Source organism: Myotis myotis, unplaced genomic scaffold (assembly GCF_014108235.1).
Source record: "Myotis myotis isolate mMyoMyo1 unplaced genomic scaffold, mMyoMyo1.p scaffold_m19_p_4, whole genome shotgun sequence".
NCBI lineage: Eukaryota > Metazoa > Chordata > Mammalia > Chiroptera > Vespertilionidae > Myotis > Myotis myotis.
The window spans coordinates 48,407,327-48,695,684 of NW_023416346.1; the positions used below are offsets into that span (position 1 = coordinate 48,407,327).

At 39.3% G+C, this 288,358-nt stretch overlaps 1 long non-coding RNA gene across 1 annotated transcript; it reads left to right on the forward strand.

Annotated features, from left to right (window-relative positions):
• The first annotated feature begins 10,229 nt into the window (after positions 1-10,229).
• On the forward strand, positions 10,230-167,867 carry LOC118654702. Its single transcript, XR_004967027.1, has 4 exons — positions 10,230-10,452; positions 70,411-70,511; positions 151,176-151,256; positions 167,430-167,867. It is a non-coding gene; the product is annotated as an uncharacterized LOC118654702 (long non-coding RNA).
• Positions 167,868-288,358: the final 120,491 nt, after the last annotated feature.

Sequence of the window (288,358 nt, forward strand, 5' to 3'; positions counted from 1 at the left end):
AGGATGAAAGGACAGTCATGAAAGAGCTATTGGAACTAGAGAAAGAGAGATCAGCCCCTTTCCTAACTGTAGATCCTTGAGCTAGGGAAAGGGAGAACATAGGAAACTGAAGTTTTACTTTACATTGGCTAGATTATTTTTTATATTAAATAAAAAAGCCTTCATGTTTAAAATGAAGCTATCTTTATAGCTGAAAGTACCTGAAAAGCTATACATACACTCTTTCCAGGGGTCATTGTGGGGCAAGAAAGGGATAATCTGAATAGCATAATTTAAAACAATAAGGAGTGAAAAAAAAAATCTATTTCCTGTGCAGACCCATCTAAGTCCTGGCTATTGTTTATTAATTATCTGGTTACAGAATATAGTCATCTTCATAGACAAATAAGACATTTCTTATATTTAACTAAAAAGGTATAGTGCTAAAGGTTTGATATGTTGTAGACCTACTGTTTCCATTAGCTAAAAATAGACATTTGTTGTTTGCTTCTTCAGTAGCCACATTCCATTCTTCCAGCAAGCTGCCACTAATTGCCCTTTGAGGAATTTATTACTCTTTGACTTGCAGTCAGTGTGGCTTGGACTGGGTTGATTCCACCCACTAAATCCAGAGATGAACACTGATTGATCTAAATGAATCTGAAAATCTCATCCCCCCTGGCTAGAGCGATTAGCTTAAGGATGAGCACTTCATTTAATTTATTGCAATTATGGGACAAAGAATAGGACTAGTAAAGAAACTACTGATAGAAATTATGTCTTCCCTGTCTATAGTACAGGGAAATGAAAGGTCTGGAACTGCAGTGGCTATTTTCTTACCATGAAGTGAGAGGTTAGAGCTGCCAAATATCTATCAAGTGGAATATGAGGATGAATGAAGCCAATACGGCAGAAGTCAGAGTAGAAAGATGTGGAGAGACTGAGTTGTCAGGGACATTATTTAAACTATTGGGTCAAGCTTTGTTTAGCTCAGGAATTTTAAGTTACTTGAGTCCCTTTATTATATAAATTACTTTGAGTTGGGCTTTCAGTCACTTAAAACATAAAGAGTTGTAATGAATAGTTGGTTTCTTTCTATAAAAATGGGCCAGTTGGCTTTGAATATGTTATATCTTCCATGTAAGTGTGATCAGCTGTTTTAGAGATGCATCCTACAATTGGTTGAAAATGAGTTTGGATGACTCCATGGAAACCCATTCCTGTAATTACAAAGAAAAAAAATCTAAAGCACAAAGTCGATGCTTAAGGTATATGAATAGTATTGCTAGTATAAACAAAGATAGAATTACTTTCATTATTTTGGGACTCTGGATACAAGGATCAGTTCATGTTTAAATGCTTGTCTTAGAGTCTTCCTGGTGTTTGCTGTCTCTGTGCACCTAAAGTTAGGTTGTATATAAATACTTGCGAGGTCCTTTATAAGCTTGTCCAGTACAACCACTTTAATTTGCACATAAGTAAACTAAGGTCCAGAGGGAGGATGATTATCTCAGAGTCAGTAGCCAAATACCACACCCTGATTGTATAGTGTTGTTTGAATAGCAACAACCTCCATGTTGTTTGTATAGACACATATAAACTGCTTGCATATGTAGATGGTTTACTAGGAAAGTTGCCCTCAATGCAGCATGCTTGATGATTTAATCTACATGCTGCCCTTGAAGCAAGGTAGCTATTGATTTGAGCAGATTACAGATGAGATAAGGTCATAGTTTTAATCCTATATGTGCCCGTGAGGTAGGCATCAGTTATTTTTACTAGCTCATCACCCTACTTTCTGGTTAATGAGCCCAACTCTTCATTTTGGCTTAATAACCCCTCTCAGGTTCAGAAATGAGCAAATGACTCATGATTGTCCAATAAAAGAATATTCTTCTAGTCACAGTGATTGGCTTGGGAGTGAGCTGATATCCAAATCAGTTGAATCAGAGAAAATCTTGGGACACTTGAGGGAATTAGTAGAGATGAGGAGCTTGATTTTATTGTTTTTGTTGAGGTTGCTATGTTAGTAAAATGGAAGTTTAGAGATGCTGAACATCTTTATCACTTTGTTGGGAATAGCTTTCAGCACAAAGGAAAACAGAGATGAAAAATGAAGGTGATTTCTAAAGATATCATTTGAATTCCCTGCTCAAGTCAGCCTTACTACTGAAACTTATAGACACATGACATGATATATTTCCCTTTCTTGATTAGGCTGGTTTCAACTGTGCTTTCTGTCACCAAAAGAGCCCTGATTAATGCAGACTTTTATTTCCCTCACATCTATAGGTAGCATGTATGATAGATAGAAGCTGTCCCCTAGCCAAAGTCTCCTTCTTTGAAATTGCCCACATTGTCTTAGAACCTGATGAAAAGATCGTGGGCATATTTGGATTGAGGTAAACACCTAACCCAGGAGTTACCAATCCATAAACTATGCTGAGACTATCATTTGAACACAGTGACTGAAGAAATTAGTTATAAGGTCATCTCAAGTTGGGCCATAGTGGGTGTCATGGCAAGACAAAGTCACTTACAAGCCATAGTTATGGTAAAGTATAGAAACCATAAATAAAGCTAATCTATAAAGAAAACAATAGAATAGAATATATATATATACACAAGGACCATTTACACAAAGAAAGCTAGCCTAAGTGGGCTTTTATTCTTTACAAACAATTGGCCCTTTCACCCACAGATCCTAGCACTATGCCAAAGGATGAGGAAAGTTCATTGCAAATCTACTTGCACTAGAGGAAATATAGCTAAAAGCGTAAGATTGGGTTGATCTCTCGCATGAATTTTAAAAATAAAGAAGACTACCTGTTAGGCTTCAATTTCTTGACTCTCTGTACTATATGATGGTAATATTATTTTCCAGCCTGAGATTCTAATGATTTGGGTACAGAGCTGTCTTCCCTTCCTTACCAATCATTGCTCCGGACGTTTTCTTTTGTTTTCTGCCCCCTGTGAGCCTCTCTTTCTTTTCTTTAAGGAGGATGCTTTTTTTGTATCATTAAAATGAGCTTGTCATTAAAATGCCTACTCTACCAAGGTTACATAAGGAATTAATAAGAATTCAAAGCGTTGTTAAAACAACTTAGAAGCAAAGAAGACGGAGTGAATATTTTGCCTTCATTGTCAGAAAAATCAAACCCAATTTCCTCTTGGGAAGTTTTAGTTGTTTTCTTCTAGCTGAAGACCAGGAATAAACCAGTTCTCAAATACTCAATAGCAGAAGCAGCAACACCAAACAACACTTACATGAAATAATGCATTAGCACAGTTCCTGGCACATTGTGAAGACTCAGTAAGTGTGAATAATTCATTTTTTATTATTATATTAAAATGCTCACATTTGCAGTTCTGGACAAGATACCCTAGAAAAGTGACCATCCCAAAAAGTCACACTCAAGGAGGCTTTAGCACCAGAATCTCAGGTCCCTTTACATTTTGTAAGTGCTTTCAGATTTATTACCTCGTTTTTGTTCTGACACAAAGGTGGATTTGTAATTGGAAGTTTTATCTAGAACAGTTATCAGAATAAAATGCTATTGTATTCAAGTTATCTATTACCATTGCAGGAAGAAAATATTGATTAAAATGAGATTTTCCTCCTTAAAAGCACTAAACAGCTTGTTTGTAATGTTGGAGAAATGCAAAGATTTTTATTTTTATCAGTGAATGAAGACATCTCTAAGTTCTGAGCGAAAATGAGTACTAAACAAGTTTGGAAATCAACTTTATGGGGACCTATCTCTAATTTAATAAACACTCACATGGCAGTAAATATGTGGCAGGCATATAAAAGTTTAACAAATATTAAACCATTTATCTTCATAACAACCCAATGAAATGTGTTAGATACTAATATGTGGCCACTACCACTTTACTGTTGAGAAAGTTAAGGCAAAAGGGGGCTATGCAAATTGCTCACCATCATCAAGCCAGTATGCAGTAGAGCCTGGATTCAAACCTAAGCAGCCTGACCCCAGTGAAAACTCCATACCGTAATGCTGTGCTGTGATGCCCGCCACCCCACCCCCCAGTACTTGCATCCCTTCAAGAAGCTATGGGCCAACACTTTCTCAAGTAATTCCCTTCACAGTGCCACCTTTTTGGCTTCTCTAGACTCCTGGAGAGAACGCTTCTGGTGACAAAACTATGTCTACCTTAGTCTGGCCCAAAGGAGGCAGGGAACAAGTCCACAGTTGCCCACAGGTGCTGCAAAGGAGCAGCCAGAGCCATGGAAACAACTTTAGCTTTAACTCTAAGGCATGATCTTCTGTTCCTTTATAACTGACGAATTTTTAAGAACTCACTTGCCTTCCCTTTCCTAGACATCCACTTTCCAACACGCCAATGCCCCCTCTCACCACTCCTGTTCAATATAGTACTGGAAGTGTTAGCCATTGCAATTAGGCAAGAAGAAGAAATAAAAGGCATCCAAATTGGAAAAGAGGAAGTAAAACTGTCCTTATTTGCAAATCTCCCCTTGATGAGCCAATCACTTTCTTTGCTGGAAGAAAAAGGACAGAGGGGTAGAGCTTGTTCTCTCTATAGTTTGTAAAGCTCCATCTTTAATTGATTAGACCATTTGACAAGGAATTCTGAAGCAGGAAAAGAGCAAACCCATGGAGTCAGAGAGAGGCTAGAATATTGTCAGGCACACAGAACAGATGAAGTCACACTTTTTCTCTAGGGAGGAAAAATTAGAAGTTGATATCCGAACCCATTATACATCTTTTATAATATATTGTATATAAATGTTTACACTGAATATAATTTCTTTTAAAAAATAGTGTGTGGACTTTGGATCCAGACTTCCTGTGTTCAAATTTAATCCCTTAATTTCTGCACTGCTACCTGTGGACTGCTCAGCTGTGTTACCTTGAACAAGTCATTAAACTGCACAATGGTTTAATTTCCCCATTTCTAAAATGGAAATATTAATAAATAGCCTACTATACACCTAGTTTATAAGGTATAGCCTATTGCCTCTAGGCTATGAGCCTGTACAGCACCTTACTGTACAAAACAACGTGAGGTTAAATTCAGCACAAGAGAAAATGATGCAATCAAACGAATCAGTAAATATGAGATTCATAAGGCTGCTGCCAAGGCAACCGGCCATACTCTTTTATAGCAAACATTTTTTTTAAGTGAAAGAGCATGATAAAAATAACAATAAAGTGTATAGTATAAAATATATAAACCAATGACATACATAGTCATTTTTTATCATTATCAAGTATTAAATACTTTATATAATTGTATGTGTTATACTTTTATATGGCTGGCAGTGCGGTAGGTTTGTTTACACCAGCATCACCACAAACAACTAAGTAAGGTGTTGCACTATGACGTGAATGTCACTAGGTGCTTGCATTTTTCAGCTTCATTATATTCTTATGGAACCACCATTGTACATGCAGCCCATTATTAAACAAACATCATTATGGGATACATGACTGTATAAAAGTGCCTGGCAGTAATAGACATTATGTATATAAGTTGTTATTATTTTTTTTGTAATAGTATCATTGAAAAATAACACAGAAAGTTGTTCTCTCTCCTTTACCCTCAAACTCTCTACCATACTATTTACTCAGGATGCTGAATTCACTTCTAATTGCCTTTAACCACTTGTTCCCTGATTTATGCCTATGATCCAACAGAAAAAAGTCAACAGTACATATAGTCAGGTTTTAGTACATGAGTAGACAATGTTTTTCTATATGGAATCTACTTTAAAACAGAATTTCTAGGAACACAGTGCATTCAAATGCTGGGTCTGCCTGAAAAGTGGTGAAGTACCACTTTCTGATGGTAATAATCTGACATGGTAAGTTTATGATATTATGACATTAGAAAGATATAGCTATATGGCCTATTTTTGTGTCTTTTTAGTTGTCTGCTTATTTATTTGTTTGTTGGTTGGTTTTGTTTTTGTCTTGTGGAGAAAAAAAGAGAAAAGGAGACTAAAGGAATCGTAGGGACCACCTAACTGATCTGGAACACTAAAAAAAGTTATCCCTTTATTTTTAACAAAGTACAGTGATTATGTTACTCATCAAGTTTCGAGGAAGAAAATCTCTAACTGATAAAGAAATTAATCAAGAGTCAACATAACAAAAGCTTAGCATCTGAACTTATTGTGAAGCCATGACCATTAAAAACGGGGAACATTTTAATAAAAACATAAGACTAGGATTTTTAAAAAACCTGCTTAGTATTAGCTAGTGAAATACACACCAAAGTGTCCCTAGGTGTTGATTGTTTACACCTGCTCTGTAAGATTATACTTAGAATATAGGAAAGTTATATCTTGATGAAAAAGTAATATTTCCAAAACATTTCATGGTACTTATCTGTATATCACATCAATTATGTAGCTTAGAATTTAGTTCATGAGACTGTATGAATCAAGAAGTATTATGTAAAACTAGAGGCCTGATGCATGAAATTCATGTAAGAGTAGGCCTTCCTTCCCCCAGCTGCTGGCACCGGCTTCCCTCTGGCACCTGGGACCTGGGCTTCCCTCACAGGCCTGGCTTCATCCGGAAGGTTGTCTGGAAGGATGTCCCGTCTAATTAGCATATTATGCTTTTATTGTTATAGGTTACCCTAATTGCAAGGCAATAATTAGGGGAGGGGAACATTCTTGGATGCCAAAACTATAAACTCAAAGGTATGAAGTCACGACAGGTATTACAGGCACAGCTTACACTTGAGGAAATAGCTTGAAGATTTGTTAAGGAGCTGTCAAAGTCCCTCAGCTGGTTAAAGCAAAGCTAGGAGTTCAATCAGCTCCATTACCCCAACCCCTCCATTCGGTTGGAAATATCTCAGTGGAGGTCAGATTCTATGTTGTTGTTGTTGTTATTTTTTATTTGATGGATAATGAGATACATAGTTATATGGTACAGAATTTTCCTTTCAGTACTACCTAAATAGTCTAATTGATCCTAAAGACAACTTCTTTTAAAAGGGATAGAAGTTCTCAGAGTTCCTGTTCTCATCTCACCTCAGCTACAAATTTGCCCAGGATTTTTTCTTGTATCTTAATGAGTGATTGTTACTCATTAAGTTGAGAGAAAGAAAATCTCTAACTGCTAAAGAAATCCAGACTGTGTGGTCTGTTTTTCTCCAAACTTGGACTTTGTAACAATTGGGGAGTTTGACTTCTACAGTCTCTCTGTGTATCTTCTCTTATCCCTACCTGGACCAACTTTTCTTATCTTTTCAAGGCTCAGGTCAAGTTGCAGCTTCCTGGTGAAGAGTTCCTTGACCATTCTGGAAGGAAGGAGTGATCTCTTCCTTCTTTCAAATCCTATATTACCTAATAGCTTTGCCACTCTTTTGACAGTTAATAATGGTTGTGGTGGTGGTGGTGACTAAAATCTGTTGAGGTTTTTATATATATATACAAGAAGGTTTTTATGAATTATCTCACTGCTCACTGTTACCCTATGAGGTATATCCTTATTATCTCTCTTTGAAGACGAATAAACAGACTCAGAGCATTTAAGTAACTTGTCCATGTTCACATAGCTAGTAAGTGCCATAGGCAGAATTTAAAGAGGTTTCTTTTTCTGTCTCTAGCTTCTAGACTCTAAACCACTATATCACTGTTTCTTAGAGTGCAGTCCCTAGACCAAAGGCATCAAAAGTTTTACCTTAAAGTTTCTAAAGGGCATTCTTGAGAAGTTAAATCTGTGAACCTAAATGTTTCCAGCCCCTTGGAGCTTCAGATACCAACTGAGGTATATGAAAACCACTGTGCTAAAAGCTCTGCTAGTAGCAACTCCCCTTAGTTTATATAGGATTTCAGGCACACAATGCTCCTTGATATCTATTCATTCATCTTCTTTGACTATTTCTATATTTAACCCATTATGTGGGTTTATGAATTTTGTTTTCTGACCAGAGTTTAAGAGACATGGTTTCTCCCTACATAACGCCTTCACTGCATACCTCAGTATTTTGGACAAATTCACAGTGCTCATTAAGTCTAATCTTTGATTGTGATTGCCAAATGATCCCTGCTTCAAAGAAGATACCAATCTATGTTTCATACTAAAAGGGATATTTTCACCCCTAAATCCTTCCATGGGAGCCACAAAAATTGGCTCCAAATTCAAAGGACATTTGTGTTATGTCTATTCCATTAAAAAAGGGGGTGTCACAATGGTATGTACTTTCTGTCTGCACTAAGATGTTCCTTGCCTTCCCAGATGTCCTTCCCTCTTCATTAGTTCCCTGCCACTGCCTTCCTGGGGAAAATGAGCTTAGAAAAGAAGTTGAAGATAGTGGTGGCCTTATACATCCTAAGCCATTAAAAAGAGATTAAAGGTAGGACAAATTTGCCTGTTATAGTTGAGCCTTAATTGCTGTTGGCTTCACTGGGAGTAATTGACCCCAAGGCCAATTGGCTGTGAGACACCCCTATGGAGCAGGACTTGCTTCAGTGGGGCTTTGGTGCTCACCCAGACCACCCCTTCAGTGTGTCACTCATGGATGTGGTATAGTTGTAATCTGGTGTGGTCTGAAGCTGTCCACCGGGTGTACTGGCTCTGGGGCCTCCTGGGAGGTGCAAAGTCAGCCACTACCTGTGCTCTGCCTGAGGCCACACAGCACAAGCTACAGAGTGATCTGCAGATGGCTGCTACTTGTGTTGGACTTGGAGGTGCCTAGGAGAGGCCAAGCTGTAAACTTTGGCAAACTGCTGCTAGTGCCAGGCCTGAGGCCACTTATCAAGAGGTATGGGGCCCATTAAGTGTGCTTGTTTGAGATATTTCAGGAAAGTTTCAAGTCTGAGCCAGGACAGTACATTCATATGGAAAAGCCACTGCAAACAACTTGGGTGGGCTGCAAATTGGCTGGGGTGGGAATCTCAGGGAATCACCAGAGTGGGGCAGACAGTATGGCCCAGGTTGATGGAGACTCTGATATGGTGCCTGCCAGTTAACTCTGTGTTTGGGGAGGTCCCAGCACTTTTGTGTGGGAGAAAGCTGCCCCTGAGTTCTCGCCTTGCACACAGCCCACATAAAGGAGGAGGAGAAGGGAAATAAGCATGAACAATAAAATGGCAATAAATACATATCTATCAACAATTGAATCTAAAAATCAAAATAAATGAACAGGGAATCTAAAGAAAAAATAAACTAATGAATAAAATAGAAGCAGAGGCATTGGAACATGGAACAGACTGATGAGTCTCAGAGGGAAGATTAAGCAAAGAATTTATATGCATATATGCATTACCCATGGACACAGACAATAGTGTGGTGAAGGCCTAGGGCATGGTGGGATCTGGGTAGAGGAGGGCGATGGTGGCAAAAAGGGGGGGCATCTGTAATACTCTCCACAATAATACAAAAAATAAATAAATAAAATGGGGGAAAAGATAGGAAAGCATGCCTTTAGCCACAATTATTAAATATTAAGAAGATAATCACAGTTAGACAATCTTTTGTTAGAAAATTGTGTTTAAAAATAGTGTATTTTCTAAACACCAAAATACAAAATGTTCATTATAGATTATTTGGAAAAAATGAAAAAAGCAAGGAAAAATTCATTGCGCACCTCATTATTCAAACTAAACCACTGTCAACATATAGTCCTTCAGTCTTTTTCTATACAAGAATGTATGTGTCTGTGTGTACATGTGTATGACACATAGTTTTTCTAAGTGAATCAATATTGTACCCATTGTTTTGGATCTTTAATTTTCTCTTATGACTAATATTTCATGAACATTTTCTTTTTTTTGAATATTTTCTTATTTCCTTAAATATCCTTATATAAAACATGATGTTGAAAAACTTTATAAAGTGGACAAATTAAATTCTTGTCTTGTTTTTTAAATGTCTAATGACTGGTGTGCCTGGGTCAAGGATTATTGCAAAATGAGACAAGCCAGGAAGTACCAGAACCAGGAGCCAAGTTGGACTTATGTGCCTGTGGATAATAGTTTAACTCCAGGCCCTTTGGTTCATACATCAAAGTAAGTCATAAGGAGGAAGCTAGGAATAGTATCCAGGAGGTCAGAAGAAACAGAAAGAGCATAAGCAAAGTTCCAAATTATACTACATGGAGTGAGAGTCCAGATTAGTTGGAGTCCCAGCAAGGCAGGTCAGAGGTCAGGGATCAATGTCCCAAAGGCAGGAAGGCAGCACAGTCTGAGTATACACAGGTCTGGGTTAGGAATTTAAGACTGCAATAAACAAATATTTAGGAAACAGAGGAACTAAACACAAGAACTCAGGATCTGGGTCAGGAAGCAGCTCAACACAATGGAAAACCCAGAGTGTCCTTAGAGTTGTAACAATTACTGCCATAGAAGCTCTACTTGCTGATTGAAGGCAAGAGGACTCAGGTCATTACTGGGAACAACAGCAACACTACTCTGCAATAGACATAAGAGAGGCTAGAAGCTGGGCTGAAAATGCAGACCACCTTTTCAAGGTAAATTTTTCAAAAACTGTATGAAAATAAAATTTGCCATTTTTCTAGTAAAAAGGGTCAAATAGTGTTTCGGTGTGGCTAAAATCATGTAAATTCCTGGGAAAAGAGGTGGGTATCAGAGTAAGGGGAAGAAGATTGGTAGCATTAAAGAATATGGATTGAGAAGTTTGGTTATGTGGGCTACAAAAACATATGGTATTACTATATATAATAGCTAACTTTCTAGCCTGCATATAGTAGATATTCAGTAAACATTTTTAATTAATTAAAATATAGTCAATATATATCGTAATAACCATGCATGGTGCCAACTGAGTACAGGAAATATCAGGGGGAGCACTTTTTAAATTATATGATTGTCTAACCATTATGCCGTATACCTGAAACTAACACAAAATAATATTAAATGTAAACAAGCCTGTTAAGGTCAGCGTTGGATTAGTCACAGTGGGACATCTTATGAAAGAATAATGTGTCACTGTGCTTTAAAAGATCTTACTGCTTTTTGAAGGAAAATGAAACAATTAAAGAAAAAAAGATACTCATTATCCTAGTGTTTAGGACTAGAACACCGTAGCCAGTGAACATGTAGAAATCCAAACAAGAGAATCTAGGGATCAGTATTTCCTAGAGGGGCTAAAGAAATTTTCCAGGTGGAGGGAAAAATCAAGAACAGGAAGGTTTGGGCACAAAACGTAAGCAAAAGGACAAGGTGCCTCTCAACACCAGATTTCCCACCACTTTTTAAAAAAATGTATTGTTGATGCTATTATAGATATTCTCCATCCCCAACCTTTATCCACCTCCTCCCAGCCCTAGCTGCCCGCCCCCGCCCCGCCCCGGCCTCTGGTCATCACCACACTGTTGTCTGTGACCATAGGCTATGCATATATGTTCTTTGCTTAATCTCTTTACCTTTTTCATCCAGTTCCCCCATTTCCCTCCCCTCTGACCTCTGTAAGTCTCTTCCATGTATCCATGTCTCTGCTTCTATTTTGTTAGTCAGTTTATCTTTGTTCATTAGATTCCAGATATAAGTGATATCATATGGTATTTGTCTTTCTCTGTCTGGATTATTTTGCTTAACATAATAATCTTCAGGCCCATCCATGCTGTCACAAAAGGCAAGAGTTCCTTCTTTGTTATAGCCGCATAGTATGCCATGGTGTAAATGTACCACAACTTTTTTTATCCATTCCTCTACTGATGGGCACTTGGGCTGCTTCCAGATCTTGGCTATTGTAAATAATGCTGATATGAACATAGAGGTGCATATATTCTTTCGGATTTGTGCTTCAGGATTCTTAGGATATATTCCCAAAATGCAGTTCCATTTTTAATTTTTTGAGGGAACTCCACACTGCTTTCCACAGTGGCTACACCAGCCTGCATTCCCACCAACACTGCACTAGGTTTCCCTTTGATTTACTGTTGATAGCCATTCTGACAGGTGTGAGATGACATCTCATTGTGGTTTTAAGTTTCATCTCTCTGATGATTTGTGATATTGAGTATCTTTTCATATGTCTATTGGCCATCTGTATGTCCCTTTTGGAGACGTGTCTATTCTGGTCATTTGCCCATTTTTTAATTGTATTGTTTGCCTCCCTGGTGTTGAGGGGTTTTTGTTGGTTTGTTTTTCTTTATTGATTAAGGTATTACATATGTGTCCTTGTCCCCCCATTCCCCCCTCATCCCACTCCCATTCATGCCCTCACTCCCCTGTTGTCTGTGTCCATTGGTTAGGCTTATATGCATGCATACAAGTCCTTTGGTTGATTTCTCCTCCTTACCTCCACCCTCCCCTATCTTCCCTCTGAGGTTTGAGCATCTGATCGATGCTTCTCTGTCTCTGGATCAGTTTTTGTTCATCAGTTTATGCTGTTCATTATAATCAACAAATGAGTGAGATCATGTGATATTTATCTTTCTCTGACTGACTTATTTTGCTTAGCATTATGCTCTCCAGCTCCATCCATGCTGTTGTAAATGGTAGGAGTCCCTTCCTTTTTATAGCAGCATAGTATTCCATTGTGTAGATGTACCACAGTTTTTTAATCCACTCATCTGCTGATGGGCACTTAGGCTGTTTCCAAATCTTAGCTATTGTAAATGGTGCTGCTATGAATATAGGGGTGCATATATCCTTTCTGATTGGTGTTTCTAGTTTCTTGGTGTTGAGTTTTATAAGCTCTTTATATATTTTGGAAATTAAGCCCTTATCAGATTGATCACTAGTAAATATGTTCTCGCTACTTCTGATATGCTTTCCAAATTAGTGTTCCTCAACCCATATTATAGTGACAACCAATTCATTCATCCTAAGAATGTTCAGCAATGCACTAATCTTGACATGCTTTATTTTAAAAGACTTCCATAGTCAATGTTGGGGATGTTTCAGATTCTCTTAGAGATTCATTATGCATTTTAGGATATTAAACTCTCTGAAAAGTTTTACAATAAATAAAATAAATCTGTTTTTGCTTTGTTTAATCAGCTTTTCTCAAAACAACTTGACTATCAAACTTTTGTTTGAAGAAATGCTCACGAACATTCAATGGTGCTAGTGTGCTTCAGAAAACACTGTATTAGAAACTTCTGCAGAAGATTAATCAACCAAAATTCTCTATCAAAATCTCCAAAAATGAGGGACAATAAGAAAGGAAAATAGGGTAGGGCATCAAGAGTAACACCAGCTGCTGTCACTGCAGAGGGAAAGGGAGAAGAAACAGTCACAAACCATTTTAATAGGTGGTTTGTGTACAGAGTCATGGTTGAAAAACACTGTTCTAAGCTACTACCCATTTCTAATCTCTTTAGACCTGATTGAGATGCATGACATTTGAGTTTGTTTGGTTTGATGAACAAATAACCATTTCAGCTGCAGAGGGAGAACTGGCAGACACGAAAGTACCTTTTTTATTGGAAATCCTGATGTTAAAATTCTCTCTCTCTCTCTCTCTCTCTCTCTCTCTTCTTTTGTGGGAGATTAATTTTTAATTTGATTTAGTCCTGGTTATTGAGGATTGGGGTATATCATTGGCCTTTGAAAACAGGGATATTTACATATTTTCTCTTGTTTTCCAGAAGTGTGTCTTGGTTGTAGCTGATGAGGATATCCTATTCTCATGTTCATTGGTGGAGAGCTTCTTAGAGGAATCCTTCCCCTGGATATGTGCAAGCAGAATATAATAATCATTTGGCAAGCTTGTCATGAAGTAGAGGTTGGTCTCTGTGATTTTTAAGAGTCTAGAATTAGGTTGGTGGTTCTCAAATCTCTCAGCACATTAAAATCTCTCAGGGAGATTTTTGAAAATACCAAATGCCAAGGCTCCACTCCAGAGCAATAAAATCAGAATCTGTGGAGGTGGGCCCCACAAATATTATTGTTTAAAGGCTCAAAAGTTATTCTAATATGCACCCAGTGTTCAAAATAGCAGGATTAGATATTTTAACCCTTCATTAAAAATATGAATCATAGCATGATAGATCTTATGATTCCATTATTCCATGCTGGATTTCTATTCAAGCAGAGTAGGTGTCTGCCAACATGGGATGATTTGACCTTTACCCCTCTGTGTTTCCAAAGTCCCTGTGGACTAACCATAGTTTCTAGAAATTCTCCTTATCAGAGGTGTGCTGTTTTATGCTAGGCCCCCAGGATCCTCTATTAAAATGCAAATACCCTATGCAGAAGTACATTAAAGCTATTATTAGTCACTGGCACCATGTTGCTTAATGGATTAGCTTGTCATCTAACAAGGCCATGGGGAAATAGGGATGGTACAGGAAGAGAAACATTCCTTACTCAGAATTTGAGTCAAAAATTTCAGCAAAAGTTTACTGTCTTCTTTCCCTTTACTTCTCCATTGCTCTCCCCTTTCGGTTTTAAGATTATTCATCTGAGCCTCTACATTTGCTGCCTGTGAACTATGAGTCATTTTTATTCATTTTGTCCCTGTTGATGGTAGCATATTTGGTATCTTATAAAGAACTGGGATAAAGGAGCTGTTTGTTTTCTGTGTTTTTTTTGTGTGTGTGTTTGATGTTAACAATTTCTTCCAGTATTCTCTTTCTCTTAACAATGCAGTCAGAATAGCAAGTAATGCAGGTTGTTTATGCAAGCCACTAAATTACCCAATTACCAAACTGATTGTGGGCTCATCCAATTTAATGAAATCAAACTGGTAAAATTTAGCAAAAAAAAAAAAAAAGCAATTTGAATTCCCCAGCCCCATACTCATAAAAGGACCAGCTATTTGAGGAACCTGATCAAACTGACCAGAGGTTCTGATACCATGTTCTTGTGATTTCATTGACATCTTTTGAACCCATTGCTTGCCTTTCAGTAAAAAACTGAATGTGGGCTTGACATCCTAACTTCTTAGTGGATACTTTTAGGTTTCCAGTGGATACAGTTTGTATAGAGATGATCAATAAGCCTCTTTTATTACTAAAGTCTACTGTGTCACCCCTTCTTCCTATCCCTAACTTTGTTAGCCACATTTGGCTGTCATTTGGCTGCGAGTTGCATTTTTTTGCATTAAATCACTTCTCAATGATAGCCATCTCTTTCTGTCCTCTAAATATCTACACTTTCCCACATCAAGTATTTAGCAAAGCAGTTTGTCCTTTAATTCACTTCATGTAACACAACGCTCAATTAATCTCATTTAAATTGCTCTTATTTGCTCCTTTGCTACTGTCATATAAGTGTTTTATTCCCCTAAAAAGATTATGTTATCCCCCGCCCCCAGTCTTTGTTTCAAAGATGCTCTAGCTTCTCAGATATTTCATCCAACTTCTCTAGCTAACTTTTGGTAATTGATAATCCCTCAACATATTTATTCATTTGGTGTGGCCATGTCTTCATAATCCTCATTGAATTCATAATCCAGTTTAGTGAAAATTTCAGTTTAACTAGTTATTATGACATCTGTTTAAGTGACTGAGTTCATTCTTTCCTTTCATTCATTTCAGTCTACATAGGCACATCCTTTCGGAAAGTTAGGGCTGTGTTCATGAACAGAATGCAAAGAGAAGAAGCTAACTGAATAATATAGGTAAAAATATTTTGTCCTCAATTATTTAGATCTTTCATACTGCTGAAGATGGACTTTTGCCTAAATTATCCAGATAACTACAATTATTTAATATTTTTGAGATTTTCTTTATGTGTGTGTGTGTGTGTGTGTGTGTGTGTGTGTGTGTGTGTGTGTGTTTATTTTAATTCTCTCTATTAGTAACCTAGCCCAGGCTAAGAGCCTGAAGTATTGCAATCCATTTAACCAGTCTCTCTATCTTTAGTTCAGGAGTTGCAAACTGTGGCCCACAAGGCAAATTTATCCTGCTATTTTTGTAAATCAAGCTTTACTGACACACAGCCACACTCATTTGTTTATGTGTTAACTAATATGGTTTTAGACTATGATGGCAGAGTTGACTAGTTGTAACAGAAACCATATGGTCTAAAATATTGACTACCTGGCTATTCACAAGAAGTGCTTGCTGACCCGTGTTCTTGTACCTTCTTCATTAATCCTGCACCTCACTGCTACATTCATTTTTCTAAAATACCAATTTCATATCACTCTTCTGCACATAAACCTCAAATGAACAATTGATATTCACCTGTTATGCTCTGTTAGACACTTACTCTTTTCATTTTTAGTGCCCATGCTTGCTGGATATTAAATATTTTGAAAATCACCTGTTGAAATGATTCTTATTTTCATGGAATAAAATCAAGCTCCTTAGCCTAGCATTCAATGCCCCTTCTGATCTCCTTTCTTGTTTGTTCCCTGTACCCCATCTCTGCTTTACCCAGAAATCGCCCAGCTCATCCTTCCCTTTGTCTTTTCCTTTAAACTAACCCCTGTATTTGGAATGCCCTGAAACCTTCCTTTGTGAATATGGAGATAATTTCTGCTTATTTACCTAAACATCTCACATTATACCTGTTAATGGTTTCTCCTTTCACTCTCAGAAGTGTCCTAGCGAGGACAACAAGTTATACGCTTCTCATAGCTATGGACCATACTCTTCCTTCAGTGATTGCTTCAAATCCTATCACTCCCATGGAGCCTTTGCTGTCTTCAACCTACAGAGCTTCCTGCTTTCAAGCTCTTTTAGTATCTAGAACACTCATATGTTACATATAGTATGAAATCATAGACTAGGTATATTTTAATTTTACAATACTGACCCTCAATTAAAATATGAGCTCTCTTCACATAAGAATGATTTTTATATCTATATCTACATATCTATCTATCTATCATCTATCATCTATCTATGTCTGTTTCATAGATATTTATTGAGAACTTTCTATGTGCCCATAGATCAGAACTGCTTCAAGGGAGAAGCAGGAATTGAATCTCATTTATGCATTCAACAGACATTTGTTGAGAAGCCCCTCTGTTCCTGGCACTGGGGCTGTATGGAAGATAAAGGAATATGTGCCTCTAATGATAAGGAAGGCAGTGATAAACCCTGTGGGACAGCACCAGATTTGTACTGCTTACTTCCAACAGAGGCAAATCACAGAAGCCTTCCTGGAGGAAGGGTCAACTTGGCACAGATTCAGCCTCTTGAATCCACCAATATTTTAACCCTTTGCTTCTGCATGGTGGTTCAACTTCCTGGTGGTCATGTCATATATTTTTTAATTGTTAAGCCCTTAGACTATCTCTCATAATCCATGTATATGTATGGATTTATTTGTTGATTTATATAATTATCTACATTCATAACATAAGAAACACATCTTGGATAAAGGAGAAATATTCTTTAAAATATAAAATGATAATAGCATAGACCCGTGGTCAGCAAACTGCGGCTCGCAAGCCACATGCAGCTCTTTGTCCCCTTGAGTGTGGCTCTTCCACAAAATACCACGTGCGGGCGCGCGTACAGTGCAATTGAAACTTTGTGGCCCATGTGCAGAAGTTGGTTTTCGGCCTGGGCGAGTCTATTTTGAGGAAGTACTGTTGATATTTGGCTCTGTTGACTAATGATTTTGCCGACCACTGGCATAGACAATTCTATCAATCCTTTTCTGCCATTACCAAGATCACTCTATTGACAAATCTTTAATTTTCAATGGATTTTTGCTGCTCACCCATTTAGCTTGAGTGGTTTGACAGTTTTCATTCTCACAGAGATGTAATAGAAAGGGTATTATAATAGGAGCCATGAAATTGAATTTTCTATTCTTGGCTTCATCATAATCACTTAAACTTAAACTCTTCACATCTCAGTTTCTTCATCTATCAAATAAATAAGGTTGGGTTAAATGATTTTTAAGAGCTAACATTCTACTATATTAAAATTAATGTAATCAACAGATCATTAAGGGATTAGGTAAGCAACATATTCCATGGAACTACCTGAATTCATCCTCAATTAATTTATCAAACTCAAATTCACTTTCTGTTAGCCATATTTAGTTTAATTACTTTCAAATTGTATTCTTGAGACAAAGAAAATTTTAAAGTGAGTGTGCCTGTGTGTATAATAAACACATATGTTTTGATAATGAACTGACTTGGTTAATTAAATTTTAGGATGGAGAGAGTCTGGAAACATGGTGAACTGAATATATAGCATCTTTCTCCTCAATCCCTACTATAAGCAAAATGGATATTAGTGCCCATGGGAAGCTGGGTATAAGCAAGACATGGGGCTTTGTTAGTGAGGAAACCGATATAGAACTTTCTCTTTTCCACATTGTATAAGTGCATGAAGGCGACACTGTAAACTGCTAGATCTTGACTTTTACAGACCTATGAATTCTTGTGGAAAGGATTGATATTGCCCTTATGTGAGATTGCCAGGTCACCCTACCTCCTAAATTCCAAGAAGAAACTGAAGAAGTGATCCAAGTCTTTCCCTCCTTAGTCAGGAAGAGTACAAGGAAAACAAGAGAGTAACAAAACTTCATCCAAGTGTCTCACTAAAAGATTAGTACTCTACTACTTTGATCCTCCTGGCTTACAGGGATAGAGAGCACTTTGCATTCACTGCAGGACTGCTGACAGTCAAGAGATGCCTCCTACCAGACCTGAATCCCAAAGAGCTGACAGTGAAAAGTAACAACCCCATCTCAGGGGTACCCAGCAGCTAGAGAGAGGAAGATTAAGTGGAACAAAATAGAGTTTCTGGAAGGAATAGATAAAAATTTAAATAAAAATAAGAACACTGAAGGAGGTTCAAGTGCAGTATAGAAAACATTTTCTGGGGGGAAAAAAAACAGAAGAATTTCCTATCTATTCAATTTTGTAAATTAATTAAAAGAGAACATACTTTAGGTTAGAGAGCCTGGGAATATGTTTAAAATGTTTAATAAGGACTCATAAATAAAAGGGACACACTTTAAGAGAAACTCTGTAGGAGTCTAGAGCAGGGGCTAGCAAACTACAGCCCACAGATCAAATCTGACCTGCCACCTATATTTGTATGACCTGTAAGCTAAGAATGTTTTGTATATCTTAAAATTATTGAAAAATATCATAAGAATATTTAATGACATGTGAAAATTATAAAAATGTAAAGTTTTAGTATCCATACGTAAAGTTATTGAAACATAGCAATATTCATTTGTTTATGTATTATTTCTGATTTATGTGAAAAGCAAAAACAGAGCTGTGTGGCTGCAATAGAGACAAGGTCTGCCAAACCTAACATGTTTACTATCTTGCCTTTTACAGAAAGTTTGCCCATCCCTGATCTAGAGAAATGCTGTCCAATATAAATTTCTGTGATGCTAAAAATGTTTCATATATATTCTGTCCAATATAGTATCCATTATCCATGTGTGGTTATTGAGCATTTCATATGGAGCTAGAACAACTGAGTTACTGAATTTTTATTTCCTTTTAATTATTTGAAATAGTCACATATGGCTTGTGGCTAGTGGCTACTATATCAAACAACAAAAGTTTAGCATAAAAAGTACTGAATAATTTAAGCAAAATCTAGAAGTTATAAAATCAGGAAAATGACAATTCTAAAGTTTTATAAAAATAGCATTCAAATAGATTTTGCATACAATTGAAACTAAGGTGACCTTAAGATGTTAATTGGGAAATCTCAAAGAAAATAACACAAAAATACTAAAATAAATGACAAGGGAGTTTAACTTATATATTAACAATATCTACTTAGTACAAAAAAAAGGCATTCATGGAAGAATTTAAGACATCACAGAAAACAAATGGCAAAATGTCAAACATAAATATAACTTTATCAGTAATTACACCAAATGTTAATGAATTAAACACTCCAATTAGAGGCAGAAATTGGGAGAATGAATGAAAATATGATTCAACTATAAGCTATCACAAGAGATACTTTAGATTCTAAGACACAAATACTTTGTCAATGAAAGGATGGGAAAAATAGATCAAAAAAGAGGAAAAGTAGCTATACTAATATCAGACAAATAGACTTTAGGGCAAAAGCTGTTACTAAAAGCAAATAAGGGTATTTTTCAATGATAACAGGATCAATCCATCAAGAAAACATAAGTGATTAACATAGAGGCACCTAACAGAGCACTAAAATGCATGAAGCAAAGACTGACAGAATTGAAGGAAGAAATAAACAATTGATCAATAACAGCTGGAGGCTTCAACACCTCACTTTCAATAATGGGTAGAACAACTAGACAGAAGATCAACATGGAAATATAATTTTTGAACAACACGATAAATCAATTAAGACTGACATATCTATAAAACACTCTAACAATAGCAGAATCCACTGTCTTAAGTGTGTATGGAACATTCTCTAAGATAGACCAAGTGTTAGGCTATGAAATAAATCTCAATATATTTTAAATGATTGAAATCCTAAAAAGGATATTTTCTGACCATCATAGGAGAACCACAACACAGTGTGAAGCTAATTTGAGATGAATGAAAATAAAAACAAGATATAACGAAACTTTGGGTTGGAGCTAAAAGTAGTCCTCACAGGGAAATGTATAGCTTTAAATGCCTATATTAACAAAAATAAATAAGATTTCAAATCAATAATATAACCTTTCATCTTACAAAACTAGAAAGAAAAGTTAAACCCAAGGCAAACAGAAGGAAGTAAATGATAATCACAGCATAAAGAAAAGAAATAGGGAATAGACACGTACAGAAAAATCAACAAAGACAAAATTTGGTTCTTTGGAAAGATGAAAAGTTGAAATACCTTGATCTAGCCTGGTAAAGACAAAAAGAGAATGGCAGGGTTTCACCATTTTTATGACTGAGTAGTATTCACATATAAACCACATTTCATTATCCCTTCATCGCTCCATGAATACTGAGGTTGTATCCATATTTTGGCCACACTGTAAATAATGTTTCAAAGAACATAGGCGTGCATGTATCTTTTAGAATTAGTATTTTCATATTCTTTCAAATAAATACCCAGAAGTGGAATTGTTGGGTTATATGGTACTTCTAGTTTTAATTTTTTGCAATATACAGATCATGTATCATAGAAACAGACACCAAAACCAATATGATCTTATTAACTAACATCACCCCAATAAATTTAATAAAATATAAAGTCAAAACTAAAAAAATATTCAATTGAAAAAAAATTGTTTTGAGGAATCTCTATGCTGTTTTCTGTACTGGCTGCACTAATTTACATTCCCACTAACATTTTATGAGGGTTTCCTTTTCTCCACATCCTCTCTAATACTAGTTTATTGTCTTTTTGATGAAAGCTATTCTGACAGGTGGTGATATCTCATTGTGATTTTGATTTGCATTTATCTAATGATTAGTGATAGTGCACGTTTTTTCTTGTGCTTGTTGGCCATCTGTAGGTCTTCTTTTAAAAAATAGGAGGGTATAGGGGAGTACACAGTGATGGAAAAAAATAAATAGAAAAAATAAAAAAAATGTCTATTCAAATACTTTGCCCATTTTTAAAGTCAGGTTGTTTGTTTTTTGTTGTCGTTGAGATGTATGACTTATTTATAGATTTTGAATATACAAATAACTAGACTTTTTATTGTAAGTAATGCAGTATAGTCATATTTGAAATTATAATGTTGCACACCTGAAACACATAATATTATAAATAATGTTATTGCAATAAAAAAGGTAAAAAGAGAGAGAGAAGATTCAAATTACTAAAATGAGGAATGAAATAGAATGCATTACTACCAAACTTACAGATATCAAAGAATTATAAGGGAACACTATGAACAACTGTACAAAAAAAGTTAAATAACATAGATCAGTGGTTGGCTCTTCCACAAAATACCGACTTCTGTGCATGGGCCACGAAGTTTCAATTGCACTGTACGTGCGCGCCCGCATGTGGTATTTTGTGGAAGAGCCACACTCAAGGGGCCAAAGAGCCGCATGTGGCTTGCGAGCAGCAGTTTGCCAACCACAGACCTAGATGAAATGAAAAAGTTCCTAGAAAGACATGAACTATTGAAGCTATCTAAATAAGAAATGGCATATCTCAATATACTATTAACAAGTAAAGGGATACAATTATTAATCAAATTTTCCACAAAGTAAAGTCTGAACTGAATGACTTAACTATTAATTTCTATGTTTAATAATGCAGTTTTTATTTCTTTTAAATACATGTTTATTGATTTCATAGAGGAAGGGAGAGGGAGAGGGAGATAGAAACATCAATGATGAGAGAGGATCGCTGCTTCCAACACGCTCCCCGACTGGGGACGGAGCCCAGACATGTGCCTTGACCAGGAATAGAACTCAACTACTAAGTAACATTGGCTGGGCTTGACTCTTAAATTCTACCAAAGGTTTAAAGAAGAATTAAACTCTTCCAAAAATGAAAGATAAAAACTGCATTTAAACTCATTCTAGGTGCGGATGTGGAGAAAAAGGAACCCTAGTGGTCTGCTATTGGGAATGCAGATGGGTGCAGCCACTATGAAAAACTGTGGATTTTCCTCAAAAAACTTAAAATGAAACTGCCATTTGACCCAGTGATCCCACTTCTAAGAACATATCCTAAGAATCCTGAAACACCAATCAGAAAGAATATAGGCACCTCTATGTCCATAACAGTGTTATTTACAACTAGAGGCTGTTTGTGCATTCGGGGGGGGGGGGCCCTCAGCCCGGCCTGTGCCCTCTCGCAGTCTGGGACCCCTCGGGGGATGACCACCTGCTGGCTTAGGCCCATTCCCCGGGGGATTGGGCGTAAGCTGGCAGTCAGACATCCCTCTGGCAGCCCAGGAGCCCTCGGGGGATGTCCACTTGCCAGCGGGGAGTAGGCCTAAGCTGCAGTCGGACATACTTAGCTCTGCTGAGGAGGTGGGAGAGGCTCCCACCACCACTGCTGTATTGGCAGCCGTCAGCCTGGCTTGTGTCTGAGCAGAGCTCCCCCTATGGGGAGCATACTGACCACCAGGGGGCCGCTCCTGCATTGAGCATCTGCCACCTGGTGGTCAATGTGTGTCATAGTGACTGGTCATTCCCAGTCATTCTGCTGTTAGGGTCAATTTGCATATTACCCTTTTACTATATAGGATAGAGGCCTGGTGCACGGGTGGGGGCTGGCTGGTTTGCCCTGAAGAGTGTCCCGGATTAGGGTGGGGGTCCCACTGGGGTGCCTGGCCAGCCTGGGTAAGGGGCTGAGGGCCATTTTCAGACTGGCCACACCCCCTTCAGGGTGGGGGTCTCCGCTGGAGTGCCTGGCCAACCTGGGTGAGGGGCTGAGGGCCGTTTGCAGGCTGACCACAGCCCCATTAGGGTAGGGGGTCCTGCTGGGGTGCCTGGCCAGTCTGTGTAAGTGGCTGATGGCTTTTTGCAGGCTGGCCAAGCCCCCCAGTGGGGACCCTCACCTCATCAGGGTGTGGCCATCCTTGGTGAGGGGCTGATGGCTCTTTGCACGCTGGCCACAGCCCCTAGCCACCCAAGCTCCCAGTGAAGGCTGGCTGGAAGTAGGTATCTGGGATTTATTTATCTTCTATAATTGAAACTTTGTTGCCTTGAGTGGAGGCCACAGCCGGCCAGGGCAGGCGGGAAGCTTGGCTTCCTCCGTTGCTGGGGCAACCATGTCTCCTGCTTGCTCCAGTTCCATGGCTGCCGGCCGCCATCTTGGTTGGGTTAGTTTTCATATAGTCATTCTGATTGGCTGGTGGGCATCTCTTGGGGTGTAGCAGAGGTGCGATCAATTTGCATGTTTCTCTTTTATTATATTAGATAGCTAAGATCTGGAAACAACCCAACTGTCCATTTGTAGATGAATGGATAAAAAGAACTGTAGTACATTTACACAATGGAATATTATGCAGCTGTAAAAAAAGAAGAATCTCTTACCCTTTGAGACAGCATAGAAAGACCTGGAGAATATGCTAAGCAGAATAAGCCAGTCAGAGAAAGACAAATATCACATAATATCACTTATATGTGGAATCTAATGAACACAATAAACTGATGAATAAAATAGAACCAAAGGCATGGAAACATGGTACAGACTGACAAATGTCAGAGAGAAGGGGGAGAGGGAGTGATTAACCAAAGAATTTTTATGCATATATACATTGCCCATGAATATAGACAATTGGGTGGTTGAAGGCCTGGGGTGGGGCAGAAACTTGGTGGTGGGGGACAAGTGGGAAAAAGGGGGGGGTATCTGTAATACTCTCAACAATAAAGATTTTTTTATAAAAACTCATTCTATGAGGCCAGTATTACTCTTATACACAATAACCAAGTAGAATCTATCTCAGGTATTCAAAGTTGGTCAAAGCCAATCAGTATAAAACGCCTTGTTAATGTAATAAAGAAAAAACCCCACATTTAAAGAAATGATTTCAAAAGGCACAAAAATCATTCAAAAAATATCCAACATTTTTGCAATCATTAAACTTGGAATAGAAGGGATTTTCTTCAACCTAAAAAAGGCCTTTTTTTTTTTTTCCCCAAAAACCCACAGCTAACATCATACTTAATGATGAAAGTTTGAAAACTTTCCCCATAAGATCAGAACTATGACAAACATAACCACTTTCAATATTTCTATTCTATACTGTATTGGAGGCTCTAGTTAGAATAATCAGAAAAGTAAAAGAAATAAAAGTTACCTAGGTTGAAAAAAGAAGTGAAACTATTTTCCTTTGCATATGACATGCTCTTGTATATATAAATTCCTAAGGAATCCACAAAAATAATATTAAAGCTAATAACAAATTCAGCTAAGTTACAGGGTACTTACATACATAAAGCAGTTGTATGTACAGATACATACATTGGAACAAAGTATGTACAGTTATGTACAGATCAACATACATAAAGCAGTGGTCTTTCTATACAGTAGTAATGGACAATCCAAAATTGAAATTAAGAAAATTATTCCATTTGTAATGGTATCAAAAATAATAACATATTTAGTAATAAAGTTAACCAAAGAAGTACAATATTTTACACTGAAAATTACAAAACATTTTTGAAAGAAATGAAAGAAGATGGAAATAAGTGAAAAGATATCCCCTGTTCATAAATTGGAAGACTTAGTAATAAGATGGCAATACAATCAAGTTTTCTACAGATTTAACTAAATCTCTCTTAAAGAGTCTTTTTTTTTTCAAAAATTGATAAGCTGATCCTAAAATTTACATGTCACTGAAAATATTCAAAAACATCTTTAAAGAGGACAAAGTTGGAGGACTCACTACAAAGCTGCTTCTATATATCAAAACTTATTACAAAGCTAAAGTAATTAAGAATGCATAGTCTTGGAATAGACATACAGGTGAATGGAATATATTTTGTATTCCAAAAATTAACCCTAACATGTATCATCAATTGATTTTTGCCATGCATGCCAAGACAACTCAATGAAGGAAAGACTAATCTTTTTAGCAAGTGGTGCTTGTACAACCGGATACTTACATGTAACAGAGTAAAATTAGAAAACTACTATACACTGTATACTAAAATTAACTGAAAATGGTTCAATTAACTAAATGCAAGAGTTAAAATGATAAAACATTTAAAAGGAAACATAGGTGCATGTCTTTGTGACCTTGGATTTGGCATTGATTTCTTTGATATGACACCTAAACCATATAATAAAAACAACATATACATTGGCCTTCACAAGATTAAAAACCTCTGAGATTCATAGAATATTGTCAAGAAAATGAAAAGGCAAACTATAGAATGAGAGAAACATTTGAAAATCATATATCTGAAAAAATTCCAGTATCCAGAATATATAAAGAGCTCTTGAAACTCAATAGTAAGAAATATATTCAAATATCCAACAGATACATAAAAGGTGCTCACATCACTAATCATCAGAGAAATGCAAAACAAAACCACTTTGAGATATCAACTCACAAATATGAAAATGGCTATCAAGAAAAGGGGAGAAATAACAAGTATTTTAGAGAATGTGGAGAAAAGGCAATCCTTTGTGCACTGTTGGTGGAAAAATAAATTGGTATAGACACTGTGGTAAACATTATGGAGGTTCCTCAAAAAATTAAGAATGGCTTATAACCCAGCAATTCCACTTCTGAGTGGTATATATTTGAAGAAATGAAAACAGGATGTTGAAGAGATATCTGCACCCCCATGTTCATTGAAGCATTTTTCAAAATAACCATGATATGGAAACGACATTAAGTGGCCATCTTTATCAATAGATAAAGAAGTTATAGTATATACATATATACAGTGGAATATTATTCAGCCATGAAATAGAATTTGCCATTTACAACAACATAGATGGACCTTGAGGGCATTATGCTAAGTGAAATAAGCCAGATGGAGAAAGTAAAATACTACATGATATCACTTATATGTGGAATATAAAAGAAAAAGTCAAACTCAGAGAAGCAAAGAGTAGAAACGTGGGTACCAGGAACTAGGGGCAGAGGAAAAAACAGCACTCTCAATAAACAGAATTAAAAATGGTCAAATAATTCGAATATTCACTTATACAAAGAAGTTTCAGAAATGGCCAATAAATATGAGCATATGAAAAGATGCTCAACACCACTTGTCACCAGGAAAATGCAAATCAAAAGCACAATGAGATACCATTTTATACCAATTCAGTGTGCCTATCAAAAAGATAGACAATAAAACAAGTGTTGGCAAGGATATGGAGAAATTGGAACCCTCATGCACTGCTGGTGGGTGGTAATGCACAATGGTTCAGCTGTTTTGGAAAATGGTTTCACAGTTCTTCAAAAGTTAAAAATAGAGCTACCATATGACCTAGCAATTCCACTTTTAGGTATATACACAAGATCATTGAAAACATGTTCACAGTAAAACTTGAATTTATGTATTCATATCAGCATTATTCATAATAGTGAAATAGTGGAAATAACACAAATATCTATCAACTGATGAATGGAGTAATCAAATCCAGGCAGGGAAATACTAACTCAGTGATAAAAAGGACATATACAACAATATGGATGAACTTTTAAAATATTATGTATGTATAGCTTAAAAGAGTAAATCTTATGGTATATGAATTAAATCTTAATACAATATAATAATAATACAATCACTATCTTATAGGAAACTAGTGCACTGCATATTATAATTGAGAGAATACATGAGAAATCTAGGAAAGCTGGAATCATTGGAACAAAGTTAAAAACTTCTGTGTGATAAAATATATCATAAATAAAATACCATAAACAAAAATGTATAATACTGTTAAAAGACACAAGATTAATTCATAGGCAAATAACTCTTTTAAACGGGAAGGAAAAAGACAAACAAACCAATAGAAAAATGGGCAAATGTATTGAATAATGAACTTATAAAAGAGTAAAAACAAAACGATTCAGCAGCAGTCAGGGAAATGCAAATTAAAGCAAAAAATGAAGTGTTTTAAATCTATCAAACTGGAAAAGTTTAAAGACCAATATAATATCTATATATTGCTAGTGGAAGTGTGATGTGTTACAGCCATTTGTAAACAATTTGGGAACATCTATTAAAATGAAACATTAATTTACTCCTTAACTCAGCAGTCCCATTAATTATAATTTATTCCATTGTAAAAAGGTATATATAGAATCATCTTTATTGCAACATTGTTCATACTGACAAAACAAAAACGAATTAGAGAATGCCTTCTACTATAGAGAAGGCTGAATGAATTATTATATATCCACTCCATAGAATATTATATAGCAACTAGAGGCTGGGTGCACAAAATTTGTGCACTGAGGGGAGGGGGTGTCCCTGAACCCGGCCTGCACTCTCTCCAATCTGGGACCACTCAGGAGATGTCCAACTGCGGGATCGGGCCTAAATCGACAGTGAGACATCCCTCTCACAATCCGGGACCACTGACTCCTAATGGCTCACCTGTTTGCCTGCCTGATTGCCCCTAACTGCCCTCCCCTGCTGGCCTACTCACCCATAACTGCCCTCCACTGCCGCCACCTGCCTCCTCCACTGGGACCCGCCTCCTCCACGTTAGGTGGCGAAGACACAAGGACAGGCCTCCTCCGCACCATGCAGAGCTGTGGGACCCCCAGGCCTCACACGCGGAGTGGCCACTGGGCCTCACCTCCGCTGTGCATGCGGCCCTCTTATGGCAGCCATCTTGTGGTGGCCAATTTGTGACAACGTCATGTGAGGGTGTGTGTGAGGGCATGCGTGAGGGCGTGACACCACCTTGGTTCTTATTATATAGGATTAAAACTAATATAGAAATGCTATCCCAGATGCCTGGGAGAGATTTTTAAAAAGTATCCTAGATTTAGGAGAGCAAGATGCAGAAAACTGTGTATAATATAATCCCATTAAATAGTGACAAAATCTTATAGATGTGTACATATGTATGAGCAAGAGAAAATATGGAAGGATATAGCCTGAGTAACATGGATTACCTGATGAAAAGGAAAACAGAGGAGATGGGATAACCAAGCAAAAAAGAAAAGGGAAAAAAAAGTTGCAGATTATGTTCACATTTATATAAAATTATATATTCATCTATATATGGCATTTAAAATTAATATATAAAATTATATAAAGACATTTACATGTCAATTTAAAAATTAATTTTTAGAATGTAATCAAGCAATAAAATTTTTATTTTAAATATTTGTTAATAAAAACTTTACTAAAATGATTAAACATACTTTCCTGTTTTAGCAAGCATGCAATGTGTTAAGGGTATAGCTGCAGATGCTGGTTAAGAGTATGGTTGCTATAATCAGTCTCCCTGGGTTCAAATCCAAGCATTGCCACTTATTTGCTATGTGATCAAATTAAATTACCTAACCTCTCTGTGCTTTAGTTTCCTACTATAAAATGAGGGATATCAAAGTACCGATCTCATAGTCACCACACTTTATCTTAAATTGCTAGGTTAAAGTGCCAATCATATAGTGAGCACATTATAGATATACATAAACATATTTTAGATAGCACATTAGCTATTATTGTCTACTAGAGTTGCGGTGCATGAATTCATGCACGGGTGGAGTCCTCAGGGGGGTGGCTGGCACATGATTAGCCCTCCAGGTGGGTGGCGGGATGCCCTTGCGGCCCAGGATATGGATAAGTCCCGCTGACATTTGTGCTGGTTGTCAGGAGCTACCTGGTGGCTGCTTCTATATTATTTCTTCCTTGCAGAACATCTAGGGAGGGGAAGTGGCATGGTGCCTGAGGCCAACTTCCAGGAGGCTGGTGGTGCTGTAGAGATCAATTGCCAGTGGCATTATTCCATTGGTGCCTGGCCCATTCTCTAGAGATTGGACCTGAAGAGCTATTGAGGGAGTGAGTGGCTGCCGCTGGGCTGGTGGGCCGCTGGGATGGGTCAGTTAGCTGAGTGGTGCTCCCACTGTGGGAGAGCACTGTCCACCAGGGGGCAGCTGCTGCGTTGAGCGTCTGCCCCCTGGTGGTCAGTGTGCATCATAGTGACCAGCCATTCTGGTCATTCTGGTTATTCAGTCGTTTGGTTGCTAAGGCTTTTATATATATGGATAGGGTCTACATTTTCATACATAGTAGGAGAACTATAGCAAGAGACTGAAATTCAGGAAATCTGGCTATCACCTTGGACAAAACACCTATTCACTATAGATGACTTAAGGGTAAAATGAAAGTCAATGTGGATGTGCTTTGCTTGGTAAAATGAAAAGATCACAAAAATTTTAAAAAATCATTATTATGTAAGACTATAAGCTTCTAGTAGTAGGAAATGGGGATACATGTGTAGTCATTCTAAGTAACCTCTTACAACAACAACAAAAACAAATGAGAAATAGCTTAACTTCAGACAAGTCATTAGTGAAAATGGTATGTAATTTTACTTCCATGAATGATATTGAAATTGGTTGAGGAAGAATTATTTTGATTACTTGGGATTATAGAGACAATAAGAAGCTTTATCTAGGACTCACTTAGAAAATTTAGACTTATTTAGTTATTGCAAATTGCACAAAGCTATTAGGTGGGAAAGGCTACACTTTTAAGATCTTTTGACTTGGCAGTACCCTCAAAATCCTGCATATGGCCCTGAAATTAATGGTTTAGAGACATGTTAAATTCTAAACTAGAAGAAAAATCACGGTTGGGTTAATGCACGTTCTAATTGTGGCTGGAAGTTTTTATTCATTTAAATAATGTTTGAAATGTCCAATCTCTTGAAACATATTGCTTAGAAGAGAAGTGTATAGGAAAGATGATGTGTGGGATTTAGGTTCAAAAGACTTAAGTTCACTCCCAATTCTGATATTACCTAGATGTTTGACTTTGGGCAGGTAAATAATCTCTCTGTTCATGAGTTTACTCATCCAAAAATGGGTCAAATAGTATCACATAGGGTAATTGGAAGATTACATGTGATGACATATATAAAAGCAATTACTGTTCCATTTGTAGGCATTCAGTAATTATTAGTTTCCTTAGGTATTTTATTTAAAATGTCATAATGGAGGCAGGAGGTTCAGAGGAGTTAAATGAGTAACAAAGCACACAATTCATTTTTAATTTTTTTTTCATTATACCTAGGAAAGCTTCCTCATTTTATATGTGACTCCATAACCCCAGAAAACACCATCCAACCAATGGTACATACAGGGAACAAAGAACTCTTTGATAGTAGGTCTCATAAACCCAAGATATTGGGCTTGGACAAGGAGGTGGATTTTGTTTTGGTTGCAGTCCCAGTCTACTTTTATTGTTTAATGATTCTGTTATAAACATTATCATCCCTGGGCTGCACTCATTCCACTACTTCCCATATTCTTTTAAAAACAAAGCTAAATCCTTTCTTACACCATTAAATACTTTGAGATTTTTAGATACAAGTTCAAATAGTACATATGAGGTGATTTGACTTTTCATTGATAATAGGTTATGGGATAGGTAAGAAAACTGGAATTTGAGACAATTGTGTTAATGTGAGTTTTATGTGATAAAATGAAGATTATAATTAATAAGCTTATTAGCTATAATTACAGTCAAGATACTTACATTGAACTCCAATTCCAAATACATCCCAACTAGCAGCTTTGAGTAGCTTCTACCCCTTTAACTCCCTCTCTATTTCATTTTATCTACCTCCTACCATTAATCACATATGCTCTTTGTCTCTCTAAGATACCATTTTTTCCCCACAAAGCAAATTACTTAATGCAGTCTCTAAAGTTTTGCTTCCTGACCTTTCTATAACTATGGAGACTGTTCTATATATGAAGGAAAAGGTACAGTGCATATCTCTTACCCTATGTCTATTAACCTTGTCTATGCTGTTGAAATTTCGAATTGTCTTTCAATTGGAGAAGAAGTAATGGAAAAGAAAATAAGCGGGGAGGGAAGAAGGGAATCCATTAGCTGAAGAAATAGCAGGTACTTGCATCATGTATGAAGTGAGCAGAGAACTAGATTTTACAAAGTCTAGGAACTTCACTATTCCTCACTATTTATGGGGTCAGAAGAGACATTAAAAATAAGGTATCCTTATAATAAACCTTTAATCTGCAAAGGTTAGATCTGACTGCAAAACCTGACTTTTCAACCCCTGCCCTCACATAAAAGTCCCACACCTAGCATACCTAGCTCAATCCAAGCCTGTAGGAGCTCTTTACTGAGTTCCTATGTAGGTGATATCTGTGTTGGTCTATAGTGCTAACCTTTAGAAAAACCAAGAAGACCTTAGAATGTTCTCTCACTCTCCCTCACCCCCTACTCTCATTGTTTTTCTCTTGGACTGATTATAGCTTTATTAAGTACTTTCAGTTCCCTATTTATAAGTTATTTTGAGATCTGGCTGTCAGTAATCAATAATCCAGGACTTGAAAGTTTCTAAAAAAAAAAAAAAGTCTCTTTTGTAGATGTTAAAAGGTGTGCCTTTTATAGAGTAACTAGAGACCTGGTGCATGAAATTCGTGCATGGGTGTGGTCCCTAGGCCTGGCTAGTAATCGAAGTGAGAACATCTGGCATGGAAGGGCAGGTCCTAGCTGACCTCTGGGCCCTTGGCAGCACCTGAGTCCCTGGGCCCCCGCATGCCCCCCTCCACCTGAGTTATGGTGCCCAAGTCCCCATGTGGAGATGCAGTGTGCATGGTCGGATGCCATGGGCTGGGGCACAGCATGGGCCTCTGAGCTGCCCAGTGGTGCCACATGGAAGCCAGGCAGGCAGCATGCTCTCTCCTGGCCTGCCTTGTAGACTGGCTCCTGTGCAAATGCATGAGTGATCCCAGCAACTGTGGCCCAGCTCACCTGGAAGCCCATTGGGGCCAGCAGTGCCTCCACTGCCACCTGCTGCCAACACCTCCTCGCTGACACCCGCCATGTTCCACGCCACCTCCTGGTGGTCAGTGCACATCATAGTGAGCTGTCAAACTCCCAGTCTAGGGGGCAATTTGCACATTAAGCTTTTATTATATAGAATTAAGATAATGGTGTCTGAATGTGGGGGGTATTGAGATGTCTTTATCTATATTGAGTAAATCATGTAATTCATGTGTCCTAGAGATGTTAAATAAGATGCCGGGTAAAGTGTAAGAAGAAGCTAGAGTATAGGTATTTCAGTAAGTAAAAAAAAATAAGTTCTTTAAACATATCTGGCATTACTATTACCAATCTATCTATATATATATATAAAAAAAACAAACAGTGAACATAACACAGTAACGACCAGAACGACTGGTCACTATGATGCCCACTGCTGCCAGTGAACCAGCCTGATCGGGGGGTGGGGCCAGCTGGCCAACCTCCTGTGGCCCCTCCCCCAGCCACTGACCCCCGATAGGTCCCCCAACCCAATTGGGGGGTGGGGCCAGCTGGATCACACCCACAGCCCCTTCCCACAGCTGGCTCCACCCACAATCAGCCCCCCACCCCAGTTGAGAGCAAGGCCCACAGGCCAATCGCGTTAGCCCCTCCCTCCAGCTGGCCTGGCCCTGATTGGGCCCCTATGAGGGTGGTCCAGCTGGCCAACTTCCTGCTGTCTCTTCCTCCCGACAGGCCCAGCCCCTATCCACCAGCCGGACCCACCCATGCACGAATTCGTGCACTGGGTCTCTAGTATTATATAATAATCCAATTATACATATCTTGTTTCATTCATAAAAATTATGATGCCATAATGAACATAGGCACATGTATTCTCCTTCAACTGTAAAAATTATTTGCTCATTTATTCAACAAACATTGAACACCTATATGTGCCTTGTATTGTTCTAGCTAGCTTGGAATATGTGTTGAGAAAATAGACATTGTACAAACCTGATGGTGATGAGTATAATGCAGAAAAACAAAAGTGTAGGAATTTAGAAGTGACAGGGAATTCTATATTGGATGGAGTGGTTAAGGAAGGCTTCTCTGATGAGGTGACATTTGGCCTGAAAGGAAGAATGTTCCAGAGAGAGAAAGAGCAAGTTTCAAGTCTCTGAGATATAGGATTGAGAACTATTGTGATAATTTCTGGCATACATGGAAAAAAGCAACCTGGGAAGAAAGGAGGGGGCAAAGTGAAACCCAAGTCAAAAAGGTGTTTGTATACTAAGATTCCTTATAACAGTTTTATTGGTGGTGTTTTGCTTGACACACACAGATGTTCAATAAATGTGTGTAAAATAAGTATTGCGTGCAATTGCACTGGGCAACAATGGTCAGCTTATTCCGGTACAAGAGCTCTCACCCTTTAGCAATTTCCTATGTCATTGTTGAAGCAACATCCAGAAAAAAGTTGTTAGAAATTATTTAAGACTAGGATAAGAAGAAGAAAGAAGCATTGTAAACAGCATAAGCTGGGAGTCAGACAGATCTGAGTTTGAGTTCCAATTCTACCACTCAGCAGCTAGGCAATCTTAACAAGTTATTTAACCCCTGTCCCTCAGATGGATATAACAGTGACTTTCTCATGCAGTTACAAAAATTATAATGGACTAGAGGCCCGGTGCACAAATTCGTGCATGGGTGGGATCTGGCCGGCCCACCCTGATCAAGGCCAATTGGGACAGGCCAGCCTGGGGAGGGGCCACAGGCAGTTGGAGGGCCATCCACGCCCCCTAGTAAAACTCCCAGTCAAGGGGACAATTTGCATATTAGCCTTTTAATATATAGGACTAGAGGCCCGGTGCACAAAAATTTGTGAACTTGGGGGGGGTGTGGCCCTCAGCCTGGCCTGTGCCCTCTTGCAGTCTGGGACCCCTCGGGAGATAACGACCTGCTATCTTAGGCCTGCTCCCGGGTGGCAGAGGGAAGGCCCAATCCCTAGGTGCAGCACTTGGTCGGGCTCAGAGCAGGGCCGATTGGGGAGTTGGGGTGCTGCCCCCTGTCATGCACAGAGCAGGGCGGATCGGGAGGTTGCAATGCCACCCTCAGTCACGCTCAAGGTAGGGCTGATTGGGGGGTTGGGGCACCGCCCCCTGTCACACTCAAGGCAGGGTTGATAGGGAGGTTGCAGCGCCACCCCCTGTCACGCACAGAGCAGGGCCCATCAGTGGGTTGAGGAGCTCCCCCCTGTCATGCACAGAGCAGGGCCCATCAGGGGGCTGGGGAGCTCCCCCCTGTCATGCACAGAGCAGGGCCCATCAGAGGGTTGGGGAGCTCCCCCCTGTCAGGCACAGAGAAGGGCTGATCAGGGGGTTGAGGAGCTCCCCCCTGTCACTCACAGACCAGGGCCAATAGGGGAGTTGGGGCACCAACCCCTGTCACACACAGAGCATGGCGGATCAGGGGGTTGGGGTGCCGCCACTGTCATACTCAGGGCAGGGCCAATGGGGGTGGGGTGGGGCGCCACACCCGTTCACACACAGAGCCTCAGGGTGATCAGGGGGTTGGGGGGGCTCCCCCCTGTCACGCATAGAGCAGGGCGGATAGGGAGGTTGTGGCCCTGCCCCCTGTCACACACAGAGCCGCAGGGCCATCAGGGGGTTTGGTCGCTGCCCCCTGTCACGCTGATCCCAGTGCTGGGAGTCATATTACCCTTTTACTATATAGGATAGAAGCCTGGTGCACGGGTGGGGGCCGGCTGGTTTGCCTTGAAGGGTGTTCTGGATCAGGGTGGGGGTCCCACTTGGGTGCCTGGCCAGCCTGGGTGAGGGGATGATGGCTGTTTGCATCTGGTCACACCCCCTTCAGGGTGGGGGTCCCTCTTGGGTGCCTGGCCAGCCTGGGTAAGGGGATGATGGCTGTTTGCATCTGGTCACACCCCCTTCAGGGTGGGGGTCCCCACTGGGGTGCCTGGCCTGCCTGGGTGAGGGGCTGAGGCCATTTTCAGGCTGGCGGGTGACTGAAGCTCCCAACCTGTCCTTTTTTTCCTTTTTTTTTTTTTTTTAATTCTGGGCCAGCTTTAGCTCTGAGGCTCGGCTCCAGCTATGAGACCTCCAGTGCTGAAAACAGGTTTCTGGCCTTTGTTTACCCTTCTGTATTTGAAACAGTGTTGCGGTCCTGCTGGCTGAAGCCCGGGGTTTTGTTTAGCTTCTATATTTGTTACAATGTTGCTTAGAATGCAGCTGAATGAGAAACCAAGATGGCGGCATAGGTTAACACCGGAGATTGCTGCCTCAAACAACCACTTCAAAAAACAACTAAAAGATGGAACGGACATCATCCAGAACCACAGGAAGGCTGGCTGAGTGGAAATTCTACAACTAGGAGGAAAGAGAATATCATACCCAGACTCAGAGGAGGCGCAATGCTGAAGTGAAATACTAAGGTGCGGAGTGCATGCGGAGTGGGCTGGAGGCAGAGGGCGCAGTTGTTGTTTTCATTCGGGAGGGAGTTTCAGACTCTGAGCTCCAGATCCAGGCGAGTCTCTAGGGACCCAGACTCAAACGGGAGAAGCGGGACTGTCTGGCTTCGGTCGGAACTCGAAGGCAGCTTTCTCTCCAAGGTTTGCAGCGGTTGCTGGGACTCTGTGAGGCAGAGCCCCTAGGGACGGAACTGAGAGCAGCCATAACTGCTCGCTCCAGCCTGCCCTGTAGATCCTTGGGGACCCAGCCCGCCCAAGCCCTGCGCAGAGCCATTTGCCAGATAGCCTCAGGCAAACGCTAGATTAGCACCACCCTAGAGATCCAGCAAAGAAGCTCTCCCACTGCAGACACAGCGGACTCTCATAGCCAGTTAGCCTGGAGGTCAAATCACCCCCGGTATTGCTGACAACAATCAAGGCTTAACTACAACAAGGCTGCGCACAAAGACCACTAGGGGGGTGCACCAAGAAAGCATAAAAAATGCGGAGACAAAGAAACAGGACAAAACTGTCAATGGAGGATATTGAGTTCAGAACCACACTTTTAAGGTCTCTTAAGAACTGTCTAGAAGCCGCCGATAAATGTAGTGAGATCCTCAAGAAATCTAATGAGACCCTCGATGTTATGATAAAGAACCAACTAGAAATTAAGCATACACTGACTGAAATAACGAATACTATACAGACTCCCAACAGCAGACCAGAGGAGCACAAGAATCAAGGCAAAGATTTGAAATGCGAAGAAGCAAAAAACACCCAACCAGAAAAGCAAAATGAAAAAAGAATCCAAAAATACGAAGATAGTGTAAGGAGCCTCTGGGACAGCTTCAAGCGTACCAACATCAGAATTATAGGGGTGCCAGAAGATGAGAGAGAGCAAGATATTGAAAACCTATTTGAAGAAATAATGACAGAAAACTTCCCCCACCTGGTGAAAGAAATGGACTTACAGGTCCAGGAAGCGCAGAGAACCCCAAACAAAAGAAATCCAAAGAGGACCACACCAAGACACATCATAATTAAAATGCCAAGAGCCAAAGACAAAGAGAGAATCTTAAAAACAGCAAGAGAAAGAAACTCAGTTACCTACAAGGGAATACCCATACGACTGTCAGCTGATTTCTCAACAGAAACTTTGCAGGCCAGAAGGGAATGGCAAGAAATATTCAAAGTGATGAATACCAAGAACCTACAACCAAGATTACTTTATCCAGCAAAGCTATCATTCAGAACTGAAGGTCAGATAAAGAGCTTCACAGATAAGGAAAAGCTAAAGGAGTTCATCACCACTAAACCAGTATTATATGAAATGCTGAAAGGTATCCTTTAAGAAGAGGAAGAAGAAGAAAAAGGTAAAGATACAAATTATGAACAACAAATATGCATCTATCAACAAGTGAATCTAAGAATCAAGTGAATAAATAATCTGGTGATCATAATAGAATCAGGGACATAGAAAGGGAATGGACTGACTATTCTTGGTGGGGAAAGGGGTGTGGGAGATGGGGGAAGAGACTGGACAAATATCGTGCACCTATGGATGAGGACAATGGGTGGGGAGTGAGGGCGGATAGTGGGGCGGGAACTGGGAGGAGGGGACTTATGGGGGGAAAAAAGAGGAACAAATGTAATAATCTGAACAATAAAGATTTAATTAAAAAAAAAAAAAAGAATGCAGCTGAGAGGCCGGCAAGGCAGGCGGGGAAGCTTGGCTCCCTCCGTCACCGAAGCAAGCAAGCCTCCTTGTTCGCGTCAGCTGCCAGGCTGCCGGCCGCCATCTTGGCTGGCAGTTAATTTGCATATCTCCCTGATTATCCAATGGGAAGGGTAGCGGTCATACGCTAATTACCATGTTTCTCTTTTATTAGATAGGATGATGTGTGTGAAATCCTGAGCACCATATCTAACACACACTTAGTAAACAGTAGCTACTCCCCATTTCTTGCACATGCCTGATGCTTTAAAACTAGATAAATAAACTTACCTGACATTATCACATTTGATTTACACAATAGCCCTGGGGGTAGGACAGGCTTACGATAAGCAGTATGGACTGTAAAAATTCAGAATATTTGAGGAAAGAGAGAGCCCATGACCAAGTTAGTTAGGGGAAGGATGTTTTTATTTTCTGTACTACATCCAGTCACTCAACATCAGGAAAGCAAGTTTGCTTTGTTTAGGCCTTGGATACCAAGCAAAGAATATATGTCAGTACTATTTGGAAAGAAATAAGGGGAGTATTAATGAAGTCATTCAAGTGTGGGGAAACTTTTTTTCTGCCCAGGGCTATTTGGATATTTATAACATAATTTGCAGGCCATACAAAATTATCAACTTAAAAATTAGCCTGCTATATTTGGATAAACATTTAATTAACTCATCCCCAATCCCTTGGCAGGTCCAGACCAAATGATTTTATGGGCCTTATATGGCCAGCAAGCCGGAAATTTCCCACCCCTGTCATAGATAAGGATTTCTCTGGGATTTTTAAAAGACTTTATGACTATACCACATCTTTTAGGCTGAAACATATGAACTTACTGATATTTAACTGATTTTTACCTATGACTTCAATTTCATATGTTCAATCTAATATACCATTACAGAATTTTAAAGGAACTTTTACAATTATTGGTTTATTTTCTTTCTTTTCCTTGAAGGCTGAATCAGGGAGAGATTATTAGAAATTACTTGTTTCTCCCCACCCCCATCTGCCACAAAATAGGGGCATAAATAGCATTTGTTTGGTGCCAAGAATGATGCGTACCATGTGATTGTCAGACTATAATGTCATATTATTAGCCTCTTTTGCATTTCATATTTACAGCGACACGTGGCTGAGCTCAAGCTTGTCTTTTAATCTTCCCCTTGTTCTGACTGAGGGCAGCCAAGTTTTATAGGTCTGTAATTTGGGCAAATGCTGTGCAGGAGACTAAAGAACAGCAGGAACAAATTGGTGTCATTCTGTTAACATACTAGAGAGAAAGTGTAACAGCAGCTTACTTCTCTGGTTGAGAGAATGGGCAGGGAAAGATGAGAACTGCTAGTGCAGAATAAATTGCTACCAGATAGAGAAATGAACTGAATGGATCTGAGATGGGGAATAGGTTGAGAGAGGGTTTAATACAGAAGGGGTAGTAGAGTGTTTGATGGTTCAAGATGACATCATTTGAACCACAAAATGCTAGACCTAGAAGGGCTCTGTGACATTATCTAGTTGAACCTTCATTTAGAGACAAAGAAATGGAGATCCAGAGAAGGAAAGTAACTTTCCCAAAATTACACCACAGAAACTGTACTCCCAGAATGATATATGCCTAACCCAGGGAGTATATGGGTGTGTGTGACAGCAACCCCAAACAATAGGATTAACTTGATCCTTCTTGATTTTAGTTTTTTCAAGTTTGCCACAGATTGGTCACTTAATATAAACATAAATCATTCATAATCAGAGACATGCAAATTAAAATATTCACTTTATACCTTTCAAGATGACAAAAATTAGAAATTTGGGTATTGCTAAGGGTTGGAAGGGATGAGGGAAAAGAGGAACAAATTTTCCTCCACTGCTGGTGGGAGTCAAAGCTGGTGCAACCATTCTGGAGAGCAATCTGGCATAACTTAGGTTAATGAAGGAAATACATATTCTACGCCACAGCAATTCACATTCTGTTATATGCCCCAAATAAATTTTCACATAGGTCCATATGGGGACATGTACCAATACATCCCCTGCATCTTTGCCTGGGAGGCAGAGAGTTTGCAGTTATCTGAATGTTCATTCCGGGGAAAGTAGACAGGCTGGAGTGTGATGCTTCAATGAGTGGCATCAGAGTAGATGTATACAAACAGTGTGGATGACTCTTACATACACAATGATGAGAGGAAAATTTAGGTACTGAAAGAAAATATATAATAGATACCATTTGCATAAATTAAAATGCATATAGGTAAAACAATATATTTTGGAATAATACATTCAAATAAAAAGATGTCCAAAAACACATGAGCATCATTGCATATATTGGTGGAAGAAAATGGGAAGTGGAGTAGGATGCTAAAGGGTAATAAAATTAAAGTGAAATAAACAAGAGATAGAATGCCAGATTCACATAAATTTTAAAAAGAAAAATGGATTTCAAATAAATGTTCTACTTGAGGCTGGCTTTGGACTTTGTCCCCGGTCTTGTGGAGAATAGAGGCAGAGGTAGAATGAAGGAAGTTGCTGGTTCTGCCCTTAAGGCTATTTTGGTAAAAGAATTTGAGAGGCTCTGAACAACATAGGGTAACCATGGGCTTCACTTATGGATCAAACTGCTCTACCCTTCACTAACACCTTCTCTTCAACACTCCCTGTGGAGATGTTTAGGCCAAAGGAGCCTGCTAGACCTACTTTCTACCATTCTCATTTCAAACTCCTTGTTACTTTGTTCTTGAAGGGAGAGCTCCTGCATAATCACCCCTATGCCCACTCTGACCAACCCCCACTTCTGGAGCTTTCTCTCCTCAGCAGAATGAAGGCTTCTTCTGTTTCCCTACTGGCTTTTCCCAGGAGGGTTTATCTTAAGAGCTGTCATTCAATATTTACTTCAAGGCAACAAGAAAGCCCTAACCGGTGTGGCTCAGTGGATAGAGCATCAGCCTGCAGACTGAAGGGTCCCAGGTTCGATTCCGGTCAAGGGCATGTACCTTGGTTGCGGGCACAGCCCCAGTGGGGGGTGTGCAGGAGGCAGCTGATCGATGTTTCTCTCTCATTGATGTTTCTAACTCTCTATTCCCTCTCCCATCTTCTCTGTAAAAAAACAATAAAATACATTTAAAAAAAGGCAACAAGAAAGTACTCATGTCCAATTACAGTCATGATTATTTTACAACTTTCTAGTTTTACAGTAAAAAGGAATGTTGATAAAGCTGCAAAGCCCAGAATCTTGAGACATGGTATTAAGAGTCTGAAGATGCACAAACAAAACAGAAGAAACAGGGACTCCTCTTCTTGAAGACCACTCAAACGGTCTGGTCAGAAATGGAGCATGCATGGAAAAGAACTCGGGAAGTCCTGAAAATTTACAGGAGAGTGTCAGAAAAGCCAGGCTAGTAGGACAGGTTTCTCAGTAATAATGTCTTATGTTTATCAATAGCACAATGATGAGGAAAACCAAATACCACTTTGTGAGGTTCTAATAAGAGAACACATGTGGAAGTAGGGTAAAGTTCCAAGCTACCTGTCATTTAAGTATTTTCATATTTACAATCTGTCTAGTTGCTAAAGGTCATAGAATGTCCAATAGACATGGTCTACATTTTTCTCAATAATACAACAATTTTAAAAGTCCTTTATATACACTTCACCTGGATAACCTTCCTCATCACTAATGAATCATTTACTTCTTTGGCCTTTTGCTCATTTTAGAGGTGTCAGCATCTCTGTTTTTCCATCATGTTTATACTAACCTACAACAAAACAATAAATTGAGATGACAAGATCCTAGCCAACTAGGGCCATAAACTTCCCAGCACTAGGATTACACATGGTGTAAGGGAGTTATACATAACTCCATGAAAACAAGCACCAGGAATTGCTTAATCAGTTTTGTCCTATGTTCTCAACTTTTAAACTTCCTAGTGTAGTGTTGGAAAGTAGATTTTAGAACCAGTTACCTGTTCAAGGCTTGGCTCCTCCACAGAGAAGCAGTTTTCTAATCTCTCTGAATCTCAGTTTATTCACACTAGCTAGTGTTTGTCATGTAACTGGTATTTGTATGGAGAATTGAATGCAAACCTGTAAAATGATGATGAACATAGCTATCTTATAAGATTGTTGTACAATAAGTAGTATATAGATATGCTGTTAGTAGACTGTAAGCCATATATATATATATATATATATATATATATATATATATATATATATATGATATATATGATTATATATTATAGCTATGTATTTGGTACATAGGAAACATTCAAAAATTTCCCACTTTCCTTTTGATATTTCTTTGCCCTCTAAATTCCATACTGAGAATATTCACTTATATAGCTTCTCTGCCCTTTTCTTTTGGTATTCTCAAATTTCCCATGGACATCTAACTTTTTGGGGGGGAGGGTGATAAAAAAGACAAATTCAGCATGGTGTTATTCCTGAAATGGCAGCAGGGTTACACAGGGGCTTCAGATGTATTGTTAATGTTTTATCTCTTACACTAAATAGTGGGTACACAAATAGCTGTTATGGTGGCGTCCATGTTTATGACTTTGTCATTTGGGGAACTTTTGCTGGTTCTTATCTACTTTAATCACTTCTCTTCCTTAATTCTTGCCAGAGCAATGTCATCTGTAAGCTCTATAACTGACTTTGGCTTCCATATTACCATACCTATTATCAGTCTATTCATCTCAGATTGGATATGCATTTGAAAGAGAGAAGAGATGAAAGGAGAAGAGAAGAGATGAGAGGAGCTATATAAGCAGCTTTGCTTTATTCTACTCATCACTTTGGAGTCAGACTTCTCTGGGAGCAAGCCCAACTTTATCCCTTATAAATTGAATGACATTAGATAGCATAAGTACTTTCCATAGTTTCCTTTTCCTTATGCAGGGTAGAGATAGTAACACCCACCTACAAGGTGTTGTGAAGAATAAATGAGATCATGTGTATGGTCAAAGCACCATATCAGGGGCTTCCAAACATTTGACCACTCAAAGCCCATCTTATTATCTTCTCCAATCATCATGATCTGGAACCCGGGTTTTGAGGGATTTTTTCTTTACTGAAATATAACAGGTAACTATTCTTTTCTAAAAAACATAAATAGCTACCAATCAGAATAGCCCCCAAAATTTGGTACTGCATCTGTGAATTGCTAAACTCCTACCCAAAAAGCAAAAAAAAATTTACTTTTTAGTCTGAAGAACCATATCTTGATTAAGCATAAAATTTCAATTGATTACAATTGCTCCAAATCTAGAAGCTGTTAAATTATAAGTGTTTGCAACTTACTTCCCAACCTAGCCTCCCCCAACCCATAGACTTCCTGGTAGTGGTCAGGCCACCTAGAGCATCTTCCCAGCTCTCCTTTTTGATGTAGTATCTAGGTAAGTGAAACTATAAAATAAAGAGCTGATCTAGGGAATAGAGGTAGGGTAGGATAGAAGGACAAGAGTCTCCACCTATGAGATGCTCTGGGGCTCCATTTGTGAGAAAGGCATAGAGAGACAGAGTTACAGAGAAATGGGAGTGAAGGAAATGGCAAAAAGGATTTTGAAGAACTATTTTGGTTCCCTGTGAATGTACTCTGTCGTTGGCACTTTAGAAAGAGCTTCCTGTGAAGATTTCAACTGCTTTTCAATTAGTTTGGATATGGGAATTGTTTTCCTTTGATTGTAACACTGCAAGAGATGAAGCCATGAGGCAACTGGGATTTATTAAGATTATAAATAAAGACTTCTTAAACCAGGTCAAATTGTTTTCTGAACTTACAGCTTCCTTCCTTAAGGAAATGGGCAGTCTTTAACTATAAAATCATTCCAAAGATCTCCCAGGAGTCCTGTGGTATTTTCTCCAAAGTATATTAACTTCTTCTACAGCTGGAAGTCAAGTTCTGCTCCTTATTTGGCAAGATCTGTATTATTTCCAATTAGAATCTTAAATTTTTTAAAGACAAAATGTCATTATTGAATACTTATACTGTTAGAACTTTACAGATATCATCTCATTTAGTTCTTATAATAATTCCATTACATGGGAATTACTGTCCCTGTTTTATAGATAAAGAAACAGATCAAGAAAGTTGAAGTGACTTTCCCAAGGTCATCATCACCCAGTAAAGCCTTAATTTGAACTCAAATCTGTCCAATAGATTTGGTCAGGCTACCTAGAGCATGACCGGTCCTTTCAATTACTAAACTTTGCTGCCTTGAAAGAAGCTAATGGGTTATCTATCCCAGGAATATAAACATTTTAATTATATAACCAATGAGTGACTCTCTACCAAGTTAACAGCAGAGATATTTTTGAGCAGGGGACTATTTCTAGGAGAAAACTTGGACAAGGCTCTTCTTCTCTTTGAGCCTTGGTTTTCTCAATTCTAAAATGAGAATACTAATATCTATTACACAACTTTGCTTGCATGATTAAATGTAAAAAGAAATGAATGGTGGCTATTGTTAATATTATTGCCAAGATAATGAGTGAGTTTTTATAAATGAAGCAGTTCATTAAAGTGAACCAAAGTAGCATTGGTTATGAATAAGGTATCATATGTCTATTATCAATTATTTGATTATTTTAGTGAATGAAATTAATAAAAACAGTGGCTTGGTTTGGGAAGGTCAGAGTTAACATTTGGAGGTGAAAGCAAGACCTTTCTAAGTATACACAGGGGTACGAAAGGAGAAGGTGCCTGTGCAAGTAGAGAAAGGGGATACAAGGACTGAAAGAAAGTAAATGTAAAAATTGGACAAATAAAGACACTAAGGTGATTTAAGAAGTGGGCCAGAGCACCTACAATGAAGATATTAAAGGAAAGCTCAGGAAATTATAAATCCACTAATGTTGATAATGCCATTTAAATTGTACTTAATTGTGGCTTACATGGTATAAATGAAGGAATATGCATGCATCAGATATTGATTATTGCAAAGGGGAAAAAGAGAGAGAAAAAGTCTCAGTAATCATAGCCACATGCACTTGGTAGAATATTTAAACCAGGCTATTGCATTGGGATTCTTGCCAAATGCCCTCATTCCCACCCCAGAAACAAAACCTTTTGGGATTCAGCAATTAACCTCTCTCTCTAGAACTCATCTGAGGATCATCTTGGAAGTACAGCTAACAACCTATGAGATTGTCAGGGAATCAGATGGAAAAGAGGTTCTAAGAATTCCAGTCCTCTCTCCTACAAACTGAAACTGTGAAAGAAAATAAATCATCAAGGACCCCAATTTCTCAGTTCTACCCCTTCTCCCTCAGTGCTCTCCTGTTCTCAGCCTTATCATACCCACTGCTACTCATGATCACCAAAATTTCTTCTCAGATCTTTCATTCACACCTAGGTATAAATCACTCCCAACATCTTCCCAGAACTTAATACATCTTCAAGGCACAGCTCCAAGTGTCATCATTTATATTGGACCGACTTATGCTGCCCTGACAAAGCTTATAATCTTTATACCAAGCACACCTAGGCAGAGGAGAAGGAACAAATATCCCCCAGGATGTCAGAGATATAGCTTTAAGTGATTTGTTGTGAGAGTGGAACTATTATTATGATTTATCTCCTGGCCAGTCATGTGTACAGAAAGCACTGGGACAGGCTTCCTGATGTGGTCACTGCAGAAGCCCTTCCACTTTTCTCCCACCAGCCTCCCAGGGAGTATAGAGTTTTCAACAGAGGTGGCAGAGAGTACCAAATGCTGTGGGGAGACTGGTCTCCACTGCATCCAATGCTTCTACATAAAGCCAGCATAAGATAGAGAATGTTTGCTAAGTCTAAGGCTCTCCCAGCCTGGGCAGGGGCTCTGCTTCTCTACTTCCATCTCTTCCTTCTTCATAACTGCTTACTTCCCATGGCACCTATTTTATTTTATTAAAAGAAAAGCATGCTAGTTAAGAGCTCTGGAGTCAGCCTGGCTCGGTTTGAAAGCTGGTACCTCCAGTTACTTGTGTGATTATGGACAAGTTGTGCAATTTCTCCAAAGCTTGGTCTCCTCACTTGTAAAATGGGGATAGTCAGAATCGACCTTCCTTACAGGATTGTTGTGAGGCTTAAGTGAGATAATATATAAATTCTTCTCCTGGAGTCCTGCCTATGTCTAAGTTCTAGATAAGTGATTGCTGTGGTTATTCAATTATCGCACATTGTTCTCTTGACTAATATACCATAGATTACTCCCAGAATGTAAATGATATATAAAAAAGTGTGTTTCAAAATCAAATATTCATTGAACAGAGCAATGCTGAAGTTTGGGAGGGGGAGGCAAAGTATGGAGATGGACACACAAATACCCACCCATAATTAGTTCCCACTTACAAATCTGTCAGCCTCTCCCATCTGAAGTGACATTTGGCAAAAGGCTTTTGAAACCAGCAGTAGGTTTTAAGGGGAAACATCTCATCTGCATCTCGCACCTCACCTCACCTCCAAGGGGAAGCAATTCCATCAGACCGATCACAGAATTTCAGACCAGGAAAGGAAGGGCCACTCCAAGTCATCTGGTGAAACCTCCTTCTGAAATGCTTGACTCTTGAAATGCTTTTGATGATGGTTCAGAGAAGCAAAGTGGCTTACTCAAGTTCCCACAACAAGTCCATGACTGAGCTGGCAGTCAAACCAAACCTCCTAATTCTTGTTCAGCTTCCCAAAGGAGGCAGCACGTGACAAAATCTGAAAATTGCTCAATGTCCCTCTGAGAGTACAGCACTGGCAGTACAATGGCATATATTATACAGGGAATAACAATTGTGTTTTTTCTCTCCCTGCTGAGCTGTGTTTGGCAAGTTGTTGGTACTGAAAAGGTGTAGCTGTAATTCACTATGATTATCCCTCATTCCCTCCATGAACACACCATGTGTTCAGCCATTTGCTCACATGTAGATTGCTTATGTTATAAAGAATCTGCGTATCCACCCTGCCCAGATCTATGAGCTCCTGACAGCTCCTGAGGGGCAGGGGCAGGAAGTATTTTTTTCACCTTTTCTTGATTTTTGAAATTGATTCTTGAAAATGCTTTTGATGATGGTCAAATGTATCATTAGTAATGTATCATTAAACAAGAAAGGTACAAGAAGAGAGATGGACACAGAAATGCAAGAGTGGGGTGGAAGGAAAGATGCATAAAATAATAGGGGTAAGAAGGAGTAAGAGAATGATGGGTGGGTCAGGATATTTATTAACATTTATCACACCTCATTCTACAACAGTATGCAAAAGTGTTTCTCAAAACATATGTTATGAAATAGGGTTCAGTGGGCTGTACACAGAAATGATTTCTGTAAGCCAAAACAATGTGTGAGAAAATTCTAGTAAGCAAAGAGTAATCAGGTTTCTTTACTGCCAGACTACTTGGAGCCTTTTATATGTTGACCACATCCCCAGGAAAGATGCTGTCGATCTTTTCATCAGGAAGAGGTCTATTTAAAACATTTGGAATCAGTAATAAAATTAGAATTCCATTTTACATCTACCCATTCAGGTACTTATCAACACCTGCCAAAACAGTCACATGCCTTTGCAATACCATGGAGGACAACATACTTACAGACACACAGACACCCAGCAGGCAGTGGCTGGTGCCTTGGAGAAGGGCATCTTGGCTACCTTTCCATTTGAAGTTTCCTTCCCCATTGTGAACACCCTTGCCTCTGAGGATTGCTGTCTTCCTGGCATGGGCCTTAGAGCCAAAAAACGATGTGACTGGAGTTGTGCACTATATCCTTAGGTAGCCCTCTTTGGACATCAGCCACAACAGGGTCAGGTCCTTTACTTTCAGGACTAGGTCCCACACCCAACATTACCATAGTCAAATAAAGAAGAGGAAGAAGGAAAATTAGGATCTGTAAAGATTGTAAATATAATGCTGGGGTTAGTAGTTTTTGAAAGCTAGTAAGTAGCAATTATTAATTTGCAAGCTCTAGATGGTGGGTAGAAGTAATATTGTAGTAGTGGTTGTAGTACAAGCACCCCTGCATATTGAAATATAAAACATATAATTATAGTGAATTGACATAAAGCAGAAGCCTATATTCCATAATTTTGAAGGGGAAAATAATAATACATCTCTATTTCATCTAAAAACCCTAATCAATTTTCATAAGTATTGCTAAAATGCTCTCAAACATGTACACATCAATCCACAAAGTATGTATTAATAATGTAAAGCATTTAAAATGCCAATGTCTAATTAGTGAACTCATCAATAGGTATTTTTATGTTTGGCATACAACAGTTTATAATATCAGAAACACATTATATTTCCTTTCTAAACTGTAATGAATTGTATAATATAAATAATGAAATAATATGTTCGAGATTCTCAAGATGCAGTCCACGTGGACTCTGGTTGATAGTGTCCCTGGGCACCTGAAAGAAGCAAATACTGGGACTCCCAAAGGGCTAACCTCTTAGGTAAAGTGTGGGGGAGATGGTTGTGATGATGTCCGATGCTTTTAATCAATTGGAACCTAAGAAGCCATTCTATCATGTGAGGAGCACATTCTATGTCCTCTGGATGAAACTCCTATGCAAGTCAAATATTTTCATCTGGGGTTTTTCTAATTTTAATGGTGAATTATATGTGAACATTCTTGTAAGGTGTTATAACTAATATCTAGATAGTGAGAGCTCAGATAGCAGAAATGCTAGTTCTAATTTACTGAAAATTTCACTTAAGAGAAAGGTTCCCATTTGTGCCATTCAGCAGTGCATTCCCAGTGCCTACACACAAAGCTCAGCACATTGTAAGTGCCCAAAACAAACAGTTTTTCAATTAATGAACTGAGGATAAATTGAGTATCGGTCGATTTATGTGTGTTATCTCATTGACTCCTTATATTAACAACCCTATGGGATAGATAGTGTCATTATTCTCATTTTTCAAACGAGGAAATTGAGACTTAGAATTCAAGAAGAACTTGGCCAACATTACACAGTATATGTGTCAAAGCCAGGGACTTGAACCTGTGGTTTCCAGAGTCTAAAGCCAATGTTTTTAACTACCATCTTACACAGTAGTCCTACCCCCTCCCCATTCATGGTTCACTTTCTGTGGTTTCAGCTGCCCAGGGTTAACCATGGTTTAAAAAAAATAAAAAGAAAAATTATAAAATTAAGCAAGTCATAAGTTTTATATTGCATGCCATTCTGAATAACATAATGAAATCTCATCCCAAATGATATGCGAATCACCCCTTTGTCCAGAGTATCTCGGTTTTATATGATACCTTCCAATTAGTTACTTAGTACCCATCTAGGCTATCAGATTGACTGTCTCAGTATGACAGTGTTGTGTTCATGTAACCCTTATTTTAATTAATAATGGACGCAAAGTACAAGAGTATTGATGGTGGCAATTTGGGTTTGCCAAAGAGAACCCATAAAGTGCTTTGTTTAAGGGAAAGTTATTGACTTAATAAGGTGTTTATCCCCTCACATCATCATCACAAGAAGGGTGAGTACAGTATAATAAGATATTTTGAGAGAGACACCACATTCACACAACATTTATCATATTATATTGTTATAATTGTTCTATTTTACTATTAACTCTTGTTATTCTCTCACTAATTTATAAGTTAAACATTATCATATGTACGTATGTATAGGAAAAACATAGTATATACAGAGTTTAGTACTATCTGAGGTTTCAGGTATTCACTGGGAGTCTTGGAATGTATGCCCCTGCATATAAGGGGGGAGTGCTGTACATGATTCTCTTCTCTCCTTTACAAATTCAGACACCTGTTTGGGTTCTATAGGCTATAAAGTTTTCTGACATCTCATGTCAAAGACCTTGAAAAAAAACTTTCTGCTTCTGAGAATTATGAATCTTCTGCACATGATTTTGTTGTTGCTATTAAGGCAAGTTTTTAAATGCTATGACATATTTTTCTTTATTATAATTATTAATAATTACACATACCATATGTTGAGCCCATACTATGTGCAAATAAGGCACTGTGCTATCTACTATTATATCTGTTACTTCAGTTAACCTACACAATAAGCTGATGAGGTAGGTACGGTTATAATTCCCATGTTATGGAAAGGAAAACCAAGGTTTGAAAAAGATAATTTCCTAGGCAATTATCCAGTAAATGACAGAGCTGAAATTTCAATCCACATGTGCCAGATTACAGAGCACATGATCTCAGTCACCCACCTCACCACTTTGGTGACTAGCTGACAAGCCAGCCAATTTGACAAAACAAAAGACCTTACTGCGCTGCCCATCAATGATTGTCAGGGCCCGAAGAGATCCCTCCTCTTGGCCTTTGCCAATCCCACTATTCTTCAGTGCTGGACCCAATTTCAACTTCTTCTGTGAAGCCTTCCCTGAGTGCTGTTTTAACTCCTCAGGGATTACTGCCTTGGCTAGATACCCCTCGGCATGGCACTTGTGAGCCTCAAAGAGCTGTCAGTTCCTACTTCCCCACACTGGTCTCCGTCTTCTCTGGTATACCTATCTTCCCTGCTCTCACTGGTTGGACTGGAAGCTCACATAATGCAAGGTTCAGATTCACTATAAAAGGGAACAGAATTCGAAACCCCTAAATATGCCTCTTTGGCATGAGGATTATTTTGAGCTGAGGTGATTATTTTTTAAGAGACAGCAGACACAGGAAAAACTCTGAAAATTGAGTAGAAGTTACCCTTTTGTAAGTGACATTTATATTTATAAAAGGAATCTTCATTTTTAAGGTAGCTCTTTCTCCATGTCAGGAAGAGCAAAAGGACCAAATTTCTAGAAACTCTTATAAATGGAAAAGACACTGACTTAAATATGCACAACCACTGTATCCTTGTTTCTGTGCTTCTCCTGATAATCTCCCATAATTGGTCACCCTCTCCAATCCCAAAATCTTTCTTTTGTCTTTCCTGGAGATGGTTTAAGGTGTTGGATTGGGTTATTTCAGAAATGACTCAATTTTCTGTGTATATAAGAAGTGTACATACCATTAAACATCTGTTGTTTTTTCTCCTGTTAATGTCTTTTATTGCAGGGTATCTTAGCCAAGAACCTATAAGGGTAGAGGGGAAAATTTTTTTCTTTTTACAGCTGGTTCTGGCTGATTATTTCTGCAACATAACTAGAGTACCATAAGTACAGTAGTGATAAGAGAGTGTGGCTGTGTTGCAATAGGGTGCATGCAAATCTATTTTTAAAAATTAAATTTTGTTATATTGTTTTTCTTATTGCTAAGTTCTCATCTATTGGTGAGAACTTAGAAAATATATGTTAGCAAAATGAAGAAAATGCTTAAAACCCTACATTTTACCACTTAGAAAGAACCTGTGTTAACAATTCAACAGTTTAGTGCACATTATTTGATATCTATTCTATGCATGCATGCATGCTCATATTTTTTTTACCCATCAGGGTTCAAACAATGCAAATGCATTTGCAACCTTTTTTTCTGTAAAAAGACATAGTGAACACTTGTACATAGTATAGAATGTGCTTTTACATTATTTTATTTTATTACGAGAGGCCCAGTGCACAAAATTCATGCACTCGGTGGGGTGGTCCCTCACCCCAGCCTGCACCCTCTAGCAGTTGGGAGCCCTTGGGGGAGTGGGCCTAAGCCAGCAGTAGGACATCCTTAGCACTACCATGGAGGCGGGAGAGGCTCCCAACACTGCCGCTGCACTCGCCAGCCATGAGCCTGGCTTCTGGCTGAGTGGAGCTCAGGGAGAAGCTCCTACATTGAGCGTCTGTCCCCTGGTGGTCAGTGCACATCATAGTGACCTGTCTTTCCGACATTCGGTCAATTTGCATATTAGCCTTTTATTATATAGGATGGTAGTTCTTTCTCTCTCTCTCTCTCTCTCTCTCTCTCTCTCTCTCTCTCTCTCTCTTACTAGGAATCTCAAAACTCTTTTCCATAGTGGCTTCACCAACTTACGCTCCCACTAAAGTGCACAGAAGTTCCATTTTCTCCATGTCTTCATAGGCACTAGTTTTCTCTCAGCTTTTTGATAATAGCGATTCTAACAGGTGGGAGATAATAGTTTATTCTGGTTTTTATTTGCATTTCAATGATGATTAGTGATGTTGAGTGCCTTTTCATGTATCTGTTGAATATTTCTACAACTTCTTTGGAAAAATGTCTAATCAGTCCTTTGACCATTTTATTAATTGTGTTCTTTGGGTATTTTTGCTATTGAGCTTTATGAGTCCCTTATATATTTTGGATATTGGCTCCCTCTCAGATATAATTTGGAAATATCTTCTCACATTCCAGAGGTAACCTTTTCATTTTGTTAATCATTTATTTTGCTTTATAGGATATTTTTAGTTTAATGTAGTTGCACTTGTTTATTTTTACTTTTGTTGCTTGAGCTTTTGATGTTATAGCCCAGTGATGGCGAACCTATTGAGCTCGGCGTGTCAGCATTTTGAAAAACCCTAACTTAACTCTGGTGCCATGTCACATATAGAAATTTTTTGATCTTTGCAACCATAGTAAAACAAAGACTTATATTTTTGATATTTATTTTATATATTTAAATGCCATTTAACAAAGAAAAAATCAAACAAAAAAATGAGTTCGCGTGTCACCTCTGACACGCATGTCATAGGTTTGCCATCACTGTTATAGCCAACAAAATTATTGCCAAAAACAATGTAAGTACCTTTTTCCAGCTATGAGGTTTATGGTTTTGCAACTTACATTTACGTATTTATTTTATATCAAGTTGATTTTTGTTTAATGGTCTATACCATTTATCATTTATTATAATTTTTAATCCTCAACAGAGGACTTTTTTCCATTGATTTTTTAGAGAGAGTGGAAGGGAGGGAGGGAGAAATAGAAAGAGTACATGCCCTTGACTTAGACTAGAACCTGTGACCTTTCAGTGCTCTGACCAATGCTCTAACCACAGATCCATCACACCAGCCAAAGCTACAAGGGTCTATTTTAATCTTTTGCATATGAAAATTCAGTTTTGCCAGCACCATTTATTGAAAAAGAGTAGCATTACCCATTGAGTATTTTAGGTTCCTTTGTCACATATTAGCTAACCATATATGTATAGGTTTATGTCTGAGATATCAATTCCATTCCATTGGTTTATATGTCTGTTTTTATGACAGTAACAATTATTTCTCATACTATAGCTTTATAATATAGTTTTTAATTTAAATTATTTTTAATTTTTAATTGCATTGGACATGAAGTATTGTATTAGTTTCAGGTGTACACCCCAGTGATTAGAATTTTATAACTTAACTAGTGGCCCAGTGAATGAATTCATGCACATTGAAAGGAAATTAATTAGAACAAATATTTTAATATCACTATTCGCCCTTTCTCTATAATAGAAGTGTCAGCCAAATTCGTAATTGACAATGACAGATCGAAACACATGCATGCAATTGGTGCCAGCAAGAGCTTTATATGTATCATGCATGTGCAAGCCAACTTAGCCATATATATATATATATATATATATATATATATATATATATATATAATAAACTTGCTTAATTAGACCTGCTTTATGATTTAGCTAAACTTTTTCCAGCCTAGTGAAGCACCCCAAATTCTCTTTCAGGTAATTGTCAGCAACACAGCAGTAAATATCAAGATGAAGCAGATTATTATTGTAGATGACACAGGAAGAACAAAGGATAAAATATTTAACTGCAGCAGTGTTTGACTATATTCTGTGTAGTGAGAAAACCTGAAGTCATTTTCAAGGTCCACGATTTCTTACTTCTTTTCACTCTGGTCAAGTTTCTAAGCTTTCTAAATCTCCGTTTTCTGGCTAATGAAAAGAAAATAGGACTCCACTGAGTCTTTTAGCTACCCACTTCAGGACTTCTGTGAGGATCAAATGAGATCAGACATGGAAAACACTTCACACACATTTTATTAAAGGGTAAAATGTTTCCACCTGGCTATAAAGCAAGTCATGTTCCTGAGCTGAAGAAACTCCAAGGAGGCTAGTTGCTAGGGAGAGGAAGTTGGGTGTTGCAATGTGCCATCATTACCTAGCATCCACAGCCACCGTTTCTGGGCTGGGCTGGGTTGTGGACCGCATTTTGCGCCATGGGGTCTCAGCAGTGTTGGCTGCAATTTGGTGGGGTGTTGCTTTGGGGTGGTGGCAAGGCCTGTGTCTCACTTGGGGAAAGCCAAATGTTGCTTTGTGGGTGCCAGGTCGGTGGTGCTGTTTCTCTGTAAATGACCAGTGCATGTCATGGCAGTTCCTGAATTGAGCGTCTGCCTCCTGATGGTCAGTGCATGTCATAGTGACCAGCCGGAAAGGCACTTAGGATATTAACCTTTTATATATATAGATAAGTGATCATCATGATAAATCTAATACCAATCTGACAGCATACATAGTTATTAGAATACTAGAGGCCTGGTGCACAAAATTTGTACATGGGGGGGCTATCCCTTGGCCAGACATGCACCCTCTCTGATTTGGGACCCCTCAGGGGATGTCCAACTGCCGGTTTAGGGACAGTCAGACATCCCTTTCACAATCCAGGACCACTGGCTCCTAACCACTCACCTGCCTGCCTGCATAATGTCCCTAACTGCCCTCTCCTGCCAGCCTGATCTCGCCCCCAACTGCCCTCCCCTGCGGGCCTGATCTCATCCCCAACTGCCCTCCCCTGCTGGCCTGATCACACCCCAACTGCCCTCCCCTGCAGGCCTGGTCGCTTCCCCAATTACCCTCCCCTACCAGCCTGATCTCGCCCCTAATGCCCTGCCAGCCTGATCTCACCCCTAACTGCTCTCCCCTGCCAGCCTGATCTTGCCCCTAACTGCCTCTGGTTCAGCCCCCACCACCATGGCTTTGTCTGGAAGGAAGTCGGACATCCAGAAGATGGCCAGTTGACCCGGTCTAATTAGCATATTAACCTTTTATTAGTATAGATTGTTGACTATATCCTCTATGCTGCACTTTACATCCCCATGACTATTCTGGAACAACCAATTTGTACTTCTTAATCCTTCAACTTTGTCACCAATTGTCAAAGTGCTCTCTGTATCCATAAGTCTGTTTCTGGTCTGCTTCTTTATTTATTTTGTGTGTGTGTGTGTGTGTGTGTGTGTATGTGTGTGTGCGCGTGTGTTTAGATCTATTTGTTGATAGAGATGTATTTATTGACATTTTATTGTTCTTTTTTCTTCTTCTTAAAGAAGACCCTTTAACATTTCATTTAATACTGGTTTTGTGGTAATGAACTCCTTTAGCTTTTTTTTTGTCTGGGAAGCTTTTTATATGTCCTTTGATAGCTTTGCTGGGTAGAGCAATCTTGGTTGTAGGTCCTTGCTTTTCCACTTTGAATATTTCTTGCTAATCCATTCTGTCCTGTAATGTTAAGAAATCAGCTGACAATCTTATGGGAGCTCCTTTGTAAGTAACTAACTGCTTTCCTCTTGCTACTTTTAAGATCTTTTCTTTGTTTTCAACCTTTGGCATTTTTAACATAATAATATATAATATTATTATCTTAGGCAAACTATTCTAAGGTCTATTTGTTTTATTTTATTTATTTATTTTTAATATATTGTTATTGTTGCAAGTATTACAGATGTCCCCATTTTTAACCTTTGGCATTTTATTTTATTTTATTTTTTTAATATATTTTATTGATTTTTTACAGAGAGGAAGGGAGAGAGATAGAGAGTTAGAAACATCGATGAGAGAGAAACATTGATCAGCTGCCTCCTGCACATCTCCTACTGGGGATGTGCCCGCAACCAAGGTACATGCCCTTGACTGGAATCGAACCTGGGACCTTTCAGTCCGCAGGCCAACGCTCTATCCACTGAGCCAAACCGGTTTTGGCAACCTTTGGCATTTTAAATACGATGTGTCTAGGGTGGATCTATTCAAGTTCATCTTGTTTGGAATTCTTTGCACTTCTTGGACTTGTATGTCTATTTCCTTCATCAGGTTAAGGAAGTCTTCTTTCATTATTAGTTTTTCAAATAGGTTATCAATTCTTTGCTCTCTCTTCTCCTTTCAGCACACCCATGATGCAAGTGTTGGTATGCTTGAAGTTGTTCCAGGGGTTTCTTATACTATCTTTATTTCTTTTAGTTCTTTTTTTTTTTCTTTTTGCTGTTCTGCTTGGGTGTTTTTGCTTCCTTATATCTGAAATCACCAATTTGATTCTTGCCTTTATGTACTTTATTGTTGATTCCCTGTAAATTATTCTTCATTTTAGTTAGTGTATCCTTCATTTCTGACTGGTTCTCTTTTATGGTTTCCATTTCATTTTTTATGGTTTTCATGTCCCATTTTATGCTGTTGAAGTTCTCTTTAAGTTCAACTACTCTTCCCGTAAGATCATTGCACACCCTTATAGCCAATGCTTTGAACTCTGTATCTAGTACATTGTTTGTCTCGATTTGGTTTCATTCTTTTTCTGGATTTTGTTCTATTCTTTCATTTGGAATGTATTTTTTTTGTCTCCTCAGTTTGGCAGTCTCCCTGTGTTTGTTTCTATGTATTAAATAGAACTGCTATGTCTCCTGGGTTTGGTAAGTTGGCTGAATGTAGGAGTCTTCCTGTAGGGTCCAGTGGCATAGCATCCCCAATCACCAAAGCTGGGCACTCCATTTGCTCCCCGCCATGGGCTGTGCAGTTGAACCTTGATGGCTGTTGGCATGTAAATGGGAGGGATTTACCCCCAGGCCAATCCACTGCAAGGGATGGCTGTTACCAATGTCAAATGTGGAGGATAAGCTATGCAGGGACCTGCTCCACAAGGCAGAACTTACTTCAGTGGGGCTAACTTCATTGGGGCTATGGTGCCTGCTGAGACCATCACTGGAATGTGACACTGTAGAGGTGGTTGGGTGGTATTTTGACATGGTCTGAAGCTTTCCACCAGGTGTGCTGGCTCTGGGCCTCCCAGGAGGTCCTAACCAAGGTCAACTACCACCTGTGTTCTGCCAATGGCTGCCTGGCTTTAGCTACAAAGCAATGAACAGCTTCCTGCTACTTGTGCTCGGCTTGGAGATGCCCAGTGTGGCCAAGTTGTGAAACACGGCCAGCTGCTGCTAGTGCAGGGACTGGGGCCACTTAGCAAAAGGGACTGGGGACAATTTGGCCATAGGATACTTTTTTGAAATTTTAGGAAAGTTTGAAGCATGAGCCAAGACAGACCATTTGTATGGAAAAGTCACTGGAAACAGCTTGGGTGAGCCTAAAAGCTTGGTCATGTAGGGCCTCAGGGAATCACCAGGTGGAGAAAACAGTGTGAGCCAGGTTGATGGAGACTCAGACATGGCACCTGCCTTCAATCTCTGTGGGGAGAGGAGTTATCAAAGGAAGAGTGGCACTTTTTTCTGGCAAAAAGCTTCCTCCCAAACCTTTTCCCTGATGCCAGACACCTCAGTTCCTCCTTATATGTCCCTGGTGTATTTCCAGCTGTTGTCCCGGGGCTGGAGCTCAGAGAGAGTGAGTCAGAGTAAGTCCATATGGACACTCTTTAAGAGGAATGGCCTGGGACTCCACCAGCTGTTCGTCTCACTCAGCCTTAATTCCTACTGGTTTTTACAGCCCCAAATTATAAGGAACTCTCTTCCCAGCATTGGAACCTTGGGCTTGAGGGCCTGGTGTGGGGCTGGCACCCCTTGCTCCTCAGGGGGGACTTCCTCAGCCAAGATATCCCACCTGATTTTTACCCGCCAAACATGTGGGTGTGGGATCAGCCTGTACCAGGTCTTCACCTCTATTACCAATCTCAGTGTGGCTTCTTCGTTAAATCCCTAGTTGCAAGACTTCTATTCAACTAGATTTCAGATGGTTCTGAATGATGGTTGTTCTGCAGTTTAGCTGTAATTTTGATAGGGTTGTGGGAATATGCAATTACCATGCCTACCTATGCTGCCATCCCTTTTACATCATTTTAAAAATACTACATCATATTATAGCATACAATAGAATTAATTTGACAAATTCTTTAATATTGAACACTTAGATTGTTTCAAATTCCTTACCTATTTAGACAAAGTGGAGATAACAAATGTTATCACTAGAGGGGTAATTAAGTAATATATAATATATTTGAAAAAATTCAGCATCCATTTATGATAAAAACTCTCAACAAAGTGGGTATAGAAAGAAAATAACTCAACATAATGATGGCCACATCTGACAAACCAGCAGTTAACATCATACTCAATGGTGAATAGCTGAAAGTTTTTTTAATCTAAAATGGGGAAAAAAGACAAGGATGCATACTGCATGACCCTTATTCATCATACTATTGGAAGTGCTAGCTACAGCTAGGACAAGAAAAAAATAAAGAGTATTCAAATTGGGATGGAAGAAATAAAATTGTCACTATCCACATATGAAATGATACTATATAGAGTAAACCCTAAAGCTTCCACACAAAAACTATTCAAATAAATTAATTCAATATAGTTGCAGGATGAGAAATTAATATTTAAAACTATGTGGCATCAATATATGTTAATAACAAATTATCAGAAAAAAATAAGAAAGAAATTTATAATTGCATTAAAGATAATAAAATACCTAGGAATAAACTTAACCAAGACTGTGAAAGACATATACTCTAAAAAATATAAGACATTGAAGAAGACACAAACAAAAGGAAAGACATATTGTTCTCATGAACTGGAAGAGTTAATATTGTTAAAACATCCATAACACCCAAAGCAAACTACAGACTCAATCCACCAGTTATCAAAATACCAATTGCATTTTTCACAGAACTGGAACAAATAATTCTAAAATTTATATGAAAGCATAAAAGACCATGAATAACCAAACCAATCCTGAAAAAAAGAACAAATTTGGAGGTACCATGATCCCTGATTTCAAACTGTATTATAAAGTTACAGAAATCAAAACAGTACGGTACTGGCACAAAAACAGACATAAGATTAATGGAACAGAATAGAGAACTTAGAAACAAAGTCTTATATGGCCAATTAATCTATGACACAATAGGCAAGAATATACAATGGTGAAAAGACAATCTCTTCAATAAATGGCGTTGAGAAAACTGGGCAGATACCTGCAAAAAATGAAACTGGACCATTTTCTTATATCATATACAAAATAAACTCAAGAGCAGCAGAGACCGCGCCATCTTGGGTAGTTGTTGCCGGCGTCCAGAGATCTAACCTGGAAACAGGGGATCTCAAGCAGCGTGACTGCGTGCTCTCAGACGAGCACTGCTTCTTCTCACGGAAAGCAGAGAGAGAACTACATAACCAAACACCTGGAGAAGAGAGATCATGGTGAAACAAAGAACCAACCCACATATGAAAGAAAAACAGGCATCATCAGAAAAGGAAGTAAACAAAATGGAGGCAATGGAGGCAAGCAACCTGTCAGAGAAAGAATTCAGAGAAATGGCCATAAGGTGGATGAAAAAAATGGAAGACAAATTCAACAATATATGTAGGAACCAAGAGGAAATGAAGAAGAACCAAGAGGAAATGAAGAGAAACCAAGAAGAAATGAAAAATGACATCACTGCTATAAAGAACTCAATAGAAAGCATCAACAGTAGACTAGAAGAAACAGAGGACCGCATCAGCGAGCTAGAAGACAAGGTAGGAAAAAATACCCAAACAGAACAGCTTCTAGAAAAAAAAATTGAAAAAGCAGGAGGAGAGTCCAAGAGAACTCTGGGACAACGCTAAACGAAACAACATCTGAATAATAGGGGTGCCAGAAGGAGAGGAAACTGAGCAAGGAATAGAAAACCTGTTTGAAAAAATAGTAACAGAAAATTTCCCTGATATAAGGAAGAAAAAGCTCACACAAATCCAAGAAGCTCACAGAGTCCCAAACAAAATGAACCCGAAAAGACCGATGCCAAGGCACATAATAATTAAATTGGCAAACACCAAAGACAAAGCAAGAATCTTAAAAGCAGCCAGAGAGAGACAGAAAGTTACCTACAAAGGATCCCCCATCAGACTAGCGACCAATTTCTCAACAGAAACACATCAGGCAAGAAGGGAATGGAATGAAATATACAAAGTCATGCAAAGGAAGGGTCTGAATCCAAGAATACTGTACCCAGCGAGGCTATCAATCAAAATTGAGGGTCAAATCAGGAGCTTCACAGACAAAAACGGTCTACGGGAGATTATTACAACCAAGCCAGCAATGCAAGAAATGCTAAAGGGTCTGCTGTAAAGAGAAAAAATAGGAAACAAAGAAGGAATGCAGTGGTAAAGAACAAAAATGGTGACTAACAAGTTTCTATCAATAATAACTTTAAATGTAAATGGATTAAATTCCCCAGTCAAAAGGCATAGGGTAAATGAGTGGATAAGAAAACATGACCCATATATCTGCTGTCTACAGGAAACCCACCTCAGAAAAAGAGACGCACACAGACTGATGGTGAAGGGATGGAAAAAGGTTTTTCAGGCCAATGGAAGTGAAAAAAAAGCCGGGGTAGCAATACTTATATCTGACAAATTAGATCTCCAAGTAAAGGACATAAAAAGAGATAAAGAAGGCCACTTCATAATACTAAAGGGAGCAGTCCAACAAGAAGAAATAACTCTGGTAAATATATATGCACCCAATATAGGAGCACCCAAATATGTAAGAAATCTTCTGGAGAAGATCAAGGGAGAGATTGACAGCAATACAATCATAGTAGGGGACCTTAACACCCCATTATCACCACTGGACAAATCCTCTAAACAGAAACTCAGCAAAGAAACATCAATCCTAAATGACTCACTAGATCAGATGGAATTAATTGACATCTTCAGAACATTTCACCCCAAAGCCACAGAATATACATTCTCCTCAAGTGCACATTTGTCATCTTCAAAGATAGACCATATATGGGGTCACAGACAAAGTCTCTTCAAATTCAAGAAAATTGAAATCATATCAAGCATCTTCTCAGACCACAAAGGCATAAAACTGGAAATCAGCTACAACAAAAACAATCCAGAAAAATCAAACACATGGAGACTAAATAGCATGCTATTAAACAACGACTGGGTTACCAGTGAGATCAAAGAAGAAATAAAAAGCATCATGGCAACAAATGACAATGAAAAGACAACAATCCAAAACCTATGGGACACAGCAAAAGCAGTCTTGAGAGGGAAGTTCATAGCTCTACAAGCCTACTGCAAGAAACAAGAAACAATGAGAATAAATGACCTAACTCTACAACTCGAAGAGTTAGAAAGTGAGAAACAAACAAAGCCCACTGTAAGCAGAAGGAAGGAAATAACAAAGATCAGAGCAGAGATAAATGACATAGAGACCAAAAAAACAATACAGAAGATCAACAAAACCAAGAGCTGGTTCTTTGAAAGGATAAACAAGATTGATACACCTCTAGCCAGGCTCACCAAGAAACAAAGAGAGAGGACCCAAATAAACAAAATCAGAAATGAAAGAGGAGAAATAACAACAGACCCCATAGAAATACAAAGGATTGTTAGAAAACACTATGAACAACTCTACTGCAACACACTAGACAACCTGGAGGAAATGGACATATTCCTAGAAAAATACAACCTTCCAAAACTTAACCAGGAAGAATCTAAAAATCTCAATAGGCCAATAACTATGGAGGAAATCGAAGCAGTAATCAAAAAGCTTCCAGCAAACAAAAGCCCGGGGCCAGATGGCTTCACAGGGGAGTTTTACCAAACATTCAAGGAAGACCTAAAACCTATCCTCCTCAGACTATGTCAAAAGATCCAAGAGGAAGGAACACTTCCCAGCTCATTCTATGAAGCCAACATCATCCTAATCCCAAAACCAGATAAAGACAATACAATGAAAGAGAATTATAGGCCAATATCCCTCATGAACATAGATGCCAAAATCCTCAACAAAATCCTAGCAAATCGGATCCAGCAGTACATCAAAAAGATCATACACCATGACCAAGTAGGATTTATCCCAGGGATGCAAGGATGGTACAATATCCGCAAATCAATAAATGTGATACATAATATAAACAAATTGAGAGAAAAAAACCACATAGTCATATCAACTGATGCAGAGAAAGCATTTGACAAAATCCAACACCCTTTCTTGATAAAAACTCTCAGCAAGGTAGGAATTGAGGGATCATACCTCAACATAATAAAAGCCATATTTGACAAACCCACAGCCAACATCATAATCAATGGGCAAAAACTAAAACCATTCCCCCTAAAAACAGGAACAAGACAGGGATGCCCCCTCTCACCACTCCTGTTCAACATAGTACTGGAAGTACTAGCCATTGCGATCAGACAAGAAGAAGAAATAAAAGGCATCCAAATTGGAAAAGAAGAAGTAAAACTGTCCTTATTTACAGATGACATGATACTGTACATACAGAACCCTAAAGACCCCATCAAAAAATTATTAGACTTAATAAATGAATTCGGCAATGTAGCAGGATACAAAATTAATGCTAAGAAATCCATGGCATTTCTTTACACCAATAGTGAACTTACAGAAAGTGAAAATACAGAAGCAATCCCATTTACCATTGCACCAAAAAAATTAAAATACCTAGGAATAAACTTAACTAAGGAGGTAAAAGACTTATATGCCAAAAACTACAGGACACTGAAAAAAGAGATAGAGGAAGACATAAACAGATGGAAGAATATACCGTGTTCATGGATTGGTAGAATCAACATCTTGAAAATGTCCATACTACCCAAAGCAATTTATAGATTCAATGCAATCCCCATTAAATTACCAACGGCATATTTCACAAATCTAGAACGAACGTTCCAAAAATTCATCTGGAATAAAAAAAGACCCCGAATAGCTGCAGCAATCCTGAGAAAGAACAAAGTAGGTGGGATCTCAATACCAGATATCAAACTGTATTACAAAGCCACTGTTCTTAAAACAGCTCGGTACTGGCACAAGAACAGACATATAGATCAATGGAATAGAATAGAGACCCCAGAAATCGACCCAAACCACTATGCCCAATTAATATTCAACAAAGGAAGCAAGAGCATACAATGGAGTCAAGACAGTCTCTTCAATAAATGGTGTTGGGAAAATTGGACAGATACAAGCAAAAAGATGAAACTAGACCACCAACTCACACCATACACAAAAATAAACTCAAAATGGATAAAAGACTTAAACGTAAGACGGGAAACCATAAAAATACTAGAGGAATCCACAGGCAGCGAAATCGCAAACATATGCTGAAGGAATTTCTTCTCTGATAATGCTCCTAGGGCAATGGAAACTAAAGAGAAAATAAACAAATGGGACTACATCAAAATAAAAAGCTTTTGCACAGCAAAGGAAACCATCAACAAAACAACAAGAAGACCCACTACATGGGAACATATTTGCCAATGATACCACCGATAAGGGTTTAATTTCCAACATTTACAGGGATCTCATGAAACTTAAAAAAGGAAGATAAACAATCCAATCAAAAAATGGGCAACGGACCTAGATAGACACTTTTCGAAAGAGGACATACAGAATGCCGAAAGACATATGAAAACATGTTCAAAGTCACTAATTATACGAGAGATGCAAATCAAAACGACAATGCGTTATCATCTCACACCTGTCAGAATGGCTATCATCAACAAATCAACAAACAACAAGTGTTGGAGAAGATGTGGAGAAAAAGGAAGACTTGTGCACTGCTGGTGGGAATGCAGACTGGTGCAGCCACTGTGGAGAACTGTATGGAGCTACCTCAAAAAACTAAAAATGGAACTCCCATTTGACCCAGTGATCCCACTACTAGGAATATATCCCAAGAAACCAGAAACGCCAATCAGAAAGGATATATGCACCCCTATGTTCATAGCAGCACAATTCACCACAGCTAAGATTTGGAAACAGCCTAAGTGCCCATCAGCAGATGAATGGATTAGAAAACTGTGGTACATATACACAATGGAATACTATGCTGCGGTAAAAAAAAAAGGAACTCTTGCCTTTTGCAACAGCATGGATGGAACTGTAGAGCATTATGCTAAGTGAAATAAGCCAGTCAGAGAAAGATAAATACCACATGATCTCGCTCATTTGTGGATTATAGAGAACAACATAGACTGATGAAAAGGCACAGACTCAAAGACTGAGAAACAGTGATCAGGCTATCAATCCCCAGAAGGAAAGTAGGAGAGGGCGGGGGTAAGGGGAAGAGATAAACCGAAGGACTTGTATACATGTATATAAGCCAAACCAATGGACATGGACAACAGGGGGATGGGAGCATGAGTGTGCGGGGCAGGGGGGGGGAGGTTGGGGGTTAATGGGGAGGATGAGGACACATTTGTAATACCTTAACTAATAATAAAAAAAAATGGCAAAATAAACTCAAAATGGATTAAATATTTAGAAGTAAGACCTGAGACCATAAAACTCTTAGAAGAAAACATTGGCAATAAAGTCTTTGACGTCAGTCTTAGCAATATTTTTTGGATGTCTCTAGGGCAAAGGCATCAAAAGCTAGCTATCTCTCTCTCTCTCTCTCTCTCTCTCTATATATATATATATATATATATATATATATATATATATCAAACTAAAAAGCTTTTACACAATGAAGGAAACCATCAACAGAACTAAAGGACAACCAACTGAATGGGAGAAGCTATTAAAAAATGATATATATGATAAGAGGTTAATATCCAAAATATATAAAGAACTCATACAACTCAACATAAAAAATCCCATCAAATAATCCAATTAAAAAATAGGCAGAGGATCAGAATAGATGTTTCTCCAAAGAAGATATAAAGATGAACAGCAGACACATGTAAAGATGCTCATCACCACCAATCATTAGGGAAATGAAAATAAAAACCACAATGAGGTATCACCTTACACCTGTCAGATTAGCTATTATAAAAAAGACAATAAATAACAAGTGTTGAAAAAGATGTTTAAAAAAAAGAACCTCTGTGCACTGTTAGCAAGACTGTAAATTGGTGCAACCACTGTGTAAAACAGTATGGAGCTTTCTTGAAAAATAAAAAAATAGAACTACCATGTAACCCAGAAATTCCACTTCTGGGTATTAACCTGAAGAAAACAGAAACAATAATTTGAAAAGATATATGGACCTTTATGTTTATTGCAGCATTCTTTACAATAGCCAAGATATGGAAATAACCTAGATACCTAGATGTCCATGGATAGATGAATGAATAAAGAAGATGTGATATATATATATTACTCTCTCTCTCTCTCTCTCTCTCTCTCTCTCTCTCTCTCTATATATATATATATATATATATATATATATATATGAAAATAATGAAATCTTGCCATTTGCGACAACATTGATAGACCTATTATGTTATGTGAAATAAGTTGGACAGAAAAAGACAAATACCAAGTGATTTTACATATATATAGAATCTAAGAAGACAACTCAAACAAACAAAATAAAACAGAAACAAACTCATAGATACAAAGAACGAACTGATGGTTGCTAGTGGGGAAGGGGTAGGGGGTGGGCAGAAAAGGGGAAGGAGATTAAAGAGTACAAACTTCCAGTTACAAGATAAATCAAAGGGATATAATGTACAGCATAAGAATTATAGTCAATAACATTTTTAAAAATATTTTTATTGATTTCAGAGAGGAAGAGAGAGATAGAAACATCAATGATGAGAGAGAATCAATCACCTGCCTCCCGTACACCCCACACTGGGGATCGAGCCCACAACCCAGGCATATGCCCCAAATGGAATCGAACCATGACCTCCTGGTTCATAGATAGAAGCTCAACCACTGAGCCACGCTGGCCGGGCTAGTCAATAACATTTTAATATCTACACACTTATTATGGCTATCACATTATAAGGTATGTATAAATGTTGAATACCTGAAACTAATGTAATAGTGTATGTCAACTATAATTAAAAATAAATTAAAAAATAAAATATGTTACAATCATTCAATGGAATACTATGCAGCTGTTATAAAGCTTGATGTATATAAGTGATTATGTGGAGTGATTACAAAGATATGTTATTAAGTCAAAAGAGAAAACTGCAAGATCACATGTGTAAAATGGACTGTACATATTTAAAGGTAGATGGTTTATATGCAAATATATTTTTAGAAAGATAAACAGAGACAAAAAGTACAAAACTGTCAGTAATGGTTTTACCTGACAGGAATGGGATGAAAACTGGGCAGAGAGAGGTTTTCTTTTTATTTTATGCCCTTCAAAAGGGGTGCATTTACAGTATGGTGATGAAAAGCCTTGTCACTAAATATTTATATACATTTATGATAGGTGATGTTTCGTGTTTGGGAGGAAAATGAAGGGTCAAGTTCTATTGGCACTGAGTGTCCAAGGAGGTTGATAGAGGGCACACTGTCAGGGAGAGTAAACCTGTTCAGTGACAAAGCCTAGGAGGCAATCTGCTTCACTGCAGAGTTGCTGAAGGCTTGCTTCTCAGAGCAATGTTCTATTGCAGATACTAGAGCCCAAGGGGAGAGTGAGGCTTCCAATTCTTGCTCTAAAGCAGTGCTTTCTCAGCTGTGTTCCCTGAATCTGTCAGATTCTGCTGAGAGGAATGCCAAGGTTCCAGGACCTGTCTGGTATTTTACTCAAAGTAGGTTCACTTTTTTTTTTTTTTAAATTGAATTATAGTAAGATACACATCACATAAAATTTACCATCTTAAACATTTTAAGCATACAATCAGTTCAGTGGTATTAAGAAAGCAGATTCACTTTTAACCTGATTCACATATTGTGGCTCTAAAATTAAAAGGCATTTGTTAAGTAATGCTCTAAAAACAACACTTCCTGATTTGTCCATGTCATGACACAGGTGAAAGTGATAAAGTTGATATGGTTCATCAAAGTAAAATGACAAGTGTGCTCATGGCTAGAGGCAAAAATAGCTCAGGGACTCTGGCTGCCTCAGTATCTATTAGATAATCTAGAAGGGTCAATAGCTCAGTGCACTGTAACTCAGGGCACATCAGTATGCCTCATCTTACCAGTATCATTCAAAGGAATGAGGGAATAAACTCCCAAAACTCGTGGTTAAAGTTAAAATGCCAATGTTGAATGCCCTGTCCTGAATGGCCTGTTATTGGTCTGAGCAGTCTACAAAGGGGAAAAGGCCACAAAGGTCTTGGGAACCGATTCAATGACAACTGAGCCCACTTACATGACTCAATCACAACAGAGTGCTATGGGCAGTCAGTATGTTTTACAGAGGGTTAGTTAATTCAGAAAATTAGTTTAAGTAAAGGTCAGTTAAAGAGTTTCTCCTGCTCTTAGTACCATGCACACCTTGGATATAGCACAGAAACGGGTCCCTAAAGAACAACACTTCCCCTTAAGGAGGATTGCATTCAGCCACTGGGGCTACAACAGCCGGGCTCATCCAAGCCAGGCAAAGTTTGGGGTCAGGATCACTAAACCAATATTAAACAGAGGAGCAATTATTAAGACCCAGACCATGCATCCTTTTTCACAAACACTAGTCCTAGTTACTGGGGAATAAGGAATATAGGGACATCCTGTAGAAAAAAAAACTCTCAAGAATAGAAACCTAAGAGTTTATGTTTGTTTTTTTGTTTTTTGTTTTTTTTTTTTAAGTTGTCCCATGATATCAGACCTCAAGGAGTGGAGGACTAATATGAAACATTGGAGAAGATGAGGCAGGCTAAACCTCTAAGATTATTCAGGTTGTGATTTAGAGGCAGAACTTCATAGCTATGCCCAGACTGTCTCTCATAATAACTAGCATTTATGAGCATTTACTAAATGCTAGAGAGTTTGCTTTATTCCACTTAATCCTCACAGGGATGATTAAACGAATTAATCTATGTACAGTAGTAAAGACAGTGTATAGTATATAATAGATACAATAAATGTGAGCTAAAATAAACAAAATGTACTCTGAGGTGGATATAATATTATCTATGCTTAATGTTGAGGGCTAGAGAGGTGAGATAACTTGCCTAAGTTCAAATAAAAAATAAATGGCAAAGCTGGGATACAGGCACTCTGATTCTAAACTACTACACTGTTATTCCATCAATCCAACCAGCTAACCATCCAACCAACCAACGTTTTTCCAGACACCTCCTCACTCTCCCATACTTTGTATATAGGAATGATCAAGTCTCAGTCCCATTTCTCAGAAAATCCGAAGTCTAATATAGCAATTCTCAGCCAGGTCTCAGTTGTGAGAATGGACAGAGAAGAAGGTCCAGTGGTAAATGATAAAGGGCCTTATGTAACATAAGGCAGGCCTTTGCAGCTTCCCCCACAGGACTTTGGCTTCTTTGGAGGAAAAACAGTTTTCACCCTTCCTCATCTCTACAGTGCGGTAGGGGACATGCAAGCAAATGACCAGAGAGTTCATTCTACTAAAAGAAATACATCTTAGTAATATTTTCCAGTAATATATTTTAGCAATATGAAGTGCAACTTATTGTCACTTACCTGATTTTGGAATTGGAACATTTGGGTACAATTTTCATGTACTTAAATATAAAAGCACTCAATACAAATTGCACAGTAATTCCAATGGGAAAAATAGAATGCAAACTTTACAAGCTGTACTCAGAGTGCTTGACAAAGTTGGCACTATAGATGATGCAGGTAGCACTGGAAATAGACCCATTAAGCTCACTTTTTCAATCACAGACAAAAATGATTGGCCACCACACTCTAGAAGCTCAACGTACTGAATCTGTCTCAGAGGTTTGAGTTGCAGAAGTGCAGGAGGAGAAGGGGGAATAGGCCTGGTGTGTGTTGCTGGAATATCTAGTGTTTGGGTGGTCCCTGTGGCCTTTGATTTTCACTAGTAGGCACTTGCAGTGAGGGCCAGGGATGTGCTAGGTTTGGCCCTTTGAGGACAAGGGCTTATTGAAACCACTTGAGGGCAATAAGAGAAGCAGACTGTTTACATTTCAACTGGGCATGAAGAAAGGAATCTCATGTGAAGTACCAAAAAACATAGTGCCCTGGATGCCAGGAAGAAAAGTGGGTGATAGAATGACAGAGAAGGCAACGATATCAAATGAGAGCAGAAGGTCTCAGTGGCAGGAGACTATGAGAAATGAGATGAAAGAATACACTAGCTCTTACCTACAGAGGTTTAATTCAAAGACTCTGTGAGGCCAAAATCATTTTGGGTGCACTTAGATGTAATAAAGTCATTTTTAAGGAACAAGTACCTCTTATGTTGCTACCATAAAACCTTCCATAGTGAAACATAGACATGCTGAAACTCATGGACATACTACAATTTAAATGCCTCTAGTTTAGGGGGCACACTTTGGTGACAAAGAGAAAGTGTGTTGTAAAGTTGAATTATCAGAAAATGTAATTTTAGCAATAATATTTACAATAGACAAACCAGAGTCTACTCAAAGATTAGTGTTTCCTGTCTTTGGTTGTTTCACTGATGGGTCTATTAGAATGTACATGAGAGCATTAAAAGATGTCATCTATTATTCAGCAGCCAGGCTAGATATTGAGCTTGCTAATTACTAATGAAATGAATTTCCTAGGATGTTAGCCATGCAAAAAACATCAGGAAAGTTACAAAGTTCATTCTATATATTCCCAGAAGACCAAGATTGGGTTAAAGTATTGGAGTTGAAAGTAGTAGGAAATGTTAAACTATGTAACACATACAGATAAGTTCTGAGGGACAAATGGTTCTTATTTTCAAGTACACCTAGGACATAATGAAAACATTTGATCCACTGCCCCCGTTTCCCAAAGCTATGCCTATAATGTTGGTCTAAGGCAGTGGTTCTCAACCTTCTGGCCCTTTAAATACAGTTCCTCATGTTGTGACCCAACCATAAAATTATTTTCGTTGCTACTTCATAACTGTAATGTTGCTACTGTTATTAATCATAATGTAAATATCTGATATGCAGGATGGTCTTAGGCGACCCCTGTGAAAAGGTCATTCGACCACCAAAGGGGTTATGACCCACAGGTTGAGAACCGCTGGTCTAAGGGCTGCTTAAGCTTATGCATTTAGCAATTAATATAAGATTTATCTAGATCATGGTTTATAATATCAGTGTACCTCCTATTATTATCTACAAAATGTGTGGCATCTAAGTATTTCTTTGTAGAAAATCAATAGCTTTCATGTGATTCCCAAAGTGGACAAAGTCTCCCCTCCCCCGAAATGAAGAACCACTTCCAGACTTATTGCAGTCCCAGTGAGGTTTCCCAAGTATTAATACTTGCTATTTAATGCCTATTAATCAACTCTAGACCCTAGCCAATCAGGCAGCATATATGGAAACTTACTGGAGTGTGAAACCCACCAAACTGCTCAAACTGGTAGAGTTAGGGAATTTCACCAAATCACAGTTTAGCTTATTGTCTAATACTTAACTTCACTGTGGGTACTATTTCCCTGTCCAAAAACAGGGAGGCTGTCTTGTAAACAATGTAACCTTGGCAACAGTTTTGTGACCAAGAGATATTATAGATTAAAAGCTATTGTATTTTGTTAATTAGATTCCTTTTATTGCCAGAAAAGAAATTAATTTTAACTAAGAACCATCTCAACTCCCTTTGTTCTGTGTTAAGGTAGACATAATTCCACTACACATCCTGCTGACTAGGTGATTGAATAGAGACTATTACCCCATTCTTATTGTTATCAAAATTATTAACAGATAATATTGAGGTAATGTAGGCAGATAATTATATCATTCCAAAAATTTCACTGAAAGTTCACGATTCATTTAAAAAGCTGAATGGATAATAGATGCCATGTCTATAAATTTGGCAGGTAAAGGGCAAGAATAGTGCAACATGAAAATTGGGGAATATGGTGAACGTGTGTCCATTAGTGGAATGCATGCTTTCAGAATTGGGCATGTGTCTATACGTAAATGCGGGCCCTTATTGGAGGCTTTCTCTGGCTCAGCAGCCACAGAGGTAAGATGAAAGTAATTCTAACAGAGGGGACAGCTTGTCACATATCTCTTGAGCCACCTTGCCAACAAGAATAATGGCCATCACTAGCATTACCTTTGAGTTACAGAGAACATGAGTCATAAGAAGAAGATCAAAGAATGGCTTGTCTTTTGATTCTCTACAGGCTGCCTGCATTGCTATTAGCAATTCTTAAGACAGAAGTTTTCACAAACAGTAGGAAGAGAAAAGGTGGCCTCTTTACATGGAAGGTATGTTCTTGGGAAGGTAAGTGTAACTATGTGTCAATGAGAGTAGGTTCCATTAATAAAATGTTTTGATTTTCTAGTATTTAAATGTCCTAATATTTAAAACCTTATTTTAAAATATATGTATATATTTTTCGGATTGAGCTGTTTTGATTCATACATGTAGGGGGAAATTCTTTAAGTTGGTTCACAGTCCAATTAAAATATATACTGAGTTGTAGTTAGGTTCTGAGTTCAGCAAACTAGCATTTTCCAAATTTTTCAGTTCATAGATTTTTTTTATTTAATTTGTTTTGAAAACTGGATCCTATATTAAATGCCTATTTAAAGAAAGTAGTTATGCTAAGCATCCAAATTTCATACTACTATACGTGGTATCTTCAGATTTTTGCTTTTCAGTTCTTCTTAGAAATAGGAAATAGGCTTCAGAAGCCCTTGCATTGCTAATCATTATCCAGCAACACCATCATTTTTCCTAATTTGGGAAGAAGGAGCTAAAGAGAGACACTGGGCCACAGGTAGTTCTTCATTCTTAAGTAGCGAAGAACAGAAAAAAAACAAAGGCCAACTAAAGATCTTCTGGTCTTTATCTCCTTCCTTGGCCAAGAAAATAAGTCTGGTCTGGGCTCCCGACTGGCTGTGAGCTCTGGAGGTGGGTGAGAACATAAGTGCAAACACATTTGGATATTTTCAGAGACTTGAACAGAAGCAAAAAAAACCATGGAGAATATAGAAAATGCACATTCACTCCAGAGGTTATTGACAAGATTAATTACCTCATAACTGCTTTAATAAAATGACTCCAAGCATATTGCAACTATAATTATCCATAAAAATTCTAATGAATTCAATTTCTCCAGAAATCACCCTGCTGCAACTGGTGAATATAGAAGTAGGAGGAGGAGGAAATCCAGCTTCCAGGGCGGGAATGAGAGGGTGAGATGGTTGGTGGGACTAGCGGGTGTCTAATTAGGCCAAGTATGTAAGGGTGAATGTGGTTCATCCTAGCTTTTGCATTGTAATGTTTCATATTGTTCTATGTACCCCATTTTTAGATGCCAATGTTTCTGTTAAAAGCAATTCTAAACATTAATCTTTCCCTTTTATCTCCACCATCCCACCATTATGTGTGTGTATGTGTGTGGGTGCATAGAGACATGTATTTGTGCACACCCATGTGCACATATACACATACCTATATTCATGAATTTGGATCAAATTCTCTTTGCAAAATATGTATTATGAAACAGGGCCAACTCTCATGTTGTTCAAACTGCACCTGGTCAAACTGAGAGGAAGAAATTTTTGGTTTGTAATGCAGTCCACATTGTCTGCATCCTGCTACCTATTTGGGTACCTATCCCACCAACAGGACCCTCATGCTGCCTCTGGACTACTTAGAGCCTTTTTCAAATTGCTCTGCCCACACAAATACAAAGTCAGAGTTGGTTCTGCTTCCCTCTTACTTATGTCCTGGGTCCTATTTCCATGAAATTGTGCTCTCACCTAGCTCTTTTACTAGAAATATAATGACAAAAGAAATGTATTTAAGACTGGAAGTCAGAATGACCTTATATGAATTAAGGACCATGTAGCTTAGGAACAAAACACTTGATTTCCCTCAACTTTAGTTTCTCTGAATCTCAGTTTATTTCTCTGAAAAAAAAAAGTTCAATAATGAAATTTGCACTGTTTACTTCACAAGAGGACCCAATAAAATGTAGAAAAGAAAAATAATATTTGGGGAGCTCTTTCACTATTTTCATAGCTACTGTCTAAATTAATTACTAAAACAACAACTCTGTGATAAATATTGTGCTATCATACACACATTATAAACATAAAAATTGATCACTGACAATCAAATTAAGTCAGCAATGTATTCAAGGTTATGCAGCTAGTATGTGATAGCAGTTGTGTATGAATGCAAACTAAGTTCAGTCTCTCTCTATGAACAAGAACGTGGAATACTCATGAAAGGTATTAATGCCACCATCGTGTGTGTGTGTGTGTGTGTGTGTGTGTGTGTGTGTGTGTGTATGTGGTAGCTCCTTAAGATCAGTTTTCCTCTTCATTCAGGACTGTCATTGTCTGACATCACTTTTCCACATTCAATGCCCTTGTTTGTTTTCTATCTGAAAAATCTAAATTTTAAGATTCTACCTCTTTTATAGCCTTCCCTCATTATTTCATCCTGTAAAGCTACCTTCTTTAAAGTCCTACACTTTCTCATCTCTACCAAGATATATAGCCCTTGTTCATAAATACTCTCAAATTGTTCACTAACTACTCATTACAGTTAATAATAACCAATATTTTAGTCTCTATTTTAGTCCAAGACAATACCTTCAATAATCAAAGTTTGTCTAATTCCAAAACTCCATAATAATTCATTGACCTACTTCTAGCTGCATAGTTTACTGCTCTATGAATACACTTAATGGTATGTACTAGTACAGTCTTCACTACTTAATGTTGTTTGCATATCCCATGCTTACCTACAGCACAGCATTTTGATGGAGAGAAACTGCTAAGCTTCCAGTCAAGATCGTGTCATAGGTAAACACAGTACTCAGAACCTCCCATAACCACATCAAAATTACAACTAAGTTACAGAACAACCATCACTCAGAATCACCTGAAATCTAGCTTAATAAAAGTTCTATAACTAAGGATATAAATAAGAAACCACATTAAGACTGGTAGGAAGGGTAGAGACACTTGAATAGGCTGGTCCCACACCCACATGTGGCAGTTAAAAATCAGGAGGAATATCTCAGATGCAGAAGTTTTTCTTGAGGAGCAAGGGTGCCCAGTCCCACACTAGGTCCCCAAGCCCAGGGTTCCAATGTTGGGAAGAGAAGTCCCCAAAAGTTCTGGCTGTGAAAACTAGAGGAAATTGTGGCTTAGTGAGATGGAGGTCTGCTGGAGCCCCAGGTGCTCCTCTTAAAGGGCCCACCCATGGACATACTTGGGACTCGCTCCCTCTGAGCTCCAGTGCTGAGGCAAGAGCTGGAAAGGCATCAGGGATGTATGGGGAGTACGGGAACATGGAGCCTAAGATTCTGGGTATTAGATGGAGAAGATATGAGAATTTGTAGGCATATAGAAGAGTGTTTATTATAGACCAAGTAGCCATTGCTAACAAGTAGCCATCAGACAAAATAGTTCTTCAAAGTAGCCTCACGAAGTAGCTGCACAAAGCAGCCCTTGTTAATACAGTAACAAACGCAGGAGCCATACCATGCACCAGCTGGTCAGTAACACATCTTTATACAAGCTCAGACAAAAGAGGCTTCTTGCCAAATAGTGACATCAATATTTGGGTTATAGAAAGGTATGCCTGTACAGTGCATACAGTAAGAGTGCTGTGTCCTTGCTTTTGCATCTGTGTATGGCAAATTGACCTTGAACATTCGGCATACTCTGCATAGGGCCCTATATGCAAATTGGCCTTGGACATCTGGTGTACTCTGATTAGGGTTCCCACAGGGAGGAACTAAATAACCAGGTTTCAGGACGAGGGATGGAAGGGCAGATTTCTCTCAGATATAAGTGCTGGCAGAAGCCATTGTTTCCCTTGCTGAGTCCCACCACCATACAAAGCCAGAAGGGGGGTATCATATTTAACACTGTTTGCCTTGCCCTGGTGATTCCCTGAGACCATGCCTCGCCCAGCTTTTGGACCCTCCCAAACTGTTTCCAGTGACTTTTCCATACAAACATCCTGTCTTGACTCAGGCTGCAGACTTTCATAAAATCTCTCAAATAAGCAGTATCTGGTTTCAGTGTGACCCATACCTCTTGCTAAGTAGCCTCAGGCCCAGAACTAGCTGAAGCTGTACTTGGTTTATAGCTTGGCCTCTCCTAGGCACCTCCAAACACAGCACAAGTAACAGCCATCTGAGGATTGCTTTGTAGTTCATGCTAGTGGCCCTGAGCAGGGCACAGGCAGTAGCTGACCTTGGACTGCACCTCCCAGAAGGCCCCAGAACAGCTTCTGACTGCACCAAAGCACGACCCAACCACCTCCATGGTCAACGCACTCAAGGGGCAGACTCAGTAGGCACCAGAGCCCAGTTGAATTGAGTCCTACTCTGTGGGGTCAGGCCCTGCACAGCAGGTCTTCTGCTGTGGTCACTGCCAGTCCTCACAGCCAATAAGCCTGGGGGAAAACCTCTTCTATTGAGAGTAATCAAGGCTAAACTATAATAGGAGGGTGCACACAGTCCACACAGGGAGTGCACTTGAAGCACCATCTTGGGTGACCCAGAGAGGCTGCACCAATGGGCCCTACTGGACACTTACTACCTAAGGCCACTATTCCAAGACCTGAAGATGTAGTAGCTGTATGTAATACATAGGAACAAACACAGGAAGGCAGCCAAAGTCAAAAGACAAAAAACCATGTCCCAAATGAAAGAACAGAACAAAACTTCAGGAAAATAACAATATGGAGATAAGCAATCTACCAGAAGTAGAGTTCAAAACACTGATTATAAGGATGCTCAAGGATCTCATTTAGAACTTCAACAATAAGATGGGACACATAAAAATGGAGCTAGAGCCGAAACCGGTTTGGCTCAGTGGATAGAGCATCGGCCTGCGGACTGAAAGGTCCCAGGTTCGATTCCGGTCAAGGGCATGTACCTGGGTTGCGGGCACATCCCCAGTAGGAGATGTGCAGGAAGCAGCTGATCGATGTTTCTCTCTCATCGATGTTTCTAACTCTCTATCTCTCTCCCTTTCTCTCTGTAAAAAATCAATAAAATATATTTAAAAAAAAATGGAGCTAGAAAACATAAAAAAGAACCAGTCAGAAATGAAGAATACATTATAGAAAATCAACAGTACAGTAGATGAACAGGATCAAACCAGCAATTTGAAAGATAAAGAAGCAAAAAACACCCAATATATATATATATATATATATATATATATATATATATATATATATATATATATATTGAGAGAGAGAGAGAGAGAGAGAGAGAGAGAGAGAGAGAGAGAGAGAGTCCAAAAAAAGTCAGGGTAGTTAAAGAAGCCTCTGGTACAACTTCAAGTGTACTAATATTCCAATCATGGAGTTGTCAGAAGGAGAAAAGGGAGAGCAAGGAATTGAAAACTTATTTGAAGAACTAATGACTGAAAATTTCCCTAACCTGGTGATGAACTCAAAGATGCCCACAGCAAGACACATCATAATTAAAATTCCAAAGGTTGAAGACAAAGAGAGAATCTTAAAATCTTAAAAGCAGCAAGAGAAAAGCAGTCAGCTACCTACAAGGGAGCACCCATAAGACTGTCAGCTAATTTCTCAACAGAAACTTTGTAGGCTATAACAGATTGGCATGAAATATTCAAAGGGATGAAAAGCAAGGACCCACACCCAATATTACTCTACTCAGCAAAGCTATCATTTAGAATTGAAGGACAGATAAATACCTTCCTAGACAAGAAAAAGCTAAAGGAGTTCATCACTGCCAAACCAGTATTACAAGAAATGATAAAGGGTCTTCTTTAAGAAGAAGAAGAAAAAACTAAAAGATCAAATATATGAATAATAAAATGGGGCAATAAATACATATATATCATCCATATGTTCAAGTCAGCATTATTTATAATAGCCAAGCTGAGGAAGCAATCTAAGTATCCATCAATAGATGAATGGATAAAGTGGTGCATATATACAAGGTTGACTACTCAGCTATAAACAAGAATGAAATCTTGCCATCTGCAACAACATGGATGGGCCTAGAGAGTATTTTGCTGAGTGAAATAAGTCAGACAGAGAAATATAAATGGCATATGATTTCACTTAAGTGTGGATCTAAAAAAAATAAGATAAATGAACAAGCAGAACAGAAACAGACTCATAGATACAAAAACATTTTGATGATTGCCAGATGGGATGGAGATTGGGGAATGGGTAAGAAAGGTGAAGGGCTTAAATACAAATTGGCACTTACAGAATAGTCAGGAAGATGTAAACTTCAGCATAGGGAATATAGCCGATAATAATGTACTAACCATGTATAGTGTCAGATAGGTATTACATTTATTGGGGTAATCACTTCATAAGTTATATAAATGCCTAATCACTGGGTTATACACTTGAGACTAATATAATATTGTACATCAATTATAATAAAAATTATAAAAAGAAAAAAAATAATGTGTACAGCTGCTAGAATTGGGCTACTTGAGTTTAAAAGTCAGTTCCCATTTACTGGCTGTATACCTTGGGTAAGCTACACAATCTCCCTGTGCCTCAGCTTTCTCAGTTGTAAAATGGGGAATATAATAACACATATATCACCTATCTGAAAGGATTGTGGTAAAGATTAAATATATATACCCTCAGAATGAACATGGAAAGTACACACAGACATACAGCACTTAGAATTATACAATCACATAGTAAGTGTTCAGTAAATATTAGCTATTATTTATTGTCTGCTCACTATATGTTGGGCTTACACCATTCATTATCCCATTTAATATGCACAACAATCCTGTGACATAAGCTCTGCTATTACCCCATTTCAAAGATAAGCACAATAAAATTCAGAAAGTTAAAGTACATTTTCAAAGTTATACAAAGCAAAGTTTTAGATCCAGTTTTCAAACTCAGATTGAACTGGCTCCAAGTCAATGTTCTTCCAATCACACAGAGTTTATTCAAATTGTTTTTTATTGTATATGCCTTGTCTTCCCATAGGGCTATCAATTTTCAAGAGCAGAATCTTTGTCTTCTACTGCTTTTAGATCCTCTGCTCTCTCTACTGTAATCCTCAGTTTTTATTTTCCATGAAGTTGGCTCTTAATAACCATTCATTGGCCTGGAGGCACTTTTTTGAGTCAAGGCTAAAAACTAGAATCCTTCAAGCCCAGGGGCATCACTTCTTTTAGTGCCAAACTCACCATTCCAGCCTATAAATTTCTTACACTTCATTCCGTTCATACTTTTCAGACCGGGTAATCCCTATTGTAGGAGATGAAATGAGGAGATGCTAGCAACTTTAAGGGTCTTGCAAGTTCTGGTTTCAATTCCATTCATTCATTCCACAAATATTTATTGAACACCAACTATGTGCCTGTCTAGGTACCAAGGATACAAACTGTCCAGACTAGAACAGCACACTCTATCATTGTTCACTAAGCTGAGGATCACCTCCCCATTGAAAGATATCTCCTACTCCCTTGAGCCAGGACTTGGGCATTTGACTTGTTTTGGTCAGTGAAATGGAACATGTGTCACTTCTGGGCAGGAGCTTTAAGACTTACTGTATGCTTTGCTACTGCTATTTTCCCTCCACAGTAATGAGCAGCAATGTTCCAGATGGTGGCTATTCCATTAGCCCCTGCCACAGAATAAGGAAGGGCCCCAGCCAATTCATAAGGAGTATGAAATGAACTTCTGCCAATTCAAGACACTGTAATTTTTCAGGTTACTTATTACTGCAGGATAATCTGCCTGGTTGATGCAGAGTAAAAGGAAAAGAATAAAGAAAAAAGCATCCCATCTCTTTTGCAACTACTGCTAATGATTTACTAATAGCTGTCTAATTGAATAATGGGGTTTGGAAAGCTGAATATGAGCATACTTGAGGGGAAACAACACTACAAAATAGTCATAGCTAAGACAGTACCCTCACCAAAGCAGGGAAAACCTCCTTTATCAAGTGTTAATCATAACAAACACCAGTACATTGAAATTATATGCATACTAGGGGCCCGGTGCATGAAATTTGTGCACTGCGGGGGGGTGGTTCTCTCAGCCCAGCCTGCCCCCTCTCACAGACTGGGAGCCCTCAGGGGATGTCCTCTGTGGGAGGTGACCGGGCTGATTAGGGGAAGGCGCCAGCCCCATCACCCCACTGCTGCAGCCACTGCCAGCCACCACAGCCGCCAAGGTGTTTTCATCAAGACGGACTCCAGTCCCTTCACCATGAAAAAATGACAACTTTCTTTAGGCATTTTCAAGATGTGTCTTTTATAGGATATGACATTTCTTTCTTTTTTTTTTATCCTCACCTGAGGATATGTTTCCATTGATTTTTAGAGAGTGTGAAAGAGAGAGGGAGAGACAGAGAGAAACATCAATGTGAGAAGGACACTTTGATTGGTTGCCTCCTGCATGAGCCGTGACCTGGGCCCAGGCCAGGGAGGAGCCTGCAACCTAGGTACATTCCCTTGATCGTAATCGAACCCAGACCCTGCGGTCGGCAGGCCGAGACTCTATCCACGGAGCCAAACCGTCTAGGGCAGGATATGACATTTCTTAGCCCATCCAACAGTGGAACTTCTTTTTTTCCTCCAGGAATGTGGTGGAAAAACCCTAGATCACCTTCTTGGATTCTTATAACCCAAGTTATCAAGACCACTGCAAGTGGCGGCGTATAGGGAGCTTAGCCAATGAGCAGTCAGAAAAGGTGTTTATGCTCGAACTGATTTGGCTCAGTGGATAGAACGTCGGCCTGCAGAATGAAGGGTCCCAGGTTTGATTCCTGTTAACGGCATGTCCCTTGGTTGGGGGCACATTCCCAGTGGGGAGTGTGCAGGAGGCAGCTGATCAATGTTTCTCTCTCATCGATGTTTCTGACTGTCTATGCCTCTCCCCACTTTTCTGTAAAAAAATCAATAAAATATATTTTTAAAAAAAGAAAAGAAAAGGTGTTTCCTCTGCAGCTCATGTGCAGAGGACCCCCTGCATTGTGTCCACTGAGCTAGGGGCATGTCCCCATCATGGGGGGGGGGGCACGTCCCCCAGGCCAGCAGCCAACCCTGTGCATTGAGGGCACCCAGCGCTGGGCTTGTGGGCATGCAGAGACCCCAGGCCATGCGCACTGTGGTTTCCGGGTCTCCGCACGCCCCTGAGGCCAACAGCGAGAGCTGCATTGTGGGCGCCGGGCTGGAGAGTGGGCAGACCCGGGCCACGTGGCAGCTGCTGCCACTGGGGGAATGTCTCCCAGGCTGGCAGCCCCTCATTGTGGGCACTGGGCTGGGGGGCATGGACTCGGGCCGCCACTTAGTGCCGGTGCATGCACAAATGGCCACAGGGTGGAAACATCTGCTTGGCGCCTTCATCCATAGGCCCAGAGGCCTGGGGCATTCTGGGACCCTAGCCACTCAGGGCCTATGTGAGGGCCTACAGGTTAGGCGCTGCCTAGGTCCCGAGGTTGTTCCTGGGACCCAGGCCGCTTGGCGCCTGTGTATGCCATGTTTGTCAGGTTAATTTGCATACTTATTCCTGATTGGCTGGTGAGCATAGTGGAGGAATAGTCAATTTACATGTTTCTCTTTCATTATATAGGACTAGAGGCCCGGTGCACAAAAATTTGTGCACTCAGGGAGAAGGGGGTTCCCTCAGCCCGGCCTGTGCCCTCTTGCAGTCTGGGACCCCTTGGGAGATAACGACCTGCTGGCTTAGGCCTGCTCCTGGGTGGCAGAGGTCAGGCCCAATCCCTAGGTGCAGCCCCTGGTCGGGCTCAGAGCAGGGCTGATTGGGGAGTTGGGGCGCCACCCCCTGTCATGCACAGAGCAGGGTGGATCGGGAGGTTGTGATGCCACCCTCAGTCACGCTCAGGGTAGGGCCAACTGGGGAGTTGGGGCACTGCCCCCTGTCATATTCAAGGCAGGGTCGATGGGGAGGTTGCAGCGCCCCCCCCTGTCTCACACAAAGCAGGGCCAATCAGGGGGTTGGGGTGCTGCTCCCTGTCACACACAGAGCAGGGCCCATCAGAGGGGTTGGGGCTCCATACCCTGTCACACACAGAGCCGCAGGGCGATCAGGGGTTGGGGAGCTCCCCCCTAACAGGAACAGAGCCATAGGGTGATCAGGGGGTTGGGGCGTCTTCCCCTGTCACGAACAGAGCAGGGTGGATACGGAGGTTGTGGCCCCGCTCTCTGTCACACAGAGAGCCACAGGGCGATCAGGGGGTTTGGGCGCTGCCCCCTGTCATGCTGATCCTGGTCCAGGGAGGCCTCGCAGCTCCACTGATCCCGGTGCTGGGAGGCATATTACCCTTTTACTATATAGGATAGGGGCCTGGTGCATGGATGGGGGCCAGCTGGTTTGCCCTAAAGGGTGTCCTGGATCAGGTTGGAGGCCCCGCTTGGGTGCCTGGCCAGCCTGGGTGAGGGGCTGATGGCTGTTGGCAGCTGGTCACACCCCCTTCAGGGTGGGGGTCCCCACTGGGGTGCCTGGCCAGTGTGGGTGAGGGGCTGAGGGCTGATTTCAGGCTGGCGGGTGACGGAAGCTCCCAACCGCTCCTTTTTTTCTTTTCTTTTTTTTTTTTATTCTGGGCCAGCTTTAGCTCTGAGGCTTGGCTCCAGCTCTGAGGCCTCGGCTGCTGAAAGCAGGTATCTGGTTTGTTTGGGTTCTATAATCAAAACACTGTTTCAACTCAAGCTCTGAGATCCCAGCTGGCTGAAAGCAGGTTTCTTGGGTTTTGTTTAGCTTCTATATTTGTAACCATGTTTCAAACTGCAAGCGGCAGGCGGGGAACATTGGCTTCCTCCATCACTGGAGCAAGAAAGCCTCATGTTCGCTTCAAGCTGCCTGGCTGCCAGCCGCCATCTTGGCTGGCAGTTAATTTGCATATCTCCCTGATTAGCCAATGGGAAGGGTAGCGGTCATACGCTAATTACCATGTTTCTCTTTTATTAGATAGGACTAGAGGCCCGGTGCACAAAAATTTGTGCACTCAGGGAGAAGGGGGTTCCCTCAGCCCGGCCTGTGCCCTCTCGCAGTCTGGGACCCCTCAGGAGATAACGACCTGCTGGCTTAGGCCGGCTAGTGGGTGGCAGAGGGCAGGGCCAATCCCTAGGTGCAGCCCCTGGTCTGGCTCAGATCAGGGCCGATTGGGGAGTTGGGGTGCTGCCCCTGTCATGCACAGTTAGTGCAGACCGGGAGGTTGTGATGCCACCCTCAGTCACACTCAGGGTAGGGCTGATTGGGGGGTTGGGGCACTGCCCCCTGTCACACTCAAGGCAGGGTTGGTGCGGAGGTTGCAGCGCCACCCCCTTTCATGCACAGAGCAGGGCCAATCAGGGGGTTGGATCGCTGCCCCCTGTCACTCACAGAGCAGGGCCCATCAGGGGGGTTGGGGCTCCGTACCCTGTCATGCACAGAGCAGGGTCGATCAGGGGGTTGGGGAGCTCCCCCCTGTCACTCACAGAGTAGGGCCGATACGAGAGTTGGGGCACCGCCCCCTGTCACACACAGAGCTGGGCGGATCAGGGGGTTGGGGTGCCACACCCTGTCATATTCAGGGCAGGGCCGATGGGGAGGTTATGGCTCTACCCTGTCACACGCAGAGCAGGGCAGATCAGGGGGTTGGGGTGCCACCCTCTATCACCCACAGAGCAGGGCTCATCAGGGGGTTGGGGCACCACCACTGTCACACTCAGGGCAGGGCCGATGGGGAGGTTATGGCTCTACCCCATCACACACAGAGCAGGGCCCATGGGGTGGGGGGTTGGGGCGCCGCACCCTGTCACACAGAGCCACAGGGCAATCAGGGGGTTGGGGAGCTCCCCCCATCAGACACAGAGGAGGGCTGATTAGGGGGTTGGGGCTCCTTGCCCTGTCACGAAGAGAGCAGGGCCGATAGGGAGGTTGTGGCCCCGCCCCCTGTCACACACAGAGCCGCAGGGCGATCAGGGGGTTTGGGCGCTGGCCCCTGTCATGCTGATCCCGGTGCTGGGAGGCATATTATCCTTTTACTATATAGGATAGATGCCTGGTGCACGGGTGGGGGCTGGCTGATTTGCCCTGAAGGGTGTCCTGGATCAGGGTGGGGGTCCCCACTGGGGTGCCTGGCCAGCCTGGGTGAGGGGCTGATGGCTATTTGCAGCTGGTCACACCCCCTTCAGGGTGGGGGTCCCCACTGGGGTGCCTGGCCAGTCTGGGTGAGGGGCTGAGGGCTGTTTTCAGGTTGGCAGGTGATGGAAGCTCCCAACCGCTCCTTTTTTTCTTTTTTTTTTATTCTGGGCCAGCTTTAGCTCTGAGGCTCCAGCTCTTAGGCCTCCGCTGCTGAAAGCAGGTATCTGGTTTGTTTTGGTTCTATAATCGAAACAATGTATAACTCCAGCTCTGAGATCCCAGCTCACTGAAAGCTGGTTTCTGGGGTTTTGTTTAGCTTCTATATTTGTTACAATGTTTCAAACTGCAGGCTCAGAGGCCGGCAATGCAGGCGGGGAACATTGGTTTCCTCCGTCACTGAAGCAAGCAAGCTTCATGTTAGTTTCAAGCTGCCTGGCTATGTGCCGCCATCTTGGCTGGCCATTAATTTGCATATCGCCCTGATTAGCCAGTGGGAAGGGTAGCAGTCGTATGTTAATTACCATGTTTCTCTTGTATTAGATAGGATATCTACATAGATCTGGTGAACACATAAAGCAGGAGATCTGAGATTGACTGTTTCTCTCTACAGCAACCTGGTAATCATTTTTTTTATTTTGAACTATTTCTTTTGGTTGTTTTCCATAGAAGTGAACTTCTAATGTTCTCTCTGGGAAGCTATTCACTGTACATCCTCTAAGTAGGTATTTATGATCTGCATAAGTCATTATAACTCCATAATGGGCTGTGGCAGCCATGGGAATGAGTCTTACACACTCACCAAACTATAATGAGAATAACTGTCCTAACTGCTCCACTCTAAAATTCATCACAGCATTTGCCTCCAAGTCACACTCCCTACTGACTACGTGAGACTAAGTACAACAGAGAAATTAATGTAGGCCTATCAGTGGGAGATACAGGAATTCTCTAATGGCTGATTCCCCAAGGCCTCTACAAACCCTCTTTAGACTGCTCAGAAATACAGAGCGCTTCACTGGACTTCCTTTCCTTGCTCCTTTACTCAGGGTCAGACTTAAAATGTAGCTCTCCTAGCCTTTGCTGGCTGCCTCCATATTTTTTCACTGGTGTTTTCCCTAACAAAATTATTGGATATTACATCCCATCTTGGTATCTGTTTCTCAGAGAACCTTGACAACTACATGCGCCATTTGTTGTTAATCCTTAAGATATCATACTTGGAGCCTATACCTGAAAGCAAGAAATCATGTCCACCAACACCATACATAGGTGTAAAATGAATGTCCCTACTAATATGCAGGCCCTTTGAGAGTAGGGAATGTGAGTTGTTGATGACTGCACAATGCCTAGCCCAGTGCCTAGTATAGAATAGATATTAAATACATTTTTGTCAAATCAACAATGCTCCTTTGATTAGTGGTTAGCCAATTATACTTCTCAGAATCTTGCAATTCTAGAAGGGAATTTAGAGAGCATGTAGTCCAGGTGGGAAAAAACTTGTTGTATATTCTGCAACTGGAAGTTTCTTGTCTGCTGAATATAAGTAATGAGATGCTATTACTCTTAGACTAATTCCAGAATTTAGGAACATTTTGGTCAAGATATTTTTTTCTTATGCCTAATCCCATTCTTCCCAGTGCTCTAAATCCCTTTAGAAGATCATCAGTATATTTTATATTTATATTCATTCACTCATTTCCATTCATCAAACATCAAGTACAATCTATCAGTCAGGTACTGTGCTAGGGCCAAGATAAGTAAGACTTGGCCCTTGAATTTCTTAAGCTTTTAGTCTAGTCACTAGTGTGATAACTAATCAATGAATAAATATGTGCCCACAACTTGTGATAAGTGTCATGAAGGAAAACAATGAACTGTGGAAGCATGAAACAAGGTTAACATGACTTATATTGAGGGAGGAATCAGACAATATCATTTCATACAATAATATTTAATTTTAGATGCTATTTCTTCAATTAGTTTCCGTGAGAAATATTATCTGGTCTAATTGATCCTACTACACATGAATGACTCTGGATAGATGGTGCCATTCCCTTAGATAGGCAAATCCATTGGCTCAACCTAAAAAATACATATTGCAGCTAACCCCTTCTAATTATATCCACTGCTATCATTTTTGTCCAAGCCACCATCAAATATCCCCTGGACTTTTGCAATAGCATTCTAACTGGTCTCTCTGCTTCTGCTCTAGCCCCCTGCAGTCTCTTCCCATCACAGCAGCCATCAATCCTTTCAAAACCTAATAAAAATTATGCCACTTCTCTACAAAAAGCCCTACAATGACTTTTCACAACACTTGGGACAAAACTCAAATTCTCCTTGACATGGCCTACAAACCCATATGTTATCTGGCTCCTGGCTACCTCACTGACCCCATTTTCTAAAACTTTTCTTCTCACTTATTACTATCCAGCCACCATGCATTTTCTCAAACACACCAATCATATCCCCACCTCAGGGCATTTACACTTGTTGCTTCCACTATGTGAAATAATCTCCCAGATATTTGCAGTGTTTATTCCTTCTTGTTGTTAAGGTTTTCCTTAATCATTGTCTTCTCAGAGAGACCTCCTTTGATCACCCTATCAAATGCAGTATTTTCCTCAACTCTCTCTATCTCATTATCCCATTTTACTTTTCTTCAATATACTTAATATTTATTTTCTATATGAAAACCATTAGATTCATTTATATATTTTTTGTTTTTCATTATTACTCCCTACCAAGAAAATGTAAACTTCAGAAGTCAGATATTTGTTCACTGTTATATCTCTCAAAGCTAGAATTGTGTTTGAATACTTAATAGGTAAGAGCAGGGATGGGAGAAGACAATGAGTTCAGTTTTGGATGTGCTGATTTGGAGATGATTTGGAGACATCCAATCTGGAATGTCCAGTAGGAAGCTGCACAGTGGAGTCTGGAAGTCAGATCAAGTTGGGGATAGAAATTTGAGAGTCATACACATAGAAATATTATTGAAGATAAATATCACATGATCTCACTCATTTGTGGAATATAATGAACAACATAAACTGGTGAACAAAAATGGATCTAGAGACAAAGAAGCATTGATTAGATGCTCAAATCTCAGAGGGAAGGAAGGGGAGGGTGGGGCTAAGGGGGAGAGATCAACCAAAGGACTTGTATGGATGCATATAAGCATAACCAATGAATACAGACACCAGGGGGTGAGGGCATAAGTGTGGGGGGGGACACTGGGGGGATAAGGACACATTTGTAATACCTTAATCAATAAAGGAAAAAAATTTCAAATATTATTAAAAGAAAAAAGCCTTGAGACTGGCACACTCTCCCTCTTGGGAGCATACATGTGACTTTCCCTTTCCCCTTTTCTCCCCCCTAGGCAAATTACCTTTATCTTCCTCTCTCCTAAGCTCCAAGATGTTTCTGCAACTTGTTTCCTGAGCCTACATAGCCCAGCTGACTCACTCCTACTACTTCTGTAACTTTCTAAATAAACTTTTTTAAAAGCCATGAGATTGGCTGAGTACGAGATAAACTAGTAAGGAGTATAAAATATAAGAAGAAGAGGACCCGGGACTGGGTCATGGCAACCCACACTATTAAAAACCTGTATGACATATCGTTGTTATTTAGGTGGTGTTTTTTTTCCTTCAACCTCTTCCAATTTTCCCTTGGCTCTTGAATGTCCATTTTCAACAGGTTTGTTCTGATTTGGCAGGATGCTGGGTTTAAAATAGGCAAATATTCCTACATATACAAAATAAAACTCACCCTCAGAGAGCAACATTTTTTTTCTGGATCTTCTAAGGGATGAACCATAGCTAAGAAGGATCCATTTGAAAATGTGCCTGAACAATGTTTATTATGGTTCATAATTTAGAGTTGCATGAGAAATCTAGTAAGACAAGTATTATTGGGAATACTATTAATACTAAAACCCAGGCATATGTCATTGTAACTATTAGGTTATCCTTGGCCTTCATTTAGTCTGTTTCCTGTGGTTGTCCCTCATTCTTTTTTTACTACAACACATTTGAAACAGTCTAGGAGAAACTGAACCAATATCCATTCTTCAGTGTCAGGAATCCAGCTGGAGGCAGATCCAAAGATACAAACTTGTCCAAATGTATTTTTAACTTTGATAAGCAAATACATTCTGATCATCTCGCATGTACACCGACACCCTGTTTTTAGAGGAATAAAAGCATCAACATTGGTCATTTAGTTTGTTTAGCTTAGGTTATAAAAGAGAAAACACAGGAGCCTTCAATTCTGTTGGATGATTTGAGAAAATGTCCTTTAAATTATTCAAGGTCCATTTGTCTTACGAAGTGTCAGGTTAATTTTCAACAGTTAAGAATTAAGGCTCTGGAGTGACTCTGTGATCAGAATGGGCAACTGAAACATGCTAAATTGATGATGTCTGGGACAATATGCCTCTTTGTGTCAGAGGCACAATGAGCTGTCAGGAATTAAACAATATGAGCAGAGGAGTCATAGAGGCCTGGATGCCAGGTGTTTGTGAGTCATGCCCTAAAGTAAAAAAGGAAGGGGGATATCTTCCCATTAAGTAACGATTCAAGATTGACCCAGACAAAGATTCCTTTGGGCCACATCCAACCACCCAAGGTCACAGAATGGTGCACTTGTTTTCATAGTTTAGAGAACCTTGTAAATGGCTGATCCTGAATTAACATGGACAGAGGACAGAATGTTTGCTGCAGGCTACAACCCACTGAGTTCAGAGACAATGCAAAAATAATATTTCCTAACCACTGGAGTCTGCTTTTGCATAATATATTATATATTGCAGTTGGTGAAACCGAGGCTCAGAGAGGGCTAAGTGACTTGCCCATAGTCATACAATCACAGCCAATAAGTGAAAAAGCTGGAATTTAAATCCAAGTAATATTTTTTCACATATATCAATTCAGTTGCTTTTATAATTTAATTAAAATTTTGGAAGAAGAACGCTTCTCCCTTAGCCTTGCCCAAAAGCCATATATATTATACATACAGGGGTTGGTCAAACTAGGTTTTCAGTTATGAGCAAATGAAAAACTTTATTCTTCTATTATTATTTATTATTGTATTATTTATTTGTATTATTTGTCTTATTTTGTATCATTACTTATAATTTTTCTTTTAGCTAATGATGGCTGGTAACTTACTTTTGCATATATATATGTTACTATATATTTACAGTATAATAAAAGTGAAGCTAATCTGATTGAAAGAAAAGGAGACCCAGAGCTCTATGAATTAGGCTTTAATCCTGCCTGACACTCCTCATCCCGGCCCTCAGGAGTCACTATGAATCTCTAGGATCTTCAAACATGTAAAAAAACAAAGTAAAACAAATATGGCATTGTTTAATTTAAATATCTGCTCACCCTTTTGAGGTATGTGTTAGGTTCGTAGAGAATTAAAATTAGGAATGAAGGGCATGTTTTGGAAAAGATAATGTCACAGGAGCAGGTTATGAGATATCTGCAGGGCAGGTGATTAAAGAGGAGTCAGAATAAGGTGAGCATGACAAGAAAATGAGGAATTGGGTCTCAGGACAAAAGCATAGTAGGATAAAGGTATAGAGAAGGGACAGACAAAACTAATTAGATGTAAACCAAAAGGAACATTATATTTACTCAATTTGGAGATAGTTGGTAACTGGATAGCTCTGCCACTGATTGGACCCTATGTAATCTTAAAGGGCTGTAGGCTTGCTGTTGGAACTTTGTGCCTTTATTCTCAACAACTATATTCTTATCTATTCAAGAAGCTTCTTATTCTTTTGGGAATACTACATCCCAGGTCTCTTCTATAGGGTTAAAGTTCCATTCCAACTTAAAATGGGCTCCACTGGTATTCTTTGTTGACCCTTCATTAGTCTTTCTCTCTGAGAGTTCTAGATACCTTTGGCATTGGGATCAGGGGTCTGGAGGAGAGAACTATTGACTCACTGCATAATAGTGACATAACTTCTCCTACTATGTCCACTTGATATCTGAGAAAACTGATGCTCCCAAAAGGTGAATAATTCGATAATATTGTAATAACTGTGCATGGTGCCAGGTAGGTACTGGAAATAACAAGGGGAACCTTTGTAAAAATATATGATTGTGCTCTACCATTATGCTCTAATCATTATGCTCTACACCTGAAAGTAATACAAAATAATATTGAACGTAAACTGTAATTGAAAAAATTATATATATACATATATATGTATATACATATAGCATTAAGTGGCAGAACAGATATTCAAATTAAAGTCTAATTCCTAAGCACTCTTCATCTAAGAAAACACTTCCTCAAACAATTCCATTTTGTTCATCCTCTACACTAATAAAAATGAAATATGTAAATTGACCATCACTTCACAATGACCACCAGCCAATCAGGAGTGAGTATGCAAATTAACAGGACAAAGATGGTGGTGGCCACAGAGCCAGCTGGAGCGGGCAGGAGGCTTGCTACCCTCCCGCCCTGGCCGGCTGTTGAAGGAGGGGCCTGTGGGTGGCTGCCACGGAGCTGGCCCAAGCACAGGAGGTTTGGGTTGCCCAGGCCAGCCGCTGAAGGAGGGGCCTGCAAATGGCCCTCAACCCCTCACCCAGGCTGGCCATGCCACCATCAGGGTGAAGGTCACCACTGGCGGGCATGGCCAGTTTGCAAACAGCCCTCAGACTCTCACCCAGGCTGGCCACACCCCCAGCGGGGACCCTCACCCCATGGGGGTGTGGCCAGCCTGCACACCACCACAGGCTCCTCACCCAGGCTGCCCCACCCCCCAAGGGAACCCCCACACTGATCTGGGACACTCTTCAGGACAAACCAGCTGGCCCCCACCCATGCACCAGGCCTCTATCTATACTAATAAAAGGGTAATATGCTTCCAGAAGACCTTCTGAACACTCTTCTTGACAAAGCCATGGTGGCGGGGTCAAGGTAGAGGCGGTTAGGGGCCAAGAAGGGAGGGCAGTTGTGGGTGATCAGGCTGGCAGGGGGGGCAGTTGGGGGTGAGCAGGCCAGCAGCGGAGCCAGTTGGGGTTGAACAGACTGTCAGTGGGGGTCAGTTGGGGGCAATCAGGCTGGCAGGGGGTAGTTGGGGGTGAGCAGGCTGGCAGGGGGGCAGTTGGGGGCAAGCAGGCCAATGGGAAGGGCAGGTGGGGGTGAACAGGCAGCAGGCAGAATGGTTAGGGGCAATCAGGCAGGCAGGCAGGTCAGCGGTTAGGAGCCAGCAGTCCCGGATTGCAAGAAGGATGTCTGACTGCCAGTTTAGGCCCAATCCCTTGAGGGGTCCCAGATTGGAGAGGGTACAGGCAGAGCTGAGGGACAACCCCCCCACCCCTGCATGAATTTCATGCACCAGGCCACTAGTATATAATAAAAACTAATTTAAGCATTCTGTGAGCCAAAATAGATTCTATGAAAGAGAAGACCCTTTCTACAGAGTTCTTTCAAATTAATTCTATGAGTCAGAATCTCTCACCAAAACATAAACTTCAAGCTGGAACCAAGTACTTAACTTTGAAAATTCTAGTATTAATTGATTCTTGAACCATGACCCAAATAAAATGATTATTAATTATTTTAATTTTAAAATTTTTGACATTATTACAGATGTCCCCCATTTGCCCCCACCCCTTTGCCCTCCTCCACTGAGACCCTGACCTCATCTCCCTCTGTCCCTAATCACATTGTTGTCTGTGTCTATAGGTTATGCATATATGTTCTTTGGCCATTCTCTTCACCTTCTTTCTTCCTGTCTACCCCCTCCCCTCACCTCTCCTCTGACATCTTTCAAATCTGTACCATGTACCCATGACTCTGGTTCTATTTTGATAATCAGTTCATTTTATTCATTAGATTCATTAATTATCAAATTTTTTATCGAAGTTACACATGTACCAGTTATAAGTCAATTAATTCTAAAAGGCTTGTTAAACCAAATAACAGTCCCTATTCTTCTTCCCTCACTCCATTTTTCCTTCCCATTAAGAAAGTACTTTCAAATACTTTCATTGATTCTTTGATGTATATATCAATATCTCTACATTTACATACTGCTGCCTCATAAATTTTTAGTTTTAGGCATATCTTTTGATTTGCCTGTTTGGAGGTTAAAGATTTGGTACTCTTTCTACCACAAATATATACATCTCCCAAGTCTCTCAATTCCCAATATAATTATATTTAGTTTAGGTCAGTGTTTATATCATTATGATTATATAGTAAACTTTGACTATTTTCCTTCACTATACAACTTTTATTTTCTCTGGAATTACTAATAGTCTGGAGTTTCTAAGTTAGAAACTTAGAATTTTTCTTCATATATTTTAAAAGCATGGTTCCATTATCTTTTGGCTTCTTGTTTTGTTTTTGTTTTAAATTTATTTTTATTGTTGAAAGTATTACAGATGCCTCTTCCCCTTTTTTCTTATATTGCTATTAAAAAGTACAAAATGATTTTTGAAGCTTTGTGTTTTTTTTTACTTTCCTCTACCCTAAACCAAAAACTTATAGGATCCTCTTTTCCCAAATAGTCTGAAATTTCATAAGCTTTACAGTGGGCTCATTTTCATTCATTATGCTGTGCACTAATTGGGCCGTTTAAATATGTAAATTCATATTTTTCAGGATGGGAAATTTTTATTGTATTATTTCATTGATGATTTCTTCATTTCCAGTTTTCTACTGTGGTGTGTTTTTTGTGTTTTTTTTCTTTTTTGTATTTCCTATTATTTAGATGTTTGGCCTCCTTGATTGGTTCTTTAATTTTCTTATCTTTACTCTGTTTTACACCTTTGGTATTTCTGTTCTACTTTTTGTGAGATTTTCATGATTTATCTGCCAGTCCTTTGCACTCTTTTTTTTTTTTCATTTTTGTTACTGTGTTTTAAATTTCCAAGTGTGTGTGTGTGTTTTCTCTGAATGCTCTCCACCCCCCTTTTTACATCATCCTATTCTCATTTCTTGAATCTTATACATATTTTAGCTCTCTGATGATATTTACGGTAGTATTCTCTGTGAGGAGGATATTTTATTGTCCCTGTGTAGTCTCTGTTCCCTGCATGTAGACTCTATTTCTTTGTTTTGATACATATCTTTCAGGTTAGAAGCTTTCATCAAATATTTGTAATGTTTGGCTTTCTGCTCATATATAGGCAGACTAAAAAGCTGATTGGAAATTCTAAAAGCACAGATGAGATTGCTGACTGAAAGCTTCACTATTGGTAGTATGGAGAGTCCCAGGTTATACCTGTTGTCCCAGCATAAGTATTAATAAAGCCTCCCTTTATTCTCAAAAATGTTCTATTTTGTATGATAAAATATATGGTCATCCTAAACACAGGGTGATCTACCTGGACCATTTGTTAGGGAACTAGATGTCAATATCCTTAGGTTTTTCATCTTTGGCTGCTCAAATTTCCCAGGGAATATGCTTTCATGCTCCTACCTAGAGGTAAAGGTCTGACCTCCAACATTCAAGAAACTGCCAAAATAAAATGTTCAAAAATTGAAAACATAACTCTCATACAAACCTAAGGTTAAGTGCATTCAAATAACATTTTGAGCATCTGGACATTACTTATAGTTATTTTAGAATATAATTGCTAGATTAGATATACAGCTGGTTAATGTCCAACAAGGCAATTAAAACTATAATCTCTAAAGTTATCTTTTCTACTGGAAAATAAGCATGTGCATCTCTACTAGTTGAAATCTTCCAATTAATATATAGCTTTGCAGTGACTTAGCCCTTACTATAATAACAAAGTCAAGTAAATATATACTTCCCCAATGTTTCATATGATGTTCAAAGGACATGCTACACTCTTTTAGTCTTATTTTCAACTTTTGGATAATTTTTCTGAACAGACCTAAAGGGAGTTCAGCATTCAGGATTCATTTCACATAATCCCATGTTCCTTTGACATTTAAATTGTCAACTGTTTATTATATCCTTCAGTACAGAGACCCTCTGTTTTATCATCTTTAGAGAACAAATCTCTAGTTTTCTGCTGAGGTAGAGGAGGGACCTAAAAGTGTGGAGTTTAAGGAACACATCTAGGGATTTACTTCTTAATAGTTTTCCATCAATTTTCCTTTAAAAGCCTCCACTTTATGCCCAGTTCCAGAGGCAAAGCAAACAGTGATGCTTTCGATGATTCTGCAGGGTTAACAAGGTTGGCTCTCAACTTTCCCCACTGCCAGTCCAGAATTCACCTTTATCATATTTGCTCACTCAGTTAACCTTCCATATTATTTTTCCACCTTCCATATTATTTTTTTTCATTTTTCTATCCTTATGGGCTTTATGCCTCTAAATATATCATTTTATTGTAATTTAGAGGTATTTAAGAAGTTTGATAAACTCTCAATGTCAGTATCTTTGGGTCTTTCCTCCTAAACTGATAAGATTTCCCAGTGAATACGATTCTACCCATCTGCCTACATAGTAAAGATCTGGCTGCCAACATTCTAAGAGTTGAGTAGGGGAAGACGGATGACAGGAGATTTCTGACTTAAGTATGCATAAATTCATTCAATACCCCTGATTTTGGTATAGCACCATTGCCTTTGAATGAACTACTACAGAAGCTTTCACTGGACCCAAGAAATAGGGAAACTTTTGGCATGAAATCAGATGCATGTGTTCAATCCACCAGCATCTTGACCCCCAATGTTGGATTCTTTCTCTAGTTTTTAATCAAAATCTACAGGGTTGATTATAAGTAGAAACTTTAGGCACTCAAATTATTGACTTAGGACAATACCAAATGTGTTTTGTGTGAACTAAACATTTTACCTATGTCCCTACCACAAAATATGCACAACTAAGGCTGTTTTGGCTATATATATATATATCAGTGTCTAGCACTCAGTAGGTGTTAATTATTTGTCACTACTGTTTTAAAATAAGTAACCAGTTTTAATAGGCAAATTTTTAATGAACTGATGAGCTGTATCAGCAGGCCCATATCCTGTGCGTTAATATATCCATTGATTTTCCTTTACTTTTCACTGTATATTTTTCATTAACTCAATAAACCATACGGTCCAACCGTCTTAATTCAGTTGGTGAGCCTTTCTGCTCCATGACCTCTAGGATAGCCTGCCTGGTACCATACTTGGAGCATTGCATCAAGGTAATTTTCCATTAGGACAGGTTCTGAGGCCAAATTAATTTTTAAACTGGGATAAGTTAGAGCTAAGCAGACTTCCTTACTATAAAATTACTTAGAGCTTTCAATAGAATAGTGTAGAGTATGGGTTTCTAAGAAGAAGGTAAAGCATGTTCTATTTCCCAATTTTTTGACAATGTAAACTTTACTTTCTACCAGGAGCTTCATACGAAACTAATCTTCCATAGGCCACAGTTTGGGAAAGGCTTCATTAAGAAAATAGGTACTGCCATCTTGGTTCCTTTTCAATATCAATCTCTTATTCATATTTCCTTTCACTTCTGCCTCTGAACAAAATGATTAGATTTACTGACACATTTTAGCAAAGAAATAGTCGAGGCTGTCAAAAGGTTGACTGGTTTAAACAAATGTCCTCTTCCTTTAAATTGAAAACCAAATGTAGGGGAAGAAAATCCATAGAGACAAATGAAGACCTTGGAGGCCTGAAAGATGATAGGAAAAGGAAATAATGGCTGGTGAGTCAGTCTCAGAAATTAACTACTGAGGGTCCCAAAATCTCCCCAGAGGGAATAATAGCTGAATGAACTGAGTGCTTGCTTACTCTGTACTAGCATTCCTCACCACAAACATTGATGAATTAATTTTTCCTTCCAACAGTCCTGTGAGATTGGTCGTAGTTTTCTCTTAATTTTGCCAGCATTACACATGTACAGAAAACTTAAGTACTTTAGATAAGATCACATGGTTATGAGTAAATCTCAGAGCCTGCACTTGAACCCCAGTTTATATGTCTCCAAAGGTGGTGCTCATAAACACCATGTTGAATTCTCTCATTGAAGAAGATGTTAAAAGAGTCTATCATGACATTTTCAGGGAAAGAACCACAGTTAACTCTAAGGCTAGTCCAAGGCTGACCTAACTGGCATATTCCCACCTTTTAACCACAACCTATCCTACCCTAGTGGGAGGCCCAGCATTTTATTCAGCTCTGTGGCTGGTTCCCACATGTGAATTTGGCAGCTTTAATATTTTTATACCAAGCTCTTGGACAGCTATCTCACTGGACAAAAGCAGAAAAACAAGATCAAACTAAAATATTAGTGTCAGATAATAGCCCAATGAAGAAGTATAATGCGATGAGTTACATGCATTGCTGATGCCAAAATATTTGAGTCTGAATCCTGGCTCTGCAATTCATCAACTGTGTAATTTTAATAAATTTCTCAATTTATCTGTGCCTCAGTTTTCTCATCTATGAAATGGGCATAATAATAGGACCTTTATGATAAGATTGTTGTGAGGATTAAATGAGTTAATAAATCACTTTGAACAGGGCTGGCTTATGATTTATGCTTCATTATTTCTAATAATGATTATTATCACACTATCAGGACTATTACTATTTTATATTGGGAAACTTTCTAGAACTAAAGGGATGAATCTCAAAAAAGTAGAACTTCACATCGCAAGCATTCTAAAAGAAAGCAGAGAAGCAGAAATTCATCTGCAAGTCAAGACCCTTGTGGAGCCCTAGCTGGTTTGGCTCTGTGGATAGAGCATCAGCCTGCAGACTGAAGGGTCCTGGGTTTGATTCCAGTCAAGGGCACAGGCCCAAGTTCTGGGTTTGATCCCCAGTAGGGGGTGTGCAGGAGGAAGCCAATTAACTATTCTCTATCATCATTGATGTTTCTATCTCTCTCTCCTTCTCCCTTCCTCTCTGAAGTCAATAAAAATATATTTTTAAAAAAAGACCATTGTGGGAAAGAAGACCCTCCAACCATGTACTTTCAAGTGGTTAAGACCCTAGAATCTTTCTTTCCCTGCCTCTTAGTCCTGTAACTGAGGATGTGACCTTTGAGACTTTTCTAATCCTACCTACCTTGCTACCTGTTTGATTCTTGATATTGTATTGGTTTCTCAGTCAGAAGGTTTGCTCTTCATTTTACACTTCTCTTCATTAGCTGTTTGTCCTTTAAAGTAGAAGTTTGTGTCATTGCTATTTAAAATACTGTTCAAGCTTTTTAATTAAGCACTGTGAATCCCCTGAAGTGTTTACAGCATGGACTCGGAACAGACCTCTTACTTTCAAAGGGAACACATCTTTCTACAGAAAATAGCAAGACATCCTCCTCTGAAATCCCCTCCAGCCTTGCAAATTCAATGTATCTCACTTCAAATTTGCCTTCCTCTCCAGACTGCTGCTTTCTTCCCATTTATCCCTGGTGTACCACACCTAAACTGCTTCTCCTATGAAAAGCAAGCTTAACCATGGAGTGGTTAAGGGGATTCTGGGGCTTTAGAGTCAGACAGAGTTAGATTTATTTTCCAGCAACGTGACCTTAAGCACATTAATAACTAGAATTTATCTGAGTCTCAAGTTTCTTTTCTTTGAAATGGGGATAATAATAACATCTACCTCCTCACAGGGCATCTGATGATTAAATGAGATAAAGCATGAAAAACCTTCAGCATAATATCTGGAGCATAAGAGTAGCTAACATTTAGGGAGGTTTGCTATGTGCCAGGCAATGTCCTAGCATGTTTTACATTACTTATTTAATCCTCATAATTCTATGACACAGTTACCATTATCTTCATTTTGCAAATGAGAAGATTAAGGCATACAAAAGTTAAGTTACTTGCCCAAGATTAAAATGCAGAACTGGTGTACAAGTCAAGGTAGCTTAGCTCCAGAAGTCATGCTTTTATTGTAACCACCCCACTCATCTACCTTCCATGCACTATGCATTTAAAAATCTGAAAACCACTTTCATATATATATATATATATATATATATATATATATATATATATATATATATCTCACACACACACACACACACACACACACACACACACACACACTGGAGTCCCTATGCACAAAAATTCATGCAAAAGTAGGCCTTCCTTCCCCCAGCTGCTGGCACTGACTTCCCTCTGGCACCCGGGACCCAGGCTTCCCTCCTCAGGCCGCTGGCAGGCACCCAGGACCCGGGCTGGCTTCCCTCCAGCCCCCACTTTGTCAGGAAGGAAGTCTGGAATGATGTCCAGAAGACATAAGTCTAATTAACATATTACCCTTTTATATATAATGTTTTTATTTTTAGAGAGAGAAAGGAAGAGGGATAGAAACATAGATGAGAGAGAAACATCATCAATCAGCTGCCTCCTGCACACCCCACACAGGAGATCTAGCCCATAATCTGGGCATGTGCCCTGACCAAGAATGGAACTGGTGACTTCTTGGTTCATGTGTTGAAACACCAACCACTGCACCACATAGGCCAGACTAAAGACCACTTTTCACAAACTATGGCACTTACTGAATTTTTTCTATGTGCCTGAGACTCTGTGCTGAAAGCCTTGCATACATGGTGTTAATTAACCTTAAACCCTATAGGATATGAATACTTCTCTCTGTTCTATAGATGAAGAAACTGAGGCTCAGAGAGGTGAAGAAATTTACTTAGTCAGATTCCAATACCAGATCTATGTGATTTTGAGAACCTGTGTTCTGAGGCACAATTATTTACCTTCCTAAAAGCTCTTTCCTCATCTGATGGGAAAGTATTCTCCTTTATTTAAGGTTATTATGCAGGTTGTTATAACCAGATGGTGATTGCCCAGAGACTTTAAAATTTTCTTTGTTAAATGGAAGAATTCTTTTCTCATGAGATTTCACCCAGGTATAGAAATGCCAACGTGGCACACTTAGGTCAGGGAGAGTGTCACCTTAATGCTTCCAACTGTGAAAATTAATTTTGGACTCTAAATGTCTGCATGGAACCTAGAAGAAAAAAGGTTCAGCAATATTCCTTAATACTTTACTCTTAATTGTTACGATTTAAAATACATCTTTTCAAAGACTAAATGGAGTATGAAATGGACATGCTCTACTGTTAAGTGACAGAAGAGGATATAAAATTGATTATGCCATTCTTCTCTTTAAAATCCTCCTAGAATTAAAATCAACATGTTCAGGTTGACATTCAAGAGCCTCCACGTTCACAACCCAAACTACCTCCTTAAAATGAACCTTATATTTCAACCAAACATTTGTACTCACTGCTACCAAGTGCAGCTTTTATAATTTCTGCCTCTGCATCTGTGCCTATTGCTTTTCCCCTCCTCTTTGCTTATCCATCCAGGCCCAGTTTAGGATCTACTTCCCAGGGGAACTCCAACTCACAATGACCCCTTTGCTTCTAAATTTACAACTCAGAGTCCATTTCCCTAAAGGAAATAATGTCCTACAAGATTGTTCCTTCACGGTGAGCATAACAAAATAACTATTTAACCCACGACAGAGTTGGATCCTTTCAAGAAAATTTCTGTATCAACATGATCTCTAATAATTGTTTAATAATAAAAATTACTGTCTACAAACCAATATCATAAATATCTGAAGGGCAGGAAACATGTATTTCTTCAATTCAACTTCAGTTCTAGGTACACAAGTGGTTTATATTAACTGCTTAATAAATATGGGAATTAAACAGAGTGGTGTTATGTGCAAACATCTAACAAGCATAGACAAAAGCAATTAACTGTACCCTGATCAGTGTGGCTCAGTTTGTTGGGCATTGTCCCATGTACCAAAAGGTTGCCAGTTAGATTCCTGGTCAGGGCACATGCCAGGGTTGCAGGCTCAATCCCTGGTAGGGGGCATGCAGGAGGCAGCTAATCAATTTTTTGTTCTGACATTGATGTTTCTCTCTCCTCTCTCTCCCTCTCCCTTCCTTTCTCTCTAAAAATCAATAAAAATATTTTTTAAAAACAAGCAATTAATTTTATGGATGAGTAGGTCACAAACAAAGCAAATTAGGCAGTTGGCTTGGAGCAACATGGTCTATATCAATGCCTGCCAAACCTTCAACGTGTTCAAACTGTCAAGGATTTATTTTCTTATCTTGCTCCTTTCAAAAGATTGATCTAAAAACAGCTCAGGCTTCCAGCCATTTTTTAGTCATTGGTAATCTCATACTCTGTTTTATATGTGAATTGCTCAATTATCCCACCTTATCTTTTTGTCTTTGAAAACCCTGCTTGTTCTTCTTAATCCCATGAGAGAGTATCAATTTAGTTCCTATTGTGCTGTTCTTATCTCTTTACTGAAAAATTTAACTGATGTGAACTACTGTTCCATTCTGTTTTTTGCTCTCTCTAGAATCAAATCTTTTGCAGCAGTTGCACAGCTAAGATTGAGTGCCTCATTGATGCTTGATTATGCTTCTTTTTTATGTTTTATTTTTATTTTTTAATTTATCTTTATTGCTGAAAGTATTATAGACGTCCTTTTTTTCACATTGACTCCCTTCACCCCAAACTCATCCCCCACCCCAGGCCTTCACCACACTCTTGTCTGTGTACATGGGCTATGTATATAAGCACATACATTTCCAGGTTAATTTCTCCCCCCACTCCCCACCCCTGCCTTCCATGCTTCTGTGTCTCTGGATTTATTTTGTTCATCAGTTTATTTTGTTCACTAGATCCCACATATAAGTGAGATCATGTGATACTTGTCTTTCTCTAACTGTGCTTCTTTACCCCTGAGGAACTCTGATCACTAATACACATAGATGGCCTATGCATTGGTGACCTCTGTGTTACTAACGGGCCTTTAAAAGAGTCCCACTGCCCTTCAAATATTCCCTTTTTAAAGTATGTGATAGAGAAAAGAAGCAACATTTTTGCATTATTCATTTCTCTAGATTAAAGCTTGAGAAAGCCTGGTTCTCTTCAGATGTACTCTCCTTCCTCCAGGCCTTCTAAGTACCAAACATCATCATATTGCCTCCTAATTGCCAATCCATTTCCCCTTCAGTGAAAGGCACAGTCCTATCTGCTAGCTGTCTATGTAAGAAAGATTTAGCCTTGGAATGACAGGGGTGGGGGGAATGAATGAAATAATAGGCTAATTTGGTTATAACAATTGGAACCATGGCCCGAACTTCATAACCACTCTTCTTCCCATCAAAATTTACCTGTTTTATGCCTCTCCTCTCTCTCTAGGAATCCTGCTGGGTAATATTACTGTCATAAAAACTAATCTGAGCAAATTTATTAGTGATTAATATTGTCTTAAAGTACTCTGCTCCTGATCATGTTAATCAAAATGGTCATTTGTTATCAACAAAAGTGAAAAACAGAACTCCAGATATGTGACTACATTTTTAATCTAGAAAATGTTTTCTGGTGTTGCAGTTTTGTAGGAAGAACATTAATTTATCATTGGAAATTTTAAAAAATAAATCATCCAAACCAGCCATGGCACCCTGAGGTGAATCCAAACTGCTTAGCAAACAGGTTGATTCATTCATCTTCTAACTGGTTGATGTGACCACAGCAGATGTGATTAAACTTTCTCACCTAAAGGTGGACTTTGCCAAAAGAGTTTTTAAGGAATCAGAAAAAGTGAACTTGATAAAAGCAGAAGAGGGAAGGGAATGGGTCCTCTCTAAGGATTTAGCTAATAATTTGACTTGAGTGATGTTATAAATAGTCTTACCTAGCATTCAGTTGTTCTTCTTCATAATTTTTAAAAATATATTTTTTTATTGATTTCAGAGAGGAAGGGTGAGAGAGGGGAAAAAAAATCAATGATGAGAGAGAATCATTGATCGGCTGCCTCCCGCACACCCCACACTGTGGATCAACCCTGAAACCTGGGCATGTGCCCTGACTGGCAATCTAACTGTGACCTCCTGGTTCATAGTCAATGCTCAACCACTGAGCCATGCCTGCTGGGCTCTTCTCCATAATCAATCCTGCTTATGCCACAAAGCTATGCACAATTATGTTTTACCCTGGAGAGAACACATGCTTTAAGATTACTGAAATATGTGCCTAGAAATTAATTGGACAATAAGAGGAGGAGAAAAGTGAGCCCCATAATTCAAATGATTATAAATGTTGCTTAGATTATTGGTTCAGTAAACCTGTAGCTTGGGATTAAAGAAAGGCAACAAAGGAGCAAGTTCTATATGTATATACTAGTAGCCCTGTGCAAGAATCCATGTGCCAGTAGCTCGCCAGTAGGTCACTGCCACCCTCCTATAGCTCTCCACCCGCTGCCCCAACCTCTTGAAGCTCCCTCTGCCCCCAGCCCCCCCATAACTTGCTGCCCTGCCCCCTCCTATAGCTCTCAGCTGCCTGCTTGTAGCTCGCTGCCCCACCCTCCTGCTGATCCGTGATCCGGTCGTTACATGGTTGATCGTTAGGCTTCATGGCATAACAACCATTTGCATATTACATCTTTATTATATAGGATGGAAGACAGGCTTTCAAGGCAGAGACCTGGGGTCAATCCCTGTCTCTATCAAGTGTGTGACCCTAACATTTTTATTTACCTTGGTTGAACCTCAAATTCTTCAATTGAAAAACAGGCATAAAAGTACCTACCTTACTGAGTTGTCATAAGTATTAAATTGCATAATGTATATAGCAAGTCTGGTACATGGGAGGTACATAATAAATGCTAGCTCCTTTTTAAATTTTCCCTGACGTAACATGTGTGTTTGAGCAAAAGCCTTGGAAACTTGCGCTATTAGTGCAAGAAAAAACAGGGTTCATCTTGTTCAATTACTCCATTTTTACAGATGAGAAAGTAAAAGTTCAGAAAAGTTGAGTGTGCGTTACTGGGATGTTTTGAAAATGAAGAATGGTGCTGCTAATTTCTCCCTCAGTATTCTGAGGAAGTCTAAAATTCACTTTACATCATTATTCTTATCAATCTGGAGCATGGAAAAGAGATACTTTTCTTCAATCTTTCCCTAGATTTTCTATCTAAGCCAGCTTTACAGAAAAGATGGACAATTGCCCATCTGCAGCACACAACTTCCACAGCTATTTGCTGAGACAATTTTCTAAGCAGCTCAGAATTACTTAAGACATGTGAATACAATAATGTCCTAGGATTCTAGAAACAAAAAAGCATAGAGATGGGATTGACAAAACCTGAAACCTTTCCTTCAAGTGGCAGAAGGTAGTGAGAGGAAGATGCCTGAGCTTTGGAGCTTGGATGACTGGAAAAAATGATGATGCTATTAATAGACATTTGGAAGCCAAGAACAGGAGTGGAGTCACAGTGGAGATAGAGAAGATGATGAGTTTATTTTTGGACACGCTGTGTTTAAGGTGCCGTTGGAACATTCAGGCAGGGATTCGCAGGAGGCAAAGTTAAAGCTAGCTTTTTTGGAGTTTTTGTGTGAATATGTAACAACCTGCTCTCTCCAGTGACCTGAGCATAATATGTGGTCAGTGGGCAGACAGCTAGCACCTTTCTGTGAAGAAAAAAAGTACTTCTTTTTAATATTTCCCCTACTTTTGTTTTTATTTATTTTTTCCCTTTTTATTGAATTTATTGGGGTGAAACTGGTTAACAAAATTATACAGCTTTCACCAATCAGAAAAAAAATGCACCCCTATGTTCATAGAAGCACAATTTACAATAGCTAAGATTTGGAAACAATCCAAGTGCCCATCAGAAGATGAGTGGATAAAAACAAACAAACAAACAAACAAAACAAAAAACCTGTAGTACATTTATATAATGGAATATTATGCAGCTGTAAAAAAGAAAGAACTCTTACCTTTTGCAACAGCATGAATGGACCTGGAGAGTATTCTGCTAAGCGAAACAAGCCAGTCAGAGAAAGAGAAGTATCACATAATCTCACTCATATTGTGGAATTTAATGAAAAAAAAATAAACGGATGAACAAAAATAGTTTCAGAGATATAGAAGCATGGAACGGACTGTTGAATCTCAGAGGGAAGGCAGGGGTGGAGAGTGGGTGGATGGGAAAGAGAACAATCAAAGAACTTGGTTGATGGATATATGCATAGCCCATGGACACAGACAATAAGGTGGTGAAGGCCTGGGGTGGTGTGTAGGGGAGGGCTAGAAGAGGTCAATGGAGGGAAAAGGGGACATATGTAGTACTTCCAACAGTACAAATTTTTTTAAAAAATTTATACAGGTTTCAGGTGCTCAATTCTACAGAACATCATCTGTACATTGTACTGTATGTTCACCACCCCAAGTCAAGTCTCAAAAAAATATTTCTTTATCCAATCTTATGTAACCTGATGCAGAGCTTGGTGAAGCAGCAACTAGAATACAGGGCTCACTTCCTTCAGAACCATTTGCAGTTGCTCTGTCAGTAGCCATCTGGAGATATATGTCTGGAGTTCAGGGAAGATATCTGGGCTGGAAATAGGTATTTGGGGTCATGAGCTTATAGATGATAGCTGAAACTGCCCCAAGAGAGTTTGAATAAAGACAAGGAGGAATGGCTTTATGTGACTGAGTGCTGTGAGGGTTTTGGAAGATTTTATCATTCACTCAATGTTGTGTTTCTTTCATTCAATGAGAAAACAAGCCATGTGGCTACATGGGAGGAAATCATTCCAGGCAGAGGTAATAGCATGGAAAAAAGCCCTTAAGTAGGAATCTGACGGGCATGTTCTATAAAGAGCCAGAAGATTAGTGTGGCTAGAACAAAGTGAGTAAAAGGGGAGAGTGGTTAGAGATGAGGTAAAAGTAGGTAAAGGTTGGGGATCAGTGCTGGATTAGATAGGATCTTACAGGCCATTGTAAGGACTTTGTTCTTCCTCTAAATGAAATGGGAGCAAATGGAGAATTTTGAGTGGAGGAATGATAGGACTTGACTTATGTTTCAAAAGGTTAATTTGTGCTTCTGCTCTACTCTTTATGTTACTTCCAATTGAATAGTTCTACTTTATTTTTCTCTTGTTCATCACATAGCATTTTTGGTCCTAGGATTTCATTTTAAGCCTCCTTATTTCCCATATGATGTAATCTTCCTGGAAAATATCATGTTCCCTTCTATGTTGATATTCCAAAGGGTTGTATAAATAAAGAGTTAGAGGTGTTTTTTTGTTTTTTGTTTGTTTGTTTTGTTTTGTTTTGTTTTGTTTTAAGAATGTAGGGATATAGAATAGAAGCAAATACTCTAGTCAGAAAAGGCTACTGTAAATATCCAGAGATGTAATTATGTTGCATGGACCAGAGTTATGGCAATGGAAATGGTGAAAGGTGGTTGAATTTTGGATAAATTTTGAAAGTAATACAAACTCCTGTTTTCTTAGGAATTGGATGGGGAGAGAGAGGGAGAGAGAGAGAGAGAGAGAGAGAGAGAGAGAGAGAGAGAGAGAGAGAGAGAGAATATTTTAAGAATGTGAGAATGGAATTGTTTGAGGTGGGGATATAAAATCAAGAGTCTTCATTGTATAGTTAGTATTTAAAGCCATGAATCTGTATAAGATCACCAAGGGAGTAATATGGGTAGAAAAGAGAAGAGTTGTGAGACTGAACCTTACGGATGACAGAGATCAGAGGACACAGAGAGGAAAAGGAATCAGCAAAGGAGATGGAGAAAGACCAGACAGTAAGATAGGAAGATAACTGTAAGAGTGCCAAGTCCTGGGAGTCAAGTGAAGAAAGTATTTCAGGAAGTATATGAATTGTGTTAATTGCTGCTCATATGTCTAGAAAGATAAGGAATACAAACTAATCACTTAACTAACGAAGTAGAGGTCACTGGTGACTTTTATAAATAATTATTTTGGTACAGTGATGAAGAAAAAAGCCTGATTAGAGTGAGCTCAAAAGATAATTGGGGACAACAAGTAGAGACAAATTTTGAGCAACAGGTGGAGTCAAGAGGAATTTTGGGGTTTTTTTTGTGTGTGTTTATTTTTAAGGATGTGAACAGTAACAGTATGTCTACAAAGTGGTAGGAATGAACTATTACGGAGAGAAAACCCCTGATGTTAGAGGTCAAGGTGGGGGAATTGCTGGAAAAATCGCCTTGAGTAACCTAGAGGTGTGCAGATATAGTGCACAAATATAGGAGTTGGCCTTAGATAGGAGCAGAAATGGTTCTTCCATAGTAATAAGAGAGAAGAGAAGAATATGGGTATGTTCTCAGGTAGGTGGGCAGATGCGGGAGACTGGGAGTTCTTTTATGACTGCTTCAGGAGGTAAGCAGCTACAAGGGGCCATATGGAAGAAAGATGTGTTGGATGTTTGATAATGGAAAAATGTAGAGTGAGAGAGTGAATGAACCAAGAATGTGTATAGGAGTGGAAGTCAGTTGAGAATAGTTGCCATGAATATAAAGTGAAATCAGTTAACACAAAGCTTCATCTATATTTCATCCATGTGCCTAGCCTTTACGTCCTATTCCTTTCTTCTCAGTCTCATAAGAGAGGGGGCCTGGACTGTGTCCTTAAATCCAAACTATTTCCCTTTCTTCCTCTGAGGTCATCTCTTTCCCATAGTTCAATCTGAAGGAGAAGGTGCCTATAGGGCATCTAAGTGGTTTCAGTTCTAGGGTTCAGGCTAACGCTCTGGGCTGCAGGCACAAAGACTTGGGAGACTCTTCCACATTAAACAAAATCAAAAGAGAATATATGACATTATTCAGGGGAGGAAGGGAAGATAAAGGAAGAAAATGTAAATGAGGAAAGGGGAGAGGAGAGAAGAGGATTCAGAACAGAGCTGTGGGGCCTGACTATACTGCAAAAGCATGTAGGGTTAAGAGAGGAAGATTTACTAGGGACATAAACAGAAGACAAGCTTTGTTTGATGAAGCACAAGTATGAACCCCACCATATTTCATCTATTTTTTCACTATGTCATAAGCTGGTTGCTGCCTTGCTGCTTTACAAATTTTCCTGTCCCTGGGGATCTCAAAGGACAGAGTGTTCTACATGAGGTACCAGCTTGAATCATGATGATGGTTAAACAAGAGGAAAACAAATTAAAGCTCCCATATGTCCAGGTTACACAGGGACTCTCCCTTTCTATCTTTTTCTGAGTCAAGCCCTCACCCTGGGAGTTAATATCCATTCACATCTGCAGGCTTTTCTTTTTGCAAACAGCTTTAATGACTGTTATCCAAACTGGATCCTTAGAGAACCTCTGTGAAGTAGGCAGAGCAAAGATTATGACCTTCGTTTCACAGGAGATGGCCTGTATGCCAGGCAACTGGAAAGATTTGCACAGGGTCACCCAGCTGGTGGATGGCAGAGCTGCATCTGGGTTGCAGGTCCTCAGCCTCCTAGCCTGATGCCCTGCCCCAGCAGAGCACTGCCAAAAAGGGCTGCTACTGGGTGGCTCTGGCTACTGCTGTCTGTGCTCCTGCTGTCTGTGCTCCTGAGAACCTGTCAGCTGTGAATCCAAGGCCTGCTTCAGCAATCGCTGAAAACTAGGACCTCTGAAGCTGAACCCAGCCTAAAAGAGCTTATTTAGGGCCTGCCTCATGCGACCACCATGCAGATGCTTAGGGGGGCACAAACACACGTACAGCATAGCCCCTGTCCTCAAAGAAATGACAACTTGAATGTGGAGACAAAAATCCAAAGGTAACTCCAAGAGCTTTGCTCTCTTCCACTAAACAGTCTGTGACCAGGGACAATGACACAGAGATCCCTTTCATCTGCATCTTTCTCCTACTTCAGCCCTGGATGGCATTGGGTGTGGAGGGCTAATGTGGGAGGAGGGAAAGATGGGGCAAGAAAGGAAAAACCACAGCTTCTGCTAAACGCCAGGCATAGTGTGGAGTATATGTTGTACATATTTCATCTACATGATGTTTATTCTACACACACACATACATGCATGCACATAATTTCCATGGATTAAGTTATTTAGCTAACTCTCATCCATGTAAAGAACTTAAAACAGTGCCTCGCACTTAGAAAGCACTCAATGAATATTAACTATCTTTTCTTATCATCATGATCATGATCATTATCATCTTCAGGTGTATTTCAAAGTTTTGGCACCTGCAGTATTAGTAGCACTGTTTACAGAGGAAGGCGGTAAGCTCCAAACACTAATTTGCTCTGCCTCAGTAATCCAGCAGGGACCCACGGCTAAAGAAATTGCTGAGCTGCTTGGTGACACGTTGGCTTATTTCCTAAATATTAGGCTAAAACTCCCAAAGTCTCATTGCTGTGAATTTCCAAATATTTAGTAATAGTAGTAATAGTAGTTGCTATCTTTATTTGCCCCCTATTCTCTCCCAGACACCATGGTTTCAAACAGATACATGACTGTCATACATCTTACTCTGCCATCACCCCCCTCACTGTCTATAGTTGCTGAGTCTCTTGTTTCACTGAGAAATTCAAGGTCATCAAGGGAGACTTTCTTATCCAGCAATGACCCCCACTGTTGATTACTTTTCTCTAGTCTCAGTGAGTGAACTGTCACCTCTTCTGTCCAAGGCTAACTCATCCACTTGGATCCTATCACCTCCTCTGTTCTCAGGGATACTGATGTATAAAGTATCCATTAGTCTTCTTAACCTCAACCTCACTCTCTCCTGCTGACTTTTTTCTACAGCATAGAAACATGCCCAAGTATCTTCCACATTAAATACAATGAAAAATGCTTCTGAACCTACAACTCCTTCTAGCCGCCATCATTTTGTCCTCTTTCCCTTCCTGGCTAAGCTCTTGAAATAAGTCTGTATTCACCATTTAACTTTCTGAGATCTCATTTAATACTTAAATTTACTGAAAATTGGCTTCATCCTTCATAATTCTACTAAAACTGTTCTTCCCAAAGTCATGAATGATCTCCATTATTCCAGATTCAATAAATACTCTCCTGTCTTTTTTTCACTTGACCTCTGTTCCAATTGATTGACTACGCCCTCTTTAAACTTCTCTCTCTTTTGTTGACTTCTTATAAATCATTCCCTACTAGTTTCTCTCCTTTTCTAGCCATTCATCCTTGGTCTCCTATTCTGGATTCTCTTGCTCTGCTCAAACCTCAAATATTGTTGTGCTTTAAGACTTCCACCCTTGCCCTATTTGGGTGATCACTTCTGAACCTACTGCTTCTCCCTACCACTGCATTCATCTACAATCTCCTTAAGAGCAGACCCTGGGCCCCATTCATTCATGTATCCTCAGTGCTGTGCACAGTGCCTGATATATTATAGACATTCCATTAATGTTTATTTCATAAATGAATTAAGGCTAATTTGCTTTACCAAATTGTAAGTCTCCAGGTATAGTAACCCAAATTACAATTCATGTTTTATGTCAAGTGTATCTAAAAGTAGATATTAATGGGGGGGGGTATGCTCCCGAGGCCCAAATCTGCAAAACCTTTCTGAGATTGTGCTTAGGATCACTAAAATGTAAATAAGATAATGTGTAGTATGCTAGATGCTATTAGAAGGAAAAATATACCTGGATGGCACTATATTGTATACCCCTAGTATGTTCATTATATAATTCCCAGAAATAAGTTCTAACAAATACTGAGTGGTTATTATATGCCAGGCACTGTGCCAAGTGCTTTAATACATTATCTCGTTTAATCCTTGTAACATCAACAGGAAGTAGAAATTATTATTGTCATTTTCTATACATATAAGAATTTTATACTGTATAAATGGTATTCAAAATCTGCCAGGAAATGAATTATTCAATAGCTGATGTTATTAAATTGACAATTGAGTAATAAGCAATGTTATCAATTGCTATTAAATTGACTAACTCCCTATACAAAAACACATTCCAGATAGTGAAAATAAAAACAAATAAAGTGGAATAAACATTGCTAAGACAGTCACTTAAAATGGAGTCAGGAGACTGTTAGGGAAGTGGGGCCCATACAGCCTATGCACATACAGTGCCTCAGGTCTCACGGCTGCTATTTAGTTGCTAAACCTGTTGCTAAACTCAGCTCAAGCCTGAGCCATAAACATCCTGGAACAACTGCTGTATGCACACATATGGACTGTACTTCTTCCTTGTAGTTGTCACCACCCTCATTTGCCTATTTTAACTAACTAATCCCTGTTATCCAGGTCATCAATTCTTTATTTGCATGGAAGAATTACATTTTGTGGTTTTGTCTTTATAGGTCCTGCCCTTGTTTGTTCTCACAGAGCCCAGTTTGGCTTGTTACTTGAATGTGTCTTTTGAATTGTAATCCTTTGTTCAAATAAATGCTTTTTTATTGTTTATTACAAACTAAACCCTTTGTAGGAGTGACAATTATAAGATTTAAATATAAAAATAAAATAATAAAAATACTAAATATAAATATGGCAGAATATTTTATTAAATAATCTAATATTGAGAAAGACCTTTCAAAGCAAACCACAAAACCTAGAAGTCATGCAATAAAAGACTGATAAATTTGAATACAGAAAAACATTTAAATTTCTGACAGAAAATACTCTTACACCAAAATAAAATAATATTTATAACATAGGACAAAAGACGAACTTCATTTATATATAAATAGTTTTTTGAAATCTGTAATAAAACACTAACAACTAAAATAAAAATGGACAAACCTCATGGACCTGAAGTTCACAAAATAATTTTAAAATGGCTTTTAAATATATGACTACTTAACTTCAGCCATAATTAAATACATATTGTAAGTTAATAGATTGTTTAGAGCAGTTTTAGGATCACAACAAAACTGAGTGGAGGGTACAGAAAGTTCCATATAACCTGCCTCCACACACTAACAGCCTCCCCCACTATTGACATCTCTCACCAGAGTGGTACATTTGTTGCCATTAATAAACTTACATTGACACATCATAATCACTCAGAATCCAAAGTTTACATTAGGCTTAACTCTTGGTGTTATACATTGTGGTTTTGGACAAATGTATAATGACATGTATCCATCTTTATAGTATCATACATAGTAGTTTCACTGCTATAAAAATTCCCTGTGCTCTACCTATTCATTCTTCCTCTCCATCCTGAACTCTTGGAAACCACTGATTTTTTTAGTGTCTTTATAGTTTTGTCTTTTCATTACATATTACTAGAGACTTGGTGCATGTGCACCAGTGGGGTCCCTCCACCTAGCCTGAGGGGATCGGGCTGAAACTGGCTCTCTGACATCCCCCAAAGGGTCCTGGATTGCGAGAGGGCACAGGCCAGGCCAAGGGACCCCACCCCTGAATGATCAGGACCAGGGAGGGACAACAGGAGGGCTCCAGGACGTGTCTGGCCAGTATTTTCCAGACCTAATCGGCCAGACCCCAGCAGCAAGATAACCTACTGATTGGAGCATATGCCCCCTAGTGGTCAGTGCGCATCATAGAACCTGGTTGAATGGTCAAATGGTCGTACACTTAGCATATTCGTTTTTTATTATATAGGATGCATTTGCATTATACACCTGTACAATGACACGTACCCACCATTGTATTTAAATACATTTAGTGAGAATATTTTTAACCATCAAAACAGAATACTATGAAGAGTTTTATGCTAATAAAATGAAATGTGGAAAAAATTCTCTCCAAAACAACCCATAAAGAAACAGAAAATCTACAAACCCTACAATTATTGTTTAAAAACTAAATAATTAAATTCTACTCCCTCCTATATAATTATATTAACCAATGTCATCCCAATAAATTTAATTTAAAAAATGTACTCTCTCAATCAAATTTCAAAACACAAACTTTCAAAGAACATATAATCTCCAATTTACATAAATGTTCCTAAAACAATATTCAATTCTATAGTAAGTCTAGTTTAGTTTTGACATCAAAAGTAGAAAAAGACAGAATGAAAATGAATATTTATAAGCCAAGCTCAATTATGAACATAGACACAAAACACTAAAAAATATTTTAAATCCACTTATTCTATATATCACATCATGACTAAGTCTGGTATGTCTGAAGATTGTAAGGATGGTTTAGCATTCAAGGAAAAAATATTATATGTCATTATAAGATGAATCATAAAAATAATTTATTGAAATGCAGGAAAAGCTTTTGATAAAAATTAACAACCTTTCAAGATAAAATATCTTTAAAAAACTAAGAATAAAAGTTAATTTTCTAAAAGGAAAAACTATGGAGGCAATAAAAAGATTATTGGTTGCCAGTGGCTGGGGCAGGGGATGAATAGGCAGAACACAAAGGTTATTTAGGGTAGTGAAAAGACTGTATCATATAATAATAGATATATGTGACAATGCATTTATTCAAATCCATAGAATGTACAACACTAAGAGCTAACTCTAAGGTAAACTACAGACATTGGATAATTATATTATGTCAATGTAGGTTTATCTTTGATAAAGAAAAAGTACCATTCTGGTTGGAGTTGTTAATAATAGGGGAATCTATGCATGTGTGTAGGCTAGTGGGTATATGAGATATTTTTGTATCTCCCTCTCAATTTTGTTACAAACCTAGAACTTCTCTAAAAAGCACTGTGTTAGAAAAGTTAATTCCCTTAACATGATAAAGGTAAACTTCTGGAAAATGTATAACAACTGTAATTGATAATAACTTTAAAATATCAACTTTAAAATAAAAAGGAATTGAGAATGCTTACTACCATTGTTTTTATTTAATATTAGAGACCTGATGCACGAAATTTGTGCAAGAGTAGGCCTTCCTTTCCCCAACTGCCTGCACCAGCTTCCCTCTGGCACCTGGGACCTGGGCTTCCCTCACAACCCGGGCTTCTTCCGGAAGGTCATCCAGTCTAATTAGCATATCACGCTTTTATTATTATAGATTATGCTGGGAGACTTGGTTAATACAATTAAATAAGAAAAATAAAATGTAGCAGCATAGGAAAGGAAATACTGACATTATTAGGAGATAATACAATTATCTATACAAAAACCCAAGAAAAACTATGAGCTTGTAAAAATAAAATACTGCTGGATATACCATTAGTGTACAAAAATTGTATTCTGTTACACCACCAACAAAAATTTTTAAAGTAAAATAATACATATAGATACTATTTACAATAGAAAAACAATCCTATATAATAAAAGCCTAATATGCAAATCAATTGAATGATAGAATGACTGGTGGAATGACCGGTCACTATGATGCACACTGACCACCAGGGGCAGACGCTCAATGCAGGAGCTGCTCCCAGACCACAGGCCCCAGACCAGTCAAGGTGGGTGGCAGTGGGGGCCCCCCGACTGCCCTGCCGGTCGCCCCACAGATCTGCCCTGACTGCTGGCCAGATCTAGGGAACTTACCCATGCATGAATTTTGTGCATGGGACCTCTAGTACTGTGTAAGTATCAAAAATAAATCTAATAGATTTATTTTCTCCATGTGATTTTTATGGAGAAAATTATAAAATGTTATTAAAAGCACAAAAGAAGATATAAATAGAGAAATGCCAATGTTCATGTGTTATATTCATGGATGAGTCAATCAATATCACAGCTTATAATTTTCTCTGAGTTAATCCATAAATCCAATACAATTCCAACAACATTTTTTCCTTCAAAAGCTCACCCTAAAATTTATATTGAAGAATGCAAGGTTAAAGTAACCAAGTTATTGTTTAATAATAATCTATATATATAAAAGCCTAAGTGACCGGCTGACTGTTCAACCATCCAACCGGTAGCTATGATGCCCACTGACCCACCAGGAGGCAGACACTCAACACAGGACAGAAACCACAGGCATGGAAACATGGAACAGACTGATGAATCTCAGAGGGAAAGGGGGAAGGTGGAGGGTGGGAAAAGATTAACCAAAGATCTTATATGCATACTAAAGGCATGGCTTGCACCATCTCACAATCTGGGAACCTTCGGGGGATGTCAGAGAGCTGGCTTTGGCCCGATCTCCACAGGCCAGGCCAAGGGACCACACAGATGCTTGAAGCCATGCAACGGGCCACTAGTCTATATAAATAAAAAGCTAAGTGAACAACATACATCAATCCGACTGTCCAACAACCAAGTGGCTGGTACATATGATATGCACTGGCAATTTAAAAATAAACATTGACTCGCACATGCGTGATACATATCAAGCTCTTGCTGGCACCAAACACACTCTTGTGTTTTGATCTGTTATTGTCAATGATTTCTTTGTCTGAAAAATTAGCACGTTCATAAATTAAATGAAGAAATTTTGGATATACTCGATGGAGATTTTCACACTTTTTTGAGTGATGATTCCATCAATTCAATGGATGATGCCAAAAAGGAAAATTTTCCCATCGAATTTCTTAATAGTATTACTCCTTTTGGAATGCCCTGTCATAAATTAAAATTGAAAGTAGGTGCAATCATCATGCTACTGAGAAATATTAATAGTCAATAGGGTCTTTGTAATGGTACTAGAATTATTATCGAAAAATTGTGACCTAACATAACCGAAGCTGAAGTATTAACAGGATCTGCAGAAGAAGAGGTTGTTCTGATTCCAATAAATGATTTGTCCCTGTCTGACTATGGCCTTCCATTTAAATTAATTTGAAGACAGTTTCCCATGATGCCAGCATTTGTGATGATTATTAATAAATCACAAGGACAAACTCCAGACAGAGTAGGAATATTCCTATCGGAACCTGTTTTTGGACATGGTCAGTTATATGTTGCTTTCTCTCAAGTTCAAAGAGCATGTGATGTTAAAGTTGTAAATACTTCATCACAAGGGAAATTAGTCAAGCAGTCTGAAAGTGTTTTTACTCTTAATGTGGTGTACAGGGAGATATTAAAATAAGTTTCATCACTTTATCAGTCATTGTTTTTATCAATGCTGTTTTTATATCATGTCTTTGTTGTTATATCATGTTGTTCTTGTTTATTTATTAATCAATTTATATATTATTTTCATATACATTTTACTAATTTTCTTTCATCTCTGACACTTCTATTATAGAGAAAGGGCGAATAGCAATATTAAAATATTTCTTCTAATTAATTTCTTTCAATGTGCATGAATCTGTGCACCAGGCCACTAGTAATAATAATAAAAGGAGATTCTAGCCACCATGAAATAAACACTTACTATAAACTACTACAGGCCCAGTACTCAGAATTCGTGCACTGGTAGGGTCCCTAGCAGCTGCCAGCTGCAAGCCGGGTACTCCCTCCCTTCCCCTGGCCACCTGCTGCTGCTGCTGCCACTGGTCAGAACCTCCCTCCCTTCCCCCAGCTGCCTGCCACCACCACTGTTCAGGGCCTCCCTCCTTTCCCCCTGCTGGCCTGACCCCTGGTCGAACTCCCGGAAGAACTCTGGTTGAGGGGATAATTTGCATACTATGCTTTTATTATATAGGACTAGAGGCCCAGTGCACAAAAATTTGTGCACTCGGGGGGGAGGGGGTCCCTCAGCCCGGCCTGTGCCCTCTCGCAGTCTGGGACCCCTCGGGAGATAATGACCTGCTGGCTTAGGCCTGCTCCCTGGTGGCAGAAGGCAGGCCCAATCCCTAGGTGCAGCCCCTGGTCGGGCTCAGAGCAGGGCCAATTGGGGAGTTGGGGCACCGCCCCCTGTCATGCACAGAGCAGGGCGGATCAGGAGGTTGCGATGCCACCCTCAGTCACGCTCAGGGTAGGGCCGATTGGGAGGTTGGGGCACTGCCCCCTGTCACACTCAAGGCAGAGTCAATGGGGAGGTTGCAGCACCACCCCCTGTCACCCACAGAGCAGGGCCAATCAGGGAGTTGGGGTGCTGCCCCCTGTCACTCACAGAGCAGGGCCCATCAGGGGGTTGGGGAGCTCCCCCCTGTCACTCACAGAGTAGGGCTGATAGGGGAGTTAGGGCACCGCCCCCTGTCACACACAGAGCAGGGTGGATCAGGGGGTTGGGGCGCCGCACCCTGTCACACTCAGGGCAGGGACAATGGGGAGGTTGTGGCCCCACCCCCTGTCACACACAGAGCTGCAGGGTGATCAGGAGGGGTTTGGGGAGCTCCCCCCTATCAGGCACAGAGCAGGGCTGATCAGTGGGTTGGGGTGCTTTCCCCTGTCCCGAACAGAGTAGGGCAGATAGGGAGGTTGTGGCCCCGCCCCTGTCACACACAGAGCCGCAGTGCGATCAGGGGGTTTGGGCACTGCCCCCTGTCACGCTGATCCCAGTGCCAGGAGGCCTCGCGGCTCCGCTGATCCCGGTTCTGGGAGGCATATTACCCTTTTACTACATAGGATAGAGGCCTGGTGCACAGGTGGGGGCCAGCTGGTTTGCCCTGAAGGGTGTCCTGGATCAGAGTGGGGGTCCCCACTGGGGTGCCTGGCCAGCCTGGGTGAGGGGCTGAGGGCTGTTTTCAGGCTGGCAGGTCACTGAAGCTCCCAACTACTCCTTTTTTTCTTTTTTTTTTTATTCTGGGCCAGCTTTAGCTCTGAGGCTTGGCTCCAGCTCTGAGGCCTCTGCTGCTGAAAGCAGGTATCTGGTTTGTTTGGGTTCTATAATCGAAACGCTATGTCAACTCCAGCTCTGAGATCCCGGCTGGCTAAAAGCAGGTTTCTGGGGTTTTGTTTAGCTTCTATATTTGTAACCATGTTTCAAACTGCAAGCTCAGAGGCTGGCTGCAGCAGGCGGGGAACGTTGGAGTCCTCAGTCACTGAAGCAAGCAAGCCTCATGTTAACTTCAAGCTGCCTGGCTGCCGGCTGCCATCTGGGCTGGCAGTTAATTTGCATATCGCCCTGATTAGCCAATGGGAAGGGTAGCAGACGTATGGCTAATTACCATGTTTCTCTTTTATTAGATAGGATTATTTTGTTAAGTATAGAATTGGTGCAAAAATAAACAAACAAATAAAGTGTAACAGAAAACACAGAAACAGACTCACTTTACATATCTGAGCTTTGTATATGACATAGATTCCATTATAAATTAATTAAGAAAAGATGGGATGAACTACTCAATACATTTTGTTGAGCAACTAGATATAAATATGAAAAAAGATAAAATTAGATTCCTACTTTATCCTGATAAATTGAAGAATTAAATATGAAAAGTCAAACTTTAAAACTTTCAGAAGGAAAGAGGGGAAAAGTCCTCTGACATTGAAGTAGAGAAAATGTTTTAAGCAAACACACTGCAAAGCATAGACCATAAATGAAAAGATTAATGATTTTGGCTACATTATAATTATAAATTTCTATATGACAAATATGCAATAAACAAAATGAAAAGGTCAGGTACATACTGAGAAAAGATATTTGTAATGCATATAAGTAAAAAAGAGGTTTTTAAAAGGACATATAAATTAGTTCTACATAGTAATATAGAGAAGGAAAACTACCCAACAGAAAAGTGGTTAAAAGATATGTTCAGATACTTCATAAGAGAAACCTAGATGGTTAATATGTATAGAAAAAAATACTTAATCCTGCTAATGATCAGGCAAATGCCAAGTTAGGATAATAAAGGATCTTTTTATATACATCATAATTACAAAAAGAAATAAAATTAATTAACATCAAGCAGGCACTGTTCTGTAAGGGGACACAAAAACTCACTAGTCAAGATAATATCTTAATGCAATATCTTCAAAACTCAAAATTGATACAAAAACTCATAATGAAAAAAATATTAAATTCTAAATAAAAACAGGATCTGACCATGCACTTACATGACTCATGCCATTTGCCTTAAGCCTAATCCTGGTCTTTTGTATCAAAGGATTGGTGAGAATTTGAGGAAATTGGACCTCTTATGAACCTAATAGGAATATAAATTTGATATCTAGTTTAGGAAGTCATTTGATAATAGTGAAAATGCCATACATACGTTACGTCACAGCAATTCCAGTTCTAAGATAATATCTTTTTTTAATTAGAAATTTTTAATGTTGACACTGTTGAGGATGTCCCCCATTTCCCCTCCCTTGGCCTTCACCACGCTATTGTCCATGTCCATGATATATGCATATGTTCTTCAGCTTCAGTGTATCTAATTTTCATAAGGTTCAGAAACATATTTTTATATTGTGGGATCTAATTAACAAAATAAAGTAACAAACAAACTAGAAACAGACTCGTATGAACAGAGAAAAGACTGGCAGTTGTCAAAGGGGAGAAGAGTTGGGGGACTGGGTGAAAAAGGTGAAGGGATTAAGCAAAAAAAAAAAACAAACAAAAAAGACACACACAACAATATGGTGCTTCTCAGAGCAAAAGGGGAATGGGGGTGGTAGAAGACAATAAAGGGGGGATAAATAGAAAGAGACTTTACTTGGGGTGGTGAATACACATTACAAGATACAGATGATGTATTATAGAACTGTAGACCTGAAACCTATATAATTAACCAATATCACCCAATAAATTAAATAAAAATGCTTACAACTTCACCAAGTAAATAATTTGAAATCAAAGTGCACGTGTTTTTCTCTTAGGTGTCAGGGCTTTTTTTAAAAAATAAATAAATAAATAAAGCTGTATATCTGCTTTCAAATGAAAAGCTATTTTTATCCTGGCTTATCTTCTCCAAGTATTTGAGGGATAGGGACTGGGAGTTATGGTTGTAAATATTTTAGAAGTGGAATGTTGGCCTGCAAGGTCAACATGGACTCATTTCAAATCCTTTATCCTCACTCTAACACATACAACCATGCACACATTACATATTATTGATGTAAATGTGGAAAAAAAGTCAACAACAGTCAAAACTAACTTGATATAAAATTTGGTTGGATCAAGACTTAATTTATTTACTCTAAACCTTGTGAATATTGAAATATTTCCTTAATAATTCAGAAGTTTTCAAATGACCTGATGTACAGTGTTACTTTTTGCAGGATATAAACAGGGTCCACCCCATAATAATGTCTTTTCAAAAGGTCATTGAAGATTATTTTTCCAAAGGTCATTGAAGAAAGAAGAGGAGGATGAAAGAAAAGGAAGAATAAGCAGAAAGGAGGAAGCAAGATCAGACAAGACATATAGAGCTTGATGTTGATCAAAGAGCCCAGAAACAAAGATCTAACACATTGAATTTAAAAAAAGAAAATAATATAATTATTTATATTTTAATAGTAAAAACTGACAGAATTTAATTTCTATTTAAAGCTCAGTAATGCAAGAACTTGTAAAATACTTCCCTTTTCTTATTTAAGAAGTATCCCTAAATGAAGCTTTGTAGCTGAAGGTAGTCTTTTTGAGAATTAAATAAGTTTTTACATGTAAAGTACTTAGAACAGTGAGTTGAGTACTTAGTAAATTGAGTAAGTTGAGTACTTAGTAAATAATCAATATGTGGCAGTTACTATCATTATTATCATTATAGTAAATATCACAGTCATCATCATCATCATAACACTTTTGCCAAGATAAAGATCTTGAATAGAAAAAGATTCTGCTCTTCTTATGTTTAATATATCCACAAAACACTTTAAATGTCATGTTTGTGTTCCCAACTATACATGTAGGTGGGATCATCTCCTGAAGTCTGACTTATGGACATAATGAAAATAAGTTGCAGATATGACCTTCCCTTCTGGGGGTTAAATGTTCCCTATTCCTGATAACAACCAAACATTTTGATGACCAATTGTATTTTTCTTTTGTGTCTCAAAATATGTTTTGCCACATAGACGGTGCTTCTGGTTTGTCTACTTTTTTCCTGAGAGATAGGCATACGGAAGGCAAATTACTAGTTATTATGTCATCAAATTATTCCAATGAAGCCTCCATTTTTATTCAGCAACTTCCTAGACACTGTACACACATTACAGCAATGCAATCTCTGCCCTGTGAACACTTAGAACAATACCCCATGCATAAGTAATGCACAGGCTGGGTCTATATAACACTCCCACTCATCTGTTAGCCAGTGAATTTAGCCAGAAGAGCTGACTCTATAGCTATAGACAATCAACCAATCACTAAACTGAATAAATCAAGAACCATACATTACTTCAGTTCTCAAAATTTTAATTTTACATTTAGGTCTTTGTGATTATGTAGAAGAAGATGGTTATTAGTTTAGGAAGGAGAGACTTATTTCTTCCTTTTACAGGAGAAGTTCAAGGACATTCCTCTTTGTTCTTCCAAGGTTACCTGTGGAAGAATGGGACTGAACATGTGTGACCCAAGGGGCAAGCAATGAGGATTTTGGTATTAGGGTTATCCAGAGAAATAGAATCAGTAGGTGTGTGCGTGTGGGGAGAGAGAGAGAGAGAGAGAGAGAGAGAGAGAGAGAGAGAGAGAGAGAGAGAGAGAATTTATTATAAGAAATTGGGCTCACATGATTATGGAAGATATGAAGTCCAAACCCTGGAGAACCAAGTCCAAAGGCAAAAGAAGACCATCCAGCTTGAAGACAATCAGACATAAAGAAAGTATTCTTTCTTATTCAGTCTACCCACATTGGGAAGGGAAATCTGCTTTACTCAGTCTACCTATTCAAATGTTAATCTCATCCAAAACACCTCATAGACACAATCAAAATAATGTTTAACCAAATATCTAGGCACCCGTGGCTCAGTCAAGTTGACACATAAAATTCACCATCACAGGATCTGACGGTTGATCAAGATGGTCAGGTAAAAGAGTCAGGTATTCATAGGCTCACACACTGACACCATGCCCCCAAATCTTTGTTCATTGGCACCAGTATAAGCCAAGGTTTGTCATCTATCAGCATTTTCTGTTTTTCTCAACAAGCGCCCATAATGGGATTACTTGAGGTTCAGAGGGTGAGAATATAAGTCTGTTTTCTTAGCCCACTCATTGACTAGCTGCCATGAAAACTGCTCAATATCTCACCTTCATTTCTCTCCCCAGACACTTGATAATGCTGGGGTCTAGTTGACAACAACTTAAAGAAAAATCAGCAGTTTAGTCTAGAAGCAATGATGCCAGGAATTTAAAAGTCAGCCTGTACCAGGCAGGATAAAGTTAGATTGCCTTTGTCTCATTTTGCAGTACTGTTCTACTGCTATCTTACAGCTAACCTAGGTTCTTATTCTTTTTTTTTTTAAATGTATGTTTATTGTTGAAAGTATTACAGATGTCTCTTTTTTTCCCCATTAACCCCCTCCACCCAGCTCCTGCTCCCTCTCCAGGCCTTCACTGCATATACACTGAGTGGCCAGATTATTATGACCACCTGACGTTTGTAGGCAAATTAGCTATAATTTCACGCTGAAGTTGCTAGAGGGCCAGACCATTATAAATAGGGAAGCAGGTTGTTTACCATGACAGTAGAAGTGATTTTTTTTCTGAAGATATGGGTAAACAACACAATGTGACAGCCTTTGAACGTAGGATATATTTGAATATGAGTAACCAGATTATTATGACCACCCCAGCAGTACTTCGTTGAGCCACCTTTTGCCTTCAATACTGCAGCGATTCTTCTTGGCATTGACTCCACGAGATGTTGAAAGGTGATGTGAGGAATCTGACACCATGCCTGATGAATAGCACTGCCCAGTTTTGTGAGATTTGATGGTTGTGGAACCAGCTGCCTGATGGCTCTTTTAACTTCATCCCACAAATGCTCAATTGGATTGAGATCTGGTGATTGTGGGGGCCACCTAAGCAAGGTAAAGTCTCCCTCATGTTCTTGAAATCACTCCTCCACAATACAAGCACCGTGGCATGGCGCATTGTCTTGTTGGAAGAAGCCATCTCCATTGGGATACACCATCAACGTGATAGGATGAACTTGATCAGCAATGATACTTAGGTATGTTGTGCTATTCAGACATTGTTCCACACAAATTAAAGGGCCCAAACCATGCCAGGACAACATGCCCCAAACCATAACACTGCCCCCACCAGCTTGAAGGGTTGTACTCATGCATGTGGGGTGCATGCTTTCATGCTGTTTCCACCAAATTTTCACTCTGCCATCTGCATGATGCAACTGGAAATGTGATTCATCAGACCACATGACTTTTTCCCCATGCTCGACTGTCCAATCCTTGTGTTCCAGGGCGAATTGGAGGCCCTTTATCTTGGTAACTGCAGACAGCAAAGGTGTTTGAACAGGCCTTCGGCTTCCATATCCCATACAATGCAGTGTATGGCTATTTGCCTACAAACATCAGGTGGTCATAATAATCTGGCCACTCACGTTTAAATATATCCCACTTTCAAAGGCTGTTAAATCTCATTGTTTACCCATATCTTCAGAAAAAAAATCACTTCTACTGTCATGGTAAACAGCCTGCTTCCCTATTTATAACGGTCTGGCCCTCTAGCAACTTCAGCGTGAAATTATAGCTAATTTGCCTACAAACGTCAGGTGGTCATAATAATCTGGCCACTCAGTGTAAATTTATGTTAATCTCTTCCTGCCCCCACCCCATCCCCTTCCCTCTGAGATTTGTCAGTCTGTTGCATGCTTCCATGTCGCTGGATTTATTTTGTTATTTTGTTCATCAAATCCCACATATAGGTGAGATTATGTGATACTTGTCTTTCTCTGACTGGCTTATTGCACTCAATATAATACTCTTCATGTCCCTCCATGCTGTCTGAAAGGGTAAGATATACTTCTTTTTCGAAGCTGCATAGTATTATATTGTGTAGATGTACCACATATTTTTTATCCACTCATCTACTGAAAGGCACTTGGGCTGTTTCCAGATCTTAGCTACTGTAAATTGTGCAGCTATGAACATAGGGGTGCCTATATTCTTTCTGATTGGTGTTTCAGGATTCTTAAGATATATTCCTAGAAGTGGGATCACTGCCATTATAATAAAAACTGCCTGGTACTGGCACAAGAATAGGCATATAGATCAATGGAACAGAACAGAGAACCCAGAAATTGGTCCAAGCCATTATGCTCAATTAATATTTGACAAAGGAGGCAAAAGCAATCAATGGAGTAAAGACAATCTCTTCAATAAATGGTGTTGGGAAAATTGGACAGGTACATGCAAAAAAAAGATAAAACTAGACTACAAACTTATCCCATACACAATAATAAACTCAAAATGGATAAAAGACTTCAATGTAAGCATTGAAACCATAAAAACACTAGAAAAAACCATAGGCAGCAAAATCTCAGACATCTCTCATAGCAATATGTTTGCCAATACACCTCCTAGGTTCTTATTCTTAACTCCACTTCTGATATTAACTACACAGTTAAAAAAAAAACCAAAAAACCCTGCTGACCTCCAAAGGACTGTTTTGAAGAACAAATAAAATAAAGTCCAATGATCATCATTGGGGTTTAACCCTAAAACTCTCAACTTGCTTTTGGTCTGACTTTGACAACACCTTAACCCATTTTTAATTTGGAATCAATCCCCACATTCAAAGGATGAACCACCATGAAACAGTTATCCTGGTATAGAAGAGAAACTTCATAGAAATATATTTAACTAGAGGCCCAGAGCACGAAATTCATGCATGGGGGTGGGGGGATTGGGGGTGGCGGGGTGTCCCTCAGCTCAGCCTGCACTCTATCCAATCTGGAACCCCTCAGGGGATGTCCAGGATCAGGCCTAAACCGGCAGTCGGACAACCCTATCACAATCCAGGACCACTGGCTCCTAATGGCTCACCTGCCTCCCTGCCTGATTGCCCCTAACCGCTTCTGCCTGCCAGCCTGATCGCCCCCTAACTGCTCCCCTGATGACCTGAATGATGCCTAACTGCTCCCCTGCTGGTCTGATCATCACCAACTGCCCTCCCCTGCCAGCCCGATTGACCCCAACCGTCCTCCCCTGCCAGCCCAATCACCCCCAACTGCCCTCCCCTGCTGGCCCAATTGCCCCCAACTTCCCTCCCCTGCCAGTCTGGTTGCCCCAAAATGCCCTCCCCCGAGGAGTCCCAGATTGGAGAGGGTGCAGGCTGGGCTGAGGGACATCCCTCCCAGTGCACAAATTTTGTGCACCGGTCCTCTAGTCTAAGAATATCAAGTTATTGGCTGAAAACCTGGTGACTTAAGCTGCTTTTCCCAACTGCACATATTTTGTTCAACAAGTTTTCTGCTTGCAAGTCTCTGAGAGGAAATTTTTAAATTCTCTTTTCATTACTAAAAGAAAAAATATATTTTAAAAGAGACTATAGAAAGAATCTACAAAATAAAATACCAAATTTCCCTGAAACTTGCAAGTTTCTTTCAGAAATAATCATAGCTATCTGCAGCAAACAATGTCTTCCATTTACATTAACGAGGCATGAAAGCCTAGATAAATCACTGCCAAATACAGTATAAAATATACACCCCATTCATCTAAAACCACAGAAGTCTGAAGATGCTTAACCCCTTTGTCATAGATGGGCAAGAATATTAACCAAATCTGTTTACATGTAGTAGAATTGGTCAAAAATTAAAGATGTAGCATTTCTGCAAGATCAGCTTAACCATTCCTTCTTGTTATCAAAAAGACCAACTCAAGTCAAGGCCAATAGGATCCTCAGATTTTATTGCTACAACCATACAACAATCATGACTAGCTGTTGAATAGAGTCCAAATTGTCTTCTGGAACACATCCACCTTGACTTGAATAGTGCAGTGGCACGGCATAGTGGAAAGATGTTTTGGCATCAGATTTGGTTTAGTTTCTGGCTCAGCCATTTATTACCTATGGAACATTAAGCCAATGATATAATCTTTCTGTTTCATTTTCCTTATCTATAAGAGATAAACTTATTTGCTTTCAAAGGACTGTTTTTAAGGAACAAATAAAATAAATCACTCATTGAGCCCATCATAGTACCTGACACCATGTTGTATACCAATAAATGATAACTTTAAAAGTGAGGGGGCATGCTACAACATGGATAAACCTTGAAAACATAATACTAAGTAAAAGAAGCCACTCACAAAGGACCATATGCTATATGATCGCATTTATGTGAAATGTCCAGCTTAGGCAAATCTATAGAAATATAAAGTTGATTAGTGAGGGAATAGGGCCAGGGATGGGGAATAACTGTTAATGGTTATAGGATTCTTTTTAAGATGATGAAAATCTCAATTTTTCAAATGGTAGATTTAGACCATTTACATTTAAATAATTATTCATATGTAGGGCTTATGTTTGCCTATTTGTTTTCTATTTGTTCCATTTCTTATTCATCTGTTTCCATTCCCAAGCCTTATTTTAGGCCACATGAACATTTAATAGAATTACATTTTAAATTTTGTTTAATATTTTGAATTTTATAATTTATAATGTATTCATATAGTTTTTAGTGGTTACTGTAGTTATTACAATGTATATGCTGACCATATCACAGTGTACTTGTACTAGTGTTTTACCACTTACAAAATGAAGTGAGGAAAATTTATACCCATTTGAGTTTCTTTACTCTTCCTATTTTGAAAATGTAAATATCTGAAATATTTCCTCTAAACACACTTGTACCACAATCAGATAATATTATAATTTTATATCAACCATCAAACAATTAAAAAACTGATGAGAATGACAATCAATTATATTTACCCTTATTTTTATTACCTATTCCATTGTTTTCTTCTTTCTTGAAGTCCCAATATTCTTTTGCTATCATTTTATTTTTGTTCCAGAACTACTTTTGTCCATTCTTTAAAAAAAATTTTACTGAACTTATTTGGGTGACATTGGTTAACAAAATTATATAGGTCTCAAGTGTATACTTCTGCAATACATCATCTGTATGTTGTATTGCATTTTCACCACCCAAAGTCAAGTCTCCTTCCCTTAGCCATTATGTAATGGTAGGCCCGCTGGTAATAAATTCTCTTAGCTTTTCTTACTTTGAGACTGTTCTCCTTTCTCCTTCATTACAGAAGAATATCTTTGCTGCATATAGAATATGATGTTGGCAGTTCCTTTAGTGCCACTCTCTTCTGGCTTCCATGGCTTCAGATAATAAATTAACTTACATTTGAATCATTGATCCCTTGTAGGTAATTTGTTGTTTCTCTCTAGCCTCTTTCAATATTTTCTCTTGTCTTCAGTTTTCAGAATTTTTATTATCATGAGATCTTGATATGTGTATCTTTGGATTTATTGTTTGTAGTTCAATTAGCTTCTTAAATCTGTAGACTTATGTCTTTTACCAAATTTGTGAAAATTTTAGCCACTATTTCTTTAAATATTTTTTCAGTCTTTCCAAGACTTTGATAACACAAATGTTAGCTCTTTTGCTATTGTCCACTGTCCCTGAGGCTTGGCTTATTGGTTTTTTTTAGCCATTTTCTCTCTGTTGTTTAGATTGGGTAATTTCTGTTAATCTGTCTTCACGTTCACAGATTCTTTCCTAAAACTTCTAGGAAGATTTCTTAAAAAATTATGTGTTATTATATTTTTCAGTTCTATAATATTTCTTTGGTTCTTTATATTTTATATTTCTTTACTTGGATATTTAATCTTTCATTTGTTTTAAGAGTATTTTTTATTACTCAAGTAAACATTTTTTACAATTTCTACTTTACGATCTTTGTCAGATAATTCCAGAATCTAAGTCATTTTCTTGTTGATGTCAGTGGATGTTCTCATTTTACTCAATTTATGGCTTTCTTGATTCTTGGTATAACAATCGATTTTCAGTTGTATCCTGGAACATTTAGGTATTATGTTGTGAGACTCTGGATCCTATTTAAGACCTCTTCATGATAGGTAGTCACTATGTTTAAGCATATTGTACAAGTATGAATGGGAATGGATGTTCAGCGTCTGTCTGGGCTTGTTAATACAATGTCAAATATATCACACCACCCCCTTTCAAATAGTGGAATGGAAGTTCAACTCCCTTCTTTGCCCCACTGACACCCTGTTAATGAACGCGAGGCACCAAGTCACATCGAGTGTGTATATAAGCCCAGCACCCTCCTGGGATCTGCTGACACGAGAATGAGGGAGGAAACAGAGGTTGATTCTCAACCTTGCATAGCCATATTATGCCATATTGCTGCCATGTGCTAATGGAAACTCAGCTACTCTCTGGGCCAAGCTGATACCAAGAAGGCAGAAAGTAGAATGCTCATTTGCCCTGCCTTATGCCCCATCACTTAATCTCATTGTTATTGGATTGGGATGGCGACTCAGCTCCTCACAAGTCTCCTTACTGAGCCTTACTTACATAGAGGTAGGTGGGAGAACTCACCCTATTAGCCCCACTTTGTCCCTTTTCATCCTACTTTGTTGATGTTGGACAGGGGTGGAAATCCACCTCTCCACTGGGGAGAATTTTCACTCTGAGTAACATCTGCTTCTGCCATGTAGGTGAATGAAAAATCAGCTCCCTTCTGCTCAGCCATGCCAACATCACCCCAGAGAGGAAATCAGAATGTTACTTCCACAGGGCTGGAGGTAATAGGGTGAAGGGGTGGAAAAGTGGAAAAACAGCTCCCTATTCTTCCCATCAATACCACTGGGGTGAGGAACTCAAAGTGCAGATAAGGTGGAAGATCTGCTTCCCAGTGGGAGAATAATCACCTGTTTCTGCAAGACAGAAAGATGGGGTAGAAAATTAGCTTCTGAGGCATCCTTCATTCTTTCATTCTTTTACTGAAGGTCCACTATGTGTTACTCTCTGTGCTAGGTATTTGGAATACAGGGTTAAGTGAAGAATGGGGCCCTAGCCCTGAGGAGCTCACAGACCTGTGGAGAGCCACTGTAAGCAGACAAATGCAATAAAATGATATAAGTGTGGTGACAAAAAAAAAAGAAAGAGAAAAGAAAAAGAAAGAAAATTAACTTCTATTTGGCCCCTCTGAAACCATGGTGGGTAGAGTACAGTTTTTTTCATTGGTGTTTAGCTTGATTAGGGCAGGTATTATAAAAAAGTTTCTTGTTGTTAGGGAATCCTTTCCATAGTGCTACCTAGGAGTAATAAGCTTTTCTTGGAGCTTTTGGGGAATTGCCTGTTGGTTCCAGGTTGGAAGCTACTACTGTACCCTATCTGGGATATATGAGAGGTAAAAGGCAAACCTAGCAAAATTACTGCTGTGTTGCTTCTCTGATCCTGAGATCACTAAAGCAATTCACTCTATTTTCTCCTTTTGGAAAATTCTTTTTTGTTTGATGTGTTAAGTCGATATTTTATTTTCAATATTTGTAAGAGGGAGAACATGAGAAGAATGGGGTTGGTCTAGCTTGCCTGCAAAAAGAACATTCAAGTGCTCTTTGTAATAGCAGTAAGAGTGAAAACATCCTACTTTTCTCTCAAAAGAGAAGTAAAACAATTAAATTTGGTGTAGTTTTAAGGTAGACTACTACAACAATTATAAGAAATGATCTAGATCTTTATACATCATCATGGGCATATTTTAAGAAACAATGGTGAGTGAAAAAAAATATATGGAATAAGTGAAGATGCCAACTATATAAATATAAAAATTATATACATAAAAAACAGTAATTTTTATGGTGATATACATAAAAGTATGACATGTATACTGCTTGTCTCTATTGTGGAGAGGTATGAGGTTGGGGTGGTGTTTAAGGAGACTTTAGGTTAACATTAATTTTATATTTTTTGTTAAAACAGACTAGAACAGTGGTCGGCAAACTGCAACTCGCAAGCCACATGCGGCTCTTTGGCCCCTTGAGTGTGGCTCTTCCACAAAATACCGACTTCTGTGCATGGGCCATGAAGTTTCAATCGCACTGTACATGCGCCCCTGCACATGTTATTTTGTGGAAGAGCCACACTCAAGGGGCCAAAGAGCCGCATGTGGCTCACGAGCTGCAATTTGCCGACCACTGGACTAGAAGAAACTAAAACAAAATACTAATAGTTAATTATAGGACTGGGAAGGGTATAGGTGTTATTATTCTTTTCACTTTTCTGTATTTTTAATATGTATCAATTGAAGGCAAATAATACATTTGCTTTGTAGTAGGAACCATGTAAGTGAAATTGAACTTTTTATGAAGAGGTGTGCCAGGAGCCGGTCCATCCTTGCTGTTTCAAGGGACCTGGCATATATGGCATACTGTTCTTAATATGTTTGCTCACCTTCTTGGCACTATGTGTTTTAACCAAGGTCTCTGAGAAAGGTTGTTTCCCCAGGTAGGGATTTTCCCCTGAAGTTAGGGAGGGAATAAAACCTCTTAACTAAGTGCCAGGCGGGTAATTAATCACTTTAACTATGAACAATCATGCTTAAGCTACATAATCTTTACTCCCTGGAATGGAGATAAGAAACGCCCTAACCTTTGGAATAGATTGATAGGATTGGAATCAACTGGTATAAATACAGATGTAACAACACAGAACTTAGAAGACAGAACCTACACAGAACCTAGAGACAGAAGAACTTCGCTGGAGAGAACATGGCAAAAGATCCTGGACTGAACCTGACTACAGAAATTGGCAAGAGAACCTGACTAGAACCTGGTGACTGAACCTGGCTGGAGAACCTAGCGAGGGAACATGGACACAGAACCTGGCTGGAGATCCTAAGCAGAACCTCTCTGGAGATCCAGACCAGAACTTGGCTGGAGATCCTGGCTGGAGATCCGGGCTAGGCTGCTGATCAACTGAATGCTGTCTCCGTGTCATTCCTTCTTCGCCGACTCCGTCTACGCCTTTGGGAACCCCTGGACCTGCTGGGGTTGGACCCCGGCAGAGGTGGTCATTATGCAATCTGTAGCAGGCTACCTACCTAATTCTAGAAAAGCATGACATATTACTTCAATAGATCATGGCATCATTTGACTCCCATAACAAGCTGCTTCTCATTCAGTCACAATGAATGTAGTAAGTGTCTCTCTCTATGCTAGGTGCTGAGCATACACTGGTGAAAAAGACCCAGGCAATGTTTAGCAATAAAGTCCTATATAGTAAAAGCCTAATATGCTAAGTGTCCGACTGTTCAACCAGTCGCTATGATGCTCACTGACCACCAGGGGGAGATGCTCCGACCAGTAGGTTAGCTTGCTGCTGGGGACCATCTGATTGGGACTGGGTGAGATGGGCTAGACACGCCCTGGAGCCCTCCTGCAATCCCTCCCAAGCCCCAATCTTGCACCTGTGGGGGCCCTCAGCCTAGTCTGCACCATCTCACAATCCAGGACACCCCAGGGAATGTTGGAGAGCCAGTTTCAGTCCTATCCCTGAAGGCCAGGCCGAGGGACCTCACTGGTGCACTAATCCATGCACCGGGCCTCTAGAATATTGTATAAGAGCTATAGTAGAAATGTATGCAGAGTATGTATACCTCTATTATATATGTTTAGATTAATTTCCCCTTTGAGTTTGATAGGACACAACAGGTGAGCTGTAAAGATTTGGAGGGAAGTAAAATCTGCTGCCCTCCCTTATTATGTACTTAAACTAGAATAATTGAAGAGCTAATCACTAGCAAATTTGCCAATTAGCAAATAGTAGCCATCTGCCTCATGCTGGCTGCAATTCTTACCTTGTGAATTTGCCCTTCAGAGACCATTCAACTTTGAGGGGGGTCATGTTGGAGTCATTACCCAGATTTTGAGGGAATTCCAAGGGCAATAGTCTAGTCCAGTGGTTCTAAACCTTGGCTGCACATTAGAATCACCTGGGAATCTTTTTAAAATCCTGATTTCTGGGCCTCATCCTCCAGAAATTCTGTTTCTTTGTTACTAATGTTGTCTCCTCACCCCATAACAAAGAAACAGAATTTCTGGAGGATGGGGCCCAGAAATCAGGATTTTAAAAAGATTCCCAGGTGTTTCTAATGTGCAGCCAAGGTTGAGAACCACTGGTCTAGCCCCTGCATACCCTGTGAATTGTACAAGGGAAGTAGATATGTGGCAAACCACTCTAATCCCATAGGCCACTATCTAGATGTCCTACTTCCTCAGTAAACCACATAAGTCTTCCCTCCATGATTCTAATGTAAAAATCTTATGAACAAGGCAGCCCTTTTATGTCAAGATGTTATACCCCTGAAATGAAACCATCTTGATGGCTGACCTCTCACACAGAAGGTTAGTCCTGATCAAGGGAAGGGTACTTGAGACCACTGGGGCTCTTTGGTTCTTTTCTGGAAGCTGTAGAAAAGAATCTCTTTTTTTGTTTTTTGTTTGTTTGTTTGTTTTTTGTTTGTTTGTTTTGTTTTGAAAGCTTCTAGGGTCTTCCCACTTCTCTTAGCTCATCATGTTCTTCAGTCTTCAAAACCTGCAATGGCATCACTCCAACCTCTGCTTCTGTTGTCACATTCCCTTCCTCTGCCTTTGATCCTCCGGCTCTCTCTTATAAGGAACCTTGTAATTATATTAGCCCAACCCAACCTATATAATCTAAAATAACCTCCCCATCTCAAGATTCTTAATTTAGTCACATGTGCAAAGCTCCTTTTGACATGTAAGGTAACATGTGGATTCCAGAGATTAGGTTATTTCCTGGGGTGGAGGGTTATTATGCTTTGTTCTTTTTTTAAAAAAAAAAATACATTTTATTGATTTTTTTACAGAGAGGAAGGGAGAGAGATAGAGAGAAACATCGATGAGAGAGAAACATCGATCAGCTGCCACCTGCACACCTCCTACTGGGGATGTGCCCACAACCAAGGTACATGCCCTTCACCGGAATTGAACCTGGGACCTTTCAGTCCGCAGGCCAACGCTCTATCCACTGAGCCAAACCGGTTTCGGCTATGCTTTGTTCTTTTATCCAAGTCTGGGTCTGGATTTATAATCCCAAATTTGACTCTGGCGTCTCCACTGATTCCTGGTATTTATCTTGGTTTGAGTGTGGACATTGTGAATTTCTCCTACTTTTGGTTACTCAGAAAGGATAATATCCTATCTAATAAAAGATAAAAGGGTAATTGACTGTACCTTCGCTATGCTTCCCATTGGCTAATCAGCGAGATATGCAAATAAACCGCCAACAAAGATGGCGTCTGGCAGTCACGCAGCTGAAGCGAGCAGGAGGCTTGCTTGCTCCAGTGATGGAGGAAGCCAAGGTTCCCCGCCTACCTCGGCCCGGCTCTGAGCTCCAAAAGCAACAAAGTTTTAATTATAGAAGCTAAACAAACCCCAGACACCTGCTTTCAGCAGGCTGTAGCCTCAGAGCTGCAGTGAGCAGGAGCCAGCTCTAAGCTCCAGTGACAGTAACAAAGTTTCAATTATAGAAGGTAAATAAATCCCAGAATGAAAAAAAAAAGAAGACAAGGAGAAGCTGGGAGCTTCAGTTGCCAGCCAGCCTGAAAATGGCCCTCAGCCCCTCATCCATACTGACCAGGCACCCCAGTGGGGATCCCCACCCTAAAGAGGGTGTGGCCAGCCTGAAAACAGCCATCAGCCCCTCATCCAGACTGGCCAGGCACCCCAGTGGGGACCCCCACCCTGAAGGGGGTGTGACCAGCTGCAAACAGTCATCAGCCCCTCACCCAGGCTGGCCAGGCACCCCAGCGGGACCCCCACCCTGATCCGGGACACTCTTCAGGGCAAACCAGCCAGCTCCCACCCATGCACCAGGCCTCTATCCTATATAGTAAAAGGGTAATATGCAAACTGACCCTAACAGCAGAAAGACTGGGAATGACTGGTCACTTTGACACACACTGACCCCCAGGGGGCAGACTCTCAATGCAGGAGCTGCCCTCTGGTGGTCAGTGCACTCCCACATGGGGAGCTCTGCTCAGCCACAAGCCAGGCTGATGACTGCCAGTACAGCAGTGGTGGGAGCCTCTCCTGCCTCCTCAGCAGCACTAAGGATGTCCGACTGCAGCTTAGGTCTGCTCCCTGCTGGCAAGTGGACATCCCCCGAAGGCTGCCGGGCTGCCAGAGGGATGTCTGATTGCCAGCTTAGGCCCAATCTCCCGGGGAGCAGGCCTAAGCCAGCAGGTGGTCATCCCCCAAGGGGTCCCAGACTGTGAGAGGGCACAGGCTGGGCTGAGGGTCCCCCCCCCCCCCGCCCGAGTACACAAATTTTTGTTCACCAGGCTGCTAGTACTATATATAAGGTAGAGTGAAGAGCAAGCACTGTATCATGAAGAGTGGAAGAGAGGGACATTTAATCCTCACAGTAAATTTGTGAGGTAGATACTACTATCCCCATCTTTAAGTGAATAAAATGAGGATTCTAGAGGTCACATCACCTAGTTATATCACACAGATAGGAAACTATAGTTAAAAGAATGCTGTTCTGATACTAAATTCCGTGAAACAATTCATCAAAATTAGGCAAAAATAAACTGCGAGGTGAGTTGCTAGGTTCATTCAAACCATTCTCTTCCCATCTCTGGCACTTGGGCCAACTTTGCAGTATAAAATTTTTTACAGTTTCCCTCCTCTCTTCATCTCTTTCCCACCTCGCCTCCAAAGCAATAGTTTCTCTGTTGCCAAAAGCATTTGGTACAGCCTGGGATACATGACTCCATATGAGTACTTGTAAGGAGCTATTTCTACAAACATTAACAACTCTAAAATGGATCATTTGCTCAGCTTTACTTATGAGACGACTCTTAGGAGGTGACATTTCCAATATGCTCAAATTTAAACAACCAAGGACAGAGTGGGAGGGAGCAAGTCAATCTCACCTCAGGAATGGCTCCTTCCTTGATACATCAATAAAGCCAATCTGTTGACCTTCTGGGAAGGGTAGCAGGCCCATCTTTTCATTAAGACTTTGGCTAGACCTTATAAAATTCTGAATTGGCATCATATTTTATTGGGTATAATTATTAATTATACTTTTGCTTAAATGACAATAATTAAAAAATAATACTGCCCAATAATTTGTGAAGAAATGTTCTAGAGCTTTGGGACTCAATTCCATAAAAGGCTATGTGGTCAAACCCTGTCTTCACAGAGGATACATTCAGGCACACAATCTGTGTCTAAGGTGAACAATAGTACTGGCAGTGAAAATAGTTACAGGGGTTTCTTTGGGCTGAAACCAATGGGACATAGCTTTTATGAATCACTAAGGCATTCTGGGAACTTAACATAGGCATTCTAGAGCTTCATACCTACTAGTACATACTGAAGTCTACCCTCCTTTATTGAGAAGACTGCAGGCTAAAGTTGGACTCACCTTTGTCACTTACTGCTAAGGAGACTGTTTTCTGGCCTAGAATAGCTACTTGTCATTATTCCTGACTCAGTCCACTAATATAAGTTAGCTGTGGAAGGCAAGTGGTAGGTCTTAAAGAAGCACAAACTGAAACGTCTATTCATTTTTTTTGTTCATTTGAGTTTGATGCCATACCTGTCAAATAATGTTATGAGCGTACCTTGATAATATTTCTAAATTTTGCTACTAGATACAACTTGGAGTAGAAAAAGGAAAGGAAAGATATCTGAATCCAGACAACAAGCAAGTCTGAATCATAAGTTCCAAGATCAGAAGCCCCAAACACATTTAAGAAAAAAAGCATACCCACATACTTGATGAATACTAGCCAAACTTCAAGGCCATGGTGAGTATAAGCAGTCACCAGACCAAAATCATAAAGCTCTACTTGTGCATTCTCCCTCTTTGTCCTCCATTAAACATAAATCACTCATAATGAAATTCTTTGAGAGTTACCAATCAAGCCATACAGGCTTGCATTTTACTGGGGGAAGTGATGTTGATCCCACTTGCCTGAAGTAGTGATTCAAAATCAGATTTTAGGTAGTAGAAAAAAGATCCTGTCTTGTGGGGATGCAGGGTGGAGGGGGTCAATGGGGAAAAAGAGTACATCTGTAATACATTCAACAATAAAGACATATTAAAAAACAAACAAACAAACAAACAAACAAGCAAACAAACAAACAAACAAAGAGCTTATTAACCTGGCTTCTCTCCAGCCACTCATTTACTCTGGCAATAGCTGAGGAAAAAAAGGAGTGAGTACAGGTAGGGGGGTGGGATTCAAGAATGACTTATGGCTTGCAACCCTTTGTCCTAAGTGCAGCATATGTGGAAATTTCAAACCTTGGAAAATTGACCACTAGTTCTGGAGTGGACAGTAATGAAAATAGAACTTCTATATTTAGAATATATGGTGTTAATGACCATGCTACTGAAGTGGAGGTCCCAGGATATTCAATAATTTTACATGAACCCAGGTTAGGTTTTCAGAATTACTGGTTTCTCTTTTCTATGGCTATGTCCTACTTGTACAGGGCTGAGGTCCTAACAGAAGGATCAAATGAATGAGATTATATAAGATGGCACTCTAGCCTTGGCCGGTGTAGCTCAGTAGAGTGTCGACCATGCAGTGGAGGGACTTGGGTTCAATTCACAGTCAAGGGCATGTACCTGGGTTGCAGGTTCATCCCAGGCCCTGGTTGGGGCAGGTGAGGGAGTCAACTGATTGATGTGTCTCTCTCACATCTCTCTCTCTCTTTCATTCTCCCTCCCTCCATTCCACTCTCTAAAAATATCAGTGGCCCTAACCAGTTTGGTTCTGTGGATAGAGTGTCGGCCTGTGGACTGAAGGGTCCCGGGTTTGATTCCAGACAAGGGCATGTGCCTAAGTTGCAGGCTCCAACCCCAGTAGGGGGTGTGCAGAGAGATCAATGATTCTCTCTCATCATTGATGTTTCTATCTCTCTCTCCTTATCCCTTCCTCTCTGAAATCAATAAAAATATATATTTTTAAAAATCAATGGAGAGGAGAAGCAAGATGGCTGCACAGGTAAATGCCTGTACTTGCTGCCTCCCACAACCACATCAAAATTACAACTAAAATACAGAACAACTGTCATCCAGAACCACTGGAAATCTGGCTGAATGAAAGTACTACAACTAGAGAAGTAAAGAAGAAAGCACACTGAAACTGGTAGAAGGTGTGGAGGTACGGAATGGGCTGGTCCAGCACCCCGGTGTGACACTTATTTAATTGGGAGGGAGATCGCTTCTGCGGAGGCCACCTGGAGGAGTGAGGGGTTCCAGACCCACACCAGCTCAGGGTTCCACAGCTGTGGAAAGAAGTCCCTATGGGCAGTAAGAAATACAAACTATAAAAACCAGTGCAGATTGGGGCTGAGTGACACACAGGCTGCTGGCAACCCAGCTGCTCCTCTTAAAAAGCCAGCACCATGAACTGAATTTATAAGCTCCCACTTACTCTGAGCTCCAGTGCAGTGTGAGGCTCTGGGAGACCCAGACACACATGGGGAGAAACTGGACTAACATCGGGGCAGGAATTTGGGGGTGGCTTTCTTCCAGACAGAGGTGGTCCCAGCCATCATTTTTTCCCATGCTGGGGCCTCCCTGATGGAAGGCTGATTGGCAGCCATTTCTGTTTGCTCCACCCTGGTGATTCCCTGAGACCCTGCCCCACTCAACTTACAACCCCCACACAAGCTGTGTGCAGTGGGTTTTGCATATGAATGGTCTGTCCTTTCTCAGGCTAAAAACCTGTCAAACAAGCTTCAGCTAGGTCAGGGAGCCACAAACCCACAAATAAAAGGCCAAGGAACTGGCACCAGCACCAGCCCGCCCTGCTTCATTGCTAAGCCTCATATGGGCACTAAACCCCATACAAAGAGAAGGTATCTGAAGATCTCTCTGTAGCTCCTGCTGGGTGGCCCCAGGCAGTGGCTGACTGTGCACCTCCCTGTAGACCCAAGAGCCAGTATCCCAATGGTCAGTGTGAGAATATACCAGATTACAACTCTTCACATTCACAAGCAACACACTCAAGGGACAGACTCAGTGAGCACCAAAGCCCCACTGAAGCAAGTCCTGCTCAATAAGGGTTTCTCCTGCACAGCAGCTCTCCCACTGTATTCACAGCTGGTCCCCACAGCCAATTGGCCTGGAGGGCAATTCCTCCCAGTGATACCAAAAGCAATTAAGGCTCAACTATAACAAAACTGTGCACACAGCCTACAAAGGGATGCATCAAGAGTATCCACCTCAGGTGACTGGGAAGGCTGAGCCACTGGACCCTATAGCACAACTACTACACAAGGCCATTCTATAAAATCAAGGAGATTTAGCAGCTACACAATACATAGAAACAAACACAGGGAAGCATGGAAAATGGGGAGACAAAGAAAGATGCCACAAATGAAAGAAATGGAAGAAAGTGAATTACTGGATATAGAGTTCAAAACCACAGTTATAAGGTTACTCAAGAATCTTCTAGAGCCCTAGCTAGTTTTGCTCAATGGATAGAGCGCTGGTCTGCAGGCTGAGGGTCCCAGGTTCGATTCCAGCCAAGGGCACATGCCTGGGTTGCAGGCTCGATCCCCAGTAGGAGGCGTGTGGGAGGCAGCCAATCAATGATTCTTTCTCATCATTGATATTTCTATCTCCCTCTCCCTTCCTCTCTAAAATCAATAAAATATATATATTAAAGAATCTTCTAGAAACCTCCAAGGAACTTAATGAGACTTTCAAGGCTCTTAGTGAGAATGCAAAAAAAAAAAAAAAAAAAAAAATGGAAAAGGACCAGTCAGAAATTAAGCATACATTTACTGAAGTAAAGAATAATATACAGGGATTCAATAGTAGACTAGAGGACCCCGAGAATCAAATCAATGATTTGAAATATGATGAAGCAAAAAACACCCAAAAGACACACACACACACACAAAAACCACACCAAAAAAACCAACCAAACAAAACAAAACAAGCAAACAAACAAACAAAAACATCAGAACAACAACAACAAAAAAGAACCCAAAAATATGAAGATAGTATAAGGAGCCTCGGGGACAACTTCAAGCATAACAACATCTGAATTATGGGGGTTCCAGAAGAAGAGGGAAAGCAAGATATTGAAAAACTATTTGAAGATATAATGACAGAAAACTTCCCCTACCTGGTGAAAGAAATAGACTTGTGAGTTCAGGAAGCACAGAGAACCCCAAACAAGAGGAATCCAAAGAGGACCACACCAATACACATCATAATTAAAATGTCAAGGCAACAGAGACAAAATCGCGGCAGAATAGACAGACATGTCCTGAGTCTTGTCCTGGAGCAGATAGAATGAGCAACTAAATCGAATAACATCCATACCGAATTGGCAAAGTAGACACAGATGGTGAGATAATTCGCAGCCAGGAAGGGCAGAGGACTCCTAGAGAATGGTAAAATCAGGGATCTGGGCTGGAGAGAACTGTGAGACCTCCAAGCCCAGAGGGTCAGAGGGAAACTGCATGGCACCGAGGTCGCATCCCTTGGGACAAGTGTAGCGTCTGACTGTGGAAAGGAGGTCTGCAGGACTGCTGGTGGCAGAGGATTCTAGATTTGTGTCCATAGCCAAGAGAAACTGAGCCCAGGGGGCCAGCATGGACGGCTGTCCAAGCCACACCATGCCATGGGGAGAGGGGCTCGCAGTGGCGCAGGTCTTCCCCTCTTTTTGGTCTTTGCTTTTGTTCACTGAACCTGGTTCATAGGACCTTTCAAATACAGACATTCACCCCTGGCCATGGTGCAGACTTGTGGAGTCTGGGGAGAGGCCGGCGAGAGAAGAGGTGCAGGGAGAAGTGGCCACAAGTCTGGTGCTGAATCATACCTGATGTACTGGACCTAGGCAGCAATTTTCTCCTCAAGAGATAGCCCCTCCCTGCAGTCTCCAGGAAACCAATACAGCCATACCCAGACTATACCCTGAGTGGTACAAAGGATACAAAAAAAATGTGAATAGTCCCTGAGAACCTGCAGGTACTGGCCTAAAGAGAGGACTTCAGTCCCAGCAACAGGAAACTGAGAAGTGGCAGACAGTACAAAAGAGTGGGATCTTAAAACAGCCCTCATTTTTATTTTATTTTATTTTATTTTATTTTACTTTATTAATCTCTTTTTTTCTTTTTACTTCACTTTCCTTTTTTGTTTGTTTATTTTCTATTTATTTTCACATTATTTTTTCATCATTCTAATTTTTTTATTTTACCCTATTTTTTAATTTTTTTAAAATTTTTTTAAATATTTTTTTCTTCTCTTTCTCTTTCTTCTTACCCATTCATCCTCTTTCTGCTTCCTCTATACTGAACTGAGGTCCTCCCCATATTCAACCAATTCTTAACCTTACTTTCTGTATATAAGATTCTGCCCTCACCCACTTTACTGGGTATTTGGTGTTTGTATGTGTTGGTTTATCAGTTTGTTCTCTGGTGTTTTCTCCCCATATATATTTTTTCCCTTTTTCTTCTTTTCCTTTTCTCTCATACCATTTTTTCTTTCTTTGATATAATTTGTGCTCTCTTTTCTCTCCCCTAATTCTCATTTCTCTAGTGGTCACTTATATTGCTGTTATTGGTGTCATGAGTACATTTGTGTTTTGTTCCCTTTGTATAATGTCGTGTTGAGGTGAATTTTATTCTGTTTGGCCAATGTAGTAGAGAGTGAGCCACATAATTAGACATCTGGACAGGAGACTCCATCCATGAACAGGTCAATAACATTCCAGACCCAACTACAGAGGCAAGAAGAAGGCAACAATGAAGGAGAGAGCATGAGTGAATGATAGAGCAAAAGAGGAGTGTGTGGTCATGAGGGGGGTGTGTGTGTGAGAGAGAGAGAGAGAGAGACAGTTAGATCCTGCAGGACCTTTGGGGGCAGGCTGACTGGGTTTGCCTAAACAGGCAGCCTCTGCTACCATTGCAAACAGTCCTGAAGCCACTTGCTCTTCTTCAGAGGCCATGCCTTTTGAAGGGGAGAGCTGCTGTTACTGAGATCCCAGTCTCATCTCCACCCAGGGTGCCCTCAGATAACACCTGGGACTCTAAAGCCACCCCCACCAGGGACCTGCTGCCTCGGCTTTGGTCCCACAGTCACCAAGATTCCAGACGCCCGGGGCGTGGGCTCCTGTGAGTTCCAAACCATGCTCCCCTCTGGCTGACCCAATGCTTTAGCTCAGGGCACCATGACCACATGAGCACCAGCCTTGCAAGCAGCTGCCCCTGTCCAAGGAGCAGCAGCCTCATGCAGCCTGCCCCTGTCTGAGGAGCAGCAGGCCCATGATTGGCTCACCCACATCTGAGGAGTGGCAGCCCCACGCAGCCCAGCCCTGCCTGAGGTGCAGCAGCCACACGAACAGCCCACCCCTGTCCAAGGAGCACCAGCCACATGAGCAGCCCACCACCACCCAAACAGCAGCAGGTGTGTGAGTGGCCTACTCCCCATCTGAGGAGCAGCAGCCTCATGCTCAGACCACCCTTGTCTGAGGAGCCAGCCCTGCAAGCAGCCAAATCCCATCCAAGGAGCAGCAGCCCTGCAGGCAGCCCACCCCTGTATAAGGATCAGCAGCCCTGTGAGCAACCTGCCACTGACCGAGGAGCAGCAACCTCACGAGCAGTCTGCACCAGGCCAAGGAGCAGCAACTGCATGAGCAGGCTGCCCTTGTCTTGGGAGGAGCAGCCCCGTGAGCAGCCTGCCCCAGTTCGAGGAGCTGCAGCCTCACGCGGCCTTCCCCAATCTGAGGAGCGGCAGCCCCGCAAGTGGCTGCCCATGTCCAACGAGCAGCAGCCCCACACAAACAACCCCCATCCAAGGAGCAGCATCCTCATGGGCAGCCCGCCTCTGTCCGAAGAGCAGCAGCTGCATGAGCAGCCTGTCCCCACCAGCAAGAGGAGCCATCACTGCTGCGAGTAGCACCCACCAGAGGAGTTGCCACCAACTGAGGAGCAACCACTGCCACAACCACATGAGGAGCAGCCACCGCCCAAGGAGCCACCCCTGCATGACTCAACACCTAGATCCTTTGGTTACAGCAAAAATGGGGAGACAAAGAAACCCCCAAAGGAAAGAAAAGGAGGTATCACCAGAAAAGTAGCTAAGTGAAATGGAGGTATGCAATATGTCAGAAAGAATTCAGAATAAGGGTCCTAAAGTTCATAAACAGATGTATAAAAAAAATCAACAACTTATGAAAGATCAAGAAGAAATAAAGAGTGATATAGCTGCAATAAAAAACACCATGGAAAGTTTCAACAGTAGACTAGGAGAAGCAGAGGACCGAATTAGTGAATTAGAAGACAGGAGAAGAAAAACACATACAAACTGAACTACAATTGGAGAAAAAAATTAAAAGAAAGGAGGAGAGCCTAAGGGAGCTTTAGGACAACATGAAATGGAGCAACATACAAATAATAGGGGTTTCAGAAAGGCAGGAAGGGGAACAATGGTTACAAAACATATTTGAAGAAATAATGTCTGAAAACTTCCCTGATGTGGGGAAGAAAAAAATCACACAAGCACAGAGAGTCCCAAACAAGATGAACCTGAAAAGACCCACGCTAAGATGTCATAATTACGATGGCAAACGTTCAGGACAAAGAAAGAATCTTAAAGGCTGCAAGGGAGAGACAGAAAGTCACGTACAAGGGATCTCCCATTAGATTATCAAATGATTTCTCAAAAGAAACACATCAGGCCAGAAAGGAATGAAAGGAAATGTACAAAGTGATGCAAAGCAAGGGACTGAATCCAAGGCTATCATTCAAAATTGAAGGAGAAATAAGGAGCATCACAGACAAAAAAAGGTTATCACTACCAAGCCAGCAATTCAAGAAATGCTAAAGGGACTGGTGTAAAAAGAAGAAATAAATAAGGAAGAATGAACACAGGAACAAAAAAATAAAAATGTCTACAAACAAGTACCTATCAATAATAACTTTAAATGTAAATGGACTAAATGCTCCAGTCAAAAGACACCGAGTGGCTGAATGGATAAAAAACAAACAAACAAACAAAAAACATGACCCATATATATGCTGTCTACAAGAGATCCACCTCACAACAAGGGACTCATATAGACTGAAAGTAAAGGGATGGAAAAAAAAACCTTTCAGGCAAATGGAAATGAAAAAAAAAAATATCTGGGGTAGAAATACTTATCTCTGACAAAATAGACCTGAAATTGAAGGCCATAACAAGAGATAAGGAAGACCACTTCATAATACTAAAGGGATCCATACAACAGGAAGATATAACCCTGGTAAACATATATGCACTCAATTCAGGAGCACCCAAATACATAACAACAAAAAAACTCCTAGAATATATCAAGGAAGAGGTCGACAACAATACAATCATAGTAGGGGACTTTAATACCCCACTGACATCACTGGATAAATCCTCTGGACAAAAAATCAGCAAAGAAACAGCAATCCTAAATGACTCACTAGATCAAATGGACTTAATTGACATCTTCAGAACATTTCACCCCAAAGCCATGGAATATACATTCTTCTCAAGTGCACATGAAACATTTTCAAAGGTAGACCACATATTGAGTCACAGGCAAAGTCTCTCCAAATTCAAAAATATTGAAATCATATCAAGCATCTTCTCCCACCACAGTGGCATAATATTAGAAATAAATTACAATAAAAAATCAAAACACTTGGAATCTGAATAGCATGCTTATTAAACAATGATTGGCTTACAAAAGAGATCAAAGAAGAAATTAAAAACATCCTGAAAATGAATGACAATGAAAACACAACAATCCAAAATCTATGGGACACAGTGAAAGCAGACCTAAGAGGGAAAAATTGTAATAAATCATCTAACTCTACAACTTAAAGAATTAGAAAGAAAGCATAAGAAAAGCCCAGAGTAAGGAGATAATAAAGATCAGAGCAGAAATAAATGCCATAGATACTACACACACACACACACACACACACACACACACACACACACACACACAAAGAAAGAAAGGAAGAAAGAAAGAAAGAAAGAAAGAAAGAAAGAAAGAAAGAAAGAAAGAAAGATCAATGAAACCAAGTGCTAGTTCTTAGAAAGGATAAACAAGATTGATGAGCCTCTAGCCAGGCTCACCAAGCAGCAAAGAGAGAGGAACCAAATAAACAAAATCAGAAATGGAAGAGGCGAAATAACAACAGACCCCACAGAAATACAAAAGATTGCAAAAAAAAAAAATACTATGAACAACTCCATTCCAACAAACTGGACAATGTAGAGGAAATGGACATATTCCTAGAAAAATAAAACCTTCCAAAACTCAATCAGGAAGAATCTAAAAATTTCAAAAGGCCAATAACTATGGAGGAAATTGAAACAGCCATCAAAAAGTTTCCAGCAAACAAAAGCCCGGGGCCAGAAAGCTTCACAGGGGAGTTTTACCAAACATTCAAAGAAGAATTAAAACCTATCCACCTCAGATTATTCCAAAAAATTCAAGAGGGAGGAACACTTCCAAGCTCATTCTATGAAGCCAGCATCACCCTAATACCAAAACCAGATAAAGACAACACAATGAAAGAGAATTACAGGCCAATATCCCTCATGAACATGGATGCCAAAATCCTCAACAAAATTCTAGCAAATCAGATCCAGCAGTACATCAAAATAATCATACACCATGACCAAGTAGGATTTATCCTGAGAATGCAAGGATGGTAAAATATCTGAAAATCAATAACAAATTGAGAGATAAAAATCACATAGTCATATCAAGTGATACAGAAAAAGCATTTTACAAAATCCAACATGCTTTCTTGATTTAAAAAAACCCTCAGCAAAATGCAAATAGAGGGATCATACCTCAACATAATAAAAGCCTTATATGACAAACCAACAGCCACATCATGCTCAATGGGCAAAAACTAAAACCACTTCACCTAAGAACAGGAATGAGACAGGGTAGCCCACTTTCACCACTCCTGTCAGACACAGTATTGGAAGTGCTAGCCATAGCAATTAGATAAGAAGAAGAAATAAAAGGTGTCCAAATTGGAAAAGAAGACTTAAAACTGTCATTATTCACAGATGACATGGTATTGTACATAGGAAACCCTAATGACACCATCAAAAAATTATTAGTCCAAATAAATGAATTCAGCAATGTAGCAGGATAAAAAATTAACACCAAGAAATCTGTGGCATTTTTATACACCAATAGTGAACTTACAGAAAGAGAGATTAAAACATTAATCCCATTTACCATAGCACCAAAAAAAAAAAATTAAGATACCTAGGAGTAAACTTACTAAGAAGGTAAAAGACCTGTACTTGGAAAATTACATGACACTGAAAAAATAGATAGAGGAAGACATAAACAGATGAAAGAACATATTGTGTTCATGGTTTGGTAGAATCAACATCAATAAAATGTCCATACTCCCCACAGCAATCTAGATATTCAATGCAATCCCCATTAAAATACCAACCACATATTTCACAGACCTAGAATAACCTCTCCAAAAATACATCTGGAACTTAAAAAGACCCCAAATAGCTTCAGCAATCCTGAGAAAGAAGAACAAGGTAGAAGGGATCTCAATACCAGATATCAAGCTATATTACAAAGCCACTGTTCTCAAAACTGCCTGGTACTGGCACAAGAACAGACATATAGATCAATGGAATAGAATAGAGAACCCAGAAATTGACAAAAACCACTATGCTCAATTAATGTTTGACAAAGGAGGTAAGAACATACAATGGAGTCAAGACAGTCTCTTCAATAAATACTGTTGGGAAAATTGGACAGATACACAAAAATAAACTCAAAATGGATAAAGGACTTAAACATAAGATGGGAAACCATAAAAATATTAGAGGAATACACAGGTAGCAATATCTCAGACACATGCTGAAGCAATATCTTTACCGATACAGCTTCTAGGGCAAGGGAAACTAAAAAGAAAATAAACAAATGGGACTACATAAAAATAAAAAACTTCTATACAGCAAAACGAACTATCAACAAAACAAGAAATTCCACTGCATGGGAGAACATATTTGCCAATGTTATCACCAATAAGGGTTTAATCTCCAACATTTGCAGGGAACTCATACAAATTAACAAAAGGAAGATAAACAACTCAAGAAAAAAACTGGCCTACCGACCTAAAGAAATACTTTTTGAAAGAAGACAGAAGGAAGGCCAAGAGACATATGAACACATGCTCAAAGTCACTAATCATCCTAGAGATGCAAATCAAAATGACAATGAGGTACCATCTCACACCTGTCAGAATGGCTATCACCAACAAATCAAAAAATTACAAGTGCTGGCGAGGATGTGGAGAAAAAGGAACCCTGGTGCACTACTGGTGGGATTGCAGATGGGTGCAGCCACTGTGGAGAACAGTATTAAGTTTCCTCAAAAAACTAAAAATGGAACTCCCATTTGACCTAGTGATCCCACTTCTAGGAATATATCTCAAGAAACTAGAAACACCAATCAGAAAGCATATATTCACCCCTATGTTCATAGCAGCACAATTACCATAGCTAAGATTTGGAAACAGTCTAAGTGCCCATCAGCAGATGAGTGCATTAAAAAACTGTGGTACATCTACACAATGGAATACTACGCTGCTGCTGTAAAAAATAAGGAACTCTTGCCACTTCCAGCAGCATGGATGGTACTGGAGAGCATTATGCTAAGCGAAATAAGCCAGTCAGAGAAAGATAAATATCACATGATCTCACTCATTTGTGGAATATAATGAACAACATAAACTGATGAACAAAAACAGATCCAGAGACAGAGAAGCATTGATCAGACTGTCAAACCTCAGAGGGAAGGTAGGGGAGGGTGGGGGTAAGGGGGAAAGATCAACCAAAGGACTTATATGCATGCATATAAGCCTAACCAATGGACACAGACACTAGGGGGGTGAGGGCATGAGTGGTGGGTGGGGGGTTATGGGGGGATCAGAACACATGTGTAATATCTTAATAAATAAAGAAAATAAAAAAGTAATTAATTAATTAATTAATTTTAAAAAACACCCTGAACTGATTAAAAAAAAGACACAGGCAAAAGACAGAAAGAATCTTAAAATCAGCAAGAGAAAAACAGTTATCTATAAGGGAGCACCATACAACTGTCAGCTGATTTCTCAACAGAAACTATGCAGGCCAGAAGGGAGTAGCAAAGAAATATTCAAAGTGATGAATAGCAAGAACCCACAGCCAAGATTACTCTATCCAGCAAAGCTCTCATTTAGAATTGAAGGTCAGATAAAGAGCTTTACAGACAAGAATAAAGCTAACACTACCAAACCAGTGTTATATGAAATGCTCACGGGTATTCTTTAAGAAGACGAAGAAGAAAAATCCTATCTAATAATAGACAAACATGGTAATTAACCGTTCCTCCGACACGCTTCCCATTGGCGAATCAGGGTGATATGCAAATTAACTGCCAACCAAGATGGCAGCTAATTTGCATACTACAGGCAGGGCGGGAAAGCACCATCCCGCCTGCCCCCCTACCATCTGGGCCTGCTATCTGTGACTGGGGCGGCAGGCAGCCCGTATGGGACCCGACCCAGGGCTGGCTCCAGGGACCACAGCAATCCACCATCGGAAACACCCACAAATGGCCCTCTCACAGGGATGCGTGGCTGGCAGGTCCTATTGCACCGATCAGCCACCTGCTTAGCCCACAAACAGCCCTCTCGCCCGGATCCCGGGTTGGCAGGTGTTAATGCACCAATCAGCCACTGGCCACACTGGGGATCCCAGGCTGGAAGGTGCTAATGCACTGATCCACCACTGTCCATGCCCACAAACGGCCCTCCCATGGGGATCCCGGGTTGGCAGGTGCTAATGCACCGATCCGCGAACACACACACCCAGGTCGCCTTTGCCCTGCACATACTATGCAGCTGGGAGAGGGGAGTCGGGCTGCTGGGAGCAGGGTGGGAACTGCCCAGGGTTTGCGTCAGGCAGCCCAGAGTGGAGTGAGAATTATCCCGACAGGTAGCTGCTTGCTCATTCACTTACTTGCTCATTCATTCACTCATTCACTCACTCAGCAAACCCTCTCAGGTCCCTGGCACCAGGCCAGGCACTGAAGTTGAAGCAGGATAAGACAGAGCTATGTCCTCAAGATGTTAGTAATTCAGTAGGGCGAAGCAGGCACATGAACAAGGCAGTTGTATGCACAGATGCAGTGTACTGGGTTTGGTGAGGGCTGTAACTAATGCCGACTTTGTTCTCTTGATAAAATGGGGCCTCGGGAGCCAGACCACCCCAAGCCTGTAGGCCTGTGCCTAGGCCAGGAGTGGCCGGGGTCCAGGAACATGACAGAGGGTGCAGGTCGGACTGAGGGGTCTGGCCCCACCCCTCACCCTCACCCCCGAGTGCACAAATTTTTGTGCACTAGGCTACTAGTGTAAAGATAAAGAATGTGAACAACAATGTGCCGAAACCAGTTTGGCTCAGTGGATAGAGCGTCGGCCTGCGGGCTGAGAGGTCCCAGGTTCGATTCCGGTCAAGGGCATGTGCCTGGGTTGCGGGCATATCCCCAGTAGGAGATGTGCAGGAGGCAGCTGATCAATGGTTCTCTCTCATCGATGTTTCTAACTCTCTATCTCTCTCCCTTCCTCTCTGTAAAAAAAAAATCAATAAAATATAAAAAAAAAAGAATGTGAACAACAATGTGACAACAAATACATGTCTATCAACAATTGAATCTAAAAATCAAATGAATAAAAAATCTGATGAACAGAATAAGCTGGTGAATGGAATACAATCAGGGGCATGGAAAGGGAACAGACTGAAGATTCTCAGAGGGAAGAGGTTGTGAGGAGGTGTGGGAAGAGATTAGACAAAGATCTTATATGCATGTATGCATTACCTGTGGACATAGACATAGGGTGGCAAGGGCCTGGGGTGGGGTGGGAACTGGGTGGAAGGCAGCTATGGTGGTGGGGGGGGGGAGAGGGACATCTGTCATAATCTCAACAATAAAGATTTAAAAAATCAATGGAAAAATATCTTTTGTTGATGATTAACAAAAAATAAATAAAATAAAAATAAAGTGACTCTCTGCCCTGAAGCTTCAAAAGATAGTTTACTGGGTAGCGAGCCAAACACTATTTTTGCAGAAAGGTTTTGTTTTTATTTTTAAGGCAAATAAGTATCATGTCACTTGTCAAATATGCCAGAGATTTGGTACTTGTTGAATGTCTACTCTGTGGCAGGGCACTATGCTGTTTTCTTTACCTATGGCATCTCATTTAATCCTCAATGCATATTTGTGAGGTGGGCATTATTAACCCTGTTGGAGAGGGCAGAAACAAAACTATAGCTCAGAAAGATTAGGTGAACTGCTCAATATCACATAGCCAGTAAGAGTTTTATCTGACTTCAAAGTAATAATCGATAGATCATTGACTGTTGAGAAAAATCTAATAAATAAAATCAAAATTGCAGAGAGATAATAGAAAGATTTAGAAATTCCAATAACATTCCTTTAACTGCTACTCCTTCAGTAACAAATAGCTGACTCCTGATGAGGAGCTCAGTCTTGCCCAGATTGAGAGTGGAAGATTCTCTCTTTGCCTCAAGAGCTATAACAGGGCTTGGCTCCAAAGTCAGTTGACTCTAGGCCAGAACAATGTGTTTCAGATTCATCTGAGCTCTCTCCAGCATCAAAAAGCCACAGCCCCAAATACAGGTTATAACTACAAGATGAATAAGCAAACCAATTTGAAGGAGATGAATATTGGCTATTTTCTTTATTTTCCTCTCAGTAACATGCTCAAGTATGCCCACTCTGACCTTCTGAGTTCACACTCTGTTGGCTGGTTCATGAATGGTGGGTGACAGAGATGACCAATTGGAAGTAGGAGTGAAGCCTCTTCTCCCCTTTATGCCCACCAAACTAAACTAATGTGCTTCTGAGTCCAAAGGGGTGATTAAATACTACTACACAGTTACTACCTTTTTTGTCCCAAAGAAGCAGAAGACTTTAAAATGAGTAGTTGACTTTTCTTCCTACTGCTTTGTAAATAGTGGTGATGGTGGCTGTAATAATATCCCCATCTCCCTTTCCTGATAATTAGGTCCAAAATAGGGTAAGGATTTGGGGTCTTAGCTCAGTTACCCTCAAGTACTGGGGAAAGTTGGGGGCTAGGTTAGGGTATTAAATTTGTAACCTGGATGGGGAGGCAAGAAAAATTATAGTAAACAGCTCAAGGAACAAAGGAAAGAGGAAATTTTCTGTCAAATTTAGGAAAGCCCACTCCAATATCCTCTCCCTTAATCAAATGAGCAATTTAAAAAATGAGTCAACAGTAAAAATGATGGAATATCAGTTCAGCCTAATGCCCAGGTCACTCAGTGTAAGATCCCAGGGAGACACCTGTTGAATAGTGGTTGACTCTCATTTCTAGATATTTCTAAAGACAATATGTGGATCCATTTGGGTCCATTAATCACCAAGTGTCAGATAAACTCAGGCAATGCCTATATGATGTGAAAACATAGAAAATGGTTCTAATTACCCCAAAAGTGAATTTAATAGAAATTAAAACATTTGAACAGCACTTCGATGTTTATTATTTTCTTTTATCTTCACAGTAACTCTGTAAGATATACAGAGTAGCGACTCTAATTTGGATTTTACTAATGGAAAACTGAGACCCAAAGAGACCTAACTTGCCTGCTATTTCCAGGGAGGTGATGGTAGGGCTCAAACTAGGACCCATATCTCCTGACTTCTGTGAAGATAACTGCTATATCTTCACTTAATGTATCTATGCTATTACCAGCCTTAGCTGACATTTCTGGGCTTTATTACCTGTACTTGAACCTAAGTTACCTGCTTTCTGCTCCTTGTAATCTTTCTGGAATTCCATTGGTCCACCTGAATTACAATACCTACCAATCCCAAGCTCATCTACAGGGGCTTCTTATTCTATTTTTCCCTGTCTTGTTGTCACTGATAATCTCACTGGCCTTTTCATCCTCATGTAATAATCAGAGATTGCTTTCAAGGAGGTGGTGGAACACAGCAGTTAAGCATATATGCTCTGGAATCTGACTACCAGGGTTCAACTCCTGGCCCTTCCACTGATTCTTTATATGACCTCAGGCAAGTCACATAACCCCTCCTAGTCTCAGTCTACTCATGTGTAAAATAAAAGGAATAACAATACTTACCTTATAGGGGTTTTTTTTGTATCACATAATTTAAGCCAAAGCCCTTATCACAGTAATATATATAATAGAACAAAAGATTTGACTCTTGAGCCAGGGAAAACTAGGTTTAAAGGCCTACTTCTACCACTTACAACTGTGAGCAAGATGTTTAGCCTCTCTGTGCATCAGTTTGCTCAGCAGTAAAATGGGGATAATAGTAGTTCCTATCTGCATAGGGCTATTGGGACTGAACAGCTCAGCACTTGCAATAGGAGGGACAAAGTAAGCAAAATATCATCCCTCCAGAGACTCAATAGGAGAGGACAAGATAATCAGTAAGCTGAACGAGGATTAATGATGTTGAATGCTTGTGGAGGTACTTATGTCCCCTAGAGGAGACACGGTTTTTGGCATAAATATCAAGCTTCACTCATCTCATAGAGAGGGTTTGGGTGCCTAGCATTTTGTCTTTATTATGAAGTCAGTGATGGAAGACTCTGGGTGTGGTTGCTTGGTTTTAGTAAATTGATTTGAATTTTTTTCTGAGATAATTCCTAACTAATCAGATCTTGTTGAGATAAAATTAGAATTACACGGAGAGAAAACACATCCCTCACAGACTTCAGTGTGCTACAATGAAAATGGTTCTTTGAATTTGTGGGTCTAAGGAAGAAGTTAAACTAAAGCCAATCATGATCCTGGGTCCCTGCCCTCACCAGCTACCACTCTCCTCAACTAAAGGGCTTCTAAAAAATGGGGTCAGCATTGACTTCCCTCAGTGTTATTCAAATCCTTAGTTCTGGCTCAGTGATATCCCCAGGATCCCTGCATCCACAGGTAGAAAGAGTGAGCATTGAAAAAGTCCTTTGAAATACAACTCTGCAACCTCCCAGTCTCTGGGCTGTCAGCAAGTACAAGTATGCCCAAGTATTGTCAGACCATTATCTATTGTTGCTCTGTGCAGGCCAACAATTTGCAGCTTGGCAATTCAGAAACTGCTCTGAAACTGAGACCCAGAATCAGCCTCAGGCAAGATGGCATCGTCTAGACCAGTGGTCAGCAAACCATGGTTCGCGAGCCATATGCGGCTCTTTGGCCCCTTGAGTGTGGCTCTTCCACAAAATACCTCGTGCGAGCACGCACGTACAGTGCGATTGAAACTTCGTGGCCCATGCGCAGAAGTCGGTTTTCGGCCTGGGCAGGTCTATTTTGAAGAAGTGGCGTTAGAAGAAGTGGGGGGTGTCGGTCAGTCGTACAAAGGGAGAGGTGGCGCAGGCGGGCTCCGGGATACTCAGCGCGGGGGAGGCGCTTGCGATTCATGCAAGAGTTGAGGATGGGAGAGTTGGAAGGGGTCGACCTCAGCGAACGTACCTCAATCAGATTGAGGACGTTTTTAGCAAAGGCCAGCTTAGGAGTACCCTAATTAAGTTAATAACAATGTACCTACCTATATAGTTTAAGTTTAAAAAATTTGGCTCTCAAAAGAAATTTCAATCGTTGTACTGTTGATATTTGGCTCTGTTGACTAATGAGTTTGCCAACCACTGGTCTAGAAAGTTTGTCTCCTAAGCCACATCACTCCCAATATTTTCCCTCTTCTCCCACCCTATTATTCAAGTCCTTAAGTAACCCTGCCCAGTTTTGAAACCCAATCATCCCCTTCTGGTCACAATTTTAAACCTCACTTTTCTGAATCTCACTCTGCCTTTCTGGATGACTGATTAAACTGATAAACTCATTTCTGCATAGGTGTCAATAGCAGATAATGGCCCCACTTTGAGCAGCAGCCTTCAATAATGCCTTAAAGAAGATCATTCCAGAAAGATTTTAGACACCAGAGAGTTCTGTAGAATAGCATATTCTCCAGCACACCAGCCTTACAATCTTCATCCTGGAGGATTCAGGCCGAGGCTTGTGAACTCCAGACACATCAGATTCTCTCCTGCCTGCAGACCAAAGGCGGAGTTCATGGGTTGGTATTAGCTGTTTGTTTGACAACCACTTCATTGCTTCATCAGCCCACAGAGACTGGCTGCCACTTAAAAGGCTGCAGTGCCTGGGAAGTGAGTTTTGATACACTGGTACTATAGGACATGAGCCCCACATCAATCCTGACTTTATCCCTTCTGCTTACTCACTGCCCTGACAGCCACAAAAATGAGGCAGGAGGGGCGAATGGATATCAGGTAAGTCTGCAATTTATAACTTAGCTGGGTAAAGGACAACTAAGGACATAGTTCCTGGATGGGTTAGTAGCCCTGACCAAAGCCAGGGAGAGGCTGAGAGTCACCAAAGACAAGCTCAAATGCTGCCTTCATGTTGGGTGAGTGGAGAAATGGTATTCAAGTTTGATAAAGTAAAATCTATGCTATAGGATGTGCTTTTCATATCAAATAAGTTAGGATGTGAAGCCATGAATGGCATTTGTTGGTGTAGGGCAAACACAGGAAAAATAATAGCCATCAGTTATTGGGCATTTAATATGTGCCTGGCACTTCCCATAAATTACTATTAATCTTTACAGTGATCCTGCAGGGTTGTTCTTATCCCCATTGTACAGTCATGGAGACTGAGGCTTAAAGAGGTGATTTCCTCTCTATACAGCTGATCAGTATTAGAGCTGAGGTTTGGGTTTTTGTATGTCTAGATCCAAAACCCATACTCTCTTTACTGTGCCCCACTGCTTTTCTGCACCATGCTACCCTATTTTAAGAAGAGTGGTTCTGCTTAAAGTGCACACTTCCAATAGTTGTGTCTCTCCATCCCATAGCGATGTGAGAGTACACATCTGTTGGGAGTGAAAAAACGATACAGGGGAGGCTTTGGGGAAGAAATTGCCACTTACCTGGTCCTTGAAAAATGAACATAATTTTTACAGATAAAGCTAAAGGGAAATGATATAGCCTGAAACTGGCTATAATATGCATAAATGCATGAAAAATGCAGGGGTTAAAGGCATGGACTTTGGAATGAGAAAAGTTAAGTTCAAATCCCAGCTCTGTCACCTACTAGCTGCATTCAATGCCTCTATTTTACTGCCAACTTCCTACTCACACCCTCTCACATTCACCGTTCCAGTGTGTAGATGTCAGCTTATCCTGGCTTGCAAGAACCAACTGTGCACATGTCTTCCCAACTCTGAGTTCAGTGATTTCACATATGTAGTTGGAAATAAAGCATGGTGAGAATATTTACACCTGGAAATTGGCAAATGCTACAGATTAGAATTATTTTCTTTCTTTTAGAGAGATGGTTGTCAAACATTTACCAGCACACCATTGCACCAATTCTCTAGGGATGGAACCAGGACAGTGGATTTCAAGCAGGTATGCACCAGAATCATTGAAGGGGAGGTTGCTAATATGTGTGCTAATATGTGCTATTAGTCAGGAGCGGAGCCCAGGAATCTTTATCGTTACAAGATACACGCCCCACCCCCCAACCAAGATTCTGTTGGAGTTGATCTTGAGCATTTTGTCTCACCTCAAGTGTACAGGCACTGTAGGTAATGGAAGCAGAGCAAAATGCAAGGCTCTCTGCCTGTGCCAATCACAGCCATCTGAGAAATAAACAGAATCACTCAAATTTCTCACCCGGCTTTCTGTTTTTACCATGGGAAAGAGGCAATTGATTAAGCAGTTGGAGAGAAACCTTTTATCCTAATGAAGGCAGCAAAAAAAGAGCACAAGAACAAAATGCACAAAGTAAAAGAGAGCTCACCATTTAGGCAGGGTGATTTCTCCCTGCCACCCCACTCCCTGAATCATACACTATGTACATGAATAATATGCCAGAGAAAATTACTAGAAAAACAAGTTTAGGAGAGATCAAAGCCTAGTCTTGGAGATGAGGTAAGCTTGGAAGGTGGGACTGAGAAGAAATTTTAAAAGGCAGAGAAGTATAGTAGATAAACAGGTAGGTCCTGGAATCAAACTGCCTCAGTCCTGCCACTTATTAATGCTGTGACCTCAGGCAAGTTATTTATTAAATCTGTGCTACACATTACTTATCCTGTGAAATGAGGCTATTATTAACTAGAGGCCCGGTGCACAAAAATTTGTGCACTGGCGCCGGGAGGGGGGGCGCTATCCCTCAGCCCCACTTGTGCCCTCTCACAGTCTGGGACCCCTCGGGAGATAACAACCTGCTGGCTTAGGCTTGCTCCCGGGTAGCAGAGGGCAGGCCAAATCCCTAGGTGCCTGCCCCCCAGTCCGTGGTTGGGCTCAGAGCAGGGCCGATTGGGGAGTTGGGGCGCTGCCCCCTGTCATGTACAGAGCAGGGCGGATCAGGAGGTTGCGATGCCACCCTCAGTCACACTCAGGGTAGGGCCAATTGGGGGATTGGGGCACTGCCCCCTGTCACAGTCAAGGCAGGGTCAATGGGGAGGTTGTGGCGCCACCCCCTGTCACGCACAGAGCAGGGCGGATCAGGGGGTTGTGGTGCCACCCCTGCCATGCACAGAGTAGGGCCGATAGGGGAGTTGGGGCACCGCCCCCTGTCACACACAGAGCAGGGCCGATCAGGGGGTTGGGGCACTCCCCCCGTCACACTCAGGGCAGGGCCGATGGGGAGGTTGCTGCTCCACCCCGTCACACACAGAGCAGAGCCGATCAGGGGGTTGGGGAGCTCCCCCCTATCAGGCACAGAGCAGGGCCAATCAGGGGTTTGGGGCGCTGTCCCCTGTCAGGAACAGAGCAGGGCAAATAGGGAGGTTGTGGTCCCCCCCCCCCCCCGTCACACAGAGAGCTGCAGGGCTATAAGGGGGTTTGGGTGCTGCTCCCTGTCACGCTGCTCCAGGGGCCAGGAGGCCTCGCTGCTCCGCTGATCCTGGTGCTGGGAGACCTCGCTGCTCCATTTGACACCGGGGCCAGGAGGCCTCGCTGCTCAGCTGATCCCGGTGCTAGGAGGCCTTGCGGCTCTGCTGATCCTGGGCGTGAGGCCTCACGGCTCCGCTGATCCCGGATTCGGGAGGCCTCGCGGCTCCACTGATCCCAGTGCTGGGAGGCATATTACCCTTTTACTATATAGGATAGAGGCCTGGTGCATGGGTGGGGGCTGGTTGGTTTGCCCTGAAGGGTGTCCCGGATCAGGGTGTGGGTCCCGCTTGGGTGCCTGGCCAGCCTGGATGAGGGGATGATGGCTGTTTGTAGCTGGTCACACCCCCTTCAGGGTGGGGGTCCCCACTGGGGTGCCTGGCCAGTCTGGGTGAGGTGCTGAGGGCCATTTCCAGGCTGGCGGGTGACTGACGCTCCCAACCTCTCTTTTTTTTCTTTTTTCTTTTTTATTCTGGGATTTATTTACCTTCTATGGCTGTCACTGGAGCTCAGAGCCAGCTTTAGCTCTGAGGCTCGGCTCCAGCTCTGAGACCTCGGATGCTGAAAGCAGGTTTCTGGGCTTTGTTTACCTTCTGTATTTGAAACTTTGTTGCAACTCCAGCTCTGAGATCCCGGCTGGCTGAAAGCAGGTTTCTGGGTTTTGTTTAGCTTCTATATTTGCAACATAGTTTCTTAGAGTGCAAGCTCAGAGACTGGCAGCAGCAGGCGGGGAACTTTGGCTTCCTCCTTCACTGGAGCAAGCAAGCGTCCTGTTTGCTTCAGTTGCCTGGCTGCCAGCCGCCATCTTGGTTGGCAGTTAATTTGCATATCTCACTGATTAGCCAATGGGAAGGGTAGCGAAGTTACGGTTAATTACCATGTTTGTCTATTATTAGATAGCTTAACTACCTCCTGGGATTTTCATGAAGATTACATAAATTAATATTTACAAAGCATTTAGAAAAGTACCTGGCACATAAGTAACACTACATATGTTGGTTAAATAAATAAATGGCCAGTCCAAAAGTAAAACAATCCTGAGGGCTATGGGCCAGAAATTGTTTTCGTTGCTAAATTAGACTCTGCCTACTTGCTTAATGAAAATAAAATTGGGGGATGGAGACTACAACATTGATTCTCTCCAACAAACTATCACCCACCTGGGAATGGAAACCACTGTGGTTGTTTTATGTGACCAATATGAGAGCTAGCTTACATTGAGGTGACATATGAATGAGTGGGAGGCATAAACCTCCCTGCTGTGAGTGGCTGATGTAATTTTCTGAAAGAATCTGAAAAGTTTGTAATTATGTATGTTATTCATACAAATAGTGCAATTCTCCAAGCTCATTTGATGTTACCCAAACTACAGAGTTGCATTATTTCCCTTTGTGGGCCATGTCTCTACTGGCATGATTCTCAGTCAGACTGACTGTCTTTTCCTGATTCCCCAGAAGTCTCTGTATGCACCTATTCTGGCTGTGATAATAGGCACCAATTCTTGGCTCTACAACTTCAGAAGATGTGGAGAACCAGTGGGGGAGGGAGCAAGGAGAGTAGATAGCTTATTAACACATATTAAAAACTAATGTCTAAAAGAAAAAAAATAAAGGAAATGGAACAGTTTTATCAGGAAAGACCAAAGAATGACTTATCTGTGGATTCCAGGAATTATAAGGCATCATTTACCATTCATCACATGAAAAGGAAGATAAAATTGTTGTGGACAAAAGGGGCCACATGCTAACCTGACAAGCTCAGGGAAGGCCTGCATGGCAGTCTTGCAAACTCAGAGACCTAAAGTAATCACAAAGGATGGTCTGAAATTAAACTTTAACTAAAAGCAATTATGGTCGGTAATTAAATCCTAGGTCAGTATCTTCACTGACAAGGTCAACCTTTACCTTAACTGAGTCTATCTTTTTGCATCCTAATATATAAAAGGCCAGGGTTGTAACAACTGATCACGACTGAAGGCTGACCAACCTGGAAGTCCTTCAGTCAGTGCGACCCATCACTGACTACCCCATTGCAACCTGGCAACCTAGCACTGACTGCCCAGGGGTTTGAGACCCAGAGAGAGAGGTAGGGTCTGATCCACAGCCTCAGTGGCAGCTGTTGATCAGTACTTGCCTCTCTCTTTCTCTCCCTCTTTCTTTCTGAGCTTGCCAGCAGCCTGGCTTTTCTTTCTTTCCCTGACAAGTAGGGGCTGCTGTTCAGCCCTGCCTCTCTGATCAGGCCCAGAGATAGGCCCGGAGATGCTGACTGGCATAAGAATCAACCAATCAGAACCAAATGTGGGTGCTGTGAAGAACAAATGGCTACCTAGGAGGCAGAGCTTCTCATGCTGACTGGCATAGACACCGACCAATCAGATCCAAATCTGGGTGTTGTGGGGAGCCAATGGCTGCCTAGGAGGCAGAGCTTCTGATGCTGACTGGCATAGAAACTAACCAATCAGAACCAAATTGACCAGCAGAGGAGGGCAGTTGGGGGTGGGATTAGGCCAGCAGGGGAGGGCCGTTGGGGGCGAGATCAGACCAGCAGGGGAGGGCAGTTGAGGGCAACCAGGCCGGCAGGGGAGGGCAGTTAGGGGCAATCAGGCAGGCAGGCAGAGGCAGTTAGGGGCTATCAGGCAGGCAGGCAGGTGAGTAGTTAGGAGCCAGGAGTCCCAGATTGTGAGAGGGATGTCGGACATCCCCCAAGGGGTCCCCAATTGGAGAAGGTGCAGGCTGGGCTTAGGGAACCTCCCCTCCATGCATGAATTTTGTGCACCAGGCCTCTAGTCTATAATAACATACCCTTTGAAATGTCCGGGTAAGTTGTAACTTCCCTTTTTCTGGACCCCTTGGGGCACAACCTAATGTGCTGGGTGCCATGACAGATAGCACAAATTCCTTCATTATCATGTTAATTTTTCCTGCACCCACCTAAGTGTGTGTCTATCATTTTACTTTTTATCCAATCCCAGGGGTTTCCCCACTTTGCTTTCTCCCACCTCTCTAGTATATCACCAATGGATATCATGTAACCCACCTATGTCCCTTTCCTTTGATTGCAATGTATAAATACAGATGTAACCCGCCATTCTCCAGAGCATTATCACAATTTATTGAGATTCTGCCTCCCGGCATATATTAACAGTTTGGCTCAAATAAACTCACAAAAATTCCTTACAGGTTTCAATGGCTTTTTACGTTAACACTAGGGGCCCGGTGCATGAAATTCGTGCACTGGGTGGGGGGGGGGGGCGAGTGTCCCTCAGCCCAGCCTGCCCCCTCTCACATACTGGGAGCCCTCAGGCGTTGACCCCCATCACCCTCCAATCGCAGGATCGGCCCCTTGCCCAGGCCTGAAGCTTCTGACAGAGGTGTCAGGCCTGGGCAGGGGACCCTCATTTCCCCCCATCACTGGTTCTGCCCCCAGCCCAGGCCTGATGCCTCTGGCCCAGGCGTCAGGCCTGGGCAGGGGACCCCCAGACCCCTCCGATTGCTGGCTCTGCCCCTTGCCCAGGCCTGACGCCTCCGCCAGAGGTGTCAGGCTTGGACAGGGGACCCCCATCTCCCCCCGATCACTGGCTCTGACCCCCGCCCAGGCCTGAGGCCTCTGGCCCAGGAATCATGCCTGGGCAGGGGACCCCCATTTCCCTCTGATCGCTTGCTCCACCCCTCGCCCAAGCCTGACGCCTCTGACCCAGGCTTCAGGCCTGGGCAAGGGGACCATCATATCCCTCCAATCCCCGGCTCCGCCCCCCACCCAGGCCTGATGCCTCGGCCAGAGGAGTTGACCCTCATCACCCTCCGATCACCAATCACCAGATCAGCCCCTTGACCAGGCCTGAGGCCTCCGGCAGAGGTGTCAGGCCTGGGCAGGGGATCCCCAGCTCCCCGCGGTTGCAGGCTCCGCCCCTGCCCAGGCCTAACGCCTCTGGCCAAGGCATTAGGCCTGGGCAGGGGACTCCCAGCTCCCCGCGATCTCCCGCTCTGCCCCTGCCCAGGCCTAATGCCTCTGGCCTAGGCATCCGGCCCGGGCAGCGGGGACCCGCAGTGGCAGCGGGGGGCGTCGTGATCCCGCAGGCTCTGCCCCCGCCCCTGCCCCTGCAGGACACCTCTGGCTGAGGCGTCCGGCTCGGGCAGTGGGGACCCGCAGCTGCAGCGGCCCCGCGATTGTGGGCTCCGCTTTAGGCTCAGGCAAGGGACCCCTAGCTCCCGCGACTGCCAGCTTCGACCGTGCCCAGCTCCCATCGCTGGCTCCACCCTTACTTCCTGCTATCACTGGCCAGGGCAGCAAAGGCTCCTGATTCTCCGATCATGGCTGGGGGGCTGCCTTTGCCCTGCCCCCCACCTCTTAGCTCCCCCCTCGGTTTCCGATCACTGTCAGTGGCAGGGGGCTTCTTCCTGCTTTCCCTTTCGCCTCCCTGCATTGTGCCTACATATGCAAATTAGCTGCCATCTTTGTTGGCAGTTAATTTGCATATAGCCCTGATTAGCCAATGAAAAGGGTAGCGCCGTACGCCAATTACTATTTTTATCTTTTATTAGTGTAGATTGTAAATCTCTACTAAGGAAAATTGAGCACTAAGTTACACTGTCAGTAACTTAAATCAGATATAAAAAAGAACTTGCTGAGAGAAAATCGTAATGTACACTATTGTGAATTATAGGGTAGGGCAGAGAGAGGCTGAAAGACCTTACTCAGGCAGAGTTTTGAACTTGGGACATGGTCTGCTGGAATAGTCCCAATGTACAGTAGTTCCTACCAGGAGGTAGAAAATTAACTAAATGTCACCTCAAGATCTCTTCCTATAAATATAATAACAGAAACATCAATGGAAATAGCCTGAAGCTATCCACAGACATCCCTGGGGACATAAGGATGCAGAACTGGGGGCTGTAACCTCTGACATAGATTACACAGAATATGCTCACGGGGGACACAGGTAGCAAGCACCTTAGCCCATCTACAGTTTATCCTTTTGTCTTTAAACTGTCTCATTTAAGATAGTTAAGGTCCAAGTTAGATTCAATTACAGCAAGGAAATAGGATTCTTTTAAGTAGATAATATAAAACATGTCTAAGGAAACTCAATAATTGTATTAGCTCTGCCAGGCTGTCAGGGAATAATCTATATTGTATTAGGTGGTGGAACAAAGCCAAAAAGCTATTTAAAATGCAACACAAAACCAATTGTGCTAGCCAATTAGTCATTGGTTAAAAATGAATTTAAAAGCTGGAAGATTTTAAATTCATAATTCCAGTTGCCCTTCTTTACCAACAGTGATGAGAACTGAATACAATTAACAAATGGCAGCTGGGATAGGCCGAAAAAATCCTACTGATGATAATCCCATCTCCTGACCCTTCTTCCTTTTTCCCACACACAGTTCAGGCTGTTTGTGAAATTTCAGCCCAAAGAGCAGTGTTCATCATCCTGTGTATGTTTCAGTCCCTGCTGAGATTTGTCAATAATTCTGTTTTCATAATATATCAATACTTGTATCATAATATGTTCAATCTGGACTTAATGAGAGTGAAAACATTATTGAAGATTTCCCTCCCCAGTTGATCTTCCAGGACTTCAAAACATATTTCCTATCCCCAGTTGTAAGAGAACCCACTTTAATAGGTGGGGTGAAAAGAGAGATGGGAATTTCTGGAGAGATGGTAAACATCTTAATCTTTGTTTCCAAGACAACACAGGGAGATTAATAACCTTCATATCAATGTTTTTAAGTCACAACTTCAGACTTTGTGGGTCTAGTGAGCTTACATAAAATCAAGAAAAAAAAATTAAGTCATTGACTCTCAGGTTCATGTTGTTTGGATAAGGCTGACTTCATCCCCTGATTTCATGGAAAAGCAAGTATCCCAGGTCTGGACAACAAGAGTAAATCTTAAGATATTAATTGAAATTACTGCTAGGGTTAACACACTAGTAAGATGTAAGTCTAGAGATATACATGGCCATCTTCCTCAGCATTTCAGAAAAACTTGGCTGAGAACAACACTGACATAGAGAAGGCCAGAACCCAGAGATAGAAACATATTACTCATGATCTGGATGGAACACCTTGATCAAACTATACTTGATACCAAATATATCTCTGGACTGTTTAGTTATGAGTCACTTTTTCTTCCCAAACAGGTTGGAGGTGTGTGTGTTTTTTCTTACACACAACTGAAATACTCCTGATTAATACACAACCAAACCATTATATCTGTTATTTGGAGAGCACCTTAGAGTTCCTTTGAATCTAATAAATTGAATGATTACTTACTTTACTATTAATAGTGTCATCATTGCTTCAATGGGTCATGTCTTCAACTTGACTAGAGTCCTTTTAAAAATATATACTATACTATGAGCCCATAAGGAGGAATATTTTTTAAATCAGCAATACAATGTAGACTAGAAAAACAATTGGACATTATTCTTAAAGAAGTCATTATTTTATAGAATTACTTAAAATTAATTATGTTCTAGGAAAAGGGGGCAGAGTCCCTTTGAAGAGAAATATTAGTATCAAGAGCCAGACTATAAAACTACTATGAGTTTTTAATGAGTAAATATAACTGATAATATATAGAGAAGATTATTGATTTGACAGAGCAGGTGGAGGTGGGGATAGAAATACTGGGATAATATGGAACTAAAGATCTGGGGAAACAAACAGAAGGAGGAGATGGAGTAAAGCCAGAGGAAGAGAAGGGGAGAAGATGTGGAGGAAGGATTTTTCTATCTTAAGCAATTCTTAGGATTAAGTTTCCAATAGACCAGACCTACACCCAGCAAAAAGGCAGGGATCATGCACCACATTGCAAAAAAAAAAAATTGGAGGATATGTCCAAATATATGTAAATTTGCTTATCTATAAATTTTGTACATGCTCCATTGTGATTCACTAATATCTCAAGGCAAAATGTACACTTAGGATAAGATATGATCATGAATGATAATCAACAATTTTTTTGACTACTCTTCTTAATAATTTTGTTTTGCTTTTGGACACTGCTTTTCCAAATGTATTAGATCACCACTGTTTTATGATAAATCAATAGCTGATGAAAAGTTCATGCCACAAATAGGAAAGGTGCCAGTTCTTTTGTTGTTGTTGCTCATTTGTGTTTATAAGTATGGTCTTCAATTCACAGTTGCTTTGAAGAAATATTTATTAAGCAACATATCCATTTTGTGGGGGTTTATTTAATTAGAATAAGTTAATATGATTCATAAATTCTCTGATCTGGACATATGTAAATTGCAATGTTCTGAATGCAAATCAATGACTTTCTAGTTATGGAATTATTACCCTTTCTTCAGGATACCCTGTAAATCTTAGATGGCATGAGACTATCTAATATAAACACAGTGCATCTTAATTCATTTCATTTAATGAAAGTTAATATATCACTAGAATTTCTAATATTTTCTTTCAGCACACCATTTTGGAGACCACTGCTCTAGCACACTCCTCAGCACAACATACAGACATGTACCATCATAAAACGCCTAAGCCATGTTTAGTTTATTATCCACTGGATGGTTCTAATGTGCTAGCAGCATCTACCCAGCCTACTTCTTTTTTTTTAATCCTCACCTGAGTATATTCTCCCCATTGATTTTTAGAGAGAGGAAGGGAGGGAGGGGAGAAGAGAGAGAAGAGGGAGAGAAACATCGATGTGGGACAGACACATCAATTGGTCGTCTCCCACATGTGCTTGGACTGGGACGAGGGATAGAACCTGACACCCAGGTATGTGCCCTGGACCGGGAATCGAACCCACGATCCTTTGGTGTGCAGGCTGATGCTTCAACCACTGAGCAACACCAGCCAGGGCTCCTGCTTACTTCTTAAAGAGAAAATCACAAGGTAGTAGCTCCTAAAATGAATTTTAAAAGGAAACCTGGCTTTCTGTCCTTATTTGTTGATAACAGAATTAAAATGCAAAAGCTGGTAGAAGCAACACGAATTTCAGACGCTGTCAGCCATAACCAGCTACACCTATTAGCAATTTCCAGGCACTCAGATCTTCACCCCAGAGCTGGTAACCAAATAGCTAGTAACACAGGTAGTTACTTAAATTGCCGATAGAATATCTAATCAGAAACCAATATTTCCATTGAATTTTTATAATAAACCTAACTAGAATCATACCACACCCAGATATGTCTGTGAAAGTATGATGGAGAGCAAACACTAGTGGGAAATTTTTGCTAAGGATTTAAATGGCTTAAACTACTTTGTTCTTTAACTGAGGGATACTGAATTTGGGTGCAGATGGACTGGGAATACCAGTTGCCAGTAGGCAGGCAGTAAAAAATAGGTGAAGACATTAAAAAAAAAAAAAAAGAAAACACGCACACACACACGCGCACACACACACACACACACACACACACACACAACCGCAAATCTGCCGAAACCGGTTTGGCTCAGTGGATGGAGCGTTGGCCTGCGGACTGAAGGGTCCCGGGTTCGATTCCGGTCAAGGGCATGTACCTGGGTTGCGGACACATCCCCAGTAGGAGATGTGCAGGAGGCAGCTGATCGATGTTTCTCTCTCATCGATGTTTCTAACTCTCTATGCCTCTCCCTTCCTCTCTGTAAAAAATCAATAAAATATATTTAAATAAATAAATAAATAAATAAATAAATAAATAAATAAACAGTGTTCCAGAGTCAGACCCTATGGGAAAAGGCCTTCCGGTAGCTTGATCCTAGACTGGCTCTTGGCCTTCACACTCTGGTCATGTGACAGCTGCCTCCTTCTTTGCTCAGACGGAAAAACATGAAAAGCAGCTTGGCTTCTGTACCAGCTAGCAACACATAGCCTGACTATTTGGCATCTTGGTAGATGGCTCAATGCAGACCGGCATCCCAGAGACAGGGACACCAAGACATTGAGAGGTTAGTTCATCTCAGCCAAGGAAAAGACACATAGCCAGAGGTTGTGTCCCTTGCTTATAAACATTTTGTTGTTCACTTTGGTTCTTACCAAAATTTCCCGCTTCCCTAAATGTTCTAAACTCTTGATGAACTACTGGGCAAAGATGTGTGATTGGCAATATTTGTTTCATCCCTCATTCCCCTTATCCATTTCCAGATACTTCTGATTCTTCCAATCCTTAGCCTAGATGTTGCTCCTAAAAGGTTATTTCTAGCTAGTGTCAATTAACCCTTAATAAGATTTTTTGTTTAATTGATGAATTGTCTAGTAATGGCTTACAGTATTCCCTCCCACAGAGGTTTCCTTTTTCCTTCTTTCTTTTCATTTTTGAAAGCTACTTCTGAAGACTAGAAAGTAGACAAGAAAATGAAATCTTAATGAAATTTCACTCTGTGATAGAGAATAAAGTAAATATTTTATGCAGGGTAACTGCCCAATAATTTTGAATCATACTATCTAAGCTCCTTTAAGGCCACTTCTGTGTTAAGCAGAGCAGTTAGATTTTTATTGTGTTTATACTGTACTATTGACAGAAAATGTTATTGGCATATTCTTTTCTCCTTAGCCAACATTTGATTGTTTCTTTTGTGCATTATCACATTTGATACTCACAACAATCTTACGTGTCCTGCTGTCATGATTTCCTGCACTAACAAATGAATAAATTAAAATCCAAAGAGGTTAAATAATTGCATGAGAGCATACAGGTAGTACTTGGCAGAGCTGATATTGGAACCCAACTGCTCTCTGGAGTTGGAGTTCTTAAAGCTGCATTTTACTGCCTGTTGGGAAGTAGAGACAAATGAAAGAGGTGAGAGTGTTGTTGACATCAAGTCACTTACAATGAAAAAAGGCAAGGTCCTCTTAGGTTCAGGCCTCTTCTGGTCCCCACCTTCTATATTCATGTGCCCCACAAACTTAGGGCATCCTCAAAGCTCTTACTTTTGAAGAACTCTCTGACACTGCCTACTGCCACTATTTCAGACTCCTGTAGGAGGGCAGGAGGGCAAGAGACCTCTGCACTGTTAGTACTCAGCTTTCCTGGGATCATAGGCAATGAAAACTTTGTATCTATTTTCCTCTCTCTTTTCATCTAATTCTCTAATCTCCTTTCCCTTAGGGTAGCATTGACCAGTGCTAACCTCTGGCCAAGAAATGTCAATTTTTCTAATGTTTAATGAGAGCTAATGATTTCAAGGCTAATAAAGTTCTGGAGGATCCCTGTTGTCAAGAATGGATCATTAACTCTTCACACAACTAGTGAATGACTGCAGGATTAAATTTCTCATTAAGTATGCTGAGGCCAAAGCCTTTGAAACAAGCAACAAGATGCATTCAATTTATGAATAGATGTCAATGGGCTGCCCCACTGCCATTGGGAGAAATGAGCTAATTTCTCATCCTACAGATGCTGGAGAGGATTTCTTATTCCCTTTGTGCTAAAATAAACATTCCTAAGGAGACAATTTTATTTCAGAGCCCTCTAAATCAATCATATCTTCCATCTTCACATGTCCATTAAAAATAGGGGCCATCCATCATTGTAGAAAAGCTTTGCATGGCAAAGCCGAGCAAGTAGGCGAAAGCAAGATTACAGACCTCAAATTTAACCAAGAGTATTAAAAAAGCTTTCTTATAAGTTCCTACAACCAGAATTTATAGGTGAATTAGGTAATGAGCCAGTGCAGCCAAAATATTCTTATAGTGCCCATACATAAATCCATAAAAATTCTTCCTTTAGAGATAGATTTGTTATTGGAGGTTTAAGAGACACATTCATTCTTGGGGACTTAAGGTTTTCCAACTATTAAAATAGAAATATCCTACAGTTAGAGGAATAGTGATTATAAAAGCATGATGTTCTAAAGCATTCATGAAACCACTCCTGTTGCTTAATTGTATTTCTAGTGTGTGATGTGTTTTAATAAATTGGATGAGGCCAAGAGGCCTTCTATTTCAAACTTCCCCTGAGCTTACCAATCTTCTCTGCAATATCCCTGACAGGTAAGGCCCCAAGAGATGACTGGTAACTCTGCTTTCCAAGGAAGCCCACTGTGCTGCAAGTGCTTCAAACTGAGTCCAAATTCACTTCCTTAGAACCTCTATTCCTTGGCCTTGGTGCTACTTCCTGGACCTTCAATCTGAAATTAAAGCAAATAGCATCCTGCTCTCAGCCCTTGACATAAAGGAAAATAGTGTTGACAGATGTGAAATTTCCTTTTTATGTGTTGGCAACTAATTTGAAAGCCTTTAAAAATAGTCATTGGTGAGAAATTGGAACTCTTTTTCATTACTGGTAGAGATGTAAAATAGTAAAGCCACTGTGGAAAACAGTATGGCAGTTTTAAAAAATTAGCAAAGAATTACCATATGGACCAGCAATTCCACTTCTGGGTGTATACCCCATAGATTTTAAAGCAGGGATTCAAACAGATTTGTACACTCATGTTCATAGCAGCATTATTCAAAATAGCCAAAAGGTAAAAACAACCCAAATGTCCATCAACAGATTAGTGGATAAACATATGTGGTATAGCCATACAATGGAACACTACTCAGCCTTAAAAAGGAAAATACCTACACATGCTACTACATGGATGAACTTTGAAAAAACATTATGCTAAGTGAAATGTCAGACACAAAAGGACAAATATTTTTCTATTCCACTTATATGAGGTACTAAGAGTAATAAAATTCATAAATACAGATATAAGAATTATAATTACCAGGGGTAGGGGGCAGAGATGAATGAGGAGGTATTTTTTAATGGGTACAGAGTTTCATTTGAGGAAGAACAAAAAGTTCTAGAGATGGGTGGTGAAGATAGTTGGAGAACAATGTGAATATCCTTAATGCCATTAAAGTAGACACTTAAAAATGACTAAAGTGGCTGAAACCGGTTTGGCTCAGTGGATAGAGCGTCGGCCTGTTGACTGAAAGTTCCCAGGTTCGATTCCGGTCAAGGGCATGTACCTGGGTTGCAGGCACATCCACAGTGGGAGATGTGCAGGAGGCAGCTGGTCGATGTTTCTCTCTCATCGATGTTTCTAACTCTCTATCTCTCTCCCTTCCTCTCTGTAAAAAAATCAATAAAATATATTTTAAAAAAAAAGATTAAAAAAAATTAAAAAATAAAAAATAAAAATGACTAAAGTGATACATTTTATTATCTATACTAGTATTTTACCACAATTTGAAAACGATCCTGGTAAAATCTGAATAAATTCTGGAGCTTAATTAATAGTAAAATAAAATAGTATTTGGTTTTACAAACAAAACATGCCTGTATGACACCAAGAACTGGATCTAATTCTTTTGCCTGCACCACATGCAACAGACTGTCACTTCCCTTGATCCAGAGCATAGATTTTAATAAGCACAGACTTAATCTCATACTCTAAGACAATGACACTTTTTGAATACTTGTAACATGAAAGGCATTGTTCCAAGAACCACTCACTTATTAACTCACTTAATCCTTCACAACCCTGTGAAGCAAAGAATGTTATTAACCTTATTTTACTGAGGAAGAAGCTGAAGCATGCCAACAGCATCATGTGGCTTCTAAAACATTCAATACATAATAATCTTGAAGCCCACTAAAAACCCCAGACTTTTTTTTTCCATTTCCATGAACTAATGCTTCTTCCCCGCTGCTGTGATAATTCTGTTTTCTATTTTACTGGTTATTCCACCCAACATGGAATAAAGACAGAAGTGAGCTTATCAGGTTTTCCCATAGGACAAAAATACTGGAGAAAACAAATATTGCTAGTCACATAGCATACTAATATATGCACTCCAGAGTCATTTGGTGCCTAAAGCCAACAATGTGGGTGTGGGGTCAGCCAGTTCAAGCCCACATGGTAAGCCAAATTAGTCATTTGTGCATCAATGTAATTAAATGTTGCAGCTCCTATGTAAATAGCTTTTAGTAGGGAGAGATAATCTTGGTTAAACTTGGGAAGGAAAACATCCACTGATCAAGTGAGCAACACTGAAAGGTTACTAGAGAAATACTGAACAATAAATATCTTGCTAGCTATTCTGACACTGGCTCGCACTGCCAATATGTTTGCATTTCATCTTTGCCACTGGCAACTCTCTCAAAATCTTAATTGTGTCCTCTCCCAGTGCTAGGTTATGAGACTATGGCAATAGTACTAAAAAGCCCAGCCTCAATGTCTGCAAAGAAGAAAACCAAAACAGCAAGAGATCAGGAAAGCATTTTAGGAAAAGAATAGCTAAAGGACCTAGGATATTAGTTTGGAGAAGAGAAGGTTTAGTGCCACTAGCCTTGTTAATAATAGAATAGCAGTAGCAATGGTTGTACTGAGTGCCAAGAACTGACCTATGCACTGCCTATGCATCACCTCTTTTTTATTGTTGACACTATTACAGATGTCCCCCATTTCCCCCCTCTTTGCCCATCACTTTTTTAAATTTTCACACACACACACACACACACACACACACACACACACACACACACACAAACTATAAAGAAGGTATATTGTTACCCTAGCTTACAGGCAAGATAATGTTAGGCTAAGAGAGGGTAAGTTTGGAAAGTGAGTTAAGTAGTCAAACTTACCACACTACCTGATTACACACTCCCTGTTTACCCCTATCACCAAACCCTGTTTGCTTCTTCCATAGCAATTCCTAAAATTTATATTTATTTTACATTTTGCTCATCCACTAAGGAGGCTATAAACTCTAAAGGGGCAAAACCATACCTAGTTTTTTCCACATTATATCTCTACTCTTTAGCACAGTGCCTGTATATTCCTTGGCACTCAATAAACACCTATGGGAGGAAGGAAAGCCAAGAAGAAAGGAGAAACTAAAACTCAGGTAGATCTAACTCCAAAGCTTGTGCTCTTAATCATCAAATTACATCACTGCTGAATTGGCATAGGCTACCAGCACCAAATTTTGGGCAACACTCTGGTTTAGTCATCTGCAAAGTTCACAAAAAATCCAGATCCACGTGCTGTGTGAAAGCAGCCAATTCAACAGCAGACAGACCTCCTAAGACAGTCTATTAAATTATGTCTTACTCTGTTGGTCACCTCCATGGTCATTTCCTATGCAGCATGGTTCTAACTAGAATAAACATTCTAACGGTGCATCTTGGGTTGAGGTTCACACAAAAAGGTTTATAATTTTCTTCAGAAGCAAATATGCCAGTGTACTTTTCCTGCATTTCAGCAGCACTGATACAAGAATCATTTATTTCACCCTCTGTCCCTCTGTTTTAATTAGTCCTCTTTTTAAGCTCCTCGGTGGCTTTGCTATGAAAAACCATTAAAAGTGAAAGACTGTTTTCCTGATTAAATCCCCTCCCTGCACTTCCAAACCTTCACTTGTCTATTTATGACTGTGAGCTTCATTTTTCTAAGTTCTATTTCTAGGCCACTAATATCGTCTCATGCAGAGAGATGTATTCAGCTTTCCATGTGGTGTCATTTTCTGAAAAGGGTGAAATCTCATCTCCAATGCCTTACTATTCTTTTTTTAAAGAGAGTTTGAGAACACATAAACCAACTGTTTTTGAAGGAATTCTTTATGCTCTTGTCATTTCTATTACTGTATTCTAATGGTGAAGAGTTAATATATTTCCACGGCATAGTGGAGATAGTTCTCAAAGAAAAATAGCTCTCTTTCAGAGAAACTTGTTTTCTAGGACTTGGTGAAATCCAAGCTAAAATGCAAATATTTTTTCCCCTCAAGTTCTCACAGGAGCTGAAAAATCTAAGACCTGCTACTAGAAACATTTCCCCCCCTTGGATCTGATGCCCTGAAAACCATCTGAAAATTTTGGTTGGAACTTTAATGAATGCAAATCAACTGACTAGGTCACTTGCTTGTGTTGCTGTCTTTGTGGAGTCCCCACTGGCTTAGGAGAGCTCAGCTTGTACCTGGGATGAAAAGGTAAAGGGATTTCTGATTTTCAGGAAAGTAATTACATGAATTTTGGATAAGATACAATGAAAATGCAGTAGTGTACAAGAAATTAAAATATTACTTATGTATGTCAATATCTTCAATGTTCTTGTTATCTCTGAACTAAGTCATACAGAACCTGTCATGACTTCATGTTGTCACACAATCCAAGTTATGTTATATTCTGTAGCTTAGGAATGATAAAAGCTGTCATTAAATAAGTAATTTTTCAGGCACTGTGCCATGTGTTTTCATTTATTGAGTTCTTCAGTCTTCACAACAACCCTATGATGTAGCTACTATTACTATACTCATTTTATACATGCAGATGCTGAAGTACAGAGAAGTAAATAACTTGCCCTATGATCACAGAGCTGAAATACAACACAGGTCTTCTGACTCTGAACACAATACACATAGCCACTATCTTATACTGCTTCTTGGATAAGACAATGAATACAGGTTGAAGAGGGATAGATGAAAAAATTTTAGAATATGAAATTATTGTGGTGCTGTTTTTACAGGAAAGCAAACTCTAAGAATATAAATAATATAAGCCAGCTTTAAAATAAAACTGAAACATTATCCTAATGTCTAGGAAACGACTTTTAGAAAAAAAGAATGCAGTTAACATGAGAATTTCCAGAACAGGAAAATCTACAGAGATAGAAGTAGCTGGGTGGGAGCGGGGATGAAAAGTAACTGCTAACAAGTTTGTGTTTCTTTATGGGATGATAAAAATGTTCTGGAATTAGATAATGCAAATGGTTACACAACTTTCTCAATATACTGAAAATCACTGAATTATATGTTTTAAAATAGCAAATTTTATAGTATGTGAATTATGTCTCAATAAAGCTGTTACTTTTTTTAAATGAGGTGACAATGAAATCAGAAGGCTTTGGAACATGTTGGCAGAAGTTTGCTTCAGAGATAGAGATCTGAAAGAGCTGGAAGTTCAAGGTTATAAGCTACCCCTTTGGAGACACCAAGAACTTTATTCCCAAGCTTGCCAGGACACCTAGAAGACAGTAACACTGCCTGACTACCCTGCAGTGCCTCCTTTCAGGCATTTGTATATGGGGTGGAAGTGGGTGGGGAAAGGGTATAGAGTTACATTGAACCTTCTTTCTTCTTTCTTTTTTTTATTTTAAATCTTTATTATTGAAAGTATTATATATGTTCTCTGTTTTCCCCCCATTGACCCTTTCTAGCCTGCCCTCGCCCCCCCTCCCCAGGCCTCCATCACGCTATTGTCTGTGTCCATGGATTATGCATATATGCATACAAGTACTATGGTTGATCTCTTCCCACCCACCCATCCACACCTTCCATCTGAGATTTCACAGTCTGTTCTATGTTTCTGGATCTATTTTGCTGAAGAGTTTATTTTGTTTATTGGATTCCACATATGAGTGATATCATGTGATATTTGTCTTTTTCTGACTGACTTATTTTGCTTAGCATAATACTCTCCAGGTTCCTCCATGCTGTCTCAAAGGGTAAGATATCCCTCTTTTCTACTGCTGCATAGTATTCCATGGTGTAAATCTACAGATTTTTTTATCCACTCATCTACTGATGGGCTCTTGGGCTGGTTCCAGATCTTACCTATTGTAAATTGTGCTGCCATGAACATAGGGATGCATGCATTCTTTCTGATTGGTGTTTTGGGTTTCTTAGGATATATTCCTAGAAGTGGGATCACTGGGTCAAGTGAACCTTCTTTCTTTAGGTGCATCTTTGTAAACAGGTTGATCTTATTCCTAACCCAATCCTATTTGTAGAGAGCTAATTGGTGCATCAATCTTAAGGTTTATGTTGCCATCACTAGGAATAGAGTATGAGTGTCCCGTGAAGTGATAACAATAAAGGATTGAGGATCTAGATAAACCACAATACACTCCTTCAGTTTCTGATATAATGGTAGAGGTTGGCTACATATCAAGGTTGTTGAAAGAGGCTAAAACATAGACCTTTATCTCAAGGACTTCTATAGGCAGTTGAATTATGCTCCTTAGGTCAGTTTCTGGCCTAAAACAAGGTAGTGTATCTATGGTTGTGTTTTCACATACACACCCATAATTTAACCTGTTTTGAAGCATCTGAAAAGGTTTCTTTATCTAGCAAGACATGTTGAAACTGACTTTCTCCCTTGAGTAGAGGCTCAGTTTAGTTGCGGCCACAGGTATATGACAGCTACATTGGTTTTTGCAGTTTCTACAAATGGTCCCTGCTATTGGCTGTCATTCTAGTTCATGGAAATAATCTCAGTGAAGATGTCAAGGATTTTACTTTTTGAATTTATTCCTAAAAGAATACAGATAAACTGTTGCCAAGTCACCTCCTGTCCTCATACCTATTCACTATCGTAGGGACATAATCCTGCAGACAGAACAATATCTGGGTTTGCTTGATGATGGTGAGGCATGTCAGATCAAGCACATCTTCTGAACTGGCCACTCCCAATAGGTTCTGTTTCCCAGCACTGCAGAAGTCATAATTTGTATTAGTACCAATGATTTATAAAGAAACAAGAGGAACGCAAAAATCTTCTCTACACAAACAATTACTCAGTGACCTTCACAGCTGAACTCCTTTCCAACTAATAGCAGTTTGGAATTAAGCCCCATCCATTAATTTCCAGGGAACTTTTCTCTGGTATTGCAGTAGATGCTTTTATTTAATATTCTACTTTAGTGCCACAAGTCCCTGTTTTGAGCAACTGAACAATGTAATGGTCTAATATCTGTCAAATGGGACATATTCTCAGACCATGGATATCAATGGAGTCAATTTGCATAGGGTCTCTGATTTCTATCACTACTACTAAATATATATTTAGAATGAGCATCAGCTAGAGGAGTTGTGCCCGGTGTTTGACCCTACATTTCATTCTATTAAATCTCTAATTCAATAGTTCAAGCCATGTTTAGAGCCCCAGGATTCTATCTACAGTGGGTCTTAGGGGGCCTTTAGAGAAGTTTCAAGGGACAAGAATGACTGGGCAGGCTATATCCCCTGCTTCACCAAAGCAATTTCATTTTTATCTGATTTATTTGGTTCAACAGAAGACTTTACTTGAAAAATATGATGCTACTCATGGAAAATATTAATTTTATAATCCATTACACAATCAATCCAGACATGATTGACCATGAACATGGATGGATTATCCAAGTAGTGAAATTGGAGTGTCAAGAAGAACTCCATATTCAATAGTACATGGTTAATTTTTCCATCCACTAATTTCTCACATCAATTTTTAAGCATTTTTAAGATAGCCATAAGTACAAAGAAAAAAATAAAACAAGGTAATGAAATTGCAATGGAATAGCATTGCTTGAGTGGTGAGTAAAGAAACTATGTTAGATAGGATGGGAGATCATGAAAGACCCTCAGGATGTGACATTTGAGGTGAGATGGTATAGAGAGAAAGACAATTCAGTGGGAACTCAGTAAGTTGGTGCATTATACATAAAGTGACTCAGGTTAACAACTGAGAGATAGTTCATGCAGCCACCAAAGGAGTTTAGGCATGGGTTGATTAACATTTTCAAAATATTAGTCCAGGGGCTGGTTATAAAGGAGGGCAAGAGAGGAACTATTAAAAGCATTAAGGAGACTATTACAATAGTTTAGTTGAGTGATGATGTTGACTAATTAGAATGGTAATAAGAAAGACTGAGAAAAGTAGATATATGTGGAATATACTTACAGAGATAAGGTTGAAAGTATTTGATGATGGATTGAATGTGAGTTGTGAGAGATAGAGAAATCAAGAATGATTCTTGTGTTTTAGGGTTAAGCATTTTGGATAATAGTAGTACTGTTAAGGTACTTTATGCAGCAGTGTAAAGAACAGAGAGGTTTGACCAGGGAAGAGGAGAGAAGTAGAGGACAGAACCAAGTAAATTATTTTTGAGCATATTTTGTTTGTGATACCTGTTAGACATCTAAGAAATATCAAGAAGTCAAATGAATAGAGGCATCTGAAGTACTAAGGAGATACAAATTTGGATGTCATCAGCATAGAGATTATATAAAAGTCATAAAAGTAAATGAGATCATCTATGTAATGAGTATAAAGAAGGCAGATCACATTTAAGCACTAAGGAATTCCCAATTTTAGAAGCCAAAGAAAGGGGAGAACCAACAAAGTAGCAGGAAAAATGCATTCTGGCAGGAAGGAGAAAAACCAGGAAAGTGTGGTCATTAAAGTCTAGATAGAAAAGTGTTTTAAAAAGGACGGCGTGTTCACCTGTGTTAAATGTTTCTGAGAAATAGAGTAAGGTAAAGACAGAAAAGTGATTATGTAATTTTAGGCTTAGGCTAATGAGTAGGAAGATTTGGGGAGAAGTAAGTCATTACAGTCTTCCTGCCCTTTCTGAAATCGTGTTACTCAGGTGGCTACACAGTCCATTTATACAGCCCACAGTACTCTGAACAACTTTAATCATCTGCTTTACCTTTGACACAAATCCTTATATATCTTGAAGTCCTTGCCACGTAGTCAGTATTCAACAAATGTTGGGTGGATGGGTGAATGGACAAATGGATGAATGGATGGAGGGATGAATGAGTGAATTGGTGAGTGAAGGGATGAGTAAATGGATGAATGGATATCATGAATATGCTACATATAAGTATAAATCTTCAAAGAAGTACTGAGTAATAGAGGATAAAAGGACCTGAATGATCTTTTAGTGCAATCATCATTTTTCATAAATTTAGAAACTCAGCACAGAAAAAGGAACGTGGCCTGGTAAAATCTCCAGTTAGTGACAAAATCAGGACCATAACCTTGGTCACCCAATTCCAAGTCATTCATTTACTCTCTCATACATTCATTGAACCAATATTTATTAGAATCCTGCTGTTAAGGTAGGTACCTAGTTAATTATTAATAAAGGAATGGAGAAAATGGAATCAGTTATTAAATGTGATTAAATAGGAAGCTGTAGCATTCACAGATTCTCCAGGGGACAGCCCTATCTGTCTCCAAATGGAGGCTAATCCTCAAGCAGGCAGGAAAAACTGGCTTTCCAATATACCAGGGGAAAACAAGCCTGTTAGCTTGGATTACCAGAGAGAGAGGTAAAACAGCAAGGGGGAAATTCCTCTCCTGAGGCATGTACAATAGAAGCCAAGATGGTGCAAGAGGAGGTCCTTCCACTATGAGGCATGCTCAAGAGGAGTCAAATGGCAACATGAAAGGGAAGAATCTAGCCTGGGGAAAGGATCAGATAAGATAAGGGCATGGAACCCCAAAAGATTCAGAAAAGGGATTGGTTAGGAAGAGGGTCCAGCACAAGCCTGTGAAGAATTAGGAAGAATATTAATTAGTTTGGAAGAAAGCTACATCTTTCCAAACCCAAAGAAATATAAACAAAGCTTAACAAAGGCCAGAGGCTCATTTCTTCCTATAGTAACCATGAGAGCTGAAGTGCAGCCGGGAGCAGAGACTATGCTGAACTACTGGAGTCCAGGGTGATGGCTATATAGTTCTGGATCCTGACCTTCCTGGTGGGAACTTGTGTTTACCAGGGTCAGGGCTTCTGCAGTGAGACAGAGTTGATCCACCTGGTCGTGGATGAGACATCAGACATCTGAGGGCAGTCCTTTGTTTTCACTTCAATAAATCTTACCACTATGTCTCAAGTCCTCCTATGTGTGGGTCCCTGAAATGCATTTCTTGCAACTCCGTGGAAAAATCCTATTTCTACTGGCAGCACTACTACATGCCAGACACCGTTCTAGGTTTTGGGGATACATTAGCAAACAATTTAGATAAAAATTTCTGCCATCATAGAGCTGATATACTAGTGGGGAAAGAGAGACAATAAACAAGGTCAGTAAATACAATACAGCCAAAGAGTTCTACTTTGAGTTATGTTTAAGATATCTAATACCTAATTCCATGTTGAGAGTGGGGAAAAAAATCAACGAAATTTCTAATATTCTCTCAAGCAAAACTAGTTAAGGCTTTTTTCTATAATACCCTAGGTTTCCAAGGAAGCTACGCATGACAAGAATGGTGAGGAGTGGGGAAGAGAATGGAAGGCAAGAGAAGGGTTCCCAATATCCATTATAATTTATCAGTATTTAAAGTTAATGAAGAATGTAGATATTCTGTATCCAAGTCCATTGCTTTTTGCATGGCATACATGTGCCTTCTAAAGGAAAAATGTCAGAGATCAAGACTATTTTAATGAAAAGGAAGTATTAGGAAAGAACACATGCAATCTTCCAAAGAACAAGCCAGAATGAGGCATTTGGAGGAAATAGAAGCTATTACTCAAAGACAGAAACAGCAATCAGTAGAGCATGAAGGCCACATTTATGGGGAAAGGGAATCCCTTATTTTTGTAGAAGGTAAAAGTCAATGCACAGACACTGTAGCCACACCGCTGAGTTATACCCATCATCAAATATCATATCAGGGATGAACTACATGCAGGCAGTTGACCCTAAAAAGGGAAGAGAGGTCCTTCCATAAGATACAGCTATTTCATTTCCAATGCATCTTGAGGTGCTTCTAAGCCACTCTCAGATTTGTTAGATCTAAGAAGAGAGAAACAAATTGATATATGTAAATTAGGAATCCTGATGAGAGAAGACAAATTAGTTGTAAAATGTTAATAACATTCATAAATTTCCCACATGAAGGGAAAAATCAGGAGGGACTCCTGTGGCATATAATCTGTGAAAATGAATTTCTAATGAGACTTCACCAACTTTAACTCTCAAGAAAGATATGGAATCAAGCTTTGTTAAAAAATGGGTTTCCTGAGGAGTTTTTCTAAGGTTAAGGATTAAACAATATTCTCTGGGGATTTGGGCCTCTTTAATAGTGCTTTTGGTAAGTGAAAAGATTCAACTGGATTTTCCACTGGACCAAGATGAAATTAAAATGGAAAAGATAGTCCCAAACTGAACCAATACCCCAAATCTGAAAGAGATCTCTTTTTGCTCCAATTATGGTCAACTGAAAAATGTTTAATCAACATTCACAGAGAACCCACTGCATGCCAAGAACCTTTTAGCATTTTGTAGTTATAGAAAGAAATATAGATTAGGTCACTGTCTTCAAGAGTTCACACACTAGCTATAAAAATAAACTATGGATAATAAAAAGAATTTGGAAAAGTTACCTGATCAGGAGGCCAGGTGACCTGGGCTTTAGTTCTGGCCCTAACTTTAAATTACTATGTAACCATGGGCAGGCTCTTTCTCCTCTATGGGTCTCAATTTTCCCATGTGTAAGCTGAAGAGGTTGGACTATATCCTAAAGGGCCTTTCTAACTCAGACATTTACTTAAAAATAACAAGTGTATATATGAAATTGGGGGGGTGGATTATTGAATATCCCATGCTAATGAGAATTTAGGTTTTTTGAACATGAGTTTCTTTTCTATCCTAAAGCATTTCCTAAAGTTTTGGGGTCACTGTAAAATCAGGGCCATACACGTCCAATGCCAGGGCTAGATAACATTTCCTCTCCAAGGATCAGTAAATACAGTAAAAAATAGTGACTCATACCCTTGCTGTTGTGGCTGAGTTAGTTGGGTATAGTCCCATGCATGGAAAGGTTGCTAGTTCAATTCCCGGTCAGGGCACAAAAAAATAAAAATAAAATGAAATTGGTGACTCATTCTAAGATCCTCAAGGAAACTATAAAGGACAATTCCAAAGTCAGCTTCAAATTTTCTAAACTTTCCTTTCTCATCATCTGCTGTCCAAATGCAGGAGGATTGAAAGATTCCTATCAGTGCCATTAATTTGGCAGAGAGCCCACTATCTGCCTGAGAATGAAGGCAGGGTTTGGTGCTCATGAATAAGGCTGTAAATTGGTATACTCTGTAATATTGCTGAGGGGACAATGCCAACTTTAAGACAAAAAGGCCATAGGTAGGTTGGATGTCAGGAGAAGACAATTAAATGGTAAATGGTAAATGGTAAATGGTAAATGGTAAATGGTAAATGGTAAATGGTAAATGGTAAATGGTAAATGGAGGTGATCTTTTATAGAGATTACAAGTACAGGGTTTAGAGACATTGAGTCCTAGGCTCAACTCTAGTTCCAACACTTCAAGCAAGGTGTTTAACCTTTTTTGGAGCCTCAGTTACTTCATGTGTAAAATGAAGATCATAGTAATATTAACTACAAAAGCACTATTGTAAAGATTGATTAAGATATTGTGTATAAAGTGTGGGGCATGTACCTGACACCTAGTAGAAACTTAATAAATGGCAACTGCTATCATCATCATCATTAATTTCTCTCCTTACTGGCAGTAAAGACATTCTTAAGTTACTCACATAAAAAATCACTTATCAAAGATCATTGACATTAAATGTTAAAAAGTCATCAAAGACTATTTCCTATGGTTTCAAATCCAAACTCTTGTTCAGCATTTAATGCCCTCCAAAATTTGGCCTCATCTGGCCATTTCCACTTCATTAGTCTTTGAAGCAATTTACTTGCAATCCCAGGCATGCTCAAATACCCTACAAATCCTAACCATGGATTGCAATATATTGGGGGTTTTATCTCTTCCAGTGGGTGGATTGGTTTTAATTGTTCACCTTCATGCATGGTATGCAGTGAGTCTGCAGTGATCCATGACCTCCTGTCTCTGCCATGTCTCTTCCTTAACCCACGGTGATTCCATCAAGGACTGAACTTCTGCCTATTTCCTGGTGGAAATGATGCCTATCTTATGTGTATGCCTAAATCTAATAAGTTTCTTATCAGGAAGCTGGCTTCTGTATTATGGTACCCTCAGCTATGGTTGGGGTTCTTATTACCACACACTGATAACTGAGAACCCGAAAGCTTCCCCACACCAGACTTTGAGTGTTGTCTGTATAGATTTTGTTGACTCCATGCCTCACACCACAGTGCATTTCTCAGAGTACCATATTGGACTGATGATGTTTAAGTCAGGGTCACAAAAAGAAATAAATGACACACTCAGTGAGGTTAATTGAGGAGAGTTTAATGAAAGAGGCTATTCAAAAGGTGTGCAAAAGGCTAAGAGAAACCAACAAAGGATGATGAAGTACCCTAAAGCTGACAATAACAGAGGAGCCTTTACCACTCTTAGGCCTAAAGGGACAAATGGTAAAAACAGTTACTGGAACCCAGAAAGAAACCCATAGCTGTGACTATAGGAGATTACCCCCAACACCCCAAAATTGTGGCCTTTCAAGGACGAATTTGGTCATTGACAACCAATATCAACTTGAGGAACAGATAGAAAATATTCAACACAGGTGGATACTTCTATGGGAGAGTATACTAACAGGAGGATCAGTTCTGCTATCACCAGCCCTTCTCTACCCAGAAACTACTTGCGCTACTGAGGTTCTTGTCCCTCCAATGTCTACTTCCCTATCCCTCAGCTGCAAGTTATGCTAGAGACTAGATGTTATACATCTATCTATATTCCCTCATGGCATAATACTTGCTGAGATATTGTTCTCCAAGTTTTACAGTTTCTCCATATTGTGTCTTTTCTGTTTATCTTTCTATTCATTCAACAAGATTTCATGAGTTTCCACCATATATCACTGAGCTAGGTGGTGGGTTACAATGGTACACAAAATTATACACAGTCACTCCTCTCATGGCACTTGCAATCTAGAACAAGAGATAAACTAATAAAGGAACCATACTTGAAAGTATAAGACCTAATGTCTAGTAGTTGTTTATAAAATGTCAGGCACTGTATGGTCTCTTTGTATTATGTCAAATTAGTTTTAATCTAAAGCTAAGCTTCCCTGCATTACTTTCCCTGTATGATTCCAAGTTAGAGTTGGCCACAAGAGAAAATCACATGAGATTTGAAAAGTAAAGGTGAAAAAACAGCCATTTCTAACATTCAAGGTCATTGTGGGGCCAGGTGTTGTCTCAGTTCATGATCATGGTTGCTATTTACTGGCCCATCTCATTGCCAGCCAGACTCACAGCTCCTCCAGAAAGTCCTCCATGAGATTCTTGAATTCTGGGCTAAGTACATGTGCAGCTCTGTTGTGAAGGGCACCAGCTTCTCCTACAGGTTACACACATCATTATGGCTGGAGGTGGTGAACGACAGGCACAGTTTTCAGACTGTCATTGTGGGATCCAGTTTATCCTCTCAGGTTCCAATTTGTCTTTCTTCTCCCCCAGTTCCCCTGCTGATTTTAGGCTCAACACCAAATGTTGAAATATGCTTTATGAAAATGACTTAATTAGCTCCCATGATTACTTAATGGCTAATCCTCATCAACAAAACCCTTTATTCTTTATTAACTATAGTGGTTCTACTTCTTTGATTGAACCTTAACTGAGACTAAGGTGGGTGTTATTAGTATCCCCATTTTAAAGATTAAGGACACTAAGACTCAGAGAAATTAAGCATCTTGCCCAAAGTCACATGGGTAATAAATGAGGGAAGCCAAGTTTTGAACCCAAAAAGTTTGGCTTAAGAGTGTGTGTGTGTGTGTGTGTGTGTGTGTGTGTGTGTGATCAACCACCATATTATCTGCTTCTCAAACCTCAGTTTGAAACTATGCACAGAGAGGTAAATAAGTACTATGAGAAAAAGAACACAATTCTATGACAGCACAGCATATTTAAAAAGGAGCCTGAATGAAATTATATGTCTATACCAATCCTATTTATCTATATGCTTAGAAAAAAAATATTTTAAACATTATAACTCAAGCAAGAGGAAGGACTGACCTGACTAAATTTGGGCAAAGGTGACAAAAAAACAGAACCCCCTCCTTTCCCCCTGACACCAATATTAGAATACATATGCTATCTACTGCACAAAAGAGAAATCAACCTACCAAGATTATAACCATGCACAAGTTGTTTGCAGTGCTGAACATTTATGAGAGGATAGTACAAAGTGCACTAGATTAGAAATCAAGAAAATTGCCTTATAATCCTAGATCTACTACTGATTCATTGTATAACTCTGTACAAGTAATTTCATCCCTCTGAGGCTCAGTTTCCCCTTTTGTAAGATGACTTGACTAGACTCTATGCTCTCTAACACTCCTAGTTCTAGGATTCTGTAACCAGTGGCCTATGAAATTATAGTCTGTCCAGGTTTCCAGCTCAGTTAAGAAAACACCTGGGTAATGAGCTGCAGACTCCTGGGTGATTATTTGCAAACTTTTAATAGAAAACAAGATAGCTAACATTTAGGTAGTTTTACTGGAACTCCTGATGAGAAAGAAGGAATAACTGGGACAGTTTACCTGGTCATAAACCAGTTTTTCAGTCACTGGCTATACACAATAAGTCATTTTACTCACCAATATCTCAAATGAATTATCATGTTGAAATAAAAACGATGAACACATTCATTTTGGGCAGGTGATCTCTTCATCCAAAAAATCTCCAGGGAAAATTTTATCAAATAGCAGAATGTGAAAGTAAAGCATGATTCTAGACAACCACATGACCTTCTGCTCAAAGAATGATAAATATTTTCTGCCTTGACCAGGAAGGAAAACATGAACTAGAACTGATTTGCTTTCTTCTCTTGGGAGAAAGTAGGAGTGAGGGCATTAGAAATTTCATTTTAGAGTCTGGATTCAAATCTTTGTATTTCTTGATATGTGCAAGTTAGGAGAGATAAAATACATGTCCTGTTCAATTATGTTTGTTTCTCTACAATTTGATCTGAATACATTTTTCTAATTAAATTTTAAAATAAAAGAGTTGCTTTCTGAGGACGGCCATAGATTCTGAAGCCACCAATGGAGCTGGAGCTGACGTATCCCCTCCTTTTCTTTTCCACTTCCCGTTAACCAATAAAGGCCATTCGTAAAATAGAGTTAAGTGAGAAGTTCAGGTATCATGGCTAAGGTCATAATTCCAGCACCCATGTCTTAAAGATAACAGCTACAGAGTTAACATTATACCCTGAAGCATCTCGATCAGATAACTAAAGAGCTGAGGGATAAAATCTTCTGTTTATCATGAAAGAAAATGAGGTGATTTAAAGAGATTGCTCTTAGGTCCATGAGGACCATGGTCCTAAAAGTATATGGATGCAATGAGATCGCATTGCTTTGGCCTACAAGCCCATAAGGTAAACTAACTAGTCTTTTGAGAAAAATGAACTTACCGTATTTAATTGGCATGGATTGTTTTTTATTTAAGAAAAAGATAGGCTTAATTAATTGCTTATAAATGCCCCTATTTAAAAAGTGGGAATTTATGTTTGGAGAAAAAGTCTACCTTATCTCACAGGAAGAAATTTTACCTTCTTTTTCATCTAGTTGCTCCTTTTGTTCTGGCATTTCTTCAATTCATTCAAATATTTATGAAGCATGGGTTTTATATCGAGAACTGTGTTAGGTACTTTCATATCTCTTTGGCCTTTAAGAACTGTGTTTATATATTGAGCCACCAGAGCTGGGACTTCAATAACAATTTTAATACTTTCACTTTGCTTTGGAATTTCCTCCCTTTCTAGTTTTTTCTCTAACTCACTCTTTTAATCCAGATTCTAGGCCCGTGGTAGGCAATCCGCGGCTCGCGAGCCACATGGGCTCTTTGGCCCCTTGAGTGTGGCTCTTCCACAAAATACCACGTGCAGGCGCGCACGTACAGTGTGATTGAAACTTCGTGGCCCATGCGCAGAAGTCGGTATTTTGTGGAAGAGCCACATTCAAGGGGCCAAAGAGCCGCATGTGGCTCGCAAGCCATGGTTTGCCGAGCCACCATTTGCCAACCACTGTCTAGGCTACCTGGAAAGGGAATGTGGCATGCAAGATAACATAAGTGCAAGTCACAGTTGGCATATAAGGTAATGTTTCCAAGCATCAAGATGTTTTAATGGTCCCATGTAGCAATTTACACCACTCTCAATCAGAGAAAAGATATTCATCTCTTCTTCAGACTCCTTGAGAATTCGGATCAATACCTGGGGATAGAATTCTGCCATATCCAACAAAGGATAAATTAAATCAGAGAGCAAATACATTTGCCCTAGTATTGACACTTGTATTTAGCATCCCTTACTAGTGCTGGTTTGTTGTTACATTGGAATTTTTCATCTTCTAAGTCAGACTCACCTAGTTCTGAGACAGTATTCCCACCTATCATCATCATTATCTATTCCCTTACCCTGCTTTTTATTTCATAGCATTTACCACCTCCTAAAATATTATATATTTATCTGTTTGCAATCTGTATAAGTCACAAGAAGACAAGGAATTCTGTTTTGTTTATTCAGTGCCTACAATAGTGTTTGGTACATAGTTAAGCACTCAAAATAATGCACTTGAATGTAAGTCATGAAATTATAAAAGTCCTAGAAGAAACCACAGGTGGCAAAATCTCAGACATCTCTTGTAGCAATATGTTTTCCAAAACATCTCTTAGGGCAAGGGAAACTAAGAAGAAAATAAATAAATGAGACTACACCAAAATATTTGCTTTTGCACAGTAAAAGAAACCATCAACAAAATGAAAAGGGAGCCCTCTGCATGGTAGAACATATACATTTGATAAGGTGTTAATTTCCAAAATATATAAGGAATTCATAAAACTTAACAAAAGGAAGACAAACAATCCAGTTAACAATGGGCAAAAGCACCCTGCCAGTGTGGCTCAGTGCTTGAGCGTCTACCTATGAACCAGGAGATCACAATTCAATTACCAGTTCGATTCCTGGTCAGGGCACATGCCTGGGATTCAAACCCCAGAAGAGGGTGTGTAGGAGGCAGCTGATCAATGATTCACTCTCATCATTGACGTTTCTACCTCTCTCTCCCTCTCCTCTCCTTTCCTCTCCGAAATCAATAAAAATATATTTTTTAAAAAATGGAAAAAGTACCTAAATAGAAACTTCTCCAAAGTGGACATACAGAAAGTCAAGAGAGAGGAAAAATACTCAAAGTCCCTAATCATCAAAGAGATCCAAATTAAAACAACAATGAGATATCACCACACACCTGCCAGAATTGCTGTTATTAACAAATCAACAAATGACAAGGGCTGGCAAGGATGTGGAGAAAAGGGAGCCCTAGTACACTGCTGGTGAGAAAGCAAACTAGTGCAGCCGCTATGGAAAACAGTATGGAGTTTCCTCAAAAAATTAAAAATGGGACTGTCTTTTGACCAGTGATCTCACTTCTAGGAATATATCCTAAGGAACCCAAAACACTAGTCAGAAAGAATAAATGCTCCTCCATGTTAATTGCAGCACAATTTATAGTAGCTAACATCTGGAAATAACCCAAGTGCCATCAGTAGTTGAATGGATAAAAAAGCTGTGGTAGATTTACACCATGGAATACTATGCAGTTGTACCAAAAAAGGATAGCTTACCCTTTGAGACAGCATAGAGGAACGTGGAGAGTATTATGCTACATGAAATGAGCCAGTCAGAGAAAGATAGTGTCACATGATCTCACACATATATGGAATCTAATGAACAAAATAAAATGGTGAACAAAATAGATCCAGAGACATAGAAGCATGGAACAGACTGACAAATCTCAGAGGGAAGGCAGGGGTGGGTGGTGGGTAAGGAGAGATTTACTGAGGAATTTATATACATGTATGCATAATCCATGGATACAGAAAATAGTGTGGTGAAGGTCTGGGAGGGGTGGGTACTGGGCAAAAGTGGCCAATTGAAAAAAAAAAGGACATCCGTAATACTTTCAATAATAAATATAAATTTTAAAAAAAAGAAATAAGAAGAGTAAAAAATAATGCATTTAACAAATTAATAAATGAGTGATGTTTGACTATTCCTTTTTGCTTTAGGTGACTCTTTAGACTTCAATCTCCATCTGTCTCAGATCTGTCACATCAATCTAATCTTCCTATTCCTTGAGCATCAATCCTTTGTTTGCCTTACCTGATAAAACTGGATTCTGATTGGTGAACTGGACTCACATTTAACCTAGAGAAAAAAATAACTAAATCAAAGCATTTTTCATGCAAAATGCCCCATTCACAAAGCTACTCATTTCTTCATTTTTGCTTAAAGCTGTTTGTTTGTATTACTGTATTCCTGGGTACTTAAAATGGTTTTAACCTAAATATAAGAGGCAGAAACATAACTATCCACCACAGCCCCTCCAGGTCCTCATCCTTCACATGGGCTCTGTTTAGCCTTAACTTATCACACTTCCTAGGCACTATTTGAATTTTAATAGGGAACACTTTAATGCCCTAGGCCTAACTCACAAAAGTGAAGAATTATGGGCCACATTAATTAGGGGGCAAGAGAAACTGAGTACTTTGTAACCTCTTATCGCTATCTGGTCCAGTCTTCCACTAGCATACTGGGTAGGTCATGCTTGAAAAAAAGTGTTTAGAAAATATTAAATACTGTTCCTGAAGAAGGAATCAACCCAACCAACCACTATTTTCTTTGCCAACTAACTGTTATAGCTTATTGTCCATTAGGCCAAGAATCCAAGAGTACTCTTTTGTCTATTGACAATTCAAGAGTCTCTTCACATTCTCTTTGCTCTCACTGCATGTATTTTCTAAGAAGTGTGGAGTCAGAGAGAAATATGATGAGAATTACATTCCTATTCCTGTTGGACGTATCCTTGGTATGTCATTCTAAAGAAGCAGTGATGAATTGGAGTTGGGGTGGGGGGCAGATTATACTTTGCATATGTTATCACAGATGAGATTGCCTAGCAATAAAGTGGGACGGTTGAGGATAGGATATCAGTTAAGCAGAGAGGTGTGATTTTTTCCTAAACTATGTATTTTGGAATGATTTTAGATTCATAAGGAAGTTGAAGAATACCACAGAGTTTCATGTACAACTTCACTCAGTTTCCCCTAATGTTAGCATCCTATCTATTCATAGTACATTTGTCAAAAATAAAAAAATAACATTGGTGCAGTCCTATTAGCTAAACTACTGAATTTAACCAGTTCTCCACTAGTGTTCTCTTATTGTTTCAGGGTTCAATCTAGGATCCCATGTGGCAATAAACAGATAGCTTTTTGGTATAATGGGAGAAGATCTAATCAAAAGGCCAAGCCTAAGCCCAGCTCATTGGGGGGAAAGATGCTCACATGGGCCTTTTTTTTTTTTAACTGTAAATCCTGATTAGTCAGCACTGCATGGTGCAACCAATGGGAGCTTGGCTAAATAGCAAAATGTAAAAGGATATTGCATAGTGAAGGACATCTTTCAGATAAAAGAACAGCATGAGGAAAAGAAAGAGAACAATATCAGTTGCCAATTAGAGATTAGTTGGAAAAAGGGGAATTTGATAGTCATATCCCAGAGATTCCAAAATCACTTAGCAGAGTTTCTGTAAATGCATCAAGAAGAAGAAAACACCAAGAATTCAGTAGGACTCCATAATGAATACAGTGGCAGGGAGGGTTATGCTTAGGCATGAAAAGAATTATGGTCAGGCATTCAGGCTGACACATAATGAATCCCCTGCCTCCAACTATATCAAGTACGACAAAACTGTATTATAAAGTAACTATGGTAGGATTACTAAATCAAAGTGTGCCAAACATATGGAATGTTATAAATCAGGGGTTAGCAAACTATAACCCTTTAGGCCAAATCTTGCCTGCTGCCTGTTTTTTTTTGTTTTTTTTTTTTTTGTAAATAAAGATTTATTGGAACACATAGCCACTTCCATCTGTTCACATATGGTCTATGGCTGCTTCTGCATTACAGAGACATAATTTGAATAGTTGAAACAGAGACCCTTTGGCCCATTATAGAAAAAGTAATTTAGATTTAATCAACAGGTAGAGAAATAAGAGCCTGAGTGACCTCTACCAAGTGGAAATTGTTCAACTGGCAGCCAAAGTGTGCAACCTATGTCAGTGGCATGCCCAGTAATGAGTGAGGTTTCCTTGGAAACTCTAGGAACAAAGACTGCTGAGCCTGGATTCTACCCCAGACTCAAGCTGTTGGAATCGCTAGTTAACGGCAGATCACTGAGCCACAGAAAGGCTAGAAAAGCATGGTTGTGGGAAGGGGAAAATCACTCCTGTCCAGTGTTGAGAGACCATTGCAAGATACAGTAATGTTGAGAAACAGATATAAGGAAAACTCGTGGGTATAAACTACTAATATATCTTAATGCTTTCTTTTGATAATGTTGTATCTTCAGGATGATTTTAAAATATTAGTTCACCATCAGATAAGAGAATATTTTTATCACTCAAGTCCTTATAGAACACTTAAAGCATGGCCCTCTGGGATTACAAAGAGAAGTTAAACCCTTATGATTTTAGTGAAGAATAAAAGACACTCATCTGTTCACCTATAATAAAAGTACAATAAAGTATCAAAATGTCTAAATCAGGGGTGGGCAAACTTTTTGACTCGAGGGCCACAGTGGGTTCTTAAACTGGACCGGAGGGCTGGAACAAAAAAAAACATCTGGAGTATGTGTGAACTAATATAAATTCAAAGTAAACATCATTACGTAAAAGGGTACCGTCTTTTTTTTTTTTTTTTTTAGTTTTATTCATTTCAAATGGGCCGGATCCGGCCCACGGGCCGTAGTTTGCCCACGGCTGGTCTAAATGCCCTAATTTAGTCCCAATCCCCTCTTATCCTAGGACTGCTCTGTAATTTCTTCCCTATATCATCTTTTCAACCTTTTCCATTGTGATTTCTGGAACCACAATTTCCAGGTAAGCAAACTCAATGTCGAGCTCAACTTCTCTTTTATTTTAAATTTTATTTTATTGTTTAAAGCAGTGGTCAGCAAACTGCAGCTGGTGAGCCACATGCGGTTCTTTCACCCCTTGAGTGTGGCTCTTCCACAAAATACCACTTGCGGGCACGCACATACAGTGCGATTGAAACTTCGTGGCCTATGCTCAGAAGTCGGTATTTTGTGGGAGAGCTACACTCAAGGGGCCAAAGAGCCTCATGTGGCTCGCAAGCCGCAGTTTGACGACCACTGGTTTAAAGTATTACAAATAGTAGTACATATATCTCTTCTTTATTCCCCATTGACCTTCCCCCAGCCTCCCTACCCCCTGGCACATGCCCTCATCCCCCCCCCCCCAGTGTCTTGTGTCCATTGGTTGTGCTTATATGCATGCATACAACTTCTTCAAAAAACACTTCTTTGCTTAACTGAAATCTGCCTCTACCACAGGCCCCAGCTTCCGCTGGAGCTCAAGAACAGATTGCTCATTCCTCTATACCTCTGAAATCATACAACCATAATTTCTTTTATTGTCTTCATTTTAGAGGTGAGAAAACTGAGGTTTTCTTTCCAACTTTCCCGAGGTCACATAGCCAGTAAGTCTCAGGTGTGTAACTCAAGCTTGGAATAATTGGAGCACTACACTCTTGACCACCACACTACATACTCTTTCAGATCTTCTACAATTCTCCACCATGGCTTATTGCTAAATGTGAAACATCAGAAAAGCAATAGACTTTAAAAAATTATTTTATGATCAGATGCTTTCCTAGAGTACCTGATGCAACTGCCTAATGTTTCTGTAGGGGCAGCGGGGAATTCACAAACTCACTTTATGTTCTGGCAGCAACTGTTACCAACCCACTCTTCTTTCTTGGAACCAAAACATTATCACCAGCAATCTAATTACAGTCTGTAGGCCAAATCTTGTCTGATAGAACATCTGCCAGAAGCTGTGTGGTAGTTGGAACCATGAGAGTTCAAAAGAGATATAAGCAGAAGAGCTATATGGGGAAAAAGTCCAGAAGAATGCTGTAAACTAGCATTTCTTTCTAATCAGTCTGCCCCAACACTCTGGTGTGCTCCAAATGAGTTACAGGTTTGCCACTATACTGATGACATATAGTTCCCTCAGCCTCAGGGTCCCAGTGCTGATTGCCTCTCGGTGCTACAAGTCTCACTCTGTATACCAGGGTTTCAAAGAAATATTTTATACTTATGCATGGTTGCAGTGAAAAGTTTGGAAAGCACTAACATTGAAAATAGCTATACATAACCAATGGACATAAGACACTGGGGGGTAGGGGAGGCCAGGGGATTGTCAAGGGCAGAAAGAAAAAAAAAAGCACACATATGTAATACCCTTTGTAATACTTTAAGCAATACAAAATAAAAAAATAAATAAATAAAAATAAAAGTGAGCACATCTAAAAAAAAAGAAAGAAAGAAAAGAAAATAGCTATACTGATATTCTGGCTACCAAAGGCACCATGTCGTGTCTTAGACCTAATATAAAACCCTTTATTTTCTTCTGGTCTGCTATGACATCAGAGGCTAAGGATGCCACTATGAGGGTTTCAGGAGATTACTATATGAGAGGAACTGTGAAAGGGAAGCAGAGTCTACCCAGAGTGGTGGGGGGACTAATGGCACTCAAGGTGAACTTGTGTCTACATTAGAAGAATTCCAGCTCTCTTGATAAATATTTTGCTTAGTATGCAAGATAGATGTATATGTGGAAATGTGCCTATTCACAAATAGATGAACCTTTCTGCAATACTTGTATCAGTCAGATCAGCCCTGATTAAATATGTACTGATATCTTGGGGATTACCCAGATACAGATGAGGTGATAGAGAAATAGATATATAGGTAAAGAGAAACTGTCTTGGAAGGCTATATAGCAAATTTTTTTGCTTTAGGGCCTTTAGGCTTTTCTGTATTGTCTTATTTATTTTAATATTGAATATGCATTTCCTATCATAGAAAATAATAGCAATAAAACTATTTCCATTTTGGAAAATGCCACCACAATAAACAGAGTACCACATGACCTTGGATATATCTAAACCTCACTTAAACTCAGTTTCCCTATAAAGCAAGGATAATATCAGTGTCCTACAGGTTGTTATAACAATCAAAAGAAAGAGTAGCAGAACATAGCAGAAATTCAAACATTTAGAAATGTATGCAGTGTCACTCACAAAGCAAATGTTACCCAGGCTTTTTATATTTGGAGAATAAGGCTAAATAAGTAGGAAAATATTTAACAAAAAACAAACATTTTTAAAATCCCTCCAAAAGTGGAGTGTTAGTGATATAAATATGAGGTTATTTCTGAAAAAAAAAAAGAAAAGAAATAATAACAATAGAAGCCCTCAGTTTCAGGATCAGACTGCTTAGCCTTTGTGTCTCTAGAGGTCAGGAACAAGCAACAGATGAAGCAAGATAAGTAGAATAAGGAACCTTATTCCAAGAAGGAAACTTACCCAAATTCTACTAACACACTTTGCTGTGCTATTGTTTACTCCTATTTTGCCTTAGTTTTCCTTTCCTTAGTGATATGAAGAATTAAGAAATTTACTTGGCTCCCTAAGTATGTCACTAGAAGATATATCTTGTTAGAAGTAAATCTAACACACAGATGAAAATATGTACTTTTGTCACTGACCATAATGAACACAGGATTTGGCTCGAGCCCATCTGTCCTACTGAGTTCACAAACCTGTGATCTGTGGTATATATTTTTTGAAGGAAGTTTTTGTTGTATCTCATTTCTTCCTGTCAGGCACACAAAAATAAAGGCTTCTATATCTTTAAACAGAAGAAAACAAGTAAGAAAACAGAATAGGAAATACCTGCCAAGCCAAAAGGAGAGGATGAGCAGCCATGGCCGAAGGGGAATGGACTCAGAAAGTCAAACTTAAAAAATTAATCAAAATTTCTTTATGTAGTAGTTACTGTGCATCAGGCCCTGTTCTTAATACTTCCTATACATCAACTCATTTAATCTTCACACAACCTCATGAGGTAGGTTCCTTTACTATCCAATTTACAGTTAAAGAAACTGAAATAACAGACTCACTCAGGTCATTCAGCTAGTTAGTAAGTGGTAGAACCAGACAGCATGATCCAGAGTTTCTGCTTATAAATGCAGGACTATGTTGCCTCTGTAAGAAACAAAGCACTTTCAAACACAGGCTGCAGTTAACCTGAGTAAAAGGGAAATCCCCTCAGTGTTCTTTCTCTGTTTATCCAGGCTGTTTTCCTTTTTGGACATACATCTTTATCACTACTTACTCACCTTCTCTAGCCTACACTAAGTGACACTTGGGATCTTCAAAAAGACACTTCAGCAGGACATTGTGTCCAGCAGCTCCTAAAGATTAACCTCTTACCTTCTTCCTGGTGTTCCATTTATCTGAGCTCACTGGATCTTGTCCCCTTCATAGTTGTCTATATAAAAAACTGCTCTGTTTCCTGCAATTTTACTACTCTCCTTCCTCTTGCCAATTCAGGCCATTCAAAAACATGATCTTTATAGAAAATGAGAAAGAAAACTGAAAGAATTTAACAGCCAAAGAACATACTGCACTCTATTTTTACCTTCCCAATTAGCAGACCCAGTGGCTACACTGGCACTTAGAGTGTTTTCATTGGACAGAGCTCTGAAAGACATTGCTGAATAATATGGATCCGTAAGCCAAGACTAATCAGCACTTTTGTCAAGAACACTATATTAAGTACTGTTTAAAGCTTTTAAGAAAGGACAGATTTTTTGGATGAAAGAGGTTTCAACAAGTCAATTATTCCTCATGTTGCAAATCTTAATCTCCTTCCTCTTAAAGAGTTCTGTTTTTTTTTTTTTATATGAATTGGTTTTAATGGACATATGTTCCATTCCTAATGAATATGTTCTCCATTAATAGAATTTGAGTAGAAAGAAAAGTGCTACAATGTTGATACTCCTTGACAGAAAGGAAACCTGAGGCCCCTTACAATGTACCCACAGGACCTGACCATCCTGATGCTGTAAGAGCACAGTTACAGTGACAGATCATTCACTGTGTTCTCAGCAAGGCCTTTCTTGGCTGTTACCTGACTATGTAGGAAGAGTGATATGAATACAAAACTAAAATAATAAAAAGTACAAAAAATAAACTAGAGTCAACAATATTAAAAATAAAAGGGAATAAATTTAAGCCAGTGCTCTGTCTGCAGAGAATGCAATTTCATCTTGGTCTTGGCCAACAGGAAAAAGGTGTTTCAATCTGATTGGACGCAATCAAATTCCCCTAGGATTTGCTGAGGCCCTACTATGTTCCTGGTTTTGTGCTCAGAGCCAGGGCAGGAGGGAAGAATGGAGGGATCTGGAGTATGGAGTACAAAATAAGAAGAAATAAGAAAAAAAAATAGGAAGCTCTTTCCTTCAATGACTGGAGCACTTAGTTGGGAGGTAAGATACATTGACAGGACACAGAGGATAGTTCACCCCAATCTATAAACACGTGTTGAATAAGATGGTGTAGGTACAGTATGCTGTGCATTTACCTTTGGCATTCAACACGTCTGAAAATGAAGGCTATGATACAGCTGCTGTGTACATTTCATGCAGTGTTTCAGTGTTTCATTTTGTTTCTAAAATGTTGTTTTTAAAACCAATGGTGCATCTTGGAATGATATAAATATGCTATATGGGCTCTGAGTCTCTAAAATAGAAACAATATCTGTGATCCCAATATGAAGGATAGTCACTACTCATGAGGCAGTTTCAGATCAGGGACCTGAAAAATGAATGAAATAGAATTAGATAGTCATTAGGCTCTTCTGGTTTTGTTAAGGGGAAGGGGCAGAGAATCACAATGTCAGGTACAGAAATGAATGTGGCCTGAAAATAGGGAGAGAAGCCTGCTGGAGGTGACGTTGTTTACAACACTGTTAGGAGACCAGGCAGAAGAAATAGGTAGGAGGCCTGCAGTATAAGGTATCCTAGATCCAAATAGCCATGTTCAGGAAATGAGCTGATTGTGGAAGGCACCCTCAGGTGAGTCTGAAGGGTTAGCCTTTGAGAAGCAGCTGTAAGGAAACAGATTTAAAAAATAACAGGAGCCCTAGCTGGTTTGGCTCAGTGGATAGAGTGTCGGCCTGCGGACTGAAGGGTCCCGGGTTTGATTCCGGTCAAGGGTATGTACCTCGGTTGCGGGCTTGATCCCCTGTAGGGGGCTTGCAGGAGGCAGCCAATCAATGATTCTCTCTCATCATTGATGTTTCTATCTCTCTCTCTCTCCCTTTCCTTTCCTCTCTAAAATCAATAAAAATATTTAAAAAACAAACAAACAAACAAACAAAAAAACCAGGAAACAGGCTCAGAACATGCTGGGAGCCGGTACATCCTTGCTGCTTGACACAGTCGCTGCAGGGAAGGAACATCTGCACAGCATATGTTTCAAGGGACCTGGCGTATATGGCATACTGTTCTTAATATGTTTGCTCACCTTCTTGGCACTGTGTGTTTTAACCAAGGTCACCTCTCCAAGAAAGGTTGTTTCCCCAGGTAGGGATTTTCCCCTGAAGTTAGGGAGGGAATAAAACCCCTTAACTAACTGCCGAGCGGGTAGTTAATCATTTTAACTATGAACAATCACACTTAAGCTACATAATCTTTACTCCCTGGAAGAGATAAGAAATGCCCTAACCTTTGGAATAGAGATTGATAGGATTGGAATCAACTGGTGTAAATACAGATGTAACAAGACAACAGGACACAGAACCTAGACACAGAACCTACACAGAACCTAGACACAGAACCTAGCGAGAGAACACGGCAAAAGATCCTGGACAGAAACTGGTCACAGAACCTAGAGACAGAACCTAGCGAGAGAACCTGGCTGAAGAACCTAGAGACAGAACCTGGCTACAGAACCTGGATAGAACATGGCAAGAGAACCTGACTAGAACCTGGTGACTGAACCTGGCAAAAGATCCTGGACAGAACCTGGCAACAGAACTTGGCAGGAGAACCTGGATAGAACCTGACTGGAGAACCTGGCTAGAGAACCTGGTGACAGAACTTGGCTGGAGAACCTTGGCTGGAGAACCTGGAGAACCTGGCTGGAGAACCTAGTGAGAGAACTGAGCCAGAACTTGGCTGGACATCCTGGCTAGGCTGCTGATCAACTGAACGCTGTCTCCATGTCATTCCTTCTTCGCCGACTCCATCCACACCTTTGGGGACCCCTGGACCTGCTGGGGTTGGACCCCAGCAAGAACAGAGTTGCAGTTAAGGGGGTTCTACAATAAGAAAGAACAAACTGGAAGCAGATTATAGACAGATTCTTGTATCTAGATAGGTAGAATAAAGATAGTGAGATGCAGTCCCTTCTGGGCAACAAACATAGCCAGCAGCAGTACTATAGTGACACACCTCCATGCCATGATGGGCCATCTATAAACAGTCAAGAGCTGGCAAGTGAGAGGAGAAGCCAAAGAGAAATAGGACTTAACATATCCCACTCCTCTGTGGTCTTAGCAACTGACTAGAGCCAAGAGATTTGACCTGCCTAATTCTTTCTGCCAGAGAACAGTTCGTATTTCTTTAGTGAAAAGCTCAGCAGCCATTGGGAACTTCAGCAGGATGGTTATGGAGGGGAATGCAGCTAAGGTGAAACTACTATTCTCAGGAAGTACCCCCGCCCCTCATTAGAGGACAGACCTGGAGGTCAGAAGATGGAATGCCTGCAGGGAGAGTCAACATGTAACCTTCTATGAGAAGTATCTAAGGCTGCTATGTGAGGCTGCTTGAAATCATTAGAAATCAAAAAGGCTTTGGGGTTAGACTGCCTGGGTTTCATTCTAGATCTACCACTTATACTAATTGGCCCACCATGGACAAATCACTTCCACCCTCTGGACCTGAGTTTCCTTAGCTACAAAATTAGTCCAGTTTTACTGATGATATAGCTGAGTTTTCAAAAGGATGCATGTCATATTTTTATCCTTCACCAAACTATCTTGCCATGACTTCAGAGACGAGTTGCCCCATTCCCAAGATGCTCATGCAAATCCTGCCAGCCTTAAGATACTATATTAAAATTTAAGAGTGGGAGAGCATTGTGAACACTTGCCTCAATTCCTGTTTTCAAAGGGAATCATAATTTAGTGAAAGACCACTTACTAATAAGTATTTTGCATACTTGGTTTCATATAAACCTCCCAACAACCATATGAAAGTAGGTACTATTATTCATATGCTGTTTACAGTTAAGGAAATTGAGGCTAAGAGAGGTTATATGTCTTTCCCAAGATCACACAGTTAGTACTTGAATGTGTCTGACTCCAAATTTCATGCCCACACTTTCCATTCCATATGTGACCACCATTTGAAACAGTTTCTAGTTGTGCAACAAAAGACTTTTTACCCTAAAATACAAGAAATATAGGCCTTAAGAGTGGAAGCACTGAAAGGTACTTGTGAAGCAAGGAGAAGGGTGCCCGTATACCAATGGTAAGGGCTGTCCTTTGCAGCTCACAGAGATACATCAGAGTTTGCAGAACTCTCACCTAAGTGATAACACATTGGAGCCTCAAGTCAACCTTCTAAGGCACACAGGACTGCTACTATTACTCCCATTTCACAGAGTTAAGGATAGTGAATCTCAGGGAAGTTCAGTAATTTGCCCAAGGTCAAAAGCTAGGAACATGACAGAGCCAATGCTCAATGTAGGATTTCTGTCTGGATTCCACACAATTATGTTCTTTCTACAATTCCATGTTGTGTGCTTTGTACAGTTCCCCACGCGGTATGATTGTCCAACAAATAATCAATGACATCTACTGCATGGCTCCCAACCAAGAATAGAACACAGCGAAAATGTGCTCTATGCACCCTAAAGCACCAGAATAGGAAGAACAGATCAAGAAAAGTGCAAAGTGCATGCCAGGTGCTTAGTATTCATCATTTAGCATCAGCAGCAGACGTCAATGTTGAGGCAATTCTATTTTCAGATGCTGCTAAATAAATTCATCTCTTTTCTCTGGCATGACACTAATAGTAATAAATTATGCTGGCTTTTCAAGATGAAATTCTATCTCCTTAGGATCTTCAGGAGCAGAAAATATTGAGCAAAATAGAAGAAAACAAAATAGCAGTAGGAATTCCTGAAACTATATTTAGAGGAAACTTGTCTACTTTACATGGCAAAAATAATGAAGTGAACCCACAAATTTCTGAGATGGAGTTAAAGACAATTAACCATAACTCCTGGTTGCTTAATGCTAAAGACACTTTTTTACCCTGAGGTTTACCCTCTCCCATTTAATTTTATCTAAAGAACAATCTCAGTTTAATCAGGGCAGGACAGGCCTGCTAAGATATATTGTGTAGTAGAAGTACTATGGGCAAGAGGTTTTAAACCAAATTCTATCACTAATGATGTCAGGCAAATAATCTCTCTTTTCCTTAATGAGAAAATGTGCAAGGCTAATGTATTCTCAACTGGAAAAGGTTATCTCACAGTTTTTATTGGTTTTATAACCAACCATGCGAACACTGTCCCTACAACATCCCTACCAAATACCAATCTACCAAGGAGAACAATGAGAAAAAATGGAAAGGAGAGTTTTCCTAGATATTTCAAGCAGAAAGCCCACCTCTTTGAATGGTAGTTTGTTGCCTCAGAAAGATTTTCTTCAGTCAGGATTGATTCAAAGTAAAACAAATGTTTCATAGAGTTTATTGTTGTTTTTGTTATTATTATTATTAAAACAGATTGATTTGGTTAGCCATAGACAATATACCAGTATTCCCTGTGATGTATAAAATTTATTTCCAAAACCCTCTTTTGTAAACAACAAATATAATTATGATTAATTAAGAAAAATAAAAGTTATTTCTAAAAATATACCTTGTTGAAGCCAATTATAAAAGTTGTTGGTTCCAAGGGCATTACTATGACAAGTCATGGTATACAAGTGGAAAAAAGATATTGATCAGAAAGGAGAAGGGGCATTTCAATGGATTTTTCCTCAAAGAAAAAGAGAAAGAAAGAACAGCAATTTGGCCGTGCAGTCCTGAGAAGCTCAAGGCCTGCTGGTGCTCAGAGGCGCTCCCTCACTCTTAGTTCTTCATCCCATATAAAAGAGAGAAATAAAAGGCGAAATGTGCAGGAAATGCATTTGACAACAGGCTGTGTAATCACTCCTAGGCTGATGTAAACTAGTTGACAACTGTGAAACTCTAAGATGGCTTTTGATACTCAACTGTTATAAAATTCTAGCATTGAAGTTCCAATAGTCTTTCATGTGAATTAAATTGAAGATAGAACTCAGGATAGTGTCTAAATCTAGTCAGTGTCTGGGGCAAATATCAGGGTATACTAAGCTGAAACTATGGTTAAGGATTGATAAAAAAGTTACCATATTGTATCTACATGTTTGGTTTCCTCAAAGCTTTCTCTGAGAAATTATATTATCTGCATTATGTTTATTTATTTTAAGATCTATGGGTACAGATAAGACATAGATATTGTAAAGGAGAACAACAAATAATAGCTGTAATTGGACCTCAGACAACATATTACTGTTGTACAAATGTTATCAACCAAGGTATATACTAACTACCTAATGCAAGAGTATCCAAATTGCAGGATCAGATATAGAGGCATGGATAACCTTTTCAATAGTCTAATTTTCAAGCTCCAGGTGACAATAAGAATGTCATATTCACAATTTGTGTTTAGCCTCTCAATCTAAAATGTAAAGTTCAATTGAACTGATAGAAAGGTTGCACTATATGCTATTAATAAAATTTCAAATGATTGAAAGTGAGGAACTTGTATTCTGCTTATTTTGTTTACCTCAATATTGACTAGGATGATGCTATGCTCATGGTAGACACCAATAATATAAATAGTAAGTGATTAGATGTATTGGCAGGGAACCTACGATTTTCTGCTTGCTGCATGGTTCATGCCTATCTTCTCTTTAGGACCTGTTTTCTTTCCATGTAAACTATCAATTGAACATTAAGAGGATGCACTGCTGGTGGGAATGCAGACTTGTGCAGCCACTATGGAAGACAGTATGGAGTTTCCTCAAAAAGTTGAAAATGGAACTCCCATTTGACCCAGTGGTCCCACTTCTAGGAATATATCCCAAGAAAACAGAAATACCAATCAGAAAGGATATATGCACCCCTATGTTTATAGCAGCACAATTTACCATAGCTAAGATCTGGAAACAGCCTAAGTGCCCATCAGCAGATGAATGGATTAGAAAACTGTGGTACATCTACACAATGGAATACTATGCTGCTGTAAAAAAGAAGGTATTCTTACCATTTGCAACAGCATGGATGGAACTGGAGAGCATTATGCTAAGTAAAATAAGCCAGTCAATGAAAGAAAAATACCACATGATCTCACTCATTTATGGATAATTAAGACCACTATAAACTGATGAACAAAAATAGATACAGAGGCAGAGCAACATTGAACAGACTGTCAAACTACAGCAGGAAATCCGGGGAGGGTTTGTGCGGGGGGGGGGGGGGTAAGAGATCAACCGAAGGACTTGTATGCATGCATATAAGCATAACCAATGGACACAAGACACTGGGGGTAGGGGAAGCCAGGGGAAGGTCAAGGGGAGAAAAAAAAGGAGACATATGTAATACTCTTTGTAATACTTTAAGCAATAAAACAACTTTTTTTTTGTTTTTAAAAAAAGAGGAGACCAGGAATTTTCAATTGAATAATTGGAGAGAGCTTTTTAAACTGGAGCTAGGAATCACATGTTTTCCACTTAAGCAACAACAAGAACAATACAACCACAATATTTTACAGTTTACCAAGCTCCTTTATGTACATACACCACATAGGGACCTATAAAGGGGACTTCTCCTTGTATTAAAATGTCTTATACAGAACATGCTTTTTAAAATTCCCTATTATTTATCAATTCTTTTCTCCTTCCACAGAGTTAACATTACAAACCTTTCTCTTTCCTCATTCCTTAGTATGCATTCAAAGTCCTTCATAATCTATTCCTAACCTAACTAAGCTCTCCCACTCTCTTTCCCCCTTCCAAAATGCACACACAAGACACACATAGCCTTGCACCCCTCAGTTCCTATAACATATTTCTCTATCCCTCTACCTTTTAGGTCAATAACCAATTATCCAGTTCAAAAGTTAACTTTTCACAAAGCTGTCCCCTAAACTCTGCCTCAGGGCATCATCCTTACCCAAGCTGAAAACATTTACATAGATAGTGCTTGCCATATAGGAAGCCCTCAGTGTGACTTTCCCTCTAATTCCCACAGCACTTTGTAGATACTTTTACCACAGTACTCACCACATTGTATTATAAGGAGCTGTGTACATATATGCTTTTGGAAGGTATTTATCTCCGTATGCCCAGTGCCAAGCACACTGCCTGCCACATAGGTAAATGGTTGTGGAATGAATGAATGAATGAGATGTTTAGATGGCATTCCCAAGGTAAACTATTAAGATGCTAGCAGCAGCAGGTTTAGAATTGAAGTCTACCTCACTCAGTGGACTGTGACTTCCTTAAAGGCACAAACCTTCCAGTGCTAAGCCAAATGGATGCACACAATGAATACTTAATATATGTTTTAACGAAATGGTCAACTAAATAAATACAAATCAACACCTACCAATTTATAAACATCTGCTCCAGGTTATCCCATACGAATGGGCAAGATGTATTGAAGTTCTGTCCCAACCTCCCCAAGATCTATACCTCTACATGGGGACACAAGACCAAACTAAAAGCACATGCATCCCTAAGAGGCAGGATGGCACAGGAAAGATTACAGTAAAGCAACAGAGTGTGTGAGAAGGAAAGGGTCTGTAAAAGCTGAGATGTGGAGGCTTCATGGAAGTGGCCCTTTATATTTATATAGACACATATTTATATAGGACATATTTATATAGACACAGAAAACGGGAGGAGAAAGAGCATTGCAGATGTGGAGCACAGTGATATCACAGGGTGGTATCACTGAGGAGAGCATCATCCTTACCCAAGCTGAAAACATTTACATAGATAGTGCTTGCCATATTCTGAGTGGAGTATATCTGGGGCGGTGGAGAAAGAAGCCACATGGAAGCAGATTATTATGGGTCTTGAATTACAAGCTTGGGAGTCTGCACTTGCCTGGAGACAATGGAGAGCTACTACAGGTTTGTGTGATGAGGAATAAAGTGATAAAATATTTGCTTTACTTTGTCCAGTCAATTATTAAATACCCTGTGTAAAACTGAGCTTTTGGTTCATTTAAATCTAAACACATTGGCAGCAAGAGAGGTAATTTTAAGATTTCCTGTATGGATCTCTTTGGAATATGGGATTAGGATTTAACATAACAATATTTGGGAAGATGAGTATCACATCTCAGCTCAGCCACTTAGCTCTACAGTAATGTTGGTTAAGCCACTGAACTTCTCTGGGACTTCATTTCATGCTTTCAGACATGTCTACCTTGCATTTTAACTCCAGTCCTGACTTACAATGATGCTGAAATAATAAATAAGCAAAAGATTCTATTCCTGCCTATAACTAAAATTGCCTGTGATGGATATAGTGAAATCACTTCATATCTATGTTTTAAAAATCTCATTAGAAGATGTTACAAATCAATGTGACAAGGGAAAATGCACTAATAAACAAATGGGCAAAGGCTACAAAATAACAATTCATAGAAAAAATACAAGTGACCAATAAACATATGGTAAAATAAAAATCTCAGTGGTAATCAAAGAATGTAAATTAAGAATAAAACAGCAAAGCAAGAATAAAATAGCATTTTTTCTAAAAATTCATTAAAGACTTAAAAGATAGATAATACCCAGTGTGACAAGAGTTCCTAGAAACAGTCTTTGTCTTATACACTAGTTAGAGTGTATATATGTGCAAGCTTTTTGAAAGTCAGCCTGGATATACATTGCAAAGACTTTCAAAATATGTATACTCTTTGAGCCAGTGTTTTCATTTCTAGGAATTGATCCTCAGGAAATTATCAGAGAATGACACAAAGATTTATCCACAGAAAGATTAATTACATAATTAATTATAATAGCAAAAATAACTGCAAACAATTTATATGTCCAACAATTGAAGAATGGTTTAATTATATCTTAGTATGTCTATAATAGAGACTATGCAGCCATTAAAAATGTTTAGAGAAATATATGATGAGATGAAAGATGGCTATCATATATCACTAATTGAGAAAATATATACAATCTGATCATGTTTGATAAAAAGTCGAATTGTGTGTGTATATATGTGTATCTATATATACATGTATGTGTGTACATATATGAACATACATATACACACCTATATTTAATTACTTTCAATTATAAATATATACTGAAGTAAAATTCTTGTTATTATAATATATATATACATATATATATATATATATATATATATATATATATATATATGAGTGAAGACTGAGAAGGATACATACTAACGTATTAGTAGTCATCTCCCTCAGTGGTGGGATAGCAAATATTTTTATCATCGTTTTGCTTGTCTGTATTCTACATTTGAAAACATTATTTTATATATATTTAAAACTTTTTAAAATCACATTGGATTTCTATTAACTACTTATTAAAAACTACTTGTTTTTTTTAAAAAAATATTAGTTCTGCCCTAACTGGTTTGGCTCAGTGGATAGAGCGTCAGCCTGTGGACTGAAGGGTCCCAGGTTTGATTCCCGTCAAGGGCATGTACCTTGGTTGCGGGCACATCCCCAGTAGGGAGTGTGCAGGAGGCAGCTGGTTGATGTTTCTCTCTCATCAATGTTTCTAACTCTCTATCCTTCTCCCTTCTTCTCTGTAAAAAATCAATAAAATATATTTTAAAAAAGATTAGTTCCTTTATAAGAGTTTCTAGTTTAGGTTGAAATTACTATGACTTTTGGAACCAAATAATATTCACATTGTCCTTCAAGGTAGCCACCTAGGAGTCAGTGGTTCAGGACAGGTGGGGCCAGGTTAGTGTGATAAAGACAAAAGAGGTTACAAGTGCAGTAGAGCAACAGGCAGGCAGGAACAGGGCCCAGGGAAGTCAATAAGGTTCCTGATCCAGATAGAGCAGGCTACAGACAAAACGTCAGCAGAAAAACCTAGCAAAGGTCAGTTTTCACAGTGCCAGACAGAGCTGAAGTGAAAAGTTAGGAGACCCAGGGCCAGGGCTTCAAATCAGGTAAAAAGAAATAGTTGAAGAATAGAGACTAGTCAGAGAACAGGGACTACAGCTCAGGAAGCAGCGCAGAAAAGCATGAGTGTTGAGACTTTCTGTGCTGTGTTTGAGTAGCCCTCCTTGCATAAACAGAAAAAGATTGCCAGATGTGCACTGCTTATCTGAGGAATACGGCACTTGCCAGTATAGGCATTTGAGGTCATTGCTGCCTAGGCAAATACATAGCACCTTTCTATCCTTACCCACCTGAACTACACCAGCTAAGGTATTGCTGAAACTGAGGCTGGAGAGAAGAGTAGAACAGCTGAGAAGCCTAGGGTGGAGGTGGGGAGATTACAGTTTTCCTAAGACAGACTACTGCTATGTAACTTTTCTTTCTTTCAACATCTGCCTAAAACACACACACACACACACACACACACACACACACACACACACACACACACCACATTCCAATTTCACAGAATATCAGAGTGAGAAGTATATAGAACTATACTTAGAAATCATTTAGCCCAACCTCCTTTGATTTATAATGAGAAACTTCAAAGGATAAAGAGAAACAACGGATATACTTAAAGCTTCACTTAACACAAAACAACACAATATGAACCAAAAAACACGGGGAGAAAATAATCAAGTTCATTCAACAGCCCATATCCTGCATTCTGGGTCAAAATATATTTTAAATATTTCAGTGAGAAATTGAGGTTAGTATAGTAAAGCTGATTCTGAGGTATCTTATTTATCATTGAATGATTAAAGCATAGAGAAAAGACAGAAAAAAGTAACAGACAACCATGTGCCCACTGTCCAGATATCACAATTTTTTTTTTATTTTTTTAAGGTGGTATAGCAAAAGTTCAGATTTATTAAAGAACAAGTACAGACTCCCACGTGGGATATCCCCACATATCACATTTTTTAATACCCTGAAGGCTTTGCTCTAGTTGTTTTTAAGAAACACAGCTCTACATATACAGTTGAAATTCTCTTTGTATGCTGCCCCAGTATCACTTCCATTCTCACCTGGACCCACAAGAGGTGAATCCATGCTCTTAAATAGGTATAGTTACTCAAAAAGATTTAGTTTTACTTTTCCTCTTCCTATGTGCTTGTACAATCAATGGTATCATTTTGTGTGTTTTAAATTTTTATGTAAATGGTCACGCACAGCACATATCATCCTGCAACTTGCTGTTTTCACTCAACATGTTTTGTGATGTGTTGATACACGTAGGCTACTTCATTGTATTTATCCATTCTTCTATTGAGAAAAATTAAAGTTTCACTGTTACAGAAATGCCATATACATCCTTGTCAATATCTTTTTGTATACATATATGATTATTTCTTTAGTTTACTCAAGGTTTATATACATAAAAGTAAAATGATGGGTATTGAGTGTTGAAGAGATTCCAATAAATAGCATCTCCCTCACTCAGGCTATCAATCAATCCAGAGGATTGGTTGTTGTTTTAAAAATAAGAAAGATTATTATTAACAAATAAAGCTGACATTAGAGAAGTTGTTTATATCTGCAGCCAGGTATACTTTCTAATTCTAAAAGGAAATTTACACCCACCCCGGTCACAAGCAAGTTTAAAACTTAAAACATAGAAGAGGACAAGTGCTCAGCCTTCTCCCAAGCCTCCAAGGAGGAAGTTAATCACAGAAGGACTGAGCCTCACAGACTCAGTTCCTCCAAAACTCACCAATAAAAATCAATCACTTCTGCCCCCTGAGGTGGAGTGAGTGAAGGGGCAGGGAGAGGCCAGAAGTGCTACATTAGTGGAATTCTGTCAATGTGGAAGTGAGGAAGAAGCATGCAAGATCATATAATATGAACATCTTCAGCTTGACTAGACATTGGCAAATTGCTCACCAAAAATGTCTCTGCCAATTTGCACTCCCTCAGCACCATTTTCCCACATTCACATTTGGAATATTCAGACTTTTTAAAATTTGCCATTGTAACAGATGAAGAGTGGTATCCGAAAATGTTTGAATTTGCATTTCCCACTTAACATGTTTCTTAACCATTCTGGTTTCCTCTTCTGTGAATTGCCTGCTTATATACATTTCAAATTTTTCAAATTGGGTTGTCAGCCCTTTTCTTATAATGTGTACATATTCTTAATATGTTCTGGATCATTTTTGCCAGCTAAATGCACTGTTAACATCTCACATTCTGTGAGCTGTCTTTTGATGCACATAAGATTTCATTTAAATGCATTTACCAATAGTTTCCTTTATGGATTGTCCTTCTTATGTCATGTTTATGAAAGCCCTCCCTGCTCTGAAGTTATAGATTCACCTACACAAAAATTATAAAATTTTGCTTTTCTTACTTATGTATTTTTTAAAATTCTCATCAGAGGACATACTTAGAGACAGGAAGGGAGAGAGGGAGGAGAGGAAGAGAGAGAGAGAGAGAGAGAGAGAGAGAGAGAGAGAGAGAGAGAGAGAGAGAGAGAGAGATGGATTTGAGAGGGAAACATCAATTGGCTGCGTTCCACCTGGGAATCAAACAATTCACAACCCCAAACACATAACCCAGTTATGTGCCCTGATGAAGAATTTAAACCACAACCTTTTGGTACACAGGATGAAGCTCAACTGAGCCACTCCAGCCAGGCTACTATTTAAGTCTTTATAATGTCAAGCCTTCTGGTTACTACAATGTTATATCCATGTCTTGTTCTTCAGGACTATTTTTACTCCCTTCATAATCTTACAGTTTCTGTTCTTTTTATAAAGTAGGTTTTTCCATCATCTTTTTCTAAGTTTAATTGCTGTTATATATTATTTCTTTGTTGTTTTTTAGTATTTATCTTATATTTAGACAACTTGCTGAATTCTCTTACTAGTAACACTAGTTGATCTATAAAATATGTTGTTCCTTTTATTACTAGGCGGTCTCCTTTTTTATTACTATTAATGCTATTTGTCTTACATTCTATTTTGTCTGATATTAATTATGGCATAGCAGCTTTTCTTTTGCCTAGTGTTTGTCTCATTTGTTTTTCTTAATTCCTTTATTTTTATTTTCTGTATGTTTATGTTTTGCTTTTAGAAGTGTCTCTTATAATTTGTGTATAGCTGCATTTTATTATTTTTAATCCAATCTGATAGATCATGTCTTCTAAAAGTTTTGTTTAATTTACATTGATTGTGATTAATCATTTCTTTTTTGACTTTTAATTTCTTTATTGATTAAGGTATTACATATGTGTCCTTATCCCCCCAATACCCCACACTCATGCCCTCACCCCCTTGTTGTCTGTGTCCATTGGTTAGGTTTATACACATGCATACAAGTCCTTTGGTTGATCTCTCCCCCTTACCCCCACCCTCCCCTACCTTCCCTCTGAGGTTTGATGTTCTGATCGATAATTCTCTGTCTCTGGATCTGTTTTTGTTCATCAGTTTATGTGTTCATTATATTCCATAAATGAGTGAAATCATGTGATGTTTATCTTTCTCTGACTGGCTTATTTCACTTAGCATAATGCTCTCCAGTTCCATCCATGCTGTTGCAAATGGTAAGAATTTCTTATTTTTCACCACAGTGTAGTATTCCATTGTGTAGATGTACCACAGTTTTTTAATCCACTCATCTGCTGATGGGCACTTAGGCTGTTTCCAAATCTTAGCTATGGCGAATTGTGCTGCTATGAACATGGGGGGGCATATATCCTTTCTGATTGGTGTTTCTAGTTTCTTGGGATATATTCCTATAAGTGGGATCAGTGGGTCAAATGAGAGTTCCATTTTTAGTTTTTTGAGGAAACTCCATACTGTCTTCCACAGTGGCTGCACCAGTCTGCATTCCCACCAGCAGTGCACGAGGGTTCCTTTTTCTCTGCATCCTCACCAGTATTTGTTGCTTGTTGATTTGTTGATGATAGCCATTCTGACAGGTGTGAGATGGTACCACATTGTCATTTTGATTTGCATCTCTCAGATAATTAGCGACTTTGAGCATGTTTTCATGTGTATCTTGGCTTTTCTTCTGTCTTCTTTCAAAAAGTATCTGTTTAGGCCTGTTGCCCTTTTTTTTATTATTGGGTTGTTTATCTTCCTTTTGTTAAGTTGTATGAGTTCCCTGTAAGTGTTGGAGATTAAACCCTTATCGGAGATGCAGGGATGGCACAATATCCGCAAATCAATAAATGTGATACATCACATAAACAAATTGAGAGATAAACATCACATAGACATATCAATTGAGGCAGAAAAAGCATTTGACAAAATCCAACACCCTTTTTTGATAAAAACTCTCAGCAAGGTGGGAATTGAAGGATCATACCTCAAAATAATGAAAGCCATATATGAAAAACCCACAGCCAACATCATACTCAATGGGCAAAAACTAAAACCATTTCCCCTGAGAACAGTAACAAGAGAGGGATGCCCACTCTCACCACTCCTGTTCGACATAGTACTGGAAGTACTAGCCATTGTGATCAGACAAGAAGAAATAAAAGGCATACAAATTGGAAAAGAAGAAATAAAACTGTCCTTATTCGCAGATGACATGATACTGTATATAGAAAACCCTAAAGACTCCATCAAAATAATTATTAGACTTAATAAATGAATTTGGCAATGTAGCAGGATACAAAATTAACTCCAAGAAATCTATGACATTTCTATACACCAATAGTAAACTTACAGAAAGAGAGACTAAAAAAGCAATCCCATTTATCATCGCGCCAAAAAAATTAATATACCTAGGAATAAACTTAACTAAAGAGGTAAAAGACCTATATGTGACACTGAAAAAAGAGGTAGAGGAAGACATAAACAGATGGAAGAACATACCATGTTCATGGATTGGAAGAATCAACATCATTAAAATGCCCGTACTACCCAAAGCAATCTATAGATTAAAAGACCCCGAATAGCTGCAGCAATCCTGAGAAAGAAAAACAAAGTAGGTGGGATCTCAATACCAGATATCAAGCTGTATTGCAAAGTCAAAGCCACTGTTCTCAAAACAGCCTGGTACTGGCACAAGAACAGACATATCAATCAATGGAATAGAATAAAGAACCCAGAAATTGACCCAAACCACTATGCTCAATTAATATTTGACAAAGGAGGCATGAATATACAATGGAGTCAAGACAGCCTCCTCAATAAATGGTGTTGGGAAAATTGGACAGATACATGCAAAAAAATGAAACTAGACCACCAACTTAGACCATACACAAAAATAAACTCAAATTGGATAAAGTACTTAAACATAAGACAGGAAACCATAAAAATACTAGAGGAATCCACAGGCAGCAAAATCTCAGACATATGCCGAAGCAATTTCTTCACTGATACTAGGGCAATGGAAACTAAAGAGAAAATAAACAAATGGGACTACATCAAAATAAAAAGCTTTTGCACAGCAAAGGAAACCATCAACAAAACAATAAGAAAGTCCACTGCATGGGAGAACATATTTGCTAATTATTTCTTTTTACCTGTTTCTGCCATCTGTTTTTGGCCTTTTTAAAAATTTTTGGTTTATTGCTTAAAGTATTACAAAGAGTAGTACATATGTCTCCTTTTTTTCCCCCTTGACCTTCCCCCAGCCTCCCCTACCCTGCAGCGTCTTGTGTTCATTGGTTTTGCTTATATGCATGAATACAAGTCCTTCAGTTGATCTCTTACCTTTATTTGGCTTTTGTTTTTATCCGTTCCTAATTTTTTGTTGAATTGACAAAGATTTATTTATCCCACTTACCCCTAGCTAGTTGCAAATTATGTTTTGTTTACATTTTTAGTGGGTATCTTTAAACTTTTAACAAACATTAATTATAAACTTATCTAATAAAATCTAAAGTTATCCAATATCTCTACCTTCTCAAAGACTTTAGTATGTTGAATAACACTTAATATCTACATATTTCTTGTGATTGCTTTCTAGAATTTTAGTTCTGTCTTCTGTTATAAGTGCATTAATATTATTATTTTATACAGTGTATAGTTAAGTATTCAGCGAGTTTTATTGTTTCTGTCCTCACCAGTGTTTCTTGTATCTGCTCCTTCCTCCTGAGTTCACTTCCTGTTTGTTAACATACAATCTTAAGTAGTTCTCTTTTTTTTTAAGACTAGTTTAAGTTCACAAAAAAGAGAGGAAGCTACAGAGATTCTCCATCTACCCCCTGACTCCACACATGCATAATCTCCCTCATTATCAACACCTTCTCACACCAGAGTGACACACGTTGCAACTGAAGAACCTACACTGACACATCTGTATAACTCAAAGTCCACTATGTTTTACATTAGAGTTCAGTCATAGGTTTAAACAAATATATAATGATATGTATCCGTCAGAAGGGTATCCTGCAGTGTATCTGCACTGCCCAAAAAGTCTTCTGTGCTCTATCTATTTATTACTCCCTTCTTCCCCTTTTACCACTGGCAACTGCATATATTTTTACTCTCTCCATAGTGTTGCCTTTTCCTGAATGCCATGTACTTGGAATCATACAGAGGGTACCCTTTCAGATTGGCTTCTTTCACTTAGTAATGTGCATTTAACTTTTCTCTGTCTTTATATGGCTTGATAACATTTCCTTTTAGTGTTAAATAATATTTCATTGTCTGGATGTACCATAATTTATCCATTTGCCTACTGAAAGACATCTTGGTTGCTTCTAAGTTTTGGCAATTAGGAATATAGCTGCTATAAACATTAACATGCACGTTTATGCATAGATAAAAGTTTTCAATTCATTTGGATAAATACCAATGAATGTGATGGCTGATAAATGTATGTTTAGTTTTGAAAAACAATACCTTCTAAAGTGGCGGTACCATTTCTCATTTTCACAAACAATGAATGAGAGTTCCAATTGCTCCACATCCTTAACAGCATTTGATGTTTATCAGTATTCTGGATTTGGGTCATTCTAACAAACCTGTGGTGATATCTTATATTTTAATTTGCATGTCCCTGATGGCATATGACATAACACATCTTTTCATATCCTTATTTATCATCTATATATATTCTATGGAGAGGTCTTTGTTAAGGTATTGGGCCATTTTTTTAATTGTTTTCTTATTGTTGAATTTTTAAGTTCTTTATATATTTTGGATAACAGTCCTTTATCAGATGAGTCTTTTGCAAATATTTTCTCTCATTATGTGCCATATCTTTTTATTTCTCTTGATAGTGTGTTTAGAAGAGCAGAATTTTTAACTTTAATGGATTCCAGCTATATGTAGTTCATGTATCATATCATTAATCCTTTAGTTAGTGCCTTTGGATAAACTGATTTGTTGGATTCTTATTGTTGGATTCAATTTGCTTGGTGTTATGTATTTAAAAAAAAAAAAAAGCCATCACCAAGTCCAAAGTCATTTAGGGTTTATCCTATGTTACCTTTAGGAATTATTTATTTATTTATTTATTTATTTATTTATTTATTTTATTAATTAAATCTTTATTGTTCAGATTATTACAGTTGTTCCTCTTCCCCCCCCATAACTCTCCTCCACCCAGTTCCCACCCCACCCTCCTCCCTCACTCCCCACCCACTGTCCTCATCCATAGGTGCATGATTTTTGTCCAGTCTCTTCCCGCATCCCCCTCACCCCTTTCCCCCCCATGAATAGTCAGTCCACTCCATTTCTATGCCCCTGATTCTATTATAATCATCAGTTCATTCTGTTCATCAGATTATTCACTTGATTTTCAGATTCACTTGTTGATAGATGTGTATTTGTTGTTCATAATTTGTATCTTTACCTTTTTCTTCTTCTTCCTCTTCTTAAAGGATACCTTTCAGCATTTCATATAATACTGGTTTGGTGGTGATGAACTCCTTTAGCTTTTCCTTATCTGTGAAGCTCTTTATCTGGCCTTCAATTCTGAATGATAGCTTTGCTCGATAAAGTAATCTTGGTTGTAGGTTCTTGGCATTCATCACTTTGAATATTTCTTGCCACTCCCTTCTGGCCTGCAAAGTTTCTGTTGAGAAATCAGCTGACAATTGTATGGGTACTCCCTTGTAGGTAACTGACTTTCTTTCTCTTGCTGCTTTTAAGATTCTCTCTTTGTCTTTTGCTCTTGGCATTTTAATGATGATGTGTCTTGGTGTGGTCCTCTTTGGATTCCTTTTGTTTGGGGTTCTCTGCGCTTCCTGGACTTGTTAGTCTCTTTCTTTCATCAGGTAGGGGAAGTTTTCTGTCATTATTTCTTCAAATAGGTTTTCAATATCTTGCTCTCTCTCTTCTTCTGGCACCCCTATAATTCGGATGTAGGTATGCTTGAAGCTGTCCCACAGGCTCCTTACATTATCTTCATATTTTTGGATTCTTTTTTCATTTTGCTTTTCCAGTTGGGTGTTTATTGCTTCTTCGTATTTCAAATCGTTGACTTGATTCTTGCTATCCTCTGGTCTGCTGTTGGGATTCTGTATAATATTCTTTATTTCAGTCAGTGTATGCTTAATTTCTAGTTGGTCCTTTATCACAACCTCGAGGGTCTCATTAGATTTCTCGTAGGTCTCATTAAGTTTATCGGCAGTTTCTAGAAAATTCTTGAAAAACCTTAAAAGTGTGGTTGTGAACTCTATACCCAGTAGTTTGCTTTCCTCCATTTCTGTCATTTGTGTCCTTTTTCTTTGTCTCTGCATTTTTAATGCTTCCCTGTGTTGATAAAGTGGTTTTCTGTGCTAAGTGTCCTCTAGGGCCCAGTGGTTCAGCCTCCCCAATTACCTGAGAAGGACACTCTTGGTGCACCCCCTTGTGGTCTTTGTGCACAGTCTTGTTATAGTTAAGCCTTGATTGTTGTAGGTATCACTGGGAGGAATTGACCTCCAGGCCAATTGGCTGTGAGAATCAGCTGTGTCTGCAGTGGGAGAACTTTTGTGCTGGAGACACCCCTCTGGGGCAAGGCTTGCTTCAATGGGGCTTTGGTGCTCACTGAGTCTGCCCCCGAGTGTGTCCTTTATGGTTTCACGGAGTTGCAAACTGGATGGTCCCACTCTGACCTCTGGATACACTGACCTTAGGAATTTTATAGTTTCACATTTTACATTTAGTTTTGTGATCCCTTTTGAATTAATTTTTGTTACGGGTATAAGGTCTGTGTCCCGATTCATTACTTTGAAATTTGGTGTCCTGTTTTTACAGTACCATTTGTGGAAAAGACTATCTCTGATCCATTGTATTGCCTTTGATCCTTTGTCAAAGATTAGTTGACTAGCCCAGCCAGAGTGGCTCAGCAGTTGAGCATCAACCTATGAACGGTTCGATTCCCAGTCAGGGCACATGCCCGGGTTGTGGGCTGGATCCCCAGTAAGGGGCATGCAGGAGGCAGCTGATGGATGATTCTCATCATTGATGCTTCTATCTTTCTCTCCCTCTCCCTTCCTCTCTGAAATCAATATATATATAAAGATTAGTTGACTACATTTATGTGAATCTATTTCTGGGTTCCCCATTATTTTCCATTGATCTATTTGTCTATTCTTTAGCTCTTTATTAAGTCATGAAGTCAAGTAGTTTCAGTTCTCCAACTCTGTTCACCTTTAATATTAGGTTGGCTATTCTAGGTCTTTTGTCTCTCATTATAAAGTTTAGGATCAGTTTGTCAATATCCACATATAACATACCAGGATTTTGATTAGAATTACATTGAATCTATCAATCAAGTTGGAAATACTGAATTTTTTCTCTCTCTTTCTATTCTTTTTCCCCCATTTTAATGTGATCTGAAAAATGTTACAGACCACCAAATTCAAACAAGCATCTCCTTGTTTCTATAAAGATTTCAGCAGAAAATCCCTTAACAAAGAAACCTCTTACAATTAAAAAAAAAAAAGGAGGGGGAATTTTTAGGAGTGAAAAAATGAGACATATTCCAGTTATTTTATTTATCAAAATCTATTGTAATTTTAGTTAGTAGAGGTAAAATTTTAAACTTTGTTAATTTAGAGTATACTTATTTTCTGTAAATTTAGTATATTTTTATTTTACAATCATAAAATAAAAATGTGTAAATGTACAAAGCTCAAATAGTTCTGATGTATTTTGTGGAAGGATAATGCATAGCAGTTCAATTCACAATATATTGATTTTCAAAAATAATTATATTCTCCTCTATTCAATCAAGCATTAGAGCCTGAGACCTATCGCTCAGTGTTAGGAAAGGGAAGGTTCTCCAAACATGAGCTGCCTATGCCATTTTGATTGAATGACTCCTGAAGCATCCTTCATTAATTTTTATTTGTTAGTTGATTTTAAAATAATTTTGCTCTTTGACCTACATGTCACAGGTGAAATATTAAATGACTCAAAGAAAAAAATGTCATCCTGGAGTTTTTATCACACAGGCGAATACTACTGCCTCTCTCTTCAGGAAAGTTAAACACATTGAAAAAATCCTGAAAATAAGGCAGCTGAAACCACTGAGAAATTATTTCTGAATAGGCTTTATAGGAGGATAATAACCAGAATGATGTCTTGGTCTGAAACCCAATAGCCAACCTAAAGGCCAATAGCCACACCTTACAAGCTCATGTGAAGCTAAACAGCTGGAAACTTGCCCTAAAACTCACAGAACCATCCATAAGAAGTCTAAGATGCACTTTGATGAAGTCTTAGTTTAAAACTATATATATGTCAGTGAGAATGCAGAGTAAAGACCTCCAAAAAGCTTCCCTCTTATAAAGTAATGAGAACACTGGGCAAAAAATTGACAAAATCAAAATTTTCAGAACTCTGGAAATTAATCACAGGCATTCAACAATCTAATCAACATTTATTCAAGAAAAATGGTTGACTCTGGTTAAGAACAGCAGCTTTGTGATTTTTACTTGGCCTGTTTACAACCCCCAGCTCCACAGTAACCTTGAAAACCAACAACCCCATACTCAGAATGAAAAACATCAGCCCAGTGGCCACCAGATGTGGCAGAATCAGTTTAGAGCTTCCCCAAACCACTACTCACAGAATTGTCACTAATTGATCTATCTTTCAGTTCTATTAAAACCCCAATTCACAGGGCTTGTCTTTATTTGACCAAAGACATTGCTCAGTGCAAAAAGCCTTTTCCTTGGATCTTTGAAAACAATCTGTGGCAGTCATTTAATATCATATCTGCCTAAAATAGCAATAAAACTTGGGGCAAATAAAAAGGTAATCTAAAAACTTACAAGGAAAAGCTAGGGAATAAAATGCAATTGGGGGTTTTCAAATGCTTGAACATATTCCTTGGAATCTAAAAGGCCATGCAAATGGGTAAGACTGTGTGGTTGCCCAAGTATGAATTAAGAAGGCTTCTATCTCTACCCTCTGACTGACTTTGAGGTTCTGCACATGCTCTTTAGTAAGGCAGAGTTATAATATGCTAGAGGGCTGAAAGCATGCCCCCAAAATAACAGGTGACCTATGCAAAGGCTGGAAGACTTTTGGGTTCAAATCATTTAAGGAAATATTAATCCACTGCTATGATAACCAAGCAAAGACCTCAGTGACTACACATGACAAAAAATACAAGCTTTAAGGAATTAATACAGAAAAGACATTAAATAAGCAAAGAAAAACAAAAGGCAGCAATAAACTATGGGGCAGTGAGAATCTGATTTTCAAATCTGATACATTATGTTTTCAAAATGTCCACATTTCTACAAAAATTTACGATACATGCAAAGACATATGAACTTATAGCCTATAAATAGGAAAAGAAGCAGTAAGTAGAAATTATTCCTGAGGAAACTCAGCTGTTGGATTTACTACATAAAGACTTTAAATCAGCATTTAAATATTTTAAAAAACAAAAAAAAGTCTAGAGAACTGAAAAAAAGTATGAATATGATGCCTTATTAAATAGAAGACATCAGTAAAGAAATAGAAATTATAAACAGAACCAAATAGAAATTCTGGAATCTAAAAGGACAATAATTTAAATTAGACATTCACTAGAGGGGTTCAACATCATATCTGGGAAAATAGAAAGAATAAGTAAACTTACATATAGATCAATTGAGATTATCCAGTCTGAGGAACAGATAGAGAAGAGAATTTAAAAAAAAAATGAACAGAGCCTAAGAGACCTGTGGACACCATTAAGAATACCAAAATATACCTAATAAGAGTTCTAAAAGGAGAAAAGGGGGCAGAAATAATTTTATGAATAATGGATAAACTTTGCTAATTTTATTTTTTAAAAAACACTTTAATCTGTTCAATGAACTCTAGGTGGAACAAACTCAGAGATTCACACCTAGACACTGTTAAAATTAAATACAAAATGGAGACCAAACTTGAAAATTCCCTGAGTACACAAAACCATTTAAGCCAAAAAAGTGAAAATTAATTTAGCTTATTCTGCATAACATGTGAAACTTAACTTGAGCCGCTTCATATAAGTGCCTCTAATACTCATGAAAAACTTAAGTCATCTTCTTAAAAATGGTGTAAGATAATCAATTTTTAATTAATCCCTTGCCATCTGGAAACTCCATTAGAATAACCAATCATCATAAAGGTTAAACAACTTCATTTTCACTTTATAAGCCATACTGAAACATCAGGCCCCTGAGCTTCATATCAGTTTTGAATTCAGTTTTGAAACTCCCCGTTCATGAACTGTTTTTATATGTTCAATAAACTCTTACTAAATACTATTTATTGATTTGGTGGCTCTAATTTTGCTGTATCTGTTTTTCTGACAACACATCTTAATCAAACTGTTTGAAATTGAGATTTAAAAAAAAAGATCTTGAAAGGATGGTACCTAATTGTCTCTCTATATTTTTTATTTTAAAATGCATGCTTTAGTACTATCTATGCCATCCTATATTCAAACAGTCAAACACAAACATTAGAGTTTTATTTCTATGGAAATGAATATCTGTATGGGAAGTTGTGTTTATTTCTTTGCTATTATGTTAGCTTACAGAAAGCCTGATTGTTTGGATCTTGGATCCATAATCAAAATGCTTGCAAGCAAATTATCTCAGGGGGAAAATCTTGATTATTAAGTGCATCAAAACATAAAAAAACCATTACAGAAATATCTCAACAATCAACTTTCATTTATTCAGTTTGATTGGGAAATGGCATATTTCATAATTGATTACTCTGGTAAGTGAAAATTTATTGCCTCTTTCTACTTTACATAAATCATGTGGGGGGTTTTCCCCCAAATAATTGGGATACAATACTATAAAAAACACCAAATCTACTCTATTGAGTATGACCATTTTTTCTTCAGTGATTGAACCTTGTTTACTGCCTTAATGTCCCAATGTAAAATATGATTTCTCATCATTCAGTACTCGAAATATAATTTAGAAACTTGGGATGAATATGCAATAAGTCTTAACCAGTCCTTGGGTGTTGCTTAAAAAATCAATTTAATTATGTCAGTTTGCTTATTCTTTCTCATCAAAGTATTAGGATGAAATTTATTTATTTGACCTTTTCCATTTTCTAGACTTCAAATACATAATGATTGTTGTACCTGGTTGTAATTAAGTATGCTGGTAGCTATTTAATGCTTTCAGATAACTGGGGCAATGTTTTTTACAGGATCTTTAAGGACCTCTAAGGACAGGAATAAGCTCATCCAACTTCCTTAAGTATTTTCCTGAAAGCCAGTAAGACTTTGATGTAACAGAAGAATCTGTCTCAAACAGTTTTAAAAAACTGTGGACGTTATTGAAGAAAAATACAATAAAGAACCAAAGTACTATGGAGTCTAATTCTCTACTGAAGATAAGAGTAAGAGTAGTATAAACCCATTGGAAAAAAGACTTCAGAAGCTTTACAGGACAGGGAAGGGGTCAGAAGCCACTTCTTTCAACCTCTTTTTATAGGACTAAGTGGGTTACTCTACAAAAATATATATTTCTTTCCTATGTGCCTGTGTGTTTGAGCAGGAGAGGAGATAACGTCAATTTGCAACCAGAGGAGTAACTCATTCATTTGTCCAGCAAATATTTAATAAAAAGCTATCATGGACCAGGCACTGCACTAGACCCTGGAGATACAACAGTGAACATAAAAAGTCACAGGACCCACCCTTATGGAGATTAGAGTCTGGCGAGGTATAATTTTTATTTAAGTTCCAGAGTTTACTAAGTGCCTTTCAAAGTACACTCCAAATCTGTTAGCCACCTACCAGTAAAATTTGGAGGCAATGATCAAATGATTTTTCCCAGCATATTTCAAATTTCAGAACACTGGCCAAAAATTTGAAACCCTTACCTTTATTCTGGAGCCCCATTTACAGTCCTAAAGACCAAAGTACTATACCTTGCAAAGCTGTTAGGGTAAACTCTAGTCTTTTATCATTTGATCTTCTCAGGCTCATGAAGAGAGCACTTTCATTTCAACTAAAGAAGAAAATGCCCTGAAGAAGATACTATAATCTTATCCCCTTGTTTTTGCCTGGTCTTTGGAAGTCTAGAAATCTAACAGGAAGAACCACACCCTCACAAACTGTGTTTTGCTTTGTGGATTTACTCAAGTGCTCAAGAAGCATATGAAAAACTATATTGAACCACGGGGGCTCCTTTCTTTTCCTTTGTTTCCTTCTGGCATTCCATTTGTAAACCTGTATGGAAGTAAACCTGTATGGAGATTTTGTGTTCAGAGAAGCAATGAGGTCAAGGTTTGGAACATAATTGCTACAAAATAGTTTGAATAGCCATTGCTTTGAATGGATTAAAGCTGCATGAACACCTGCTTTGCTAAAGGGAACAAAAGGTGAAACTGTAGAAATGAATTAAACTCATTTTGCTTCCAGGGGAACATAGAAGGCATACTGAATACCATCAAATCTGTTTCTTCCTTATCCCAATTGCTAATGAAAGGAAATCGTGAAAAGACATTCAGCATTGGCATGAAATTATCAGACTTCTAACTTCAGTGCTGGAAAAGTAGCCCAAATGGCTTTACTACTGATATTTCTCCACATAATGTAAAAGTGATAAAGGCAAACTTTGGTAATGAGCCAAATAAACTGAATAAACTGAAAGGTCAGTCCATATGAAGTCATGGAGCGGGATTGAAGAGAGTAGTGAAGAGGTGAGGAAAACAAGCATCTTCAAATAATTACCACTTGTCAGTCTCCAATTCTATAAGTGCTTCATAATTGCCTTTGGCTCAGCCCTGAGCTTTTTCCATTGAATATTGTGTGAGAGGATTAGAAATCATGCACAAAAAAGAAGGTTCCAAACAAAGAAAATATACCCAATGGAACAACCTCTGTGAGACCATGTACTGACATCAGCATTCACAGCCAGCCTGGGGCTGTCTTGTATGCCTCAACATGGTTGAAAATGAAATCCTTTCTTTTGGAAGAATTTAAAATGAAAGGAGATTTGGGTTCCTTGATTATCCCAACAGCTTCTCTTTTTCTTGACTTTATTTCAGACAATGTAGTCAAATCCCTTTCCCATCGGATGATAAGAAACAGAGGAGCCCTCAAAAGTTCCTGCCTGACACCCCTCTAAATCCCTTGTGCAAACCAGATGGTCAGCACTTGAGAAGAGCAGAAACAAAGAGTGCTTTTCAGAGTCCAGAGAAAATAGGTAGGTGAGAAAATAATTTCAATTAATGCCATCAGAGTAATAGTTCCTGAGTGCTTCCTCTCATAGTTCTTCATGTCCCACATTTTCCTTTATTAAAGCAAAAGCCCTGATTGACCTCTTAGTACAGAGTTATTTAAGCTGAATCCCATGTTTCCTTTAGCATCCATGAATGGGCATCAGGGGGTCCATGAACCTATGAAAATAGGCAAAAATTCACATTCATATGTCTATAGAACTTTTTAAAAAGGTATTTCATAGTTGTATCAGATTCTCAATGGAATCTTTTACTCCTAAAAGGTTCAACATCCCTGTTTTGTGTGCTGCCACTACAGAACATCTGTACCTAGTATGTCTTCCATCTTGAGTTTCAGCAGATTCAATGGGCAGAGAAAGGTAAAAGAAAAGTAGCTATGTTTGGGCAGGTGGTGGGGATAATTCATTTCAGTCAAGAGCAATTGGTTGCGATAACTAAAAGGAGCTCCACTCCCTAGGTCTCTCTCTGCCATGTCCTTTAATCTCCTCAAGATTACTTGCCTTCTCCATTCTATCTGCTCTTTCAAGAAATAAATAAAACTCAAGCTCCAATTTCAGAAGCACTACCTTATTAATAAATCCATTCTAAGAACCTCATTCTTGGCACCAAGGTTCCTTTACTTATACACCAAGATAATAGCCACACTTGAAATTCTTCCCATCTCATGGTCTTTATAGTCTTTTTTATGTACCAAAATAAAATTTTTATTTCTAAGAAAAGCTACCAAGTTATATTCTGACAAGTTCTATCACATGGATGCCTTCATTAGTGGATCATTCTAATTTCCACGGCAGTGCACATATTCTTTTATTCATAGGGACAGTGGAATTGTCCTGCCAAGTTTTAGAGATATTTTCTTAAATATTACCTTCCATTTTTTATACTGTGTGGTAATTACTCATGTGGAGTCTGGCTGCAGATTTTGAGAAAATTTGTCAATAGAAGTAAGTGAGAGAAGGATGTTTTCTCATATTCAGTTTAGTAGAGGAGAAAAGATAGGTACCTTCTATAATTGCTAGTGTTTTATTCTTCAGATCTATAAAAGACAAAGATATGCATTCCAGTCTCACACTTATTTTGGATTTGACAATTTTGCTGACTGAGTTGACTCTTCAAATCACTTAAGGTTCATTGAAACTATATTTTCATATATACAGCAGATACATGAGAATAAACAGAAAACTTGCTCTCATTTTATTCTTGAGATTGTTTTGAAGCCACCATCAAATAAAACTTTACATTTGTATAATTATCCATAGCATGCATTTTTACCTATAAGGATTATTTCATTTAATGCTCACAACTCTATGAGATATGCACTATTGATATCATTTTCCACATGTGTAAGCTATGAACTAGAGAAGAACAATGACATTACCCAGGCAACATAGCTGGTAGGTGACAAAGGCAGAATTTTTTATTTTAAAAATTAAATCTTAATTGTTAAAAGTATTACATATGTCCCCTTTTCCCCCGATTGACCCTTTCTAGCCAGTCCCCTGCCTCAGGCCTTCACCACCCTGATGTCTGTGTCCATGGGTTATGCATACTTGCAAACAAGTTTTTTGGTTGATCACTTCCCATCCACTAACCCCCATTTTCCCTCTGAGATTCCACAGTCTGAATTTTAATCTAGATTTTTAACACCAAGCCCAGTGCTCCTTTCATGACATCCTTCTATTTCCATATTTGACCCTAAGGAAAGCTTGGTTGTCTAGGGTGACAACTTGCCTTAGTTTGCTTAAGTCTTTCTTGGTTTTAGCCCTGAAAGTCCTGTGTCCCAAGAACCTTCTCTGTCCTAGTTCATCACCCTAGTTATCACTCAGGCCATATCCACAAACACATGCTTCTTTCTACCCTACAGTACCCATACTTCAAACCAGATTGAATGGTACCAAATTTGATATTTGTTTGGTCCCTGTGCTCTTGTTTATCATATAAGTTATATAAATATACCTTTCATATAGAGAGAATGAAGATTTAGAGACAACAAATCTATGCACTTTTTGTTTTATGCCTAATACAGCACCCAGTATAAATAGACACTTAACAATGTCTGTTTAATAATTCTATGACAGGAACCGTGATTCATGTTTAGAAAGGAGCAATGAAGCCTGGATTCAAGGTATGGGTCTACATTTGCTTATGGGAAAGACCCTTCCCATCTTCTGGATCTCAATTTCCTCATCTGAAAATAGGCCTAATAATCCCTGCCCTGCCCATCTCATAATAATGAAATGACATATGTGTAAAAATAACTTTAAAAGGGCTAAATATATTAGCAGCCTTGTATTAGAAAGGCGAGAGGCAGATGATGAGCCTGGCATCCTGTGTAGTGTGTGGTGGAACAGACTGGTCCATGTCAACTGTTTTTGTATTCAGCCTTGTGAGGAAAGAAGTAGATCAAGGCAGTAGAAATAAACAGATTAGCTCTGCCACAATCACATCATTTGACTTAGCCTTGCCCTTGTTACGGCCACCTGATGGCTAAGAACATAGTACTCTCACATCCTTCTTGGAGCCTATTTACTTATTTACTAAATTTGCCAAATGTGTTCCCTGCCTCTGGGTGCAATTAGCAGTAGGCAGGATGTGACATCCTGCTATTAGTACCTAGACTACTTCTCAGATTACAGGAAACTTAGAAATAGCACCATGCTCATATTTCTAGATATTCAATGTAAATGTAATTGATAAAAACTGACAATATTAAAGCCTTGAACCTTGGAGAACGCGTACCCCACAATTTGCTCATACAAACAAGAAAGAGCATATGTAACAAACTTCCCAGATCTCTCAGACAGCCAGTTGTTTATACTAAAGAACTCGTGATGAGTGCATGGCAAAAGCCTTAAGATTAAATCTGAGAAAAAAAAATAGGATGAAAAAGAGACATAGCAGGCAAGAGGCATTTGCAGTTTGGCATTTCGCTATGAGTTTTGGCATTTTTCCAGAGCCAGAGTAAAACTCAAGATGAGGCTGTTGTCACAATGGCCATGACAGCTGAGTTGACCTAATGCCTTGAGATTTGATAGAATGCTCACCCCCCCATAGCCAGAAAAAAAAAATGAGACAACAGCAAAATTGTTAAATCAGTTTGAGCTTTGATCCATTTCTACCCTCCTTTTTATGCTCTACAGTTACATCCTCAAGTAGCGATCATTTCAGACTGATTTTCTTTGTTGATGACAGTGAGTGAAATGGGCAGTAATCAGAGAGATCCTTCTAAATTCTCCATAGGTCCCCATTTTTACTTTACTGAGTAAAAGGCAAAGTACTTACTGTTTCCCACAAGGCTCTATCACCTGCCTTCCAACTCCCCAGTTACCTCTCTGATTTCATTTACTGTGTTTATTGTTCACTAAAATACACTGGCCCCTTTGCATAGGCAATTCCCCTGCTGGATGTCCTTTGCACTTATCTTGTATTCTTCGCCTAGAATGCTCTACCTCAAATATTTGCATTTCTTCAGCCTTTTACTCAAATGTCACCTTCTCAATGATCCCATCCCTGGTCTCTCTGTCTAAAACCTAAACTCTATCACTTTAGGATAACTTTTATGCTTTCTATCATGTTTTCTTGCTCTTTCTCCCTGGTACTTAGAACTATATAACGTACAATGTTATAGTTAACTTGCCTTATTTATTGTCTGTTTCTCTCAAAAACATTTTAAGCTCTATGAAAGTGAGGTTATTAGTCTGCCTTATATCCTAGTACCTAGAAAAGGGCCTCACTCATAATAGGCAATTAACTAAATCTGTGAAAATAAGTAATGAGTGAATGAATGAATGAAACAGTTTTAATATTTTAGGTTAAGCTGGGCTAAAATAATCATCAGCTGAGGATTTTTTATTTCCAAGAGAATAGAATAACTAAATGACTAAAAAATGAAAATACATATGCCTCCATCCACCAACAGCTGCAGGAAGTATTGAGATACTTAAGGGCAAGGAGACTGTCTTCCCTACCTGCCCTCAGATGTGCCATAATCACCCTACCTAAAGTGCTTACCAGGTAAGACACATCAATAGGATGAGATGCAGAGATTACTTCTGGCACAAATAAAACTAATTTTTAAGCTATTACAAATTGAGAATTTACTGTGTGTTAAGCCCTTTATATAACCAACTAAAATCCTCATACAAACTTATCAAGTTATATGTAATTATCCTCATTTTATGGAAGAGGAAACTAATACTCAGAAAAATTGAGTAACTTGCCAAAATCACGTGACTAGAACTCTGTCCTACTGTATTTGAAGAGAGAAATGTACCCTCATCCAAGGTTTCAATTCTGACCAACAGGTCAAAATCCTCAGACTTGGCATTACTTGCTATTTACAGTGAATATTTCCATTCATACTGGGGTGGGGGGAGGAAGGCAGAGGGATTGGGCAAAAAGAAAAAAACTCACGACATGTAAAATGCTATGGTGATTGTGGGGTAGGTTTTGGGAGGTGGAGGAGGGTAAAGCAGGGATAAATGATGATGGAGAGAGACTTGACTTGGAGTGGTGAACACACAATACAGTGAACAGATTATGTGTTGTAGAATTGTGAACCTGAAACCTGTATAATTTTGTTATCCAATGTCACCCCAATAAATTCAATAAAAAGGAAAAAATAAATAAGTCATTCATGTTGATTAAAACAAACAAACAAACAAACAAACAAATAAATAAATAAATCTCTGCCCTGCCTGCCTCCTGCAGCACATTAGGACAAATGTCAATCTTTTCCCTTTGCAGGCTGTTGACTGTATTTGTCTGACTCTATATCATTTCCATTAACAGAGCTGGAGTTGGAAAACCAAATCCAGAATTTCTCACTTCTAAGTGTCACATAGCAGTCTGATCACATTGAGAGAAGTGAAACACATGTACTCTCCTTGTTTGTGGCATGCTAATAGGCTCTAAGGAATTCCAAGCCTATATCACTGTACAGAGCAAGTTTGAAGAGACAAAACATTTCACTTAACACCAAATGAACAGGAGGCACCAGACTCCCTTGAGGTCTGCCAAATCATTTTCCTCCCCTTCTTACAGCCATCCTCTCCCAAAATGGAGAGTCTCTTATTCATTCAATGTTAGTATGTTGAATGTGCTCAGTTGCCAGGCCCTGTGCCAGTGCCAAGGACAGAAAGATGAATGTGATTCTCTCTAGTAGGAGAGAGACGTGTAATCAGATGATAAATAACTACCCAACATGGCAAAAAAATTAGAAGAGTTCAGGGAATGTATAGGAGGGAGGAAATCTAATTTTTACTAGAGAATGTAGCAGAAGGTTTTCCTAGAGGAAGAATATGGTGGCCAGCAGGACAGCAGTGAGGAAGAGAGTGTGTGTGTGTAAGGGAGTGATAAGGGAGTGTGTGGACATGTGTGGTGTGTTCATGTGTGAATGAGGGATAGTTAGATATCACAGGAATCTCAGGGGGCTGGCAAACCAGGCTCTCCTGGACAGGGAGCCCCTGCTACCACCACTGGCATTTCCTAAGCAACGTGACTCGCCATCTTGAAGGGGAGAGCAGCCGCGACTAGGAGCCTAGCCTCACCATCACCCAGACTGGCCTTGGACACCACCCAGAACCCTGCAGCCACTCCAGCCAAAGTCATGTTGCCTCACCCGCAGACCTGCAAACCCCAGGATGCCCACCTCCCCAGCCTCTGTCTCCTGGACCCCTTGGTGTGTTGCTGAGTGTGCGCCTCTCTAGCCAAGGGCATGCTGCTTCAGCTGCAGACCCTGTGAATCCTAACCCGACCCACCATCTGCAGGCTCCTGGACACCTTGGTCATGCTGCTTTGGCAGCAGACCTTGCAACTCCTGCCTCCCCGGCTGCCAGCTCCTGGACCCTCTCATGATTTGCAGAATGAAGCCACCCCAGTTAGAGTCCTGCTGCCTCACCTACGAACTTCAGGATGCCCAGCCCCAGTATTATTACTACTACCATTTTACCTTTTTTTAAAGTGTCATTTTATTTTCTCTTTATTTTATTTTGGGATTAGTGTTCTACATTCTATTTCCATCTTTACTTTAATCATCATTTTACTCTATCTCAACTTGACCTTTATGCCAAAACTCTCTTCCTCACTTTTCCCTTTTGTTGTCCCGTTTTTCTTACATTATTCCTGCTTTAAATTTTCCCTATTCCTTCTTTTTACCCTCTGTTAAAATTTCACACTATTTATATTTCTAATTTCCAATCCCCTGCTCTACGTCCATATACACCCCTTCTTCTATTTCTTCACTATCCAAATTTTTTTTTCTTTTTTTCTCTCTGTTGTTTTGTTGTTGTTTGCTTGATAGTTGATTATATTGGGTTTTTTATGCTTGTTTCTGAGATTGTTTCACTTTTTAAAAATTTTTTTGTTGCTCTTTTTTTTCTTTCCAGTTATTTTTTTGCTTCTGTTTTCCCTCACCTCACTTGATATTAGTTGTTGTTTGTAGTTAGCATTCATCTCTAGGTATCTGTTGCTGGAATTTCTTGGGATTACTGGCTGTTCTATTGTAGTTTTCTCCCCATATAAATAGTTTTTCCCCTCTTCGATTTCATTCTCTTTCTTTTCTCTCTTACTTTTTTTTTCTTTTTCCCAATTTCATTTTTGCACTCCTTTTTTTTTCTTTTTCTCTTTTTTCTTTTTCTCTTCTTTCTTCCTTATCCCCTAATTCTCTTTGCTCTGGTGGTCACCTTTATATGGGGTCATTAGTATCGTGAATATATTTGTGTTCAGTGCCTTGTGCATTGAGCCTTGTTGTGTTGTAGTTTGTGCCTTTAAATCAACACAGCAGAGAGAGAACTACATAACCAAACACCTGGAGAAGAGAGATCATGGGGATACAAAGAAACAGCCCACATATGAAAGAAAAACAGGCATCACCAGAAAAGGAAGTAAACGAAATGGAGGCAAATGAGGCAAGCAACCTGTCAGAGAAAGAATTCAGAGAAATTGTCATAAGGTGGATGAAAAGAATGGAATACAAATTCAACAATATGTGTAAGAACCAAGAGGAAATGAAGAAGAACCAAGAAGAAATGGAAAATTACATCACTGCTATAAAGAACTCAATAGAAAGCATCAACAGTAGACTAGAAGAAGCAGAGTACCGCATCAGTGAGTTAGAAGACAAGGTAGGAAAAAATACCCAAGCAGAGTAGCTTTTAGAAAAAAAAAAATTAAAAAGCAGGAGGAGAGCCTAAGAGAAATTTGGGACAACAAAAAAATGAAACAACATCCGCATAATAAGGGTGCCAGAAGGAGAGGAAACTGAGCTAGGAATAGGAAACCTCTTTGAAAAAATAATGACAGAAAATTTCCCTCATTTAGGGAAGAAAAAACTCACACAAATCCAAGAAAGCTCACAGAGTCCCAAAAAAAGTGAACCCCAAAAGACCGATGCCAAGGCACATTATAATTAAACTGGCAAACACCAACAACAAAGCAAGAATCTTAAAAGCAGACAGAGAGAGACAGAAAGTTACCTACAAAGGATCTCCCATCAGACTAGTGACTGATTTCTCAACAGAAACACATCAGGCAAGAAGGGAATGGAATGAAATATACAAAGTCATGCAAAGGAAGGGTCTGAATCCAAGGATACTGAACCCAGCAAGGCTATCAATCAAAATTGAGGGTTAAATCAGGAGCTTCACAGACAAAAAAGGACTATAGGAGTTTATTACCACCAAACCAGCAATGCAAGAAATGTTAAAGGGTCTGCTGTAAAAAGAAAAACTAGTAAATGAAGAAGGAACACAGGGGTAAAGAACAAAATGGCAACAAACAAGCATCTATCAATAAAAACTTTAAATGTAAATGGAGTAAATGCCCCAATCAAAAGACATAGGGTAACTGAGTGGGAAAGAAAACATGACCCAAATATCTGCTGTCTACAGGAAACCCACCTTAGAAATAAAGAAGCACACAGACTGATGGTGAAGGGATGGAAAACGGTTTTTCAGTCGAATGGAAATGAAAAAAAAAAGCTGGGGTAGGAATACTTATATCTGACAAATTAGATCTCAAAGTGAAAAGCATAAAAAGAGATAAGGAAGGCCACTTCATAATACTAAAGGGAGCAATCCAACAAGAAATAACTCTGGTAAACATATACACACCCAATATAGGAGCACCCAATTACATAATAAAACTTCTGGAGGAGATCAAGGAAAAGATTGACAGCAATACAATCATAGTAGGGGACTTTAATAACCCACAATCACCATTGGACAAATCCTCTAAACAAAAACTCAGCAAAGAAACATCAATCCTAAATGACTCGCTAGATCAGATGGAATTAATTGACATCTTCAGAACATTTCACCCCAAAGCCACAGAGTATACATTCTTCTCAAGTGCACATGGGTCATTTTCAAAGATAGACCATATATTAGGTCACAGGCAAAGTCTCTTCAAATTCAAGAAGATAGAAATCTTATCAAGCATCTTCTCAGATCACAATGGCATAAAACTGGAAATCAACTACAATAAAAACAATCCAAAAAATCAAACACATGGAGACTAAATAGCATGCAATTAAACAATGACTGGGTTACCAGAGAGATCAAAGAAGAAATAAAAAACATCATGGAAAAAAACGACAATGAAAACACAACAATCCAAAGCCTATGGGACACAGCGAAAGCAGTCTTCAGAGGGAAGTTCATAGCTCTACAAGCCTACTGCAAAAAACAAGAAACAATGAGAATAAATTACCTAACCCTACAACTCAAAGAGTTAGAAAGAGAGCAACAAACAAATCCCAGTGTAAGCAGAAGGAAGGAAAAAATAAAGATCAGAGCAGAGATAAATGAAATAGAGACCAAAAAAACAATAAAAAAGATCAACAAAACCAAGAGCTGGTTCTTTGAAAGGATAAACAAGATTGATGAAACTCTAGCCAGGCTCACCAAGAAACAAAGAGAAAGGACCCAAATAAACAAAATCAGAAATGGAAGAGGAGAAATAACAACAGACCCCACAGAAATAAAAAAAGATTGTTAAAAATAAATACTATGAACAACTCTACTCAAACAAACTAGACAACCTGGAGGAAATGGACATATTCCTAGAAAAATACAACCTTCCAAACCTTAATCAGGAAGAATCTAAATATCTCAACAGGCCAATAACTATGGAAGAAATTGAAGCAGTCATCAAAAAGCTCCCATCAAACAAAAGCCCGGGTCCAGACGGCTTCACAGGGGAGTTTTACAAAACATTCAAGGAAGAACTGAAACCTATCCTCCTCAGACTATTCCAAAAAATTCAAGAGGAAAGAACACTTCCAAGCTCATTCTATGAAGTCAGCATCACCCTAATACCAAACCAGATAAAGACAACACAATGAAAGAGAATTACAGGCCAATATACCTCATGAACATAGATTACAAATTCCTCAACAAAATCTTAGCAAATCAGATCCAGCAGTACATCAGAAAGATCATACACCACGACCAAGTAGGATTTATCCCAGGGATGCAAGGATGGTACAATATCCACAAATCAATAAACGTAATACATCACATAAACAAATTGAGATATAAAAACTACATAGTCATATCAATTGATGCAGAAAAAGCATTTGACAAAATCTAACACCCATTTTTGATAAAAATTCTCAGGAAAGTGGGAACAGAAGGATCATGCCTCAACATAATAAAAGCCATATATGACAAACCCACAGCCAACATCATACTCAATGTCCAAAAACTAAAACCATTTCCCCTAAGAACAGGAACATGACAGGGATGCCCACTCTCACCACTCCTGTTCAACATAGTACTGGAAGTATTAGCCATTGCAATTAGACAAGAAGAAGAAATAAAAGGCATCCAAATTGGAAATGAAGAAGTAAAACTGGGCTTATTTGCAGATGACATGATATTGTACATAAAAAACCCTAAAGACTCCATCAAAAAATTACTAGGATTAATAAATGAATTTGGCAATGTAGCAGGATACAAAATTAATGCCAAAAAATCTATGGCATTTCTATACACCAATAATGAACTTACAGAAAGAGAGACTAAAAAAGCAATCCCATTTAACATCACACCAAAAAAATTAAGCTACCTAGGAATAAACTTAACTAAAGAGGTAAAATACCTCTACTCAGAAAACTATAGGACATGGAAAAAAAGAGATAAAAGGAAGATATAAAAAGATGGAAGAACATACCATGTTTATGGATTGGTAGAATCAACATCTTGAAAATGTCCATACTACCCAAAGCAATCTATAAATTCAACTCACTCCCCATTAAAATACCAACAACATATTTTACAGACCTAGAACAAACTCTCCAAAAATTCATCTGGAATAAAAAAAGACCCCGAATAGCTGCAGCGATCCTGAGAAAGAAGAACAAAGTAGGTGGGATCTCAATACCAGATATCAAGCTGTATTACAAAGCCACTGTTCTCAAAACTGCCTGGTACTGGCACAAGAACAGACATATAGATCAATGGAATAGAATAGAGATCCCAGAAATTAAGCCAAACCAATATGCTCAATTAATATTTGACAAAGGAGGCAAGAACATACAATAGAGTCAAGACAGTCTCTTCAATAAATGGTGCTGTTAAAATTGGACAGATAAATGCAAAAAAATGAAACTAGACGACCAACTTACACCATACACAAAAATAAACTCAAAATGGATAAAGGACTTAAACATAAGACTGGAAACCATAAAAATACTAGGGGAATCCAAAGGCAACAATATCTCAGACATATGCCGAAGCAATTTCTTCACCGAAACATCTCCTAGGGCATTGGAAAGTAAAGAGAAAATAAACAAATGGGACTACATCAAAATAAAAAGCTTCTGCACAGCGAAAGAAACCACCAACAAAACAACAAGAAAGCCCACGGCATGGCAGAACATATTTGCCAATATTATCATTGATAAGGGTTTAATCTCCAACATTTATAGGGAACTCATACAACTTAACAAAAGGAAGATAAACAATCCAATCAAAAAATGGGCAAAGGACCTAAATAGACACTTTTCAAAAGAGGACATTCAGAAAGCCAAGAGACATATGAAAACATGCTCCAAGTCGCTAATCATCGGAGAGATGCAAATCAAAACAACAATGAGGTACCATCTCACACCTGTCAGAATGGCTATCATCAACAAATCAAAAAAAGAAAAGTGCTGGAGAGGATGTGGAGAAAAAGGAACACTTGTGCACTGATGACGGGAATGCAGACTGGTGTAGCCTCTATGGAAGACAGTATGGAGTTTCCTCAAAAAGTTAAAAATGGAGCTCCCATTTGACCCACTGAACCCACTGCTAGGAATATATCCCAAGAAACCAGAAACACCAATCAGAAAGGATATACGCATCCCTATGTTTATAGCATCACAATTTACCATAGCTAAGATTTGGAAACAACCTAAGTGCCCATCAATGGATGAACGGATTAGAAAACTTTAGTACATCTACACAATGGAATACTATGCTTCTGTAAAAAAGAAGGTATTCTTACCATTTGCAACAGCATGGATGGAACTGGAGAGCATTATGCTAAGTGAAATAAGCCAGTCAATGAAGGAAAAATACCACATGATCTCACTCATTTATGGATAATAAAAACCATTATAAACTGATGAACAAAAATAGATTCAGAGGCAGAGCAGCATTAAACAGATTGTCAAACTACAGCAGGAAGGCTGGGGAGGGTCGCGCGCGGCATAAGAGAGCAACCAAAGGACTTGTATGCATGCATATAAGCATAACCAATGGACACAAGACACGTGGGGGGGGATAGGGGAGGCTGGGGGAAGGTCAAGAGGGAAAAAAAGGGAAACAAATGTACTACTCTGTAATATTTTAAGCAATAAAAAAAATAAGTGGAGCAACAACAAAAAATAATAAATAAATAAATAAATAAATAAATAAATAAATAAATAAGAATTTAAAGAAAAAAATATTATTAACAACTCTACTGTAATAAACTGGACAACCTTGACCAAATGGATGTATTCTTAAAAAATAGAATGTACCAAAACTCAATTAGCAAGAATCAGAAAATATGAATAGACTGATAACTACTGATGAAATCGAAGCAGTAATAATAATAATTTTTAAAAAATTAACAACTAAAGGCCCTGGTCCAGATGGCTTCACAGCTGAGTTTTGCCAAACATTCAAAGAACTAACATCTATCCTCCTCAAACTATTCAAAAAATTCATAAAGAAAGAACACTTCCAAGCTCTTTTTATGAGGCAAGCATTACCCTAATTCCAAAACATGATAAAGACACTACAACAAAAGAGAATTACAGGTCAATATCCCTGATGAACATTGATGTTAAAATCCTCAAGAAAATTCTAGCAAATCAGATCCAGCAATACGTTATAAACCATGACCAAGTGGGATTTATTCCAGGGATGCATGGCTGGTACAATATACGTAAATTGAAAAATATGATCCTATATAATAAAAGCCTAATGTGCTAAGTGTCTGGTTGTCCAGTCATCTGTTCAATCAATCAAAGCATAATATGCTAATGATATGCTAAGGCCACTTCACTGCTCACTATGATGTGCACTGACCACCAGGAGCCAGACAGTCGACTGGTCGACAGGTCACTATTATGTGCACTGACAAACAGGGGGCAGATGCTCCAACCTGTAGGTTAGCTTGCTGCTGGGGTCTGGCCAATCGGGACTGAGCAAGACGGGCCAGAAATGCTCTGGAGCCCTCCCACAGTCCTTTCCAGGCTGGCCAAACTCCTGCATCCTTCTCTGGCCATGATCATGCATGTATGGGGACCCTCTCTCAATACGGGACACCTTGGGGGATGTCGAAGAGTTGGTTTTGGCCTGATCCCTCAGGCCAGGCCGAGGGACCCCACTGGTGCAGGCTTCTAGGATATTACATAAACAAACCCAATGATAAAAACCACATGATCAATCATATCAATAGATGCAGAAAAAGCATTTGTCAATAGCCAACACCCATTTCTGATAAAAACTCTCAATAAAGAGGGTATAGAGGGATCATACCTCAACATAATGTAAGCCTTATATGACAAAACTACAACCAACATCATACTTAACAGACAAAAGCTAAAACCATTTCCCATAAGAACAGGAACAAGACAGGATGCCCACTTTCTCCACTCCTGTTTGACATAGTACTAGAAGTGCTATCTGTAGTGTTCAGACAACAAGAAGAAATAAAAGGTATACAAATTGGAAAGGTGGAAGTAAAACTGTCACTATTTACAAACTACATGATACTGTACATAGAAAACACTAAAGACTCCATTAGAAAACTACTAGATTTATTAAATGAATTCAGCAATGTGGTAGGATATAAAGTTAATACCCAGAAATCTATAGCATTTTTATACACCAATGATGAACTCTCAGAAAGGGAAACCAAATGAACAACTCCATTTACCATTGGAACAAAAAAAATTTAGATACTTAGGAATAAACTCAAACAAAAAGATAGAAGACCATAGTGGCTGTACAGTCTGCATTCCCACCAGCAGTGCATGAGGGTTCCTTTTTCTCTGCATCCTCACCATTACTTGTCATTTGTTGATTTGTTGATGATAGCCATTTTGACAGGTGTGAGATGGTACCGCATTGTCATTTTGATTTGCATCTCTCAGATGATTAGTGACTTTGAATATATTTTCATATGTCTCTTGGTCTTCCTTCTGTCTTCTTTAGAAAAGTATCTATTTAGATCTGTTGCCCATTTTTTTATTGGGTTGTTTATTTCCTTTTCTTAAGTTGTATGAGTTCCCTGTAAATGTTGGAGATTAAACCCTTATCAGTGATAACATTGGCAAATATGTTCTCCCATGCAGTGGACTTTCTTATTGTTTTGTTGATGGTTTCTTTTGCTGTGCAAAAGCTTTTCATTTTGATGTAGTCCCATTTGTTTATTTTCTATTTAGTTTCCATTACCCTAGGAGCAGAATCAGTGAAGAAATTGCTTCGGCATATGTCTGAGATTTTGCTACCTGTGGATTCCTCTAGTATTTTTATGGTTTCCAGTCTTATGTTTAAGTCCTTTATCAATTTTGAGTTTATTGTTGTGTATGGTGTAAGTTGGTGGTCTAGTTTCATTTTTTTGCATGTATTTGTCAAGTTTTCCCAACACCATTTATTGAATAGACTGTCTTGACTCCATTGTATGTTCATTCCTCCTTTGTTGAATATTAATTGAGCATAGTGGTTTGGGTCAATTTCTGGGTTCTCTATTCTATTCCATTGATCTATATGTCTGTTCTTGTGCCAGTACCACAAAAAACTGAAAATGGAACTCCCATTTGACCCACTGATCCCACTTCTAAGACTATATCACAAGAAACTAGAAACACCAATCCGAAAGGATATATGTACCGCCATGTTCATAGCAGCACAATTTACCATAGCTAAGATTTGGAAACAGCTTAAGTGCCCATCAGCAGATGAATGGATTAAAAAACTGGAGTACATCTACACAATGGAATACTACACTGTGGTAAAAAAGAAGGAATTCTTACCATTTGCAACAGCATGGATGGAATTGGAGAGCATTATGCTAAGTGAAATAAGCCCGTCAGAGAAAGATAAATACCACATGATCTCACTCATTTATGGAATATAATGAACAACATAAACTGATGAACAAAAACAGATCCACAGACAGAGAAGCATCGATCAGATTGTCAAACCTCAGAGGGAAGGTAGGGGAAAGTTGTGGTAAAGGGCAAAGATCAACCAAAGGACCTGTATGCATGCATATAAGCCTAACCAATGGACACAGACAACAGCGGGTTGAGTGCATGAGTCTGGTGGGGGGAGAAAATGGGGGGATAAGGACACATATGTAATACCTTAATCAATAAAGAAATTTTAAAAAGAGAGATAGAAGACTTATACTTGGAAAAAGAGTTAGAGGAAGATATATGTAAGTGGAAGAAAATACCGTGTTCATGGATTGGTAGAATCAGCATCATTAAAATGGAAATACTACCCAAACCAATCTATAGATTCAAAGCAATCCCTATCAAAATACCAATGACTTATTTCACAGACCTAGAAGATATATTCCAAAAATTTATATGGAATAGAAAAAGACCCTGAATAGCGGCAGTAATCTTGAGAAAGAAGAACAAAGTTGGAGAGATCACAATACCAAATATCAAGTTATACTACAAAACCACTTTACTCAAACAGCCTGGTATTGGCATAAAAACAGGCACATAGACCAATGGAACAGAACGGAGACCCCAGAAACTGACCCAAGCCATTATGCTCAGTTAATATCAGAGAAGGCAAGAGTAAACAATGGAGTCAAGACAGTTTCTTCAATAAATGATATTGGGAAAATTGGACAGATACATCCAAAAAAGTGAAATTAGAACACCAACTTACACCATACACAAAAATATACTCAAAATGGATAAAAGACTCAAATATAAGAGGTGAACTAATAAAACTCCTAGAAGAAACCATAGACACCAAAATCTCATGCACCTCTCATAGCAATGTGTTTATGGATATACATCCTAGGGCAAAGGAAACTAAGGAGAAAATAAACAAATGGGACTACTTCAAAATAAAGAGCTTATGCACAGCAAAATAAACCAACAATAAAATAACAAGAGAACCCACTCTATGGGAGAACATATTTGACAATAATACATCTGATAAGGGTTTAACCTCCAAAATCTACAGGGAACTAATACAACTTGACAATAGGAAGATAACAATCCAATTAAAAAATGAGCAATGTACCTAAGTGGACACTTCTCCAAAATGAATGTACAGAAAGCCAGAAGGCATATTAAAAAATGCTCAAAGTCACTAATCATCTGAGAGGTGCAAATCAAAATGACAATGAGGTGGCACCTCATACCTGTTATAATGGCCATCATCAACAAATCAACAAATGGCAAGTGCTGGCGAGGATGTGGAGAAAAAGGAACCCTCATCCACTGCTGTTGCATATGCAGACTAGTACAGCCACTGTGGAAAACAGTTTGGAGTTTCCTCAAAAAATTAAAAATGGAACTACTATGTGACCTAGTGATTCCACTTCTAGGAACATATCCCAAGAATTAAGAAACACCCATCAGAAAGAATATATGCACCCCTATGTTCATAGCAGCACAATTTATAATAGCTAAGATTTGGAAACAGCCTAAGTGCCCATAAGCAGATGAATGGATTAAAAAGCTACGGTACATCTATACAATGGAATATTATGCAGCTGTGTAAAAGAACTCTTATCATTTGCAACAGCATGGATGGACCTACAGAGCATTATGCTAAGCGAAATAAGCCAGAGTCAGATAAATATCACATAATATCACTCATTTGTGGAATCTAATGAACAACATAAACTGATGAACAAAAATAGAACCAGAGACATAGAAACAGACTGTCAAACCTCAGAGGGAAGGCAGGGGAATATGGAGGGTGGAAAGAGATCAACTCATATGCTCATATGCATAACCCATAGACACAGAAAATAAGGTGGTGAAGGCTTGGAGGGGTAGAAGAGGGCAATGGGGGTGGGAAAGGACATATTTAATACTTTCAGAGAGAACCAAGATGGCGGCATAGGTTAACGCCGGAGTTTGCTGCCTTGAACAACTACTTCAAAAGTGAAACTAAAAAACGGAACGGACATCACCCAGAACCACAGGAACGCTGGCTGAGTGGAAGTCCTAAATTAGGAGGAAAGAGAAACGCATACGGACACTCAGAGGAGGTGCAGTGCTGAAGTCAAATTCTGAGGTGCGGAGTGTGCGGAGCAGGCTGGCGGCAGAGGGCGCGGTTGGCGTTTTCAATCGGGAGGGAGTCGCAGACTCTGAGCTCCAGATACAGCCGAGTCTTTAGGGACCCAGACTCAAACAGGAGAAGCGGGACTGTCTGGCTTCGGTCAGAGCGAGTGCAGCTTTCCCTCCAAGGTTTGCAGGGAGTGCTGGGACTCAGAGAGGCAGAGCCCCTAGGGACAGGACTGAGAGCCGCCATAACTGCTCTCTCCGGCCCACCCTGTTGAACCTGTGCGACCCGCCCCACCCAAGCCCTGCACAGAGGCATTTGCCAGATAGCCTCAGGCAAACGCCAGATTAGCACCTCCCTAGAGGACAGAAGTTATCTCACTGCAGACACAGCTGATTCTCATAGCCACTTGGCCTGGAGGTCAAACCCTCCCTGGTATTAGCTACAACAATCAAGATTTAACTATAAGACTTCGCACAAAGACCACTAGGGGGTGCACCAAGGAAGCATAACAAAATGCGGAGACAAAGAAACAGGACAAAATTGTCAATGGAAGATATAGAGTTCAGAACCACACTTTTAAGGTCTCTCAAGAACTGTTTAGAAGCCGCCGATAAACTTAATGAGATCTACAAGAAAACTAATGAGACCCTCGATCTTATATTGGGGAACCAACTAGAAATTAAGCATACACAGACTGAAATAACGAATATTATACAGACTCCCAACAGCAGACCAGAGGAGCGCAAGAATCAAGTCAATGATTTGAAATGCGAGGAAGCAAAAAACACCCAACCGGAAAAGCAAAATGAAAAAAGAATCCAAAAATGCGAGGATAGTGTAAGGAGCCTCTGGGACAGCTTCAAGCGTACCAACATCAGAATTATAGGGGTGCCAGAAGATGAGAGAGAGCAAGATATTGAAAACCTATTTGAAGAAATAATGACAGAAAACTTCCCCCACCTGGTGAAAGAAATGGACTTACAGGTCCAAGAAGCGCGGAGAACCCCAAACAAAAGGAATCCAAAGAGGACCACACCAAGACACATCATCATTAAAATGCCAAGAGCAAAAGATAAAGAGAGACTCTTAAAAACAGCAAGAGAAAGAAACTCAGTTACCTACAAGGGAATACCCATACGACTGTCAGCTGATTTCTCAACAGAAACTTTGCAGGCCAGAAGGGAATGGCAAGAAATATTCAAAGTGATGAATACCAAGAACCTACAACCAAGATTACTTTATCCAGCAAAGCTATCATTCAGAATTGAAGGTCAGATAAAGAGCTTCACAGATAAGGAAAAGCTAAAGGAGTTCATCACCACCAAACCAGGATTATATGAAATGCTGAAAGGTATCCTTTAAGAAGAGGAAGAGGAAGAAAAAGGTAAAGATACAAATTATGAACAACAAATATGCATCTATCAACAAGTGAATCTAAGAATCAAGTGAATAAATAATCTGATGAACAGAATGAACTGGTGATTATAATAGAATCAGGGACATAGAAAGGGAATGGACTGACTATTCTTGAGGGGGAAAGGGGTGTGGGAGATGCGGGAAGAGACTGGACAAAAATCGTGCACCTATGGATGAGGACAGTGGGTGGGGAGTGAGGGCGGAGGGTGCGGCAGGAACTGGGAAGAGGGGAGTTATGGGGGGGGAAAAGAGGAACAAATGTAATAATCTGAACAATAAAGATTTAATTAAAAAAATACTTTCAAAAATAAAGATTTATTATAAATAAATAAATAAATAAATAAATAAATAAATAAATAAATAAATATTTTCCTAAAGAATGGCAAAGACTACCTAATTAATTATTTTTAAATCAAGCACATTTTGAACACCCAGTTTTCAAGGTATGATGTTGGGCCTTATTCATACACGTACTTACTTCAAAATGTGAGCAGTGATGATCTTACATCACTGTCAGTTTACTGAAGTGAAAATTACCATGACTTCATCCTACATGTTCTGATGACTCTGTGGTATGTGGTCCAGAGCACAGAGGAATTACCTAACACTGACCCATAAACCTGTAATGCCAATGGTTGGTCACAGGGTCAGGGCAGGTAAGAATACAAATTCAAGAGTTTTAAAAGCTAATGGACACATGAAATGCATCCAATTGAGTGATTTGCAAACCACAGGGCAGAGAGTGGGGTTGGGAGTAGAAGCGGGGGTATAAAACTACATACCTACACCAAGTTTGAAATAGTGCAACTTTGCTGTTTTATATATTGAGTTTCTGAATCTCTTTTTGTTTGCTGAAAAGAATTTAAAATAATGCACTCACTCATTTTATAGATTAGGGAAACTGAGGTTCAAACAGGGAAATAATTCACTCCAGATACACTGTGTAACATTGAGCAAATGATTTTGTCTCTGTGAGCCTCAATTCCCCCACCTGTAATATGGGAATGATGGTAGTGTATACCTCATGTTGTTGCTTTGAGGATTCACTGAGCTAATTCAAACACTTAGGCCAGTGCCTAATACATACTAGATAAGGAAAAGTAGACTATTACTACTATTATAATGATGATGATGCAGTTAGTTCCAGTTTATTCTTAAAACTCAAGTTTCCCGCTTTGCAAACCACATTCTATTCTCTACATCACATTTGCTCAGGACAGGTCTTTTAGCATCACTAGTCAGCGTGGAACATTTGATCACTCCTTCCTCTGAATTCACTTTTTTTCAAGTGGATTTCTAGGAAAGGTACTAACAGGGTTTATCTTCATACCTCCCTTGCTGCTCATTCCTAGTCTCCTCTGCTTCCTCCTTATTTCCCTAACCATTAACCTTTAGATTGCTTCAGGGCTCAGACTTCAGATCTCTTTTTTTCTTTCTTCTATGCTCTTTGCCAAAGCATCTTATTCAGGCCACAGCTTTAAATTCCCTCTACATGTTGATGAATTACAAATATATATCTTTACCTCCGACCTCTCTCCTCTGGGTTCCAGTCATGATGTCAATACAGCATCTTCATTTTATTATAGATATCTCAAAGTAAATATGACCAAAATAGAATTTTTATTTTCCTTTCAAATTTGCTCCTCCTTCCACTATTGTCCATTTTGGTAAATGCCCCAGCATCTTCACAGTTGTTCAAACCAAAAACCCAGACACCTCTTCTCTTTTATTCCCATTCCATATCCATATCCAACCCATCAGCAAGTCCTGTTGGCTATGACTCTATAATTCATTATATTCACAAATTCATCTACTTCTTATCTCTACATTGCTAAAATTGTAGGCTAAGCACTATGACTTGCATTCTAATCTCCCTGCATTCACTCTTGCCACCTTATATACCATTCTTTATACAGTAGTCAGAGTGATCATTTTAAATCCATTATTCAGATAATGTGATTCCTCTACTGAAAACTTCCTGCAATTACTTCTCATTGGACATCCCTAGGGAAAGCAGCATAGCCCTGTACTCACTCCAAGTGCCCTTTCTATCCCAGTAGCCCACTTCTTTCCTTCATTGCACTTATCACTATTTAAAATTATATATATATACTAGTGGCCCGGTGCATGAAATTTGTGCACATTAAAAGGGATTTAATTAGCGGAAATATTTTAATATTGCTATTTGCCCTTTCTGTATAATAGAAGTGTCAGAGATGAAAGAAAATTAGTAAAATGTATATGAAAATCTTCCTCCTGTCAGAGTCTGGGGCACACCACAGGACACAGAATCAAGTCCCCGCCCACCCAGGTGTGCCTCAAAATCATGCAAGACCCAGACCTGGCCGCCCCCCCATTGGGCTAGATCCAGACCCGGCTGGTCCTACCCTTGTCAAGCCCCACAGGGTGGGGGGTGAAGCCTCAGGGCCCCTGGCCTGGTGCCAGGGCAGGGGGCATGCCTTGAGGTCCCCCATCAAGCCCCATCAGGTGGTAGACGCAGCCTCAGGTCCCCTGTCAAACCCCACCAGAAGGGGGGCATGACCTCAGGTCCCCTCTCAAGCCCCACTGGGCAGGGAGCATGGCCTCAGGGCAGGCGGAGCAGCCTGAGGTCCCCCAGCCCAGCACCTTGAGGTCCCCTGTCAAGCCCTGCCAGGCAGGAGGCATGGCCTGAGGTTCTCCTGCCTGGGTCTGGGGCAAGGGGTATGGCCTGAGGACACCCATCAAACCCTGCCAGGTGGGGGGTGTGGTCTGAGGTCCTCCGTCAAGCCCTGCTGGGTGGGGGGGGCACAGCCTGAGGTCCTCCAGCCAGCATCGGGGTGGGGGGCGCTGCCTGAGGTCCCCCATCAAGCCCCACTAGGGGCAGGAGGGCACAGCCTCAGGTCCTGCTGATTGCTCATTAAGGCTCGTTATGGGAACTCAGCCTCCACTGTAAGTGCAGCCATATTGTGTTATAGAAACCCCACCTTCGCTGTAGGCACAGCCCTCTTTGTGGCAGAGTGATGGTCAATTTGCATATTCCCTCTTTATTATATAGGATAATATTTCTATTTATTTACATTTTTAAATGTCTTCAACACACATACTAGACAACAGAATGTCATTGCTATGTGACAGGAGCTTTAGTTTATCCAGTGTTCTATCTCTATCACTTAAACAGAACCCAGCACAGTAGGCCTTCAGCAAATATTTGTAGAGAATATGAATGAAAAAAAAACTGACTAGAAACAAACTTGACTGGGTCTCAACATTCCCTGCCTGTCTCTGTGAAGCTTCCATCCCACATGAAATCCACACTCTAGGTAAGATCATAGGGAGTCTTGGAAGAAACTGCTTTCCACACCACATCAACACTGACAGGCAAATTAAACATCAATGTAGTTCTCTGAAAGTATTATTTTCATAGTAAAACTGGTTTCTCTAGTCTTCAAAAGATTTTAATTAAAAAAAGATTTATCAGGATCAAAAGTACTTGTTCCTAATGATTATCATGATGAATGTGCAATAATTAAGATATTCCAACATGTGTCACTTGATTGGCACATTAAAATTAAGCAGAATGCTATGAATAAAGAGGTTAAAAATATCACTTTTTGTAAAATTGTATAGAAGAAGAGCTCCTGCACAGGACCTTTCAGAATAATAGTTTTAATGATGAATGTCTTTATTGCTACAGAAATAAATTGGATTATAGACCATAGACACTGGGAAGGAGGGGAAGAACATGCTGATGTGCAAAGTCACAAGAAGCCAGGATGATGAATCCTGAAAATAAGTCAAAGTTAAGATTAAAAATCATGATTGGCCCTAGGCAACATTGTACAGCAAGGGAAGTTGTCAAATGAAGGAAGTAATAAGTGCAGGGGATTTTCAACCTCTCCCTCCATCTCCAGGATGGAGGAGTATAAAAAATGTGGGCATATGTTAAAAGGAATACAGGAATTAATAAGTATTTTAGAAAATATAATTGGAGCCTATGCAAACATCCTGTTTCTCCTTAAAGCTTTACCCACTATTTTGGCATTTAGCAGTGGAATTTGCCTCCAGCAATTGTTACAGTGGTGTTATAAGAGTTATTTTCTATTTTCCTCATTCCTTCTACATTTATTAATTTGAATTATTCAGTAAGAAAGAGTTGTTACATCTCTTATTTATTATTTTGGTCATTTATTTATCTTAGTCTGGATTCATAGATATTTATGTTATTATTTGGGTTATAATCCAATGCTATCATTATTTAGCTTGTTGTTCAAATTGTTCAAGTATTGAACATTGGAAGCTCTTTCGTGTCAGCTCCTGAGTATCTTTGACATGGCTCTATCTTTTGTTTTCTTAAGCACTTCTTTTTTTAGTCTTTAAAAAGTATGTATTTGCATAATGATGAATATGGTCATCATAATAACAACTTCAAATGCTACTATAGCCACCATTTACTAAATTCCACTATTTACCAGGCACTGGGCTATACAATTAATGTACATTAATTTTGTATAAGTACTTCTTTATTTTTGTAATTATAAGATGATCCAGCCTTACCTTGTGTTTTCCCTGTCCTAGCCCTAAAATCAGACACTTCTCCAAAGAGCACTAATCCTTTTATTGGAGTTTAATTTCTCTCCCTTGAGTGTTAGCTGATTTTCTTTAAATGAACAGAGTACAGAAACTGAACAATAGAACATTTTTAGTAAAGAAGAATAGCAGACACCACCTTAACAAAGTGATCAAGGTTAACAACATCCATGATAGGTCATTTTGATATCATACAGCCCCGATATTATGTAATGAGAAGAGCTCTTCATCTCTGTGCTATTGTTTCCCAAAATTCATAACCATAGTCTAATAATGATAAAATATCATACAAACTCAAATTGAGGGGCATTCAACAAAATACTTGACCATTATTCTTCAAAAGTGTCAAGATTCTGAGAGAAAAACACTACAGAAATTTCACAGATTGGGCTGACACCTAAATGCAATATGATATACTGGTTTGGATTCTGAAACAATAAGTGAACATTAGTAGAAGACAGGAGAAATCTCAATAAAGTCTAGAGTTAATAGTATTGAATCAATGTTAATTTCTTAATTTTGATCATTGTACCATGGTTATACCAGATATTATCATTAGGGAAACCTGGGCAAAGTATAGATGAGCATATAATTAATTATTTTTGCAACTGTTCAGGCAGCCTAGAATTATTTTTTAGTATTTGGAAAAACCTTGCAATATTTTTGGTAAGTAGAGCTGATTCTAAAATTTGGCCAGCTGACTTTAAGGTTCATTTGAAAGTGAAAATAACCTAGAATAGAAAAACAACTTTGGAGGAAAACAACAAAGTCTCACTGCTGCAGTTAAATATTTTACCCCTTGTTCTCCCTGCATGATCTCCAATAATAATCTGCTTCATGTTGATACTTACTACTGTGTTGCTGACAATACCTGGAAGAGAAGTTGGGGTGCTTCACTGAGCTGGAAAAAGTTTAGCTACATCAGAAAGCAGGTCTAATTATGCAAGTATATTCTATATATAAAGGGTGTCCCAAAATTCACGCAAGAAGTAATTTTGATAGAAAACACAGGTTTATAATTAAAATTGTAAATTTTTTATTGATTTATAAAGTATGCAGTAGACAGTTATGTATGGAACAGCATATCGGGTAAATGGCCTCCACGGCTTTGCTGGCACATACGCACTCTTTTGTTGAAATTTTCCATGACCATTTTGCATAAATGTGGCTGAATTTCATTGATACAGCGCTCAATTTCCTCCTTCAAGGTGTGGGTGGTCATGGGCTTGTTGGCATAAACCTTAGACTTCAAAAAACCCCGAAGAAAACAGTCACATGATCTGGGCAGCCAATTCTGATCACCAAAACGAGAAATTACACGACCAGGAAATGACTCATGCAGTAATTGAATTGTTTCTCGGGCTGTATGGCATGTGGCACTGTCTTGTTGAAACCACATGTGGTCCACATCCATATCTTACAATTTAGGCACAAAAAAATGGATTATCATGTCGCGATAGCGAGCACCATTAAATTAAAATCTTGCGTGAATTTTAGGACACCTTTTATAAAAGACTAAGTTGACCCTCTCATGCAGGATACATATAAAGCTCTCGCTGGCGCCAATCGCATTTGTGTGTTTCAATCTGTCATTTTCAATCGTGAATTTGGTTGGCACTTCTATTATAGAGAAAGGGCAAATAGCGATATTAAAATATTTCTTCTAATTAATTTCCTTCCAATGTACACAAATCCATGAACAGGGCCACTAGTATAGATGTAAAAGCCTAAGCGATCATTCGAGCATTCAACCAGTAGCTATGATGCTCACTGACCACCAGGGGGCAGATGCTCAATGCAGAGGCATGGAAACATGGAACAGACTGATGAATCTCAGAGGGAAGGAGGGAAGGAGGGAAGGGAGAGGGTGGGAAGAGATTAACCAAAGATTTCATATCTCTGGCCTGTGGGGATCAGGCTGAAACCAGCAGTCCGACAACCTCGGAAGGGTTCTGGATTGTGTGATGGTGCAGGCCAGTTCAAGGGACCCCACAGGTACATGAATCCGTGCACCGGGCCTCTAGTTTATTTATATATTCACATTCTGCACAAGATTTCTGTTCAAATAAAGTTTTCACTTTAAAAAAAAAAGTTGTTTAAAGAGGCTTAAAAAGTACCAATAACAATACAATCTGCTCATGTTACAAATGAAAATCCTGAGGCCACAAATGGAATGTGCTTTAATTTTAGCAAAAATAACACAGCAAGTTAGTGGCAGGTTCTGGCTCTATCCAACACTCTTTTCTACATACCACTATTTCACCATGAATCCCAACAATGTCTCATCATTGGAATTCATGAGTTTTGGAAAATTAAAAATAGAAAGTAAACAATAACTAGAGAGAAGATCCTTTTCTGAAATTCAGAGTGAACTCTCCTCTTCCAGAAACTAATAACCATCTCTAAAATCCAAATATTTGAGGCAAAAGAATTGTCCAGTGGGCACTGGAGTATAGTAAGTATTTAATGCTATTATGGAACTTATCATTTTTCTTAATGCAAATCAGGTAGGAGTTTACATAAGAATGAAAACTTAAGCTTCTCTCATCAAACATTTCATAGGCATATTCCTTAAAATGGAAGAGAAGACAATCACATCCAACCTTTGTAATAGTCAAACACCAGAAATGACTCAACTGCATTGGAAAAAGACGCATCAAAGTTCTGGCAGTCAGGATACGAGGCTTGGTGCCACACTCTCTCACTCAGATTTCACTGTTACTTTCTTTGCAGTTCCAGGCCTTGAAACTTTCATCTCAGATGCAGACCTCAGAACTTTGTGGGGGCCTATAAAACTCCTGAATTGTTATACAAATTTTGCATGTATATGCATATTTCTAGAATGTGAGTCTTTAGCTTTTATCAGAATAGCAAAGGAGTCCATAACTCTCAAAAGGTTAGGAAACTCTGGTTTGGGCCAAGTTTCTATAAGTGAAGTGGGCATTAAACCCTTTGTGAAATCAGAGGGAAATAATCTGTCTACATGACCTGAAAGCTCCAATAGAAGTGAAAACTGATATTAGGGCTTTATTTTTCTGTCTGCCTACCTGTTTATATCCCTTGTGGGAAGCACAAAGTGAGATAATGAAGAGAAATAAAAGCTAGATTATTTTATGATGTTTATATGATGCCAAATAATCTGTTTTGCATAAGTTTTTGCCTTTTAACTTGCTTCAGAATCATATACAAGGTAGCTGATATAATAGAAAGAGTATTGGCTCTAGAGATGAACAGACCTGGATTCAATTTCAAACTCAACCACTCCAGGACAAGTTACTTAACTTCTTTGGGCCTCTGTTTCCTCATTTATAAAATGGGAATAGTAAGAGCTACTTCAGAATGTTGTTGAACAAATTGAAGTGTATAAGGCAAAGTGCATGATAAATAGAAAGGGCATGATAAATAGTAAAAATTCTTACTTTAAATCACTATTATCATCATACACAGTCTCCCTATTTTTTTATTCCCTTTACTTTTATTCTCCCTGTCCCACTTTATCTATTTATTTTCCTGTTTGGCCCCTTCTCACTTTATTACATCCCCTTTTTCTTTTTCAATTTCTTTCCACCTTCCTCTCTTTAATATTTGTCTTTCTCTCATTCTATATATGCCTTTCCTGCTACTCACCTGTCAGAAAAGAGGGAAACATGGAGCACCTTGTTCCAAGACATAAATAGTCAAGGGGAAATTAAAGGCATTTGTTATATCAAGTTTCAAGGAATACCAAGTCTCATTATGAAGTTCTGCATCTTCACCTGAAATCTCATATGCATTTACTTCTAAAATTACCCCCTTCCATTGAATGGCTCAATCTTAGCCAAAATCAATGTCAGGTTCCCTGTTGTCCTCAGAACTAAAAATAAGTCTGTGGAGATTTTAAATTCTCCCCAAGATCGTGAGCTTTTACTTAAATGAAAAGCCAAACATCCAAGCAATAATTAACCAAGGACTTATTATTTGCTACCTTAATTAATTAAAATATGGTACAGGCCCTCTTACAAATGCAACAGAAACAACTAGATTGTTTACTAATTTTAAAACATCCTTTAAAGCAAAAAACAATTAAAGGATACATATATCTTAGATTAGATATTTTGTTTTAACTTAAAACATAAGTGTACATTCATTTCTCAATATTTTGATGTAGGACCAAAGTTTACATTATCATTTTTCTTGTGTAAAACTCATCCATAATGTCATCAATGATTTCTAGCTTCAGTTCACTTAACATACAGATGCTTGTAAACTATATTGAGTAAAGAATCCTCCAGATTTTATTTTCTTATTCCTAATTACTTATAGTTGCCATAGACCCATTTGATTTGACAGCAACATTTTCAGTGACATGGACTTACTGAGTTTTTCCAAACAATTTAAGTATTTTTTTAATTTTTATTATTAAATATAACATACAAAATAATATACATGTAAGATGTAAAGAATAAACATTAAATGAGAATCTATGTACTCACAATCCAATTTAAGAAATATATTATTACAAACTAGAAGCCTGGTGCAAGAATTCATACATCAGTGTGGTCCCTTGGCCTGGCCTGCGAGATCGGGCCAAAACCAGCTCTCTGACATCCCCTCAGGGGTCCCGGATTGCAAGAGGGTGCAGGCCAGGCCGAGGGACCCCACTGGTGCAGGGAGGGACTGTGGGAAGACTCCAGGGCATGTCTGGCCAGTCTCACTCAGTCCTGTTTGGTCAGACCCCAGCAACAAGCTAACCTACCAGTTGGAGCATCTACCCCCTGATGGTCAGTGCATGTCATAGTGAGCGGTTGAGTGGCCTTAGCATATCATTAGCATATTATGCTTTGATTGGTTGAACAGCTAACCAGACAACCAGACACTTAACATATTAGGCTTTTATTATATAGGATTACATTGAAGTCCCTGCATCAAGAACTGTGAAGGGTCTTATATTTTACCCTACTTGCATTGTTCATGATCTCAGGGCAAAAACATTGAATCTTTCAACTTTACATATAATATTAGCTGTTAAGTGATGTGTTTTTCTGTTTGTTGTTTGTTTTTTGCTGGTGTACTTTATCAGGTTAAGAAAGATTTTTTCTATTCTGGGTTTCCTAAGAATTTTTCACAGGAATGAAGGGTGGATTTTGTCAAATGCTTTATCTGTCTATTATGATAATCACATTGACAGACATAATGTTAAACCACTCTTTAATTTGTTTTGTCTTGATGTATTAACATATATATATATATTAAAATTTACAATTCAATAAATTTTATTCATAATTTTAAAAAAATCTTTATTGTTGAAAGTATTATATATGTCATCCTTTATCCCTCATTGACCTTTTCTATCCCACCCCTGCCTCCCTGCACCTCAGGCCTTCACCACCCTATTGTCTGTGTCCATGGTGTTCATGAAGAATATCAATATGGAGTTTTCTTCTGATGTCAGGCTGATGTTGGTGTAAGAGTATTTCTGGCCTCATAGAATAAATTGGGAAACATTATCACCACTTTAATTTTCTGGGAGAGTTTATTTAGGATTTCTTCCTTAAATATTTGTTAAAATTTACTAGTGAAACCAGTTGACCCTGTAATTTTTTTATAGAAAGAATATTTCTTTTAATTAAATTTATTGGGTTAACATTGGTTAATAACATTATGCAAGTTTCAGGTGTACAATTTTATAACACAACATCTGATACTGATTTTCAACTAAAATGTCTATTTATTTAATAGGTGTAGGGTTAATTCTTCATGATTATGTTTTAGTACTTTATGTCTTTCAAGGAATTTATCCAGGTGATCTAAGTTGTTGAACTTATTTGCATAAATTATTTTAATATTCATTTTAATATCTGTAGAATCTTAATGATGTTACTTATTTCTACTATTGATAATTCATGTCTTCTCTATTTTGTTCAAAATTCTGACTAGAAGCTTATCCATTTTTAAAAATTTATCTTTACTGTTGAAAGTATTACAAATGTCCCCTTTGTTTTTATTTTTTTCTGTTTTGGTTTTTTCCCATTGACCTCCTCCACTCCACACCCTCCCCTCCCAAGCCTTCACAACACTATTGTCTGTGTTTATTGGCTATTCACATCTACTTATATAAAAACCCTGGGTGTAACATCACGGCCAGAAGCACGACCAACTGGAAGGAAGTCATTCCTGCAGGGGTTGTCTTGGAAATGGCTGCACCCTCCCCCAGCTGTCCTGGAGGGTGAGGTTTCAGGCAGGAACCCGCCCTCGGAGTGGAGTGTGGAAGTGAAATGATTTGTAATGGATCTATTATTGAAGCTACCTTTGGAAATACTATATCTATAGATCAGTGGTTCTCAACCTTGGCTGCACATTAGAATCACATGGGAATCTTTTTAAAATCCTGATTTCTGGGCCTCATCCTCCAGAAATTCTGTTTCTTTGTTACTAATGTTGTGGCCTCACCCCATAACAAAAAAACAATTTCTGGAGGATGAGGCCCAGGAATCAGGATTTTAAAGGTTCCCAGGGATTCTAATGTGCAGCCAAGGTTGAGAACCACTGCTATAGATAATATTAAAAATATATCTAAACATGCAATGAGCATGTTCAAAAATTAAATGAAGAAAAATTGGATATACTCGATGGAGATTTTCACACATATTTGAGTGATGATTCCATTGATTTTTGGAATTTACCCATCGAATTTCTTAATAGTATTACTCCTTCGGGAATGCCATGTCATAAATTAAAATTGAAAGTGGGTGCAATCATCATGCTATTGAGAAATCTCAATAGTAAATGGGGTCTTTTTAATGGTACCAGATTTATTATCAAAAGATTACGACCTAACATTATCGAAGCTGAAGTATTAACAGGATCTGCAGAGGGAGAGGCTGTTCTGATTCCAAGAATCAATTTGTCCCCATCTGACACTGGCCTCCCATTTAAATTGATTCGACGACGGTTTCCCGTGATGCCAGCATTTGTGATGACTGTTAATAAATCACAAGGACAAACTTTAGACAAAGTATGCATATTCCTACCTGAACCCGTTTTCACACATGGTCAGTTATATGTTGCTTTCTCTTGAGTTTGAAGAGCATGTGACATTACAGTTAAAGTTCTAAATACTTCATCACAAGGGAAATTAGTCAAGCACTCTGAAAGTGTTTTCACTCTTAAAGTGGTGTACAGGGAGCTATTAGAATAAGTGTAATCACTTTATCAGTCATTGTTTGCATCACTGTTGTTTTTATATCATGTTTTTGTTGTTTTCATATCATGTTTTTGTCGTTTTTATATCATGCCTCTGTTGTTATATCCTTTTGTGACTGTTTATTTATTAATAAATTTATATATTATTTTCATATACATTTTACTAATTTCCTTTCATCTCTCGCACTTCTATTATAGAGAAAGGGCAAATAGCAATATTAAAATATCTCCGCTAATTAATTCCCTTTTTTAAAAACATATTTTATTGATTTTTTTACAGAGAGGAAGGGAGAAGGATAGAGAGTTAGAAACATTGATGAGAGAGAAACATCGATCAGCTGCCTCCTGCACACTCCCCACGGGGGATGTGCCCGCAACCAAGGTACATGCCCTTGACTGGAATCGAACCTGGGACCCTTGAGTCTGCAGGCCGATGCTCTATCCACTGAGTCAAATCGGTTAAAGCAATTAATTCCCTTTTAATGTGCATGAATTTCGTGCACCGGGCTACTAATATGCTTATAAGTTCCCTGGTTAATCTCTCCCTATCCACTCACCTCTACCCTGCCTTCCCTCTGAAATTTGTCAGTCTGTTCCATGGTTCTATATATATGGATCTATTTTGTTCATCAGTTTATTTTGTTCATTAGATTCTTCATATGAGTAAAATCATGTGCTACTTCTCTTTCTCTGGCTTATTTTGCTTAGCATAATATTCTCTAGGTCCATCCATGCTGTTGCAAATGGTAAGAGTTCTTTTTTATTGGTGCATAGCATTCCATTGTGTAAATGTACCACTGCTTTTTTATCCACTCATCTGCTGATGGACACTGGGCTGTTTCCAAATCTTAGCTATTGTAAATTGTGCTGCTATGAACATAGGGATGCATATATTCTTTCTCAATTTTTTTAATATTCTCTAACAACTAGCTTTTGCTTTCAACAACAAAAAATCTTTATAATTTTCCTCATTGATTTCTGCTCTGATATTCATGATTTTGTTTCTTCTGCTTACTTTGGGTTTCATTAGGTTTCTTATGATTTATTCAAAAGGAATCTGAAGTTAATGATTTGAGATCCTTTTTTGTTTTTCAACATACGCATTTAATACTAAAACTTCCAACTAATGTTTTAGCTTCATACTATAAATTTTAATATGTTGTATTTTCTTGTCATTCAATTCAAAATACTTTCAAATGTCCTTTTTTATTTCTCCTTTGAACCATAGATAATTTGAAAGTGTATCATTTTGTTTCTCAACAATTAGAGATTTTATCAATATTATTCTATTGTTGATTTCTAATATATTCTCATCATAATCAGATTAAATACTTTGTATGACTTGACTCTTTTTACATTTACACTGGGGCCTTGACTTACGAGTTTAATTCGTTCCGAGACCAAACTCATTAAGGAGCTCATTAAGGAGCTCATTAAGGAGCTCATTAATCAAATTACTATGTCAACTCAATGCAAAAAATCGGCCGAGAGACAGCTGGTATCTCAAAAAACTCGTTAGTGGGGACACTGTAAGTCAAGGCCCCACTGTATAGACAATTCTTATGATTCCAAATATGGTCTGCCTTAGTAAAAGTTCAGTATGCACTTGAAAAAACAGTTTATTTTGTTTTTAGAAAGAATAGTCTAGAAAGGTCAATTAAGTCAATTTGTTGATAGTGTTTAAATCTTCTACATTCTTAATATTATTCTATGTACATGTCCTATAAAATATTGAATGTTGAATCTCTGACTATATCATGGACTTATTTATTTATACTTTAAGTTCTATCAATCTTTACATCATATATTTCTAAGCTCAATGTCTTATTCCATTCAGGTTACTATAACAAAAATGCCAGCAGTTGGGTAACTAAAACAAACAAAAATATTTATTTCACACAGTTCCAGAGGCTGAGGGTCCAAGATCAAGGTCCCAGCATAGTCAGTGTCTGGTGAAGGCCCATTTCCTGGTTCATAGATGGGCAGTTTCTTGCTGTGTCTTCACATGGTGGAAATAGAGCAAGAGACTTTCTGGAACAATCTTTTATAAGGGCACTAATCCCCTTCATGAGGGCTCCACCCTCATAACCTAATCATCTCCAAAAGGCCCTACCTCCTAACACCCTCACATTAGAAGTTAGGATTTCAACATATGAATTGGGCAATGACGTTCTGTCCATAACACTCTCTTACTAGGTAAATAGACCTTTAGGTTTATTTTCCCTTGATAAGTTGACACCATTAGCATAATAGAAATGGCTTTCCTGATAATATTGTTTGCTCTTAAATGCAATTGCATGCTATCAATTATGTAGCTAGTCTGACTTTCTTTTGGTTAGTGTCAACACAGCCTATCTTTATTCCATCCTTTTACTTTAAAGTATATGTGTCTTTATATTTCAAGTGGGATTCTTGTAGGCAGAAAATAGTTGGGTCTTGCTTTTATATCCAAACTGATCATCTCTGCCTTTTAATTGTGATGGTCAGATAATTTACATTTAAATGTAATATTTTTACATTATAGGATTCCAAATTCAGTTTTTTTTTTCTTTCAATACTTTAAGGATATAGTTCCACTGTTTTCCTATTTGCATTGTTTCTGATGAGAAATTTATGTCATCTATGCTTTGTTCTCTATACGCAGTGTGTCTTTTTTTTATTACTACTGTTAATATTTTCTCTTTATTATGCCACTGTTTTAAACAATTAGCTATAATATGCCTTTGTGTTACTTATTTGTTACTGCATAAAAAAAATACCTCCCAAACTCAGGGTCTTAATGGTTTCTGTGCATCAGGAATTAGGATGTACCTTGCCTGCATCTGTGGCTCAGGGTCTCCCAACAAGCTGCAATTAAGTTGCTAGCTGGGGCCACAGTTCTTTTAAAGTTCAATTGGGCCAGTTTCTGATTCCAAGCTCACTTAGTAATTCTTGAAACGATTCATATTTTGTGTGTTGTTAGACTTAGTGCCTCAGTTCCTCACTGGCTGTTGGTCAGCAGACAGCCTCAGTTCCTTGTCATGTGCACATCTCCATAAGGCAGCTCACAATATTGCAAGTGGCTTCATCAATATGAGCAAGAACAGGCCAGAAAAATGGAAATAACAGTCATTTGTAACCAAATGTCAGATATGATACCCATCACTTTTTTGTATATTCTATTTATTAAGTCAAGCTCACATTCAAAAGGCTGAGATTACACAAGGATGTGAATTTCAGAAGGTGGAGATCATTGAGGTATGTATCTCAAAAGGCTGCTTACTTAGCATAATGCTCTCCAGTTCCATCCATGACGTTGCAAATGGTAAGAGTTCCTTCCTTTTTAGAGCAGCATAGTATTCTAAGTGAAATAAGCCAGTCAATGAAGGAAAAATACCACATGATCTCACTCATTCATGGATAATAGAGACCATTAGAAACTTTTGAACAATAATAGATACAGAGGCAGAGCTGCCTCAAACAGATTGTCAAACTGCAGCGGGAAGGCCGGGGAGGGTTGGGGGGCAGGAGGTAGGGGGGTAAGAGATCAACTAAAGGACTTGTATGCATGCATATAAGCATAACCAATGGACATTAGACACTGGGGGATAGGGGAGGCTAGGGGACTGTCTAGGGCGGGGGGATAAAATGGACACATATGTAATACCCTTTGTAATACTTTAAGCAATAAATTTTAAAAAAAGGCTGCTTACTGTACTTGGTCTATTAACATTATGTAGTTTATTTCATGTTTCTTAGGTTTGGGTTTTGTTGAGCTTCTTATATATTTTTCTTCAAATTTGAAACTTTCCATCATTATTTCTTCAATTTTTTTTTGCCCCTCCTCCTCTCATTTGGACCACAATTAATCACATATTAGGCTGCTTGAGATTGTTCCAACAGCTCACTTATGCTCTAGTTCATTTTTGCTATTGGGTTGGGTGTATATGGGCAAAGGATGGTTGTGGGGGCATAGGGACATCTGTAGTAATGTCAAGAAAAAATAAAGTAAAAAATATAAAATGAAATAAAATAAATGAAATTGTCTCTTCTTGAAAAGACAAGAGAAACAAACTTTCTCTGTTCTAGTCCAAGCTTCCACAGATCTACAAGTCTTGACCTGCAATTGGGGTGCTTTCTTGGTCCTCAGGAAGTCTTTATCCCAAAGAAATACCTGTCCCCTCATGCTTTAACTCTCTGTACTAAAGAGATAGAGCATTTTTCCACAATTGGTAAAAAGGCTCAAGACAGAGCTACTCCTGGGAGAGGGAACACATTGGTATTTTGATTAGGGAAGGTTATTTCATTCCACGAGGGCAGCTTTCAATATTATGAGGAGGGACAGGCAGAATAAAAGACTAAACTTGCCCCTTCTGAAGCCACACAGAGAGTCTGTTACAGAGCTGCAAGAGTTGATTGGAGTCTTGTCTCTGTCCTATCATGGAACCTCAGGCAAAGCCCTCTTCCCTGGCCCAATGTTCTTTAATATTCTGTGATTCTTTATAAATGTGCTCAGGGCCAGCTCCATTTGCATTCCTATTAACGGTAAGCAATGCAAAGTCCTTAGCTAATCCATAAAGTATGGTTTTGTTTATACTTCTTTTATTAAGATTAATCACTATTTATGGCCTCATGCCTTGATTACAGGGATCCTGTTGTGACATAAGAGTTTAAACATACTTTTCAAATGTGAAATATGTTTTCAATTAAAGCCATTCATGGTCCCAATTGAGGAAAACTTTTATTTAAATAAATAATTAGTCTTGGCAAGAGAATCATAATTTATGAATATACAGTTTGAATGTTCTGATTGTTGGTCTCTGCATTCATCTTTACAAGTGACAAGTTTCTGTATTTATGCATAATATTGGGCTATGAGTGATTCAAAGCAAGTGACACTGATGTAAGTCTGACTCATTGGAAACTTATTTTCTAAGGCAGTAGCTTATTCAGATGATTTTGAACAGATATTCCACACTTCCCCTGGGTTTTCTTTTGCTGAATTCCTGATCAGAATCCTACAATGCATTAGTGTTGTTTGACTTCCTGGGGCAGAGATACTGCTGTATGTTAAAACCCACAATCACACCCAGACATTTTTTCAACACACCACAGCAGCAATTTTCAACCTTTTTCATCTCATGGAACACATGATCTAATTACAGTGGGACTTCGATTCCTGAACTTAATTCATTCTGGAGGGCTGTTCGAGATGCAATTTCTTTGAAAACAGAATCACTCCCCCCAATTGGAAATAATGTAAATTGAAATTAATCCATTCCAGGCCCCCAAAAGCATAAAAAAATAAACAAAAACAAAGCAAAACATGAAAATATTCACAGCACAATTTCCTGAGATCTTAACAATGTGATGTTTAGCAGTAAACTTACTCATACTCGGGCATTATCTCCTTTGTCTCCTGACAGATGTGTGAGTGATCATACATGTATCAGCATGAAAGGGTTGTCAGGTCGAGAACTGAAGGTTTTGTTTGACAATCAAGATACTTTTTCTGTAAACACCTTGGTTGAGGACTGAATTGTTAGAGATGGGAGACGTTTGAGAAATGAGCTATGAACATATTAAAATTCTGTGGCACTCCAAAACATATATTACATTTTTTGCCACTCTGACAAAAAAAGTATAATTTTGATTCATTCACACTGAATAGCTATTGTTGTGTTGGCTCTTGTCCATTTTATTATTTGACAATCTAAGGGAAAAGAGGTCAGTGCCCCTAACTACATAGTCAGGTATTGCATGTTTTATTTTACTTATTTTTATTGAATTTTTGGGATGACATTGGTTAATAACATTATATAGGTTTTAGGTATACAATTCTATAATACCTCAGCTGTACATTGTATTGTGTGTACAGGACGTCAAGTCAAATCTCCTTCCATCACCATTTATCTTCCCATAACCTCTCCTACCACTCCTTTACCTCTAGTAATCACCATGCTGTTGTCTGTGTCTATGAGACTTTGTTTTTTTGTTTGTTTTACATATGTTTTTATTTATTTTTAGAAAGAGAGTAAAGGAAAGGGAGAAGAGAGATAGAAACATCTATGAAAGAGAAACATCCGTTGGCTGCCTTCTGCACACCCCCTGCTGGGGATGGAGACTGCAACCTGGTCATGTGCCCTGACCTGGAATTGAAGCAATGACCTGTTGGTGCATGGGAGGATACTCATCTGCTGAGCCAAACCAGCTAGACTTGTTTTATTTTTTACTCAATTCCTTCACCATTTTCACTCATCCCCACAATCCCCCTCCTGTCCCACAGCTGTCAATCTGTTCTCTATCTATAAGTCTATTTCTATTTTGTTTGTTAGCTTATTTTGTTCATTAGAGTAGACATAAGAGTGAGATCATAGGGCACTTGTCTTCCTCTGACTGGCTAATTTCACTAAACATAATGCTCTCCAGGTGCACCCATGCTGTCGCAAAGGGTAAGATTTCTTTCTTTATCATGACTGAGTAGTATCCCATTGTGTAAATACACCACAGCTTTTTTTTTATCCATTCATCTACTGATGGACACTTGGGCTGCTTCCAAATCATGGCTATTGTAAATAATGTTGCAATGAATATAGGGGTGCATATATTATTTCAAATTGGTGTCTTGGGTTTCTTTGGACATATTCCCAGAAATGAAATTGCTGGGTCATAAAGCAGTTCCATTTTTTAATTTTTTGTGGTCACCCCATACTGCTTTCTACAGTGGCTGCACCACTCTGCATTCCCACCAACAGTGCATGAGGGTTCCCTTTTCTTCTCATCCTTATCAGCACTAGTTTTTTGTTGATTTATTGATGATAGCCATTCTGACAGGTGTGAGGTGATATCTGATTGTGGTTTAATTTGCATTTCTCTGATGATTAGTGATATTGATCATCCTTTCACATGTCTATTGGCCATCCTTATGACCTCTGTGGAGAAGTGTCTAATCTGAATAGACAGATTGCAACTAGTGAAATTGAAGCAGTAATTTAAAAAAACTCCCAACAAACCAAGGCCTGGACCAGTTGGCTTCACAGGTGAATTTTACCAAACATTGAAAGAAGAACCAGCACCTATTCTTCTCAAATAGTACCAAAATATCAGGAGGAGGAAGACTCCCAAGCTCATTTTATGAGGCTAGCATTATCCTAATTCCAAAAACATATGAATACACTACAAAGAAAGAAAATTATAGGCCAATATCCTTGATGAGCATAGATGCTAAAATCCTCAACAAAACATTAGCAAACCAGATTCAGTAATACACTAAACCATGATCAAGTGGGATTTATTTGAGATTTGTAAGTTTGGTACAATATTCACAAATCAATAAACATGATACACCACATAAATAAACTGAAAGATAAAAACCACATCAAAGATAAAAACCAAATCATATCAATTAATGCAGAAAATTAATTTGATAAAGTCCAACACCCATTTGTCATAAAAACTGTCAGCAAAGTGGGAATAGGGGAGTCATACATCAATATAATAAAGGCCATATATGACAAACCCAAAGGCAACATTATACTCAATAGGCAAAACCTAAAAGTATTTCCAGTAAGATCAGCAACAAGACAGGAATGCCTACTTTTACCACTCATATTCAACATAATATGTACTGGAAGACCCAGCCACAGCAATCAGACAAGCAGAAGAATTAAAAGGCATTCAAATTGGAAAAGAAGTAGTAAAACTCTCATTATTTGCATATGACATGAGACTATACATAGAGATACCTAAAGATTTCACCAATAAACTACCAAGACTGATAAATGAATTCAGTAAAGTAGTAGGATAAAAAATAAATATACAGAAATCAATTGAATTTTTATATACCAATAATGAACTATCAGAAAGGGAAACTAAGAAAACAATCCCATGTACAATTGCTTCAAAAAATAGGAATAAATTTAACCAATTATGTAAAAGACCTATATTTGAAATATTAGAAGACACTGAAGAAAGAAATTTAAGAAGATACAAATAAGTAGAAGCGTATACAGTGTCCATGGATAGGGAGAATTAACATAACTAAAATGGCCATACTACACAAAGCAACCTATAGATTCAATGCAATTCCTGTCAAGATACCATTGCGTATTTCACAGAAGTAGAACAAATACTCCAAAAATTTATTAGGAATCACAAAAGACCCCAAATAGTCAAAACAGTCTTGAGAAAGAAGAACAACGCTGGAGGAATCACACTACCTGATATCAAACTATACTACAAGGCTATAGTAATCAAAACAGCTTGGTACTGGCATAAAAACAGAAATATACATCAATAGAATAGAATAAAGAGCCCAGAAAGAAACCCATGCCTTTATGGATAAATTAATATTTGGCAAAGGAAACAAGAACACACAATAAGGTAAAGATAATCTATTCAATAAATGGTGTTGGTAAAATCAGGCAGATACACGCAAAAATATGAAATTAGACCACCTTCTTACACCATACACAAGAATAAACCCCAAATGGATCAAAGGCTTACATGTTAGTCTCGAAATTATAAAAGTCCTAGAAGAAAACATAGGCAGTAAAATCTCAGACATTTCTCATCACAAAGGAAACCATCAACAAAATAAAAAGACAAATAACTGAATGGGAGAACATATTCACCAAAACATCAGATAAGGACTTAATATCCAAAATTTATAAAGAACTTATAAAACCTAACACCAAAAAACCCAACCATTCCAATTCAAATACTGCATGTTTTTAAAATTCTTGCAGTAGGTACAACCAGTTGAAAATCACTGCTCCACAGTATTTGAAAAATCATCTCTCCATTCCATTCCATTCCATTCCATTTCCTTTGCCTTCGCCATTGTCAAGTATTTATCTACAAAGCAGGTAACTAGAAACCTTTTCCTTTTTAAATAAAAACCTACCTTCAAACTACTCAATTTGTTAAAATCTTTGTGATGATGTGGTCATTTCAATGCTGCATACATTGTTATGGCATAACTGCCATTTTTTGGTGAAGTCACAAAAATTCAACAGGGATTATGGTAATTAGTAAGACAAAGAACAATCTTCCTAAGGTATAACCTTAAAGAATAAATCACAGTTTGGGGATAAAGGGGAAATAAAAGAAGCACAAAGCCAGGTTAGATTCAATACAGAATATCCATGAAGATCTGCAACCCTTCCTTTTCAGGGATATAAAAGTTGATAATGTCTTAGTGTATTGAAGGCTAGGATTACGCCTTATAATTTTTTTTAATATATTTTATTGATTTTTTACAGAGAGGAAGGGAGAGAGATAGAGAGTTAGAAACATCGATGAGAGAGAAACATCGATCAGCTGCCTCCTGCACATCTCCTACTGGGGATGTGCCCGCAACCCAGGTACATGCCCTTGACCGGAATCGATCCTGGGACCTTTCAGTCCGCAAGCCGACGCTCTATCCACTGAGCCAAACCGGTTTCAGCATGCCTTATAAATTTTTGCTATACTCAATACCCTACTCATAGTGAGTGCTCAACAAAAGTTAGATGGTGATGGGGAGGTGACAATAATGAATTCAAACATTTGTCAAAATTTATTAATTCATAAGAACTCTTTTTTATGTTGTTTCCTCACAAAATATATTCCTTATCTTCTAAGATTTTGTTTCATACATGGTATGGACAGGCCATATGTGCAGAATTAAGGTAAAATATGGTCTTTGAAATGTGACACTACCTTTAATGTCAGTGTTTCTCAAAGGAGAGGGTGATTTTGCCCTATAGGGAACATTTGATAATATCTGGAGACATTTTTGGTTTTCACAAGATGGGAGGTGTTATTGGCATCTAGTGGATAAAGGCCAGGGATGCTCCTAAACATTATACAATGCACAGGACAGTCCCCTGCAATAAAGAATCATCTGGCTCAAAGTGCCAATAGTGCTCAGGTTGAGAAACCTTGCTAATGGGGAAAAGAAAATGCCTTTAATATCTGGATTCTGATAGGGGCAGAAATAGAATGTTGAGGATCAGCTATAATTGAAAGAAATATTAATCATGATCTTTTAACCTAGATTGTTTTGTTCTGATTAAAGAAAGCACATTCTAACCTGCTGGGAATTGCACACTGAACCTGAGAGCTCACCTGGAAATGTGGCCCATCCTTCACATCCTGGAGCTGCCTATTATCATTGAAGGGTTAACAATCTTGTTGCAGAAACCAGAGCCTCCAGCCCTTTGTATGTCCCAAGCCCTTTAAAGACCCCTAGCCCTTTGCATATCACCAACCTTTGAAGACCCCCAGCCCTTTTCATACTAGTGGGCCTTTGCAAATCTCCAGCCCACAATTACCTGTAAACTGCCCATTTGGCATACCTTTTCACCTATGTTATCTTCGTTCTTCTACCTCATATAAGCAGCTGGCTTAGAGTAGGGAGCAGAGCAGATTTTTGTGGATGATCTGCTGCTCTCTCATACGGCCAGCATTATTAGAATAATCACTCATATATGATTCAATCCTGTGTCTGCTGAATTGGCTCAATTAGTGACAGGCAGCCTGGACCCATTAATTGTCCAGTTACAGTTCCTCATATCAATCTCTCTTTGCCTGTATGAAACTACACTACACTCCAGTCCATACTGGTATATTCTACTTTCCACTATTGTATAGGCTATAAGAAGAGTAGAGAAAATAGATTGTCCCTGAATTTTTAATTCAATTGCATTTTGACAGTCATATTTGGATGATGTTTGAATAGACCAGGCCATGTGAGTAAACCTCGCCTAGAAACCAGGTAGATTTGGGCTAAAATTATTCAGTCACTTACATTTTTTTGCTTTGAACCACTTTCACAGATGTGGCCTCTGGTTGCAAACTGCCCCATGAGAGTTCAAACAGACATACACTTGCAGTCACCAGATAGAAAACCTGAACATTTCCATACCCACAGAGAAGAAGAGCCGCCCAGCAATAGCAAAGGCAACCTAGGAAAGCCTGGGATCCTGTGCAAATCAGCTTCTTAATTGCACTAGGTTCTCTAATAAATTTGTCCAGGAATTTGCATAATAATCTGTGACATTTGCATGGTGCTTTTAGCTTTGGAAAGGGTTTTCCTTTTTATATTCTGGATCTCCTGAAGAGGTTTGCAGAGTAAGGGCAGGAGCAGGTAGAAACTTCTGGGTCTTATCCACAATCTACTGGGAAAGCACCCAAATTCAAAAACATCTATAATCCTCATAAAGACAACTACACTGTATATAGGGCCTTTGAAGGAGACAGCTCTCTCAGCACGGTTCCTGGATGTATCCTAAGTTTGGAAGCCTTAATTGGACTGCAGTTTGGTCAAAGAAAAGGAGATACACCAAAGTCTTGTCCTGAGCCACATATGTTATTCAGCCTTCATACCAAAGGAGGGACCAGCTTAATCAAAACATAGACCTCTTTTGTTTGGGAGGCTGTACATTTGAGGTTGCTTGCCATAGTGAAAATGCCTTTGAATGGGAAAAAGGCAGATAGGTTCCAGAATCTAGTGATTTTTTTTTCCATCCACATCATTGGCCAGTCTTTACACACACTTTCTGAAGTGTTTAAACTGTATGGAGGGGAGGTTCCAAACTCACCCCTGCCCTCATCCCCCACAGAAAAACAAACTCTTCAATCCCTCAAAGCAACACTTTTCTCCAATGCATTGATCCCACACAAAAACTTAATATTTTCCAGCTCATTGGGCCACCTTGCTAAGGAGCTAAGGGGCCCCAGGACAACAGAAAAACTTGTCTCGCTTGGTGTTCACATGGACTTTCCCAGGATAGCCTAGGAGAGGTGCTAGGGTAGCCAATAAACATAACTATGCCAGCTTCACCCTTCACCAGGAAGTAAATGGGAACCCTGGGCCACATAGGCAGGACAGAGGGTTCTGGCTCTTTCTGGAACTCTACTTAGGCTCCCAGTGTGTGCTCCTGGGCAACAGTGGGAAGTACACCTCCAGTGGGCTTTTGCTCAGCTCAGGGTTGTTCTGAGAATGGGTAAGGAAAAGGTTCCAGGTACCAGCTTAGAGTCCAGAAACACAGATCCTTGCTCCTCCCTTTCCAGGGAGATGTAATAAAGGAGATAAAAGACAAAGCCGAGCTTTGGAGCTGTGTGACCGGGCTAGGAGATGCTGCCAGCTAGCTGACATAAGCACCAGTGGGTTGCAGGTAGAAATCTCAGGCTTGTTGGGGGGGGGGGGGCATTCAGTCAGCTCCAAGAGATTTCAAGAAGGTGGCCATTCTGAGTGACAGAGTATAGGGTGAGAGGTGGGGGTGGGGAGGTGTCTCATGTGACATGAAGGCGCAAAGATCAAAGAGTCACCCAAGAGTCCGGTGACAGCTCCCCCTCCCGAGAGAGAGAGAGAGAGAGAGAGAGAGAGAGAGAGAGAGAGAGAGAGATGCCACTGTCACTGCGACCACTAAACAAGTTACTCCCTCATCCTACTATCCCACTATCCATCCCCACCCCCCTTCAATCTCGGCTGGATCCTGGGAGACCAACCCCATGGGTGAGAGGGGCAGAGATGGAAGAATTCGGCTGTGCTCCTGTGCTGCCTGCACTGGGTTACCCTTAGACCCATCAGGGATCAAAGCCTGCCCCGGAGGATCCCAGGCCTGTCCCTAGCGACTCAGGGTCCCGCTGTCCAGCTGTCCCCCTGCCAATTGCCTCAGTTCCCGCTGGCTCCACTCCTCTTCCCCCAGGGGATGACCGGTGGCTGCCTGCGCAGTCTCGCCGCCACCTGTCCGGAGCCCGGGCTGAGAGGGGCAGGTGGGGGTGTCACTGTTCAAAGCAGGGGACACTTAGAGCAATGGGCAAAAAGAGACTCTGCAAGCCAGGCGCCCGGAGTCACTGCGGTCCCTTCAACCGGCGCTCAGCCCCCCAGTCTCTGCCACCACCAGGGGAGGAGGAGACCCAAGGAAAAAAACAAAAACAAAAACGAATGAAACAGAAAATTCCCTACCGAGGGGGGAGAGATGAGACGGTGGGACAGGGCAGCGGGGCTGACTTGGGGTTGCGGCTGCGGCTTCCTTCCACCCCTGGCCACCGAGCTGCAGAGAAGGCAGGAGCTGCTGCCCCTGCAGGCTGCCCCGTCCTCCCTCTTTCTGTTCCGGATCCCTGACTCCCCCGCCCCGCCCCGCCCGCCCCTGCTGAGAGCGGGGGGTGTGTGAGGCAACAGCCTGGGCTGGGGGGAGGTGAGAGGTGCTTTCACCCACCTCACGGTCTCTCCCCCACCCCGCCCTCCTCTCTCTCACACATGTACACACACACACACACACACACACACACACACACACACACACACGGAACGGGTTCTCCAGCTCGAAGCCACCCTAAGGGAGGGAGAAAGAACAGGAGCAGAAGAAGCAAGGAGCAGATAGAAAGGAAAAGGAAGAGCTCAGGGTTGGGCATTTTTGGAGCTAGGGGTGGGGAAGAGAAAGGGAGCGCGCCTCCTAGATTTTCCCCCTCCCCTCTTTGCTTTTCTCTCCTCTTCGCTGTATATAGCATTTTCCAGAAGCGGCTGCAAAGGGACAGAAACCTAATCTGGAAAGATTTTGAGGGGTGGCTGGGGCTTCCGCCAGCTTCTACCTAATAGCTGGAGCTTGAGTGTGCGTTTTTATATGTAAGAGTGTGAATGCGGTTTCTCTCTCTCTCTCTCTCTCTCTCTCTCTCTCTCTCTCTCTCTCTCCCTCTCCCTCTCCCTCTCCCTCTCCCTCTCCCTTTCCCTCTTTCTCCTCTCACCTCCTGTGTCAGTTACCCCTGACAATTCCCCCGTGTCAGTTTCTTCTCTTGCTGTTATCCTGTGCCTGACTGCGTGAAGGGAGTGCGGGCATTTGAAGGGGCCCAGGTTAGCTCTGAGAGCCAGGAGAAGCTAGTGAGAGATAGAGCAAAGAGTTTCAGGGCGCTGACGAAGGCGAAAGGTACAGGAGGGCCAGCCAACGAAAGGGAAGTTTGGAGATGATTGAGGATCAAAGAGAGAAACCAAGGTAGGAGCCAGTACTTTCGTCCCTCACAGCACCCCGCCCCTTTTGCTGTGCTCATCAGCCCACCCGCCCAGCAGCCTGGAGGCCCTGAGCTGTCCCAGGCGGCTCTTTGCGTGCTGCGGGAGAAGAGTCCTGTAAGGTGGCTGCACCGCGATCCCTGACTCTGGGACACCAGACGACGCAGATCTGAATACATCACTTGGCCATGGGTAAGTGGACAAGTGGCCCTGTGCCCTCGGTTTTGATGCAGGAGCGGCTTTGATGCAGGAGCGCTTCCAAAGGGTGGGAAGGTGCAGGTTGAGTGAAGGTGTGGGGATGGGGATGCTGAGGGCTGGGGAGCACTGGCTGGCTGGCTGTGGGCTGGGGTGGTAGGGAGCAGTGCAAAGGCAGCAACAGATTGTCTTTGGACCCAGGGAGAGAAATGTAGTGGGAGGAAACTCTAGGGGCATTGAGATCAGGTGGCTATTGGCAATGACCAAAAACATCCTTTTCACTTGGGATGTTCTCCTAAACCAGAGCTTTGCCCTACCTTTGGACAGCGATCTGCTCCATCCCTGGGTAGGTACTAAGCTCCCTGGGAACCTGCTCTCCTGCCTCTTCAAAATCAGCCCTGGAGGTGGGCATGGGAATAAGGACACTGGCCCTTTTGCCAAAAGCCACTTCAAGTTGCAGAGGGTGAGCTCATGGGGGTTCAGGAACAAGAAGAAGACACTTCTTTTTGTTTTATATTCTTCAAATTTAAGAAATGGCCAGATTAATCTGCCTGGCTTCCTTAAATGAAACAGGAAATGCAGACTGGGGGGGGGGGTCAGTCAGATCTCTGATCTAAAGTGGACACCCTCCTCCCTGCAAACATACACACTAACTTGGGCAGTCATGTTCATCACACACACACACACACACACACACACACACACACACACACACACGTGAACTGGGCTGTATTCACAGATCCTGATCTTTCTCCCTGGTTTCTAAGAAGGAGACTGGAAGAAGGACTTATTCCACATTTCCAACCTGGGCTCTCGGGCCATAGTCAGGTGTGTGGTAATGGCTGAAGGGCTAAGCAGGTGTGCGGTAATGGCTGAAGGGCTAGCAATGTTATCACTCCCACATGAAATGTCTGGAGTCTGGAAACCAGCCTGAAAGACAGTATCTTTGAACTTTACCTGAGTTTATCGTACAAGTAGGAGAGACAATAAAAAAATGCTCTTTTAAAATATTGTTCATGTCAGCTCTGGCTTCAAATGAGAAATAATTACTCCATTGACATAGCACTCAGACCCGCTTGCCTATTGCTATATATATTTATCTCCATGGCATTTAGCAAATATGGCAAGTTTATATGTCAGCATTCAAAATTGTCTATTGTCAATCTCGGGCATTTTTGGTATTCTACAGATTATCTATATCATGTCTCTTTTCCCATAAACTCTTAAAAAACTGAGATATAAATGATGTCAAATGGTACCTTTCACTCAGTCTTTGACATCTGCTTATTCCAAATCAAAAGGCATGGAAATACATTCATGTAGTACCAAGTTGGTTTCAAAGCAAATGGTTATCCTGGGATAAAGGAAATAAACAGGGTCAAGAGGAGCCTCTGTCACCCTGTTTGCAAGGTTGAAGGAAAAACTGAATGCCACTTGAAATCTATGTTTGGTCCCTGAGAGATGCTGGTTTCATGAAGTTTCACCATATATTGTGTGTGTGTGTGTGTGTGTGTGTGTGTGTGTGTGTGTGTGTGTGTGAGAGAGAGAGAGAGATGCTTTCATATAGTGTGTGTATGATGCTTTCATATAATGTGTGTGTGTGTGTGTGTGTGTGTGTGTGTGTGTATTTTTTCAAGGACCCGGATCAACCCCATGCTACAAATCTGGGCTCTGTGTGCCTGTAGCAGAGAGGAGAGCAGTTGAATTTGTGCTTCCAAAGCACCCAGGTCTTCTATTAAACTTTCTGCTTATTACTATGTTACTAGAATACAAAGAATTACCTCCTTCCAATTCAGAAAATGAGAGAAACCAATTTTTGCATTAAGTGGAACTGTTTATGTGGCATCAGGCAATTTGTTCTAATGCTCACTGCTGAGGGACAGAATGGAACGAGGATTACTCAAGCAGGATCTGAAAAGGTGCCCATTCTGTTACATTCTGTTACTTTTTAAAGGAAATCATAAGAAAATATCTTCTTAGATACATTAAAATTACACTTTATCACAAATAGCAAAGACCAGGCTGCAGACAGGTAGGAAAGAAGTGGCAGTTTCATACTTGGGAAGAACTGAAAGTGTCAACAGGGATGAAGCCTAAGGTGTAGGCCTTTGCTCTGTTCTTAGTGATGTATCTGGCTGCCGCAGTGGATTCTGTTCCATGGTTCCTCAGGGACAAGGAGGTAGGCAGTGCAGGGATCCAGAACCAATGATATTGCCAGTTGTATTGACACAGGTTCACTTGACTTCAGTGTATGTTCCAACATAGAGACCTAGATTATATCTGCCATCTCTACCAGCTATAAGAGTGATAGTCCTATAATCCCCTTCTTCTTCAAATTAACCACCAAAATCAGAATGTCACACAGAAGCACAGCACTTAGAGAAGGCTTGGCCAGAAAATTAGAGGAGGGATAGGACAGAACCCAAAGTCGTTTTGAAATACATGGAAAGAAAACCATCCTGGTATTTGATTTCCTTTACTTAGGCTAGAGATAGAATTAGTCCAGAAAATTGATTCAGATTGAAGCACCCTAAAATTGCCTACAATTTATCATATAAACCCTGAGTGAATAGTGATAGAATTCCTTAGAACCAGAGAATTTGACATGTTGGAGTACAGTTTTACTTTTGCTATCTCATTTCACTCCTTAGCATATTAAATTCTTATCTACTAGCCATGCAGGTGCTTAATTATCAAATGAATACTTCAAATGTGTCATGCTACTTTCCTTCAGCCTGCTTCCAAATATTCAAAGTTGTCTTTTGCCATGGCTCCACCACTGAAGGAGAGGGGCCAAAACATTTCTACCTGCTTTTTTTCTGCCAAACGTCCTCATTTTTAGCTAAGTACACTAAGCTATTCAGAAATCTCTTGTTAGCTGGGCAATATGAGGGGCAGGACATTCCTCCCCAAGGTGCCACCAACCTAATTGGGCCTTGTCATTTTCCAGGTTATCAGGGAGGGGTATGACAAAGTTTTCAGCCTGAAAACAGGAATGATATTTCATTCTAGGCATAATTGAGCTAATCAACCCCAGATTAGGGATAAATTGAGACTAGCCACCAAGCCCAGAGCTTATAGCTGAGGTTTCCATAGTGTCATCCTTTCTAAAACTCATGTGCCTTTCCTTCTGTTGATGGGTCTCTTAAGCCCTTTGTCCAGTGAGACTAACCAACCCATCCCAATAGCAAAGGTTGAATTCTGAATGACTCAGCCGTGGTCTTATAAACAAACGTGTACATCATGTTCCACTGAGTAAGAACAGATGATTTCAAAATAATAATAATAACAATAATAGTAATACCTGCTGGAACAAAGCAAAAATTACAGTTCACTGGCTCAAGGGCACTTTGCAAGCTTCCTATGTTTGGTTCTCTATCACCCATTGCAGATTTGACACTTAAATGCAACTGCCCCAGCTTTTTGCCTTAGCAAAAGAAAGAAAGAGAAGATAGTGGCAAACATGCAAGGATCATGGCAGAATCCAGTATCTTCATTTCATCTATAGAGAAATTGCAACCCAGAGAGTAGAAATGATGAAATCACACAGCTAGTTAGTGACAGAACCAAAACCAGAATTCAAGACTGCCTGCTAGTGCTAAATAAATTTCCTAAAGCTCTGTGGAGATCTCTCCAAGAAATCAAAAGGAAACTAAAGCCAGGTTTACTAAGATCACAACCCTCTACTTCCATCCCATACTCATAGTTACATGTTTATATTTACATGTTCATTGCCATATATTTGTGACTTGTCTTCTTAATCCCCACTCCCCTCTAACACACACACACACACACACACACACACACACACACACACACACTTACACACACATGCACACGCACACATGCTTCTATTTTGCTAGCTAAGAAAACATGGCATATTTCTACAGCTAGCATATTCAGGTGGAGGGCAGAATTAAACATGATGAAGATTTCACTGCTCACACTTTTCTTGCTGATCCGGTTCACAAGGCGCCTAGAAAACTGAGTCTCTGCAGCTCCCTATTAATTTTAAGTAATAGAAGCTGGTGAAATCCAGTGACTGTGGCTCTGGTTCTATGCACTCAGTCTTGGATTGGCACCCATAAATGCCCATGCACGCATGCACACACACACACACACACACACACTTTCTGAAAAAAATTAAAACAAAGGAAATAAAAAATGCAAGTCAGATGGTTTTATAGTAGACTATGATAAAAAGTTTTGTTAGGAGTCTGGGGTGGTATTGTTTCTTAATTCCTTTCCCTAGGATCTATGCTTGGTTTCCATTAATCCACCTCAATACTAGTCAATGATGGAGGTTGTTGCTATAACTTTCTTTTAGAATCTGAGAAAATAGGCTGATGCAAACATGTCTATTACAGCCCAGAGGGAGGATGTGGAGAACTTTTACATTATAGTGAGGATATTACAAGGTGAAGAAAGAGAGGCTAAGATGAAGTGGGCTTGGGTTTTGCTATTCTAAGTGTGGTCACCACACCAGTAGCACTACCATCCACTGGAAGTTATTTATAAATGCAGAATTTTAGACATTTCATTAGACTTACTGAATTGGAATCTGATTTTTAAGAAGATCCTCAATGATTTGTTTGCATACTCAAGCTTGAGAGTCACTGAACCAGAGTTTATCCCAAAATCATCTGAAAGTCATTTGAGAAGAGAAAATGTGTGCTAGGCATTTAGGGACAATTCATGCAGCTTATCACTAAAAATAAAAATATAAAATTCCACCAGGTCCACTTCTCTCGTTATTCAGCATAAAAGCATTAAGTGTAGGCAAGAGAGATTATTCAAAGGGAGTCCACAGGATTGTTCTGTTTACCAGAAGAACCTGGGTTTGAGGACTCACACAAACCTGAGTTCAAATCTTAACTGTGTCCACAAATAACCAGCTGTGTAAATTAGTACCAGGTACTTTGAGCCTCACATACCTGATCAGTATAAAGGGATTAACATTGAAATTGAGTTAATAAGAAGACTAACTGAGACACTATCTATAAGACACCAACCTACTGTGAACAATCAAAACATGAAAGATATTATTATAAGTAATATGATTTAGCCAATAATTTTAGTTTTCTAGAAAACTCATCACTTGACGTGATGGCTTGAGGTACCTAGCATCTTGGTGTGAATCACATTGGGATTTTCACAGATATAATACTAAGAAAGACACACAAAAGTATTTGAACAAAGTGGAGGTCCAAAAATAAATATTATTCTGGAAAAATTAGAGGTGTCCCTAATCACTTCACAGAATAAGACTGAAGTCAGAAGTGACCCTATTCTATACGGCATGTCTCAAAATTATCAAGTTAGAAAGTTAGTTAGTAGTGAGGTTCTTTCTGCATGTTTGCACATATATGCAGTAGTGAAACACATGTACATACAGACCTATCCAGACACACACACACACACACACACACACACACACACACACACACACACACGTCCTTCAATGGACCAACTATGGAAAAATCAAAGATGAAACAGCATTCTAGGGGCAGAAATAAATATTATTGGATTTCTGGTCTGATAGCAATCTGTAAAGATGGGCAAATAATAACTCCTACTACACAGAATGAATATGAGATAATATTTGGGTTAAAACAATGGTTTATATAAAGACATAGCAGAGAAAGTCAATAAATAAATATTTATTTTAAAAAAGTACATTTTTATTGATTTGAGGGAGAGAGAGGGAAAGAGAGAAACAGATGAGAGAGAACTATGGATGGTTGCTTCCTGCATGCCCCTCTATGGGGGCAAAGCAGAGAAACTCAATAAATATTTCTTAATCATAGCCAACAAAAGTGGTAAAAATGTTACAGATAATTCCCCAGCTTACCTACAATGATTTTTCCTCCAGAAACTAGTGGTGTTATATAAGAAATACTTTGCCTTTCCAACACCTTACAAAGGTCAGCTCAACAACAGTTAACACCTAGAGTGCTCAGTTATGTGCCAAACATTTTACACACAGTATCTCATTTAAATCATCACAACAACTCTATGAAATGGATACATTATCATCTTTATTTTGCAGATGAGCTCAAAGGAATTAAATAACTTGTTCATTTTATAATTTAATAACATAAGTAAATATTATGCCTATCACTATTTTATAGGTGGGGAAAAAAAAGCAGATCCTACTTTCTCCCCGCTCATAGTGCTCTCTATCTGCTCAATTTTTCTCACCTGTAAAATATGGAACTGGAGAGCATTATGCTAAGTGAAATAAGCCAGTCGGAGAAAGATAAATATCACAGGATCTCACTCGTATGTGGGATATAATGATCAACATAATTTGATGAACAAGACTAGATTGATCTAGAGACAAAAGGTAGGGGAGGGGGAGTTAGAGAGCAACCAAAGGACTTGTATGCATGCATATTAGCATAACCAATGGACACAGACACTGGGGCAGTGGGGGCTTGCCTGGGGTTGGAATGTCTGGGTGTGGGGGGGGGTCAATTGTGGAAAAAAAGAGACATATGTAAAACTTTAGACAATAAAAAAAGAAAAAAATATATGTACCTATGATTATTGAATTTTATAACTTCCAATAAATTTTATAAATTTCAGTAAAATCACTAAGCAGTAGATTCTCTAAAGACTTATTGATTGGCATATCTAATCTAGACAGCCTGATTGCAAAGATACAGAAAGAGACACCACAAACTCTGGGTCCCATTCCCTTGGCATGTTTGAAACCTCAAGCTTCTTTTGGAATAGAGGATGCCCAACATCTGTTGATATTTAAGAGGATAGACAATATAAATCACTAATTGATAAGATTTCTGGGATCACCCTAAATTAAAAATAGCAATTGCTATCAATTATTGAACATATTTGTATTAGTTCTTTATTGTGGCCATAACAGACCTCCACAATTTAGCAGTTTTAAACAACACTAATTTATCATTGTTATAGGTCAATAGGTCAGAAGTCTGACTTGAGAATCATTAAAGTAAAATCAAGTTGTCAACAGGCCTGAATTCACTTCTGGAGGCTCCAAGGAAGAATCCATTTCCTTGCCTATTCAGGTTGTTGCTATAATTTACTTCCTTACAGTTGTAGGACTGAAGTCTTGATTTATTTGCTGGTTGTCAGTTGAAGGACATTCCTAGCTTCTAGAGGCCGCACACATTCCTTGGCCCATGGATGGCCCCATTCTTCCAACTTCAAATCCAGCAAAGGCAGATTGAATACGTCTCATGCTTTGAATATCTTCTGCCTCTTCTTCCTTTGCATCTCTCTCTAACTATCATGCTTCCCTCTCTGCTTTTGAGAGCCCATGTGATCACATGGAGCTCACTGGATAATCCAGAATAATCTCTCCATCAACCTGAATTCCATCTGAAAAATCCCTTTTGTCATATAACTTAACAGATTCACAGGTTCTGGGATGTATTGACATATTTAGAGGGTCATTATCCTGCCTACCACAATATTCTTTGTATTGAGTGGTACAAGTACGTTATCTGAATCTTCAATACAGTCTTTTGTGATAGTTATTATTATCCCCACTTAACAGATTAGGAAACAGGATTAGGCAAGTTAAGTTACATGCCTAATATAACATAGCTAGTCAATGATGGAGGTAGGATTAGAATATTGGTCTATCTTCCTCCAACTCTTGCATTTTCCCTTGGCCTCCTCATTGCCAGAAAGCTCTTTTGTTTGTTATTTTTATTTTCCCTGTTGTTATTCTTTTGTGCTTTCTCTTTTTTATTTAAATGATTGACTGGGTAATTTATGTCTATGGTTAAATAATCAAAATACATATATAAAAAGGCATTTAATGGAAAAGCTTGCTCCTAATCTGTTTCACATCTATTTTATTGCCACAACCCACCCACCCCCATTTTATTTTTCCCTCTAGAACTTCTGGATGAAAGTACAAGAAACTGTGAATTAATGTTCAGAAAAATCTTTATTTCAAAACAAAATCTCTCAAACTACAGCTCAAATCCATTTTGTCCTTTTGTAGTATTCTCTCTACAGTGTAACTTTGAAAGAACTAACATCCGTGTTAAAGGCCAAGTCTTTGGACCAATCAATTATCCAAGCAACTCATGATTATGCCCACTTTAAAAAATGTTTTATAGTCCCTTTGGCCCTGTGACACTCACCTGAATACTCTGTACTCTGATGCCACCATATTATCCCACCAATGTTATCTGAAAATTCCAGAATACAGGAATTCCAGTATTTACAAAGGGGAGACAGAGGAGAGAGAGAGAGAGAGAGAGAGAGAGAGAGAGAGAGAGAGAGAGAGAGAGAGAAGAAGAAGAAGAAGAAGAAGAAGAAGAAGAAGAAGAAGAAGAAGAAGAAGAAGAAGAAGAAGAAGGAGGAGGAGGAGGAGGAGGAAGAGAGAGGAGAGGAGGGGAGAGGAGGGGAGGGGAGGGGAGGGGAGAGGAGGGGAGGGGAGGGGAGGGGAGGAGAAATGTCCATAGTGCAGTGGAGAGAAAACATAACAATTCATGAAATATAGTTATTATCATTCCATATAGTAATAAGGTAATTCTATTTTAGTATAAATAAGCCCAATATCCTTTTTATAAATAATCTTTAAAATTTAGAAAGCTTTCTGTCTAACTTGCAAAAAAGAACATGGAACTCTTGCATAGCTGTAAATATTTAAACAGATTGCCCTATAGTTTGGTAGCATGTTATACAGAAACAGGCACAGAAAACAAAAGATGACAAGTTTGTTTAAACAAAGGATTGAATAAAATTTATAACAAAATCAGTACACCACAGTTATTTTTGTTATCCCTGCTATGAATATTGTTCTTTAGCTATAACTTGAGTACTGCTTCTTCCCAGCATAGCAGCTGCATGAAATACTTATTTTCCTCCTAGTAGCATAAAATAGAACACATTATCATCTTCTTTCTAGTTTCCATCCTTTGAACCAGTGTTTTTCAAAATGTGGGCAAATGATTCATTATTTACTGTGAAATCAGTTTGGTAGTTCATCAGCACCACTATTTTAAATGAAATAGATTAAAAGAGAAAAATATGAATCTCATGTATTAAGAGTAAACATTATTTCATGAAACTTTCGTTCAGTAATTTGTGTATGTGTATCTGTGTGTGTGCAAATGTGTACATTGGTGTGTACTAGTACAGTGGTCAGCAAACTCATTAGTCAAAAGAGTCAAATATCAACAGTACAATGATTGAAATTTCTTTTGAGAGCCAAATTTTTTAAACTTAAACTATATAGGTAGGTACACTGTTATTAACTTAATTAGGGTACTCCTAAGCTGGCCTTTGCTAAAAACGTCCTCAATCTGATTAAGGTACGTTCGCTGAGGTCGACCCCTTCCAACTCTCCCATCCACACTCTTCTTGTATACTTGTTTAGCCTGTCTTTTGTCACCTGCGCATGATTTGCGGATGCGACTAGCACTAACCACTGCACATGAGACTGCTGACTGACTGGCTCACTGAACTCATGCGTGAATCTGGCGCCTCCCCTGCGCTGCATATCCCGCGGCCCGCCTGCGGCGCATCTCCCGTCACCAACCAATCGACACCCCCCACTTCTTTTAACGCCACTTCTTCAAAATAGACTCACCCAGGCCGAAAACGAACTTCTGCGCATGGGCCACGAAGTTTCAATCACACTGTACGTGCACGCCCGCAGGTGGTATTTTGTGGAAGAGCCATACTCAAGGGGCCAAAGAGCCGCATGTGGCTCACAAGCCGGGGTTTGCTGACCACTGTACTAGTATATTGGGTCCAATATAAATGTTGTTTTTGCTCTGGGTTTTTTTGTTAAAAGTTTTATAAATATTTGTCAAAATATTTATGTCAAAAAAGTTTGAATGATTAGAATCACTGACCAGATATTATGAATAACCTTTAAAAATAAATGAATATCTGCCTAAACATAAAAAACCTTAATATTCCTGAACTGTAAGTGAATCCATGCTGTTTCTTGACATCGTGGTCCCTAATCTATGGCAATGCTTAGAAAGTAGCAAGTCTAAAAACAAGGTAAAAAATCTAATAAAATGGGAATGTTTTCTCTCAGCGATTCAAGAACATCTGCAGAGTTATAACATCTGGATTTGGAATGGGACTTCCCAGTTGTCACTTACATTGCCATCTCTTGGATAAAATGGCTCAGGGTTCCTGATCAGTGCTTAATATGACCCGAAAGTCTGCAGCTTACATAAAATATCTCACCTCAAGAGCCACCAGAGAACTTTTGAACAATAATAGATACAGAGGCAGAGCTGCCTCAAACAGATTGTCAAACTGCAGCGGGAAGGCCGGGGAGGGTTGGGGGGCAGGAGGTAGGGGGGTAAGAGATCAACTAAAGGACTTGTATGCATGCATATAAGCATAACCAGTGGACATAAGACATTGGGGGATAGGGGAGGCTAGGGGACTGTCTAGGGGGGGGGCATAAAATGGACACATATGTAATACCCTTTGTAATACTTCAAGCAATAAAAAAAAAAGAAAAAATAAAATAAAATAAATAAATAATTAAAAAAAGAGCCACCAGAGAACTTTATTCTGCAGACTGTGCTGTAGTCATTACCCAGTGGTAACCCTCAGAAACTTTTCATATTAGTAACTTTCAGTTTAATGGTAAATACCAAGAAATGAAGAAAGATTGGCAGGAAGGTATATTTGGGGGTAAAGTGAGGGAAAAGCTGATGAAATGGTAATAGGTTTCTCTAAGATGTTGATGTTGCAGAAAATAAGATTTTCACATTTGTGGTCGGGTAATTTTGCCAGGGAAGAAAAAATAAAAACAAGAGGTATAATGAGGAGGAAAGAAAGAGGAGAGTGTTAAAATAAAATTAAACAATCTAATCCTCCAAGTGGTAACTTGACTCCTACCATCATTCACTTGACAAATATTCACTGAGTGTGGACTAAGTGGGAGGCACAATGGGTTGCAAACTTGCATGTCCAAACATTCCCCCCTAGGAACTCACAACATGGTCAGAAGTGAGTAGGATGATAGGGATAAACATGCAATGAAATCAAAGTATGGCAGAATAGGGCAGCATGGTTTAATTTACTTATAGAAATATATGCAGGTACAGATTTCAAAGTTTGACAGTGAAGAAGACTAGTAGGAAAATTTTGATTTATTTAAAATAGGGTGTTGGAGGAGAGCACTGCGAATACCCTGGACCACCAGAAAGACAAATCAAGTGGGTCCTAGAGCAAATTAAGCCTGAAACATTGCTGGAGGCAAAAATTACAAAATTGAAGCTCCCCTACTCGGGCACATTATAAGAAAATAGAAGGTGGGAAAAGGGAATCATCAAATATGAGATGGACTGACTCCATTAAAAAAGCCATAAGCATGGGTCTACAGAAGCTGTATAGGGCTGTTGAGGACAAGACATTGTGGACACCACTCATTCAGAGACTCACCAGGAGTCAGAGCCAACACATACACTTCCAAAAATAAAGCTGAGAATTTAGGTTGTGATAAGATTGTAAAGGACTTTGTATATTTGGCTGTGGATAGATTTAATTTAGTGGATAAAAGAAAAGGAGCAATGAATTTTGAGAAAGAAAATGAAATAATGATAGCAATGTTTGGGGATGATTATTCTGGAAACACTATGCAGAAAGGATTGATAGAAGAGCAAGCAATGACAGGCATATCAGTTAGGAAACAATTATAGAAATCTAGGTATGAGGAGTAAGTAACACTGTAAGTTAAGGTGAGAATTTGGGTTCAAACCCATTTTGGTGTGATTCTAGCTCTGTCATTCTGAGTCTTAGTTTCCTCGCCTATGAAAAGGGGATGGCAAGAATACCTACCTTGTGGGAATACTTATCAGGATCAAATGATTTCATACATTTAAAGCACTTAGCCTAGCACTTGGTCATAACACTCGATTCATGTTTATCATTATTATTGTTATTATTGTTGTTGTTACTGTAGTAGTGGACTTGAAAAGAATGAAGCCTAAAAGACACCATCAAGGAACAGTAGATATATTATGGAGTAATATTGTGCATGTGTGATGAAAGTAGTTTAAGACAACTACTAATTTTATCCAGGTAACAGAGAATGGTAATGCCATAAGGAAATGTCAATTTGGGGTAAGATGGGGAAATGATGAGTTGAGATTTCAATATAGTATTAAGTTTGAAGTCAGGCAAGACATCCTTGTGAAAATGTCCACCAAAACGTTTGAGATGTAGGAAAGGAGCTCAAGAGAGAGGTTAGGATATGAGATGAAAATTTGGGAAGTCATAGATATAGCTATCTTAAAAATTATCTCTAAAAATAGATTTAAAATATTCAAGGAAGAAAGTGAGAAGAAGAAGAAGAAAACCGGATAAAGTAGAACCTTGTATTCCACATTTATTGGAAGGAGAGGAGCCAGAACATGAGAGATTGAAGATAAAAGGAGACTTGTGTGATGCATTATGGAGAATTCACAAGAATATTCTGTGCTCTCTGAATTTAAGATGTTTATAATGTAGTTGAAACAATATGACTTATAGACTTGTGATAGAAAGCATAATAAAGTATGAAATATGTAATAAAAATCAAATTTAAAGTATAAGCGCTCAGTTCCAAAATATACCTTATTTTGTTAACTGGAGAAGTCAAGAAGGCTTCATGGGTGTTTCAGCTCTTAAATGATGGATGGCATTTGGAGATACATCAAGAAGTACATTTCAGATGAGAGAAACTGTGTGATCAAAGGTCAGGAGTTAGAAATGAGCAGTTTGAAGGACAGAAAGAAGATCAATCTGAATGAGTGGAGGGAAGGCGATTAGGAAAGGGAAAAAGAGGAACAATTTTCAAATCAACCTCATAGCTAATCTCAAATCCCAACTCAGGGGAAATAAAAAAGTTCAGTCTCATCTTGACTTTAAAGCTAGATGTTTAATGTCATTTATTTTCTGATATAAAACTGGACTCCCAGCTTTATCAGTTAAATGACTGAGGGGACAGTGTTATTGTTAACAAGAATAAAGAATGATGGAGGAAAAATAGATTAGGGATGTGGGGTGGGAGACAGATGATGAGTTAGGTTGCAGACATGTTGAGGTCAAGATGCCAATAGGATATCCAAGTACAGGTGTTAAATAGGCGTTTCAATATTTGGGTATAGGACTCAAAAATAGAATTCTGAACTGGAGATATAGAATAGGGAGTCACCATCCAATAATAGTAGCACAACAATGACACTACTATTTTATTGTATTAAAAGCATGGGTCCAGAGTTTTCCAAATAATTTATTTAATCTTCACAAAAACCCTATGAGATCACACAAGCAGTATTCATTGGAGCAGGATTTAAACCCAGGCAAATAAACCTCTAAAGTCCATGCTCAAAGTTACTACATTAACAGCAGACGTTAGTCATGGAAGTAGAATCAATTACTATAGCAGAGTAAACAAAGTGAACTACTGATCTTTGGAAATACCAACATTTGAGTGGTAGGTGGGATAAAAACACTTTCAGAAGACACAAGGGAATATAAAAGTAGATGGAAAACTGGAAGTGACTTCATAGTCATCAGAGGAGGGGAAAAAAGGAGGTGGATCATTAGCATTAAAAGCTGTAACCACTGGATTTGACAATTGGAGGGGCCCTGAATAGTGTAATGATTAGAACAAGCAGTGCAAACTATAGCCATAAGCCAAAGCTGGCCCACCCCCTGTTTTTTTTTTTATGGAATTCAAGCTAAAATGTTCATCACATTTTTAAAACCCTGAGAAAAAGTCAAAAGAAGAATATTTCATGACGTGAAATATTATAGGAAATTATATTTCACTGTCCATGAATCAAGTTTTATTAGAACAAAGTCACTCTCATTCATTTATATATTGTCTATGGTTGCTTTCATTTCACAATGGCAGAACTGAGCAGTAGCACCAGAGTCTTTATGGCACACAAAGTCTGAAACCTTTACTTTCTAGGCTTCAGAATAAACGTGGTGCCTTAAGTTAGAGGATGGGTTCTAATGTCAGATTACTTCTGCTTAAATCAAAGCTCTACTATGTGACCTTGGACAAGTCACTGGAAAGTTCTAACCATCATCATCCATAAAATGGAGATTATGATAATACTTACCTCATAGGGTTGTTGTGAAGATCAAATAAAATAATTCGTATAAAGTGCCTCACAGAGTGCCTTGTTCATAGTAAGAACTTAATAAATGTTAGCTGCTGTTAGTGTTCAGATGTTATAGAAATGAGTTAAGAAGACAGGGCTAAACTGTATTGGGTAGCAAAAAGAATTGGAGATGTAGACTACACAAATGGAAACTTTGCATTTGAGAATTATCACAGTGGAGTTGAGGGGGGAGGAAGTAGCTTGAGGAGGCGACTTTAATTTTGGATGGACAGCCTTGAACACATTCAAGGGCTGAAAAGAGAAGAACTGAGTGGAGAAGACTGAGCATCTGGGGAAGAACATACTGAGGAGGTAGGAAGTGGGGGGTCAAGAGCCAAGGTGGGGAAATTAGCCTAACAGAAAGGAGTATAAAGTTGGATACAAATATATTTGTCATGGATCAGAGGAAATTCATAGTTCAAAGAGTCTTTCCTCTTTGTGGTAGGAGACAAGCTTTTTCTGTGTGAAGCAGGGAGGAGGGACACGGGGAAACAGGATGTATACCTGCCTATGGGACTTTCAAAATGAATCCAACCAAAGAAATTCAAAAGAGAAGCTTTTATGGAATAGCACTGTGGGCTTAGCAGAGCTCAGAAAATATGAACTTGGGGGCATCAATCTGGATAGCCATGTGACTTGTTCTGGAGGTGCTCAAAAGCTTGGGAAAAGAAATCTAGAAAGTGGAGGGTTGAGTTGAGTCAGAACTTGCAGGTGTTGAAAGACTTGGAAAATGCAATGCCATTACTAACAACAACTTGATCCCATACTAGCCTGTCCCTGGAACCACTGTCTTGTCAGTAGTCTCCATAGCTTGCTCATCTTTGTCATACCTGGTGTGGTATTTAATTTGCACAATGGCACAGCCTCCCCAGACATTGCTAAATTTCTTTCCCTGAAATTTCTTTTCAACATGATAGTAGACAGACAGTACATTGGAAAGCTCTGAGGAGTAACAGAATATGTGACTTTTATGGAGAGAGAATGATACTGCCAAAAAATGGGAGCTAGTGCTTGAGACAGTTGAGTACCTATTAGGACTCTATGAACCCAACAATAAAATCCCTTTTAATTTGTAAGATGTAGGATGCAAGCTTTATGATGTCCCAGCATAGATCCAAATAAAATGCTACAATAGCTGGTGTGTTAGCTTTCGTTCCCTTGAGACTCAAGAGGTAAAGTAACATTTATAACAGGCCAACTCTTGTCTGGAAAAACTAAAGACAGAGCAGTGATGGGAAAAAAGAGGGACATGTCTCCCTAAGTTACCTGAAAAGGCCAGAGATTCAGGGAACAAATACTTTAGGAGTCAAGGTGGCAAGGAAAAAGTGGAACAATATTTGCTCTCATATAGGTGCCCACTGAGCCCATGGTGACATGCAGATTAGCTGACAAAACAGAGTAGGTCTGAGGATGCTGCACACACTACCTTCAGAGAGCTTGGGCCTCCTACTGGTGAAAGGCGGTTTCCTATAAGCATTGCTCCAACTTGCTCTGACCTTCTGGCCTGGTGCCCACACAAGTGTGCATTCCCCTTAGACCAGCGGTTCTCAACCTGTGGGTCACAACCTCTTTGGCGGTCGAACGACCCTTTCACAGGGGTCGCCTAAGACCATCCTGCATATCAGATATTTACATTACTATTCATAACAGTAGCAACATTACAGTTATGAAGTAGCAACGAAAAGAATTTTATGGTTGGGTCACAACATGAGGAACTGTATGTAAAGGGCCAGAAGGTTGAGAACCACTGCCTTAGAGGCTGCCAGGCTCATTTGGTGGGCCTAATAAAATATTGTAGAGAACTGGTCTGCAATCAGATAGCACTGCACATTCCCAAAGCACTTTTCACTTATTTTAAGCAGAACAGTACGGTGTCAAGAGCACTAACCCAGAGGTTAGTCTTAGGATTTAAGCACTAACTGTGCTATTTGCTGAATATGACCTTAAGCAAGACATTAAACCACTGAGCCTCAGTTTTTAGCATTTGTAAAATCAGGATAATAATAGTACTGTCCTTATAGAGTTGTTGTGAGGGTTAAATAACAGTGCTTAGCACAGAATCTGGCTTATGATAAACGTTCATTAGCTGTCATTATTGTCATCCTCAACATTATCATCAACATCATCATTTCCACTTTACATATAATGACCCTGAAACATGAACAAAATTGGACTTGCTCTGCCACTTACTGGTCATGATTTTGGGCAAGTCAGATAAAATTTCTAAGCTTGTTTCTGTATCCTCAGTTTAAATAAGACTTGATGATCAAACAGGGTACTGTGTGAAAAATGTATACAGTACTCTCCAGACATTGATTTTCCTCTTGAGAGAGCTTCACCCCATTTTACAGATAAGACAAGGGACCTGAGAGGTAAAAGCATTTACTCAATGAAGCTACAGGAAACCAGGAATGAGAACACAAGGCCCTCTACTTCCAACCAGGGCTCTTCCCATTTATATTCTCCTGGAGCAGTTGGTCTTCTACCCAGAATAGAGAGTCCCATATGGTCCCAGCAGTGGAGACTCTGGTAATGTGTGTGCTTCCCTGCTGCTCACTATGCAGAAAGGCAGCAGCACTGACTGAGCCCCTTTCAGGCAGATGTCAGAAGCAAGAACCTCACATCCTTCTCTTTGCTCCTGTTGCAACTGAGTAGTATTTGAAAATAAAGAGCTCCATCTATCTTCACATTTAAAATACTTTCCTCTCCCCACTAACAGCTGACCTTGGTGTCTGGGTCTCCATTAGGTGAGCATTGTTCTATTAAGCTTCAGTCCTTGTTCAAAAGATGAACTCCTTAGGACATTCATACAAGGCCTGCTACCAAGGACCAGTCATCAGCTCAATAGTAGAATTAAGATTCTTCCACTCTTTTTCTTGCTGGAAGGGAAGAAAGAGAGATTTAAGATATAGGACATTTCTCAGGCCTCCTGTATAGCTAGATGACACTGGAGACATCAGGGGAGACATGATAAATGGAGAGTACAGCACACGTAAGGGTAAGCTGTTAAAGCAGATCATCTGTATCCTTCCTGGGTATGAAGGGACAGTAAAAATCATAGAGACATCCCTGGAATGTTGAAAAGAGCATGAGATTGGAATGAAAAGTTCAAGGTTATCATATCATGGGCAACTTTCTTAACTTCTCTAAGCCTCCATTGTTGTTTTTTTACCTAGAAAATGGGATAATGTGACCTATCTCACCAGACAGTTTTAAGAGTAAACAGAAAAAATATTTATAAATATGCTTATAAATTTCTGCCCAGATAAAGGGATTATTAGGACCCTGGCAACTAAAGGGACCTGGTAAATTTCTCAAGGGAGGTTCAAGGCTGCAGTGACCTTGACAGCTAATAGCCAGGCCAGATATACCCAGTGTTCCTCCCAGCCCCTTTACTGTGAAATGGAGTGTTTCATGCAACTGACATGCTTCATCTCTGAGTCCATCTCCCTCCCCATCTCTGGCAAAGGGAAAGAGTTTACCAGCTCTCCCTGGAGCCTACAGCAGGTCTTAAGAATTCTGATAGGAGAACAGTGGAGGTGGCCAGGGCAGAGGGCAAGGCATTTGAGACTGCATGTCTTTCCACTGGCCAGAGGCAGCCTCTAAACAGACATGAAACCCCTGGCATCAAACTGGGGAGGCAGAAACAATTATTATGATCTCTCAGGGATGTGGTTTGGGAGTCATTAAAGCAGTAACATAATTGGCTTGCCAAATCTGAGAAGGCAGGCACACATTCCAACAATGTGGCAAAAATAGTTGTCTCAGGGAATAAATAAAGCAATATATAAATAATTACTTTGGCTATTTGCTATTTTTTATCTTCACTTTCCTCCTCTTCTCTGATACTACTGGGCTCAGAGACCCCACAATGGTGGCAACCAGAGGAAGAGAGGTGATAGGGGAAGGAAAATGGTTGGGTTCAAGGACCCCATTTGGCCAGAGGTTGCAAGTCCCAGTGGCCTCCACAGTCTTTTCTGTGAGGAGAGCAGGCAGGCATTTGGCTAAGAGCCATCCCCAGTGAGTGATGGAAGAGAGATGAGACCCGTAATAGGGCTGTGAAGTACCTAAGGTCCAGTTGTTTGACTCAGCTCTAGTCACACAGAGGTAACTGGTCTTCAGCAAGTTGAGGCTCCAGCTGTGTGAAGTAGTTAAGTAGACAGAATGTCAGGATACTGGGCTTTTTTATAGGGTATTTCCATCATACTTTCCTCTTCTCTTTTCCCAAACAAGCCCTAATCTTAAAGTGACAGAAATGGGAAAGTCAGTATGAGGAGGTAAAAATCAGAGTTGGTAAGGAGGGAAAAGACCAGCCACATTATCCCTCAAACCAACCAATTTAAATTTCTTTGTACTCTCCACTAGGTTTTATTTTATTTATTTTATTAGCATTTAGTATATACCATACACTGCTTTACAAATATTAACTCACATAATTCTCATAATATCCCTAAGAGATAAAGGCCATAATAATTCCCATTTTACAAATGAGGAAAGCAAGAAAAGGGGCATTAAGTAAATTGCCTAAAGCAACACATCTAGTAAGTAGTGGAAATGGGATTCAAAACCAGGCTAGCCCCATTCCAAAGAAGAGACCATGTTCTTAGCCTCTATGTTATGCTGTCTGACAACTTTCAAACTTAACACCTACCATGTTGTAGCGGAATTCTGCATTTTTTGTGGAATTATGTATATTTTCCCCTAGTTAATTGTTTGCTAATGATTTTACTCTGGTTATAGGATCAAGTTTGAATTGATCAGTAGGCTCCTACCAGCTCTCCAAAAGTATCTTCTGTCACTCCTACTCACATATCCTAGACTCCAGCCACACCAGTCTGCCTGTCCCCACCACACCTTTGACTTTCCCCATGCTTTTCTCTCCCAGTCTAAGCATTGATGGTAAGCTCTATGAGACACAGGACTAGGCCTTGCTGGCTCATTTCCAAATTCCCAGGACCAAACAAAGGGGCTGGATGATTACATGAAATTTATTAACTAAACACAGATTTAATGAATGTTCTCTACATTGCAGGAGAGGCTTTATCTCTCTTCTAGCTGCTCCCTGCCCCTGATGACTGATTGACTATTGAGGCTCAGAACAAAGCTGGGCAATAGCTTTTCCTCTTCTAAGGAAAAATAAAGAAGAAAAAGAAGAGGAAAATGAAAGGGTATTGATGCTAAATTGCTCATTGAGCTTGGGCGAGTAATTTATCCTCTCTGTTGCTTAGGAAATAAAGACATCTATCTAATCTACTCCACAAGAAAGCTATGACAATCAAATGAAATAAAGGGCATGAAAATACTTCTTAAAATACACTAGAGTAAAATATATTATAATTTCAAGCACCAAGATCCTTGAACTCTACCTTTCAACTTATTGTTCCGGTCAAAAATGGTATTTCATTCTGCCTCCATTTACTTTCCCTTCCAATATATTGGAGTGACCATAGAACTTTGTTATATTGAAGTGTGCATGTGTTTGGGTAGGGTGGGGGATATTATGGCTCGTACACAAAATAAATTATTATAAGTGGCTTAGGAATAAGTAAGTACATAAAATGCTAAGTAGATTTTTATATATTATCTGATGTTATTCTTTTTTTTAGTATATTTTATTGATTTTTTTTTTACAGAGAGGAAGGGAGAAGGAGAGGGATAGAGAGTTAGAAACATCGATGAGAGAGAAACATCAATTCAGCTGCTTCCTGCACACTCCCTACTGGGGATGTGCCCGCAACCAAGGTACATGCCCTTGACTGGAATTGAACCCGGGACCCTTCAGTCCCCAGGCCGACGCTCTATCCACTGAGCCAAACCAGTCAGGGCTGATGTTATTCTTTTAATCTTTCATATATCTTCCTCTGGTAATTCTTTTGCTTCAGTGGATTCACTCAAACACGTACTACTAAAACCAATCCCCTAAAAGGAAAAGAATAAATGTAATCTTCCTGTGCTTCTGTGCCTGCTCTAGAGGCAAAGGTGCTCCTTTATTTAAATTAATAAAATAAAAATAAAGGCATGATTAATTTTTTTAGGGCTGGTGCCTTAAGCTACATAAAAAAAGCAGCAAGTGTCAATCTGTGAGATGTCTGTAATTTGCAAAGGCCAAAAATAAACATGAAGACATGTGCTAATATCAAGCAGAGAGACAGTGCTTCACAGGTGAGTAAGAAGGAAGACATGCCAATGAATTTAAGCTAGTCAGTCCCTAAATTGATTGCCTCAAAAAGCAAAATCTGAATAGAACCAACATACTTGAAATCTGAATAAAATAGCAAGAGACATCAATTGGTGCACAATAGAATTGATCTGTCATAATTTAGGTTGGCCCTGCTTAAAGTCAAGTTCAAACATAGCAGTTTAAAATATAGATATCTCTTCAAGCCCCAAAGTCCCAAGATAAAATGATAGAAATGAATGTAGGAGAATCAATGATGGCTTCAGGGTTGGTGGAAGCTACACTCACCTCCTCCCAGGATCAAACTGGAATTACAACAAAATTATGGAACAATCATCCTGAATAACCAAATGAAGACTGACTAAACAGAAGCCTTATAGCCAATGATTTATAGAAGAAGCCGTATCAAGACTGGTATAAAGGAAAGAGATATAAAAAGGGATGGCCCCTCTCCCACTGGCAGTGACTGACGTCCCAGAGGGATACCTCAGTTTCAGGGGTTCCTCATGAGAAGCACCGGATTGAAACCCAAAGCCAGTCTCCCAGCAAAGCACCAAGCCAAGGACAGGCCTCCACATAACATCAGGCTTTTTTTAAGTTTATTTTTTTATTGTTGACAGTATTATAGATGTTACCTATTTACCCCCTCCATCCAGTTGATTGAAGTAGTCACAAGTCTGCTGAAATTAAAAGTTGAAAAACACTGAATTAGATGAACACTTCATGTCCTCCCAACTTTAAAATTTCATGATTCTGTGAATTGGCACTAAAGCAATTAGGGCAGGGGTCCTCAAACTTTTTAAACAGGGGGCTAGTTCACTGTCCCTCAGACCGTTGGAGGGCCGGACTATAGTTTAAAAAAAAACTATAAACAAATTCCTATGCACACTGCACATATCTTATTTTGAAGTAAAAAAACAAAATGGGAACAAATACAATATTTGTATGTGCATGTGGCCTGCAGGCCATAGTTTGAGGACCCCTGAATTAGGGAATTAGAGAAAGAAGGGAAGAAATAGGTGAATAGGTGGAGGTAAGTCAAATGAATGACAAAATGTGTCAATTAAGGGCATTTTTTAATAAAGTACACATAACATAAATTTTACCATCTTAACGATCTTAAGTGTACATTCAGTAGTGTTAACTCTATGCACATTTGCAACCAATCTCCAGAACTTTTCATCTTGCTAAACTGAACTGTGGTACATCTACACAATGGAATACTATGCTGCAGTAAAAAAGAAGGAATTCTTACCATTTGCAACAGCATGGATGGAACTGGAGAGCATTATGCTAAGTGAAATAAGCCAGTCAGAGAAAGATAAATATCACATAATCTCATTCATTTATGGAATATAATGAACAACATAAACTGATGAACAAAAACAAATCCAGAGACATAGAAACATCTGGCTTTTAAAAGTAATGGAGTTTCTGTCCATCAGGGGGAGATGGAAGTCTGCTGGAAACACAGGCGCCCTCTTAAAAGGCCAATGTACAAATTCTCATTCACAGCCACTCACCCTGGGCTATGGTGGATGAAAGGTGGAGTGGACTAGAGTTGCATGAGGAGAGTCTTGAATTTGTGGTCCTGGGGAAACCCAGGATCCTTGTGCTGAGTCACTCTCCCATAGTTCTGATGCCATTTTTCTTAGGTGGGGCACTCTTCTTTCTGTGGTATAGCCCCACAATCTGGACAAAATAGACTCTTTTATCTTTATTGTTGAAAGTATTACAGATGTCCCCCATTTTCCCCACTGACCCCTTCTAGCTTATCCTTGCCAACTGTCCCAGGTCTTCACCAACGTATTGTCTTTGTCCATGAGTTATGCATATATGCATACAAGTTCTTTGGTTGATCTCTTCCCTCCTACCCACCCACCTCCACCTTCACTCTGAGATTCAACTGTCTATTCCATGCTTCTCTGTCCCTGGATCTATTTTGTTCATCAGTTTATTTTGTTCTTTAGATTCCACATATGAGTGAGATTATGTGGTTTTTGTCTTACTCTGTCCAGTTTATTTCACTTAGTATAATACTCTCCGTGTCCCTCGATGCTGTCTCAAAGAGTAAGAGATCCTTCTTTTTTACTGCTGCATAGTATTCCAGGGTGTAAATATACCATAGTTTCTTTATCAACTCTTTTACTGATGGGCAGTTGGGCTGTTCCTAGATATTAGCTATTGTAAATTGTGCTGCTATGAACATAGGGGTACATTTATTCTTTTTTTAAATTTAAGTTCCTTATTGTTTAAAGTATTACATATGTTTCCTTTTTCCCCTATTGACATCTCCTCAGCCACTCCCACCCCCCAGCACATGCCCTCACCCACCTACTGTCTGTGTCCATTGGTTATGCTTATATGCATGCATATAAGTCTTTTGGTTGATCTCTTACCCCCCCACACACACCCTCTCCTGCCTTCCCTCTGAGGTTTGATGTTCTGTCTGATGCTTCTGTGTCTCTGGATCTATTTTTGTTCATCAATTTATGTTGTTCATTATATTCCACAAATAAGTGAGATCATGTGATTTTTTTCTTTCTCTGACTGGCTTATTTAGCTTAGCATAATGCTCAAAATGGATAAAGGACTTAATCGTAAGATGAGAAACCATAAAAATCTTAGAAGAATACATAGACAGAAAAATATCAGACATATGCCATAACAATATCTTTACAGATACAGTTCCTAGGACAAGGGAAACTTAAGAGAAAATGAACAAATGAAACTATATCAAAATAAAAAGTTTCTGCACATCAAAAGAAACCATCAATAAAACAAGAGAGCCCACTGCATGTGAGAACATATTTGCCAATGTTATATCCAATAAGGGTTTAATTTCAAAATTTATAGGAAACTCATATAACTTAACAAAAGGAAGTAAAAATTCAATTTGAAAAATGGGCAAAGGGCCTAAATAGACACGTTTTGAAAGTGGACATACATACGGCCAAGAGACATATGAAAACATGCGCAAAGTCACTAATTATCCAAGAGATGCAAATCAAAACAACAATGAGGTACCATCTCACACCTGTCAGAATGGCTATCATCAACAAGTCGATCAATGACAAGTGCTGGCAAGAATGTGGAGAAAAAGGAACCCTATGCACCACTAGTGGGAATGCAGACTGATGCAGCCACTGTGGAGAACAATATGGAGTTTCCTCAAAAATTTAAAAATGGAACTCCCATTTGATCCAGTAATCCCACTTCTAGGAATATATCCCAAGAAATCATAAACACCAATCAGAAAGAATATATGTATCCCTATGTTCATAGCAGCACAGTTTACAATAGCTAAGATTTGGAAACAGCCCAAGTTCCCATCAACAGATGAGTGGATTAAAAAACAGTGGTACAGCTGCACAATGGAATACTACACTGCTGTAAAAAAGAAAGAACTCTTACCATTCGCCACAGCATGGATGGATCTGGAGAGCATTTATTCTTTCTGATTGGCATTTTGGATTTCTTAGGATATATTCCTAGAAGTGGGATCACTGGGTCAAATGGCAGTTCAATATTTAATTTTTTGAGGAAACTTTATACTATTTTCCATAGCGGCTGCACCAGTCTGCATTCCCACCAGCAGTGTGCTAGAGCTCCTTTTTCTCTACATCCTTGCCAGCACTTGTCATTTGTTGTTTTGTTGATCGTAGCCATTCTGATATGTGTTAGGTGACACCTCATTGTTGTTTTAATTTGCATCTCTAGGATGATTAGTGACTTTGAGCATGTTTCAATATGTTTCTGGGACATCTGTACCAGTATGTCCACTTTGGAGAAGTGTCTATTTAGGTCCTTTGTCCATTTTTTAATTGGATTGTTTGTCTTCCTTTTAAATTGTAAGAGTTCCTTATGTATTTTGGAAATTAACCCTTTATCAAATGTATCATTGGTAAATATGTTCTCCCATGCAGTGGGCTACCTTTTCATTTTGTTGTTTCTTTTGCTGCTAAGAAGCTTTTATTTTGATGTAGTACCATTTGTTTGTTTACCCCTTTGTTTTCCTTGCCCTTGGATATGTATCAGAAAACACATTGCTTTGAGAGCTGTCTAAGATTTTGCTGCCAAAGATTTCTTCTAGGATTTTTATGGCTTCATAACTTACATTTAAGTCTTTTATCCATTTTGAGTTTATTCTTGTGTATGGTGTAAGTTGGTGGTCTAGTTTCATATTTTTGGATGTATCTGTCCAGTTTTCCCAGCACCATTTATTGAAGAGACTATCCTTACTCCATTGTATGCTCTTACCTCCTTTGTCAAATATTAATTGAGTGTAATGGCTTGGGTCAATTTCTGGGGTCTTTGCTCTGTTCCATTGATCTAAATGCCTATTCTTTTTTCAGTACCAGACTGTTTTTATTACAGTGGCTTTGTAGCATAATTTGATATCTGGTATTATTATCCCTCCAACTTTGTTCTTCTTTCTCTAGATGGATGAGGCTATTTGGTTTTTGTTGTTGTTGCTGTTGTTCCATATAAATTTTGGGAGAATTTGTTTTAGAACTTTGAAATGTACTGTTGTTATTTTAATAGAGACTGCATTGAATCTATAGATTGGTTTGGGTAATGTGGACATTTTAATGGTGTTAATTCTACCAATCCATAAACATGGTATATTCTTCCACTTGTTTATATCTTCCTCTATCTCCTTTTTCAAAGACCAGTAGTTTTCCATTAGGATTCAAAATAGACTTTAAAACAGGCTATTGTTAAGAGACAAAGAAGGAAACTACATAATGATAAAGGGAGCAAAGCAACAAGAGGATGTAACCCTTGTAAACATTTATGCACCAAACATAGGAGCACTTAAATATGTAAAGCAAATCTTGATGAACATCAAGGAAGAGAATGTCAGTAGTACAGTCATAGTAGGGGACCATAATACCCCTTTGACATCAATGAATAGACCTTCCAGACAGAAAATCAACAAGGAAACAGTGGCCTTAAATTACACACCAGATCAGATGGACTTAATAGATAACTTTAGAAAATTTCACCCCACAGGAGCAGAATATAATTTTTTAAGTGCACATGGAACACTTTCTAGGGTAGACCATAGTTAGGTCACAAAAAAGTCTCAGTATATTTAAGAAGATTGAAATCATACCAAGCATCTTCTCTGACCATAATAAACTTGAAATCAGTCACCAGGGGAAAAAAAGGAAAAACACACAAAGACTAAATAATAGAGGCTAAAAAATATATTACTAAACAATGAATAGGTTAACAATGACAAGGAGGAAATAAAAACATACCTTGAAACAAATGAAAATAAGAACACAGCAACCCAAAACCTATGGGACACAGTCCTAAGAGGGAAATTCATAGCATTACAGGCCTATTTTAAGAAACAAGAAAAATTCCAAATAAAAATTTAACTTTATATTTAAAGGTAATTGAAAAAGAAAAACAAGCAAAGCCCAAAGTAAGTAGAAGGAAGGATTTAATACAGATCAGATCAGAAGTAAACAAAATAAAGTCTAAAAACAATACAAAAGATCAATGAAACAAAGACCTGGTTCTTTGAAAAGATAAACAAAATTAACAAACCTTTAATTATACTCATCAAGATAAAAGAGAGAGGACCCAAATAAATAAAATCAGAAATGAAAGGGAAGTAACAACTGACACCAAAGAACTACAAAGGACTAAAAAAATATTACAAAAAGCTATATGCCAACAAATTGGACAATCTGAATGAAATGGATTAATTACTAGAAACATACAATCTTCCAAAACTGAATCAGGAATAATCAGAGTATCTATCTGGTTTTTTGTTGGTTTTTTGTTTGTTTTGTTTTGGTTTTTTTTTGTTTGTTTTATTTTGTTTTTTGCTAATCCTCATCCAGGATATAATTTCCCATTGATTTTAGAGAGAGTGGAAAGAAGGAAGAGAGAGAGAAAGAGAGAGAGAGAGAGAGAGAGAGAGAGAGAGAGAGAGAGAGAGAAACATCTATGTGAGAGAAAGACACATTGATTGGTTGCCTCCCGCATGCACCCTAACTGGGTAACTGGGGCTGGGGATTGAGCCTGTAACTGAGGTGCATGCCCTTGACTGGAATTGAACCTGCAACCCTTCAGTCCATGGGATGACATTCTAATCAGCTAGGGTGAATTGAAGAATCTTAATAGACAGATTACAACTAGTGAAATTGAAGCAGTGATCAAAAAGTACCCAACAGCCCTAACGGTTTGGCTCAGCAAATAGAGCATCAACCTGTGGACTCAAGGGTCCCAGGTTCCATTCTGGTCAAGGGCATGTACCTTGGTTGCGGGCACATCCCCAGTAGGGAGCGTGCAAGAGGCAGCTGATCGATGTTTCTCATCGATGTTTCTAACTCTCTATCCCTCTCCCCTCCTTTCTGTAAAAAAAATCAATAAAATATATTTTTTTTTAAAAAAAAGCTCCCAACAAACAGAACTCCTGGAGCGGATGGCTTCACAGATGAATTTCACTAAACATTCAAAGAACTAACATTCATCCTTCTGCAACTATTCCAAAAAATTCAAGAGGAGGGAACATTCCTAAGCTTATTTTATGGGGCCGGCACTATCTTTATTCTTAAACCAGATAAAGACACTACAAAAAATGAAAATTATAGGCCAATATCCCTAGTGAACATAGATGTTAAAATCTTCAATATAATAGCAAACCAATCTAGCAACACATTAAAAAGATCATACACCAGGATCAAATGGGATTTTCCTGGGTGTGGAAGGTTGGTATGATATCCAAAAATCAATAAACATGACATACTACATAAAATGAAGGATAAAATTCACATGATCACAATAGTTGCAGAAAAAGCATTTGATAAAAATCTAGCACCCATTTATGATTTTTTTAAAAATCTCAGCAAAATGGTAATGAGGGAACGTACCTCAATGAACATACATGACAAACCCATAGCCAACATCATATTCAATGGGCAAAAACTATAATCATTTCCCTTAAGATCAGGAACAAAGCAGGGAATTTTGCTTTCACCACTATTATCCCACACAGTACTGGAAGTCCTAGCCACAGCAATTAGACAGGAAGAAAAAAATAAAAGGTATCCAAATTTGAAAGGAGGAATTTAAACTCATTATTTTAATTGGATTTTTTTTGTGTGTTGAATTATTTGACTTCACAAGGTAATATCTAAATGTTCAAGACTGGCCCTTATAGGTTATTTCTTTATATTAATGTTAGCCATAGATTTATGTCTAAACATTTTCCTTTCCCAAGTAGACTAAGTGTCTTGAGAGCAGGGGCTTGGTTCTGTAGTTCTTACTATTCAACCCTCACTTCACACCGTGGAAATAACATATTGCTTTGTATATGATAGGAAGGCAATAAATAGTTTTCAAATATTTTTATAACAGCATATTTACTCTCAGAAATCTTTTTGTTTGGGGAAAGATTTACTGTCAGTTAGCATTGAAATAGTCTAAATGAAGCAGCGCAAAAGTAAAATAAGTTGATTATCTCAGCCACAGTACAATTGATTTTAAAATCTAGAAGGAAAACACATCTTGCTGATTAAATGAAATGTCCTGGAGATCTAAAGAATGTCTATATCATAAATGAGAAACAGTAAGATGACTGCAACTCATAAAGGAAATTAAAAATCAGTATGCCATTAGAATAAACTGTTTCTGGATTTAAACAGGAGAACTATTTCAAAACTCTTAATAACCCCCAGTTAGAGTTCACTTTAGGCTTCCTTACATATTGCAGGTTAGTGTAAAGAAAGCAAAAACGGTGGACTTCCATAAGAAGAAGCTGTTTCTCGACTTTTTCTTTTACTCTCTTTCCCTCCATCTCACACTCTTTCCTCCTTATTGTGTCCTCAACTATCACTAGAGCCTGTACACACATGAACGAGAGGCGGGGGGGGGGGGGGAGAACTGCCTGTTTTGGTAAAGGTTGCTCATGCCTGCCTCCTTGGAGGGCTCAAATTAATTGGTGACTGTGGAACCACAGTCCTAACCCCATACCAAAAGCCAGAGACTCTGCCAATTTGCTTTCTTCCCTGCTCTGCCGTCACCCAGGTCCTTTTCTTTTTCTTCAGCTCTGATTTCAGGCTCCACACTTATCTCAGATCATGGTCTTCAGTTTTTCCCTTCAGCACTCTTCTTCAGACATAGCTTTGAATTTTCCTCCCCTGGTGCCTGGCCTTTCGATGAAATAAGCCTGCTCTATTATCCAGGGACTATCCTCAAGTAACCCTCAGAGCTTGCACACTTGAGGGAATCTGACAGGGTTGAATTCTGGTGTTCAGTAGGAGATGAAGATTTCTGTCAACACTCTTTTCTTGTTGGTCACGTGTCCTATAGCATTAAGTACAGATATAATCAAAATTAAACTTGACCACAAAGTAGACAGAGCTTGGTACAATCCAAGAAATCCTGTGGGTGTTTACTTAATAAACAGTTGTTGAGCAGCTTTAACTGCCTACAAGCTGAATCAGAAACAAATTAGTATGGAGCCAAACCAGGAAGTGTTTTCTTCACCATTGGGAGGAAGTTTCTAAAGGGGAAACAGAACATTAAGGTATGGAAAATGGCCAATAGTTGGAGAGTCTAGGGGGAAAGCCAAGATTAAGCCATCAGGCATTTTCATTAAGAGCCCATGAAATAAGAAAACAAAGAAAGACAGGTTTCATTTTTCCCCTTTTACAGGGGAACCATAGAGGCCTGTGTTCAAATAGAATGCAAATTGCAACTAGCAAGCCATCCCTTTCTCATACCTAATATACATGTATATCAATGTTGGAAAATGTTATATTTTTTTCTCACATAAAACATATTTATTTCAT